The following is a 225,307-nucleotide window of genomic DNA, read 5'->3' as shown; positions in this document are numbered from 1 at the left end:
GAGAGAAAAGAGAAATGGCGTTTGGAATATCACGGCGAGATCGAAATTTACATAACGGTCACGTGTCTCGCTAAGAAATTGATCTTTTTGCGTCTATATTTAACTGCCGTGTAGCTGCATGTGCGCTATATGATATGATAATTTTGTCACAACTGGCCGAACAGGTATTCCGGCCGGTCGCATATTTGATTCTCGTACGCACGCGCGCTCATTCCCAAATCAAATTTCTCAATTGTTAAAAACGTCGTTGCCCGCTTGAAATTTTCCACGGGATTCCGCTAATTTCATATAAATTTAATTAACGTATGCATATGCAATACGCGCGCGCGCACACACTCACACACACACACACATGTACACAGAATATGTACGTTAATTATAGTCGTAGCTGGATATACCGAACAGAAGATAAACCCGGCAAAAATGTAATCTCTGTAAAGTTTGAAGCACACGCGTATAAATATATAGGCATATATTTATATATCGGCGGAGAGAGAGAGGGTATCGTCGCGACATCCCTTGGACGAGGAATCAAAAGGTTAAAAGTGTAGCTACAAAAGGGAGGTAGAGAGAGGAAGGGAAGACTGTGTGAGAGAGAAAGAGGGGGGGGGAGAGAGAGAGAGAGAGAGAGAAATCCACAGTCGCGACTCGTGGCGTCACGACGCCCCGCGTCGCATCGCGTCGCGTCTGCCAGAACGTTTCGTGTATCTGCCCCACAGGTTATCGATTTTGGCTCACGCACTGTGCCGAATCTTCGATATCCCGTAGCCGCTTGAAAAAGGACGAAAAAGCGCGCCTCGCCAAAACCCGACGTCTCGGCGCATACCGGGCTCGCCCCGATGCCAGAGGCCAGGATGGCCCGAGGTCTCCGAATACTCGGGATCACCGTCGCCGAGCACATATAAGACGAGAAGTGCCGGGTACATACACACGCGCGCGAGAGAGAGAGAGAGGGAGGGAGGGAGGGAGGGAGGGAGGGCGAGAGGGAGGGAGGGAAGAAGGAAGGAGGGAAAGAGAACGTTACACACGGAAATGCGGCGATATCGAGTAGCTCGAAGAGAAGAGGAACGTTATCTGTATCGAATACAGCGAAATAGCGCGCTATTTATCCGCTCGACTGCCTCCCTTCTTCCTCCGCCCCGCTCGATCGGAGATTCAGACAACGGTGACGACGACGACGACGACGACGACGACGACGACGACGACGACGACGACGTCGGGGAGCAAGGGGATATGAGAAACGGATTGTAGACGAACCTGACGTGCGCTCGCTCGCTCGCTCGTTCCCTCCCACGACACCGCGAGACTACGCGCGGCGTCTCTCCTCCGTCGCTCCGTGTCGTATCTCGCGCGATACGGTATGCGCGCACGCTCACGCACGAGCGACACGATATTCGGCTCGCGACTGAATTTGACATCGTCGCCGAGGGTGTCCCACGGAAGAGAGCTCTACCCCCACCGGCGTTGCTCAGGCGCCACATGGAGCTTGGGGTGGAGGGGAACCCCCCTCGATAGTATGTATAAAGCTTCGAGAGTGATATAACGTTACGTCAGTGCGCTTGCGCTCGGTGTCGGTGCTTTCGTCTGTTCGTTCGTTCGTTCGTTCGTTCGTCCGCTCGCTCGCTCGCTCGCTCGCTCGTTCGCTCGCTTTGCCGCAAAGTGGCAACCGGTGAGTACCGGCCGCGCGCTGCGTCTCGAGGTATTTATGTAGACGATGCATCGTCACGCTAATGGGCCCGGCCGCAAGCCGATACACCGCGCGAGTCGAGTCTCTCCCCGCAGCTTGACGCTGATGCCTGCGCTCAGACGCCAGGACTACTTAACCCTTTATTTGGCGACGTCACTCTTCGCCCCTTCTCCATCTTCGTTTCTCTCGCTCTCGTCTCTGCCGACGCGATTCCCTTTTAACGGTGCGCGTTCGCACCGTGCAAACTGCCTTTCGCGGAGCGTGTTTGCTGCTTACGCTGGAAATTTCGAATGACGCTGCTAAGTCAAGCAGCGCGCGCGACAGACGAAGAAGAAGAAGAAGAAGAAGCCGAGAGCGAATTCGGTCACACAACGTGTTGTTCCCTTCCCCCTCGGCGCGTTTTCCTTTCTTTCTCAAATTTAGGCGCACAATTTGGCGAGAGTTGCGTATCGCACCATTTGCCAAGCACACGTCTCACGTCAACCCCCTCTCCCTCCCCCCCCGCGCGGGTGCTCGGTAAATACAACCTGTATATCACGCGCATACCGGAGCGAGTATGACGTTACCGTGTACGGCGTGTGACGTATCGTATTAATAAATCAATGCGGCGCTCATCGATTTGCGCGCCGTCTCCGTTCGGCGCGTACTGTCGCGCACAGAGTCATTTGTTGTGTCGCGCGCGCGGAGCGAGCCCCCCCTCCCCCCTCCCCCAAGGAATGCGACTTGGACTTGCAGGAGTGCAGGTAGGCCGGTCGCTCGTTAACGCGCGGCGATAAGCACGCGCGCGCGCTGCCAACACGTGAATCTTAATACGAGCGACACCGGTTTGGCACGCGAAAAGCGATCGCGCCTCGTTTCAACGTCACCGTGGTCGTCGCGTAAATAAGCGGAGCACGCGACACGCATCAATGCACTTGTCCGTCCTTTCGTTGCGCGCGCGCGCCCACCGTGGGACGGTATTCCCTCGTTGAATTATCACGTACGCCTGCGCGATACGATCGACGAGATTAATTCCCGGTTTAATCCTCAGTTACCTTTTTTCCTCCCCCATCCCCCCTCTCTCCCTCTCTCTCTCTTTTTCGCTCTGTCTGTCTCCCTCATTCGTCGAGTAACGTCGAACGAGCGAGAAGTAAGGGGCTTTAATCGCGCCCGCAAACGCGATCCCCTCCTCCTCCTCTGTGCGGCCGGACTCGCACAGCCAGATCTAAAAAGAGGGCAAAAAGACGCGGAAAGGAGAGAGGAGAAAGAGGAGGGCCTGGTTAGGTAGGAACTGTGAAATCAAGGAAAATGGAACGTTGAATGAAATTACGCTTCCCGGCGACATGTATCGCCGAGGAAATTCGTCGTCTCCTCCCCTCCCCCCCCCCTCGCCGCTCTCCTTGCCGCGTCGATCGCTCGCCCAATAACGTCCCCGCGGTCGTCCGCATTCTCGTGCCGGCGCGATTACGTTGTTATCGCGGCTGCATTTCGTCGTGCTGCAGCGCGATGTTACGTCGAGGGTGGCTTTGCCGCCGTTATCGGTCTTCCACTCAATAACGCCGCTGTTGCTCGGCGCGCGCGCGCAAGGATGAATCGCACGTACGGTATTCTGTGTGTAACGGACCTCGTCGAGTGTTAAAAGGGCTTATCTGACGCGCGACGGGCGCACGCAAGTGCGTTAAGTAACGACCTGCCGGTTTTATTTTCCCATCTCTCTTTTTGCGGCCGGGCGGATTTGGGGGCGCGGGGCGGCCGGTTGACGAGGGAAAAAATATTTCGGCGTCGATGAGCGACGAATGAACGACCGACCGGACAGGCGGACGGACAGCGCGCGCGATCACGGGCGAAAAAATAGCTCGCCAACTATCGGCCTCTATGTCTCGTTAGTCGGTCGAAAGGCTAACCGCGCGTTTCGCCGCTGCAATTCGCCCCTAAGAGCTGTCTCGCGGGTCGAGGCGCATTTCCCGCGAGGTGAAAACTCGCTGGTAGAAATCGAGAGCGAACATCGACGTTCGAATTCGGATTCGACTGAGCAGACTGAGCGCCGCGCGACCAACAACATCGGCCGCGGCTGCTCTTATCCGGAAGAAACGCCGTTTCTGCGACCGACACGGGCTGCATCTTGCCTCTCTTTTCGCTAATTACTTTCCTGCGAGGAGGTCTCCCTCTTCCTCGCGGAGTCACAACACGCTCGCGCCTCGAGTCGCGGCGCGCCGCAGAGTGCGTGCAATTTTTTACAAGAGCCTCTTTCTCTCGCGCCTCGGACGGTCTTCAGCGGGCGTGGAGGAGCAATAAAGGCGGAATACTCTTCACCGGCTTGACGGCCGTGTGAAGTAGCTAGCCGAGGTGTGTACATAAGTTGCTGCGTTGTCGCAACAGGTGCACTCAATTTGTGACCTTTTGCGACCTGCTTTTATACGATAACTTCCGTACTCCGGCACTCGCATGCGCGCGCGCGCGCGCGCGTTAAAAAAATGCCGATACAAAAGTTCGAACGCGGTCGACGGTGCTTTTACGAAATTATGAAGAACGAACTTATGTCTCCCTCTTCTCTCTCTCTCTCTCTCTCTCTCTCTCTCTCTCTCTCTCTCTCTATCGGCGCGAGCAGCGAAAATACATCTTGCGTCATTACGTTATTCTCAGCTCTATCGACGAGGCCCGCCATTATCGAAATGGCCGTGCCAGTTTGAGCGTTTACGTTTTATCGTCGACGCGCTACCTTCATCATTATCCACGAGAGAGAAATGAGAGCGGATTTTTGCCCCGCTCCCCTCCCCCCTCGCCCGACCTGACAAGAGCCGGACGCGCTATTTGGCGAGCGAATATCCACCGATTGCCCAGGATAAAGCGCATTCTGCCGGATTTCAGCGATAGGAATCCCCGCGAAGACTCGGGAGGGACGAAGGAGAAGAGGGCGCGAAAGCGCGGGGGGGGGGTGGTAGCGAGAGGGTAAGCGGAATACCGCATACATCACGCATATTCTTACGTTCGCACGCGTGCCGGTAATTCCGTGATTCGGTGGCTGCGGCATAGGAGCCCGGTCGGGGTATTGTTGCCGCGTTAATTTACGAGCCAATTAATTAGCGCCGCCGTGCTGAGATATTTCGTGGCCGCTGGAACGCGCATCCGCCGACCGCCCGCTGTTCTGTGCGCGCACGGCGAGAGGCTGTATTTTCGTCTAATTCTGTGCGCGCGCGCGCGCGCGCTCCGCGATATTTTATACCGCGGGGTGATATCGACGTTATATACCGCCGGGTATTGCCTCGGAAAGAGAGTTCCTCCCTTTGGCGGGGACGTCGCGGAAAGTACCATGCGATATATGCTCGTCTCTTCACGGTCGCTTCAACAATGATCGCGCGCGTGCGCGCGCACGCGCGAACAATAAGCTTCGATAAAGTCTTAACATTTATTAGACCGAAACTCATTAGTCTTTCTGATCGTTTCCATTGTATGTTTCTCGATCTTAACGCGAGACACGTTAGACCGGTAGTCGTGGTAGTGATAGTTATGGCTGAATAATCAAGCCGTAACGTACGTCTATGTGTAAATACGATGTGAATAATTAGAAAGACTAATGACTTTTGACCCGGCAGGAGCGTCGAGACTCCATCGAGATTCAGTCAGGTAACCGTAATAATATTATCTACATTTGTCTGGGAGGGAGTCTCCGTCCCAGACTGCTCCATAAGTTACTCATTAATAATAAGCAAAAATAATAAGTAATAAACAGTAATAATAGATAGAAAACAATATACAATCATTATTTAATAAAAGTAAATAAATAAATATTAAGACCGAGATGCACAGTCTAAATAGCGATTCCGAAGGATAGACTGGCTCAAACGACTTTGAACCAATTCCAAAGTGTCTTGCGCGACACAAACCACTTTCGATCGCGCGCGCGCGAGAGAGAGAGAGAGAGAGAGAGAGAGAGAGAGAGAGAGAGAGAGAGAGAGCCCGTTTCTCTCTCCACAGTCCGTTATTTTTACGCGGGTGAGTCTACGCGTCGCTTGGACTTTCTCTCCGCCTGTCATGAGGTTCCTCCGGACTGGCAAGGACGCCACGGTAGAATTCTTCCGCGAAAAGAGCGTCGACGGGGTGCAAATGTCACTCGCGCTCGCGGACATTATGGATGACACTGTCAGCGGCAGAGGGTCGACACGGTAGACAGGATAACATGGCGTCAGTGTCCGAGGGTGCAGAGTGCAGGAGACAACGAATAATTCATCCCTTTCCCCGGTCTCGACGCCACCACCCACCCACTCGCGCACCCTTGCCTCTTTGTCTCGAAAAATGCGCTGCACACGCCGCGGTGATGTAGCGCGCATCGCGGCGTGTCCATCACGGCGTGTGCATCGCGTCTACCGTATTAAAGCACAATCAGTCGCCGTGGTGAGGACGAAGGAGCGAGGGAGAGAGGAGAGAGAGAAAGAGAGAAATTCGTCGTTTCATGAGGAGAGGCGGTTCTCGCATCAACTATAGCGCGCGTTAAGGCTCGTTTTGTCGGGGAATAACGTGGCACACACTGGTGACCGACGATGGGCTAGTTTGTTCGTTAATTGGAAGCGCAAATATAATTTGTTTCGCGCAAACAGCTCGAGAGAAGCGTGCGAGGAAAAATAATCTGACGCGCCCGCCGTCGGCCAAATCTCAGTGTCCGATTCGAACTTGGCTAGAAGGCTGAGCGCTTTGTCGTTATTGCTGAGAGTTTCAGCAGCTAATTGATCGAGCTTCGGCTGCAACGACACGGGTCGGTTCGCCATTTCGACATGTCCCGTTACGACATCGTTTCTATTTCGACGGAACATTTTCGTAATTTAGTCTGCCACAGGCGGCAAGTAGCAGCCGCAGGTGGCGCCTTGATGCTTATTTATTATCGCTAGCGAAGCTTAATTTTATCTACTAATCTGCGGCGATTTCGTTGAGAGCGGAATGGGTGCAGACAGACATTTCTTAGGATGCGGCCCAACTTTCAAATCTGCACCCATCGGTGCGTTTGACAAGTCGAACCGGGTAAGCGCGATGACACGGATACACGGAAAGCTCAGAGAGATGACGTCACCGGATTTCGAGCGACGAAAAAGTTGCGCCGGAACTTTCGATACCTACTCGATGAGTGACTCGACTGTACTTTTCGGCTCCGTGTACTCCAACGATAGCCCCTCTTCTTCTGTCCACTACCGCTCGTTTCTACTTTTTGTCCACGTTCCGATTTTTGACAGTGTTGACAAACGACGAGCGGTCGAGCGCATGAGCGCGCGCAAAAGTGAGCAGATAAGCGGAAGATAGCGACAACGGTCACGCCGATAACGACGACCGGCGATGATTATTAATCATGCGCAGGTTGCGCGTGCAACTGTCAGCGCTGCGTAACGCCCGGAGAGGGTGATCTGACTAATCGTTAGGCCATTACGGTATAATATACTCGCGCGGTCCTTTTACCCTCCATCACTCTCTCTCTCTCTCTCTCTCTCTCTCTCTCTCTCTCTCTCTCTCTCTCTCCCTCTCTCTCCCTCTCTCTCCCTCACACACCCGCATTCGTCCACGCATCGAGATCTGATCGACGCGACGTACGATCGTGCATCATTTCGCGCGTCGCTTCCCTCGAGAACGGCCGGTCTGGCAATCGTTTTACCTCGGCTCCGGAAATTGCGTCGCAGCCTTCAATACGCTCGATGAGCGCGTAAAAAATGGTGCTGGCGGAATTGGGACTAAAATTAGAAGCGAGCCGAGAGAGATCGCCGCGATGGTTTCCGAAACGAGCTCGCGAGCGACGCGGCGAGGAAACGCGTCTCTCCCTGAGACTTAACGCGTGTTACGGACTTTTTTCGCCGAATGCAAAGGTTGTGTGTGCGTGTGTGTATGTGTGGTTGTGTTGTCGAGACGCGAGGACGTTTTGCTATTTCTAATGTGTAGCTCGCAAAAGAGGAAAACAAGAGAACAAAGAACAGAAACAGAGAAGAGAGATTTAGTCCACGAGTCCCGCCCCGTTTCCGGTAATGCGAAAGCGAGACGACTAGATCCTCGAGACGGGCTATTTTGCGGAGAGACAGAGAGAGAGAGAGAGAGAGAGAGAGAGAGAGAGAGAGAGAGGGGGGGGGAGAAGGAGAGAGGGACAGAGGAAGAGAGACAGAGAGAGGGAGGATAGAGAATCCTCCGGTAAACCAACAGAATCCTACCCAGGCGCCTACCCTTAGCCGGGGGTGCGGCGGCTTTAACCTCCCACGCGTTGTCTGCTACTAATGCGGCAATAAACATGCATCTACATGAGGCAAGGGGCCGTAAACTGCACTCCGTCTAGCGTGCGTACACCGCGGCCCAGAGACGAGACGGAGGTACGAGAAAACGACACGTGTGGAACGAACGGCGCGCGAGCCTCGGGAGTTGGCGCGCTATATATTCGACAGCCACGTATAAACCTCACGCCGCACACCCCAAACGTACGGCGGGACGACGCTCACGTTTGTGTATCGTAAAAATAATAATTAAAACGTAGAGCAGAGAGAGAGAGAGAGAGAGAGAGAGGGAGAGAGAGAGAAAAAGAGATCATACATTGTCAGATTTCGCCAAATATATAGTTCTACAATAATTCTGTAAAGTGTTCTGCTCTATAAAAGCAAAATAGAATGATTATAATTAAGTAATTCGACCATCAATTAAGGTACGATCAGTTCAATGGAAATCGATGCCACAGGCATGTGTTTGTTGGAGAAAAGAAAGATCAATCATTCATTTTTCATAAAATATTACTTCCAAACCAGTGAGAGAGAGAGAGAGAGAGAGAGAGAGAGAGAGGAGAGAGGGAGAGAGAACGTGGTATTTCTAGACGCACATTCACACAAGAAAAGAAGCCGAATCGCTCACTCGTTAATGAAAAAGTTAATGATAAAATCACCGCTCTGTGTTAATAATACGTACGATGAAAATGATAATAAACGCGCCTGCTTGCGGCGTGGTTATCCTTTCGTACGCTCTACTTCCCATCGTTGGGATAATATATCGATCGTCGACGGAAATTGTTCGAGAAATGAGAAGAAACTCGTTCGAAAGACGTGAGATCGAACGCGCGGCAGAATTTCGCCTAGACGTCGACGGGGAGTCGTACAGGAGATATGAGATGCGAAGAGGATGTCGTCGGCTTCGGTAGATGCGATTGGAAGGTGCCGGTCGCCGCTGCCGTTGTTGCATTCGTTGATGATGGCGACCGCTTTAATATAAAAATTGCTCTGGCGTATGCCGTCGCGAGCCGCGAGCCGGGCTGTTCCTTCCACGTGGCAGACTTTGTCGGCGAAGCTGCGTGCCGAGCATTTCAAGCCGGTTCTAAAATCGCGGGAGGCGCGCGCGCGCCCATTTGTGACGACGGCGGGCATGTTTCTTCCGCTTCTTTCGCGAATTACGCGCCGAGGCGGTTATTTTCAAAGATTGTCTCCGCCAGACAGACGTCTTTAATCTCGTGATGCGAGCAGCCGTTTCGCAAGCACTTATGAGTCCTCAACGTCCTCTTGCGCGAGCGCGACATCTAAGGATGCGCTTCTATTTCTTTCTTCCCTTTTTCCCTCGATGACAAACGCGTCGCGCGTCCCCGATTTCCAGATTACTCGGCTCTCATTTGATGTTACTATTATTATTATTATTATTATACTTTATTGAAAACTCGGACGATTTAATTGCGTAAATATTCGTAATCGATTCGTGAACGTTTTAGCGACATGGTGTTCGAAGAGCGAGGCAATAGCCGTTTTCGCACGCAGCTTAGAACCAGAAGAGAGTGATGTATGAACAGTCTTAAGCCCAGTATCTTAAGCCCAGTTGCACCAACATTATTTTGATTTTAAGTGAGACTTAAACATAAGTCTATCTTTATCTTTCTTACTAAAATAAATAAAGACAGAGATATATTTAAGTCTCACTTAAAACCAAAATAATGTTGGTGCAACTGGGCCTTAGACAAATGCTGCGTTGAAGAAAAATTCGCATTTATTTTGCAGAAGCAATTTTCGTCGACGGTCGATATGTCGCTCAACAATTTATCTCACATTTGAAATGATACCGAGGCGATGTCGTACAAACGTGGTGTTTTACCACCAGCTTTATTCTACTTCCATCAAATTCTGTTATTAACGAGAAACAGTCGTTTTATTATTGGTTTCTTAGTTAACTTCTCAGTCAAAGTAGGTTCATTCGATAAATGACTCAGAGTGTTCAAAAATACAAGCGTCCCGTCTCGACAGTCTTGAAGAATAAGGCACTTTCGCCAAAACGAGTACTTTCTAAAATTCAACAACCGAGAAACCGAACGGCGGGATATCGCCGTGACACAATCTTCGCGACGCGAACGATTCCGTTAATTCGCGGCGTTAACGGCCAACTACCGTTACGACGTTTCTTCCCTCGACTTTTTGCGGCCTGTCAGCAAAGTCCCGCCGAGAGCCCGCTCTCTCCCCATCGGCGTGTGGCGTCGTGTGGCGAAGCATGGCGCTGCGTCCGACAAGCGTATAATTCACCTACCACGAAAAGTCATCGCGCCGGAAAAAATGTCGCGGCTAGAGTTCCCACGAAACTTGCCGGGAACGGGGGAGAACAACGGGAGAGTTCTCGCTCGATTTCACGAACATTATTACGGGATCTTGAGGAAACTGCGCGCCTTCCCTCCACTCCCTCCCTCTACCTCCTCTCCAACGGACCAGCCTTTCAGGACATCCGTCCTCCGTGAACGGCTCGCAAAGACCTGGCCAGCCACCCGCGTATTTACGTTCATTAAAAACCTCAATTAAAACCCTCCATTTGGACATGTAAACGGAAAGCCCGTTTCGGAAAAATGCACTCGAGCTCCCTCGATTAATCTCGCAGAGTGCCCGTAGGTAATTACTAAGCATTGACGCAACCGTTCCAAGTTTACCGTGTGACGAGATCAAAATTTCGACCGTGCTTTTCGCTAAGCAGCGCTTTTGCTCGCACGTGCTCGGTCAGTTCTCGTCTGACTCGATCTCCCCGGCTCTCTGACCGTGACCGAATATTCCGGCGCGAAATAATAAGTCGAGCGTCCGAGCTAACGAGGAAAGTCCGTTCTCGTGCGTGTGCACACGTGCCTGTGTCTGTGTGTGTGCGCGCGCGCGCGCGTTCTTTTTTCCTTAAAGATGTTTGCGGAATTTTTTAGTCGATCGACAGCCAGATGACGCGTTTGGCGACGAGCCAAACGGCTGTTTCAACGGCGATGTCTTCGGCCGGTTTCACGGCTAATCTTCGCGTAACACTCGGCTTTCCTACCAGTAGATCGGGAGATTTATATCGGCTAACCGACCAGCGAAATTAATCTAGCGAAAAGCTGAGACCCGCGGCGAAGGGTCCCTCCGTTTCGGCGAGGTTAATATAAGTTGCGGCCTCCGCGCGCTCGCCGTGGAAAAACGAGCACCTGCGGCTGCGTCGGGAGAAATTCCGAGGATGAAATTGGATCTATATGTGGTTGCAGATCCGTACGCCCGCGAATGCCACTCGTTTACCGCTCGTCGATGTGTGTCTGTCTAATTCCGAGGGTGGACAGCGGCGAAAATTACGTCAAGTGAATCGCGAGGAAACAATTATCAGTTGAAGCTTCACTTCGTCACTTCTGGCGAACTGTGTGCGCGCGCGCGCGCGCGATCATTTATCTTTTCATTAATAATTATTATGCTCGTAATTTCAACGTTTCCGCTATTATTAATTATTCACCAAAAGCCACCGAAACGTCCGTTAGTCCCGTAAAATCGTCTTCTCTAGATGATGTTTACGTCCGATGTGTGTGTGTTGCGGTGTGTGCGCAAATTTAAGATAATCGGCTCTCCGATAATTACATTTAGGCCACTATTCTCTTCTTATTTTCCGAGCGAGGCTTGTCTAAGTTTCAAGAGGAGCGAAATATAGAACGCGAGCGGGTGAACGTGTACGCCGTGACCAACGTATTACTCTTCCTCCGTCACAATGCAAGCTGACTTCATTACTTGCGAAAGGGACATTGACTAATGTCGCGCTTAATCGCCCGCATGACGTCTTTCTATTCCCAAAATAAACACGCGATTTTTACCGCTCACGTTTTTCCGCTCGCTCGATTGAAAGGTAACATCTCTCGCAACTGCACGGAGCAATTTTCATTTCCAATTCGATCACCCCCAGCGCCCGTTAACATTCGCTTGTCCCTGAATATCTCGCGATATGAAACGCGATATCCCGCGAACGGACATTCGTCCCGGACGTCCCGGACGGAATTTGTTTGAATATCGGTAACTTATTCGAACGGTAGCTTTCGAGAGGCGGGGATTGCATCCTTTTGTCGCTAAGGGAATGTTTCCGTTGCATTTTTCAGCGGAGAATCGCGCATGCAATATGGAAGGAACGTAACGGGACGCTCGTTTCTCGGACGATTGTACGTACCGGCACGTGCTCGTCCGTGAAAGTTTCAGCGGCCCATTGGGCCGCTGAAATTCATAGAGAACTCTAAACGAGAAGCGAGATCTGAATTCACGGGTGTTCGTGTACGCGGCTTCTCTCTCTCTCTCTCTCTCTCTCTCTCTCTCTCTCTCTCTCTCTTTCTCCCTCTTCTTCCCTCCCTCTCTTTCTGTCTATCTGTCTGTCTGTCTTTCATTTTAAAGGCGAAAGCACACTCGCCGATTGTCACTTCGAGAGACGGCCCTCACGGCGACGGGGGCATCGCGCTTCCGTCGGGAATATGTCCTGACCCGCATTCTCACTCGCGAAGTCAACCGCAAATTGGCCGGCGGCTTTTCGCGTTTTTCCGTCAGCCGATATCGGTCTTTCCTCTGGTTCCTCTCACAACATTTCATACCGCTGCGCCCTAACGACCACCTTTGACCCTGTGTCCAATATCCGTGGACGGGCGGTGCGCGACGAGCGGCAACGAAAAAAAAAAAACGGGGGGGGGAAAAGGAGAAAGGAAAATAGAGAAAAGAGAGCAGGGCAAAAGGAAAAAGTGGCGAGAACCTGAGCCTGACGGTTTCTCGCACGGTTGATTGAGCCGATGGCCGAACGATTTAATGGATGACACAAAAATTATCGTCGCTTTTTCCGGCCGCGTGGCTCATTGTTGCCAGAAGGCCGAATTTATCGCGAGATCAGATCGCGAACCGCGGTCGATTGTGGGATAGCTGCGTCAAGGTTGGATAGATACGTTCTCGTGTATCTCGCGCGAGAAAAAGAGAGAGAGAGAGAGAGAGAGACGGAGAGAGAGAGAGAGAGAGAGAGAGAGAGAGAGAGAGAGAGACGGAGAGAAAACGCTTCGATTTTCGATACGCTTGATGTTCGCGACACGCTTGGGACGCCAGCGAGCGAACAAATATTTTTCGATTCCATTGTAATTCATTTACGTTTAACGTCGTTCCGGCCTTTCGCCGAACAAAGCGCGCAAAATAGGTCGTTGCGTCATATCTATTTGTTGCAAATGTGGATTATCATCTACTATTCGCGAACTCGCGAAAAGCAGTTATTGAATTCTTCGCGGCGGATGGGAATCATTACGGGACTTTATGGGATTACGAGCGAGATTGCGGAAAGCGTGCGCGGCGCGCTTAGCGAAATGCCGTTGCCCTGGACGTGTGTGAAATTGGCCCCGCACTTTTTGAATTTTGTATTTTCTCGAATTGTGCCGCATTGTGCTACGTTTGTGCCGTATTGTGCCGCAATCCGCAATTCTGTAACTCAAAGCGGGCTCAAGAAAATTAAGAAAAACTAAATTTTTCGTAGTCCCGCACTTTTCGAATTTTGAGTTTTTCTTTAATGTGCCGTATTGTGCCGCAATATGTAACTCTGTAACTCAAAGCAAACTCAAAATTCGAAAAATGTGGGGCTACTAAAAATTTAGTTTTTCTTAATTTTCTTGAGTACAGCTTGAGTACGCTTTGAGTTACAGAGTTGCGAATTGCGGTACAATACGGCACAAACGTAGCACAATGCAGTACAATTCGAAAGAATACAAAATTCGAAAAGTGCGGGACCAACTTCATACACGTTTGCCCTGATGATGTTGATATTATCAATGTTGTTGTTGTTGTTGTTGCGGCATCTGTGACGGACATATTTACGCGCTAGAGCCCATATATGCGTGCATATGTGTGAGTGTGTGTGTGTATTTTTTTTTCAAGTGAAAGGCCGCAAGTTCAACGGCAACATTCAAACTGGAACTTGGCCAGGAACAAATAACCCGCGTCCACGCGGCAGCTTTGTAACGAGCTTTGAGTGATTTTCGGTATTCGAGAACATTGTATTTGCCTCTTTTAGCTGCCCGCGGGGCCCTACGAGCCTTGCGAGCCCCGCAAGCTCCACAAGTTCTCTCCGACGCGCGCACCGACGTCCTGCTACAAAACTGCAACATGCAAATTGCGTTCCCCGCCGCGCGAAGCGTAGGACAGTGAGGATATGCAGCATAGCCTCTGCTTATAGTCCGATTATCGAAAACGACGCTTCATCACGCAGGAGAAAAGAAGTAACTGATGGTGATTATATTACGCGTTGCGTGTGCGGATTTGCGTGAATTTCCGCCTCGCTCAGTAACGTTTATTAATTCGGAGATCTAGCGGCACGACGCGTGAGACTAATCGACGACTATCACTTTATTCAGCACTGGCGACGAGGCTTAAATTGCGCCTACGCGCGACTCTTCACTTCGCTCTCTGCGAAATCCACGTATTTCGGGGAAACAGAAATGTACAATATCGTCTGTATTGTGTCGTTCATTATTAATTTAACTGCATAGAAATGTTCTATTTCACTATTTCACATCCTATTACCGCACCTGCGTCGATGGTGCTACAACAGAAGCAATTTTCTATGTATGAATATGTGTTCGAATGAGAACACACCGAAAAAAAGCACGCAACGGTGAAACTGCATTTTCGACATTTGCACAACGAAGCGTGTTTTTTAAAATAACCCAGTTATATTTGAATGCAAAAGCTAGTGCTAAGACGTTAGATAGCGCGGAAATATCATAACACATGCACACGTACACATACATTTATTTTTATAGCACGTAGAAACGCCATACACGCGAGAAAGAAAGGGGGAGAGAGAGAGGGAGAGAAAGGGGGGAGGGAGAGAGAGAGAGAGAGAGAGACAGAGAGAGAGACAGAGAGAGAGAAGTAAAAGTATCTCGAACATCGCCTCGGTGGAGAGAGACACGGCGATGAATACCAATTCCGCGACGCTTCGTTTGTTAATTTAATTAAATGGTTTCACGCGCGAGTATAGGTTTTATTCGTAGCCGCGAACGAAAGCCCTCGAAAATTCCATATCCGCCGGTCGGATTCCAAAATATTACAGAGACTGAGTCGGGAGAGAAAAATGCAGAGAGAGAGAGAGAGAGAGAGAGAGGAGGGAGAAGACAGGAGAGGCAAATCGTGCCCAATCTACAGCGGGAGTGCTGAAGCCGAGACCATTTCTGTGGGAGCTCACGAAGTGCAAACAGAGATCGGTTGTGTCGTACTTAACGATTCTTTACGAACGATGAGCAGCACGCGAGGGCGAAGGGATGAGGCGGAGCACGAAAAGAGGGGGAGAGAGAGAGAGAGAGAGAGAAGAGGAGGCGGGGCAAGGATCGTCTTGTAAAATCACCCGTAAAAATCGCGACCTGTTTCGGCCGTATCATCGTCGCTCGTCTTCAGGTTTCACCCTCTGACAAACTATCTTCCTTCCTTCCTCCCTCCCCCTCTCCTCCCTTCCCTCTCTCGCTCTGTCTCTCTCACGAATGCGTTACTTTCCCGACTTGCACGGCGACATGTTAGAATTGCCGGCACGCGCGCGGCAACGCGGAAGATGTAATTTCTCGCGACAGCCTGATTCAGGATTTACGCGCCGCGCGCTGTTCTACAACTCGCGTATCGCGCGGGATACAAAATATCCCCCGGGCCGGCAAGATATCAGCCGCTCGAGGAACTTCTTACGCGGACCCGAACCATCGCACGGACGTGCGCCTAAAAGACCCCGAGGGCCGAAAGCTCGAGTTCGCGAAAAGGACTGCCCGTCGTCGCCGGGAAAGTAGCGCGCGTCGCTAATTCGGCGGCAATTTCTCCGCGGCTAATTTTGCGAAATTGTTCCGCCACCCTTCCCCGACTCCCTTCTTTTTTAATACCACGCGGTGAAATATACGACCGCCTGGCCGCGAGGGACCGGGCCGACCTCCCAGGCCCGGCCGCTCGTCGAAAGACGAAGGTACGTGTAAAAAGTCTTTCTGGATGACGTAATAAAATCTTCCTGTCTCCTCGAGTATAATGAGCGTTCCGGCTAACACGGCGGCGGCGGCGGCGGCGACGGTGGAAGAAAGGAAGGGAGAAGAGACGAGGTGACACGACCGGGAATTAGATTTAGTCCCTTTCTCCCCCTACTATTCTCCCTCTATCTGTCTCTCCTTCGTCCTCCGGCCCGCCGTCGCGGCTGATAAAGCGGCGGCGGGGGCGGACAGGCGGCTGCGGAGGGGTTTTATCTCCTCGCGTGATTAAGCCGCGGGGTAGTATATCATCGATTATATTCTCGTTAGACTAAGTAGTGTCTAACGCATCTCTGCCGGTCGCGTCGCAGGGGCGCGGGCGCGCACAAACGGAAACTGCGAGCGGATTCGCCTTTTTCCATCCCCCGCGCGGCCGTTCACGCGGAAAGATAATCGCCTTCTCTTTATTCGCACTCTCCCTCCCCTTATTTGCAGAGGCTGCGAATTATATTTCGATTTAGCGACCGCGCGCGCGCGCTCGATCGATAATCGCGGCTGCGGCGTTTATTTCGTCGTTTATGGCGAGAGGACCTCTGATTGGCGAGGCAGGCGTCTCTTCGAGGGGGTGCAAGCAAAGGGCGGCGAGGAGAGCGGCGCTCCTCTCTCGTCAGCGCGAGGAGCGCGCGTTTGGCCACGCGTTAATACCGTAAGCGGTCTATTATGCGGTAAAATATGTTACACAGCGGAACGTCGCGCACGCGGTATTAGTAAAAACTTTTCCGTCCTCGAACACGCGCGCTCGATCGCGGACGCTTAATAATTCCGGTGCGTCGACACGCGTCACGTATTTAAGCAGGGTCGCTGCTTTTTAATCGCGAGTCTCCCGTGCGGAAGTCACTCTCTTCTTGATCGCGCGACGACCGAATCCATTACGCGCGCGCACGGTAACGCCGGCGACGAGGCGTCCTTTGACGCGCGTCAGAGGCATGGGAGCCGATTAAATTTCACACGGCATGTTTCAGCGGATGATATCGTGTTCGAGGGAAATCAAAGAATGAAGACTGCCAGAGAAAGAGAGAGAGAGAGAGAGAGAGAGAGGGGGGAGGGGGAGAGAGGGGGAGAGGGGGAGAGAGGGAGAGAGAGGGGGAGGGGGAGAGGGGGATAGAGAGGGGGGAGAGAGAGAGAGAGAGAGAGAGAGAGGGAGGGAGGGAGGGAGAGAGAGAGAGAGAGGGAGAATGAAAGGAGAAGGAAGAGAAAAGGAGAATGACAGATAGAAGGAGACGGACGGAGAACCCTTCGAGATTCTCAAGCGCTCCGGACTTCTCCCTTGTGTGTGCTACGCACGGCACTCACAGGGAAGCCATAGCTCAGCGTTTTCGTCGCTATAGCATTACTTTCTTGAGACTGAAGAGTCCTTCAACGGCAGGAGCACGCGTGAGCGAGGCGCGAGTCAGCTTTCGACATATTAATGTCGTGGGACTTGGACGATTTTTCTCCGAGAAGGATCCGCGCGCGCTACCTGCGAGTAATCGCATATGGTTTTTATCGAGATTAGTTTCAGGCTGCAGCAGCCCGCCACTAACACTTTGCGGCCGGAGCGTTTTTTCCGCGCTCGGGATTAAAGGTATGGCGAATGGTAAGGCGAGCCGCTTGAGGAAGTGATAACCAACCTCAACGCTGCTGCCTCCATACCCTTCGCTCGCATTTCGCCTCGTCTTCTTCCCTGCATCTTGTACGTTTTTACGTCCACGCCACACACACACACACACACGGTGTAAGATGTTTGATATAATTAGTGCTATTGTTGTTGCTGTCAATGGCATTATTATGTAAGCTAAGAAACGCGCTGAAATGCCTAATCCGCTGCCTACCGTTGACCACCGGTAATTACTACCGTCGAGTTCTGCTCGCATTAATTCCTCACGCCTGTCTTTTGTATTCGACAACCGATAAAGCCGAGCAGAGAAAACCCTTTCTCCACGGGGAAACAGAGAGAGAGAGAGAGAGAGAGAGAGAGAGAGAGAGAGAGAGAGAGAGAGAGAGAGAGAGAGAGAGGAGAGAGAGACGCGGAGGAAAGAGAGAGCTCTCTTCGCGTCCACCGCGCGAAATATTTTTTTCACTTAGATGCGACCGGTATCGTTTATCCTTCCCTGCGAAGCAGAAAGAGAAGGAGAAAGAGACAAAGACGAAGTTGCACCCCGAGGCAAGTTTCCCAACCGGATTAGTCGCGAGTCGGATTAAGCCGCGTGGTCTATTGTGCGGCGGATTTATCAAACTCGGGACAGAGAGTCGGCACAGAACCCGCGGAAAGTACAGAGAACTGCGCGCGCGCGCAAAGCGCGTTCGCGGATATCGCGCGCGACGTTTAGGAGTCGCGTTCCCTCACTCGCCGGAACAACGAATTTACCGACTTATCATGTAACGAGGAGCGACGATTAATATTCCGCCGCGGCGACTAAGGTGAGTCGGCTCCGTGCGAGTGAACGCTCGTGTGCCCGCCGTGATTGCGCGAGATCTCGCAACGAACTCGGCAGGCTTCACTTTCCCCGGCGAAACGGCGATGTTTTTTGTTATATATTTTCGCGCTCGTCGGAGAAATTCATTCATTCATTTCTCTCAATTCCTGGCGCGTTCGCGCGCCAGCGTCGTCGGCTGAACGCTTGTTTCGCCGAGAGGATTCGATTAAGAACGGCCTCGAGTCATCGTATTACGGAATTCAGCGCGGACGCTCTCGTCAGGATAAATCAGCTGACGAGAACAGATCGAGCGAATTCTCGATGAAAGAAACGACGATAACGACGATGGGGAGACAAGGGTGGCAAGTTCGCGCGCGCGCTTCGTATAATAAATCCTCCTTCTGTGTGTTGCTTTTTCTGTCGTCGGGCGACGTCGAACGCGAAAGGGGCGGCGATAAACTTCGCGAGCAGATCGCACGCAGGACCGTTTGTGATATATACTCTCGCGGGGGGACCGGGTCGCGGAAAAGTGACGCACCAAACCCAGAAAGAGACAGACTCATTTCGTCCGACAATTTGCCCGCCGGAGCGACACGATCGCCAGCGAGCGAGCGCCAAATTAATTATCCGTCGCACTCGTTAGATCATGCAGTCGCCGGTGTCAAAGTTGCAGCCGATAGCAGCTGCGGTAATTACCGCAAATTAGAAGCGGACGCCGATATTGCTGCCGATGTACGCTCGTCGCGCGTCGCGTCGCGACATAATTTATTTGAGATTTTCCGCGGGTCCGCGTGCCCGTTGCGATCTTGTTGCGCGACACGACGCGTGAACAACGCTCACGCACACACGCGCGCGCGCTTGCCTGGTATTTACGACACGACAGTTTCGCGCTGCAAAAAGAGAGGAAAAAAAAACTATACGGAAAGACGGCGAAGTCTACGAGCGGCGCGCCAACTTACTTTATTCTCTACACCCCACTTCGTCGGGCCGCGAACTTCCCGCCGAGTCGTAAGGTTTAGCGGCTACTTCGTCCATTACGTCTATCGTTGACGGCGATCGTAGAGTACCAGCGAGGTAGGCAGACAGAGCGAGGCGGGCAGGCGGCAGAGAAACGTCACACGGACACGCTAATAAATAATTAAATAACCGGATACACCAGATCTCACGACGTTTCTACAACAGTCATTCTCCTTCACTCCGTCGGCCGCGGAGCGCGCCTAAGTCGTGTGCTTTACGTCACGGTCAATCGACAGCGAGCGTGTCGATAATTAAAGATACACAACACGCGCGCATGAGGTAATAACAAACGCAACGTACGTATCACGGTGCGCGATACCGCGATATCATATTATGCGCGCGAGACGCGCACCGGAATGGCGGTGGTCCGGTAATTTAATAATTAACTACAGACACAGTCATCTCCGATTGCGTGCGTTTGCATCACGGTTTGTACGTACACACGTCGCGAGCAGACGCGAATTCATCGAGCGAAATTTCAGCCGCGTGATATGCCGAGTTACGCGCGCCCGCGCGCGCGTTTCTTTCTTTTTTTGCCGAAACTCCCTCGGAATCAGTCGCGTTCGCGGCCCGTTATAACTATGGCTCGTATGGCCATCCGGTACTTTTAATAACATTTTTCCGTGGATATGGAGCCGGCGCACCCTCCACCTTCTCCCCTCCACCGCCCGTCCCGCGCGGCCGCCTTCCACTTTTTACATATTTTCCCAACGGCTCTCTGGAATTTTTATGAAAGTAAGTCGAAGGCCTTTATATACGGCTTTCTCCCCTCCCCCCTCCCTCCGTTCCGCCGTCCGCCCACTCTCGCTCTCTGTCTCTCCCTCTGTGCGCGCGATAAATCGTTATATTAATTACAAGCTATATCGCTCGTGCCGCTCGGGGCTTTTTCCGCGAAAGCACAGTCTGGGACGTTTCGCGTCCGGCGATTTCGATCGATATTCTGGCCGTCCCGCCCCCCTCGCGGCCCTTTCCCGCCACCAAAATCTTCACAGCTTTCCGCCGTGTGACATTGGTGAGACGTATAAAATATGCGCGGCAATGATTAATTTACCGGCTGCGTCGCGTAGGGAAGGTATATCGCGAAAGTATGTAGCGCGCTCCTCAACTTGATGTTTCGAGTCTGTGTGAGTATCGCGAGTGAGTGAACAGGAGGTAGACAAGCAGGTTGCACCTGTCGGCGTGAGTTCGCGTGTGAATTGAGTTCGCGGCTTGATTACGTGCCGATTAAGCTAATCTCGTCCGCTGATCTCTCGTCGCGCGCGTTGTCACGAGCGTGTAACTACATTTCCCAGTGCGCGCTCCGCGGTGCACCTCTCGATGACGATTTGTTAATACGCGATCGCATCATCGAGACCTGCCGCGCCGTCCGCGTCGGGGCGAGCGCCGGCTGGAGGATAAACGGCGGACGAAACTTGGCGATTCTCAATTTGCCGAGCTTATGGAGTCTACGTCGCCGGAAAGTACCACCGCCGAAGACACCTGGGTACCTTCGGTAAACGGTGAAAACTTTGCCGAACTTTCATGCCGCGTGTAGATGTTGGGTATGTGTGTGTGTGTATAGATATGTGGATATGTGTGTGTGTGTGTGTATGTGTCCGTAGTCCAGACAATCGAGACGCGTAATACCTCCATCTCGGCGATACGTGCGGTGTTGTTAAATAAACCTCGCGGGAGGGAAAAAAGCGACGAACCCGCGCGGGACGTTTACCGCGCGCGACAAAATTTACCGGCGAGATTTTCCATTTTGTGCGTTATCCACCCGCGAGCGACGCCGGAAACGAGAGAGTGAGAGAAAGAGAGGGACGGCGACGATAGACAGACAGAGAGAGAGAGAGAGAGAGAGAGAGAGAGAGAGAGAGGAGGGGGAGGGGGAGAGGACGAGAGACTCGACGCTGAATCCGGTAGTGCCAAATCGGCGGAAGTCTGGATTAATATTCATCTCGTCGATGTAAAACTCGACGCACGCGGCGTGTTCGCACGTCGCGGCGCCTCCACGCGAGGAGGCATTGTTAATCTCACTGGAAATTAGTCATTTTCGCTGCCGGCCGTGTCGTTTTGTTGTTCCGGCGACAGAGTGGCGGCAGGGGAGCGCATGCGAAGTTATTGTTAATAATCTCGTAATAGTGTTTACCGCCGAAATGAGTTCCCCCCGACTATGACGATTATTATTATTTCACCGTGCGGTCATGGTCACAAATGCACTGAACGTTTCTTTCCTCGGCACACGCATATTCGACTCGGCTGTTTACCGAGCCGCTCGAGCTGCACGCGGTGCAGCCCCGAAGCTGAACTTTCGCCCCGTTTTCGACCGCGACACCTTCGAGGAGAGAAGCAGTAAACCGTCGTTCGACGTCTCGTCCTTGCGCTCGCTTGGTCCACCGTCACCTTCGCATTAACGTCTCTTCGGCGCGCGCGCGCGCCTTCATCTCCCCTTCGCGTTCGTTTCCTCCTCGCGCCCTGCGTCGACGCGTTTTACATCACAACGTTGCACGTCGCACGCTCGCGCGCCGTTATTTTTCCGCGAGACGCACGCCATTCCGCGAACGGGGTGAGGACGCGTCAACGGCAGAAGTAACGGCAGAATAACGGCGCGCGCGGAAGAAGTCGCCGTCGCCCGGCTGATCGTAACTCACGATTCTGCGAGGATTCGCGGATCGAACCGGCTAGATCCCACCGTAATACTCCGGAGGATCGGCCCCTCCCCTCCTCCGCGCGGAAGGAGGAAATATATATGTGTAAAGTATATGTGGGACAGTGGTACGCGCGGTCGGAGGATTTGAACGCCGCTGCGCGCCGCCAGCCTCATATGTTACTTCGGGGTCTCCGTTTCCACCCCTTTCTCATTCTCATTTTCCCTCCCCCGCAACGTACAGCCAGTTCCTTTTCCGTACGGTTTCTCTTATTCGCTCGATACTACGCTACGTTTCCAGACGCTATTGCCGCCACGTTCCCCCCTCCGCCTCTCCTTTGCCATTTTCCTTTCCGTCGATCCTGCGGTTATAGACAGGGCGGACGATATTCGTCGGACGAAACACACGAGGAGTACATTCGAGATAAGAAATCAGAAAAATATCATACCGCGATGCATCTATCAGAAGAGGATGTCGCGTCGCCGCGGAGATTATGCTCTTTGGGCGCTTATAGCGTGTGCGTATATGTTACATATATATATATATATGTAATGTATGTGTGTGTATATACGTAGAGTTGTTGGTAATGCTATATGTGTATCGAATTACATTGCTGAAATACATATATTAATTCAGAGTTTTACCGTCGCGGTTTCAAGCGAAATACGAGCGCAATAATAGGCGAAATCATATCGGTATCGGTTTCCCTTTAATTTTGTCGATAATTACTATGTTACGTGGCACGTTGAGCTGCGCGTACGAGTCGCAACAGGAGCAACGGACGTGCAAGTGAGCAAGCGATGATATTTCTCTCTCGGCCGTGCGATTAATCCGCGAGAGACATTTTTGCCGCGTTGTAAATCAAATTACAGCCGACGACGACGACGACGACGACGACGAGTTTCGCCTCGCATTCCCGCTCGTTCCCGGGATTCGAGGCGCGGGCGAGACCAGCCTACTGATTAAAGATGCCCGCGAGGTGACCGCGAACCATAAAGAGAGTGTCGAGCTGCGGGAAATTAATCTCGCACGTGTCGCAATGCGTGCACGGCAAAAGGGGCGAGCAGCGCGGCTCAATTACGAGGGTCAAGCCCGGGGATGCCCCACAGGGAACGATCGGACGGCGGATGTGTCACGATCGAGACCGCCTGCAAATTGTTTCCCGCCGATTGAATCTCCTTTCTTCCTTTCGCGCCGCCGCGCCGCAATCCAGCCGAGACTCGTCGCGAAAATACGAGAGGCGTTTTGCGACCGGCGCAAAGAAAGGGCTGCGTCACTACGTCGTTAGGGCTAATAAAATCTCGGTAATACATCGCGATTCCCGTATCTCTCGCGAATTGCATTTCTGTGCACGAGCGAGGGAACGTCGATTATTAATTCCAACTTCGGAAAAGGATCGTTTTAAATATTGCAAGCTAGTCCTACGTGGCTATATAAAATGCTCGTGCAATATTGATCCTTCCATCAGTGTTACTTTTTCGAACGGGATAAACGCGCTGCGCGCGCTCGCGCACGCGAGAGAGAGAGAGAGAGAGGGGGGGCGGGGGAGGGAGGGAGGGAGGATGGAAACGAGGGAGGCAATACCGAAGGGGGTTGTAGACTTTCAGCGGAAATAATAACATGAAACGGTAATACCTCGGATAGCCGATTTCAACGTGTGTTTTCTTGTTTATCGCGGTCACGTGTGCGGTGTACATGTGTATTGAACGCGAGAGATGTGCGCGCGCGTTAATGCACGTTTCGCAAACACGAGAAGGACGAGGAGGTCGTAGAGGTGCGCGTTGCTCGCCGTGCGATGATCTAACGCCCGCCTCGTCGCATTTATGAAAGGACGGAAGGCCCGGTCGTTGTCGTCAAGGAAACAAAGTGTGCAAGTGGCACCCGATGGTTTTAATGACAGGTCGAGTTACTAAAGGGTTCGGCTTAGCTCCGCCGACCTCTCACCCCGATCGCATCATCGTAAGCGCGGAGGACTTTAAACGATAAACTAGCCAACTAATTGCCCCTACGCGACTATACCATGACTCGCGCGGAAAGGAGATAATGCAACGATGTCGCGGGATGCAGCAGCAGCAGCAGCAGCAGCAGGGTGTAACCGAGCACAACCGTGATATACGAATAATTATCCCGTGTGTCATTGTTTTTATCACGCATAAACACATTGCGTTTGTACACGCGGACGTGCCTTAGCGGCAGACGCCATATTATACCCGAGTCGAAATTTCGGTTCCCTATTCATCCCGCAACGAGTCAAACTCGAATCAACATCGAACAACGTGACGCGACGCGATGTAGAGGACGAATGACCTATTTTGATGGCTATTGACTGTTCTTTTATTTATTTATGATGTATTTGTGAGAAGCACTTGTTTCGGAGTTATTTAATGCTCGACTGTCTCAATATTCTACCCGCGTTTCATTCTTCTACACTCTGTGTCAATGAGCAGCGTGTTAATTATATAAACGTATAATTATGTAACTGATTTTTCTATGCGAATAGAATATATACGATAAGCGAGTATTGCGAATAATTTATACGGATAAATAAACGAGCAAAGTTTCTTCATTGATATTTCTATTATTATTTTTTATTGATGAAATTCCGGTGAGATTTAAAACTCTTTAAAGAGCTGAGAAAGAAAGAGCTATAAAAGCAGAGGTAACAGTTGTGCGTGCAATAATAATAATGTGCTCCAAGAGTAGAGTTTGAAATTTTCGGTACAATCACAAGAATAAGACAGAATAAGAACGAAAGAAAAATATTGGCGAATGTAAATAAGACCGGAATCGCGGGCCAAAGAGCATTATTAGATTATTATTACCTAAATATATTATATTCCTGAGAGTCACACTAAATTTTACGATCGGCATTTTCATAATTGGAAATTATTTGCGATTTTTAATCGAAAGCACAATTATAATAATTACAAGTTTGTATACACGAGCCGTCGTTTGGCTTATAAAATAAATGCCGGTTGACGAATGATCAGAGATTCACGAGGGTATAATTGCCAAGCTATAATTTATCAAACGATGATGGATTATATAAATGGTCGACCTACACTTCGACTCAGGTACCTCCTTATTCTCCGCAAATCCATCACAGATCCATTAAAATCCGATACATTCGGTATAATAAGTGATTTAACACACCTGGAAGCATGATGTATCGCCGCCTGCGTCCTGGAGACCTGCTTCCTTCGTCCCGGCTTCCGGCTACTCTGCGGTGTATGCTTCCTGATGGTATTAACATCAGCACTGACACTAACACCGACGGTGACACGATCGCGCAGACACGACTTGGTCGGAGAAAAGCGTGTTAACAAGCGCGATGTACCGGCGAAAGGCCGATTAAATATTTTACGAGCCGACGGAAATAATAATGGACGCAGCGATACTCCGCGACATGCGTACTGCTCGGCGTCTCGAAACGTAGTAAGCAAGACAATCGGAAAAGTACAGTCGACTGACTGAAGGTCGTGACCCTTCTCCTCGATGAAAAGATAGCGCGCTGTACTCTCGTTTGTTGTGTACGTTGTGTACACTTGTATCGGTACATATACATGTGTGTGTGTGTGTGTGTGTGTGTGTGTGTGTGTGTGTGTGTTAAATGTTTAATTCCGTGTATTCTTAAAATATATATTGTGAGAATTGAGCTTTCATCGGTATACCGTATTAATTAACACACGTTTCTCCAATGGAACCATATTTACGCGAATCAATGCGAGTCATGTTAATGTCAATGTCATGAAAGAGTATTGCCAGCGGAATGTCAGGATGGAAATCTGAATGCTGAATCAAGAAGCTGGGACGCAGACAGCGATGCACCATATATATATTTCCTAACGTGTTAAATTATTTATTACACATAGTGTCTTCGATTTAAATAAACTCACCTGAGAATCAGCAGACTTGGATCAAGATTGAAGTCGACATTAATAGTAATGATCGTAATTTACAAATTACAGTTTAACATGAATAATACGAGTACAACTACACGAATCTCGGATTATCCATCAAATTATACTTGTATTTATTTCACTTGTACTTATATTTATACTTACTTTATACTTATTTTATAGAGCGATAAATATTAATTCAAACAGCTGAGTAATAGCGTCTGAATATAAATCTTTAAAGTGTAATGTAAATCTTACAAGTATTGATCCACACACGTTTAATAACACTTTTGGGACGCGAGTTCCATCTTGAATTAAACATAAGTGGAATATCGAGATAATTGAGCGAATCAAGTAACACTGTATTTCTTCGATATGAAGAAGCCTCGGTATGAAGAAGCGAAATTTCAGCCTAGTTGCGGATCGGAAAATGCAGAAATCCGGTATTCCCAAAGTAACAAATGAAATCCGCAGAAAGCGAATAAATAATGGGACATATAATTCATCATTCGTTTCGCGAGTGGATTTCGCTTAATTGAATTTTAATTTCCGGGGATTCGCTTGGAGCGAGATGTCCGAAATTGAAAGGTAGTGACAAATGACATTCTCCCTCTCGGAATCTGCCCTAACGAGAAAAGATTCTCCTCGTGGATTAATCACTTCTCACCGTATCGATACCGTAGCGCGCGTACGTTGTATCTATTGAACATGCCATCGATCGCCTCACAATCGACGGTCGAAAGAGCGTTCCTGTCGCGTCGACAGCGAGAAGAACACCGTATCGTATTCGCTCGACGGTGTCGGCGCGATTATTCGCGATCGACAGGCATAAACGGCGCTGTATTTCGCGCGCACGCGCGCGCTTTTAACGCAATTGCGCCCCGCTTTTGTAAAAACAAGTATTCCTATATCTCAAAACTTTGGCAATAGCCCGGAGCTCGGCGGCAGCCGCGGCGATGCCGCCAGGCGAAATCCACCAAACGTGAATTTCCCATCCCTTCATACGTGAGCATCAAAAACACATTCTCCGCCGAGCGGTGCTTGGCGTTACCCCGAACTTTCGACTCGAAAAACGGCGATAATTTAGAAGCGCGCCGGTACGCGCTACCAGTTATCGGCACGCGGACTTTTCGTGCTCGCCATTAGTACACGCGGTGAAAAATCGATCGCGCTCTCTGATATAGCGCGCGCAGCTGTAATTCAATAACTGACTTACGAGATAATCGCGGCTTGAAACAGCGTCATGCAAATTTCCCAGTTGGATAACAAAAAGACTTGCAATTTAATTTAACGAACGCTAACGCGCGTGTACGCGTACGCGCACGCGTGAATTGTACGAGCAAATCTGTTTTTTGTTTTGTTTCAAGTTGAAAATTCATCATGTGTCGAAAATTCGACGGTACAGAGTTCTTTCCCCGCGGAAATAGCCCAGCAACATAAATATTTCGAGACAATGAAATAACGAACGAGCGAGCGAGCGGCCCCGGCGACTCAAATTCGCGTAAGAGCCTTTCTGTTAACGATATTTCCCCGGCGGAATAAAAATGGTTACATGATTGTTGCGGCTCGACCCGGATGTGTGCTACGCAGTTCGACGCGAACGTTGGCAAAAATGTCGCGTCATTCTCTACATTGCAGCCGAATGTTTTTCTTCTTTTTCTCATATATTTCAGACGCCACTATGGCAATCGTGACGTCTGATGATTCCCTGTGTCAGTTTCGTCTACCTTTAATATGTGACATAATCGATAAGACGATAAGTCAGCCGAGTGAAGTCCGGGTCGCAACAAGATTGAACGGTAGCAGATAAATCAGTTGACGAGCGACAAGCAGAGAGGGAAAGAGGCTGTTCTCTTTAGCCAGACGAGGAGAGAGAGAGAGAGAGAGAGAGAGAGAGAGGGGGAAAGAAGGAGAGAGAGAGAGAGAGAGGGGGGGAAGAAGGGGAGAGAGAGAGAGGAGAGAGAGGGGGGAGAGGGGGGAGAGAGAGAGAGAGAGAGAGAGACACAGAGAGATAGACGGATAGAGAAGGTGGTAGCCATTAACGCTCCTTGTAATTTGACATTAGCTGTCTTCCATCAGCGACGCTAGCTTAATTACATTCCACAATGCTGGCCGCTTATTGTATTCTTGGACGGAGTTATGTTTCTAACAACGTCGCCGACACCAAGACGACAATGACACGTGGACTCGGTACCGGCGCGCCGAAAGGGGAAAATCTGAACGCGAGTTAGTTGGCAGACATCGAAAGTTAGAAACGAGGAATCTCGCTCTCTGCACCAAAGAAAGATGAGCGGGAATATAACTGTAACTCGTTACTTAGTCGCAAGTTAAAGTTAACTGTTCTTAAGAAAATATATAGTTTGCCGCCTCGGATTACACCTGAATATCTGGAGATGGTGAGAACCGGCGGTTTTTACTCCAGCTTTGTTACATTCGATTGCGCAACAAACGAGTTTGATTAACGGCAAAGTGGTGCGCAATCTATTTCTCTCCTCCGAAATATACTTAGAAAATAAAGGTGACTAATCGTTGGGAGGTGATAAATTTTAAGTTGCGCGTGGATGTTTCAACGCATTCTCTTCGTCTGAGCTATTACTTTTAATTTCAAAATATTTCTCGCGCGTGCTGTTACTATTCTATTGAAACTAAAAACGAGAAAAAATAAAGTAAGCAAGAGAGATCCTTGTTTCTCTTCGTTTCGAAAAAACCTTGACGCTACGACGGAGTATGGAAATTACCTTCGGAACGAAGGAACAAGTCGGAATCACCGATCACTGAGGAAATATTCAATTTTCCTCGAAGCGCAGGCTACTATGTAATCAAGCCTCGTAAGTCTGATTAAAATAAAGTCACGAAAGCCTTAGCTCGTGACGCGCTTCGTCGAATTGGTTGATAACATACAAGATGGAGGGTGGAGCTAGAAAAATGACACGAAGGGAAAGAAAAAGGGAGAGAAAGAGAGAGAGAGAGAGAGAGAGAGAGAGAGAGAGAGAGAGAGAGAGAGAGGGAGAGAGAGACAGATCGGATCGGTCGCATCGATCTAATTTTATCCATGTCACGGTGGACCGAACCCGAAGAGGGAGGACATTCTCTCTCCTACACCGTGAAAAGGGAAAACGAGCTTTTGCGCAACCTGCCCCACAGTAGGATGGAAAAAGCTGCTCATCGGAGCTTGCGACGACGGAAAACAGAAGCGATAGACGTCATCCGAGGCTCGTTAGGCCTGTGGAAGGCTTTGATCGCTCGGCCGAACGTTGTCTCTCTTGTCGAAGAGACAGAGAGAGAGAGAGAGAGAGAGAGAGAGAGAGAGAGAGAGAGAGAGAGAGAGAGAGAGAGAGAGAGAGAAAGAGACAAAGGAAAGCGCGACGCGCATACCATCATCAGCCGTGTACTCACCGGCGAGAATGAAACGTGAATTCCGAAAATTCGGCCGAATCTCTCCGCGAGGGCAAAAGGAAAAAAAAGGGGAAAAAATTCGGCTGATATAAATTTCGCTTCGCCGTCGAACGTTAAATTCAATTTTTTTCTCGGTTAAATCGATGTCAATATGCACTCGATATATTTATCAATAGGTAGTCGGAGAGAGAACTGTCGTTTCGATCTCGCGAAATGATTGTACTTTTCCGATCGATAAACGCTCTCGCGAACATTTCCCCGTCTTTTCCGGCCGGCTGATGATATTCGGTTCGGTCGACGTCTCGCGGAGATAAAGTTGTCCGGCGACAGAGACGGCTAATGACTAAGAATAAACGACGCGACGCGACACGTCGCGGTAAATTACTTGTTTCATGCCCGTCCTTCCCTTTTCCCGCCGTCGAAATCGAGAGCGTTGAAAACGGCGGATCATTTTCCGTGACTGCGCGACTTTTTTTGCGACGTCCGCTCGCCTGATTAGAACCAGAGATAGGAGGAGTTCTAGAATGGACGAACGCGCGAAACGAAGAATCCTCGCTCCTCGTTTGGCCCGTGGAAAAACCTGCGCGACTTACGAGCAAAAACGATCGCGGTCGCGAAACGTGCGAGTGAACAACTGCGGGATTGCATTCGCGAGAGAAATCGCGAAAATGTCGTTCGGCTGTTGGCACATCGCCGTCGACCGATCCCGATATGCAAACCTGAATCTGATCTGTTATTTCCAGAGACATTTGCACGAATTGCATTGATATAGTGTGATAATTATCTTAAGATCGAGAAAAATCTTATTGCCAATCTTACATTAATTATATTCCTTATCACGAGCAAAAATGTAAAGAAAGAACGAGAAATCCGAAGACGCGAGGTACTTTATTCCTGTTTTAATTTCAGACGTTTCCAATTATATTGAGTTACCCTAATTTTTCAGTTCTCATTAAAATTTTCTTCTCGCGCGGCAAATAAGGGAGAGAGAAAGAGAGTCCTTTTTCTCGTCGGGAGACCAACTTGACACAACGAACTGATGTATGTGCGCGTGTGCGGCAGTACGTGAAAAATTTGCAGATGCTCGCATATATTCACGCAGTCCCCCCGAAGTGTGGTCGTCAAAACGACGGCCGGCGACGCGCTCCTTAGCCTTTTAATCGTCCACGCATACCTCGTCTACGCGAATCGCATGACCGGCGTGTAATTAGCCCGGCCCGTAATTTCGCTCGCGTAACACGCATAAAGACCGCACGAAGGACCAGATGTGCTGCCGCTGGGGAAAAAAAAGCAAGCAAAGACAGGGGAAGAAAACGCGACGCGCGAAGGAAGCTGACGTGGGAAAAGGCGAAAGACGAGCGAGAGCGTAATTACGCTCGATGCGCGCACGATGTTAGATGCGATTTCTTTCGGCGTCGCGAGAGCAGAACAAAAACGCGCGTCGTATCTGTGGTGAAAAAGCGCGAGGTACGCGCTTATTGTATACAGACCGCGATATGAAGCCGGGAAATTCGGTCACGCGAGCCGAACACACTCGGAGAGATCGCCCCTACGCGAGCTGCTAATCGTTGTGTCTACCTGCAATTATCCACTCGTGACTCGTGCGCAAACAAATCACCCCGCGGCAGCTTTATCAACGTCGCACTCGCACAAAGGGATTTTATTATCGCCCGGTGTTTGTTTCGCGGTTTCGGTGCGTCAATTACGAACAATGCCGGGGTAAGAGCGTGTCCATCGCGCGGCTTTTGAAAAGAGCGAGCATTATCTAGCAACGAGCGCATCCTTCTCCCCCTCCCCCTCCCCCGCCTCCTCCTCCTCCTCCTCCTCCTCCTCGTTATCCCCGCGAACTCCCTGTGACCTCCCACCCACTCGAGAATTTTTAATAAGCGATATCGATGACGAGGTGAATTTACATAATAGCGGGATACGTAAATCCGGTGCTTAGTCGATTCCACGCAGAGCAGGGTGAACGCGTGGAAGGGGCTGGATGCGGGAAGGGAGAAGGAGGAAAAAATAGTCGCTTCACATCGCCGACATTAAAATTGCAAAGCGTGCAGAGCCGCGTCCTGCGCCTCGCTTTTCTTCGATCCTCTTCCTCTCGCCCTCTCTCTCTCTCTCTCTCTCTCTCTCTCTCTCTCTCTCTCTCTCTCTCTCTCTCTCTTTCCCTCCCTCCCTCCGCCCCCCCTCTCTCTCTATGTTGCTCTCTCTCACGGCCCTCAGCGTCGGCGTCGGTCGTGATTGTCCCCGGAGAGATTCTGCTTCGACAAGTAGCACTAAATGAAAAACCCGTCGTCTGTCGTGAAAAACGCGCTCGCATCTCGTGTTCGTGGATGCGTTATATTAAAATCCGGCATTGTTCGACAATGACGCTGGATGAGCCGGTGATGATAGACTCCGCGGCGGCGAGGAATCGGCAGCCTTGGAATAGAAGATACTCGCCTCTTTTATTCGTAAAATCGTTTCCGTACGCGCGTACATACGAGAGAGAGAGAGAGAGAGAGAGAGAGAGAGAGAGAGAGAGAGAGAGAGAGAGAGAGAGAGAGAGAACGCGACTCGTCGATATACGCGCGAAAAACTCCGGCGTAATAAAGATAATGAAATGCGATAAGCCGATAAAATTCGAAAATATTGATAAACTAAACAACGCGAACGGACGAAAATCGCAGCGGCGAACTCGCTTCGAACTGTCTGGCGCTCTGCGAGAGATTTACTTGCGAATTCCACTCGGGACGCGATATTTAATCGACTGTGCCGGAGATCGAGCGATTATAATAGCCGTGAGAGATCGGAAATGACTCCACTTGACTGCCGACGCGAATTACGCGAGTATAGAAAGAAAAGTGGAGCGGCTCTCTCGCAGGCGAGAGTGAAGCGGCGAACAGGCGAGTGAAGCATAATTCGTAAGCTCTTCTTCATATCTGAAGCTGACCTCGCGAATTCCGGTATCACTCCACTCGCGCACGCTGCGAACTCGCTATCGTAATTGGATCGATATTATCGTCTGTGGGTTTATGTCCGCGCGTCAACGTTAGGTGTAATTAAAAATTTTCAATTACCAAGGAGAAATTCCGAGTATACACGTTAGGGGTATGCGAGAACGCGTTACAAATAATAATACAAATGTCGAAATCCAGTTACGTCGAGTGGATAGTGAGAGATAGCAAATCGCGTAAAGATAAGACAGTGTAAAAATAATAGTAGGCAAGGAAACAATCACACCGTGGGACGAAAGCGGATTATCTATCTAAGAGCATCGTCGCGAGAAACGAATACACCAATAATTCTTTCTGCATGTGCTTCTCTCTCTCTCTCTCTCTCTCTCTCTCTCTCTCTCTCTCTCTCTCTCTCTCTCTCTCTCTCTCTCTCTCTCTCTCGACTAGATGTGCAAAGACTCAAGAAATTGATTTTCATCGAAAGTATGTACAAGCAAAAATTCCTCTCGAGTTTCCTCGCGTTTATTCCAATATTCCTGAATTTCTCGTAAGATTATTATACTTGGACGTTATATTATCGCTCATTGCTTATATACTTTTATTGCATAAAACGTTTCAAATATATTTTGTGACACGGTGCTCCCGAAGGGCCTGAGAAAATAATTTTTTTTCGCTGCTTTTTTGACTGATTTAAAGTAAGGAAAGCATATGAGCATGCCCGCGATATGGCCGAGTAAAATCGCGGGTTTACGGACCGCCGGGTATATCAGCTCCGATACTTTCCGCCTCTCTGGCGTTAAACTTCGTAAAGACGAAGCGGATCGCGCACGAAGTGCCGGCATACCCCAAAACGGAGAGCATCGGCCATGCCGCTGCGTATTTCGGATAGTATCGGCGATCGAAATTTGCGGCACGCTCAGAATTGGGACGCATCGATCGCCGCTGCTATCGCCGCTGCCGCCGCCGTGCGATTTGCGATTTGCGATTTGCGCGCGTTTGATGCAGCGCGATATTTCGCACGAGGTGACGACGACGAGAAATTCGAGAGAAGTGAAACCGCGCGTAAACAAATCGCGCACGTCCTCCTCTCTTGTGCCGATGCCGCCGCAATGGCCGCCAATCTGAACAAAATCGCGCCCGCTGATCGTCGAACGCCCGTTCGCCATTCAAAGACGATTAAGGCGCGATTGTTCGTTAATTAACGAGCTGCGCGAACGAAAGATTAGTCGGCTCGTCCGTTAACTAACTGTTGATCAGCTCCGAGTATTGTTAAATTCATCCATTATCCGACACTCGATGTGATCGAGTTAATTAACCTGAATAACAATTCTTTTTCTCTACTCCGTGTGTGTGTGTGTGTGTGTGTGTGTATGCGTTCGCTCGCGCAGAATTATAACATAAAGTAAAGCAGGCACACTCGCTAACCCAAGGTTAATTAATTTGCATTGTGCATCGGAGTGCAACTCGCAGCAACGCGTTAAGCACTTTCCTAATTAACGCCCCAGTACACGCCGGGACGTGATATCTTGAGCGCGAGATGCAGAAGCGCGTAATAAGTACAAATCGATCGACGTAACGACGTGCGTCTCTACGCTGAGAATGAACTCTTTACCTCCGCGATCACGCGGTGTTAAACGTGCAGGAAGAGATTCTGCGGCGCGATAAGAGGGGCTCTAACGCCGATCCGCTTCCGCAATGATTCCACTGGCTGAAAAACCTGCGAGCGCTCGCTGAACCGCGCTTAATAAGTCGACCGGCTTGAGCATCGTCGCGGAGCAACGTCTGTCATAACGCGGATAACTGGTAGATCGGCCGAATCCGGTCGTTCCGATAAGTTCCGCGATCGCGTGCTGGTAATTAAACCCTGTTCGTCTCGGTTACACCTCCTACGCCTCGTTCCTTCCTTCTCTCGCACCCTCCGATTGACTGCGAGACCCCGAGCCCGACCATCGATTTCATTTGAAACGCGGAGAGTGCGAGTGAGCGAGCGAGCGAGTGAGTGAGAGTTCGAGAGAAAGAGAGGGAGGGAGGGAGAGAGGGAGAGAGAGAGAGAGAGAGAGAGAGAGAGAGAGAGAGAGAAAGGGGGAGAGAGAGAGAGAGAGAGAGAGAGAGAAGAGCATCGAAACGAACGGACCTGCGAGGGAATGGTCGTGGTCGGCCTTACCTGGGGGACATTCGTCGACGGGGATTCTCTTCTCGAGGCAAGGCGCGCGCACACCTGTCGAGGAGGTCGACGACAACTAAACAATCACTATGAGAGCGACGGCATAGCGCATGGCGTGACAGCGCGAGGCAACGCGACGAGCAATCTGAGACAAGCCGGTAGGCCAGCCGCGCACCAACTGCAAAAGCCGTGCGAAGGCAGCAGCATCTTGGCATTCGCGCACGATATCGCGCCTGATTGTGTGCCGTCGCGCTGCTCTTGCACGGCCCGTGCTCGATCGATACGCCCGCATCCTCGTGGCGGTCTCGGCTGGCCGAGGTCGGCAACTGCGGGAGGTGGCGGCGTGCGTCCTGCCTGGCGTCGCCGTCGGCACGATATCACGATGTTATCATCCGCGCGAATCGCGAGGAAACGGAGGCTTTTATTATCAGGAAATATGTGATCGATGCGCACGCCGGGCATGCGACTGCATGCCCGCGAGAACGCACGTTCGGATAATGGATGAATTATGATAAAGTCGATCCCGCGAGTTCAGAGATATTGGCGGTCGCATGAACTTTCGCGAGATTCTCGATATCGAGGGCTCTTTCCATTCAGTGACACCGGCCGCGACAAAAGCATTATTCTACTTTGCTAATTCATCGAATACGAAGTAAAGAGAAAAGATTCGGTATTCGTAATCGAGTATCATATTCACAAGAGTGTCTTAAATTCAGCTTCAGATAACCAATCAAACTTTGACCAATTTTAATACAAAACCAAATTATGAATATCTTTCGAGATTATGCTTCTGCCAAATTGTGCTATTAAATAGAAAATATTCATTATAGATCTCATTTCATCGGTAAATCACTCCCGATATATTGGACAATCGCAACGATTGTCGTCCGTGTGAATAACAAAATGACAAAAGCTTCCTTTGTATGACCAATGCGCACTTTATTTATCGCGGTTTTCCTTTACCATCTGCTTACTTACCGGCTCTTTTTTCTCTGCAAGATGAGTCGAAAGCATGGATTCGCGCGGCGATTCGCAAAACCAAATTGCTATCACTGCGACGAAGGTGAAATGCCGCTGGCTACTCTCGACGACGATGATTCATATTCAGGAAGTGATCCTCTTCTACGAGTCGAGGATACGTGGAAGACGCGTAAACTTCGAACTGGCATGACGCGACAAACGCACAACACTTTGCTCGGCACAGCCGACGGGCAGTTTCGCGAGATGCTTACCTTCGTCGGCTATTTCGCGACGTTCCGTTGCGAGAGAGACGCGCGATACTTGCTTTCGACACTATCCCGACGACGATTCGCGCGCGCATATGTCTCTCCTTCGCGGCGAGTGGAAGATTCGACGATTCGCCCCGTGATATATATATCGCGAGCGTCCATGTTGCAACGATTGCGATTCTCGAACTGGCGAACGCGCCAACTTCACGCGGTACTGCCGATAACCTGTTCCGCAAGACACGCTATTTTGCCGATTCTTTCGTAATGTTTCGCGCGATACTCACTTTCGACATTCCCCACGTGTATTCCTGTCGTTAGACTCCGGTCAAAAACGTAAAATTCGAGTCTGCCGACTACCCTAACCCAACGGACGCGCGATGCTTTGTTCGGATATTCCCAACCTCGATTCCTTCGTTTCGGCAACACTCCGGCGAATATTTTATCATAACACGCACCCGCGGAACCTATTTTCGCCACTCGAGACGATAGTATCGGCGCGAAACTCGCTCTGGGTAGGTCGAAATCGCGAGAAATACGAAGCTACCGTGAAATCCGAATTGTCGGCCCGCGAATTCGCCCCGGAATTGACCGTTGAAATGGTAACGCTTGAAGCACTCGGAGCGTCAAGTGAAGCGCCCGACAATTCACTTGAAACTTCGAACGAACCATCCTGCCAGATTGTTCAGATAATCCACTTTTGACGATTTAATGATATTTTACCAGAGCAAATGTACAGAATTTACTTTTTAGAGTCTCGACGACGATTCACGCCCCAGATTCCCGCTCATCGAAAAAAAAAATGAGACTCAGATTTAATTCCAGACTTTTACAACGCGACGACGCGAGGACGCAACGTCTCATTCGACATTTTCAGCTCGCGAGATACACGCTTTTAACGACGGTTTTATAATGATTTGTCATAATAAACGTGTGAGGCTAATTTTCACATTCTTGGCTGAGATAAATCATGAGCAAAACTCACCATCAGTGAACTAAAACTACGAGATACTGATGAGCTGCTTCTTGAATCTACTAGCTGCGTCGCGAGCTGCTGAGCAAATGAACGTTGCCGCAATTGCGATTTTTGATTGTGGACCATCGATAATTGAAGGTAGTGCCGCCAGATGGCGACTATGATTTACTTATTTGTTGTTATATACGCAATGGAACAAACGATATCGTCAGAAAATGCTAACTGCTCATGATTGTACACCTTGATTATTATATTTAAACAAAATTTATTCTTCTTAACTGCATTTTTCATGTTACTTGTAATCTTTCTCTTTCTTTTTTCCAAATCTCTCTATATGTATTAATTTTATTTTTGAAATACAGAATGTAAATATAGAATGTAATACAGAAATGTACAATACAGAAATGTATAATAGAATATACAACAGAATATGAATACAGAATGTAAATATAGATTTTATTTAATACTGCTGAAATATCGTTTAAAATATTTACTGCATTCGATGAAATTTGGCACCACAGCATTTCTATATCATCTTATAATAAAGAGCTAAATTTTTAGATTATTATACGATACAAATTGCATTTTTTATCCATTGAAGACGAATTTCACATACAAATTAGTGCCAGAAATGCCGAATGGAGTGATGGGCAATGATTCTAATTTAATAACTGATTCATGCAAACATCAATAAGTATTAATCTATAGGAATCATGATTTTAATATATCTTGTTTGAATAAAATACACACCTAAATATTTTGTAACCAAAAGAAAGTATCCCATCATTGTTTTACTTTGAACAAAAGTATTTATTACAAGACACTTGCTTCATATTTATCAAGATATTAATCAATTACGAAGTTACATGCCGACAATACATTAAGAAATTTAAGCTTAAGGAATATTGGCAAGATAATCTTTGACATTGGAGGGATCTAATTTTCTAAAACCATTCGCGTCGCAAATGCCAACTTCGATATTATCTGCAGTCATCTGGCCTTCAAAACCTTCTTTCAATGTCAGAATAGCAGTGTGAACAGCATCATCCAATTCCAGATCTTCACTATATCTCTTTTCGAGGAATGTTTTGCCATTGATAAAATTTTTACCCATAGCAGTTGCCTTCCACGCAAAGTATGTGCCAGAAGGATCACATTGGAATAAATAAGGTCTATCATTATCCCAACCACAGATCAGAAGAGATACTCCAAAAGGTCTGACACCTCTGTAAGAATTTGAAAATGATTTTAAGTTAATTTTAATTTCACTGATTCTGCTGGTTTTGGAGCCAAATTGGAACTGTGTTTTTTGTAGATTTATTCCCAAAGTTCTATATTTATATTTCTCAGTTTACTTCTTTTAACAAATACAGACTCATACATTTATGTACTTAAAATATGATATAACACAATTGGAAAGAAAACACAATGCTGCACCAAACTGAATTATTACTTACCCAGATTGTGTATATTCTTGCATAACCATTGCAACTCGTTGTACAAGTTGGGCAGTAGGAATAGGCTCCCGATAGACCAAGAGATACTGTTGTGCCATCTTCCTAGCTTGTTTTACTAATAATCTATAATCTGGACCCATACCACTATAGACCATGCCAATATGCTTGGTGATCATTTCAACTTTACTGACGCTATGCTCATCATAAAGAATGGACTTGTGCTTGTTTTCAGTGGCAAGGACAACGCCGTTCAGTGCCTTGATACCTACGCTTGGTGCACCAGCTGCCACTGCTGCCAAGGCATATTCTATCTGCACCAATTTGCCCGACGGACTGCAAAACATAATTTTATTATTTCATTCTTGATATCTTTCTTCTATTTTTCGACTGAACACGCTCACACTGTACAGAATTTGACGAGTCATTCTATCATAAGTGTCACCCGACATTATGTATCTTTCAAATAAATTATTATACTTGTAATTATTTATGCACTTGTCAACAAAACGGTAACATCAATTAAATAATATTAATTTGTTGAAGATTTTCATTGTGATTAGGAATGCTGAACGAGTCCAATTTAAAGGTTAAGACATCATTAGATTTTTCACAGACTTCCATTTTTTGGCAGATGCGAGACACTTATATCGATCAGAACCATTTTTGTCTGATTAATTTCACAATTGTAAACGTATTTACCTAAAAGTCGTCAACGAAAAACTGTATCGTTCCGAAGCCATGACAATTACTTTGCAACAGTACAAGTAGTGGCATGAACACTGCAAATATCGTGATGTTTGGCAACAGTGTCTGACAGTGCGCTATGCTCGCGTGAGAAATGTCCCTGGATTTTATAATATTTTCTAGAACCATACACCATTCAGTTTATTTACTGCCACTGAATATCAATAGTATACGTGACATAAACTATAGAATTTTCGTACCGGCAGTGAATCTCGGAACACAGCTAGGAGACAAGTGCTTGCGCCTCACCGACAAATCGACCAATGGCGTGCCTAATATCGAAACATGGCGTCCGCTGTGAAATTCAAATCGTCTTGAGATTTGCCGATTTATCGGCTATCTTCAGATCTGTTTTGAAATAAAGGAAGACTTCACGCTTGTCTCTTGTGTGTCGCATTTCACATATTTGGATGACGCATTTATCTTTACTTATCTTTCATTTATATTTATCTTTACAACAGAAATCAAATGACAACGTGATATGACGAATATATCGAATTTCATTATCCACTCGCTGTATCGGAACGTGAGGAAAAATCAGGTTTGATAGGCATGACCAACAGTCATTAATAAGTAAGAAAGAAAGAAAAATGGTCGGCGACGCGCAAAATCAGATGAACACGGAGCTCATTGCATGGGTCGATTCTATTCCCTTCTCAAAACCTACAAAAAATCTGACAAAGGATTTCTCGGATGCAGGTGACATCATATATTATTCATTACACTTTCATTATTCATTATTCATTAGACCTCATTGAGATCATATATTCTCCATGTTTTGCTTTATCGACGCATCAAATCATATTTCCGCAACAGTTCTCGTAGCGGAGATCTTGAAACTGTATTATCCGCGATACGTCGAATTACATAATTATATTCCGGTGAATAACTTGAATATGAAGATTGAAAACTGGAACACCTTGAACCGCAAAGTTCTTGTGAAGATCGACATGAAATTAAACAAAAAGACAATCTATCACTTAGCGAGTGGATCTCAAGGCACTATTGAAAAGCTATTATTAGAGCTAAGAGCAAAGATCTTGAAGGATGACGAAAAGTTACATAAGGAAAGACTTATGAAGCATAATATAGAAAGCACTGAAGCACAGCTATCAAGTAATTAAGTTTACTTATTGATGTTTAGACAATGTCTATTATTTGCTATTAAAGAAATTATATTTCTATAGAGGAAAAAATTATAGTTAATTTGCCGCACAATGGACAACCTAATTTGTTAGAGGAGAACTCAAAGGCCAAGACTAATAATGAAATATACCAATCTAATCTAACTCCAAAAGTAGGATGTTTCAGACGAGGGATTTCCACAGTTTTTCATTGGATCACTTCTCTCTTTTTCTGGAATATCTTCAGCTTCTGCAGACTTTTCTATTTTGGCAAACATCCTCGTGAGTATATTTGATGTATTAATCAGCTGATTTGCATGCACTATTGATAGAAATTGATAGACTTTCAAACGCATTTTCGAAAGGAAACGTCTTTGTGGATATTGCAATCCAGCAACGTAAAAACGACGAGACTGTGCCACTCGCGATTTACGAAAAAATGAAGAGAGAATTGCGCGAGAAGGAAGAGATAATACGCACCCTAAATCACAAGATCGCTTACCTGGAAAGTTCAATGAAGCTCAAAGATTTGCGTATCTCTAGTCTGACTGCGCAGATTTTGCAGAACGCAGTCGAAACGAATTGTCCGACTATGAAATTGCAACCTAACGACGGCGTTCAAATAAAATTACGTTCGCGATCACACAATTTTTACGAGACTAAAGCGAATTAGAAATACATATGTGATGTTAACAATATTCTCTCTTCTACTCTCTTGAGAAACTTACTTTTGAAATGGAAGATACTCACTACAAGATATCTCAGCTATTATATGTTAAGAAGTTGAAAATGAAAAATTTACATTTATCGTGTCAGTTTACTGCTTACTATTTCATAGTCAACAAACGATTTTTTTTAGTTCAAATTAAGACACGTGAAAATGATATATCAGTAATAAAATTTGAGATGCATACTTCAAATAATCGGTAAATCGGTAAATCGGTAAGTCGGTCGTTTTCTAAATAAATAAACAGCTAATAGATATATGCTAGTTTAACAAAATTTCTAATTTTTAATGGAACAGAAGTTTATCGTATCGTGATTTTTTGAGAAAGAAGATTTTGGTTCTTGGTTGAAATATATTTAGTTGTATGTAAATATTTAATTATATTTAGTTGTATGTAAATATTTAAAACAGTATTCCGCAAATGTTTTTAAGCTACGCTGCGGCACAACCGCAGAAACGCAAAGAAGAAAACTAGTAATCAGTTTACACTTATTGTTAGCCAAGGATACTCCAATCGATTGTGTTGTACGTCAATTCAAGGCTATTTCTTCATCTTTGCAGAAGGTGGGGATATAGATTTTTTTCTGGCTACTTTATACCGCAGACTTCGAAGAATAGCATTAGTAGCTGTTCAATTCTCGGATCTTAAATAATAGCGTGCGAAACATCGATAAAGAAATGCAGCTCTTGGTGCGGTGCGTGTAAGTATAATTACGCGAATTCCATTAACGTCTTCCACAGTTTACCGTTACTTGCGGCACATTTAGCCGAGAGACACCCATTTGAACAAGAAACGCATACAGCGACAGATCTATTCTCTTTTCACTTCGCTTCAAATAGCTAAATAGTTAATCAAAGCGACAGGACAAGATCATAAGAATATACTGCAAGTAAGTGCCACCTGCAGCAGAGCTGCTTCTGTAAAAATCGAATGAGATGGTCCGGAGGAATACTACGAGTCACGACCACCAAGATGGCCTGACAAACAGGACCAGAAAGTGGGAGAAGAAGTTTCACGAGGGGGAAGTCGAGTGAGTTCAACTCGAGTGAGCCGCTTTCGGCATTATAAGTTCAGCAAGTGATTGTTAGAGACAGTTCTGCTGTACAGTGCGCGCAGTAAGCTTGTTTAATTTTCTCAGATGTTCTTCCGACACTTGATCGAGTGTTCTGTGTGAAATAGAGATATACGGAGCCTCTTGCGTTGAGATCACATTAACGAAATTTTTGCGAAGAAAACCGGTTTGATCGACTGACATTGACGCGTCGGCGCGATAACATCGATGTAATTTCGATGTAATAGTCGATATTTATCTACAAATTGACGAGTTAACTTTAAATTAGTTGGGAATAATTAGTTGGGAGACGACAAGTTAAGTAGCGGGGTTTTTTCTTTTTCTTTTTTATTAAAGAAATATCATCACTCCCGAAAACCTGTTTCTCTACATCGTGTCATTGAGGATAAAACTGTTTTTGTAACTTGCAATTTGACCCCGCGCGAACGCGGAATAACGCGAACGTTACTGACGACGAACGGCGCGTATGGTCAACGACCCTCATGAATCGGACGTCACACTTTCGCGTTCTCCCTGCCGTGTTAGAAAATGGCAAAAGTGTGAAGACGCATCGGCAGAGAGATCCCCGAGAAACCGGTATCCTCCTTTCCGCAGCGCTAACGCGGCAAATAAAACAACACGGTTCACTTGTTGACGAATCAATTTTCAACAATTCTTTCTCTCTCCGTCTTTTTCTCTTCATTCATGATATTTCGTCATTGTTTTGTTAATTTCATCAATTTCAAAATAAATTGCAATTAATTTCAAGTCAGGAGATGCATCTTCTTTTTCTTCATACGCTGCATTCTCCTGCGGAAGATGATACAGATTCACAATTAACGTCTAAAGACGTTGAGCTTTAACACGTTACGTTAATTTATTTCGCTAATCTACTTCGCTTACAGGTAACATGATATTGTACGTCATCTCTTGCACAAAGTTGCTTTGCTTAGCCGCGACTGTCGCGTTGGGAGGTGCGGTTCTGCTGTTGGTAGGTCTCTATTTTTACAATTGCTTCACCCGAGGAGTCTGTAAGAGCAAAAACCGGATGGACGGAAAAACGGTAATAATTACTGGATGCACTTCTGGAATTGGCAAAGAGACCGCCAGGAACCTTGCCAAGAGAGGTGCGAAGGTCATCATGGCATGTAGAAACACGGACAACGCTAATCAGCTGAAAGGTCTTGCCTCTAATATGACGATTTTAATTTTAGTATTATGGCCGAATACGCGTGTCCGTAATATATATTTTATTATTATACCGTTCTTCTTACATATTTGCGAATTACTAATGAAGCACTCAAAACATTGTGTTACGTGGAATCACATAATACTAATAATTGTGAATACTAATAATTGCGTACATAATCGTAACTTGTTCCGGAGTTTTATATCCTATTTCCATAGTAAAGTTTTTATAAACATATGCAAATTACATGATTTCTTGAGAAGCACTAGCATTTTTATAAATACATTTTTAATGCTATAAGATACGATATAAATATTGAAGTTTGCTTCAGCAAAAATGAGATTGAAATCTTACAACTTACATGATCTTTTCAAACGTCACTTCTCGATCACTTTTAGATCGACTTAGGAGAAGCGTTTGATAAAAGCAACGTGCATGCGTTCTACAAGTTTTCGTACCACAGGATATTTCCAAACTTGCATAGAATTCACTTCAGCATCACTTTGATATACATTTTCTTCTGTCCAGATGAAATTGTGAAAGAAACGAGCAACAGCAATATCGTGGTTCACAAATTGGATCTGTCATCGTTGCAATCGATCAGAGAGTTTGCACGGCAGATCAATCGAGAAGAGACCAGATTAGACGTTTTGATTCACAACGCTGGCACCGCAGAAACTTTCCAGAAGAAGCTCACGGAAGATGGATTAGAAATGACTATGGGCACCAACCACTTCGGGCCCTTTCTATTGACTCATCTCTTAATCGGTAAGAAACATCGTATTTCCAATTGAAATGGTTTCTGCAACATTTAAAAGAGAATCAAATATAATATTAAATGTTATTCATTGTGTGGAATGAAAAGAAAGTTGCTATTAATATAAAGATAATATAGACATTCAGGAATATGATTATAAAAATTGTTTTTAAATGGTTAATTTTTAAAGTACCTAACTGAAATCGAGCAGTTTTGGTCTTACAGATTTTCTCTCCCACTTTTACTTTTTCTTTGGCTTAAATATATTAGAATCTCTATAAGATGAATTTGTTCAGAATATTAGGTTGATTAGGAAAACTTTTCCACAGATGTTTTATTTGTTAACATGTTTACTTTTGAAAAATACTTTGCGTCACTATATATTCATAATTTGTGAGGAATTTCCGAATCAACGTAATATAAGATAGCGACATGTTATGTATGTTACGTCATGTTCCATTCATAATGAATGCATCGATTAGTGTTAAGACGTAATATGCAGTGATAGATACATGCAAAAACATAATTCCACGTGACAAAATAATTGCACTGCATTGCAATGTATGCATTTGCATAAATCAGTTTTTTTACATCTCACTTGTAATTTAAATGGATGAATTCAATGCTACTCGTTGTTTCCGCGTTAACGCAATCTAGTTCATTTGATGCTGAAAATGAAAGTGCAATATCATCTAATTATTCTAATTATTCTAAAGTCTTAGTTATAACATTTTCATTGTTTTACCCAAATGGTATAAAAATGTTAAAATGTAAAATGCGAAAAGTATAAAATTTTAATGTTTCTCTCTGTCTCTCTCTCTCATTCATTCATTAAAAATAAAGTATTCAATGTTTATGACAATTTAATTACAAAATAAAGTAATTGTAATCACATGAAAACCATTTTCATTTTATTCGGACAATGGTATGATTAGCATTGAGAAGAAAACTAATATATGATTTAATATGACTTTAATATGATTTAGCACTTTTTCATTCTCTCATTATTCTTAGCGTTCTTAATGTTTCTTTTTCTTTTGCAGACTTACTGAAACGATCAAAACCGAGTCGTATCGTGGTCGTCGCATCAGAGCTCTATCGGATTGCGCGCTTAAATCTCAACAACATCAATCCTACGTCAACTTTCCCAGCGTATCTGTACTACGTGTCAAAATACGCGAACATAGTTTTCACGTTGGAACTGGCGCGACGGCTGGAAGGCACCGGAGTGACTGCGAACTGCCTGCATCCCGGAATGATAGACAGCGGAATCTGGCGAAATGTGCCTGCCCCCTTATCTTGGTTCCTGACTCTTATAATCAAAGCCTTCTTTAAGACACCCGAGCAAGGCGCACAAACGACTATTCATCTCGCTGTGTCCGAGGAACTAAACGGCGTCTCCGGAAAATACTTCATGGATTGTGCCGTAAGTCATTTTTACTTATGTTACTCTTTCGTGATTTCCGAGAAGAAAGAAACCTTAGTGATCATGTGATTGGTCATATTCGTTTAAGAATCTCTATAAGAAACGATATAAATACATAAATGTAATTTAGGATACTATACTATATAATAATTTATATTATATACAAAACACTATACTTTAGGAACATAGATTATCGAACGGTGTGAAGGAGCCCTCCAAAGGCAAGAAACTGTGGGAGTTGAGCGAACCTTTAGTGAAGCTGCAACTATCGGACCCGAAGATTTAAGCGTCTTTATACGTGTATGTGTATATGTGTGTGCATTTTTTTAGAAACTTTCATAATATTCCTGTCTTCTCTCTTCACGTAGTGGTAGTTTTGTACTTAAAACTTTGACGTTACTTTCCTAAGTCGCCGATGTTGTCTCAGTGAAATGTAGAACTTGAATTAGAGCCTAGTAAACTTGCGCAGAAGTTGTATAACTTCAAACTCGATTATAGCTTGTTGTAATGACATTTTGTCTTCTTTCCTGCTTGGTACATTTATCAAATAGTATAAAAACTAAGTGAGTCAAGTAATGATGAGAAGTCACATTCTTCTCATTACGGGAAATGGTATTACGCATAAAAATACTTTGTATAAAAATCTCGAATGATATAAAAATACTTTGTACGTTATTTTATTTCTACCATTACTAGCAAATTATTAGCATTATTACTCTGGGTAAATTCTCTGGGTAATTTGGAGGTGATTTTTCTGTTGTTCCATTTTTAATACCCTGTATACTTCCACACAGAATCCAAATGAAAATTTGGTTAAATCGTACGTGAGAATTGTTTGAACTATTAACCAAGATGTCAATGAAACTATTTCATCTTCGAATTTCCTGAGCCGCGTTTCGCTTTTGCTGTGCTGGCTTTACCCGTGTGCCACTTTAAATCAAAATTTGTAGAATCTTCATTTCGATCGTTGCAAACTTGAATCTTTGGCTTAGCAAGATCACGCAGTCGTTTAGGGCAACGTCTGTTATTGGTAGCGACGATACGGGCGTAAGTATCGAGAAGGAATGTCTTCTTGTCAAATTGATTGAACGGTTTCGACAATTGCTTGCTGTCCACCAATTTATGTGGCTGGTGCTTATCTGGAGAAGTATTGGGTCTATATAAATACAATTATATGGAAAGCAAAAGGTCCAAATCGTGAAATTAAGCTGACTATGGAAAAGCGAAAATAACAAACAAATAAACAGATAGATACTTTTGAATATTCTTTATGTTGTGGATAATGTTATATTAATAACTGATTTAGATACGCATAAATGAAAATAAGAAGATATGACTTAATGGTCGATAAAAAAGTAACCGACGAAGAAACAAGACGATCATTACATTATTCATTCGTAAATAATATAACATCGGAATAATAATATCGTGATGATATAAAATTTACAATTCATGTAGATAAAAACTGAAACGAGACAATACGCGCGAGACTTAACTTGTTGCAGAATAAATATTTTTCGTAGACGAAGACGACACGTTGGCCGGTTGCGTTGAGTTGATGCGCGATTTTGGCTCTTGTTCGGGAGATTGATTTAAGTTGTCGAGTTGTGCTTGATCGGGCACGTTACGAATCTTCTGGAATAACACACGGTTACATAATCAAATGTCGTGCTCCCGGTCACACGACGATTATAACGACATTACTTGAGAGTCATCCGGATTACGATGCACCTTAGGTTTATTCTCCACTTTTTTGCTTTTCGACGTATTCGCTGACGGAATATCAGCATTCATATCGCAGTCGCGGACTGCACTCTTCCCTACTGTTCAGCAAAGTAAATTAATTAGTGGCGATATCTCAACGTACTTTACAACGTCGATTGAATTTCGATTGAAGTTGTGTGAATTATTAATTGTGATTAGAGAATTAACTTGAAATTTTGATCCGAGCGTGAGATGGACGTGAATTTTTGAAAGAGCCGAAACGATATTTGTTTCTTACGCGTTATTCAATTGTAATCTCGATCTCGCCGATTATCAAGCGTCAATCTAAAGCTCTAATGCGTTGTAATCATGATGTCGCAAGTGTAAATTTAGCGAACGAGTTTGACGAACAAGACGTGTTGATAAAGTTAAAAAAATTTATTACAATAGTAACACTAGTGGACAGTATAAAATATACATATAAAGTATATATATATATATATATTAAAGTATATTAAATACAATAATTCTTAAAATTACTTGATTCGTAAATTTCTCGTATTTGGACGGATACATTTTAGAGATTGCGGCTCCATTGGTCGGACGTTAAAATTCATACAATTCATATTAATTCTACCTTGTCAGTCATTTGTACTGTCACGTCTTTTTCTCTGTCTTTATACAAATGCAAAATATCCATTCATTTGTAAAATGTTATCTGATCGATGCCTATGTGTACAATTCCACAATGAAATCAACAATAACTTATGTCGCAATGATATTGAGCCTCGAGTCATTACCACGAGAATACTCCCTTTTTAAAATCACTTTATTATAAATATTTTGATTAATCTTTAATGTAAATTCAGTATGTTATATAAATGTAATATGGAAATTTTTTATACAAAAATTGAGAATTGAATCTATATTGAAGTTTAGATTAATTTCTATGCATATTTAAACTAAAAATAAAAAAAATATCTATTGGAAAACGTTGACGAGAACACGAATCGAGTATTCGCGTAGAAGCAGAGAGCTGCTGGTAACGTTGATACTTATCTACCATATACGAAAGTAAATGCGATCATAACTATCGTGACGAACAACGAGTAACTGATCGCCGACGCGCCCGCGTTACAATCCACGATTCTTCGGGCCCTCATGAAGTCCGGACCGAGATATGCACTGTACTGTCGTTTCTCCGGTGGCACGATCACCAGCTGCTGGGTGGCATCTTGGAAAATAAGGTCACTATATGGCGGCATGCTGTAGTACATACTGAAACTGAACTCGTCCTGCTCCTTCCTGCCGTAAAACTGTTGCGCGTATATAAAGAGATTAATATACGCGTTGATTTGCGTCTCGTTATAGCCGTAATAACCACCACGCGTGACTATGGCGTTGGCGGCGACCTTGCCGAGGTTGCAGCTCGCGTAACTCGCAGTCGGACGGCGCGTACCGTCCGGACAGAGCAACTCGAAGTCTTTCGTGAAGGTATTGCGCGCCCAGGTCTCTTTACGCTTGCCGTCCGTGTTCTCTGCGACCGTCGTGTGCTTCACGAAAGCCACGTCCCCGCCTCCCTCTACTAAGCATCTGAAGGCACCAGAGTAGCCGAAATAATCCTCGGAAGCATCTCTGCGGCAGTATCTATAGCTCGCTCCGTGACACAGATCGCACATGTTATCGTAAGGCACTCCTGTAATTAATTATTCAATGAAACAGATCTTGTGCGTGCAAAAGATTTTATAATAATTGTTATAGAATTTTCTAATCGAAGAATATCGACATTCCACTTTAATTTATCATCTTTTCGTTTTAGATTCAGTGTTGTCACATCATTTATATTTGAAAAAGAAAAATATGAAATATTGAAAATTGTAATAAATATCGAAAGAGAAAGAAAGAAATTTTATTTCTTTTTTGGTATGATAAACATTGATAGTCTATTTTTGCATTATAGAACATGGAAACTTTCAATTGGAAAGAATTTACATGAAAGAAGCTTATAGCGGTATAGAAGATTACAGCGGTAAAAATTGTGTGGCCACTTTTACTTTCTTTCCCTCAGTGATAAGAGGAGTCTGTTTCAGCATCATTTACCTGTGTTGTACTCAGTACTGAGTGCGCCTGGAACACAGGATTTGGAAAAATATTCGGCGGCAGCGCGTACGGAATCGCAACCGTATCCTCTTATCCATTGATTAGAAATAAGATAGGCTAGCGGATAAACCCAGCCAGCAGCCATGTTGATACCGGTGTGACAGGTGTACTTGTTCTTAAGATAAGTCAGATCTGTATTGTCGTCTTCCTCCTTGGCTACGGCGACGACATAATAATCCGGTGTATCGAGATTGTAAACCTCGGATATGAACGGGATCAACTCGAAGCGCAGTCCGGCGGTGTAGACGTCGCTGGCATCCAACATAGCTACATCCGCGATTCTGTCGTAGAACAAAAGTGACTCATTCAGTGTGATTCACACAATTTCACATTGGGATGCTTGTATCGAGGTATTTTAAATTACATAGATATTTATAGTTCCATCTTGTACTTTAGATCGTTTGAAATTCATTTTAAGATACAGTGTAGCTGAAGAAGTGGCTCGTACAGCATCTTAAGATGAATTTAAAACGATTTTAAATATAAAATCAGACTGTGAATAACGTTTATAAGTAAATCTTTTACACGTACCCGTTTTGTATAGACTGCATGCAGTTTATTTGACTGTGGCCTCGATGACAAAGTAATTCTGGTTTCAGCAACTGAGCTTTCAAAGCTATCTGCAACAATGATCAATATACATATCAAACGACTCGTAAGACATTGATAGTTCTTTTTGGGTGCAATTGCCAGAGTTGTATATATACCTTCATCTTTATGCATTTGTCCATTTCTGGATCAGACGTAACGCACATTGTCATTCGATTTACGGAGCAGCGGCGTACTCCTAGTATGTGATCCAGAGACCGTCCTAAGTAACTTGTGTATGTTTGATCTTTCTCAGACATCTGTTCGAAATTGAGAGCAGAATCCTGAAAAGAAGACGGAATGTTATATGAAAGATGAATATGGAGTTATGTGTAAACATATTCGACAAACGAGAAACACGGATCTTACGGAAAAGATTAGGTTATGATAACGCCCATATTTGGTCGATTCAAATAAATTGAACACTTCTATCGGCTGTACATCTGGTTGCTCGGTGGATGTGTAATCTGTACTGTAATTACGATTTCTGCTGTCAGTGTTGTACTCGTTGGGGTAGTCGAAACCCCCGTTCTTGTAGTTATTGTCGCCAAATTTGTAACCCGAGCGATTCTCATAGTCCCTTTGATTGTCTAAACGATTATCAGGATAATTCGACATGTTATTCCTGTGCAGCACCTGAACTGCCCTCTTCAGAAATTTTTGGTACTGACGACGAATCTCAAATTTAGTTGCGGAAGACGTGACCACCGCACGGGACGGCACGGTGCCCCAATTACAGATTTTGTATTCATCCACAGACCGACGGGTGCCATCCTTACACAGTAATTTAAACTGTTCTTTCTTCACATCAACTAGTAATAATATATATTATATATGTAATAATACAAGTATTTTTTGATAGTATTATAAAGTTATAAATATTTATGAAAATCAATCAATACATACTTATGTTCTATTAACTCTATTTTAAGATTTGAATTATTACATTGTATACATTTTGAATTAGTAAATTGTATATAATTGTATACATACCAAAATCAAATCTGGTTGATGTCATTTCTTCCACGGTGGTATGCACCATGAAGCCAATTTCACCTGCTTCAACCAAACAATGAAAAGCTCCTCCATAACCTGCATAAGGATCTTGGCTAGTGCACTTTTCACCTGGTACCTTCCCAATACATAATTTGCATAACTGGTCAGAGTTATCACCTGTGAAATTTTCAAAAATTATAACAACTATGAAATTATTTATATCCAGCATTTATATCACTTTTTCTGCATTCTTACCAAGTGGATTATATTTGTCAACTAATGAATTCACTGCACAGCTAGGCCCAAAATAATTAATTGTAGACTTTACATGATTGTTACAATCGATCACTTCCATTCCTCCATGTTTCATAAGCTAAACACATAGTGTGTTTTATTATACATATACAAGGTGTTCTTTTTTAAATTATAACTATATAAAACATATATATCATATACTTACAGTATTGATAGGGATGACCCAGCCTGCCAATGTGCCAACACCAGCAAAGCAGGCTTTCTTGCCTCTTAAGTCATGTAAATACTGTACATCAGGCAAAGAACCATCTTTAATTACTGCGACGGCATATTGGTGTTTTACACCATTTTCGTATGTCTCTTGCATTATGGGTATAAGACTGTGATATCGCCCTCCTGTGAAGACCTCTCCAGCATCCAATGTTGTTATATGTGCATTTTCATAGTCCAACATAGTCATACATTCATCCTTGTTAAATGCTTGCTTGCATTGAACAATCATGTAGTCATAGTTGAAAAATGACTTTTCACGTTCAACTGCTTTAGAGAATGCTTCACATTTGTTCTGTTCAGCTTCGGAGACTGTACACCATACAATTGTATTGTTGTAATATTCCCCTATTAACAATTAACAGTAATTATTAGAAATATTTATCATACAATATTTTACTTATTTTGATTATGTGGAAAAAGAATTCATTTACAGAGAAATTATAACCAAGCTAAAGCACAAGAATATACAAGTACAGCAAATAATTATTATAAATAAAAAACTATAATTGTATATACACAAAAACGGCGAAGAAATAAAAACAAAAATTTGATTAATTTTGTATATTTTAAGAGTCATTGGAATCTATTTTATAGAGAAAAATCATTCGCTAATGCACACATAATCGCATAACGAACAATGCAAGATAAAACACAAAATTCTATGCTGCAATACCATTTATTTGATGTAACATGAAAATGCACAGTGACACTAATATTGCATAGCTCTTTAACCACATTTTTCCTTTAAATATTCTTTTTTATGTCAATCACGAACAGACAACACCCTTCGACATCACTATTTCCGACTATAACGAACTACACCCAACGATCGACGCGTGACGTAACTCATTCGTTGAAGGAGGATAGAATGAACAAACAACGTTACAGCATCGACAAAATACTAATGAAGACTGTTAGTCTTACGAGATTTAACGTAGAGAAATCTCGCTGTACACTAACGTCCTCTTAGGAATGTCATGACTTCATGAACGGTCATAGACCTAAAAGTTGTCACTTTGTTTTTAATAACTTTCGGGACGCATCCCGACTCAAGAAAGGTTTCTCTCTGGCATAGACAATAACAGATATGGAATAATGAAGAAAAGGCATCGGACAGTCAAAAGAATATTAATACCGTAAATAATTTGGTCCATATAAAGGACAAATACAATGCTATATTTAAAACATATTTAACTGTTCTTTTTTTTGTTGCTCCTCCGTGAAGAATTGTGGTTCAAGTCTCGACTAAAAAGTTGATTTTAGTCGAGACTCGAACTACAACTTATCGAGCTAACTTACGATCGAGCTGTCGTGACGTGCAGCCGAAATTTAAACTCATTTCGCTGTTTGATTCCATCTTTTCAAAACGTAGTTCGAAATTTTCCGTTATGAGACGCCACCATTCCTTTCGCAATTCGAGATCGTGGCACGATTCATGGGCTTCCGGATAAACGGACTTTTATTTTTTAAGTGGTAAGACTTTACTCTCTTTCACTTTGAACGTTAAGTTTGTAAATATTGTTAAATATTATTAATAGTAATCTGTCACATTTTGAATAGCTATGAAAATTCTCTTCAGTAATTTTTATTCGTTGTGCAGAATTGCGTTTAACCTCTTCAGAAATGAATTTATCAAGATGAGAATAGAAAATGACTTAACTTTAAAATGATATAAATCTCATATATGACAAGATTTCTCTTTTTCCTGTAGAATTTTGTGGCAAATATTTATAGTATTACTCGATAATGAAACTAAATTAAAAAAGAAAAATTTATCGTATCTAAATTTACATAAATGCGTCGATATTCTTGAAGAGGTTAAGATGAATTTCAACGTTATGTTTAGAAAATAGAGTATCATCATTCATGAAAAATACAAATACAATATGAAAGAAGTATATAAAGTTGCTCATTTAGTTGTATAAAAAAAATTCGTGAGCATAAGCGCCACAAAGGCCGACATATTTTCCATCTTGCATTTCGAATAATGGCGCCGTTCAAATGTCGTACAACGAAGAAAATTTCAACGGGAAGTATATTGGAGCAATTTTCCTCTATTGTTTATCGCTATTAAACGATTCGTTGCTGCAGTAAAAACGAGATCATCATAAGCGTTCCGGTGGCCGTAATCAGCGAACCTACAAAAGGAGACAAAAAAACTCAAACGACTCGTAAGCGACTTCGGCTTCGCCGAATTAGCTGGTAACGATGCAATTAAAAGCGATTAACCTTTAGAATAGCATTGCTCTCCTTCCTTACAGATACATTGGTGTTGCCTACACTCCAAGACGTCCGTAGACTTTTTGTCCAAATAGCATTCGTAGTCATTCAAGCAAGACAAGAATAAACCTGAAATACAGAAAACGCACGTACGTTCCAATCAGCATCCCCTTTCGTCATTTTTCACTGTCTCGCATCTAGCGCTTGCTATCGCTAATTGTATTGTTTACCTCTGCTTTTAATACAGGTCTTTGTCTCGTTTACGTAATGAAAGCCCGAGAAACATTCACACCTCTCGTTGATGCAACTGGCGAAGCCAAAACTATCCTTACACGCCGCCTGCGATTGGCACTGATCTCCGATGTTAACGGGCCCTGAAGTATTTCATCAACAACTCACCGGGTAAATAAAGCGTCGCTTTTCAAAATGTTACATTTGATCAGTCAAAAATTAGGTTCTACTTTTCAATTACTGATTTAATCTTATTACGTTCGATGAAAATAAATTGTTTCATATAATGATTAATAAATGTTGTTTTTCATCCTTTACCAATGTCGTAGTTACTCGAATGTTTCTATTGTAAAAGGTGGCCGATTTAGAGCTAGAAAATAAAAAACCGTACTTTTTGACTGATCAATACAGAAGAATATTGCATCATAAATTATGTAACACTTATTATATGAGAGAGGGATAAGTCTGTGACAATTTGTAATTATGTTGTCCTGAAGCAACGAGGAATCGCAATCACTCACTTCTCATGCATCTGGAAGAATTAGTGATATCTAGGAGGAAATCATCCTTGCAGACGCATAGACCCTGCTTGCACTCCCCATTCATTATCGATGCGCACATCGTTTCGTTCGCGCATGTCCGTCCGACAGCTGCAAAAATGCGAAAAAAGCAGCATCTTATCACTTGGAAGAGAAGATAAGCAAGGATATCGGTGAGTAAACGAATATCTATCCGATGTCAATTCGTGCGTTAACCGTTGCACTTAATTAAAACCGTCGCGTTAATTTCGTCTAATTGCGAAAATGAGAATCAATCTGACAAATTTAGGAAAGAAACAAACATAAGAAAAAGCGTTGAAAATTTGAATTATTTTTTTTCTTGTCGGCGAATCAATTCAAGTCTGTTTTCTAGCGAACTCACTGGCGATGCACATCGACTGGTCGAGACTTGGCGAGTGATATGGTTCACATTGGCAGGTGAGTTGTACACGGCAAAATGCATTTACGATGCAATCATGGTCCCTCTGGCAGTTTTGGCCAACAAACACGCGGCGATTATTGTTGTCGTTATTCGCTAAAACGAATAATAATTCAGTTAGAAGATTAAAGATAATAATTCAGTTAGAAGATTAAAATCCAATTAATCGGCGTGAGATAAAGTCGCGATGCACGGTTATCGCGGAAGCTCTTCTAATTACCTAACACCAATGATAAAGTTTCGTCAACTATTCGCAATTGACACGACAACCTAAGAGACTTCCGAAGGAGGTCCAAAGAGATGCTTTTTAGACATGTGAGAGTAATGGTGAATAAACATTCAATCTATAAGATGCAATATATTTCTTCGAATATGTCTAAATAAAGAGAAAGAATCCTTTTCAAATTCTTCTTATTCACAAAAAGAAAAATAAAAATATCAAAATGTTTCTTTTAAGCCCGTATCGATAGTTGTTGATACTCAAAACTTGGCTCATTTGAGACATTCAGGCTTGAAATAGAGTTAGATCCCAGTTTTTCAGTCAGACATTGTTATATATGACATTACATTTGTAGTGACGATTTCACAGAAACCTTTATTTTAAACGCGGATCTGAGTGTTTCACTTGAGACAAGTTGCAAGTAACAACTATCGATACCTTAGACGTTCCAGACTTTTATCAGATCTTAATTTTGTTGGACTCAGACATTTTCGTGACGATATCTCGACACTCTCCTATCCTTATACGATATAACGTTACAGATATAAGTTTGAGTCACTGCGATAATGACACTCACGATCATCGAGGCAATAAAAACAACCGAGCAATGTGCACAAGACGAAGACGGTGCGGAGGAGATCCGTCATTTGGAGCCGAAATTACTTCTCAAACGGGTGTTTCAAGCTCGAGACATATACAGGTGACTGTTAGATAGCGCATCAGCGCGTCTTCGCACGCTCACGACATACGCCCTCATCCGATAAACGTTATCTCTGAGTGTATCTAGCGATATCCCGCGTCCGAAATGAATCAGAGGGCTTGTTTATCGTGTGAAACGCGTATTACCATTGCCTTTTAGAATGGTGTCTCATAAGAAGAGACATTAATTCACATTTATTTAAGAGTCTATCTCTGTGAAGGAAAGAGAGAGAGAGAGAGAGAGAGAGTGAGAGGGAGGGAGGGAGAGGAAGACAGAGTGAGTGTGTGTCACTTTTATTCCCGAGCGTGATGATTTATTCCGGCCACTCGACGAAAGCATAATTCAAACAAAGCGACGCGCTTCGACTCGCAAACGCAATAAATTCTGCGGTTTAAGGAAGACACCGAATCGAAGTACAGGAAATCGCGTGCCTCGTCTCTCTTTCTCTCATTTCCCGTTATTGTTTGCACAAAACAAAAATTACAAAAAACGAGACGCTCTTTCTCTCTCTTTCTCTCTCTCTCTCTCTCTCTCTCTCTCTCTCTCTCTCTCTCTCTCTCTCTCTCTCTCGCGTCATCAATTTATAAATTTCTGCGGGGCGCGCCTGGCGACGGATAGACAGAGATAGATGGGAGGAGTCCCGTCGATAAATCAAAAATAGCAATAAGTTAGAAACGGGGAAACGAGCGCGAGCGCTGCAGTAATGGCACGCGTCACGACGCGGCGTTGTAACGCGCATGCAGTCAATTCTACGTTGCGGCGATTAGCCAAGCATTCTATTCAACGGAAAGCTCCTGCCATGATTTCAATAATTCTGCTAATTCAATCTCATCAGATTACCACGCGATTCTTCATTATCATTACGTTTATAATGTGCGCCAGCAGCCTCTCACGCTCACTTGCACCCGTGCGCGCGCGGCTCCGTACGTGTGGCCGCATTTATCGTCTAATTCACGACACGAGCGAGCAACGAGCAGCTTCTTCTTTGTTCATCTTATCGACCGCCTGCGTAGAAGACGAAAGCATCGCCGTTAAACGTCGAAGCGGAAATTACGAGGAAATGAAGGGGGAGTGCCGCGAACACCCCCGCGTGTTGTTGTTGTTGTCGTCTACTCAGGTGCAGCTCTCGATGAGTAATGAATATTCCCCTTCGAACAAATTGACAGCGCTAAATTTCGCGCCAACAGGACGAAGCGGTCGCATTCGCCGCAAGCGGTGACATTTTTATCTCTTCCACTTCGAGACGCATTCGACGGGGAGATTCATCTTGTGAAGTTTATCAGACAAGTTCTATCGGACACAAATGTGCCATAAAATTCGTTGGTAAGGAAGTACTGCAATCTTTCTGTTATCGATTATGATCGATGATGAACTAACTCGCTTTCTGTAATAAAAAAAAGGCGGAAAAAGAATGAGAGGAAGAGAAAGAAGAAACGCATGATATAACGGTATGGAGAGCGCCGGATAATCAAGTAGCGTCGTCGGGATAGCATCGCGCGTCCTCGTGCTGCGCGTCAAATTTGCCGGCAGCTGCACTTTTTCACGGTCGCGCATTCGCCCGTGTCGGCGGACGTCGTTTGCGCGGGCACGCGCGAAAGTGCCGATCGGATTCACCGGCGGATCGCGTGCGTGTGAACAGGAGAGTCGGGAGAGAAAATTAGCACGCTGGTGGGAGAGCGCAGGGTCTGCCGGAGAGCGGAAACGGGACGAAGAGCAGACGCAGACCTCCGAACACTCTCAGCGGCGCTTCGGGTTCGTCAGCACACTTCAGTCGTTGCCGATTGCCGATCGCCAACGAGCGAGCTAGCCGACCGACCGACCGACCGTCCGACCAACAGACTGACTGACGCGCGGACGACGAGCGAATCTCTCTCGTCGCGGAAGATCGAGGTTCGAACAGTTCGATACGGGAAATTTGAAGAGGAGTTCCACGGTGATGAAGACGCACGTGGCTGTGAGCGCGATCGCGCTTCTCATCGGCCTCGTCGTCGCTGACAGAATCGGTGAGCCGCACGTGCGTTGCATTACGCAGAAAAAAAAAGATCGAGCGAAACGAAACCTAGCGAGTCCTGAACGAATCCAATTTCAAGCTTGTTTACGGCCGGATCTTGGCCGGATTCTTTCGCTTTCTTGTTTACGTTCAGACTGGCTCTTAACCGATTATTTCCGGCGTACTCACTTTCCTTTCACATTAACAAAATTAACAACCATGTCGTTCGCATCTCGTGTTCGCAGCGGAGCGCGCTTTATCCTCTCAGTAGAGGAACTTTGGATTTTCACGTTGGAGCATGTGTATATGTATGTGTGTGTGCGTGCGCGCGCTAGGTATGATAATTACGAGAGAAACGGTCAAGCCCGCGTTGCGACCTGTAAACATCGATGTTGTGACGAACGCATAATTTGCTCTGCCGAGCAAGATCCTCCGTCACTTACCCGACGTCTTTCGCCGAGGCTTCGCGCGTTGTCTGTGTTGATGTTCGTGAGAGTAACAATGCGATTAACGCTATTGCAATCGTATGTGCATAATTAACACTAATTAATCGCGCGATCTTTGATCTCGCTTTGTCGTACGCGCGTATTTATTGCCCGCAAAATATGTATACATCAATATTCCCGCTGCGAATTCCGCTGACAATGTTATTTATCTTTCGCCGAGGTCTCCCGACTTTCTGTGAATGTACGAATCGAGCGCGCCGAATTTGTTTTCGATCGAATCGATCGTCGCAGAAGCGTTGAAAGAAACTCGGTAATTCGGCACGATTACGCCTTTCGAAAGGTAAATCATCGTCGTTATCGTTTCACGAGAAGTCACGCGTCTTTACACAATTTCCGTGACTTTCTTCGCCGAGTTTCGGAGACCTCCATTTTAGATTTTACTTCGAGATGGTGATGAAAATAACGTTTGCATTCGTCACCGTCTCTCGAAAAATTCAGTCACGTTACCGTCACTGTTATTAATGGAAAGAAAATAATGTGCTATTACTGAGCTGTTTCTGAGGAGAAGTAGCTTGCAATGGCGAGAGTAAGTCGAATTAATCCCATCTCTACTTGTCAAATGCCGAACAGCCGGGAGTGTTTAGCGATTTATTTTCGCGGCATGGAGAAGCCGGCAACGAGGGCAATTGATGAATAAAACGATCACAAACAATCATAATAACAATCGCCAAAGTAGAATTATTATTACGCAGCGAAAGGTGCGTCGCGGCCCGACGACGATCTTTTCTGAAACGACCGATTCGATTGCAGATTCGCATATCCCGTGCGTACAAACGGCGAATTGTACGAACATACCGACGCTTCCGCCAGATACGATTTGCAAAGATGGATATTGCATGTGCCCGAGTGCAGGAGGCTTTGTCAATTGCTCGAGCGTCAAGGCGTCCATACACGAGACGAGAACATCAGGTGATACAATCGACTAAAAGCGACTCGATCGGCATCCCTCACTTATTTATCAGAGATGTGCTAATCAAGAATCTTTATGTCGAATCGAATCGAATCGAATTTCATTTTTTAAATTCGAATTCGAATCGAAGCGAATCTATGAAATTTCACTCGAATTCGAATCGAGTCGAATGAAATCGGATCGAATTATTAAAAAATTTAACATGACTATTAAACACGCAAATAATGATGATGGAAGATTTTAATATGAAAGGGAATATTGATATTGTAATATCATCATAAAGTAAAATATATATTTAAATAATTAAAGTAATTTATAATTAAGTTATTAATTATAAGTTAAGCTAATTACAAATTAATTACAATTAAGTTCAAACACACAGATGGCCCGTTTTGTAGCTGATGCACGCAAATGATAACGTATTTGATTCCTATTCGAATTATTCGGATTCGAATCATAGGGATTCGAATTCGAATAGTTCGCACATCTTTACTGTTTACCGAGTCGAGTGTGAATATGCGTGACGATCACACATGCATAAAACCGGTGCTTTTTGCAGGTCCGCTGGTCTACCGGATATGCAAGCACGATCAGGATTGCAACCTGCCGGGTGGATTTTGCAACACTACCAACAATCAGTGCGAATGCTCGAAGGACCATGTGCCATCGAGCGACAAGCACCATTGCCTTCAGAGTAAGCGTAAGAACGTGCGAACGTGGCTTCTTCTTCGCGGCGTGAAATAATCGAGGAGATGTCGAAGAAGCATCGCTCGATTTCAGTACCTTGCCGTTAATTTGCGTTACTTTTCTTCAAACAGAGATTCAGTCGATCAATTCCTCTTGCACGGACGACAATCAGTGCCTGGTGTTTTTAGCGAACACCACTTGCCGCTCTAATAAATGTGTCTGCACGTCTGGTTATCATTATGTCGACAGTGCGTGCTGGAGAATGGCAGGTGAGAAATAGAAAAAAGGAAAAGGAAAGGAAAGTGAGAGAAGGATAAATTAGAAAATTACCGCGTTGGTCGGAAAGCCTGCCTCAATCTTTTTATTTCCTTAAACTGATCATGCTTCACGAATATAAATATTGCTAGGATATTGGCGGAAGATTGTAAACTATAACAGCCATTGCTTGGTTGCTGAATAAACTGCTTCCGTTGCTCTCGGCTTATAAAATCGAATTTGAAATTGAGCTGAATTTTTTTACCCAATGTATCATATAGGGGATTGTAAAAATTCTTTCTTTCCCTTCCTTTCTTATCTCAACATTGTTTGCAGGATATGAACAACCCTGCACGAAAAACCAGGAGTGCTCGCACATCGAGAGCGCAATCTGCACGAATAATAAGACGTGCGAGTGTGACGCCGAGACGGTGTTGAGCACGGACGGTAAGAGATGTCTGGCCGTTGCGCGAAACTTTCGGGACGAATGCACGGAGTCGGTGCAGTGTCAGACATTTGAACACTCGTCGTGCATCGAGAACATGTGCCAGTGCCAAGTGAATTATCACTACGAGCACGAAATGACGAGGTGTTTCATTAACGGAGGTACTCGTTCGTTTTCTCGCCGGCCGCCGCGTGAATCTGCAACTGACTCTTCTCTCCGAAGAAAGAAATTCATTTTTGCGCTCTGTCATATCGTGGTGTTGATATTAAATCAGTTGAATTACCAAAATCTAAATTAAATTTCAAATTATATATTTAATTACTTATATCTCTAATTATAATTATATTTTAGATTTTTTACACTTTTCAATTATAATATATTTGAATTATAATTTCCATATTCCTAGGGAACAGAAAGTTATAATGCGGGAGAAAATGTTGCTTGTAATAAATTCTACAGTTTGCATTGTTTTTCCGCAGAGATTGATGCCGAATGCGCAAATATTTACGAGTGTTACCAGGCCGAGGATTACGGGAATAGTTCGTCGACCAAGTCTCTGATGTGCGAGAATAACAAATGTACGTGCGCCGAGAATTACGTGAGGCAAGGGAACGTATGCGTGAACCGCGGTAAGTAAGACATGTTGCAATATGTGTATAAGAAACCGCAATTAAGAAGAGAATCGGAGATACGAAAATATTAGATGACTGCGAATGACTCTCCAGGAGCATCGGTTACTTCACTCGTAACGTTCGAAATTGTCTAATACGCGCGACCGACCGAATTCTGTATCTTTCATTTCGTTCGTCTGGAAGATCCTCACCTCTCGTGATTTCTGTTTACAGGCTCCTTCATCTTCACATCTTTCCCAGCAATAACTTTAGCGGCGCTAATTTATGCTATTTTTGGATGAAACATTGTTAGCCGTTAAATACGATTTCTTCGAGAAAAAGAAGTTGTTATATTATTATAAGTTGGCGAGGGGGGGGGGGGTCCAATAGTTATACATTTTGTAAGGGAAACTCCTGGCGATTCGTCTGAGCACGGAAATCGGCGAACATCGAGAACGAAACAATCGCGGGTTCGTTTATCGTACTTCGCGATTTATTCGTAGCGCCGTGATAACGTTAATGAAAAATTCACGAGTACTCCAAAAAGAGGCTCGCGTATTTCTCACGAATGCTACAAGTATCACGTTGTGGTGTATTCGTGCGGACAAACGACGCCTCGCGAATCGGGACTCATGTAATTGCGGGAGTTTCTTGACGGAATGTATACACATACGACTACAATGTAGTCGTGTGAGGACGTTGCACAATGACGGCCATGAAGGATTGCACACTTCTTTCTCGGTCAGTCCCTGAATGTGGAATTCACAGCTCTGTAATCACAGTATTACAGTACCGATCACATTATGACACACAAAGATTCTTCGTTTCTCAAAAGGTCAAAAGACGCAAAGCTCAAACGCGAAAGACCGTTTGTGAGTTACTTCTTGTGATATGTGTGCCATCTCGCTCTTGCACTTGAAGCTGCATCGACAAAGAAGAGTTCAAACCGTGACCAAGTGCATGAGTGGCAAGAAGGGAAAATGAGAAAAAAGCGGAAAGGTTGGGTGGGTAAGTGAATACACAATGATGTCAGTCGAACTATGATAAGAAGTAATGACTTTATCGACGAGATTGGATGAGTCACGTTTATTATAGCCAGTCGTGTGCTACCTTGGAAATATCGTACTCGTTCCTCGAACGTCGAATGGAAAAACATCCGTTTCCGCTTTTCATCGTCGAACCGGGAGAAAAACGGACGCGCGAGATTGATCTTCTTCGCTGGTTCGGGGCATCTTCTTGCGCGATCCTTCGCGGAAGAGTGCGGCCGCGTCGAAAAGATAGCGCGCAAACGAGACGCTTCGCGCCGCCGTAATTGCACAGCGACGACGGCGAGGGCTCGAAACTAGGCGCACCGAAGTGTTTAAAGCCTTCCTCTCGTGTGCATTCAATTAACGTGGTCATTAAAATGCAGCCGCCTGGTGCGTGGAACGCCGCCGCCGCTTCTTTTCAGAACGATGCGAGCCGCAGAAAATCCGAACGAGCGAGCGAGCGCGAAATTGTCGCGCGTCTCTTCTGGTCACTCGAGGCGTCCGTTCATCTCCGCGTTCTTCTGAGCCTTTTAGAATCAACGCGAGTGTACCTTGTAACTATAAGTATTTTATCGTAAAGTAAAATTTTAATGCAAAGTTATGTCTAAAGAGAAATATACACATTGTACTTTTTATCTCCGCTCCGAGGCAACGTTGCGAATGTCATATTAGCGTGGATACTTAATTGTCGTTTGGATTGTTTGAATCGTCGTGTGAATTGGTCGATTTGTCCTTCTTCTTCGATCATTGTTCAACGCGATAGACCGGTATTCCCGTCGGCGATATGCGTGATCGCTGTCGTTGTCGACGGCTTCTTCACGGTATTCGGGTCGCTTATTCCCGACTGCGGGCTACTTTCAAAACCAGCGAGTATTCTAACGCGCGATGTGCGCGATTTCGGCCGGAAGAAAATTTACCGACGACCACACCACATAGCGATAGCGTAAACAAGCTGACGTATTCGGCTGAAAAAGCGTCTTACAAAAGACAGGACACATCGTTACGACATGCCCGTTTCACCTGTGCACCATCTCAGTCACCCTCCAGCGATGTTCGTGGCGATAAATAAGGAATATCGAGGAAAAAGTTATGAGTTAACGGACGCTGAGCGGATAAGGAAGACTCTCAGAGCGAAGAGTATCAAGCGCCTAAATTTCGGGACAACGTCGGGCTCTCCCCTTCCTGCCGTCCGCTTTTTCATCGTCGATTCCTGAGAGAAGCACTCGGCGTGTAATTCTCGTCTCGATGAGATGGCGAGCGAGCCGAAGAGCTCGCCGAGGAGGAGCCCCGCGGTGAGGGAGCTGCGAACCGTTGTGCTGTCAATCGCGCTGTGTTTTGCCGCGCGGAGTGCAGTCGCCGACGCGCACGGCTCGCGCGAGCATCCGTTCGGCAGGCGTGAGTGTGGAGATTCGAGTGTGTTCCGTCGTTGAGCTCGAACTCGAGTCGAATTCACGAGTTCGGCGAATTTGTCGCCGTGAGAAACGCGACTGAGGAGAGAAATCTTTTGAGAAGTTCGTTGGATCGTGTGTGTGGTGGTGCGACCGAGGCTGAATGAATCGCATGTGCGTCGCGCGCAAAATTCAATGTCGAGCGAGCGTGAGCGAGCAGGTGTCAGCAGAAGCAGCCGGAGAGGCGCGCGCGAGTTGAATTGATCGTTCGCTCGAGATCATCGGGAATCATCGGTTGAACGAAAAATCGCGCAGGCGCGACGTCGAACGCGGACTGACAAACGCGCGCGTGAAAACTATACTCGCTTTCGCGTAATCACAAGAAATCACGTTTCGTCGCGCTCGTTGCATCCACCTCGCCGAGCTCGTTTCAGCCGAAACGAGCGCTGAACAAAATTGACCTGTCGCGAGTTTTCCCACCGACGAGATTTTTCTCGCGCGGAAAGCTGAAGTAAGAGATTCTTTATTCTCGAAAATTTGCGAAAAATATCGTACACCATATTTCATCAAAGGGGCCATTTAATTGGCTGAGAATCGTGATATCTAGTGACATAGCGTGAAATATTGTAGGCGACATTTTTCAAGAATATGGGCGCTGAAATGAGATTTCTCGCGACGCTTCGTCGAGACACTTCATTCTCAACGCGAAGGATCACGCACGGCGACACGTAGCGCGGAATATTTCGCAGACGGCGTATCTTTTTTTATGACCCAGTAATCTTTTCTCCCGTAATCTTCCCTCCTTCTCTCTCTCTCTCTCTCTCTCTCTCTCTCTCTCTCTCTCTCTCTCTCTCTGGCGAGGATTCCCCCCGCGAAGGAGAGCGAAGGAGAAGATCGCGCGCCGCTAGTCGTGGGGACCGGATCTACGCTCCTGGTTCTCACAGTTAGGTGAATGTCGGAGCAGAAAGAACCCGCTCATAATTAAGGAACAAAGGGGGGCCGTGTTTCCTTCGCTCGTCTGTTCTTTCGATCTAACAATGTGTTTTACAACACCCGCCCTCGAACTCGACGACGAAGCTCGGAAACTGTACGGTTGCACAGACAGTCTCTCTTACTGCGCAGATAACAATGCCGGGCGTCGTCGGGTCGACGCAAACATGCACGCGCGCGCGCGTTACGAAATCTATCACCGCTAATTGCGTCCCGTTAGGCGCCACTAAGCCATTAAGTGTTATCAATGGGTTTGCTTTTATCCTCTGAGTTATCCTTCGCGATTTCAGCGATTTCTCGTGTAGGCTGCTCGTCGTCTCGCACGAGAAATCGATCATCGTGGTCTCTCGCGTTTTCAAGTTCTCGGAGCGGAACCTCACACGGAAGAAGGTGGAGAGTCCTTCTTCGCTCTTCGGCTGAAATTTCACTCCGAGGAACTCGGAGGCCACGACGTAGTTTAGATCGCGCCATAGTTTGCTCGGCGGATTCGACTCGCGCGCAGAGAAGCTCGCGCGTGCGAGTAACTCGCCCGTTCAGCCTTAAGAGGATCCGCTCGGCGAGGTGTGTCACGCGCGCATTGCGTGAACGAGTTTAGAACTAAGTACGGCCCTGTTGGCACATCACACAATGGCTTCTGCTGTTATATATGTAGGTACTCCGTGTTGCGCAACACGAATCGAAACTATAGAAACGCAGGGCGCTAAGCTCGCGCTCTCGTCGTCGATCGACCTTCGGGCATTCACGGGATCGTCATTGAAATCCCGAAGCGGAGAACGCCGCCCACGGGTTTCGCGCGCCGGCGAGAGGTCCTCGGCGAGATTCGGAGATTTATTCAAATCGTGCCTGGCTTTTTCATCCGGCTTTCCTCCGTGCTCGCAGATGCGTAAACAGGAAGCTTAGCGCGGCGGTATGGAATGAGACGAGGAGTTTCGTTAGCGCGGTGTTTTGAGAATTTTGAGGAAAGAATTAGGAAGCTGAGCGAGGGAAAAAATGAGAAAATGAGAAATTTTCCTCGTCAAGAGTCCGTAATTGTCTCGCATTTGATCGCAAGAGATATCTGGCTATATATTGTTTTTATATATTTTTAATTGAAATCGAATCGGTCCATCGAAGGTTCCACCCGTCGCGGCCGCGGAAGATTTCCGCAGCGGAAGGAGTCAATCTTGGCCGCTCGTCTTCGCGCAGCCATCAGTCGCTCGATTAATCTTTGCCGAAGGAGCGGCACGTTGTGCACGAGTATTCGATTTGCATGTCCTGCGCGTCGACACACGCGCTTGATTCCTGACCAAAGTCAAACGGGACCATCGAGGTCCGCCCGGCGCTCGAGCGGTTTAACATCTGTTAGTCGCGCGAACGCGCGACGATTACCGCCGATGAATGCGCGATATTCGGATCTAACGTAGGCAATACGCTGTTTGCTCCCAACGGGACCCCGGCGACTCGATACCTTCCGCTGCTGGAGATCGACCAAACGAGTCGGTGCCATGGCGACGAACTCGTTCGCACGCGCGGTAACGAACTCCTCGAACTGGAACATTCGAGTTTATGAGATTCCTCGAACAAGAAGAGCCGGAAGACGGAAGCGAGAGATGGCTTTCGGACATCTCGAGGAACATTTTTAGTTTGATCTTGTACCTGAAGTTGTCTTGAGTTCATCTTAAGGTCCTAAGTAGCTGCACGGCTAACACGTCTTAAGACGAGCTTAAGAGACCGCCTTGAGTATAAGTTTGTGAACCAAGTTCGTTTAATCGAGAGTTTATTAATTAAAAGAATCGATTGTAACAATTGAGATTTCGCTGAGATGTAATGTCGACGAAATCCCGATGTAGAACTCGAAGGATTCCGTCTCGGGCGGACGCGGAGGAGACGTCGGGATGTCGTGCACGTCGAAGAAACCGATGTGATCCCGCGACGCGGGATACGGCTGAACGATAACAGCGTGTTCGAAGGTGTACGTGTTCCTGTTTGCGATTGCGCAACGAGCGTGGAAACAATGAGAGCATCGTCGTGAGCCACGAACGGAACCGTCGATCGTGACGCGGCGACCTTCGAGCGATCGGCCCGGCCGATCTCGTCCCCGGGGCCGAAAATGACAATAAGTCGGCCGGTGGTGATGAAACGTTTCGGACGCGGCGTTCATCCGCCGTCTCGAGGATGACGAAGACGTGGACGGTAAGCGGCATCCCGGGGCTCCTCGTCCTCGTACCCGTTACCGTCTGCGCGACGATCACCTACGTCAACCAGGACTCGTCGCGATGCAACGACCGCAGTAATAGTAAGATTGCCAGAATTGCGGTAAAACGCGTCCAAGATGGCGCGGAGGCGTCCCGAGAAGGCGCTTCGTGAAATGTCTACAGGATGTCTGAGAATGTCGGAGATCTGTAAGAAAGAAAAGATCGGTGACGAAATTGAGACTCCTCCGGCTTTCCAGATGTTAAAAGTCGAATGTCAAAGTTCAGGTTCTCAAACGAGACTCTGACGCAATCCTACACGTTATCCTACAAGAACGTCCTACAACAATATCCTGGGGATATACAAATATCCTCCATTTTAGATCCTGCAGATATTCCTACGGATATCTCTTTTAGTAACAAGTTTTAGAAATTAGAAATTTTTAAAAAGGAACTAAAAGTTAAAAAGTTAAAAAGGAACTAAAAGGATACCCGTAGGATATCTGTAGAATTTAAAACAGCGGACATTTGTAAATCCCCAAGATATTGTAGTATCCCAAAACGATGTCCCCGAAATGAAATGTGTAAGGGAAATATTAAGAGCCGATGACAGCCTCAGACAGTCAGACAAACTCGGAGATTCCTTTGGACATTTTAAAAGAATGTCTTGGTCTCTTTCTCGAATGTCCGGAAAAATATCGAGCGCGATATTCGTACCGGCTGCTTGTCAAGTATTGATAAGCGGCCGTTGATTTTCACTATTTGCCGTATAAGTTTACCTCCTAACGCTCTCTAATTGACCGCCTGTTCTCTACATCGAACGACTTTCATTTCCTGCTCTCGTTCTCTTCGGAGATTCGAGCGGAGGGGACGAGATGTTTCACGTTACAAATGCGAGGGATATTTTTCAGAGACCTTCGCGCAGTGTCAGTACGACGTCGATTGCATAGCGAACGCGTACTGCCGGAATCAGCAGACCTGCTCATGCAAAGAGAATCACATCCCGTTCGAGAGGGACAACGTCTATAAATGTTTGAGAGGTACTTCACATCACGCCTTCGTCACGGTGTACTTCATGGGAGTAACGTGTTAATATATCGATTAAATTTCCCACGGACGAGAGGCACGTGCGTGTTCCCGAGACAGCGGCGGCGACGCTGGAAAAGTCCTCAGAGAGATATACATATAGCAGGCGCACAATTCGGCAGCGATGTCATCGACCTCGGAAAACGAGATTCCACGGAGATACTCCCGTTCATCCCTGTTCCTATCCGCTCCTTTCTCACGATCCCGTCTCACCTGGAGCGTGTCGTTCGTTGTGCTCGTTGAGCCGACAGAGATCATGAATAATTTCTATGAATGAGGTAGAACGCGTGAATCCGTCCTTAGATACAACTCGCTCGACGCGTAATCACTCGCGCGTATAATCGTCGGCTCCGTCAAATTGTGGAAAAGCGTGAAATTCCCCCCTCCCCCTTCCTCCCTAGATTTTACCGTTGAAATCGAGAATCGTGTACTGTACGTCGCTCGTCCGTTAGGTGTCTTCGGCACGCGGATTAGTTGAAATCTGACATTAGTTGTTTATTAAATTAATTAATTAATAGAAAATCTATTAGAGCTAGATTTATTAGAAATCGAACGTGAAGGTACGCGCATTTAAAGAGAATACGAATTACTCTCTGAATTTCTCTGAGCAAAGTTCCATCCGAAGAAAAAGTGACAGCTGAATCACTCGAATTCGAGTTAACTTTCCTCGCTCGTAAAAAAAAAAACTTTTTCGTTCGCCGAGATAAATTCATCGCGACCGAGCGAAACGCTTACTCATAAGTAGAGTTTCCAATCCCGGGATCCCGGGATCCCGACCAAATGTTTGGTCCCGAAAATACTCGGGATTCAACATCACAAATCCCGGGATTTCGAAATTTAATGCTTAGTGTCTATATAATACTTACGTTTTACAAAAATTTTACTTTAATAATTACTTATTACTGATGTTTTAGAGCATTTGCTAGAGAAATGTGTATTTATATTTTAAATTTAATTCCATGTATTATTTTTATTTGTTTTAAATATTAAGGGAATTTTCTATTTTAAATTTCGCGGATAAACTGGCGCAACACAGACTCGAATCCGGGATCAGATATTTTTTTAACAAAATTTATGTTTTATTATTTTTAAAGTCGCTTTTTCAAATGTGAAAAAGAAGAAATCATTATTTTTATTTTTATTACAAAAACTTTAATTTTTAATTGTAACGGTTTTTGTGCAATCATTAATATAAGTTGCTTTCATTTTTACTGAAATTTTATTTTTTGTTTGTCATAATGTTCATAAAAGTCTATGAACGTTCTATAAATAAAATAATTCTATTATTTGTAAATATTCCGTGTTTCTTTCTTTACATACATATGATCCCGGGACTAGTCCCGGGATCCCGAGATGGAATCCAAAAAATCCCGAAATTCCGGGATCCTAAATTGTATCCGGGATTGGAAACTCTACTCATAAGGATGAAGAATCCACCACACAGAAGAAGTTTTAGTTGAATATTCACTCTCACGATTCCGAGTGGTGGGATAATTTCGTCATCTCTTCGGGTGAAATCTCGCTCGTTCTGAGCGGGAAATTTCGCTCCGACAAATTTAGGGAGTAACGAGCGAGTCAAATTAGGGCGATTACAGCGACTGATTAAGGAAACGCATTCTCAACAGTGGCCACCTCCATCGGCGATCTGTGTGAGGAGGATATTCAGTGTCAATTTACATTTACACCTCAGTCGGAATGCCAGGAAAGCACTTGTCAATGCGCCCACGGCTCCCACTTCGTCGAGGGAAGGTGCTACGAGTCGGTCGGTGAGTGCCATGGCGTTCTCTCCCCTGAGAAATATCCCAAGCCGCGCGAGCTGGGCTGACCGAGACCCCACCATTATGCATATTTATGGGCGAAATAAATATCACGGGGTGATAAGTAACATAATGAGTAGAGAGGCACGACACGCGGAAAGTTCGCTCGGCGAACTTGTTCGTGCTGAGGAAAGTTACAGCAGAATTATTCGTACAATGAGTACTAATAGTACAACACACAGCTTCTTCTCTCTCTCTCTCTCTCTCTCTCTCTCTCTCTCTCTATCATTATTCTATCTCTATCGCATGTGAATGTCGTTTTCAACGACAATGTCACGACGATTTGTACGCACATAAGCGTCTTTCTCATGAGAGCGGGAGAGACATCGCTTGAACTGAGAACTAACAGACGCGCTCCAGTCTCGACTTTCATTAATCGTAATTTTATCCTGTGTTTAATCAGGCCTGGGGAAGCGCTGTCTATCGCATCGCAATTGCTATATGGAGAACACTTTCTGCGACTACGGTTTCTGCACGTGCGATCTGCGCTACCATTCGAGTCCTGACAACAGCAGCTGTCTGCCGAATGCCGGTAAGCGTTTAACGCGGTCTCGTTGAAGAGATCAAGACAATGTTTTAATTTCGAAAAAGGAAAGTTAAATTTAGAAAAAGGCTGTGTGTAGAAACAGAGACAGTTTTTACCGAAAGCACTGATGCATACATCCACGCTTTCAGAGTTGGGCGATCGTTGCCACCGCGACTACGAATGCATCGTGGAAAATTCCAAGTGCATACGGAACAAATGCGACTGCAAAATCGACTACGTGTTAGCCGAGGATGGTCAGCGATGTCTAAGAGCCGCCTCCAGGATCGGGCAACAGTGCCAGCAGCAGTCTCAGTGTCAGCTGTTCCTCAAATACAGCCAATGCGGCGCGAACAACACGTGCGATTGCGTCGCGAGCTCCCACAGACGCGGCTTTCAATGCTACGTCGATGTCGGTGAGTACTCGAGTGATTTCTGATTCAGCATTGTCGAAATACACGAAGTCAAAAAATTCGGTTCGATCTCTCAGGCAGATTTGCGTGGAGTTGAGCGTTAATTTTTCACTACATTCTCTTAATTGAATTGTTCAATTTTTCCTAACTTTATATCACAGTGTACTAAAATTTTTTCACTCGTTCGATATAAATGCCAGACATTAAATGAGAATGTCGCGTTGCAGAATTGGGCGGCTATTGCGAGACTCATCATCACTGTATCACTGGTAGTTACAGGAACTCTAATTCGACCGGGAAGTCGAAAGTGGATTGCGTGAACGGTAGGGCAACATTTTGTAGATACACTCACGGCAAATTGCGCGGCTTATTGCCCGGCGGTGTTCAAACAATGCGATACTGTTTGCTCGCAGGTTTTTGCGCTTGTAGCGAAGGCTACACGCTGATGGAGGAGCTGCATGATTGCGTCCAATTCAGCGACAATGGTAAATATCTACGTTCTCTAAAGTTCGTATCAAACTACGGACTGGGATTGAGTATTGGATTGAAATTTAACCAATCAGCGCTAAGTTTACTATGTTTGAGATTATTTTCTTTTTTCCAATTGGTCAAATTTCAATCCAATCTCAATCCCAATCCATAGTCTGATACGGGCTTTATTGTTAATCTCATCCGTTGCAATTCAATCGCGAAATTCTGATATCTCGACAGGCGCAACAAGATGGCAAACGTACGAAATGCTTCCTATCGTCGCCCTCGTCGCGAACTTCCTCGCAGGTTCAGGCTGAAGAGTAACGAGTCGACTCGTTCGAGAGCAAAAAAGAAACAAAAAAGAAAAAGGATAGCCGGCGAGCACATCCTGACTTGTTAATTTAGTATCTAGTAATTATTTAATTTCGCCCAAACGATCGCAGTTCTAATAATTTATCCGTTACAGAAACACACGTGTGTGTCTCTCGTGTGGTATTCATCGAAACAACTCGCGCTTGACTAATGCGGATTGGACATCTTAACTAGCGACTAAGGCAGCCAAAGAGAATCGACGCTTTTTCCTCGAGTGGAGGGAACAGCGTGCCTGTTAAAATCGACACGCGTACACTTGATTTCGAGACAGTTTGAGCACTTTTTTTCGATGCAGTTTGGAAGGTAGCCGATACTCTGTGACGAGAGAGAACTATTTTTTTTATTAATCCCTAGACGTTGACTTCATCGGAAGGATGTGTGCAAACCGTTTCGCAAACGAGCGTACACTTGATCGTGTGATATCGTCGTTGATACTAGCATATCATTATTGGCACAGTTTTATGTACAACGTAACAAAGTGCATGCTGATTGCGATCAGTCACTGACTAGGATACACGCGAGCTAATCATCATTCAATCTCCGTACATCGTTGTGCAACACGATGACACATCATTCCACTGCTGTGTTCTATAAATAATATATATATACACACATCGCACTTCCATCCTGTACATATGTACATAGCGTTTTCCTTAGGATTAATCGAAGTTCTATCGAGCGTTGGGAGCAGTTTCGGCTGCGTTTCAAGAGACGATGCGTTTCCAGTCATCTTTGATCATGTCGCTAGCCTTCTCGGCGATCATATACGCCGGTGCGTTCGTGTGACCGGTGATTATCGTTGGCATCACGCTGGTGTCCACGACTCTGAGACCGCTGATGCCGTGCACTCGTAACCTGTGATCCACCACGCCCGAGTCCTGCCTCAGCCCCATTTTACACGTGCCGACGAAGTGACCCAGACTCGTGCTCACGTGACGCGCCACACAAGCCCAGTACGCGTCGCTGTTGAATGTGACGCGCCTGCATCCCGGAAACGGTACCGGCAGTAAAGTGGCGTTAAAACGTCTCAGCGCCCTCGTGGAAGCCACCTCGATCGCCTGCAACGTGATTCAACTAATCATTATCATTGCTGTATTCATCATAATCTCGCTCGGTGACTCGCAGCTAAAAAAAAATCATTTTGAGCACCCATAATTCGTACAATCCTAATTTCAACATCAACATTCCAAAGATAATCGGACAAATTAGGAAAAAAGGGCTACGAATAATGATGCGATTTTTTTCGAAGAAGCTCGCAAAGATCTTCTCCTAGCAGTAAATGAATAACAAATAATAAGTCGGAGAAACTGTAAGATGTCCAACAGGACTACCTTCTTTATACCCCGCACCATCGTGTTCAGATCGTCTTCGTGATCGTAATAATTGATGTCCACAACTGGCCAGTGAGACGGATCAGAGCTTCTCAGGGTGAGTCTACCGCGGCTTTTCGGCTGCAGGAGCACCGGCACGATCGTGAAAGCGTCGGAGCCCTCGTAACCGCTGAAAACCTCCTTGTAAAATTCGTCTGTTAATCCGAGGAGACCGCGGAAGCTCCCGGAAATGTCGCCAGTCATTGAGCTGGAGCACGATATTAGCTCTATATCGGGCCGATCGTCCTCCGTTCCCGATTTGCTCGCATCAGCTGCGAAGGAATTGACAGTGATGGAAGTCACATCGGAGGGTGCTCGGGCTGTGAGAGAAGTAATTGTTTAATTCGCAATGAGCCTTAAGAAGTGATTTTATGCAATAGACGAGATTCGATCATTGCGGAAAGAAATATATTCGTCGGCCAATAAACGTTATGTAAAAATTGTCATTAATCTTTTTCATTAATCTTTATTCATAGGCGTCACATTTGGCAAAAAGTTTTCTTGAATGTTTCCCATTAATTCTCATTATCAGGCATTGCATTTCTCAAAACACGATCTGTGCACTTCCTTTATCCTGACACGTTGATTTCTTTTTAATCATGTTGTAATAATTTTAACGACTTTCTGCAATGATCGACTGTGCCGCTCTCGAGATAAAATGTTCTCACCAGGCTGTTCGCTACTTTTCGGTGTGTTTAGACGCGAGATGTACTTTGGCTTTAACTTTCCCTTCTGCGTGTTTTTCGGACCGCTGGCCTTGGTATTAATAAACGCTAATGCTTCTGCACCGCCGGGTATCGTCAACGGACCTGTTCCGTCCATCAGGTATTGTATAAGATTCGCCGGATTAGTACTTAAACGTGATTCCGTGATCGTCACGCTGTCGTTGACTAGAAACGTTAGGGCTGTCATGCTCACATGATCCTGTAAATTAAACCCCACGGGAAGATCCTCGATCACGTTGATGCCCAAGGAAGTCAGATGATCCCTCGGGCCAACTCCTGAGAGCATCAGTATCTTCGGCGAATTTAAAGTACCTGCGCGATCAGAATGGCAGTGGTCAGTTGTCAGTATTCGCGAGCGTAATTGCATATAATTTCGAAGTCATTTTGTATTTTTCACTCATAAATAATACATCAGGCAGGGCTCGCCGCGATGCGTTCTTTGAAACATGTTTTTAAGCTGAATGTTTTCTTAAATTAATTTACATGTACAGCGCGTTGCATCAACATGAGTATGACGAATTGTCTACTCGCTTCCTTGACATCATTCCTCGCAATAAAAAAATCTGCAGATCGTCTTACAAACTCCGAGTCCATGCCGAGTCCGATTCCGCGTGCGAGCGCATACGTACCTGCGGCGAAGCGAGCATGCAACCCGTTGTACTCAACCGTATGTTAACGCAATCGCCAATAGCCTCAGCGATAAATTCATTGAATCTCTTTAAGTTGCACTTTCAACGTCTAACGGTGCCATATGAACGCATACCTGCACTGAGTATGACTTCTTTAGTAGCGGAGACGTAATAAGTTTTGCGGTTCCTCACGAACTGAACGCCCACGGCTGCCTTCGTTCTCGGATCGATCTTAATTTTCGTCACGGTCGAAAACTTGGACAGATAAAAGTTCGGTCTGCCATAAATTGGCCTGAGGAAGGCTTTGGAGGCGCTAAATCTGTGGCCGTTCCGCATATTCGTTTGCACGCTTGAGAAGCCCATAAGTTTGTCGCTATTGTAATCCACTATGTCGTATCCGAGCTCTTGGCCGGCCTTCAGGAAATAGTCCTTCAAAGGAGTAGCATAAGGAGGAGTGGTGACGTCCAAATATCCGTTATATCCGTGATACCTAATGAAAAGAGGAAAAGAAAGGTAGCGAAGCGCGCGGGATAAGAAGAAGACAATTGAGACCAAGTGAAATGACTGAATCAGTCAAACAAACGAACGTGAAATTAGATGAAGACAGATCGAATGATCGAACAAACAAGGTTTGCAATCCCAAGAGTTACCTTAAACGTAACATGTACCTGACATCCCGATCAACTAGCTTGCACTTCTCGGACTTGATGAAGTATGGCAACACGTCCTTGTAGCTCCAACCAGGATTGCCGAGCGCCTGCCAGCCGTCGTAGTCGGCCGGCGCGCCTCTCGAGTAGATCATGAAGTTCACCACCGAGGTGCCGCCAACCGCTTTACCGGACATCATGTTGCAGCGGCCGTCGACCATCGACAGGCAATAACCGTGGCGACCGTGAGAGTCCTGCGGCCGCGGCTCGCTCTTGTAGATCCTGCTATAGTGCGTGACGTGCAGGGCCGGCGCCAGGAACGGTATATCTGTGAAGAAGGTCTCGTCGTCTCCTGCCTCAAGTAGCAGCACCTTCCAGTCAGGATTTTCGGTTAAGCGATTCGCGATCACCGAACCAGCCGAGCCGGCGCCGATCACGACGAAGTCGTAGCGCTGTCCGGTGACCGCGTCTTCGTCCTGCAGCGGGTCCTTCGGCGCTGCTGGGAAACCCGGGAAGAAGTGGCGCATCGTCTCGAGGACGGCCGGCGGCACAATCGTGCCGGCGGCGCAACTCAGCAATAAAATCGTCGGCCAGGACCTCAGCATCGCGTGGACGAGCACTCCTAAAGCGGTCTCGCGACAGACAAATCTCGCGCTGATTCCTCTTTGAGGAATCCTTCTCCTTCCCCTTCTCCTCTTCCCGCTCCTGCTGCTGCGCCTCGTACGTAGGCAGGAATCAGACTCCGTTTAGTTTCGGCGCGAGTTCCTCACATATACTCGATCTTGCGCAAAAGCCTCTTGATGAAATCTTTCTGTGGAAAGAATAACGCCTTGACATCGATCGCGATTGACAGACCGATGACTATCTGAGACGATTAAGCTCATTTCGCCGTCGGAATAATTTTGAAATAAAAAAGCAGCACTTTGAGCACTTACGATATCGAGATCGAGATATTACTGTCAGATTTGTTGTCACGGTTTTCAACATGCTGGCGAAATTGTTAACGCCGAATATTATTCGTTTGCAAAAATCGTTGCATCGAATGAGATACGCAACGTATGCGATGCAACATTTCAGCTGCGCAATTTCGCCCTCATCCTAAATCGATTTTCGAATATTGCTTAGCGATGTCATCTTCCGGATCACGAGATGCGGTTACAATTCGCGCTCACTGCAGTACGTTCGCCGTGACATTTACGCGCTTGCTCATCCGCGGGACTCGTTTCTATCGGATCACATTGTTGAACAGAACTGCGATGTAGCAACGCGTGATAATTGCGACACTCGTAATCGCAGTATCGTGTGATTTTCGAGCGGGAGATCGTTTCTCTACGATCGAACTTTAGCGCGTTTACACGTTTCCTTCACAAGCTCGCTGCTTCTCACCGTCGAAGAAAACCGTCGGCCGAGATGCGTTCTGCCAGCGGCATCTCGCCGATTCCGCAGTGTTAAATACGATCGAGCGCGACGGCTGTCGAGAGATTGTGCATAGAAAAGACTGGAATCTTAATGGCATCGAAGTACCGCGAGAACGTCAGCTGCTGCGGTCTTCTGTCTGCTCTGCGTCCTTAAGATCATGGCTGCGTGACGCAAGTTACACGAATTGAGAATGTTAATCGAGAGTAGAAACCCGCTTGGAATGCCAATGCGCTTCTTTTCTTGCGGCTCGAACTCGCGTAACGATACGAAGGAAGAACTCATCAACGATTTCGCCGAAATTTATCCTTATTTTGTTCTCTCCCTCTCTCTTCCTTTTCAGAAGCGATTCGAAGATGACGTACTTGTCGGTCGTTCCTCGTGCTCGTCGCTTCTTAATAGCTCGACTATCGTCGCTTTTCTCCGAACGTTTTGTCCCCAGGAGCTTCTCAACGACCATGCAGGAGCTTCTCCTCGACAGAGTAGATCTCCTTCCGCGCGTTTTCTCCTCTGAACATCTTGCACTTCCACGAACCGGCTGTAATTTTTATATTACGTTAACCCGGAGCAATGCTTGAATTTGTTCACCTTTTCTTCTTTTTTCCCTCAATCGGAGGACTCAGATCGGAGGCAATTCGAGCGAGACGATCGTGCACGTTCGAAGTTAACGAGAAGCGTTTCTCCGCTCGCCCATCAGCTCGTTAATGAAAGAGACTCGATGCCGATTGGAAAAAAGAGAAGAGAGTGTACACTTCGCAAGAGTCGGCCAAGCACTAGAATCCAGCTGGACTCTTCTTCAGTCATCCGTCCGCGTTACTCGCGGCCAAAATTGGGTGAAGGAAAACAACAAGGCTCGCGGAATTCTCATACTCTCCTAGGTGTTGTCGCGTAAATTGCCGTGTTATCCGTCTCAATTACAACAATGTTGATGTCGAGCGACGTAGCGCGGCTGTGTGAGCACGTCCGAGTTCTCCTTTTGCGATACCGATTAACATAATTAACGTAATTTGTAGAAGCGCACGCACGCGCGCGAACGCAAACATAAACGCGATACTTTCGATAGACGCGTACTAATCGAGACAGATCGGACTCGTTGGGGTTGAACTCAATGCGCCGAACAGTGCACACGTCGTCGCATCGACACGACGAGTACACGGCAAAGTCTAAGTAATAATTATACTAATGAATAAATAACGAATCTGAGTCCTGAAACTCTGCTTACACTCTTTCTTCGGCAAGCCACTAATATGTCCCAAACCGCACATATGTCCAAAACTGGGACATAAGACGTCTTTAAGACATCTTTAAGTCGTCTTTAAGATGTCTGAAAATAAGACATCTTTAAGTCGTCTTAAAGACGTCTTAAAGACGTCTCATGTCCCAGTTTTGGACATTGTGCTGTCTGGGGTACCATCGTTGATAACGATTCTGTCCTCTTTGTCTACGACACCTGTACCGCGATTCTGTAACTCGTTATTGGAGTTAACAACACTTTCGTTATCGTTGCGCAGCTTTTGTATACCGTAGAAAAGCTGCGCAACGATAACGAAAGTGTCGTTAACTTCAATAACGAGTTACAGAATCGCACCACTGGTGCGACTTTACGTGGAAGTGACTTTGGGAACGCGAAAAACGCCAAAAGGACATATAAAGCGCAAAGAAAGCAGTCGCGTGACCCACATAAGCAATTACGAAATGCTGTATCTCCTACATGGGTGTATCTGCATTTGCACGGAGAAGATAACAAAGTTACGCAATGCAGAAGCGCACTCGATACGCTGTATCTACATAGAATTGCAGATATCTGATGTTAATAACAATTGCGTATGAATAATCGAGTACACTGTAAAATATGATGACACTCGATTCATTTATTTACTTATTATTTTATTTACATTCTGAAGCTTGTTGTGACATTCGTTTCTGCCTTGCTGAAATGTTCACATCCACATCCACATCCACATCGTTTTTTTCGTCTTTTTGCGTTACTCATTGTTTTTCTATATTTTCCTGCGTTCTTCAGCGTTTCTCTGCGTTTTGTTGCGCTTTTCTGCGTTTCTCTATATTCGCATCCACATCCACATCCACATAGTTTTTTTCGTTTTTCCCCAATGGAGAATTGAATTCTCTATTAGAAAGCTGTTCTCCTATTGGATGTCGGACGTCGTACGTCGGAGACCTCGGACGCAGTGTGAATCCTCCATAACAATATGCAAGATCATGCTTGTCAAGCGGCCAACACGGCCGCTTTCAGGTTCCTCTCTGTTGCCACTATGAAAGAAGGAGGGCGTACTAGGTGGCGACGGGACGCCGTGCGTTCGGGACTTGTATCTTATTTTCGTTCCGAAAAGAATTAACATGTGCAAAAAAATAAGAATTGAGATTGTTCATGGTTAATATCATGAAGATTATATACGATTAATATCATATAAATATATGATACAAGATGATATTTTGTACCCAAAATTATTTTCCCAAATTGAATACCGGCCTAAGATTCGTGTCAGTTGCTTTTCTAACTCGACACTCAACTACTGCTCATTGACATTAGATGGCGCCATATACTCGAAATCTAACAGTTTTACCATTTGTTTCTGTATCTTCATTGCTCGTCACACGTGGCAAGTGTGATCATAATCTCGCTGAATCTCGCATAATAAGGTATTAACGTTCCCGGTGAGAGGTTAGAGAGGTTAGTGCAAGATATCGAAAAATAATGATAATTTGCCCTTTTTAGCTGAACTAGATACGCTTTTTGCCGTTAGAGTGAAACAAGTACACATAAACTTGTGTTGGAGAGAAAAAGAGCAAAGTTTCATTGCAGCACTAGTTCAACTGAGAGGAACAAACGTGTAGCGTTAGGAATAAGGTTTTATCAAGCTCGTGGAGCAAATATTAAAAGAGACTAGTACAAGAATAACATTAAACAAATAAAAAAAAGTTAAGACTATGATAAGGTTAATAGTTATATAAAATAATTTTAAATAGATTTCAACACCTTTGTAGGTTGAGAAGACATTGTCTTTATCTCAAGGAACCTGAAACAAAATAATCTAAACTGCTGCCACATCAAGGATTGTACGTCTACGGATTAACGAGTTGACGACTTAGAAACTTATTGCACAATTCGGAGAAGATGGGTAAACTAGGGCCACGTTTAGCCAGTAGGAAGAAAGCAAAACGATGGGCGAAGGGTCAGAGTTCGAGCTCCAATCCAGGGATTATGAAACACCGCAAACAGGCCACGTGCATGTTCTTCAAGGATCTTCCGAGTGGTACGCCAGGTATCACAAAGGAAGATCTGCAAAAACATGATGCCATCCAAGATATCGAGCCACAGATAGCCAAGCTTGACATCGATGACGATCAAACAGAGAGCACAGTGCAGACTTTCGACACTTTTGCCAGTAACTACAGTAATTGCTCCAACATCTCCTTCAGCAGATTCCTCAGTCACTTTCAGTCCAGCTCAATGTTGCACAAGGAGATGTTGGCAGTGCTGTCAGCAGTCACAGAAGTCATCAAGCAGAACGGAGGTAAAGAGACTTCTACGGAGTATTTTGCTACACTGATGACTACTTTGGACACAATAGAGGATGATACCACTATGGCTGCGACAGTGTCTCTGCTAGGAATGGGTCTCAAGACTGTGCCAAAGAATGTACTGAATCTACAGTTCGGCGCCACCAGTCAGGCTCTGCTGCAGATTCTCACAAAGTATGTAGACACTGAGAACTTCCTCATCGTACGGCACTGCATAAGTTGCCTCTCAGTGTTGCTGAGAGCACAGGAGGCCGCTGTCTGGGCGGACTCATCAACGATGCAGGTATTGGGTGCGGTGCTCTCCTTCACCATTCACGCGAAACCGAAGGTGCGCAAATCTGCCCAGCATGGGATATGTGCAGTGCTAAAAGGTAGCGACATCATGAAGAGCGAGAAGCCTCCAACTCATCATCCGGCTGCGGCGTTTGTAGCAACGCATTGCATCACGCAGCTGAACGTAGCCTGCGAGCCCGGCGGCGTCACCACGGTCTTGCACACTCTCACGTTACTGAAGGACGTGCTACATCAGCTGCCGAAATCGCAAGTAAAGACTATCTGTGAATGTCTCCTGCGGATCATGACACTGAAGAACGTGCTGATCACGTCGTGCTGCCTGCAGACTCTGCACGGCCTCTTCATCTCGAGGCCGTCGGAAGCGACGTTACCTTCGCAGAGGAATGGGCAGATTATCACCGCCCTGTACGACTACCAGCCGCCAGCGAGCGACACGCAGCCGACATTGGCGTGGTTAGCGGTGATGCAGGAGGCCCACTGCAACTTGGCGCATACCTCGTTGAGCCTGTGCGCAGCTGTAGTGCCTCGCATGCTGGAGAAGTGCATCGAGCTTTGGCTGTCCGACAAAACGGACGTTATATCCAGCACGTCGCACACCATCAAGACGATTCTGCAGGAGTGCGTGGCGCCGCTCTGCGAGAACGAAGAACGGATCCGGGAATACGAGTCCACTCTGCACCAGATCATCTCGCAGATGCACAAGACACTGAGCTATCAATACCTCGAAGCCTGGTACCATGTTCTTCATCTTATAGCCTTGCTCTTCCAGATAACCGGCAGGTCGAAGCTGCAAGGACTCTTGAATATTATGCAGTCATTGGGAGAGCTGCGAGATTCTTACAACTTCACGCACAACAGCGACGTGGAGTACGCGATCGGGGCGGCGATCAGAATGATGGGCCCGGATGTGGTGTTGAAGGTGTTGCCTCTGCAGGTTGACAGCAGCACGATCAACTTAAAGCGGGGTTGGCTGATCCCATTACTGAAGGATTGTATCACGTGCGGCTCTATCTCTTTCTTCACCGACGTTCTCTTGCCGATTGTTCAGATATGCGAGCAGAAGGTGAAGAAGGAGCCGATCAACGGCAAGACGTACGAGTTCCTGGTGCCGCAGATTTGGTCGATCTTGCCGAGTATATGCAGCGATGCCAGCGACGTGAAGGACAACTTTAAGAACATCGCCCAAAAGCTGGGTAAGACCATCAACGAGCGGAAGGAACTCAGGCTACCTGTGTTGTCGGCTCTGAGGAAGCTGATCGTCAAGGCGACACTGAGTGAGAATGCAGCCGACACCGCCGAGCTCACGCGCTTCGCCAAGAATTACCTGCCAATACTCTTCAACCTATACACCACAAAACCATGCGGGACAGACGAGGAAGGTCAACGTCTCGCCGCTTTCGATACCATCAAGACTTACTTGACGATCGCGAGTAAGGAGCTAGCGAACGAGCTGTTTGACCGTGCATTCGCCAACCTCGACAAGCCGGACGCTGACAACTTCTTCAAGGAGAGCATCTACGACCTGATCAGAGTGCTGATCGGCTATACGGACATCGACAAGTTGACCAGGTACTACGAGATATGCATGCCGCTCCTCAAGGATGTTACCAAGCGGAAAGAACAGAAGAAGGCCTATCGTTTCCTGGAGGAGGTATGCGGAAGCGACAAGGAGGTGTGCCAGAATTTCCTTCAGGAGCACAGACATGAGATACGGAAGCTGCTGATATCCTCGGCGCCTAGCGTGAAAGACACGAGCAGGGCATCGCGACTCAAGTGCCTGATGTACTTCGTCAAGCAGCATCCGCAGCTGGAAAACAGTAACTTCCTGAGACTTATTTTCCCGGAAGCCGTGCTGAGCGTCAAGGACATCAATGAGAGATGCCGCAACTCGGCGTATCAGTTGCTCAACGTCATCTACGAGAAGTTCCTCGATAAACCGCAATACCTGATGAAGTACATGAGAATGCTGATATCCGATTTCTGCAGCTCAGAGCTGCACTACACCGCTGCTCTGTTGGCCTTAGCCTCCATCACTTATCATCACAGCGGTTCTTTGGATGCGACGGTGGTTGACTGGAACTTGCGGCAAATCTGTAAACTCATAACATGTTTACCGAGGGAACCTGTCGGATCCGCATTGTCATACGTGAAGGTGCACCTCAGCGTAATACCATTTTCGATCACGGCACCGGTATTGCCGACATTAGTCACCGCCTTGTCGGAGATGAAGGAAGACTTCAAGCGGCACTTCCGCCAGAAGATGCGTGACATCTTCACCAAACTGATGAGGAAGTACGGCTTTGGGACGATCTCGAGCATGGTGCCGGCCACGGATGTGATCCTGCACAAGAGGTTGAAGAACATGAACAAGATCGAGGAAGCGAAGCGGAAGAACCGGGAGATGAAGAGGACGAAGCAACTGGAGAACGACAACGATACCGAATTCAACGCGAAGAGGCGGCCCAAGAGCTTCGACGAGATACTGGCCGACAGCGACGAGGAGTTTGAGGCTACCGAGAGCGAAGAACCGAAGAAATATAAGAAAAGAACATCGAGAAAGGAGGCGTGGATCCAGGAGAACGAGGAGAACATAGTCGACCTCATCGATCCTGCGGCCGCGAGAAATATTACAAGTTGGTAGACAAGTCGGCAAGAAACTATTTTTCGCGATAGATCTTGCTCTTGCAATTAATTCATTTCAGAGAGACATAGGAAGGAGACAGAAGACACAGAAAGCAGATGAAGCCTCGGTTTAATTGATCGAGTTTAATTAATAGCTACCTCCAGTTCAGCCCTCGATCAATTAAACTGAGGTTTAATGAATTAACTCTCCGCCTAGAGACTAAAGTAGATAAAGAGTGAGAGGGAATATTAATCAATTAATTAATTTCAATTATTCGTTGGTAGCAGTTAATTTCGTGCTGACAATTTTCTTCTCGTTAACACTCGATTTTACACGTTTTAGCTACTCAACCAGGATTGCCCAATCTGAAGGTTCCGGTCAAAACAGAGAAGGATCACGGCTTCAAGACTGCACCAGATGGTCGCCTTATCATCACAGAGGATAATGAGAAGGACGATGATGTGAAAGACAAGAGAAAGAAGAAGACTCCTTTCCCACAATGCGATTCGGAAGATGATTATGGTAAAAAAGATGATTTTCTTCTATTACAGCATTGTATCGTAATAACAATGTGAATTTCATATAACGCGCGTTGCGCATTTCCAGATGACAAGGATGATATATCGGTGATAACTACGGAAACCACCAGCAGAAAACGCAAGCATAAAGATATGGATTCGGATATGATTAGCATGAAGAGTCAATCGACGTCGAGATACAAAGGTAATGTTGTTATTTCCAATTTCCAAATATCCCATCTCGATTTCCATAACAATACGTATTTAGTTATGCCATCTTTACATTCGAACTTTTATCTTTGATCAGCCGGTGGATCGGGTATTCATCGGCCGTTGAAGACGAAGAAAGTAGAAAGTGTAGCTGGCTCGGAATATCGTGCAACAAAGGCCGGAGGAGATATCAAGAAGAAGGGCAAACCAGATCCTTACGCATATCTACCTTTGACGAGAGCCGTATTGAATAGAAGGTTAGTACTTTTCTTTTATATTAATTTATTACATCTATGTGGTATATTAATACATTAATACATTAATACGCTATTAATTTTGTGTTAATGTTCTGTCAATGTAACAAGTGAAACGTTAATTTTACAGAAAGAAGAAGAAGAATGCAGGCAAATTCCAAAGTATCGTTTCTGGAGCGAGGAAGGGTGCGCGCATAGGAATGAAAAATAAACGAAAAAAGGATTAGAAATCAGAAAATAGGTCTAGAAATTATTAATTTAATCAACTGTTAATAATATTATATAAGATGTATTATAAACTTACAATATTGTACGCTGTATTATAAATTTATTATAAGATTTAGCAGCGACGAAAATTATAACGTTTGATTTCATATGAACTGAGACTTTGTTTGTATCTATTGATATATTTTTGTAAACCTTCTCTGTAAAATGTACACAACGCAGATCTTTATATGACGATTTCATATCCCTTTGTTGAACACATTGTTTTGTGTTCTGTATATATTTATATTACATTAATATATGGTAACATATTGCTACTAAATCCATATGTATTTCAAGCTGACTCACAAAATTTTATGTATCATATTAAAAGTTTATGTATCATATTACTTGAACAAAATAACTTCAAGGGTGTTTTTCAAGTACAAAAGAACACAGAAAAATTATCAATTAAAGGAACAGTTTTGATGATGTTTAACTCCTGGAAAGAAAATATTTTGCTGTTTACAAAATTTTACAGCTTCATGTACCAAGTTGTCTTTTCTTGTACATATATAAGTAAGATTTATTTCATAAGTACTTTATTTAAGAAATTTTGTTTAGGTTAAATGCTCCAGCAACTCACCTTTTTTCACCACTGTCTTTTTTTGGTAACATACTTTCTAACTCGCCTGACTCATTCATCTCTTTCACAATGTCCAATCCACCAATAAGATCTCCATTTATGTACAACTGTGGATATGTTGGCCAATTACTAAACTTTTTAAGTCCCTCCCTAACTTCATTGTCTTGTAATATATCAAATGTTTTATAATCGGCTTTGTAGTCATCCAGGATAGAGACGATTGTTCTGGAAAAACCACATCGTGGTTGCTCAGGATTCCCCTTCATAAATAGCATACAGGATGCTTGATTGATTAGTTTCTTCAGTCGATCTTCCAAAGATTCTTTCGGCTTAGCTAAATAGTCCAACAACACATCCTTGTTATTTAAATGATGCTTGATTTTTTCATTTAACTTGATGGTATTGACGCCATCTACTCTGTCCAATATGTGGCTGTTTCTCAATAGAAGAACAGTAGGTACTACTGTTATCCCAGACTTTTGAGACACGGTAGGTACATTCTCAGCCTCAATCTTGGCAAACTTCACATCCATGTATTCCTCTAACTTGCCCATTTCTTCAAACACATCGTTTATCTGAGAACACTGTGCTGCCCATGGTGTATAAAAGTGAACGACGGTAAGCTCTTTGGACCTTGTATAGCAAAGATATACTTATGAAAGATCAGAAAGTTCACTTACTACGCTTGCGATAATTGATACATTTTTTATTGGTTGGAAAAATATGCTAATCATCGACCATAATTAAATAAGAATATACAATACATTATATTTCTCTAAAAGACCAATCGCATTTGAAAAGTATAATTTCATTTCGACTATTCTACGAGAGTAAATACAAAATCACTTAACTTCTATCAGGAAAAATAACAAAAATGCTACACCGTTCTCCGGCGTGAGATAAAATTGTAAGGATGAAATTTGTCACTTTCGATTACTCACTTGACGAAATCGTCGAATACTTGCTCCGTATCCAGTTCGATGACAGTCATCGCGTCACCTCTCTCTTTGGTTCGTATTTATCGATAGTGATATTCACAAAACTGGAGATCACTCAACTACCGTCAATAGCGAACGCGTCTACGCGACTTACGGCACCGCGCTCATGGCTGCAGAAATTTTTTAGGTGCAATAGCGCCACATACTCGAGTGCAATTCCATCAGTGACGGGAAGTGAGGGTAGAAAACCCTGGTCACTTCTCCATGTGCATGCGTGAATATTTTACAGCTTCTAACGACAAAGTTCGACACGAATTCATATTTTGATGTAACATAGGATGCTTGTCTGAGGTCCTGGTAAAATTGTTACATTTTAAATTGTATTGATAATATGTAATATTTTTTTTTGAAACTTTTCTTTTATTGCAGAAAATCCTAGCAATACCATATTTTATAGTGAAGTATGTACGTAACTGAGGACTGAATGGAATTCAATCCTTTGCGCTTGCGCGAATTTGCCCCTTCATCGGCCATTACCGGTCCCAATGGTCTCGGGGAAGTTCTGAAAAAATGTACCGCGAAATGATTGAAAAAAATGATGCCTTCGCAATCAAAGGAAGCATTTGCCGCTGTATTTGCTGTTATTCAGGATGTTCGGAGAAAGGTATTCATTGCATCTGCGAGATCCGCTTTAATTATGTAGCCATGCAGATCTCGTATGTTTTAAGTTGATTCGTTCGAATTTCAAGTGTTTTGTATAGGTTAACGTATAGATACGATACGTTATATAAATATGCAGTCAGTAAATCTCATAATCTCTCTGATTTTTATTAGGTCGAAAAAAAATATAATAAAACCTGAGAAACGGATTTAATTTTACGATATTTTCTTAATTCTCTATGACCGAACTTCTCTTTGGATTCTTAAAGAGAAATGAGATGACAGGAAAATGGCAAACATTCTTTATATGACGTAAGTTAGCGGACAAACTTCAATTTTTAAGTATTTTATTACCTTTAAGCAATACATCCATCCTGTGTGATCTGAGTAATATATCAATAATTGTTAGAAACAAAACATCTGATGACAATATTGTTGCCTCGACGTTACAACGACACACAGTGGTGATAAAATGATTGATGATGATAAAAAGATTAATCTTAGCAAACATCAAGATGTATTCTGTATTGCAGATGTATATGTATATATATATGTGTGTGTGTATAGTATATATGTATATGCGTAGGCAGATCATGTAATGTTAAATTACATACTCTAACAGGGAATTAAACGCGTTAGTATTATTTTCTCGCTCCATTTCATATCGTTTACTGTGTGTCAAAGATAAGGATCAGGCAATTACATTCCGATTACATTCTGATACGGATTCTTCTCAGGTGATGCATGAGGGGAGCTTCGTGTCCATTCGAGACGGGCCTGGCGAGTAACGTAACAGGTGCACGGAGAAGTGACCAATCGCACGAATGGCCGTCGGCTCTCCCGAGGGTGGTGGCCGACGTGAGTGTGAGCGTCGGAGGAAGGGGGAGGAATGCCTGTCACAGACAGCCGGGCCGCAAAAAGCAGATACAGATGCCGTCGAGCGGCGAACGTGCACGTGCGACGCTTTTTTTTCGTGACAGCGGGCGCGGGTGCAATGTCCAAGGAGCTGTCACGGAGGAGCTTAGCCCTCAACGACATCTCCGTCTGGGACACGGAAGAGGTGCTGAAGCTGCTGCAGAAGGTGAGTGCGATATAAAGTCGCTGCCACGACGACAACAACGACGATGACGATGACGATGACGACGACGACGACGACGACGACGATAATAGTGCCTCGATGATTGCGTTCGTCGCGTTTTACGACGCACCTCGGCCAGTTTTTACACGCCGGATGATGCGACGGATAGACAAGGAGCAAAGAGAGAAAAATAAGAGACGTGAGAGGCCATGAGAGTGCAACAGGGTGTATACAGACGCGACTTTGTGGTGGTGGCCACCAACTGTCAGCTGTCTGCGTCGGCTATCAGACTGATAGGCTCGAGTCTCTCTCAGCTGTGTCTTTTCTCTTTCTTTCGCAGACGTTCATTCGCCTTTGGCACGCGATTGATACGTCTCTCGAGTTGGAGTCGCCTACAGATGTGTACATGCTATCAGGAACGCAACGTGACGCACATCGCGGCGAATCGCGGGGAATGCCCATGGGTCAGGGAACACCTAAGCGGCGCGGCACCATGCGAACGCACGCACATGCGTGCGTAGCGCGAAATCTTTCTCTTTTCTCTCGCCGTTTCGATCGAGCCGCGCCGCATTGATACCAAAAATCTTTAATTCGCATTTATCCCTCTTATTATTTATTTAGTGGGACGGATGACCGATTACGCCGGAATATGGATGTGCAGTTTGAAGATAGCAGTCAAGCGATATCGGGGCAATTTTCAGAAAATTTTCGAACAAGCTGAAACGGCAAGAATCAGCGTTTTTCAATGCAGCGAACATTGGCGAGGAAAATCAGGAGAATCAGCTCCGCTCCAAATTTTCGCATAAGAACATTCCGCCGCATCAGCCGGCGTTAGGGGCACTTTTTTCGAGAACTCGGCCGGCGAAAGGGACGTTGCGTTTCTTCGTGCGTATCCTAGTTTCGTGGTCGGTCGGGTCTGTGTGTAACTTTCTCGAATTCCCGAGTAATTAAATCGCCACATACCTCGCATCATTGCATCGGTTATTTATTCGCCGCGATTACGTTTCTCATTAGATTTTCATCGCGAAGAATATATCGTAATTGTTAATCAGTGCAGACAATTGAAAGATTTTTTCCAGTTTCCAAGACCGACACTACACGATTACGTTGAAAAGTTGAAAAGATCGATATTTCGACTCGTCATGTTTCGTTGGGATAAAGTGAGAAAGTTGAATTAAATTCTTGTAAATCTTAATGTTTTGTTTATGACGATGTTCGACAAAGATAATTTAATTATTTATTCGACGATAACCGTCGAGATATAAATCACAGTGTACAATATAACGTAATTTTACTTAAACATACAACACCGACGATATTTTATCGTCGGATGTATTGTGTATTTTTGATAATACAAATTTCCCAACGTAAGGCGATAAGACGTAAAAAAACCCGGTTCTGTATCAACCACAGTGCTATCCTGTCGCTTCCTTTCTTCTTTTTTATTCATCCGTCGGAGCGGATAAAATAAAATTCGGAACGCGTATTCATGTGCTCATGTGCGTTATCAGTTTCTCGAATATCCTGCCGACTGTATTTCCTCATCTTTCCAGAACGGACTGGAGGAATGCTGCAAGGCGATTACGAAGCGGCAGATCGACGGCGATGAGTTGCTAGTGAGTGAATTATTGCTACGAAAACGAGAGGGCAGAGGCACCCGCGCAATTTCCCGGTTTTGTCTCATTTGTCGACTCACAACGTCTCTCGCACGGGTGTTCCTGTCGATGACCCCTTAGCCGTCCTGAATATACAAGGCGTGTGAAAAGTGGGGCGTCTCTGTAGCATAATGTTGAGCTTCGCGTTGTTTACTGTTTGTCGTTTAATCGGTCAATTGAAATTTCTATGATAAAATTTCCGACGAACGACGAATATAGTTTCCATCTTATAACTTAGAGACGTGTAGCATTCTCTCGTATCACATTTAAATTATATGTCAAGCATGTTTTTATATATATATATATTTTTTTTTTCCATCTGTTATCTGTCGACTTTTTAATATCTTAATTCATTGAGATGTTAATTAAACTAATCCGACTACGAGAGGTGGATAATTTATTAATTATAATAAAGGAGAGATACACACTTATCTATCCATTTCTATTGATAACGCGTGACCGTGCTTCTTTCCGGCCACGATAGCGTTCCGAGGCGACCGGCCGACGCGTGCGCTCTTAAGCGGCCGCTTCAATTAATTGTAATTATTGCAGCACTTGACGGATGGAAAGCTGGCTCTCTGGAAGAATGACCTCACGCGTCCACTGATAGGGTGAGAGAGCGAACCAAATCCAGCTTTATTTCTGTCCCCATCACAACTCCGCATTCTCGTCCATCTCTTCGTGGAATCGCGTCTTGTACTTCTCATAGTGTTCTAACGGTATTCGGTTATTCCGTATGCGAGCGACGTACGCGCGTTGTATTCGCGTGCCGTCCACGCAAATTTACTCACGCAAAACGCGGAGACAATTTCGAATTGTTTAAGAAAAAACCTCCACGCAACGTATGATATCTCGACGTCGCCTCGTTTTATTTTATTGAAATTTTGCGAATAAGAATTAACAGTTCGTTCGATCGAATTTATCCCGAGGTTCACCTGTGAATTTTTCGAGAATTATCCGTTGACGAAAGAATGTGCTGACGCGTGCGCGACGAGAAACCGCGGAAATGTGTCGCGTCGCTGATATTTCAGTCGGGCGAACTTCAGTGTTTTATAAAGACGCTGAGGCGAGCCGTGTCGCGGGACACGTTTCGCGCGATTGAACAATTTGATGACCGCAAGTCGTGCATAAATGCATAATTCTCTCGCGTGGGTCGCATTCGACCGTTCCTTTACCGTACACTCGCGTAACCATCTAACGTCGTGCACCGTTGTGTGCGTGCGCGTGATGCTGCTCGATAACATTCATCTTGTTTTGAAAAACATCAGCGACGCATTTAATTGACGATCGACGATCATTACGAAACGCTGAACGTACAGACACTACTTGTACACTGGAAATTAATCGGTTGCAGGAAGTTATGGGCTTTCGTTCAACAGTTGAACAAGACGCCGGAGAAGTATCTGCTGGACAAGAACGCGGAGCAGCAGGATGATCACTCGAACGACAGTGATTCCTGGGGCACCGACTTCGAGGACGAGATACCCGAGGAGCACTCGCAGGTCGAGGACACGCAACGGACGGAAGTCGTGAAGCCGAGTCTGATGAAGAGCAGGCAGGTGTTTCAGCAGAACAACAACGTCCGAATGCCAGCGCGAATGCCGCAGCTGAAGAAGACAGTGCAGCCGGAGGAAGAGGAGACTTACGCCAACTTCGACTCCTGTCAGGATGAGGAAGAGAGCATGTACCAAAATTTCCAGGAGACAAAACCGTCGCTTACGAAAAACATATCGAGACTACACAACCAGATTTCCACCGCGATGGAGAACGCGACGGAGGAGTCGAAGCGCAGGAGCAACCTGCTGGCGCAAAAGCCGGTGGTCGGCCCGAAGCCGGAAGCGTTGTCAACGAGGAAGATCATGATGATCACCGATAAGGAGTTTCCACCCAAGTCTTTTCTACACAATCGGCCGAAGATAAATCAGTGCGTTCCTAAAGAGATACAAAGTTAGTTCGCAGAGTCAGCGCGTTACGCTCTTTTCTACGTCGTTATCCTTTCAGTACGAAATTCGAATAAATCAGAGAGAGCTTCGTTCGTTGCGTGTCAAAGTTCTGCTTCGAAATCGGAGTCACTCGTATGAGGTGCCATATAGATGTAATTCTTTACTCGAAACGTCTACATATTAATGTTTGTCTTTGAACATTTTTGCAGATGTTTCGAGTTTTATAACATCCGCCGTTTTCAACTAACAACGTCGCTTCTTTTACTTTGATCTCTTCGTACCGAGAGGATTCAATTGCGAATGGCGACGTCAAAATGTATGTAACGAAATCTGACCTCCTTCCTCAGAAAGAATGGTCGTGCCGCCTCCTCCGGAGCCTAAGAGGAGCAAGGACTATTCGTCCGTGGAGGTGAAGAAACCGGAGAAGGAATTACCAAAACCGCCGGCCACCATACGAAACTTCGACCTCGTGGCGAACTTGCCGGCGCGAACGGAGGAGAGCGAGGACGAGTACGAGACGTTCGAGGAGAACATCATCGAACAACCGCAGAGGAAAGAGATCACGAGGGTCGACAGCAAGCTGTCGTTGCACAGTGGTCGTCAGGGGTCGGTCGAAAGCGTTTACAAGCCGCCCAGCGCCGCGAGCTACGAAGAGGAGGAGGAAGAGTACGAGATTTACGAGTGCATTACGGAAATGGTGAGTTCTCTCTCTCTCTCTCTCTCTCTCTCCTCTCTCTCTCTCTCTTCTTCATCGTCGACATTTGCTTCGAATGCGTGAGATTCGTACAGTTACTTCTGCTTATTAATAACTCGCTGTTGTCATTACCGCGTCGTCAGCCGGAGGATAATGGTTATCTGAGCCCCATTCAGAGGATAAACAATGCGCAAGCACCACCTCCGTTACCCGCCAAACCGTCGCTCACTCCACCACCCACTCCACTTAATCAGAGGCTCAGATCGGAGAAACTCAAAGGTAAGCGCATTCTTCGCATTCCATCGTAATAACGTCGATTGCCATGGCGCCACACACGGTTGACCAGTTTGTTAATTTATTTTTATATATTAAGCAGTAACCGGCGCTGTAATACCGTCGCGTCTCATTAATTTATGTATAAAACGTGACCAACTATATAATAAACAAATTAACTATACAGCTATATAAGCATTAATAATAAAATGGCCAATAGGCAGTGACTAAAACGAGCTAGCAAATTTTGCATCGTGAATTGCATTTATCTACCGCATTTTTGATGATTTGATAAACTTGAATTGGACATTGATGTAATCAATGGAAAGCGTCGATGTGATAAGATTGATATCAAGCGACAACAATCCTGTTTTTTATGCCAAGGAATGTAGAAGCGTTACGTGATCATACACAAGATATCGCAAGAAGAACGACTTCACGGATATTAGAGCATTTGCTTTTAGTCTCAGTCTGATAGATTCTCAGAGGATCAGGAAGGATAACCCCTCATTAGAGTGCTCTTTTTAATGAATAATGACCGATTAAATCCGAAAGCTAATGTTTCGTGAAATTGGAACCTTACTGGCCAATACCGTCGCTCTGATCATCGATTCGGTCGGATGAGATGCTATTGGACACGAGCTATTTGCGCGCAAATGGGTGCGCGATTAGACCCGTTACGTCAGCGAACGGTGGGCGAAAACAGCGGGAACGTCGCCGCAGCGAGACATACGGCTGAATGAAATAAAAAGAAAAAAGTGCAGGATGCAGTAGAGTCGAGTGGGACTTCTCACGAACATGTGCTTGACAAATGCTGCGTATCACTGCGGTTTCCTATGCAACCTGATGTCGTTGCGATAATGCCACCAGTTGCGCGTCGGCCACCGTCATCGACAATTCGAGGATCCGAGTGAAACTACCCCACGTACGCTTTGTCGTCGTCCAACAATTCGAAATCGCGAATTTGATATTGTTCTTCTAACGAAGTATACACAGAAAAGTATACACTGCATTCAAGTAAACGTTACGCGTCTCAAGTATCTCATAAGTTTATACATCCGCAAATCTATCACAAATATCAGATTTACTTAAAATATGTTTTAAATTCTAGTGAGTTTAACACTTCAGTCAAGAATGTTAAATTAAAACAAAAACTCGATTTGCTCTCTCTCTCTTTCTCTCTTTCTCTCTCTCTCTCTCTATATATATATATATATATATATATATATACACACGTATATATACTAGGTGCGCAACTAAGTTTCCGGGTTTCACACATGGATGGCGCTAACGACACATGTAGTCGACATACATGTCTGAAGTTGTTTTTTTATAGCTTGGACATCTGTTAACAATAACCAGTCGTAATACCAACACATATCGCAACACAAAAATATTTTTTCTAACAACAAAGATGTCGAGTTTTGTGCCAAATAAACAGCATTTGCGGGAAGCTTTGCTTTTCTGCTTTAACTTGAAAAAAAGTGCAGCTGAAGCACGTCGTTTGCTTGAGAAGGCTTACGGCGAACATGTACCATCGAAAACTACCTGTGAAGATTGGTTTAAACGCTTCAGAAGTGGCGATTTCGACACTGAGGACAAGGAGCGCTCCGGAAGACCAAAAACAATTGAGGACGCCGATCTGCAAGCGTTATTGAATGAAGATGATACGCAAACACAAGATCAACTTGCGGAGGTATTAAACATGACTCGCCAAGGTCCAAACGTTTCTCCAATTTCCAAACGTTTACATGCCATGGGAAAAATTCAAAAGGAAGGAAAATGGGTCCCGCATGAGTTGACTGAGAGACAGATGGAAAATCGAAAAGTCACTTTCGAAATTTTGCTTTTGCGGCATGAAAGAAAGAGTTTCCTGCATCGAATTGTTACTGGTGGTGACAAGTGGATATATTTCGAGAATCCCAAACGCAAAAAATCGTGGTTTTCACCTGGCGAAGCATCAACATCGACGGCACGGCCAAATCGCTTCGGAAGACAATGTTCTACGTTTGGTGGGACCAGGAAGGAATCATGTACTATGAGCTGCTAAAACCGGGCGAAACTGTCAATGGGCATCGCTACCGACAACAACTGATCAATTTGAACCATGCATTGCTCGAAAAACGGCCAGAATGGCAATATTTGGCCAATTTCGAAGAAGTGCAAAATTGGTTGGATGAATGGTTTCGGTCCAAAGACGCGTCGTGTTATCATCGGGGTATTCATGTATTGCCAGAGAGATGGCAAAAATGTGTAGCTAGCGAGGGACGATACTTTGAATAAACCATTTTTTGTATTTCTCTTGAAATTTTCCATATTTCATTGATCAAAAAAACCCGGAAACTTAGTTGCGCACCTAGTATATAGAATATAAATTTTACAATATTTTTGACAAGAGAGGAAACCCTTCTTGGCTGTATAATAATGAACTTGTCTAAAATTTTCGATGAATATTTCAAGACTATCATTAAAAAATATTTTTTGTTGAAGATAATCATTATGTGAAAAAAGGAAAGTAAATCACTTTTCTCAGCTAAAATGATATTTTTCTCTGTGTATACCAATGACGTTGTCGCGATTATTCGAGGTCTACTGAATGTCTTGTCGAAGTTATAGCAATTTCTGAAACATGCAAAGGATCTCCAGAGACGGGCGAGGTCGTGTACGATCTTCGAAACTCTGGGCAGGCAACGACAGCGCTAAACGGATGACGATTTTCTTCATCACCAAATCCGTGCGTGATTAGTGTAACCCGCAAAATTCCGACCGATCAGAAAGAAGAAGAGAGAAAGAGAGTGAAGCAGACAGGAAACCGCAAGCACAAACGACCAAAACGAAACATTGCTTTATAGCGAATACTGCTTTTAATTGGGCACTTTGTGCTGAAGAACGATCCAGAAAAAACACGACGCGCGAGAACGCACGTGACTACGATAGACGATACAAAACAGGACTAGGAGACGGTGATCCTAGGATCTGAAAGAGTGAAATCCACTTGCGATGGAGTGTTCCTGTTTTTATCTGCGACTGAGCAAACAGCTTTTAGACGGTCTGGTCACGCGCCTGGCTGATGAAGTCGCCGATATGATAGTGAAGATCAAAAGAAGTCTGTCCACGTGTTGCCATTCGCAACCTCCTGAACCGCCAGGTATACAAAACGATTAAACGCGCCTCGACGACGCACACCTTCACCACCGTCTCTCCTTCTCTTCCTTCTCCTTCTCTTTCATCTATGTCGGACGATCGCAGAGCAATCGCACGTGTGAGTGCAACAAACACGCGTCTGTTCGCTCTCGACTTGTCCGAGGTCATCGACATCCTGTGCGCGACTCCGGCGGACAAGAATAGATTTCGGAAGCTCGGACATTCGGAATATTCATCGTTTTCACGTGCGTCGATCGCCTCGTCCTGAGGAGGTCATAAACACACATTGGCCTCACCGATGATTCCTCCTTCTTTTTCTTCAGGACATATCAAGTTTATCGGCATTCCCCTCGGAGTTCCTGAATTGTTATCTCTCGGAGCGCGGACCGCTTACGTTCAGGTCATCCGGTTTACCAGGGATATTTTTGAGGACACTTTCGACGAACTCGTCTATGTCCCATGCCGAGGGACCAACGGATCGATATCTTAGTTTTCACGATATTTTAAGGCGATCCACTCCGATGTTGAATGTCAGTCTACCCAGAGTATTCGCGACGTTCGTGTCGGCCACTGAACGACAATTATCGCGTGACTTAAGTTTTATTAATGTATTAATCATAGAGCGGGCGATAAGACAATCGATGACGAAACAGCCGAGCGTGTAGTTCTGATAAACGTGCCTGTTTGCAATTCGGGAAGGAAGTCGCGGTAGACATTTCGCGATAATGGCAACTATAATCGGCGATTCAAAGCGAAACGTATCGCTGAATACGGCGGCGCGTCGGCAAGCGAGCCTCTCGGAGTGTTTGACGCAGGCTGCCCTTACGCAGGCTCGACTCAATTTGGCAAGTTAGTAGTGCAATCAATCGATTTACATTCTAACGAATCTTTCAGCTGTACTCTACGACTTAGAATCGTATATTTCAAACCGTGTGCTTCTCTGGATGATTAATTAAGGATGATTAATAAGGATGAATTAATTAATACCTTCAGGTTTGTCATCTGTTGTTGAATACTAGCAGCTCAACTTTGTGTATGCTTCTTGCGTCCTTGTTGTGTTACCTTACACTTGCAAGATATAAGATTTATTTTCGTTTGGTTGTAGAAATTGATTTGTATTATATTATATATTATGCGTCAAGTGGACTGTTCGACTTGACTGTTAAATGGAACACACAGTGATTATTAATTTTTTTTATTCATTTTTTAACAAATTTCCATCATTTTTTCACATGTCGAATTTAATTTTTTCATGTATTTACAGAACGATCACCGGAGAAGAAATCAGCCACATTACCTCATTCTGGTAGTAATGTTTCGTTGTCAAATGACAGAGCTACGCGACCGCTACCACCTCCGCCGGAAAGACACTCTTACGTGGACAAACCCTGGTTTCACAACGTTACGAGAGAGCAGGCAAATGCTCTCATTAAAGAACGTACGTATCGGACAATTTTGTTTAAATATGAGTTGTATAAAATTGAATTGTACGAGTTGATGATATTGAAACATTGCTGAGAAATTCATGCAAAAATTTCTCGGTCTGTCGATAAAATTTAGCCACAACATGTGAAGTCAAGTAAATTTCAAATAATGTCAGTATAATACGATTGTTTGAAATATGTGAACGTATATTTTCAGAAGGTACTTACAACAACCCGCAGGATGGATATTTCCTTCTAAGACCGTCCATTACGAACTTGGGTAATCCTTTAGCCTTGGTCCTATGGTACAAGGACAGAGTTTACAATGTTCCGGTTAGAAAGAGAAGCGACAATAGGTATAGATATTGCTTATCAAAACCACACTTTATCGAAACATTTTCAGTCCGTATATATTTCTACAGCGATGAGTACTGGACTGTAATTTAACTTCACGTATTATTTTCCACTACGGAAAAAAGAAATATCGTTAATCTAGACCAAATGATTGGACAGGTGTTGAAGACCAACACTTTGTATGCGATCGATAAGATAAAAATTATAGAGTCCAAAGTTTGAACAAAAATTAGAAGGATCAAAAGTTTGAATAATTTACTGCATATGATGATTTATTTTTTTCGTTATTTTACATTGCTACTAACAAAATTTGCATAGTAGAATATTTACTATTACATTTGTTTGATTTAGATACGCTTTGGGCTCTGCAAAGATGAACGAGCAGTCTTTCTCGACCGTCGAGGAGATCGTGGCGTTTTATATGAGAGAAGAACTGGTACTGCATACCGGCGGCATGCAGACAGGAAGCACGAAATTGACTGACACTCCACCAAAGTGATTTTAGTTCGCTATGTAGGCTACAAGTATCTGTGCAGGAAGGATCTTTATCGACAATCCCGTTGCGTATAAGAATCACACGCGACACATAAACACTGCCGAGCAAATATTCTCATTGAATATCCGATGACGACGTATCGAATCTTTCCAATCAGTTGCATGAAACGAACAAATATTTAAGCAGTGCCTTTGTAATTCGAAAAATCGAGGAATGATAATATCTTAAAGACGGATCTAGTTCGTTCTATTTGCCTATAATTCGGTTCGATAATTATGAGTGCCTTCGATAATATCTATATAAGCTCGACTATTGAGCAACGGATCTCTCTTCTCTCTTTCTTTTTCGCGACACACACACACACACACATATATATTATATATATGTCGCGTAATATTTTAATATATACATCAATATATCTTATACTAACATGATACATATTTATATTTATGGCTCACTTATAAGGGAATAATTTTATACGACATATTTGAGTATTTTACTCAGAGTTGACGTAAATATTTGTCGTATTTGTTATCTCAGCAGTATTTTTTATATTTTCACGCGCGTTGAAAGTGATGTATTTAGCTTAGTTAATCTGCGATATCAAAGCGACTGTAATCGATCGCTCGCGTGCACGTGGGCTACACCTGCCCTTTCTCAGAACGTTGATTTTGGGAGATTAATGTGATGACATGTATCAAGACTTTATTAAATCTTTCGTAGGATATATTTCGTGCGGTCTTCGTTACGCGCATTCGTGAGTGAAGTGCGCAATATTACATCGCTCCTATCGTGTCTCAAAGTCCGTTAACGTTTTCCTTCGGTGCCTCCTCTCCTACCCGATGTTCATCGATTTTGCATACGATTCAACTTTGTAAACGTGAGTCATATAGTAGCGTTTATACACACGCACACATCTGACAGTTATCTCACTTCGCCAACAAGAGCTCGTGCGCGATAAAGATAACTCCGACTAACCAATGAATTGATAAATCATTTCCGAGCCGTGACCATCGTTAAATAGTCCTCAGCCGTGGCGCGATGAATTATTTCTGTGCTTCGTGGGAGAATCCCCTGGATAATCGATCGTCGTAGGTTAGTTGTGTGTGATTGTACATATCTGTCAGCGTACGTAATCGTCACTACGGTCTCTCGCAGTAACGCGATAACGCTACGTGTGCGTAATCGTGAACTTCGAGCTAGCTGTTCGACGGTAAAAATGTATCAATCCAAGTGATTGAGTGCGTTGATTTGTGCGTATCATGAATCTGTCGCTACGTCTAATATTCGCATAAACTTTCAAGAGCGCTCGCGTGACAAAAACATTGTAAAACGTCACACGTTGACATTGCAATTGCCCAATTACTCGAAGAACGCGATTTTATTACCCATTCGACTACCGATTAATTGCATTCGTAGATAACGATTTCTTTTTAATTGCATATAACAAAGTAATAGAAATCGTCGCGATATAATTAATAAGGAAAAGCTGATTACAAACTCGCCGAAGCGAGTATGCACAAATTCGATGAATTAGGATTTTGCTGATTATATAATTATATTATATATCAGCAGCAATTTCAAAGCGCGTTGATTGATCTTTTCGCATGCATAAAAGTGGACGCGATCGAGCATACGGAAGTTGATTCTCGATTTTATCTACGAACCGCTTCGAAACGCCTTTCAAAGCATGGCGGAGCGGTCCGCCATCGGTCACATGGCTCGTGTCACGTGGATATCGGTGGTCGCCGTCGCCGTCGCGGCAACGGCGGCAGCGGGCAGAGGAGGAAGTTACTCTAGTTACTTTTCACAGATGCGTTCTCCGTGCGGTGTATCGCGTTGCGCGAGTTAGGCAGCGGGAGGAGACGTGGGTGGTGAGCAGGGGGTAGGCAGTGGATGACGACGGAATGAGCGAATTGTATGACGGATTTGTGCACATCGGCGTGTTAACTGCTGGCAAGTGAGCCGCCAATTGAGCGGCTCGTACGACTTGATCACTTAAGAGACTCTTTTGTAGGCGCGTCTCGCGAATCCCGGGGGGCGTTGGACTACGATCGACGAGACGCGAGCGAGATCACGGGAGCGGCTGCAGGAAGATGCTGTCGTGAGCACCACGGTAAATAATCGACGAGGACGCGAGATATTCCCGCGACCTGGCTCCCGGGCGAGAGATAGAGCTGAGCCTTTGGCACGACGGACGAACGCGATAAAACAATGTTGTTGTGAGTCAGCCGAGCCGCTGGGAGCAATTCTCCGTGTCAGTGAGAGGCGAGAGGAGAGGACGATGCCGTCTACGTTAGATAAGACGTGCTAATCGTCCGCGAGACCGCCGTCCTAGGAGCAATGGACGATGAACAGCCGGTGAGGGAGGCCAACAAGATATGCGGAGTCTGCGGCGACCGGGCGCTCGGCTACAACTTCAACGCGGTATCCTGCGAGAGCTGCAAGGCCTTCTTCCGGAGGAACGCGCTGAAGAACAAAGTAAATCTGTGTGCTCTCACTCTTGCCTTGATCTGGCACTTTGGATGTTTAATTTGCTTCTCGGAGGACTTGAGAGAATCTTCGTTTGAGTGAGGAATCCCTGAGTCTCTGTATGATTCATTGAATTCTTGTAGAAGCGAGTTGAGTCACTGTTGCATTGGATGTCTAAGGTCAATTTACAATTGACTGGTAACTTGACATTTTTTTCGCAGAATTTGGAACAGTTAGTTTGAATGCCGAGAAAATTGCTTGAATGCAAAATTAATTTTTTTACTTATTTTTCTCTCAGATACATATTAGATCACTATTATGTTTAATTCTCTTTAAGTATCTATGGACTAATTGGTAAAATTTCATGCCTTTATTATAAAGAATAATTCTCATAGTTCTTGAGAACTGTGGGAGTTATTCTCTTTATAATCGCTGAGGATACAAAGTTGAAGGCATTTCTTAATAGATGTTACATATGTAACTTGTTTGATATGATGATAAAGAACTAATGAGCTAAATGAGAAACTGTTTTGCTATTGAGAGGTCAACGAGGAGCATGTATGAAGATTGTAGGAAAGTTTAAACGATGCACGTTAAATTCGCACGTTAAAATTTAACAGACTGTTAAGAAAGCCAGATAAGATATTGATGTTTTTGCATTTTGAGTTATTTCCGTCTATACCGGCTATATGAGATTATTTCAATTCATTCGTGAGATTAATTGAAATGTATGCGGGATCGCAGATGATAATGAAACGGAATGAACTTCTTACATTTGTCTAAAACCCTCGGAATTTCTTAGAAAATCACGAGTGAGCACAATGTTGCGCAATTGCCAAACGTAATCGTCACTGTCGCACGAGAGAAACTCGAAGTTGCTATTTACCGCGTTTTCATTCGCAGGATTTTCGGTGTCCGTTCACGGAAAACTGCAACATCACACCAGTGACTAGACGCTTCTGCCAAAAATGCCGCCTGGACAAGTGCTTCAATATCGGTATGCGCAAAGAGTACATTATGTCTGAGGAGGACAAGGTCCTGAAGCGCAAGAAAATCGAGAAAAACCGAGCCAAGAAGCGTACCCAGTCGGACAACGTCAAAGCGTTGAAGATCAAGAAAGACTGCGTGGACAGCTGCACGTTCGAGGACACGTCGATGTCTGTTAACTCGGTCGCTTCCACTATGTCGGAGACGTACTTCTGGGAGTCCGATCGCAAGTACGCAGACTTGGACGGCAACAGGCAGAATGTGGTGGAGAGTATGAGTCCAGTGACGGCAGCCAGCGTGCCGAGTCCTTCTAGTCCACCTGAGAGCACGAATATTGCCGAGACAAAGACGCTGGACATGTTGAAGGAGTCTGCTCATAGTTCGAGATCAAGCTTTGCCAGGTATGAGCAAATAAGACCAGTATAATATAATGATCGAAGAGTTATAAAATCGAAAAGGCGATATAATAAATATAATGCAAATATATAGGTGATATAGTGACATAAATAAAATATACAATTTTCTGTTTTTCCACACATTGTACTAGAAAATCTCTGCAAAAATTCTTGTTAGTCATATTCTTAGCTTTGATCGATCATCTGCAGAACCTCTTGTTCATCTTTTGTCCGAAATGTAGAATAGGAATAATGTAACATAGATAAATTTATAAGTGATAGATATGTATATGTAAATATGTGTATAGATATGTAAATGTTAGAATCAGGGTTCGAAATCAGCCACTTCGTGAATTGTAATCACATGTAAATATCCGCCTCAGCTTTTCTTCCCAGCACAGGTTATTTGATACGTGATCTTCCCATTATAATATGGATTACGTTGGCATGTTATATATGTTACTTGTTTTGAACAGTCTTTACACAAAACAGTTTTATAAGCAGTTTTAGAACTGGTTAAAGCCCGCAGTAACAACAAGCCTTTATATTTGTCGTATTGTCCAGTTTGATCAGTCAAGTCTGCAGTACAGCGGAAATATCGCGAATTGGCTGTTCTTCGGATTTTTTCATCGTAACAGATGCTGAAGCAAGAGGAATTAACTCGGGATTGACCGTTTCTAGTCGTTCGAGACTCAACGACTTCAACGTGGTGCCTCAGAACATGGAGAAGGATAAAGAGGATTCTCCCACGAGTTCGGGCAAGTACGAGCAGAATACATTGGAGTTTAACTCCACGTTTGTCAACGCTAACGACGAATCATCCAAGTACAACTCTCAGTTCGAGGAGAGTGCGTCTAGTTACTTCAAGTTCGAGCAGAGCCATGAGCAAAACCCCAACGCATACGTCGATCGCACTTCATACACCGGCACGAGTCAGTCCGACTCGAACTTGGGGTCGCAGTCCATCAAGGAGGAGGCAACGATATGCCAGAAGTCCAAGGAAACGTGCTCGAGCGGGAATAGTTTAGCCGTCAAGTTCAAGCAAGATCCCGAATTGCTCTCTAAGCTGATCAGTAACCCGAACTTGGTTACGAAGATACTCCAAGATCAGCGAGTGATCATGAAGATCATGACGGATCCTGACATGGCCACATGCTTGACGGCGGATCCACATATAATGCAGTTCTTGAAGGAGAACAGTGCGATTGAGATGACCTACGAGCGTGACTGCGACGATGAGATGGCAGGTCGATCGGAGGCGCCTGAGAGCGCCAGTGTGTCGGGTAGCAGCGGCACCACGACAACCAGACATACGCTGAAGTTCAAGGGTAGCCACGTGGAAAATCCGATCCTGACGGACTTAATCACGAATCGCAACGCTGAAGAGTGCAAGAATCAAAATTTGGAGCCCGCCGCTGGCGCGGACTGGAACAAAAATCCAGCGGACGTGACCAGAGACGTTCTTCAGGATGTTCAGAGGTATGAGCAACCCGTGATCGCTGTGTCTACCCTCGCTTTATCTAATTAAGCGCATGTGCGCTTTATCTAATTGCGTGTAAGTACACTTTGCGCGAGATAATTCTATAGCGGTATCGTTTCTCAATAAAGCGTGCCGTGTTTTCGAGTTTAAAACCGGGCCGCTTCTTTCAGGATACCGATCGCTGCCAACTCCATCGAGTCTATCTTATGTGAGGCTATCAAGTTGGAATATTCGGCGTTTTCTAGTCTTGGCGTAAATCAAAGCAGTAGGGAATTAAATGACGCCGAGAGAGCGAAATTGAATGAGCTGATAGTTGCCAATAAAGCATTGTTAGCTCCGTTAGACGACGATATAACGAATTTAGTTGGCGATGAATGTAAATTCAAGGTATCGTCGCTACGATCTTACACGTTGTTCAATATGAAATATTTACTTTCGATGCAATGAGAATTTTTTTTTAATATATAACAAATATATCATGATATATGAAAACGAACGCGAATAGCAATGATAGATATTTGTTTCTAGAATAATTTCGGGCAATCTGACCCAATGCTGTTAGACGTTATAAATCTGACAGCTATAGCAATTCGACGGCTGATAAAAATGTCGAAGAAGATAAACGCCTTCAAGAATATGTGTCAAGAGGATCAGCTAGCTCTGCTGAAAGGCGGTTGCACGGAGATGATGATCCTAAGATCAGCCATCAATTATGATCCGGATAAAGACATGTGGAAGATACCCCACAGCCAAGAGAGCATGTCGAATATCAAGGTCGACGTTCTAAAGGAAGCGAAGGGGAATCTGTACGCGGAGCATGCGAGATTCGTCCGAACGTTTGATTCGCGATGGAGGGACGAAAACATCATTCTAATTTTAAGCGCAATCGCCTTGTTTACGCCCGACAGACCTAGAGTCGTGCATCGCGATGTTATTAAATTGGAGCAAGTAAGTGAAACTTCCTGTAATGTATCTGAAACAACCGCGGCGATCTTGCATGTGTCTCACGAATTTGTTTTGACAGTTTGAGCGGAATAAAAGTTGATAATATTACTACGTTACATTTTATCGGGACTTTATTTCATATTTCTTTGGAAATATTTCTGAATAGAGTTCTTCCGGGTCTCTAGCTGCATTCTCACATTGGTGCGTTTCTTTCTTCCAGAATTCGTATTATTATCTCCTCAGACGATACCTGGAGAGCGTTTATCCCGGTTGCGAGGCCAGGTCCACATTTCTCAAGTTAATACAGAAGATTTCCGAGCTCCACAAACTGAACGACGAAGTCGTGGGTGTTTACTTGAACGTCAACCCATCGAGCGTGGAGCCGCTGCTTATAGAAATATTCGACTTGAAGCACTGATTAGCCGGTAAAATGTTATGTCAGTTCCAATTCTGCATGCGCATAACGATTCGAGCTATTGCACTAGGGAACTTTCCTTAATATTACCGCCGGGGAACGTATTCCTCGGAATATCCTACAAAGAAAAAAGTAAAGACGATATCAAGAAAATTGTTAGTTGTATTGACGACTTCAATATTTATGAAGGTATGATCGTTGTAAATTTCTCTACGTTGCCTCATTCGTATAGACGATGATGTGTTAACAATATGAGCTTTTAAGTCTCTTCGAACAATAGAACGAAGAATATATGTATGTAGAGTATAGAATTAATCTGGTGTGAAAATCGAGACAAGAGCTCCACTCACATACAATGTGAGCGAGTCACACGTGAAAGCGATATATCGATGTTTATCACAGTTTAATACCTCTCACTCCAAGCGAAAGGCATTTACGCACGCGCGATGTTTCTCGTCGGAATAAATAAAGTCGACAATTCCAGCAGAATACGACCCGCTAATATGCGGTCTCAGAGTTATTAACGACAGTAGCAATATTTAGCTTCGCAATAAGCACATGTTATATCGTTACATACTTCGTGAAGTATCTTTTGAGCTCTATATCATATTCTCATTGCGTATCCAAAGTAAACGTACGCGTACAACGACAACGCAATGATTCCTAGATGGCTGTTCCAATCATGTTTTTCCTCACAGAGATAGAGATATATATATATATTTTTTTTAACACTTGAATGGTCAAATTTTACATCTTAAGCAAGCGTGTTATTTACATATAACAAGGCTTGTGTTCACAAAAAATCGAGAATCTATCGATTTACAACAATCCAATCGAACAGATAGTAATATAGTATTATAATATAGTACTATATTCTACACTTTTATTATTATGGATTACATATAGTAATATATGTCGTTAAAAATTCGTGCTTCTCGAAAGAACATTTCGAGGAAACAAGATTTTAATGCAAATTTTAATGGTAATGAAATTACGATAATTTAGCTTTAGCCAGAGTATATGTGTAAATAAATGCAAGACAGGAGACATACTTGTACGAGTGTACGTGTTGTTGTTGCAATGTACACGATAAATTGTGATATACTCGGACATAAATATATTTTTCAAAAGGGCGTTGCACATAATTTTACATCGATAAGTTCCTCGCGGCGTAGGTGTATAAGGCCTTTCTACTACCGTATATTTATTTAATTTATGACGATGATAAGTGTTCATGTATGTCTCACTTACTGGGATACGATACGTCCTCTCGGAGTTTGTTAATCATCTGTGTTCATTATTTCTTGTCGGTAGGAGGCCGAGAATGTACAAAATGATGAGCACTATTACGGTGGTAGAGGCCACGAAGAATATCAAATTGAGGAAAGATACAAATAAATAGAAGACAATTTTAAAAATGGAGAACAGAGCCCACGATATCCAGCCCCAAGCTGCGTCCCAGATTGTTCTCAATCCCATCCTCTCTCACCATTGTGAAATTTGACGTGTATTATGGAAAAGAAACAAGTTTCATTCAGTATCGATTGTGATGTAAAGAGGTTCGCACGTTTTTTATTCTTTCATATATAGCAAATATCACACATATATATAAAAGTTTTTTTTTTTTTTATATCAACATACATCGCATTGCGAAAATTATGAACAGATCATCGGGAATGATTGATGCGAAAACAAAAACTTCAACAAGAGCTTCAAAACCGATCGTTTTCGACAATTCCGACGCGGTCAGAAACGTGAAGCACAAAACTGACATATTTAAACGTCCGAACATGCGTTATTCGAGATTTTATTACATTGATCGTGATTTCGTGCATGAATTTATGTACATATCAAATCTACTCGTTTTTACAAACTTATTTAATTTTTGTAGTAATTGCAGTTCGATTTCGCGAATTTATGTAATATGTCGTTCATACGTATATTCATATGTACTATCTCTGTGCTTCGCGTTCGCGCAACATACAATTTACATTACAACACGGTTTATTTATTCAAACATTTATCATGTATTTTGTCCGTTTTCGTGGACGACCGTGTTGCAAATGACGGCATTGTTTCCTAATTCCGCGACATCGGGCTCTGTCGTATGTGTCTCTGGTTGTTGCTCGCGCTTATAGTGGAAGAAAATCTCGACGTTTTCGTCGTACGGCTTCATGAACGGGCAGTTAATTTTCTCTGCAGCCAGATAGCAGGCCCCCAGCGCCGACGTCGTCGTCAAATGGAGGAGACTCAGCTCATCGATGAGATGTGTGTCGTGGATCTCGTCTATGAATCCTTTCTGCATGAATTTCCACGATTTCCATACTGATCCAACGCAGATTACCTTCAAGCCACCCGGAGCCAGCTTGAGATCCTGGAAGATGTAATTTTTATTTTACTATTCTCCAGGTTCAATTCTCAGACGAAAACACAATCTAGCGTCACATCCCGTTGAAAAATCTTATTGCGTTTTGTCGGCTAATTATCAATAAAATTGTAGCAGACATTTTGCAAAATCTGTATCTCGATAGGATTTGACTGATCAGAAAAGTAATATAACGGACCAATACACATAATATTTTTACATGCGAATGAATATTAGATTACAGTTAAGATTTCATTTTTAAGTTAGCCGGAATTGCTTGCAGGTTGGCGACTTTGTCGCGAGTAAAGTTGAGCGAGTGTCATTAAGATAAGAACACTCACATTATGCGCCTTCTTCGAGACAGCTATGATGTGCTTCGCCAAAAGTTTTCCGGCCTCTTCGAAAATCAGTAGGCAGAGCGGGTCTTCTTTTTCGCAGCCAACCGCCACTTCCTTCGTGAAATTCGCGATGATGCTTTTGTCGAATTTTGCATAGAGGTATGCCAATATGCCATTTCTATCCGTCACCTCAAAATAATTTCGCATCGCTGGCCAAACGTAGCTTATAGGCTTCGGCGCTTTGATGAAGTCATCGATATCGTCAAATACGTATTTACAAGTGCGATGGGCGATCCAATAAGCTAGAAAAATTGACAGGGAAAAATAGTCGAAATCTATTTAGAATTAGAATGTATATTCATATTTAGATTTAAATGAAACTATCTCTCTTCTAACGAATCTGACGTTCGATTTATGATTTTAGGATTTCAAAAATTCACAACTAATTCAAAACAAACATGACTCTCAAAGTGTCTAAGTAAATAAATAATATCGCATTTCTGTATCGCAGGAGATCTATTATTAACTCCTACAATCGAGATTTATTATGCGATCAATGACATGAAATGAGTGCAAGAGGAACTGAATGCACATGACTTACATAAGACTCTGATAAGAGGTAAGTCGATATGAGTACCGGATGCGTACTTGAAAATAAAACACGTGAAAATAAATAACACCAATACCAGTCATTATTAATATTCCGTCGGTAGATTTTACTTTACCCAAGGCTAAAGTGAAATTTGCGCTCAAAATATCGTTTTGTTGAAGGAAACTTTTAAATTTCAGTACCTATTTTTTCACATTAGACAATCTTTCATTTTAGACAATCTATACCTCCACCCTCGTCGCCCATCATGTGTCCCCATCCACCGCAACCATAAGTCTTCTTATCGGGATTGATCAGCAGAGCGTTGCTGCCAGTTCCGGCGATCAATACGATTCCGCCGGACTCCAAGCCGGTCCTGAGGCTACCAAGAGTATCCGAGTCGACTATGTAATCCCTGGCAGAGTGTGGATACGATTCCAGTAAAGTCTGTACGAGCTGACGGTTCGTGATTTCCTCTTCGCAGCCGCTCAAACAGAGTCCCTGTCGACGAGAGAATCATGTATCTCTGCGGAGGACCTCAGAAGTATACTTAAATCATTTCCCATCGATTTCACGCGCGCACGTCTAATTCACTCGAATGGTGCATAATCATAATTGATCTAATTTCATTAGTACTCACTACGCAATCCAAGGGGACGGATTTCGGTATATCCAATTGTTCTTTGCCTTTTTCGATCATCGCGCTCAGTCTGGCGGCCGTCTCATCTATTCCGAGCACCTAGATATCACAAAGAAACACATATACCTTTTTGTTATTATCTTTATACCGTTCTCTATAGACTATATCTTTTTGTGATCGATAAGATAATATTCCTGTAATCATTCGAGTAGTTTATTTCAACTACGACTTTCCATAAAGTTTAGTGAAGTACAGCACGAAGTTGCAAATTTTCTCATGAGATTTTCAAATACTCGACGAGCGAAACGCTTCGAAACTACGCGAAACTTGCTCGTATAATTTCGTTCATTTAATCACCCAATGATTAGTGTTTGGTCCTTTGACTTCCGTTAGCCGCGTACCCTTCCCGTCGAGTATTATGAGCGTGGAATGTGTGCCGCCTCTGAAATAGAGAAACAAAAAAGAATTATTAATTAATTAATTCACCTGTTCATTCATAAGCGATTTACGATTACCAAGTTATAAAAATGAGCATCGCATTAATCAATTAACTTTTAAGTTTATATATTATTTCCTTATATCAAGATTATGAGACCGTATGATGACCGGTCACAAGATAGAAGTTAAGGCCGGCTAACGGCCTGAGTCGCTGATTAGAATTATCATCGCTTGGGCAGCATATTCCACTTCTCTCGCTCTCCTTTGATCGTCCTCTCTCTCGTTGATCACGCAAAGACTGTTGAACATTCAGCGGCGAAATCAACACGAAGTTACAAGAAATCAAATACGCGATCGCTCAATGACAATATATCGTGAATTCAGGAAAATATACAAAGCAACAATGAAGAAACAATGAAGATACTCGTTTCCACTATCATTAAGATCCATCAGTTTCCTGGCTCAAGCGCGGCACGTTATTATCGCGAAAGGAGATATCATAATCCGCGATTCTGAATATTTCGATACGCTGTGAAAGTCACAAAAACGCGCGTTAGATCGTTTCGTCGCAGTTTTTTAACGCTCCATCTAAATTCCGAAGCGCAATGTGATAACAAACTGCGCTCTTGTAAAAAGTGCAGTGTATCAGTCTCTTTCTTTTCTTAGTCGTTTCGTATCAGAAACGAAGTTGAAATTTGCGTAAACGGTGCGATAAGATAAACGTTGTAACAAAAATAAGAATGACAAGACTCGCAGAACATGATAGGAGAAAAACATCAGCGAAATTCACGTTCGCAATGACTCGCTAAGACCGAGCAATTGCAATCTTCGATAGCGCGAGTCCCGAGACTCGTCGTAAAATGCAACAAAGGGAGACCGCCTTTCGCATTGTCGTTGAAATTTACAGCTCTTCTTTATTGATTGCGATTCGTCACTTTTCATTGATGATTTTATTGATACCGGAGATGACGTGCACATTTCGCGGAAACTAATATCTCGCACTTTAGATAACTGTTATTTTTCTAAGTCGCTCTATCTTCATCCGTTGTGGAATTTTTTCCGAGCGAGAAGTTCCGTATTCGATACATATTTATTTTCAGATCATTGTCCCTGACGGGTACAATACAATCGTGTGGCTGCACTTGCACGAGATAGCAGGTCTATCTTTAGGAAGATAATATAGATTCACTCGCGAAAGGCGAATCTCCCGTTTCACAGCTTCCTTCTTGTAACTCGAGAAATCACATTGAAAGTATTCTGCATTTTCAGGCGGCACGGATCATTGGAAAGGCAACTCACCCTTCTATGCCGCCGATCTTGATGTCCTCGGCGGATTTCGGCTCGCCCGGCGCGGTTACCAGGATTTCGTCCTGCGCTGCTTTCGTGGTGTCGGTCATCCTCGTCTGTTCTCTCAGATCCCTGCGGAGTTGAAACTCATCCACCACCTTCTCGGCCTTCTTCGCACCCTTCGCCTTCTTGCCCTTCTTTTTGCCTGCCATTTTGATAAGATCGTCTCGTCAGATTCTCGGAGACGGTCAATCATCCGTGTTCACGCTGACGCTGACATTTCACGAGGATTCGACGGGATCTGGAGGGGGGATGCGACAATACAGGATAATGCAGGATGGTACGTGTACAACATTCTGTCCTTTGCGTTCTGAGAACCGGAGAAGCGTTTCGTACGTAAACTGTATCGTGAGCTTCTGAGATGCAATTTGAGTAGAGAATGGAATATTTTCGAAGAATACACACATAGACCAATTATTCCTAGCCGAGTCTTGGCTTTAGTTTCAGACCTGCTTCGTACCTGACGTGTCTTCGTGAAACAATTTATATCGAAGATGGATTTATGATCTAGTAAGACTGTAAATGTCGCTTATAGTCTCCGATAAACGACCTCGTCCGACGACTATATTAAGCGTCCGAAAGAAAGCTTATCTCAACGAAACATGGATCGTATCGGCAGATGTGGAAATATACACAGCGGATCATCGGCAGAGCTATCGGGAACGATAGTGAAATCGAGACGAAATAGTGAAAGCGAGTATTTTACGAGAGTAATATAATAACACAGAAAGCTCGCATGATTTTCACCATTCGGAGATTGTATGTACTTAGCTCCCTTACAACTTTGCGCCCGGCATTTGCGAGCAGCGGTGATCAGGCACAGCATGCTTTCCGGGACGGGATGCCTGTTTCTTTTTTTCGGCCGATACTAGCTCGGCTTTTCTATTTCTCTCTTTTTTTTCTCTCTCTCTCTCTCTTTTGCCGTTTCGTTCTTTCGTGCGGACTCCGTTAACACCGTGCGCGAATCGCCGTGTTTCCGCCACGCGCACGCGATCCGCACGTGTATGCACGTGCGCGGTGTTTAAATCCGCTAACCCCCGCGTGAGCTTGAGAGGACTGATGGAATAAAGATAAAATTATGTTATGAATGACAAAAGAGATACAGAGAGACATTATGTAATTTTCAAGAAGGAAAAAATCATGTAATGGCAATATTTGACAGTGATATAATCGCAGAAGCCTCGAATACGATCAAATAAAATGAAGAATAAATCGAGGGTAAAATAAAATAAGGGATTCCACGTTATCTCGCGCGATTCCTCAAAGATCTACGACGGACATCCGAACACGGGGCGAAGACTGGTCGCGCTCGCGGTCTCGGGTCGAGAAAGATATTCGAAATTCGCTCGGGACAAAATCACGAGTGTCCGCGAAACCAGTTTGCAGATCCGCGATCCGGAATCGCGAAGGACACACTCGGATCCTTCGGTTTTCCAGACGATGCGAGAGAAAGAGATTTCCGTTCCAGCGCCGCTGATTTACTACTTGAATCGCCGCTCTCCTCTGTCTTCGTCGTATTGCGCGTGAGCGGCGAAAAACGTTCCGTCGGTTTCTCTGGCATGCGCGAAAATTGGCTTTTTCGCGCGACTTGCAAAAATATTTCGCTCGCGTCTCACGGAGTGCGCGGACCGGTCGGAAGGAACGAGGATGCGATATATTGTATACGTACAGCTGCCGATCGGGAAAATGAACTGAAACGATCCACCACTCTGCGCGACGATCTCTCTACTGTCGTCGTCGCCGCTTCGTTCTGCTCGCGATACTCGTTAGCTAGATGTCGCGCACGAAGCCTTCCACGTGAAATGTCATCGAACCGGCGCGGTGAGAATTGTGGAAGTGGAGATTGTTGATTCGGTGTGGTTGAATCACGTGCACGGTGTATCTCTCACACGAAACACCGACGGATCTCGCATATTTTATTTTAATTCTGACAGATTCAGGGATTGATTCTAATTATTGTTCAGTTATCATGGTTCCTGATGACAGTAACGCGTGATCGAAGATCTTGTTTTGATTTTGCCGCTCTGAGGAGGAATTTTCACTTCTCGAAATTTATTTTTTTCAAAAGCATGTTTCTCTCACAAGCCGCGCTTCGATGGCTTATCGATATAGGACGTTATGGATGGATGAATAGAAAACTCTTATACAGGCAGTGGCATAAAAGAGAAATAAAGAATGTAAATTATCATTTGATAACAACCAAACTATTACATTCTTCTTCAATACGATAGATGATATACACATCTCTGTATGTGTTCCTTATTGATATATATATTATAAACTGTTAATACACTCTGTCTAATCCTTCTACTTCTTTTTTCTCATCGATCTTTCCATTGACTGTTATAGAGTTGATACGCAGCATCGTATGCTGTACTTTGTAAACTGGAACATCAAACATAGAACATAACTTGAATGAACACAGCAAGAAAGCAAAAAAGGAAATAACAGTTTCAATTTCTTACAATTTATGCGACGATACTTTTTCCTCGGCATGAACCTAAAGCGTGTTATCGTGTGAGATAAAGTCTTTTCGATGACAGTCACGTCGACTGAGACCAATTCTCGGTTCAGGATTGGTCTTCCCACGAGAGTAAAGTCGGTACTTCCAACAAGCAGCACTTTTTCCAGCTTCATACGTTCGCCTATATTCGGTGGCCAGAATCCCTGAATGACTATAATGTCGTTCTCTGTTACTTTATATTGCTTTCCACATATTTGTATGACTGCGAACATACGACCAGTCCTATTTGTTGTGATTAGGTTGTTGATCTCATTTGTCACATCTGTAAGAGAAGCCAGTGTTCATTCAGTGTAAATTATTAGAGATTCAAAGAATCATTGATACAAGTTTGTATATAATATCTTAGAGACCACTGCATATTTGTTCTTTCTCATCATCCCATTCCTGTATTTCTGTTTCCTGATCTGGAAGAGGCTTCATCCATTTTGTTCTTGGCTGCAGATAGTAACGTCTGTCCTTTGCTGGTACTACTTTACGATATTCTACTATTGGTATCTCCCATAATCTTAATGCTAAAATAAATCATTTCTTTCAGTCGATTAAATAATTAATATTTTGTTTATCTTGTAGTGTGTGTGTGAGATATTGGGTGAGTTTATATTTTTTGTTGCATAAAATTATATAAACGAATAACAAAGCCGATTAACGAACCAATGATAAAGCTCGATTAAGACAATAAAATATAAATAAAATTCAAAGTTATTACAAGGAGATATAATCAATTCAATTTTTAAAGATTTTTAAAGAAGAGGTTACGCTTGTCTGTGATTAATCCGCATCATTTATTAAAGTCCTTACGGATATTGGATGTTTGAACGTAATTTCAACTAATTCTTATTACATACCGGGATAAAGTTGCTTGAAAATCGCGGCCGGTCCTACTCTCTTCAAACAATTACTCGCCGTGTAATTAAAAAGTTTCGAAAAACCTAATAAAGTCGTCATTATACACAGAGGTTATGCAAAATCACATTCGAGTCTCAGATAAACTTTATACAAGCCAGTAAATTGTGATTCGAGTCTTGGCTAAATTTTGGGGGTCGGTAAATTATGGTTTAAATCTCAACTAAAAAGCCTTTTAGCTGAGACTTGAATCACGCATCTTTAATTGTAATTAATAATTATCATTACATACGTTATTATTACTTATCATAATATGTTATAATATAACTTATCATAATATGTTATAATATAATTATAAATTATTATTATAAAATTATTATTTGTTTACAACACATAAGATTATTAGATCCCTTATTTTTATCGATGACAAATAAAAGGCTTACAAGAGATTTTTGCAATAACGTAACTTTAGCACCGTTTAGTTCACCGTATCTGAAAAATGGTTATTGTAAAAACCCCTAATAAAAAGGATTTTACACGACAGTAAAGATATAATACGAGATGGTAATGATGTTTTATGTGAAATTATGAACAGCCGCGAAATAGCAAAATAAAATTACGTAACATTTAGTGGTTATTATCTATATGATTGGAATATTTTGTTAGATCTTTGACGGATCCAGGAGTAATCATGAATTAATCTGACTATCTGAAAGATAGTCAATCCTCAATTTTTTTCCCTTTCTTTTTCCTTTTTTCCAATTTTAGTCGTGTATTCGCGCGACGAGCACATTCACCGCTACCATGTAGCACTCGGTGGTTCCGGTCACGCAAGTGGCGGTGACCACGACAGCTTCCGGCGTAGATGCAGTTCGCGCAGAGATGTCGTACGTGTACGCTGTGACTGTCGCTTGTTATGTTTAGCCGTTTCGCTGTGGGTGTTCGGTGAATGTCGTGTTTTCCCTCGCAAGACCGTTGGGCCGCAAGGTAGAAGTGTCGTTTTCCCCCTTTTTTTTTTCGTCTCATCGACGCACTTGGGCGCGCGTGCCAAGCATGCAGTTCTACAAGGAAAAGCTGCTGTCGCCCGGTCAACTGAAGCGGTTGAGCGAGCACAAGTACAGCTGCACAACCAACAGCCTCCTGGACGGTCTGTTGCAACCGTGGTGGGACTGGCTGGTCAGCAAAGTGCCACTCTGGCTCGCACCCAATCTCATCACTATGCTCGGCCTCATCGTCAACATCGTCACCACCTTGATCCTTGTCTATTACAGTCCGGACGCGAGGGCCGAGGTAGGTGGACTGAGCGCCTCAGTCTAACCTGTTTTCACTTTGTAGTCCTGGTCCAAATTCAGCAGGCTGTTTTGTTGCACCCCACCGTGCTATGACAACTATTAAATGCCGAGTTGTAGTTTGGAATTTTTTTAATGTCTCTACAAGGTATGCTCGTATTTTGACATTTTTATTTGTATACTCATACATCAACGGCTATTTCTGCAAGAAGGTACCTTGCTTTATGTTAATATTCTTGTATTAGTATATGACACATGTTTTAAACTGCATGATAGCACTGTCAAATTGATAAGAATTTCATATGGGTCATCATCAATGCTCTGTGCAGATACTTGAGGATTGATTGAATAGAATCTACTGTATTCTGCATATATTGTTAAGGTTTTGTAACTTTTCAAGTTAGAATCCTAGACTATAAGCTGTTTCAGAAACAGAAGTCTGCAACATATAAAATATGAAATACATTTAATAATGATATTTTTTCTGACAGATTTATATGACTAGAATCTGTTGCAATTATTACTAGACAACTATCATGAAATCTCTGTCTCTGTTGAGGCTATAGTTCAAGGAAACATGCAGAACATGCAAATAAGAATATGCTAAACATGCTTAATAATACACTAATTAATGTAATAACAGAGGTATATTTTTTCTCTTACATAACTTTGTCATATTGCATCGCAAAATAAGTGTATTTATTCCATTATTTCAAATTTTATTTAAAATTTCAAATATGAAATTATTTATTTTAAATGAATATACTTTTGCAAGAAATTTCATCATATATATTACACTTTGTCGTGTATACAGCAATTTAAGATATTGCAGGAATTCTCTAATTATATTAAAATATAAACCATTGCTCATATTGCATTTTATTATTATTATTTTTTTTTTTTTTAGGCACCTAGATGGGCATGTTTTTTATGTGCACTTGGTCTATTTATATACCAGAGCTTAGATGCCATTGATGGCAAACAAGCCAGAAGAACTGGTACATCTACACCACTGGGTGAACTGTTTGATCATGGGTGTGATTCAATATCAACAGGTTTGATATCACAATATTTTTCTTTTTATTATATTTTTAATAAATGGATGAAACAACCGAGTGATATTGATTGTATTTCTTTCAGTATTTGTTGCTTTATCAGCATGTATAGCAGTACAATTGGGATATTATCCAACGTGGATGTTTTTCCAGTGTTTCTGTGCAATGACACTTTTCTATTGTGCTCATTGGCAGACCTATGTCTCAGGTACAGTGTTGTACAAAATAAAATTAGATTAATACAGTTATCGAGATTTTTGCATAATGAATTTAATTACAGAATATTTGATTTTAGCGCTTTGTTAAAGTAATATCTTTCTTCCTTTTTAATAGGTTCCTTGAGATTCGGTAAAGTGGATGTAACGGAAGCACAGTTTACAATCATAATTATTCATCTGATATCTGCAATCTTTGGCCCAGAGATCTGGATGATGGAGGTTGTATCACTTTTGATTATGTTTTTTGTATTATATATATATATATACCATGTCAAGAATATCTTGTATAGCAATTGGTAGAATGTGCTCTGTGTAATTTATTAGTATTCTCATTGTTGTGCACGGCTACAGTTTGACAAACATAAAACGACAGATTTTTCATTTGCTTATCTCAGAGCGCAATCATACATAACATTATATTATAGTTATTTTTCATTCATATAAATTATTGCTAACACAAGGTATTCATTCAATCATTCATTAATGTCGTAGTTGCTTACACTGTACAGAGTCATTCTGTTTTCATGAAAATGGAAGCAATATAGTTATATTTTTTGTTAAAGACAGATACCAAGTGTGAATTTGTTTGTGTTCAAGGAAATGTAAGTCATGATATAAGCAAAAGGAAATTTTATTTTGGAAATTTATGTCAGATCATGCATATATATTATGCAAAAGAGTGGAAATTTACATGTAGATATGTTGAATTTTTTACAAGTATTTATTTTCTATTTATCTTTTCTTATCTATTTTCCTAATTTTATGTATTTGCTAATATTTGTGTATTATATGTGTCACTTAATAATCAGTTTAATTCTCAATTTCGAGTTTAATAATTGCAAATGTTACTATAGAATTTTTGCATGTTACTATGTGTTTTACATTTCCTCTGGTAAGTAATATTTAGTTGAAACGTTTCAGAGGAAGTGTTCGCGAAGTGCTTGAAAGACAAATAATATGTATCAGGCATTTCTCGCATATCTATAAGATATCCCGGTATCATTAAAAATGTTACATATTTGCACAATTTATCATCAATCTTTACATAACTCCATAACTGTACAGTGCCATAATTCTAAAATAAGAAAGACTCGGATACATATTTCTAGCATCATTTTTTCACCGTTTCGACGTATCAGGCCACATTTAAAGTCTGTTCCAGACTTCCTCTTGGATATATAGAGTTTATAATATGACGAGAATTTACACAAATATCCCATTTGAGGTTTAGAATCTGATTTCCTGTAATTTTTGATATTCCCATACATTTTATATGATATTTACAGCTAGTTTCATTCTACATAATTGCTACTACACATATAATCGCGCTGTTTAGAAATTCTTATCCAAGAAACTGAGAAATTTTTTCACCTGAACTCTTGGCGTTTGTGGAACGTAGTAAAGTTAACGAGAGTCGCGATATCGTTATGTGAGTTTAATAAAAATGTTTCTTGCAGATATCATTCTTAGATGGTTTTCTAGTTAAGTATTTACTAGGAGTTTTAACAGTCGTGTGTGCAGTGGCAAATTTGTATCCCATATTTTCGGTGATTTTCACCGGAGGAGTGGGCAAGAACGGTTCCACTGTGGCTGTAAGTCCGTTAATTAGAAACTTTTATTGAACATGCAGAAATGGGAGCAGCATGGCATGAGGAGCGGCGTTAAGAATTACTTCTTTACTGCAAAATATTTACTCATTTAATACGCATTTTCTATTTTCCTACTTCTATTAAATTATATCCTCCATATCTCCTTGGTTTTGACATTCCCGTGTCCCGCGATTTTCACTACATGAATTTTATATACACATTTTATATAAAATTCATTGTATATTATGTCATTATACAACTAATGATTGTATTCATTTCATATGCGAAATCGCATTTGTGCGCGTTTTCAACCAGTCGTTAGTGCTTCGGTGTGTGTTGTAAAACATATAATCTTCCCTGTAATATAGACATTCCCTTTTTCGATGTAAGATATAGACATCCAGCCCTTCCTGTGTCTTTTGATATTTATTCATGATGAATAATTTCTTTGCCAATGTGAAAACACTCTTTTGAAACAATTTCAAATCAGCAATTATACTTTAGGAATATTAAAAATAAAAAATTTCTGTGGATTTATATGGTACAACAGCATTACCTACTGAGAACTAATTCCGGAGATGTACATTTACATAGTATAATTTGCAATATTTGTTTGCAATTATTGTTCATAACATTGAACAGTTCATACAAGATATATATGTCCATTATAAATTATCCTTTTAATATTTACTCGTACAGAGATATTTAGGAAGTAAACAGATGATATCATGAAGAAGGAGAAATGTTGTCAAACGAAATACTATTTTATAGACAAATATTACGAAATCTTTGTTTTCTTCATAATGACTTGTCATGATCTTGATAGAATTCATATGTACATTACATTTTGCTTCGCACAATACTTCTCAAGAAAATGCTATTACTTGATTCTATATATACTCTATCCGCGAATTATATAATCAAATCTTTGAAATCAGCGCGTCTCTCTGATGTATATACAGGAAACTAATTTCTTTTGAAAATCATACATGGTATACAACCGACACAGTCAGCTTCGACCGTCGACATTCAGCTTAATCCTGATCAGCTGCTCCCTCGTGTGCCTCATAACTTATTGCTTTCATGAGAAAGAAGCATGTTCCATGTATATATGTAAAGATACGACAGATAGACCACAGATAGAACTGAGCCCGAACCGGAGCAATACTATTGCGATCTCGACAAATGATACCGAGAAGTGTAACTATAAAGAGAATTACTTAGTATACATATATATAGTATACATATACACACACGCACCATGAATGAACAACACGCAATTGAATTCTCATCACGAACGAACATCTTGTGGCTTTGTTTAGATCCCTGGGCTCGGTGTAGGCACGCTCAGTAACTACGTAGCGATGATCTTTTACGCAGGCTACGTTCATGTGTTTCTTGAATTCTGTAAAGTCTTTGAATCCGGTGGGATTGGAAAAAACGGTTCCACAATTGCAGTAAGTCCCAAGAAGTGACGCTCATGTAACGAGCGTTTCTCGTATTTCATCGATTTTGTATAGTAGAGATGTCTCTCTGTTTTCTTTCCAAATTCTCTTCTTCTTTTTCTTTGCTTGCTCTCTTCTATCCTTGAATCTCTTCTCTGCTGGGAAACTCGCTCGCTCAGGCAGTCGATTAAACTATTAAACATCGATGTATGACCATGTAGGATTAAACAATTAGAGAGCGGTACGCGTTTTCAATATGTTGCAAAATTTATATATAAACCTATCGCTTCTCTTTCTTTCTCTCTTTCTTTCATTCTTTCTTTCTCTTTAAAATTCGATATTTCGAAGCTTAACGTAGCAATCTCCTTTTAAATCACTATACTGTCGGAAAACTTATACTTATAGCGCCAGCTACACTGTTAACAGAGTAAATTGAACAGAAATGATTGACTAATCAATTCACTAAACGAACGTCAAGCTGGAAAAAATCTTGTGACATTTTTTATACTGTACAGTTTTTACAAACCGCGATTTTTAACGAAACATTCTAACAAAAATATCTGCTTAGACGACAGATATTCACATATGATAATGATCTATTGGAACCCAATGTATGTAGTTTTCGTCTTTTTTTAAGTAGCTATGCCTGCAAAGGAACGTGGTGTGTGTACGTTATATGTATAAGAAGAAGAGCATAGCAACACATTCATGTATGATCGAATGTCGCACCATTAGTAGAGTAATTAACCTTCCCAAATTCTTTTTTCTTTCTATGTCAGCTCGGTATCGTATCCCTCATCATCGTTCCTGGCACACTTATCTAATTCGTTACAAGTGCGTGATAGCAGCAAGATTTGTGTACAATCCCCGACATTTTTAATTTCTGTATGGATAACTGCTATCCCATCCTTGTGCTCCGCGAGACAGAATTTATTTTCTTTCCTTCAGGTGGTGAAGATTGTGTATAGACAGTTTCCTTGCGGTTTCCTTCTTAAGATAACAAAGAAAATCGGCAGTCGCAATGTTCTCCTGATATGTAAACTCCTACATACACCTATGTCGGGCGAAACGAATGAGAAGGGAGAACTGGTGTCACTACACTGTTACAAAAAACAAATACAATCTCCACATCTACAGTCACAAAAGCCATATATGACTAATAACAATGTATCCGAGTAACAATATTGAAAATATTCAGTAGCTCTACGATAACGCTGTAAATTGTCAACTAACAAGGCACGAAATTGTTTCAAAAGCGACCAATACGTATTCCTGATCGATAATTATTAACAGTCTGATAATTATTAACAGTATGTCAGGAATATGGAGTATTAGAAACAAATGTCTCTTTGCTATGAGAGTAGCACTCTGACGACTAATCAAGAGATCTTTCATGTCGCTTATACAGTTGCCATACACTGGCACAGAGGTGAAGGTGTTTCCGTTATGGGCTGCTGTGGGCATCGCTATTTTACTTGCACAGAGCAGCATATCCGTCATTCTCGCCGGTGGTGTCGGAAAAAATGGCTCCACCGTCGCAGTAAGTCAGCCGAAAAGTAGTGGGACCATTGTATAGTGCACTTTTCGTATAGCCCATGATTTAGGCCCACACCTGTAGGAACACAACAGTCGTATTTAGTTGAATACGATAGATCGTATTCGCGTAACATTAGCGATATATCTGCTGCTGTTATTTACAGTCAGATTCAAATCGATTCCTTTTACTTCTGACAATGATAATCCGATTTGGAAGTGACTCTCATTGAAAAAAAAAAACGTGGGCCTAAGTCTAACAGTGTCGTTTAAATTTATTCATCACATTACGATTTTCACTTATGTCGATATATATTTGTTACGCCACATTTTTCACAAAGTTCCACACACACACATATATATATCCTTATCCTGTGCTTTGTCCTCTTATAATTATATAGTAGTATATTCCTCTGATTTTGTTGTTTTTCCAGTCTTTATTTTGGGCCGATTTTTTGCACGTGTGTTACAGACCTGCAACGAAATGTAAAAACAAACTATTAGTGAGAAGCTATGTATCGCTTGTCGCTGTAATGACAATTTCTGTATTAATCGTATAGTGTTTATGTATATAGAATATATATCAATTAGTCTTTTATTTTATAGATATGCCATATAAATATATATTGCATTCTCTCTCTCTCTCTCTCTCTCTCTCTCTCTGTCTCTGTCTCTGTCTCTCTCTCTCTCTCTGTCTCTCTCTCTCTCTCTCTCTCTCTCTCTCTCTCTCTCTCTCTCTCTCTCTCTTGCTCTTGCTCTTTCGCTCTCTTTTGTTCGCTCGCTTGCAATAATATTAATTTATTTATTGCATTAACTAAAAAAAAACTAGATTAATTGATTTATTGTATTAACGTAAATACGTACATTAATTGAAACTATAATTTCTTTACATAATTGAATTTTAATGTCAATCTATATTACTCTGTTCTCCAACGTTTGCAATATATTCCTTATTATTTGCATGTACATAGTGGTGCTTGTTGCAATGATATTCTTAATGATTATTTTTAATGGTATTTAACTGTAAGATTTGACTATTTATACTATACTGTATCTCTATATCGTATACTATATCTTTATTTAAATTCCATCATAAATAAGAATTTATACATGTACCTCGATAAATAATTATAACGCTTTTAAATTATCTAGTATATATTGCGTTTAAGTTTCAATAGAATATTTCAACATTTATCTTAAAAACATACTAATTCGAATCCTGCGCACAATCGCATGCATTAATTATTTCTCGGAGTTTCCACATAAGATTAATTTTGTTGTAGGGGACATCCGTCTTATCTCCAATAATACCGTTTAGCTTCGTTGTAGTGCTAGCCTTTATAATATATAGGAAAAGTGCTCAACACGTCTACGAAAATCATCCAGCCCTGTACATACTTGCGTTCGGAATGGTGGCAGCCAAAGTTACCAATAGATTAGTGGTATGTATATCGAGCATTTAGTCGACTCGACCGAAGCTATACAAGTTGGTTACTCACGACGAAATCGTATTATTTCTAATACCTATTTTCCAGGTTGCTCACATGACCAAAAATGAAATGCAATATTTAGACAGTTCGCTAATCGGTCCAGCTATGCTGTTCCTCAATCAATATTTCAACTTTTTCATCAATGAGTACTATGTGCTTTGGCTGTGTTTTGTAAGTCGCGAATTTATTCACAATTTCTTTCCATTCAAGAACGAGATAATCTCTCGTGATTTTTTAACTTTCATATAATGAAACGTGTGTATTTAGATCTGGGTTACTTTGGATCTCTTCCGGTATAGTGCTCAAGTGTGTCTGGAAATATGCGATCATATGAAGATCAAGCTATTCAGGATATCAGTGTCTGATCGTACAAACGCCAGCCAGGTTTCTAACATTGCCGAGAAAAATGGTACTAATAGGTCACAACGTAATAGAGTACACAAGAAACATTCTAGAGTTAACTAGTGATAACAAATACTCCGTGTGATTCGTCTCATGTATTGTATATATGAGGAGAAATATCATAAATATAACTTCTTGACGAATTTTGTGTACATAGAACACATTCGGATAAGTACAGTTCATTTGTTATCACGTTAATTTATACATACAATACTATCGTTTCATACTAGACATACTTGTGACTATGCATATATATATGTGTCCATATACATGTATATATGTATATATATGAAACTTTAGTTAAAACGATTAGCGACTATTACGGATTTTTTAGTAAAATGTACTACGTCAAAGTAAGAATGCGCTCGTTCGTATAACAGACACAGCGCTTATTCCTTATTTATAGGAAGAGTAAAATAATGAATGAATTATCATCTAGTATTCGGCCGGAGAGAAGAGATATGATGTATGTTTATACATAAGTTTCTATGAAGATGTTATGAGTTTAATATTAACTTCATATAAAATTTTCAAATATCAATAACTTACCGAAGTCTGATATATTTCTTTCATTATTACAGGATATTAATTCTATTAAGATAGAATTACATATCAAATTCAAAATCAAAATCTCTCCATCGTTTATGAACAAATCAAGTTATTTGAAAGTCGCTGTTCTGATATTTTTTATATTAATATATTATCAAATATTTTTGTATCATGTTTTCTTGAGCAGAAATCGTGATATATTTTTGTTTCAAATACATTTGCAGATTATAATTTATATCAATTAGAAACTGTGCGAAGCGTATGAAGAACTTATTATTCCCTTCGTAAAGTGTGACGTTCATTAAATAACGGATTGTTTTTTTTTTTTTTATGTGGACTTTTTCTTTCAAAATAGCTTTGAGCAAAATGGAATGTGTTATGAATGTTTTCTATATTCTTGCTTTCTGGCGTGTCTGTATATTTAATAGAGGAGTATTTTAACGATAAGAAAAGTTTAATAAATGTTAGAGACGTGTCAGGATAAAAAGACTAAAGACGGTTACATGACTCTGCAAGGTGTAGAATATACGTTCGTTTACTTTTACATCGTATGACAATAGAATGAGAGAGAGAGAGAGAGAGAGAGAGAGAAAATATAATTAAGAAAAAAAAAACGCTTCATCACATGAAATTCTTTACGCAAGTGTCATATAGAAAAACGCGAGAATATTTTAGATATACTTTCTATATATACGTATACAATTTACACACGAAACATTACAAGCAAATGGCAGATACATGCTTAACTATCATTTGTATGTTACATGTGATTTTACTATAATATTCCCTCACTAAGTAACAAATAATTAAATTTTTATAATCAGGGATTTACTAGATACAACATACCAGAACTGGATGTATGACAGATATTCTGAGTGTGAGATTGATATTCACAATTTTTCTATTGTACTTCAAGGAATGTTGTTATATATAGGAGATTATATAGGAGATTAATATATAGATATGTATAATAAGGGGTACATTCCCGTACTAGTAAAATATCTTACAGTAACTTTTCTTTAAAACAAGATATATATATATATATAGTATGTTAGAAATACTATATTTTATATTTTTCCATTTCTATGTCGTCAAAGACACAATTATAAGATTATTTCTCATTTGAAAGCTGTTATGCAAACAATTTGTCATATATTATTGTTGTACATGAGTGACATAGATAAATAATTAATTCACTAATTATATATCCCCTCTGAGGAAGGTACTGTATACATGTGTAAACGTCACAGTGAACGATATGTAATTTTATGAACTGTACCGTATCCCGAGTTTTGTTTCTGCGAATTGTACTATACTTCTTGGATAAATGAGTTTACCACGACACGCTATTTTTCATTCTAATCTAACCAAACTCGTCTCAAAAGCTTCTCTCGGGAGAATAAAGTCGTTCGAATCGCACTGATGAATCTGTACCGTTAGTTTACAACACGCATATTATTCTGTGATGTTTAGAGGATCGCGTATCAATTGTAAAATTTATTCGATAAGACGCATTAACACAAGTATTTTACTCTTTCGAAGGGTTGCGGTGCACTTGATGTATTAAAAAATATCGCAGCGAAAGAATGCAGATATATTTCCAAATGTGCTAATGAAAAAAACATTCACAAAAACATCGTTTAAAATATCAAATAAAGCATTAATATGCATGTCTTGTGCTTATCGCTTTATTTAAACGAGCTTTCTTCCGTAATCAAATATGCTTAAATTTTAACACGAAAAGATAACTCAATCGTTGTGGAAACCTACATTAGGATTGATTGTAATCAGTCCATATTTTCTGTTTGTAAAATTAAGAATACAAGTTTGTCACATAAATATTGCTCATATATAAATATTTGTATTTTATACATATTGCAGGTATCGAGCTGTGTGTCGTTGACTCCTCGCACGCTATCGAATTTGCATGTGTTGGTTGGTCGTGCATTATGCTAATCTAAAAATTCAATTCTGTTTCATACGTCTGCAGGATGAAGTTAATGTACAATTTGCTGTCACATCCAACAGCTGCTTGCTCGGTAATGATTCGAAGAATCGGTTTAAACGCGATCGAAACGGTTATATAGTATGATACTGAGATGCAATATTGTGTGATAATGAGATGCAATTATACGATATTATACAAAGTCGTATCGACAAGGTCGCTTTTTCTTCCAGTGAGAAAACCAGTCTTAGCTGCTAAGAACGCTGATTTTGTAAACAACGATTTACTTCCCCACGTGTGACGTTTGTGCACGCAAAGTCTTTATGTGGATTTATTATGTATATTAGCGTATTGTGTATGTCAAAATTACTTTGCATGTTTTTCTGCCTGCTGCTTGGACTTTGCCTTTATGTTTTCGGACAAGAGTGTATGTATGTGTGTGTGTGTGTGTGTGTGTGTGTGTGAGGGAGGGAGGGAAGGAGTGCGAAAGAGAAAAAAAGAAATAAGAACAAACATACAAGACAGTATGCACTACCGGTAGTACACTGTAACGTTTCGGTTTTCGTGCTCTGTTCAGGGGAAGCGACGTACTCCCGGATTTTCTGTTATACGCCAATTAACGCGGATCATGTTAGCCTAACAATGATAGTCGATAAACAAAGGGAGAGCAAAGCGCGGTGGACGTTAATAGCGAGAGCATTGCGACATATGTGTTAATGTTTACATATTCGTTGGTATGCATGACGAGTTTTGTTCGCAGTTCACATGACGCTGGAGGCAGAGCCGCTATTAGACGACGAGTATTATCATCACGGATCCGACACCGCCCTCGACCTCTGATATTAGCGGCAGTGCTAATTGTTATTAGCCGACCGACCTGCCGAGAGACCTGCCTTTCGAAAAAAAAAATGCAATAACGTAGATTGTAATCGTACGTGCGAATCGACGAGAATCGCGCTGGACGAAGTTATGCGAGGTGATGATAGCTCCGCGATTTCACCCGCAGCAATACATAGAGCGATGCACGGGGAATGATGATTTGTTTGTCGTACCCTCTGCAAAGGAGCATGATGTATCTTACATACATACATACATGTATATATATATATATATGCATACATATATACATATATACGACACACGCAAAGCTGTAACGTGTCTCACCCGTGCAGATCTTTTCCACGCGTTCTTTTTATATCGTAATATTTTGTGGACACATTGTTCCTCGACATGGATATGGAATATCATGCGTGTGAAGAGTTTGCGCGACGTTCTTTTCGACAAGAACAGTACAAAAGCTGCGTATAGAGCGTTCTGCGACACAATCGAGTTATTGTTAATGACCGTCGACGGCGACAACGACGACGATGATGATGATATTTGTAACGATAGTAGAGCGAACTGTATTTATTACACCGGATAAAACATCCGCCGCAGTCGGCGGACATTTATCCGCGCCTGTTAGATGGATGTTACTTAAACAGATTAATTATATAAATACGATATGTACGTTTCGTAACGTTGCGCTCGTCTCTGCAATCTAAGGATATTTATTGCGAACGTAGGAGAATAGAGTTCGACGAATTGTTGCACTGAGATTTCATTGAGGAAGAAAAAAGATGCAGAAAACAAAGGAAGCTACGATATTTGTCTTGCGTAAAGTGTGCTAATTATCAGGAAGCAATGAGTGTAGTTGATTTGTCAGCTTGTCGCCTTAATGATATTGTTCTTAGCGAAGGATTAGTCACCTAATGAACAATACAGAATAGACTTGTTAGAAGAAGAAAGATTCACATATATTTTATACAATAATGATACGAAGATATAACGAGAAGAGAAGCAACTCTGGAGGCTTGCAGAAGACCTTCAAGTATATATGTACAAGTTAGAAGTGAACGCGAACACTGCAGTATTAAAAATAGTGTTAATCTAAAATAGGTTCTCTCTGTCTTCACATTTCGATGTATATTTTCACACGGTGATTATTGTTGTGTCACAATCACGGCAGAATGAAACGTAACGGACGAACGCTTGGATACTTACTACTCATTTCTCACGAGTGTACATGCGTATGCGCGTGTTTGACTGTTATCTTTTAGATTAAATAACAATCTAATCTGTGGTGTTCACGCGCAGCGTCAAGTAATCTAGTACCGCGCTGTAAATACAGGTACTAAGGCATTTCTACTCCAACGATCACAACATAATAATTATAATTGATATACTGTTTAATAAAGTTTATACGAGCGTATAATGCTGTGCGTTAAACTCCTTCTGACTAATGCCCGAAGATCGCTTTCACTCATTCATTTCTGTCATCGATGAGTTTCTATATGTTTAACGTCTCGTTTTACACAGCATGAGAAATATATTTTTATTAAATAGTACGCAAATGTTCAATATTTGCATGTATAGTGGACCGTTCGGACAGTTTCTTAGAAAGCAAATTAATTGGCTCCATTTTTTTACAAATTTTTTGATTTCAGTATCAAGGCACGCAATTTGTGAACTTGATTCTATTCAAAATTAAAAAATTTGCAATATAAGTGGAACTGATTAGTTTGGCTTATACATTGAATCGGCCAAAATTCAGCTTGATTTTTTGCCTTCTTCGACAATAAACCGGCTACTTTCTGCAATAAAAGTATGTGAATATATTGGCAAAACATTTATGAAAAATCATAGACAACAATGGCGATTACTCAGCTAACAAATGTGTTGTCTCCATCAAATACAATGGAATGAAATTCAGCTTAAAAATCGAACCGAATATTTAGTTGACCCGATGAAACATTAAAAACAGAAGCTCTTTGTTTAGATCCGACACAGGACTTTATTAAATTATAAGTGTCATATTCTATCTATTTTTAAGTCCTTGAGAATCCTGCGAGCTTAAAAAGTTAGGCAAATATTGATATTAATTTTCGCGCACTGTTTGTCAGAAATCGATCCTTGATGCGAGAGAATCGAATTTTTCTTCGACGTTTCTTTTCCCGAACAAGGGCTCTCTTTTTCGATTTTACCGTGAATTGCGCCACACCCAGAGCCCGTCACATAGAGATACATGCCAAGTGATATATTTACTGAATATATTAGAGCAAGAGACACATATCAGGGAATAGATACATGTTCGCCTGTTATCGCTCGCGAAGTGTAAGCTATAATTCGTCCGCATTATTAGCGCGGAATGGGGTCACCTCTACCCTACGACTCCCCCGCGACGAAAGTCCACGTGGGGATTTCGGGCTCGAGCGAAAGACGTCGGGAGGCACGCTTGTCCTTCGCCCTGCCAGCATCGTACATACCTCGGGCTCGACCTAGTCGACGCCCGCAAGGTTCTGGCCCCATTCGTGCCTGCCTGCCTGCTTACCTATATCTACCTACCCTCGTACTCGCCTCCCTCCATGTGTCCCCAGACATTCAGCTGAACCTGACGGGCGTTATTGATCCGACTGGTGACGCCGAGCGCGAGTACGCCAACCGGGCCATGCGACGTGCTTCGGAAGCACAGGGCCGAACTTGACGAGCTTATTTCCGTCTCTGAAAGTTACATATTTAGAAAGCAAAGGCTACATATTTCCTTTCAGTCCTAAGACTGAAAGATTTTGCTTATAATTGCTATATATAATTATTTCTACCGATATCTTATATCTTGATTAATCTCTGGAAAGACGTCGAAAGAGGCTAATTTTTTCATTTTATTTAATGATTTCAAAAACCTGGTAAATCAGATCGTTAATTGACGAAATGTAAACGAAAGGCGATATTAGATATCAGCTCGTATCAGCGAGAAGAACGGAGTATGTGTTGAATGTTGCGCATACACGCCGGAGTTAAAATAACAAAATTGCGAGCTTTTCAAAGGCACCCATACGTTTTCAACAGATACCGCCAACTTTTTTTATACATATTCTGCATGAGCAGAAAGAACAATATGATTTACACTACGCGAAAGAGAATCTACGTGTGATTCACACTCCGTAATCCGTACGGTAAGCTCTATATCCTATACGCACGAGAGAGATCAATACACGGTTTACTTTTTACATAACAAAAAAGGATAAAAAGAGATGCAAGAATTAAAAGCGGCTCGGAGTCAGTATTTTCGTTCGCATAAAGAGAAGAATCAAAAAGGAAAAAAAGAAGCACATAAGATTAATTAAAATTATATACGCGAAGCCTCAGCATCGCACTCACATTTTGAGACCAATGTATGGTCCGCCTCAAGAAACGCAACTGAAGGAAAAAAGAAGAAAAGGTAAAGAAACGCAAAAGATCTCGAAGCTGACAATGCTGAAGGCACCGAGAGTTTTCCATCTGTTAGCTAGCGGCGAGACGACGACGGGATGGACGACAACGCAAGGATCTCGAGGCGACGATAGCACGGCTCCATAATGGGGACGGAAATTCACTTTCGGAAGTGGAATCAGGATGTGCTAGTGCCGGTACTGGAGGAGGAGGAGGCGGCGGCGGCGGCGGCGGCGCGCGTCCAGGCGCGCCTGCTTGGTACCGTTTCTGGCGAACGATCCAACGCGACGGCGTCGCGTAGCATCGCCTCGCATCGACGGGGCGGTGCGGAGCTCCGGGGGAGCATTGGTGGCCAGTGCGATATCGCCATTTGGCTGATACGGAATAACCGCTGACGCTGGTCGGACGGATGGCGGTGGTCGGACGAGGACGCGCGGTTTCCCTCCGTGTCACGCATTGCAAAACGTAAGTCCGCCGAGGAAGGAGCGAGTTTCGTCGACTTTCGGTTCAAACGTCAGGAATCGCTTACGTGTTGGGGTACGCGAATGTTCCAAGTCCTGGAGCGGTCCGCGGATATTCGAGCAGGAATCAGACGTCGGCTGCGAGTCGTCTTGGTCCCGCGAATTCGCCGATGACTCCTGCGAGTTGAATTTGCGATTTTAGGCTGCGCCGCGGATGCGAGACGGCGAGAACGACGTTCGCCGGATGGCAGTGAGAAAGGTGAACTTACCTATCGCGGTAGGGCTCGTTTGTGATCGATGCGACCGAGTGAGAGCCTAAGTTCGTGTCCTCCTCTTGCAAGGTTAACGCGTATCACGATGGATTAATTGGATTTCGTCGTGCTCCAGCCGCGGCTGTCGGAGTCGGTGATCGATGTCGAGGAGAGACGAGCTTACCTGTTCTCAGTAGGATACGAACCCGCTCGAAATAAGCTGAGATTTGCGCCCGAGAGTCGAGGATCCGTTCACTTGAAAGCCGTCACGGCTTGAAATCAGACGCGGATTTCTTCGATTTCGATCGATCCAACGTCTCGCGCGATCTCGACAATCGAGACGCAATTCGGGACAATTGTCAGTGTGGGCTGACGTTCGCTCCTGATTAGCTGCGTATTTTAGGATCGATGCGGGAGATTGGCCGTCGCGATTGTCTCGTTCGTAAATTTAACGCGCCTTTTTGGCGCGAATGGCGTCCCCGCGAAGGCAGATTCGCCACAGATGGAGGTACAATTTAATAACGCACAGCTGGTCGCGCGACCAGGTCTCCGAGCGACTAACCTCTAAGTACGGATAATTCCGATTCTCGTAACCGACACCTTGGCACGTCTCGACGATTCCATCGTCGAGTTTTTCAGGAACGTTAGCCGACCACCTGCTCCACGCAATCGGGGAATAATCGATCGCGCGCTCGGGCGTTGGAAATTTAACGTCGTGGCTAATTACTCGCGTCGGTATGAGCACTAATGATTCTCGAATCGGGGACATTGTTTGAGACATTCCGTTGATTCATTTTGCACGGAGCTGACGATTCCATATGAGGGTAAGAGATTTCTACGAACGACTCTTGAAATTCCCGAAGAGATTGAAATCTCAACCCCTCACACCTTTGCTATGAGAAGCTAGATCGGACTGTCGTTGCGCATTTTTTATTTTAAATTTATTTAATTTATTTATCGCATTTCAGCCTAGAAGAAGCCTAAAGAGTCGAGTCCAAAGCGACGGGATTTTGAGACGCTTCCAATGTCTTTAGGCGAATTTTTCGAACGACAGAAAACGATGGATCCATTCTTTTTTCTCAACATTCGTGCCGACCAGCGCGATATCGCTTTTCTCGTTGAGCCGTAATTGCCAGGTCGGCCCTGTAAAATCGACACGTACATGTTTCGCTCCGCAATTGCGGAGAATACGACGGCGCAGCAATAACACGCGGCAATACGTGGCTTCGTGCACGACCAAGTCGTTTCATTACACCTCGCGTTGCGCCACGGCGCGAAATATGAGAGAAGTTCGATACCGTGGAATTAAACACGCACGGGGTCCTACTCCGCCGTTGCGCCGCGACCGCGCGCATGCACGCCCGCTCTCGACACGGTGACACATATTCTCTCGGGCTTTCGGATTCATCGATCTCTCGAATTCTCGTCCCTCGACCGCCCTGCGATCCCTTCGTCGTCGTCCTTCGCCTCTGTCGTTCTTCGCGCGCGATTTATGTATTCTGTCTCCTCTTAATTTGCAGGAAATTAAATTCAACTCTGTCACTCGTTGAATTCCTCGCGATACGATCTGAAAGCCCACGGTACATCGGTAATATTATCGAGTCAATCAAGCCTGCATTCCTTGAGGACGATTGCACCGAAAGCTCAATTAATCGAAGCTATTCAACGTTAATTAATTGCGACTCTCGCGATCGAATTGGCAGGTGGATTAAACAATAAGCGGGAGAATGGTGCAATCATGATTCAACCTGGGAACGATCCTGAGGAACATTCAGCAGCTCGGCTGTCCTGCATATACCGTATACAACGGTGACACAGCTTGTGTATAAATACAAATCACGATCATGGATATACAGAAGAAATATCTGTGCCCCCGATTGGTGGATTATCTCGCCATTGTGGGGGCCAGATTGCCCCCTGCCTCTCGTCAGCCCGTACAGGTACAACATTTTGGAGTCTGTCAAAGTTAACGTTTATTTACGACAAATTATTTACAAATTTTTTAATTACGATAAATTATTTACAAATGGATCTCCTCGAATTTGTATCAGGTGTAACAAGAAATAACCAAGTACTTAAAAATGAAACATTGAAAAGTTCATAGATAGAATTTTTATTTTTTAATGAATGATACAATAAGTCGAATATCTTACCCAAATAATATAATAAAAGATTATTTCTATATACTATACAAATCACACAAGGTAGAGGAGCTAATAAGAATAAGAGTCTTGTAAATTACTTGTAAAATAATTGTATCTCTAATAATCATTTCAATATATTTTACTCGTGTAAATTTTTGCTGTTTAGGTTCCAGAGTTGTTGCGCAGATATCCAGTGGAGGATCACAAGGACTTCCCTCTGCCTCTGGATATGGTGTACTTTTGCCAACCGGAAGGCTGCAGCAGCATGGGACCGAAACGCACGGCCTTACGAGAGGCGACATCCTTCACCTTCACTCTCACCGACAAGGATTCAGGTACGTATCTATTCTCAGATGACATGTTGCCTAATTGGCGAGGTCGATGCAACACGACGTCTATCGTCTGATCGCAGGCAAGACGCGTTATGGGATCTGCGTTAATTTCTACCGACCTATGGAAAGGGCGGGCGTTGCGGCTAGCGCGGGGATGTCGCTCAAGAGGGAGAAGTACAACACCACGTTCCGGAGAGAGAGCTGGAGGAAGAGCATGGAGAGAAGCACAGACTCGGCATTTTCTAGGTGAAATGGCTTATAATTATTAGCAAACTTGAAGTCTCCTCCCTGAAATCGTCGGATCACGCGTCTGAAATGAATCGAACGATTAGAGTGTTTTGCTTGTGAGATTGTATCTCCAGCTGTTCGTTATAGCGACTATAGGAGCAGTGCGGTGGGTCCTAGTGACTCTGACAGAGATTGCTCCAGCAGCAGGAGAGACTCGGACACCCCGCAGGTGCCTCACGCCCCAAGACTGGACATCATCGCGCCGAGCGGAGACAGTGAGAGCGGCGGCAGTCATTCTCCGTCGCCGAGAGCGTCTCGAAGGCGTCAGGTCGGTATTATTAACTTTATCGATTGTCAACTGAACTTTAACGTTTTTCCCATAGTTCTCATATCTTGCTAATCTCTTATCATAAATAATGTGATACTCTCGCAGAGGGTTCGCAATCACTCCTTGACTTCGTTATGCATCATTTCGCATCACCCGTTCTTCACGATGTTTCGGGAGTGTCTTTTCGTCTTGAAGAAAATCATCGACGCGTGCAACGAGAGCTTTTCGCCGCAGAAAGTGGGAGCTTCTCGGCAGACCAATAGGTGCGTACAAATCTCGTCAAGTCTCGCAGATTTGGCTGCTCGGAGAAGTAACAGTCTCTCCTAGCTCAGCGATTCGCATTGCAGGGACACGGTGTGGAGCGTGCTGACGGGCCAAGCTTTGGAGGGCACGCCGTCAATCGTGCTGCACGACGTACGTGAGATAGAGACGTGGATACTGCGTCTACTTAGCAGTCCTGTACCGGTCCCGGCGAAAACGCGCGTCGAGGTCGAAATCATATCACCGAGTATGCAACTGCCGCTATGTTTCGCTCTACCGGACCATACAAGATTCTCCTTGGTCGATTTTCCTTTACATCTTCCGTTGGAGCTCCTGGGCGTTGACATATGTCTAAAAGTTCTTACGTTGATCTTGCTGGAGAACAAGGTAATTCTGGGATTAATTTTCAACATCTCTGAGCTCGTTTAAATACTTATTGAGAATGGAGGAAATACTTTTCGTGGGGCTTCGCTTTTTCAACGAGAAGAAATCTTTGAAGAAGTGAACTGATATATTCACGAAACATCGGAGACAAATCCGAAAGCCAATCCGAGCAGTTCTCCACGCTGCGAGAATTTCAATTATTAAATTAGTATCTTTCTTTTTAGATCGTTCTTCAATCCCGAGATTATAACGCTTTGTCTATGTCGGTTATGGCGTTCGTCACGATGATTTATCCGTTGGAGTACATGTTTCCGGCGATACCGCTGCTACCGACGTGCATGAGCTGCGCGGAGCAGCTGCTGCTCGCGCCGACGCCCTTTGTGATCGGAATACCCGCTTCTTTTCTGTTGTACAAGAAAAACTTCAAGATGCCCGACGATATTTGGCTGGTGGACCTAGATAGCAATAAAATCACGGCACCCAGCGGTCTGAACGACAGTTTGCCGCCGTTGCCGGAACCGGAGGGCACCATTCTGAAGAACCATTTGAAGCAGGTAAATACATCGTCGACTTTATCATCGAGGTAACTCATAAGCTCTCGTAACTATTTGCAAACGATGACAAATGAGACATATTTAATGACTCGTTACCTTCACCGCAGGCAATGCAACTGATGGATCAAGTTGGCTCTAGTGTAAATATTTCACCAATTCAGTCCGCTTGTGACATTTACTCTTTGTTTCGTAGTTAGTAGTGTGCATGATTTATCGTACATAGAATCGATCGTAGATGGATCGTAGATGAATCATAGACCATATTGCAACATGAATTCGTCCAGACACCGAAGTAGAATCACAATGATTAAGAAGATCGACTTATAATTCCTCTTTTCATTGAAACCCGCAGAGTAGCCAACATTTTAAGTAGACCTTACGCCATACGTGATATTCGTTCGATCGCTTTATTCGTAGGCCGATGATCTAGTGGAAGTAGTGAATTTCTTAATATGTTGCGACGAATGACCCTGCGAATTCAGTTTTATTAACCACTCGACGAATTTCTAGGCTATGGCCAGTATGTCGGGCCCTCCTCTACCTCCGCAAGATATCGCACCTCGTCTCTCTTTTCAGCCACCGAGTAGAAGAGAAAGCATGGTATCGCATCATTCGAACTTAAGGTACGTCTACTTGAACGCTTTCCCTGAGTCATCGTTAATCAACAGCGTCTCGTGTAACAAAATCGTCGTTTGCCTTACAGCGTAACTGCTACGAAACACAGACCAAGCATCGATCAGTGCGCGCACATTCAACACACCCCTTTGAACTCACCGGGGATGAGCACGTCGAGTCCGACTCGTCGACCGTCGATGTCGCAGTCGATCGGGTCTGCGAGCGGGCCATACCTGCCGAAGAGCGCGGTCGGGCAGAATCCGATGGCGCCGTTCAATCCCTTCATCTACGGGAACGACGTGGATTCGGTGGACATCGCCACGCGAGTAGCCATGGTGCGCTTCTTCAACTCGCAAAACCTGTTGGCCAATTTCACTGAGCACACAAGGACTCTGAGGCTGTACCCCAGGCCTGTGGTGGCCTTTCAGATCAACTCGTTCCTGCGCTCGCGACCCCGGGCGAGCAGTTTCTTGAATAAGTTCGCGCGCACGCAGGCGGTTGAATTCCTGGCGGAGTGGTCGCTCACACCGAGTAACGTGGCCTTCCTCCGGGTGCAGACGGGAGTGTTCGACCCGGCGCAGATCGGCGACAAGTCGCGCTGGTACGCGAGCAATCTCGAGCCGATCTACTTTCCCGTCTGGGACTCCGGCAGCTCACTGGCGAACGCTCTGAAGGCGATGAAGGAGCTCGAGAGCCAGCCCACGGACGAGAGCGGCTCCGATTCTGAGGGCGCCGAGAGCACGAGCTCTTCTTACTCTTCTTTGAGCGACTTTGTTTCCGAGATGGCATCGTCCGATCTCTCGCCGGGTAGGTGTCTTGAACCGACGACATGGAAGTAGAATTCCTGAGAATAAACGAAACTTGGCGCGCATCCGAACAAGTGTCGAGTTGAAACAAACTACGTAATTAATGCATAATTTGAATTAAATTAAATTTGAATTAAATTAAATTAAATTTATATGATCTATATATGATCGCGGCAATTATATTTTTGTTTAAACGTTAGGATATCATCGTAGGTAATTAAATTCAATTGTTTTCCGCAGGTTACAATTGTCCGCAAGTAAGTCAACCCCAACAAATGTCACTTTCGGTGGATCCGAAGAATGTCTATAACCCTCCGAGTTCCTTGCAATATCCGGGTGTGGAGGAGGATTCGCCGGTACGACCCGAGAGTCCACCGAGTACTTCTTCTAGTCACAGCGATCTCAGTAGTCCAAGCTTTAACAGGGATTCTGAGCTTGAATTAAATCCGAAAATTCATGAGGGTTCACAATCCACTAACGTAAGTGGACAAGTTTCCCTCTATCGTTTATCTATCTTCTCTTTCTCGTCTTTTTCTCTCTGTGCACCAGTTTCTACAAGCTAAATAATACTTTTACATACGATATATATGGGTACTTTATACACTTATATACTTTATATACAACGAGAAACTTGATAAGCCACATTCTATGAATTTCCCAGTAGAGCAATTTTGAACTCGGAAAGATTACCATATACCTATCATAACTCCTAGAAATGTCGTCGAATTTACTTAGAGAGATCATATCATATTAAATTTACTTAAAAATATCAGTCATGTTCATTCGACCATTCGATTTTCCCTCGTGAAGGAGAAATTTCTCGAGTTCGTTCCCTGCAACAATAAAATTTATCAACTTTTTTTTTCATAATGTATCACTCTATTTTTGCTTCGAGGCACTTTACTGAAAAAAAAATTTTTCTTTTATGTTGCAACCAATCATCCGACATTAAAAAATTTTAAATTACATTCAGTTTTCTCTCACTTTATGTCTCTCACTCTTTCATTTTTTTCCATAATCAGAGAACAAAATCCGCATCCCGATGCAAAACCGTAATATCAGTAGATTTCTGATATTTCTGGATCACCATGCTATATAAATGACACATGTATAAATACTGTATGCCTATGAAAAATATTTATTTTCATAACGATATTAACAATGCGTAAAGCTCGACGTAACGGATCATCGATATACGCTAACGAATTGCTTGATCATAGGATAAAGAGGAGGGTGGTAGCTTTGAGTCAGACTCCGCGTCGACAATAACACCGCGCACAATCCTGAGCGCACAAAGTTCAGTAGGACAGTTCGGGATAAGCATGGGATCTTTAGGCACTCCTTCGCTCACCGACGTTGAACGTCCTGCGACTCCTCACAGGACTTCGCGTGTCAGTAGATATGTCACTCCTGTGAGTCATCTCCATGTTACCTTTGAAGCTCTATTGACCCGCGTAACTGTCGACTACTTTTGTCCTCGGTGTCATTCGAGCAGATGCATGATAGATGGGATATATCGGGACTTGTGGAAGTATGTGGAATGTTCGACTTTGTCATCTCTTCTTCTTCTTCTTCTTCTTCTTCTTCTTCTTCTTCTTCTTCTTCTTCTTCTTCTTCTTCTTCTTCCTCCTATATATCTTTCATTAAGAATATTGTTTAAGGAGAATGTTAGCTTCTCTCGTTCCTGATTTGCTTTTTATTTCGACAGTGACATTTATGACTCATATTTACATTTATTTTGAATTTCGTTCACACGTCATAATCAAAGCCCGTTGTTCGAATCTATTGCACGTTCATTATTTAAGACACGATCATGATGACTCCTTGTTCACGTCCCAGTACTTAATGTGGCTATCTGATTGTGAGTTCCAATTGTCTCCAGTTTGATCCTCAGTTTATTTATATATCGCACCGTTTTCTCTCAGCATGAAAAATGAGCGAATCAGATTTACTATAATGCACTTGTTCTTCCTTCTGTTTGAACTTTCCGAGATACGTGATTGCACTTTGATGATTGCTCGTGAAATTTAACATGTTATTTTCATGCAAATGCACATTCATACATGAATTTGTGAACTTATACGTTCTTCCGACTGCTGCAAGTTAACGTTGCCAAAAAAGTAAAACGATTCTCTTTGTAGAAATAACTTGTGACTTTTTTTTTATACTTAACCCCCACGTTAAACATAATCTTCCGTTGAAGCATGAATAACTCTTTTTTTTTGTACACTTTAAACTTTGAGATATCGTACGACCATTTTGTCAATGTTACGTTGGTTAATGTGTAACGTTCCAGAGAGAAAGTATCCGAGGATCTTTTCTACTATATCCTCGCATGCAATTAAAAATTTGTCCCTAATGTATAATCTATATGGAATCACTTATCACACTATATTATTTATATTGTTTGTTAGGAATTTATTAATATTGACATTTCCAAAAATTTCCAGTATAAATTACCATCGATAGAAGGACTTCTTGTCATACGAGATTAGAGAAGATCCGAGTGTCCTTTTGTTCTTTGACACGTTTTCTCAGAAAGATGAAGGAAACAGTTACAAATAATCTCGTGTGTTTTTCTAGATACCACCCACCGGATCAGGTCTACAACGTCAGCCGAGTGTCGGGAACGTCCTGGCGAGAGGCTCCAGCTTCAGCACCACTGGTCCGCTGCTGCCACGACAGATCAGCACCGCGTCCACCGAGCATCATGTCGAAGGAGCGCAGCTTCAGCGGCAGTCGTCGGCGGGACCAATCCCGCAAAAACAGAACGATAATGGGGTGCAACGACAAAACAGCGGCGGCAGCCCGAACACCGGAAATGGTGTGCTTAGACAAGGCTCTCAGGGATCCCTGTTCGAGCAGATCGCCAGCCAAGCGAAGGATTTGGTGCGCGAGACCACCAGACAGAGCAGTCAGGACGGGCTACTCGCGCAAATGGACAAGGTATTGTAACAGAAATTGTTCTCATCTGAGCGTTCGAGTATCCAAATCAAGAAGAAAAAAAAGTGCGTTGAGAAGATTTAGAAAGTTCCTTATTACCAAAGCTTAGATGATAGACGAGCTGTATAAATAAAATATTTTAGTTCATTCAATTCATGTTTTTTTTTCTAGCTCAAGCATCAGGCGAAGGAAAAAATTACTGAGGCTGGCGAGGAGAGTCTATTCGCGCCGTTGGAACAGGTACGCGTTTTCGTTCATTATTCTATATAAAGTACGACAACTTGTACAACGAAACACTCCTTTAATTTATGTTCTTTATGCTGCGATTTGATCAGTTGACGCAACAAACCAAGAAAGCCATGGGTGAGGCTACCAAATCGGTGCAAGAAGCGTCGAAGACTGCGCTGGAGGCGAGTAAAACTGCAGCCGGTGTCAGCAAAAATACGCTAGATGACTTGACGTACGTCGGCAAGAGTACACTGGGAGATTTGACGAAAAGTGCCAAAGAAGTCGCCGCGAAGAAGGGCTTGCTCAAGGTAGGCGCAACACGTATCTCTGAAGAAGAGTATCGTAACGTGAGTCTCGTTAGAGAATAACGTTTACTTTCAGACGCTCTGGAATATAACATAGAAGTGTTTCGTATCGGTGCATCTCTGATCGAATTTACTATTCACTTGTATTTAGAGCCTCGGTGAATCGCAACAATCGCCAGTACATACGCCGCCATCTCCCAATATGACTCAGCGAAAGGATTCGATGAGCAACCAACTGGTCGCATCAGACACGCGTAGCGGCGTTGGGCGGGATTTCTTCAGCAATATCAGTAGTGATTTAAACGGCTTCGCCGCGCAGACGAGCAGTATGTTCAGCGATTTGTTTGGTACGTACCAATAGTTTTCTGTTATGCGTAACATATTATTACGTATACTATTACAATTTACGAAATTTATGAATTAATTATGAAATTGCGTCCAATTTTCAGGTAGTAAAAATAATTCTAACAGAGGCAGCAGCTTCTTCCCGCAGAACCAGAAATCGAAGGAGAAAACTCAAATTCTCGGACCATTTCCCAAAGGTACGTGCAAGATGTTTTAATTAATTTGATTTGTTGAAACTAAAGGTCTAACGTGTCATTGCACTGTATGTTGTAGGAAAAACTGGGTTGGTGGAGCGTTCTTCGTTGATAAAGCATTCCTCGCACAAAGTTAATCAAGAAGATGCGCAGAGAATGCAGAACGCGGAACGTTCCAGCACAAATAGCGACAATCAAGCTTTCTTGAACGACGTAAGTGCTCGTTGAAACTGTGCTTTCAAAGTTTTATAAGTTTTATAAAAAAAAGAAACGATCTTAATTTTGCGTTCTTTTAATAAATCTTTTAATAAATATTTCAGGTGGTGACGCAGGTATTGGCAGGGGAAGGTGTCGGCTGGCTCAAACTGAACAGATTGAAGAAGCTGATGGAGGACGAGAATTATCGAGATCTAGTCGTGACGAAGCTGAACAAAGGTCTCAATAGAAAAATTAGTCCGGACGATCACATTGACGATGTGGTGAGTTTTGAATGTGTATCTTAATTTGGCAAAAATGATACGATGAATTTGTAGCGTTTCACATTTACTGCTTGTTTTCACTTGCTTACATTTATTCGATAATGCTGGTTAATTAGTGTAGTTATGCTTCACTTGTATGTACTTGCTTCACTTTTTCATAGGCTATACCGAGACCCGTGTACAAGGGAATGTTAAAGTGCCTTCAAGCAGTGACGTATGGTCTTGCGCATACGTATAATAATTTTGGACTAGGCGGAATGGCTTCTGTCTTTCAACTGATGGAGATCGCTCACACGCATTACTGGAGCAAAGATTTATCCGAAGGTGGTTTCGATAGCTCATTGATGTCGCAGGTATTGAGCAATTTCAATATCTTTTTATCCATATTATTCGCGCATCGTCGTGACATAATTTAAAGTTCTTTTGTCTTCTGTATATTTATTCAATATTTTATAATATGACTATAATTAATAAAAACTATTATAATTAAAGAAAGAGTTTCCTTCGTAGGCATCCAGCCCGTTCGGCAGTAGGGAGAACCTAAAATCTCCTCAATCGCCGAATCAGCCCGATTTCGCAGACACTATGCAAAAATCGGGTATGTTTTAAAGAGCTATTATATTTTGGACGTCGATGCAGTTGAGTTAAATTCCTTTTAACTCAGTTCAAGAGAAATAGATGTACATAGCTGCATACATTAAAGCTTAAACAGATATTAACAACGTCGAAGATTAATGTTCTCGTGTGCATTAGAACTGCCGCAGGTACACTTGGACATGCCGCACGTGCAAGCAGCAACGACGGGAGACACGAGCCAATCGACGACGGACATGTTTCTGGATATGTTCACGAAGAAGGGAAAATTTCTAAGCAAGCTCACGTCGTTCGATTCCGAGGTAGAAAAATCGAATATCCGAATACTTATACACTAGTGGTGGAACTCGCCGTTCGTACAAAAAGCTTACTCGGAAATATTTCAAATATGAGATGAAGTTTCAAGTTGGCCAGTAGTCCACAGTACTTGGGTATCGCGATACAATGCCGCAGGCGCTATTGTTAAAGAACACGGTAAAAATATACAAGCCTCCCCCCGTCCCGAGACAGACGAGAAGTTTAATTCTCTCTCGGTGTACACTTATATCGGCTCAATAGCTCCTTCATCTTCCTGTGCGTTTTCTCTCTTCGTCTTCTTTAACGGTTCCTTGTAAAGCTAGCAATGAAAGCAACACTACGACTTGAATGTTCACGTTCCATTATAACGTGCAACGCACACGTGTCATGTGTTTTTTAGAGTGGGCGGGGTGGTGGAACGGGAAGCAGCGAAGCTTTATCCACAGACGGAGGTAGCATTATCACTAATCCTGCTTTTCGGCAAGCGCACCAAGCTTCTTTCCGAAGCACTGTGTCTGATAGCGAGGTCGAGCAAGGCAATGTAAATTACCTACTGAATTAGTTTATTATATTTATATAGTTATTACCTCTCGTAGAGCAACATATTCCAGTAGCGTCGTCCATTCCTGTCGAGTTAACTGACGGCAAAGCTTAGTTACCGAGACAACTTTAGTTGCGAAATTGTTATTCGGACAATTATTACGTGAAACTTGAAGTGAAACGCGCGCGTGTGCGTGTGTTAGTAAGCTCTCGATGGCCGTCATCAAGTTCGAGCACTCAAATGCCTGAATATGTGCACCTTTGGAATAGTAGAGAGCCCTTCATCTCCTTTGACACGCCAGCAGCTCTGATATATAGTATTGATATTTAGTATGAGAGGCGCTTTCTCCATAATTCCAAACGGCACCGACGCTTGCTCATCTATCAGACAGGAACACACGCCGGATGGACGTTGATAAAATCACCTAGAGAATCGTTATCGAAGGGTAACGGTGACACCAACGGCATCATTGATGCGAATGATACCAATGAGAAAAGAACAAAAATTGCGTGTCGTCTGTGGTACAGATAGCTTCTTTGTGTTTCCCTCCGTCGTGCGAACAATCTGAAGTTACCCTTTGACCTTAGCGAGAAAGTTAATTACATCGTGCGCAATCAGCTATGCGAATGAGTTTTTTAGTTTGTTGTATCGCCTTGTACCGCTACAATCGACGGATGCCGATAGAGAAGATGTACTCTTACAAACGTCATTATACTTTTGATTCATTGAGAGATCTTCATAGCAACTTATTGATATTCTCCTTATCTCTCGAGAGAACGCTATTAACTCCACTCTTACGCGCTCTTGTGATTCTAGTTCCCCCGGCAAGGCAAGCAGCGTTCCGGCAGCGTTTGGTCCAGCAAGTCGTCTCTGAGCACTGGCTTCCGGTATCACGGTGGTAGTTTGATACCCACCACGACACAGCCGAGTCCGGAGGCCGCGAGAACGTATCTCTTCGAAGGTATCGCACTCTGTTTAACCGGCGATCTCACTGACGATGTTATCACAGTTTCATAAACTGATCAGTTTGATCCTCATCGACTAGCGCATTGACCGCTGCCGCGCTTTCTGAATTCAGGTCTGCTGGGGAAGGAGAGATCCCCTCTGTGGGACCAAATGCAATTCTGGGAGGACGCCTTCTTGGACGCTGTCTCGCAGGAGCGCGACATGATGGGCATGGATCAAGGGCCTGGTGAAATGATGGAGAGGTGAAAGACGCCGCGATAGTTCTCTCTTTTTTTCTTTCTCTCTTTTTCTCTCTCTCTCTGTTCTCATGTCTTAATATTTTCTTAATGTTTCAAGTTAATGTTATTAAAATAATATATATATATATATATATATATATATGACAGATACAAGAGTTTGAGCGAAAGCGAAAGGCGACGGCTGGAGCACGACGAAGACAGACTGTTGTGCACTCTGTTACACAATCTCACCGCCATCTTGGTGATGCTGAATGTCGACAAGAACGAACTGAAACGGAAAGTACGAAGGTTACTGGGCAAGAGTCACATCGGCCTCATCTACAGTCACGAATTGAATCAACTGCTCGATCAAATCAATAATCTCGTAAGTGGATGCTGTAGCCGCGCGAAGTGCCAGGCACGACACGATCAACAAATCTTCTTCGACATTTCAGCACGGAAACGACATCGATCTGAAACCCCTAACGTCACGACAAATGCACCGGCAGTCGTTTACCGTGCATTCCGGGGTCGACGCCGAGGGTGATCTACGGTTCCTCGAGGTCCGCCACGACGGGCTCGTGCTGAGGTCGGTGAACGGCGTGATAGTGGAACGCTGGTGGTACGAGCGCGTAGTCAATATGACGTATAGCCCGAAGAATAAGGTCCTGTGCTTGTGGAGGAGAAGCGGCGGTGATACAGAGTTGCATAAATATTATACGAAGAAGGTATGTACCTCTCTAGAGGCAGAAAAAGGAGAAGAATGAACGAGAGAAAGATTCGCCGATATAATAGGCATTAATTCTTCTATCATGTCACACTCATTGGTGATCATAAAAATTATTTAAAGACAGAATGCATATTTAAAAAAAATTGGGTTTGACTTTTCAACTTCAAATTTGACTTCATTGTGGCATTTAATGAAGACAAATTGGAAATTATAGAATTAAACCTTTTTAGTAATTCCATATATATATATATATATATATTATATATATATAGAAAAATACGTTGAAAAAATATGTCAAATTATGAAAATAGCGAGACCTCTAGAATATTTTGTTGACAGTAGGCATTTTCTGCAAATTGCAAAATGCGATTTTAACGTAACGTGCTTTGCTTGCAGTGCAAAGATCTATATTATTGCATAAAGGACGCAATGGAAAAGGCCGTGGCTCGCGGGCGAGGCGCGAACGTGGGCATCGAACTCGGCGGTGAATTTCCGGTGCAGGACATGCGAACGGGCGAAGGCGGGCTTCTGCAAGTTTGCATGGAGGGCGTCGGTCTACTTTTCGCGAATAGCAAGGTATGACTCATATTCTCGAGAGCACACTTTACGCTGTAACGATGCAGGAGGAATGAGAGCTTGACTCTCACAGGATTGCGCAAATTTATCTCTATCTCTTTTTTTCTATCTCTCTCTATATACATATATATATACTTTTTTACATTCTACGTTTCAATTGTTTGTGTCATGTTGGATCGCATTTGACATCACATATATATATATATATTGCGAACTTTAATTTGACGATTATCATCTTTCGTTATCTCTGATCCTACGTTTCGACTATATAATGTCATGTTCTTCTGTACAATGTTAAAGCGTTCACTCGGTGGGCGTCGATGCGACGTTATAATTATGCGTTTATTTCAGTGATTAAACATATGTCAGAGAATATGTTATTTTACCACAAGCTACAGGTCCATTTGTAGAAAGATACCCTTCGTCTCGACTCATCGATCGCGACGGCGGTTCGAGATAGCATTTGCGGTAATCTCGACACTCGTCATGTTGTAAAGATGCTCGATGTCGAATAGATAGTCGAATGGGACGTTTATGTCAAAACGAAAGGGCAGGAAACGGGGCAATAGTGCAAAAATGGTAGCGTTCAATTGAACCGTACAAGATGGAGAATTCATTTGTCGCTCACAATCATTATACACGTTATCAATCATTATATATATCCTTTTATCATTCATATTCTTTTTTCTTCCCCTCTCTCACTCTCTCTCGATCATTAAATATTCTCGGTGTCTTTTTCATTATTGCATTGATGCAAGGACCACTCAATATTATCTCCCACTGCTAGCCACTATGATCTGCTTAATTGATTTGTATCTGTACGTGATCCACCGTGTTATATTATGCGTCCACAATAGGAGCGAGCCGAGCTCCTCGTCCAGGTGATTTAATCGGCGAATAACCAATCAATATTCTAAATCATCAGAGGGAAGTTCACGATAAAGGGATTACTGTAAAGTGCCCAAGAAAAGAATTTGCGAGGATTTGTACGCGTATACTCTTAACGACACAAATCTACACTAAACGAAGGGAGCTGTGAACAGTTAAAGAATCGAGAAGCAAATGTTATTGGTACACAACATGTCCCACATTTCCAGCAGGAAGTTCACGACACTTCCAGCGAGAAGAAATAGTTGTTCCACTCGTAACTAAGCATTTCTTGTATCGAGACCTCTAATCGATCTCTAATCGCAATTGTTCCCGTAACGTACTCGCTAGGACATTTTTATATACATACGACTCCGATTATATATATATATATCCTTTCGATTATTTTATTGGACAATATTGTGTTCAAGCGTTATATAATCAATGTTTTCTTGCATGGAAGCTCGATGTGCAGTTGCAGACTCTTTTTTTATCTGTATTATATGATTATATATTATATTTATCATTATATATTTTATATATCTACATATATATATATATAGGAAGTAAGGTATAGGGCGATATATATATATACAGACTGTCTTTTGAACACTACTCCTATATCTTATCATTTGTATTTGAATGTTGGATGCCATTATATTTTTTCCATAAGTCTAACAACTTTTTTATCTGTCGTGATTATATACGCGAGGAAAGTCTATTCGTTATGGCTCGAGATAAAAAAATAAAAGAAAAGAAAAAGAAAACAGTAAAAAAGTGAAAAGAGACGAGAAAATAACGCAGTAAAAAATCTGCGCAACCATCAAACATAAATCGCTGTTTTTTATCATCACGCTAACTTCACTGCGACGGTAAATATTCGCGGATCTCTCTCTCCTCTCTCTCTCTCTCTCTCTCTCTCTCTCTCTCTCTCTCTCTCTCTCTCTCTCTCTTTCTTATTATTATTGATGGAATCTCGCGCGAATGACGAAATGCTCGCGGGATATTACTCGCACGGGATCTCGGATATCGGATGATAGACTTTTCTCAGCTTGGGGAACTTTTGAGATGGTCCTTGAACAATGAAACTTTGCTGTTTTTAACGATTAGCCATGACGATAGGTGTATTACATAATATGGCTGTAATACCATCGTGTACAGCTCTATCTATCTATTTATCTATCTCTATATATATATCTAACTGAGTGGATTATTACTATTACCAAAGGTTTTAATTTTGTTTTTCTGTTTTCTGTTCTTGTCCTGTCCATCGACATTGCCCCGGCTGGGCAAACAGGATTTCGAGGTATCAATCAATAAATCACTGTTTGTTATAAATTCAGTATTGACTATATACTCAATGTTGGCCGTGTTCCGGAGATGCTTATTTATTTTTACCATTACTTTTGGCCGTTATTATATTATATATATATATAAATAAATATATATATACATATATATATATATTACTACATATCTACTTATACATTCTTAAATTGCATTCGAATTCAATGATCTACTCTGTCTACTTTTTACTGTTTTTTCTACGATCGACCCGTCTATTAATTGTAATATGTATATATATATATATATTATATGTCTCCGATATATCGTAAAGCTGAAACTCTCAAGTATCTCCAGTAATGAACAATATATGCAAAACAGTGTTTGTCGCATATCGAAAGTCCGGCAACGTATCTATATATATATCGTTTAGATGAAATATTTGTAAGTAGTGTTTAGTGCAACTTGTAGAGCGATGTTCGATGCACACAATGCAACTATATATATATATCTATATAGCCTATCACTCGTATACATGAAAGTACGTACACAGTCATTACGTCACGATCATTACAACTTCCACGTTACACACCGGATCTTTCGATCACGATAATAGCATGTGGTATAATCGGAAGATTGACAAGTCTGTAGAGTCTTGTATAATATTACTGTCGTCTTTGCTCGGCCCGATCGAATCTTAGCGGTTGACATAGCTATATGGATTTCATCGAAGATCCGTCAGAAATGTCAGAATATCCTCTCTTTCTTTCTGTAGAATTTCCAAAAACGATGTTTTCTTTACGTTGACGACGAGCCTCTTTCGCTTCACATTTGGTTTTTATTTGTATGAGAACAATTGGAAAACGTAGCAAGCATCGTAATGCGCAAGAGTCGATGATCTGTGCTCGCGAAGGCAAGCTGTAGAAAATGACTTTCGTTCATGGCTTGTTGGGTGAAGCCACTTTGCGTATAATTTCGGAGCGCGGCCGTAAATTTATACATTAACGATATTATACTCGTAGTGCCTTAACTGTCCTCCATTTCTTTATATTATAATCGACCAGCATAATCGGGAGCTATCGTATAACGCCGGATATCGATGAAACCAATAAACGTAATATAAAACATGACTGTTAACGTAAGCAATTGAGTCAATCAAATCGCGATAAAAATTTTACATAAAATTTTGTCGACAATTTCGAGAATCAATACGACAATCAGTTGATCACCGATGAATCCGCTGTTCTTCTTTCGGGGATTTAAATGAGGCGCATCTCCGCTTATGCGAGAGAATTAACATATCTATAATACAAAATTTATATCTCTCTGTCCTCCTGTCTCTCTTTCTCTCTCTTTCTTTTTCTCTCTACGACTCGCGATTTGAATTGAATTTCCAAAGAGCATACAAAACGACGGAATAGGATAAAGCTACCCGATTTATATGGTCATGATACACATCGCTCCCCTCGAATTTGCCAGACACACACTGCTAGTTATGCTAGTAGAGCAACGGTTTCTCGTACTGTATAGTGATGTCCAAACATATATATAAATATATATATACATATATATATTTACGAATGAGACTTTCCGAGATCGTCGTGGAAAGTATGACTCGCGCGAGAGCCTCAGGTGTTACCTACCTCGCCACAATATTATACACTTCTATAGCATGGCACTGCTACATAATGTTTCTTGTTTAGACGACATTGTACCGATATATATCTCTCCTTCTCTCGCCCACCTGACAGTGACATTTGTTATACCACTGTAATACGTCTCTCTCTCTCTCTCTCTCTCTCTCTCTCTCCTCTCTCTCTCTCTCTCTCTCTCTCTCTCTCTCTCTCTCTCTCTCTCTCTCTCTCTCTCTCTCTCTCTCTCTCTCTCTCTCTCTCTCTCTCTCTCTCTCTCTCTCTCTCGCTCTCTCGTTCCTCTTTCTCCCTAATTATATATACCACCCACGATCGATATATATATCACGACCGTGCATCATTGTCGGTGACAGTCCACGTCCACCGGTCTGTATTAGATGATACAATTGCACATTTAGCAACTTATCGACGCTAAGCAATCAGTGACATTTACGATTAAGTTTAGGCCATCTCCAGAGTTGCCTGCTGCTATTATGCCTGCCGCTGTATCGCTGACGCTGTTGCTGCCGCTCCGTTCGCCGCCGTCGCAGCTATATAGATTTCGCTTTAGAAGCTCAAATATGCCGAGATTAGCAGCTAAATGATGCATGGTGTCTTCGGTAAACTTTGAGAGACCTTGTTGGCAGTCCTTGGTAGTTTACGATAGATCCTGGATAGCTTGCTTTCATGTCGCTTTGGCCCTGCTGCTGTTCAGGGGCGTCGTTTCTCCTCGCAAAACTCAGCACGTCACGAAACTTGTAGAATCGAGTCAAACAGTTTTGCTGACGCGTTCAGTAAAGCGTTCCGAGAAGAAAGAGATTGATTCTCATCTGAGGATCGTCGGAGGTTGAGTTTTGCGAAAACGATTCTCCGTTGCTCACTCTTGGATATTTGCGATTGGATCGTAGCAATTGGATTGTTGCGATTATTATATTCTCGTAGGGTTGTGCATGCTGTGTTACAGGGAACATGATCGTGAAAACGATTGAACAGGGGGAGAGTCCTTGTGTGTTTGCATGCAGAGATACTTGGATTCGAGTCTCTCGATTTCGTTTCCTTCGTTTGCGAACGCTCGTACACCTTGTCTCCTTCTCTCTTTCTTTTTCTCTTTCTCTCTGCACGTGTGATGGATATTTCAATTTTGGTATATCACAACGGCTGTTGGGAGATATAATGCCTACAATCTCTTCTATATGTACAGCGCGACTCGGTGTTTGTCGCTCGTCCTTTGCGAGAGATTATTACGTAACGAGAATAAAATCGCGTGCGCATGACATTAAGGGAACGATCAGATATAAGGATGTAAAATATGTTAACGTTCGACAAACATTTCTCTGCAGATGCGAGAAATCATTTATTTAGCGCACTTTTCATTTTAGTCGCTCGCTTCGTCAGGCGCGGACAGATATTATTCGCGAGTATGAAATCACACGAAAGATAAGCAACTTGGACGGATAAAATCAGGCTGTGTCGGCTTCGTCAGAGAAACGGAAGAAACGCAATCTCCTTCCGCAATAATGTCTCTGTGTATGCGAGCATCGCTTCTCGCACTTGACTAGCAAATTATACTTGACTATCGTGTCTAGTGAGCGACGTATTGTTTTAGCGATAACGATCATCATACGATTGTAGACGTCACAAACCAATTTAATAATTTTCTTAGCGACGTATATTAACACGTGCCACCGTATCTGACAAGCGAGGCGGCCGATAGAGAGTAATGCACTCGCAATTTTTCAACTCACATTACTTACAAGCAACTTGCATAATTTCAACGCTTACTCTCGTGTCCGTGAATTCGGTGTGGCGACGCGCGATCAATTAGAGCATACAGTGCGATAGTACGTGATATGTGCGAATCTGTCACACAAAGCCCGTCGAGCGCGTCTGAATCTTTCGCAGAGGGTCGAGGTTGAATCACTCTCAAGGAATCTCCAACTAAAATAACATTCGTAGCATGTACATATAATTCTCCCGTAATTGCGAGAATTCTCACGAATACGCGTAAGAGTTGTATGAATCCTTGGAACAAGGAAAAATGATACAACGAATGTTGAATGACTGTTCAATATGCGAATAATCAGCGCTCGAAGGGTGAAAGCAGATGCTCACTCTCGCCGAATGAGCCATCACGAATCCATCTCTCAAGCCTTGAAATAAGCTGTTTTATACACACATATATATTTACACACACATACACACACACACACACACGGTCGATATTGTTGTTGACGCATAAGACAAGCCATAGAATCGTCACACGAGTGTGCATGATCGAGTAGATCCAGATGTAGACGCGCGGTGCGCAGACCACTAACGCAATACAATTGTGTTATTTGCAGTTTTTTGTAAGACTCGATCATATCCGCAAGTGCTTTACTCAAAAGGATGGAATCTTTGTTTTGGAAGAATTCAGTAAGTGAGACACACGTATCGAATACCGCATCGATATTAATATTACGCTTTCACGCCCGTAGACACATCTCGTGGAGAGTAGAGATCCACGTTACTGACACGCTTACGCTGCAATTCACGCCACTCCCGGGTACTCGGTCAACGGGACTTTACCATGTGCCTTCTTCTGTTTCAGATCCTAAAACTAGACAAGTAATTCAACGTAAATATAAGTCACAAATGGTGAGTACCGTTCTGTTTTGTCAGTCACTAGTGCATTCGATTTTCCCGGCAAAATATTGTAAAATACTTACTGTCATGATAAAAGGTGCTTAATCCTAAAAGAAAGAAATTATATATAAAAAAAAAGTATTATCTATTTTATTTAAGATAAAACAAACAGTGTAACTCTCGTTTTCGTTTGAGCAACAGAAAGCCGAGAGAAAAATATGCATTATACAAGATATGTTGAATTTATTTTTTGTTTCTCCTCATTCAACGTTCACGTATGTAGATGTGTATTGTGTAACAGGCTGAAGAGGCGGTTCGCTGCATGCATAGAATATTTTCGGTCGCATTTACTCTTCATAAATTTCCGTCGGAGGGTCATCATAAGTATAAACGCGCGACTAACGTCGCATGAAGTTTATCTCCCTGAGTTTCTTTCGTTTTTTACATCTCACGTAAGTTCTGTTTCAATTTCGTTGCATGAATTTTTATTTAATTTCTCCACGAACATTTTCCACGAGTCACATCTCGCAGACGATCTTTGACAAGTTTATCCGCACATTGCCAATAAATCAATCACACAGATATTAATCAGTATTTACGCAATGTAACAATCATAAAACGTTTCTTTATTCACAGGCGTCTGAGATCTGCTACGCTGTTCTCTGCGTATTTTCCTACGTGGCTGCTGGATTGGAGCAACGAAAACAGGGCCAGCAACCACCGCAGCAGCAACAGCAGCATCAACAACCACAACACGGCACATTGCAACACAGTACACAACCGCATCAACAACGTCAGCAGCAGCAGCACCAACAACAGTATCAGCAACAGCAGCACCACCAACAGCAGTATCAACAACACCAACCACAGCATCAGCAGCAGCAACACCAGCACCAACCGCAGCAACAGCACCACCACCAGCAACCGCAACAGCAGCACCAACAGTACCAGCAACAGCAACACCACCAGCCACGATACCACTATCAACAACAACAACAACACAGACAACAGGAACAGGCGCAATCAAGCAACGTAACGCCGCAGATGCAGGCGCATAGAAACACGCAGCTGGACCCTTATCCTCGTCAACACTGACACAGGCAAAGACACTCGCTCCCGTTCGTGGGCATCCACAATAAGAATAGCTGTGCCCCTTACGCCTGTCTACCTTGGGTATAAGTGTGCGATTTCTCTTTCTCTTTCTCTCTCTCTCTCTCTCTCTCTCTCTCTCTCTCTCTCTCTCTCTCTCTCTCTCTCTCTCTCTTTCTTCATCTCTCTCTCTCCTTATCTCTCTTGTTTCTCTCAGAATATTTATTTGAGAATTTATCCCACGTCAGGGATGCATATGCATGGGCGAAGTAACGGCGAGGCAAGCATCCTTCATTTTCACAGAAGCATTTGTTTCACCAAGTAAACGCGCCGCATCAACATTACCTTTTTAATGGAATCCAAACGCTCGTGAGAAGTCGTATAACAACTGAGGGAGCAGCAACTCGTCTGCCCGACGATTGTTACACTTAGCATCGGACTGACGTAGTCTCGCGTTAATGTGATGATAGATAATCGTATTCTTCTATTCGTACTTACACGTAGGTATACGTACGCGTACGTGTCACCCAAAGCAATTAAATACAATAAATATTCGTATAATTGGAAGTACAATTTTATATGATACGCGCCGCGACAGAAATTGTAACTGTGATCGTTCGCGATTTGGAAGTGTAAAGATTTATTTTACCTCGCGTGTAGTCGAAGTAAGTAGCGTGTCGATGTCGTGGATGAACGCCGAAAATATGCGAATTTTTCTCTGGTTCTCTTTTGGTGGTCGCTCTGTCGGAGTCACATTTTCAAGCACTTGATACTCGCGTGACGAAGGGTGATGACAGGCGGCTCGATATTCGTTCGCTGTTTTTCTCTCCCTCGCATCTGCAATGAAATTTAACCGGTGACTCTTCTGATTGATTTCATCACGGTCGCCTATATGAAGTGTTAGCGAAACTGTCGTGTGTAGGATGTATAGAAACACGTACTGTCGTTTGTCGTATGTCTCGAGTAAACATGTGATGGTCATTATTTTGTACGGGCTCGAATGTAGGCAGAAAGACAAATACCCTGTTTTTCTCAGATAGCGTAGAAGACACTTCTAGGGTACATGTAATGTCCCAAAAGTGATAGGCATTATATACGATATAATGTAATAACTGTACAATAGCCCCGAAACTAAACAAAAAAGAAAAAAAGAGAAAGTAGAAAAGGCGACGTCTCTGAGAGTGCTGTAAATTTACATCCTGCGTTTTTCCTACGACTCGTACATACTTAGTTAAGCGCGATAATAACGGGAATTGTAACAGCGCTAAGCCACGGTTTCAAACCGCGATCGCGACATTCGGACGTCGGCACTAAGTGCGAGAGAAGAAAAGAAGAGAAAAGGGAAAACAGAACGTTCTTCAGAACATGAAGAAATGATCATTGCGTTTTCTTTACCGTCTACTTCTCGATACCTTCTTACGTTGATACGCGTTGATATAAAGTAAAAAGAATTGTAGACAAACGACCAGCCTAAAAACAATGTATGTACATTAGTAGCGAACTCCGTGTGAAGTAAATGTAGCGTACGTCACACACGTACACATTCTCACACACACACACACACACACACACACACAGCCACACAGCCACACACAGATGTCAGAGGAAATGATATATTTTCTTGCAACATAAGAAGCGTATAGATATTTGTAAAAAGGAATGTACGACTTGTAAATAGGAATCGGCAATGTAATCAGCAGTACGGGCGTGCAGATGTACGCTCCCCTCTGCCCTCCTTTGGTTTCTCATCTTTTCATATGAAACACATACATATTCGTAGCGCCGTTCGCCGGCTGAACTGGAAAGGAATGCATTTCCAAGAGCGTCAGGAGGGGGTATGTTCTCTTCGAAAGACTTGGAAGAGCAGGAAGCACGAGATCCCGACGTACCAAATCTGTCTGCCTAAATCCCGATGTGTAGCTCCTGTCGATGCCACGTTTAGATAATGTGTCGATCGATCATTGTCAGTCATTTCTCGAGTCGTGTTATCACAGTTATGCGCGACAACAGAGAAATCTTATAGACCTCTTAGAAGAGAAATTAATACCTCGCATTGTATAGTACTCATCCATGTAGACGCCTTATGCCCAATATATACTTGTAGCCAAGTTGACGGTGAGCGACATTTATTCCTACCTCTCCACCTAATTATGCGACATTCAATTATGTGATTCGAATTTTTGCGACACGATTGCCCTGTCCACGCAATGGACAGTAATATGCATTTGGAAATTAGACTCTGCGATTTCGCCATGCGAGACGCTGTCGCTCAATAAATAATAATTGACGATGCAAGTGTGCGCACACATATGGTTCTGTAATTATGTCGACATTGGTCGACATCGTTAAGCCCGATTGATAAATGCGCTTCAGCCTTGCGATGCGCTTAAAAGGAGCAGACATTTGCATCTCATATTGCAGTAATCATCTCTTCGCAATTGGACTTGAGAGGCAATTTTTTTAACACTCCATTCTTATCAATCCTGTCTATCTATAATTGAAGGTGTTCCAGCTGGTAAAGGGAAATTTTTCCTGCGAAACTCGCAATGGGCAAAATCAACGAATTGAAAGAGCGGTGCTCGCTGGGGATGGATCTTATCGAATTCTCCTTCAGTTTTCTCCCTACAGAGTAGTGATATTTTATTCGATCTGCGAGACTGCGACCGGATCTAATAAACGAGTATAACTATGTTTGAACGAGGCCAGACGGTGGTCGGTCGCGACGGCTATCGGATTTCGTACCTGCTCGGACGACTGTCATTTTTCATGTATCGATGTCCGGGACGGCGAGCGTGATCCCATTACAACGAAGGCTGCGGTCTGCCAGTCGCGCAGCGAACGTCGCACGAGGATGGAGCGTTGGGTCGGGAAGATCGCCGTGGTCACGGGAGCCAGCGCCGGAATCGGCGCAGCGATTGCGCGAAGTCTCGCCCGACAAGGTGAGCGAACGCTGAAATTCAGATCGAACGTTGCGTCAAAATCCTCGCAAACTCGACGGGGTGAAGAGCCCGTGAGCGAGCGTTTATCTCGACTCAAACAAGACCGCATGAGCGTGAGATAACCGACCTTTCTCGTGTCGGCTGCTAATTGACACGCGAAATAATCAGTTTGCTGTTTTTGAAAACAGAACTGTGACATTATCCGCGACGGTTGCGAGATCATGCTCAGAAGTTGGACACGTCTTCGTTATCGAGTCTTATTATTAGAATAGAATTAAGCCATGCCGAGTTGGCGTTCTCACGCTCGCGTCACCTCGCTGTAAATTTCGCCAGGTATGACTGTGGCGGGCTTCGCCAGGAGAGTGGAGAACATGAAGGAGATTGCCGACAGCTTAGAGGACTCCTCGGGGAAGCTTTACCCCGTCGAATGCGACGTTACTAAGGAGGAGAGTGTGATCGCAGCTTTCGCATGGGTGAAGGATAATCTCGGGCCGGTGAACGTCCTCGTGAACAGCGCCGGCATCACCAAAGAGTCTTCACTCGCTGGTGAGAATCCATTCCATAGATCGTGGATGCATGTACGTGAGAATCCTATTAGATTCCGTTGACGAAATTATATGAATTCGTTCAAGCTCCGACAGAATAATTTCATTTCAGAATAATTTTATTAGTTGTATACGAGAGTAATAGACCTCGTTAATCAAATGATTCCGTTAATTAACTCATTCTTCTCACAGACGGCTCCCTGGAGGAATGGCGGTCTGTGTTCGACGTGAACGTTCTGGGACTCTGTCTGTGCACGCGCGAGGCGGTGCGTGCGATGCGAGAGACGGGCGAGGACTCGCTCGTGATTCACGTGAACAGTCTGGCCGGCGAGAGAATACCCTTCGTGCCGGGATTCAGCGCATATCCTGCGTCGAAGCGCGCCGTCACCGGCCTCGCGCAGTCCTTGCGGCACGAGCTGGCAGGCACGCGCATTCGCGTCACGGTGAGACGTCTGGAAAGGGACGAATTGCATGAATTGAATATCTTGAAGTACATCAATGCACAAACAAACGTAACGACACCACGTAAATTACGAGTAAATCCTAATCGATAAGCGTACGTAGATTTCAAGGTGAAGAAAGTAAGCGATTACGAGCCCTCACGTTTTGCCCGATTTGCTAATTCTTCTTAATTACATACATTGCTCGTTACTGTTTACAGGATTTAAGTAATTCACATCAACTTGTAATTACTGATCCCAATTACGCACCTTACTAATTCTCCCTGCTTGCATTTTTGCCCTTACCTAGAGCATCAGTCCCGGCTTGGTCGCGACGGAGTTCATGGCCTCCTACAGCATGTTCTCCGAGGAAGCGATGATGGCGATGCCGACGTTGAATCCGGATGATGTCGCAGCAGCAGCGATTTATGTGCTGTCCAATCCTTCTCACGTTCTGGTACGTTTACATCGTGTGCACCTTGAGCGTTGTGTCTCGTCGCACAGAATTCAGGACGATCTTCCTTTCGCAGATACAGGACATCGTGCTGAGACCCTTGGGTGAATCCTGGTAATCGAAATTCGAGCGAAGCAATTTTCAAGTCAACTGCATGACAAATGCTGAATGTAACCGGTAAATTGTGCTTCTCACGAGGGAAACGTCAATAAAAGTAAACTCTCACCGATCCTCCTCTTTTTTTCCTTACCTCTTGCGCAACAAAAAATACATAAAAAAAATTACTGAATTAAATTATCCAACATTTAGGCAACGTTGCGATACATTGCATACTCTTCAGTCTCTTCAGAACTTAGCTGTCTATTGTTTTGGCTGTGGTAGGAACTTAAAGATCCAATATTAAGATTGGTGGACAATGCATGTCCTCTAGAATATGAGGTCGTGTCCTTCATACATACGTGAGCTTCTATCCTCGGCGTTCGCGGTGAATGTTTAATGGCAGCCGAACTTCATCCTCAATTGTCGTACCGTAGAAGACGATTCAATTGTCTATCGAGGTCGCCGGGGTCTTGGAGCGTTTCGAGCATCCTCAGCATCGTCGCGAGAACTGCAAGCATTCTCGACGAGGATCGGATCGCGGTTATCTGCGAATCTTCAGGCTTCGTCGACGCTCGCACGACTTGAGCCGAGCTTTGTTCGCAGACATGTCGAAGAGGTCGTCGACCGACTCGCACTTACGAGGGATCTGCCGCGGTATATTCTGCGAATTCTGACGGAGGGGAAGCTTCACTCCGTCGCCCCTTAATGAAGCTATCGCCAAACGCGTTATCGTGCCTGCTCGCTCTGCAGAAAGCTCCGCTTGGATTTTCGTCAGCTAGACATCCCGCTCCTATCTCCCTACGTTGTTTTCGTACGACAGGTGTTTGACACGCGTGTCACGTCAAACGTCAAAAGACACAATATGTGTGTGCACATTATAATACTATTTAATTAAATATTACTACTAATTCTCATGTCGATTAGCACGAGAATTAAGCTAATTAATATTAAATCGGTCAAAAAATCTGGCTTGATTCTGCGGTCAACTTTGATTCCGTTGCGTTCCACGGAAACGATTTACTCGTCAGTTAAATGACCAATATCGTCGTCTACGATATTGCTTCCCCTTTTTTGGCAGCGGAGCATCACTAGAATTTTGCTTAGCATTGCTTCGAGAAGACACGCGATGTGAGAATATTTATTGAAGATCAAAACCAAATGTTATGACTAGCCAGATATAAATAGTTTAAATCTGACAAGCACGGAAGGAACGTCAGTGATGCTTCACGTCCAAGTGTTACACGTAGAAGTTACCACCTGAAAACCTCCATTGTGCCGTGCCAATTGGAAGAAAGAGCAACGAGAAGAAGACACGAAACGTATCGCGGGTGAAACTTTGGCCGATTATACATCCATGAATTGTTGCATAAATTGTACTTTGGCGACCGGTTATCTCTCTCTTACATTTAATTAATAACATATCCACGATAATGGAGGCCGCAAGAGACCGTCGCGCGTCAGACGATACGGCATTATCTGCGAGCGCGACGAGCACGGCAGACTTGAATGGAATATCGCCGTCTCCTCCAGCGATTGGATTGGATCGCGCACCGAAAACAGCCGGTAATATCGCGCCGATACAAATAATATGCAATACGCGTGCGGGAATGCATCATCCAGAAAACAATGGATTATCTAGACGCCCGGAGATTAAGCGCGACCCCCTAATCGAGGGGCCACATTTCCAACGTGGTATAAAGAGGTGTCGAGGATCCCTCGGCCATGCAGAAGCTCCTTGCAGCGACAGGCATAACAAGCTCACGGTTCGCTCTTTCTCGTCGTCACGCTACCAAGCCAACGTAGACACAACATGGACCGTCTACTGAACAAGGTCGTCCTCGTCACCGGCGCTAGCGCCGGCATCGGCAAAGCGATTGTGGAGGAGCTGGTCACGAAGGGACTCAAGGTCGTCGGCATCGGCCGCGAATTGGACAAGCTGAACGTATGTCTCACACTGTCAACGATAGTCGATGTTAATTGTTAGTTTCTAAAGAGTCGCGACTTTCAACATGAGAAGGCTCTGGAACTCGCAGGTTCGGAAATTTTAGAATGAAGGTATAAGAACACGGGTACTTCTTGTTTCAACTGACAAAGTTTCAGGGGTGGAAGCACCGTTTCAATTGCGCCATCTTTCAGGTGGTTTCAGACATATTAGCAAAAATCTGAAAAGTCATATCTTCTTGAAGAGATGTCTCCATCCTTAGAACCATCTTTCAGTCGAAACAGAAGATAGCTAAATTATTAGCATCAAATAGACCCTATTCCCGTAAAGTTCAAAGACTTTGACAGTCGCCTTCTTGTCGCTCTTCTTGTTGGTGAAACGAAGAAGAATGGTATAAACGTCGTTAAGTAAAATAAAAAGAAAATCTGGGAACCTTCGTAGATGCTCGTGGATGAACTGAAAGGCAAACCCGGCAAGCTCTATCCTCTTCAATGTGACATGTCCGTTCAAAGCGAGATTGAGCGCGCAGTAGTGTGGATCGAGAAGACCTTGGGTGGCATCGATATTCTGATAAACAACGCCGCTATCAATATCGATTCTTCCTGCGTCAACGGCGGGATAGAGGAACTCAAGAAGACTCTCGACGTCAACGTGCTCGGTTTGACGTGCATTACCAAGGAGATTCTGAAATTGATGAAGGTCAAGGGTGAGTATCGAGCATCGTGATCGAGGCATACGCGACGAAAGTGCTCTGTAACGGCAGAGAGACAACTATCCTCGAAAATATAAACGGTATCGTATCATCTCAGGGATCGACAATGGCTGCATCGTTAATATCAACGATGTGTGCGGCTGGAAGTGTCTGCTGGCCTCCGATCGTCCCATTTCGCCAGCGTATACCTGCAGCAAATTCGCGTTGACGGCGCTGACCGAGTGTCTCCGCTTAGAATTGGCGCAGAACGAATCCAACGTCAAAGTGATCGTGAGTACTTTGCGAGAGAAACGCGAAACTCGAGACGCGAATCTTCTGTCCTCTTCTCTTCTTCTCTGTTCTCGCGATAGTGCGTTTGCCCGGGCCTGGTGGAGACCGAGATGACCCGGCAGTGGCTGAAGGAGAACCCGCGATTGAGTCTGAAGCCGAAGGACGTGGCTGATGCGGTCATCTTCACACTGATGACTCCGGAGACCGTGCTCATCAAGGACCTCGTCATCACGCCCATCCGAGAGATTATTTAAGCAGGGCGAATGGCAACCCGTTTCTCTAGGGAAGGACATTGTTGTAACTTAGAACAGACATGTGACTGATCGAATAAAGCGCTTGCATTTTCTCTTGAATGCGTCGAGCTCGTTTCAACTTCCTCCCGATCAGTGAACTGAATGATTTTCCGGTCCGAAACGCAATGGGTGCAGTAGTCTTTGTTATTATACTCTCTATGTCGCAACCTAAAGTTATCGACGACTAGACTGACTGTCACAGTTAAGGCGTTATCACGACTTCTGGAAGAAGTGGGAAACGCCTCTAAAATTACGCAACAGTTTCGGGCTTGGAACAAACGGCTGAAGGCTCACTGCGCTCATTCTGTTTCGGGTCTTACCGTTAATGAGGTTCTAACGAATAACATTACTCGAGAACCAACTTATCCCCGTCACTTATTGTGTCGTCGTCCATTCGACGGTAACAAGACGACGATGAAACAGCCGACAGGAAGGACTCAGATTGAAACTGAGATCGCTACTCGCTCGCTAGAGGAATGTCGTTGCGCACGCAAAAGTCCGCGATAACAGGGCGACAATTCTTCATCTTCGTAAAAATTCACATCGTATCCTAAGCGCCGCGATTCGCACTGAACCAACACATTAAATAAATGAACTAACGGTAATAAATCGATAGAGTTCTCACGGGCGCAAAAATTGGGTCGGGGACCGTGAAGAAGTGAGTCGATTTTGCAGACTGAAGGAGGATCGCATAAAACAACACGTCGTGTGTTCATATTGACGCATTTATTTTCGTTCCACTAACTAATTTAATAATTCACAACACCTGGCACTGTACTGAGAAAGGGATTGCAAGAAAGCGATGTAACAAGATAATCCTATTTAATAAAAGTGCGAAGCGGTCGGTTGTTATTTAGTGCCTAGAGTTACGAAGATGTACATCTCCCGCATAATGTAGCGCTTACATGTGTGTGTGTGTGTGTGTGTGTATGTGTGTGTGTGTATATAATGTATGTACAATGCACGGAATAATAAAGAAAATTAGCGTATGGTAAATTTGTAGTGACAGATAACGCGATAATAAACACGACAGAGAATTGTCGCATTTATTCAGCATCCCGACAATATATTCGAGATATGTTTGTGGATAAATACACACTGTGCAAGAACGTTGGATCTGACGCTACTCACGTTTCTTTCATCTCTACATCGTTCATTTAACAATTAACTATGTATCGAACGTGAGAGAAAGCGACAGTAACGACAAAGGATACTGAAACTATACACACTCGATATGAATGGAAGAAAAAGAAAAAAGAACAAAAAGGGGGAGTTATTATTGTGAGAAATCTGTCTTGCAGTGTACATAACACATTTCATAACAATGTAAGTGAAACTGAACACAGGGTGGGATTGATTATTAATGCAGAATACACTTTTAAAACTGTACCGAGGCAGGCGAGGTATTGCGTGTTACTAAGTTAACGTTTACCTTGTCGGTGACAAAACGAAAAGTATGAATGTAAGATATATCTTTGAGGAGAGAAAGAGAGAGAGTGAGAGTGAGAGAGAGAAAGAGAGAGAGCATGCAGAAATAAATATCGATAGTACTTCAGGTAGAAACTGTTCACAAATACCTTACGGCAAGCCGTCTGATCCGGTATGTTTTGTTCGTATCTCCGTGAAAAATGAGATATTCGACTATCTTGTCGAGTCTGATCCTGCTAAACGCAAGTTCCAGATTCCATATCCGACCTAGGAGAGAAATCCGTGAACCCTATGAAGCGCGAACGGCATCATGCTCGGCTGCATGGCGCTCGATTGAGACAATACTTGACAATCCAAATCCATCCTTCGTATTTCATAGATCATCCACTTAATGAATCCGAAGGGAGATCCACTGTGACGCGACTCCACTGAATACTCGTCGGCAATACTTTTTTTCTCTATCCGTATCCAAAAATCGTCCACATGCATACTAATTAATCCCGTTCGAATCCTGTCTCAGCGTCCTAATCCAAATATATCCTGTCCGTCCGCCACTCGTATTGAGTATTCCTCTAAAACTATGGGGGGAGCCAGTCCTCGTCAAGATGTGACAGATAGTTTGCTTTACTGAAACTCTGTATCATCCTCTTGTTCTATGTTCGGTTAAATCCTGAAGACTCACACCGCAGTTCGCAGTGTGCGCGACAGAGACGCACTTGATCACACCGAGAAAACAACTTTATCGGTAGACATGTATCTTTCTTTTTTTTTTGTTTTCGACAATTGGATTTTAAATCACCCCGGTGTTAGCAAGTATGGGATACCGAGCGCGCGATGGTCTCTTCCCAGGAAAAAAAAAGATCACTTCCACCTTTGAGATTAACACTAAATGCGAATCGTCTCTTATATAACGAATGTTAACAAAAGTCAAGTCTAGCATTGACGACGTGGTCGTTGCATCGAGAAGAGAATTAATATCGCGCCGAGAATCCGTTCTCAATGAGGAAAAATTAATTTCCACAAAAATTGAAAAAAAAAGAAAAGGAACTAAAAAATATTACAAACAAAACGCTTCCAACAGAATCTGTGCAGTTGACAATCCATTACTGGTTTGACTGTTCGGATTATTAGTGATTTAATTAACGCGGAATGGTCTGTTTTTCTCATTTTTCTTTTTTTTAAATCAACAGTGCGCGAAAATCGAAATCGTTCGAAAATATCGAAAATATTAATATCTTCGAAGCACTATGCTTTAACAAGCAATCCAGATAGGCACATAACATAATGAGTAAGTTCCACTCTCTCTCTTAAAACAGACGCACAAAAAGCTTTAGTCTCAAACTGGGAGATTCTACTACTTTTGTTTTTTTTTTCTCAAAAAGAAAAATGTTAATGAGATTGGTTTGCCTCCTCGTAATGGACTTGCCAACGTTTCCTGATCCAGCTAATCCAGCTAATCCGGTATAATCCAGCTAATTGAGAATCCTTGAATGGAACGAATCATCTCTCTTTCATCCAAATCCTCTCCTGATCCTGAATTTCCTCTTGAAAGTTTCCCGTTTTCACTATTCTCATTTTCATCTATGTCTTAATCCTCTTACAATTTATGCTCCGTACAAAATCCGTCCAAAACGCAATCCATCCCAACGTCAAGCGAATGTGTATTACATCCATCCAAGAAGTAAGATCGTGTTGATTTCAGTTTTTCATTCATTGTGTTACAATCCAATCCAATATACAAAAGAAGAAAAAATACATTAGTTTCTTATACGATGTAGATTAATGTTAGATATAGAATATATCAATGCAAATATGATCCCTATGATGTAAAGGTAACTCGTATGTATAACGGTGATAAATTTACGGCGGAAGGAATATATGAATAGCATATCTTTTCTTTTGTTTCCCTCCTTCCAGAAAATGAACCTTCACAATTGAAAAAAAAAAAAAGTCATAGATCAGTGTACAGACCGATGCAAAATCATGGGATCAACTTGCAATAATAATATCTTTTTTCAAATACACGATATCGAAAATGTTTCCCTTTCAAAAATTATCTCTATTTTAGAAAGAGCATTTTAGCAACATATTCGCGTGGTTACGTAGACGTCGCAAATGTGTGAGAAAGGAAAACACAAACAGGGAAATGCGAGCGACATTAATAGTCACATCAAATAACAGTTAAGCGCATTTCACCGGACTTGTCGTGTATTATTTAAGACATTTCAACCTGCACATGTTGGAAATGTTCAGATTATGTAATGGATATATTATGTTGTATGTTTTCACACTCGGAAGTGTTAAAGATTTTAATGAGTTAGATATTTGCCTGAGACAGTATACCAAACGCAATTTGGCAATATAAAAAGATGGCTCGTAAAAAAGATCGCCATCATCATTGAAGATCACTCGAGTCTATTGTCATATACAGTCGAGAGTGTTATCATCAAGCGAATTAGGTTGCGTGAGAGTGATCTTATAAAAAGTTTTCCTGCGCCAATAATTATATACGTTTGTTACGTAAATGTATAACGATTAGTCATCATCATTACACTCGAATGTCTCGTACAGCGTATATGCACGATATATTGTCATCACTACGCGTTACCGGAATTCAGAATTTGGATTTAAACAACAAATTAAACCACGCGATGTGTCGTGTAAACAATCTTGAGGTATTCCTTTGTACACACAAGTTATCCGTTAGAGTTAATAATCACACATTCTACGTGTAGGAGAAAAATATTTTGTGAGAGATTTCTGTCTACTTGTGTATCTGCAAATATACATACATAGCATTCCAGTTCTTTAATTTATGTACTTGTTATTGCTGAAGGTATCCGTACATGGAATGCATCATAAGTTGCGTATTTTTTTCTCAACATTATACATTCGTTGTAGAATTTAGAGGTGAAAGAAATATAGCAATATCTTATTTGAACTACTATGAAAAATTTGCTATCGCCTGCTTAGATAACGTCTGAAAACATTTGAAGAATTATACAAAAGTATATCTACAAATGTAAATTGAATTTTGTCCTAAATTCTGTCGTATATTATATAGTTCTTTGACCATCAAAATTTTCCCGCTTGAGAAAAAATAAAATCTTCGTTCATAAACCGATAACGGAATTTTGACGAAAACTCAAACGTCATCCAAATATTATATATGACGTGGCTGTCAAAGTATTAATATTTAAAGTGCGCGATTTTTGATACACCGTACGTGTTAGCAACTGTGACTGAACGTTATTAATCTAGCACTACGATATTCAGACGATTGGATAATGTATCTGTGATATATATATATATATATATGTACATATACATATGTATACGTTTCATTTTAGTAATATATAAAAACAGATATTTTCTTTTAGTGTAAACTTGATTATTAGGATGATATTGATGTGACTCGGTAACTTATGAAGCATCCTTAGCTAAGAAAAATATTAATTTAAGCTCTATTACGTGTGTATATGTTAGTACTTAATTGTGAGACAAAGTTTTTCCAGCAAGTCCGTACAAAGGTAATTTGGATTGTAAAAGAGCATTGTAGCAATATAAACGCGCACAATATAATAGTGTATCACAAAATACTACATTAATAAAGAAGACGTTCGTTAGGCAATATTCAAAATGTAACATTTTACTATGCAAAGTATATTCAAATGCAAACATTAGGATTTCAACTGTCAATGTGCTCGATGGAATATACACTGTCTTCAATGTGACAAAGTAGTCGCCGTTGTTAGGATTGTATGAATTATTGTCAATTAAAAACAGTCACAATACAATACAATTGTCAGTGACAAGTCTTGTCAACAATACTTCAAAATTGTTACACATTTCACAAATTGTAGTGATGACAAAACAAGTTGCCAAATATATAGAGGAATGTATCTTTAAATATGAAAGTAACTAACGATTTTTGGATAATAAACATGATAAATATGGTCGCGAGCACGATTTCATTTTTCCTTTTTTTTTTGTGAGGATAAGGCTCAATAGTTTCTGTACCAGGTAATTAACTTTAATAGATTAACGTTAAGAAACTTTTATTAAAATGACTGAAAATATTGAATTCGTTAAGTCAGCCGGTTTCTTTGATTACGAATAATATAGTGAGTAATATACTTTGGAAACAAGAAACTTAAAAAATAATTGTAATACATATGTAAGAAATGAACCGTGCTCTAGCTCTATACATCAAATATACAGTACGGTACAGTTATTCAAACAATTTGAACTTTTTGCAGGACCTGTTTGGATCGGAGGATGTCCTTGAGTCAAATTCAAATCAGCAATAATAATGAAACATGGTAAAAGCAATTGTCAATATAGATTTCACTTATATTACCATGTGAGAAACACATACGTACACACTAGTCGTATGAACGAGATCTGGAGCGAGATCTTGATCGCGAGTAATTACGCCGCAATGGCGAATAAGTGGGAGAACCACGACGTCGTGGGCTATAGCTTCGTGAACGAGTACGGCCCCTCTCTCTATCTTCGCTGCGTCCTCTATCGCCACTGCTGTGGTCTTCTTTAACACGAATGTAGGCTACCTCACCCTAAGTAGAAAATTATATCTTAAAGAACATAAGTCAGAGCTGCTTAAGGAGACAACAAAGACATATATGAACAATACTATAATTCAATAGAGAACATTAAGTTTTGTACATCAACACGAGTAATACAAACGAAAAGCGTCTCATATTCGTAGCAACAATATACATAAAATTACACACAGCCACAAATTATAGATACCTCGTGAGATCTAAATCGTGAGTCATCTAATTTCTTCACAGCATATTTCATGTCATCATGTCTCAAAAACTCAACGACACCAGTGCCATCTTTGTAAACATCTGCAAAGCAGACATCACCAGCCTCACGCATATGATCCTTGAGATCCTGCCAGCTTCCAGATGGTGGTAATCCAGTAACTAATACTCTGTATTGTGATCGTCGTGCTGGAGGTCCCCGGCCACGAGAATTACTCATTTCACCACGACCACCTCTACCACTATCTCCTGCTCCACGTCCACCACGGAAATTATTACTGGGACCACCTCCTCTTGGAAATTCAACTCTTAATCTATAACCATCGTAGTCATAACCATCTCTTGCATGCACTGCATCTTCAGCATCTCTGAAAAAGGCACAGTTTAACTATAATTTAATTCTAACGTTTCTTATATAAACTTTCTGCTATGAATTTACTTAACATTTAAGTAAAACAATAAAATATGTTCGCTGACATCTTAACAATATGGAACCTCTGCGATATGGAATATATATTAATTCTTACAAATATTACAACGGATCAGATTCATACATCACCGAAAATATAATATTAAATTTTATATTCTATTATATTCACATATTTTGCAGGAAAGAGCAAGAACATATTCTTATATTCAAAAACTTATAATATTTAAAGTTTTAGTATTATAGTATCTAGCTGTATTTAGATTTTCTTTTAGTAAATGATAAGAAATTATCTGATAAATATACGAGGTATCTGTTGAGACTATAGCATCCATATACATATGTATGCACACATAAATACACTGCATAATAAGAATAGTTCCTAGGAGTAACAATGACTTGCTCATATACCAAACAGGCAAGCAACCTGTTTCTACCCTATATTTGTTACATTATTCTAAAATATAATGAAAATTGTATACATATTTATACTTGGAATATAAATGTTTATCATATATTTAGTTATCTTTATTCAATAAGACTAAGTAGAAATGACATAAAGGAACAGGCCGAATGGAATAACACAATAGTGTTACATATATACACACACACACACACACACGTACATCTTAAGTTCAATGTCATGTTTTGCATCGATCTGTTTATTCAAGCTGGACAACAATATATATTATAGAATATAAAAGGAACAGTATACGTGCATGTAATGTACAACTTGAATCTCTTAGAAGCTTACCTCGGATCATCAAATTCGACGAACGCGAACGGTGGTCCTCTGCGATTTTTCAAGTCAACAAATGTTACTTTACCAAATTTGTAGAAAAGATCTTGGATATCTTTCGTTCGTATATCCGGTGGCAAATTACCCACGTAAATCCTACATTCGTTTCTACCGCCGTGAGACATATCCAGTTTATCCGCTGCGTTATTGCGTGGTAACAACTGCGTGAGCAAAAGTACAAATCCAAAATATAGTTCCTATAATTTCGCAGGTAATAATATTCACAATGCCGTGGAATCTTTTGTGCGTCCTGCCGCTGACGAAACAAACAAGATGGTGATACCGGTGAACGAGCGGGTAGCGTGATCGGCGTGATCACGAAGGTCTTTCGATATTAACCGAAATTAACCGAAATCACCCGAAATCGAGTTGCGCAACCGTCCATTTCTATGGCTGCGTTCCGATATTCACTGTCAGTACTGAGACTCTATAATATACGTGACGCGAGCTATATAGATTTTCAGTACTAGCAGTGGATATCGGAACGCAGCTTATTGGTCTGTTCTTTTTAGCTACACTACTGAACTGGTGCAATAAGTTAAAGTGAGAAAAAATATAGTTGTCTCATTCTAACTTATTGCACTAGTTCCGCAGTCCAGCTAAAAAGAACAGACCACATATGTAACATATCTGGTAAATCGCGAGATGCATACGATTGGCTGATAATTTTACGACGCATTTCGAATCTCTTAAAATCATCTCTAATTTTTTCATGACTCATATTTGATGAATAATCATTAATAACATTAAGGGCCAATTGTTTCAACTTCGTGGTAAGTTAACTGATAGTTAAGGCCTAGTTCCACAACTTGCTTTAAACGGAGTTTAAACCAATGGTTAAAAGCAATAGTATATGCGCATATACTATTGCTTTTAACCATCGGTTTAGCTTTAAACTCCGTTTAAAGCAAGTTGTGAAACTAGGTCTAAATCATATGTCTGTTTTTGTCCAAGTTGAAGGAAAAACACAGACAAACGTATGATTTAACTATCGGTTAACTTACCGAGGTCCAGTTCCATAACTTGCTTTAAACTCCGTTTAAAGCAAATTGTGGAACTGGGTCCGAGAAGTTGGAACAACCGGCCCTTAGGCTCAGTTCCACAACTTGCTTTAAACTCCGTTTAAAGCAAGTTGTGGAACTAGGCCGTAATGTCACGTTTTGCTTCGTTTGCATTTGACAACATTTAATGTTTACATACACATTATTAGGAATGAAATAATAGTATTATTTGAACATAAAAGTGTAAACCCATTGTTAGCTTCAAGTTATTTAAGAAGTCCGGCTGTCCCGCCATTGAGTCGTACTACTACTCGATCATATAAAAAGAATCCATTTTATTCTCAAATAGTATGACTCAACGACACGTTTCATTCTCGAGGATTTTCATTTTCAACTTTCACGTTTTTTATTCCTAAATGAGTTAAATCAAAATTAAATTATATTATATAATTATACTAGAAATTCCATTAATTCCATTAAATTCCATCTTTATCATTTTCTCTCTCTCTCTCTCTCTCTCTCTCTCTCTCTCTCTCTCAAAGTTGTGGAATTTGTACTTATCATTTTATTTGTAATATTTACACACTACGGCTTCCCCGTCCAAGATCCAAGTTGCGCATCAAAACGCGGCCTAAGCTTCGGGCGTAGACCGAGCATGTTCCATATCCCTGATAGCGAGAGCTCAGCGGATATAATGACGTCAGAAACGAGCAGCAGCAAGCAGTGGATGCCAACGAAGTGATACATCATCGACGAAGTGATTCAGTATCGGTGTGCCTCGGCGTTCTCGTTTAATGCGGCCAATTTTACGAGTAATATCGTTGCTTTTGTCTCAAATCAGCTATAAAACGACAGAAAGAATCGTCGGTGGCGTACTTTCCCCATTTTTATGCAGGTATTGGATTCGTCCTTGCAGTCTTTCTGTGCCAGCTTATGCGAAGGACCTGACGCTCTTGGTTTTCCTGACGAAAAATTATCAAGAAAGATAGATAGAAGCGTGTAACAAACGTGTGAAATTAACGATCCAATCCCGGGAATGAAACGTACGCGTAAATCGTTGTCGCGGAGTACTACGAGCTTATTGTCACACGCGTTTGTCGAGAATAAGAATAGCAGAAATAATGAATGATATTTAAACTCAATGTGACAGCTTTTGTTTCGTAGATACCACAATCGGGCGATTTGAATCTCGATAATTTTTATTCACTCGCAAAATTTACCCACTTTTTCTAGCGACATATTTCTGAACACGTATATTTGCAAAAGTAAGACAAAAGAAAATGAGAAAAAATATGGGAAAGTGCAACTGTAGAGAATAGAAACTCGTGTTTGAAAGATATCTAGCGCTTCTTTCTTTTAATTTGATGGCAGTTTTATCCTTAAAAGCTTATACATATATTTAATTAATTTAAAATGCTAATTTTGTTGTTGATTAATATAAATTAAGTTTGAGAAACTTTGTTCCTTTACTTAGGCTATAAGATCTGCCAACAAATATTTTCTGTTCCAATTATTCTATAACTAATTGATTTTTACAAAAAATGCAGATACACATCAATATTATTTTCAAGGGAACCATATAATTGTGATAAATTTAATTATATTACTTTATCTCTTTAATTGGGGCAATTACTACCCAAAAAATCTTAATTCAAAATTTGACTTCAAAAAATATTCGCTCAAATTGGAAAGAATAAACTCTGCTATGAAGAGAAATAAAATATTTTTAAAATAATACATATATCATTTGACTCCCATTGCTATTTAAAATTTTTTGGAAGCTACTCCAATTACAGAGATGAAATAATATAATTAAATTTATCACAATCATACAATCCCCTTAAAAACAATATTGACATGTATCAGAATTTTTAACAAAAATTTGTTGGTTATAGAATAATCAGGTTGGAATGTTCTCATTGGTAGATCCTGTATGTTCAAAAATTTTGCATGATTTTGGATATTGTGATATATATTGGGAGTTCTATGAGATATATCCAAATCAGAATATTATAAAACAGAAACATGATATAATATTCTGTGTTTTTTAGAATAAACATTAATATATCGCAAATATGTCTGATCATTTTGGGCCGATCACCTTGAAATGGGATCCCAAAAACTTGGAGATACGAACTATGTCTGTGGAGAAGACATTAGAGCCATTGGTGCTCCAAGTTACCACATTGGTAAACACAAAGGGGCCCAGCAAGAAAAAGAAAGGCAAATCAAAGAGGGCTAGCGCACTCGTCGGGACTGTGGAGAAGGCGACTGCTAATTTCATTGAGAAGGGTGAAAAGATTGCTTATGAGAATCCAGATATCACAGCAGAAATGTTGAGTGCAGTGGAGGAAGTGAGAAAGACTGGTGCAGCTATGAGCATTGCTGCTAGGTACAGTAATCCTCCTTATCTATATTTAAGTATTATCTATATTTGAGTAGTAAAGGGTACATTATCTCCCTGTGCGTGCGCATCACATTCGTTTAAAATCTGACGATTGTATGTATAGAGAATTCTCCGAAGATCCGTGTTCGTCGTTGAAACGCGGCAACATGGTGCGCGCCGCGAGGAATTTATTGTCAGCGGTGACGAGATTGCTTATTCTCGCGGACATGGTGGACGTCCACTTGCTCCTGAAGTCGTTGTATGTCGTGGAGGACGATCTGAAGAAGTTGAAAAACGCCTCCTCGCAGGGTGAATTGATGCAGAACATTAAAGAGTTTGGCAGGAATGCCACTGAGTTGATTCAGCAGGCAGCCAAACGTCAGCATGAATTAAAGGATCCACAGCTAAGAGATGACTTGGCGGCTGCGAGGGCGGTCCTGAAGAAACATTCCACTATGTTGTTGACCGCGTCCAAAGTGTTCGTGCGACATCCTGACTTAGCGGCTGCCAAAGCGAATCGCGATTACGTGCTGAAGCAGGTGTGCGAGGCAGTGAACACCATAAATGACGTAGCTCAAGGGAAAACGCCGCCCGACGGCCAGCACCCGTACGACGGCCCAGGCGAATTGGCCGCCGCGTTGGACGACTTTGACGAAAGAATGGTGATGTCACCGCTCGCGTACAACGAGGTGCGCACGCGACCGAGTCTCGAGGAAAGATTGGAGAGCATCATCAGCGGCGCGGCCTTAATGGCAGACTCGTCGTGCACTCGAGACGAACGTAGAGAACGCATCGTCGCCGAGTGCAACGCGGTCAGGCAGGCACTTCAGGATCTTCTAAGCGAATACATGAACAACGTAAGTAGAGCCTGATAATGAATGCAATTCGACAAAAGCAATGCGCGTATGAAACGTTCAAAAAATCTGAAACGACATCAGAGAACATAGAGTCTCTCAATTAGGTAGATACACGATACATATGTCGTTATTAATTATAATTTGTATGCACGTATGAATGCGATTATATGAAGCGTGTGTGTGTGTGTGTGTGCGTGTGTCTGTCTACGATGATTTATTATTTTTTCTACATATTCACTGAAACATTCATTCTGTTGGTTTGTTTTTGTCGGTGATGGCAGTTACAACGTGCTCAGGGTGGGAAACGGGTAAATATGCGAAAGTATAATCATACACGCTCTCTTTGTATTTTATTCTCATTGCATATTTACTGCAATTAAGTACCTCTCGTATGTTCTCAATGCGTCAGTACCACGTTACTCTTTAGATCTCTCACACACTACTGACGCATATTCCATTCTATAACCAGCACTAATTATCATAGATCACGACTAGCTATACGCCCACAATTAGTTTTTTTCTTTCTCTTCCTCTGTCTTTCTTTCTCTCTGCACTGTTACAAGTATCAAATGACTAATATCTCACTTGGTAGAGTTGTGTAAAATAACAGAGTGTACAAAGGTAGCCTCGGCGGAGAGCTGAGTCACATCGTTGATATATTTGTAAATAACGCTTGCTGCAAATACGCTGCTACGAAGAGTCGCGATAATCGTAATTATGTGTAAATAATACTCTGCAATATATTTCGTACTTTTATCTGTATTTTAACAACGTACATACATTATCTCAGTAATCGGCGAGTCTCACCACATGTTCTTTTGCGAATTAACATCTTTGTTTCTGTATCATTGGAATTTTGGATTTAAACTAACAATGAGACGGTATCGAGCGTCGAGCAACCGTTCACAGTTGTAAATTTAAATCAAGCGCGAGAACACCGCTGCTAATCCGTCCGAGATGAAGAACAATGCGAATATGTTGACAGATGGGTGTGAAGGAGCAATCTGAAGGCTTAGAGAGAGCGATAGATCACATGTGTAGGAAAACTCGTGATCTTCGTAGACAGTTGCGCAAAGCCGTGGTGGATCATGTGTCGGACAGTTTCCTGGAGACAAGTGTGCCGTTGTTGGTCTTAATCGAAGCGGCACGCAACGGCCGGGACCAGGAGGTGGAGGAATACGCGCTTGTTTTCACGGAACACGCGAATAAACTCGTGGAGGTAAGCGCACCAGCTTATTCAAGACGAGCAGAGAGTCGTTCTCAGATTTAAAGATTCTTTCGAACACCTCAAGTCAAGTGCAAAGTCTCTTATCTTAAGATATCCCGTACAACGACACGTTTTGCATTCGTTGAAAACATTCACATGTGTGAACAGGTCGCCAATTTGGTGTGCAGCATGTCCGGCAACGAGGACGGTGTAAAGATGGTGCGCTACGCCGCCGCGCAGATTGAGAACTTATGCCCGCAGGTGATCAACGCGGCGCGCGTGTTGGCCGCGCGAAACCGCTCGAAAGCAGCGCTGGATAACATGGAGGTATTCCGTCAAGCATGGGAGAATCAAGTGCGAGTTCTGACGGAGGCTGTGGACGACATTACGACGATCGACGATTTCTTAGCAGTCTCTGAGAATCATATTTTGGAAGATGTCAACAAGTGTGTCTTGGCCTTGCAAGAGGGTGACGCTGATACTCTGGACAGAACGGCAGGCGCGATTCGCGGCCGCTCTGCCAGAGTGTGCAACGTCGTGCAGGCCGAGATGGACAACTATGAGCCGTGTATTTATACCAAGCGAGTCCTTGAGGCAGTGAAGGTCCTCAGGGAACAAGTGATGCCTAAGTTTGCTCAACGAGTAGAAGTGGCGGTGGACGCCTTAGGTAGCAATCCAGCGAAGGATGTGGACGAGAATGATTTCATTGACGCATCTAGACTGGTATACGACGGAGTCCGCGAGATCAGACGTGCCGTGTTGATGAACAGGGTAAGAGAAATTCCCGACGGTCTCACGACGGTCTATCTTTGCCTCGTCAGTTTTAACTCGCTCTCTTTTTTTAGGCGGACGAGGACTTAGATCCCGAAGACGTGGAACTGGATGAGCACTACACGTTGGAAACACGCAGCAAGTCCAGCGCGCAGACCGGAGAACATGGCGTGGATGAGTACCCGGAGATCAGTGGCATCACGACCGCCCGTGAAGCCATGAGGAAAATGCCGGAGGAGGACAAGCAAAAAATCTTGCAGCAAGTGGAGTACTTTAAGAGCGAGAAGCTGAAGTTCGACAAGGAGGTAGCCAAGTGGGACGATGCCGGAAATGACATTATAGTCTTGGCCAAGCACATGTGTATGATCATGATGGAGATGACGGACTTCACACGAGGCAGAGGTCCCTTGAAGACAACTATGGACGTTATAAACGCGGCGAAAAAGATCTCCGAAGCCGGCACGAAATTGGACAAGTTGACGAGGCAGATCGCCGATCAGTGTCCGGAAAGCTCCACGAAGAAGGATCTCTTGGCTTATCTGCAACGTATAGCGCTTTATTGCCATCAAATGAACATTACGAGCAAAGTAAAGGCAGATGTGCAAAACATCAGTGGGGAACTGATTGTCTCCGGCCTAGACAGCGCGACCTCCCTCATACAGGCCGCTAAGAATCTGATGAATGCTGTTGTGCTTACTGTAAAGGCTTCCTACGTCGCTTCTACCAAGTATCCCCGACAATCTACGGTAACGGTAAGTTCTGATAATTTTTATTCTCAACCAAGTGCTTTGAATCGCGTTTCGAAAATTAAGAGTAGAATATTAAAAAGAAAAACTTACAACGCTGAATCATCTTAAACTTACATGTTGAGTATCATTTTAAACTTCTAAGATTACTATAAATAATCGCTCATATCCCATTCTCTCATATTTTTTTTTTGCTGTTCATTAACGGATTTCCAGTATGTAAGTATATATCATGTTAACGAATCATTCATTCATGAACATTGTGAAACCTTTTTTTGTTAAGATCCCGCTGTGTATTAAAAAGATTTTAGAGGGGGATTTAACATCAGACTGTGAATTGTTTTATGCGATATATGGCGCACAATATTGACAGAGAGTAAATTTAATTTGACGACATGCATTTATGGTTTGTTTTTATTTCCAGTCTCCCATCGTCATATGGAAGATGAAGGCCCCGGAGAAAAAACCGTTGGTACGCCCCGAGAGACCCGAGGAAGTGAGAGCGAAAGTGCGTAAAGGATCGCAAAAGAAAGTACAGAACCCTATACACGCACTCTCAGAGTTTCAGAGCCCCACCGAAAGCGTGTAAACTTCTCGATGTAAGTAAACGAAAACGGAAATAACGTATAGCATATATGGCAGCATCATCTTTCGACAGTCGTAAAAAGGCCAAGATATTTTATTTTCGACGAAATTTGAATGCGCAGGATATCTGTTGATCATTACGCGCTACGTTACACATACGGATGTATACAGGGTATTTACAAAAAAGGGTTCAAATAATTGTTCATTGCTCTGACAATATTAATTTTTCGGTCCACTTTAGGCTCCTTTTCCTCCATTTTGTGAATACTATCTGCCCTTAAAGTCCTAAGCCCTCCTTTTAAATATCCTGTGTATACATATATACATACATATATAAACATATACTTAAGTATATTAATTATATCTGTTCTTGATCGAGAACACAATACCCGTAACAAAAAGTGAATATGCATGATCCCTAAAATGAATATAACCGATCGAATTCTCATCGAGGGAGATTTCAATAATACGAATTTATCAGAACTCCGATATATACTCCGCGTGCATTCTCAATACAAGGGCACAATCGACGGCAATGGCTTTGAATTGCAGATCGTATTCGTTTTGCAGTAATTGTACGCCGATGATTATCTTCCGTATTTTTGAGACCTCTTACTCTTACTCCGTGGAACCAAATGCGGTTCCTTATGCTAGATTCTTTTAGCTGTAAGATTGATACGTACACATTTCACTTATACGATATATCACAAAGGCCCCGATATTTTCTATACATTAATTTATTTTTCGACAATAAAATATTTCTTACATGACCGATATTTTGGATTACTTGATATAAGATCGGTATTGATAATTTTACGTATGTTTATTCAATATTCTACTTGAACACGATATTCGTTATAATATCGGAATTAGAAGGAAATCAATGTAAGAACTTTTCTCTTAGGGAATCTACTATATCTTCTGATAGAAAAAGATTAAGCTCAGACAAGGTCGATATAAATCGTTGACGCAAGAATATCTAAACCGAGCATGTACTGTTAATTTAAGCAATTTACGGCTCTTCGGATTATTATTCGGTTGGATGGCCTGTGGATAAAGCCTCGGGATTGCCAGGGGAACCGTACATACGTGACAATGTATCGAGCTGGTAATAAACTGATGCATTCTTTTGAAGATGCTACTTCATTGTTTTACAAACATCATAATTCTTCTAGCGCGAGCTGACACAAAGTTAAATATATTCGAAGAAACCACGGGGCGGGGAAATGTTCAAAGTATCAACAACGTAACTTTCCCCTTACCTTAATTAGACTTTCTTCTCATGAAATGCTCGATTTAGATATTCCTATGTCGATGATACAAACTATGAATTAACACAGTATTCTATCGAAATAAAGAGACTGCAGATTAAAGTATTTAGTATATTAACTTGTATATAAATAAACATAATTACAATGTTATGGACGAATATTATTTTCGATTTTTGTATCATGAACATCTGAATAAGAAAGCGTATGCGAAGAAATGAATTCTACGGTATTCCTATTTAGTCCATATCGATCAACGATAATAATCTTTCACTGACAATTTAACTATAATAATAATGATAGTAATAATAATAATAATAACAACAATAATCCAATATATCAGGAATCTTTTTAACGTTACATGTGAGGCATATATTGTACTTCATGTAATGTACCTGCAGTATTGGCAAAACTCGTATTACTGAAAGGCCAAAAGAAACTCTGGATGCAGTATGGTATATATATCGTATATATACGGTGGCTCTATATTGAATAATTCTACATATACTACTATTTATAAATACGTATATGAAATGTTTCTCGTATTTTGTAATATATATATAGATCAAGACCTATATATAGAGTATTGTGATCGTACACATAAAAAACGGTTTCCTATCACCTATATAAAAAAGAAAAAAAAACATAAAATAAAGTGCAGTTTATATATTAAAGACACGAATTCGACGTGCTCATTGCAACATCAGACATCATACTTTTTCGATGCCGTTATTCTCTTTTGCGTCAAATTTAGCCTTCGTTTCATGCAAAACGTGCAACGGTAACTCTCACATTAATCAGAACGAAAGAAACGCAGTACTGTAAAATTTATGGACCTTACATCATTTTGGAAATAATTAATTGCCCATACATTATTCCAATACCTCAATATAGACCATTATATCACAATAGGTTGCAGATTTTGTATAAAATCAAATTCTACTTTATTATACAAAGTGAATGCCAATGTACGATATAACAAATTTTGGCATCATCCGTTTTTTATTGTAACAAAACAAATATTCTAATTATATTGCAGTTACTTTTAAGACTAAGATATTGTAATCGATATGCTGCCAAATATAAAGTGATGCTTTTCTCATAATAATAATTAATAATTGTTCGTTCTTTAGCATGTGTGCGCGTCAATTTATTTTCTCACTTAACATTATTCACACACACACACACACACACACGCGCGCACACACACACACACACACACACACACACACACACACACACACACACACACACACATACTTACATACACCACACAAGCAAATACACATAGTGTTTCTCCAACATTATCTGGGATAGGAATTAATAACAGAAACTAATCCTCGTCTACATTTTAATACATATATCTGTATTTCGTTTTATGCTACATGTTAAATGCTACAAAAAAAATAAAGGGCAGGCACGAAGAAAACCACAAATGCAAAAATTCACTGGAAATGACAAAATACATTATATATGTATAAGTTAAAATATAGTATATATATATAGATATATAATATATATAAAAGTAATATCACCTATATATCTCTTTTGAATTAATATACTAATCATTTTACAATCCAACGTACGTCGCATTGCACAAAGTAAAATATAGTAACGGAGAATATGACAATTATAACCCATTTTTCTCCACGAAACGCGTTACTTAAAGTGGAAATTATATTTTTATATGTCATTTTGCTTTTGTACTTTTTTTTTGATTAACATAACGCTAAAATGATATAGTTAATTTCCATAAACACACGCAAGGGATCGAACTTTCTCACGGTAAATTCGAGATACAATATTGGTATTGATTACTGTGTAGATACGTATAACCGGTTATAACGATTTACGATGTTGTATGACTGCTGCTTATTGTAGTACTGCTTTTCATATTGTACTATATAAGAAGATTACAGCTGCACATGTTTTATACCTAAAATAATCTAACATTCTTAATATTACATATCGTATAGAAACAGGAAATATATATCGATGTATGCAAGTGGATTAGGAGAAAGAAAAGTTTACAATAATTATCAAGAATCCGAGACAGGTGTAAGAAGCGCAACAAGCCTAAGAGATTATGCGAACAAATTATGCTATACACATTTGTAAGTATTACAAATTTCAGTTCGTAAGTTTGTTGTGATGCAATTTCTAGTGTCATGCGTAATGTATCGTTAAAGTTTTGATACCTGACGATATTGAGACAAAGTTAAATTTGTACAATTTGAACAATAATGAGATACACATATGTGTACAGTTATAATATACATTTCCCGCACGCAACAACTGCTTTACCTATATGATTTGCAAACGAGAATCGCATTTATATATATCCACATACTTTCTCTTTCTACGTAAGAATGAATTTTGCGGATCTCAGAGAACAAAAGTTTAAGTCATACGTGACGCAAATTAGACGAGTAAATCCTTAGATGTAGATTAATGATCAGAACGCGCGCGCGCGCACACACACACATACACACATACGTACGTATGTGTGTGTGTGTATATGTGTGTCAACTTTGCATTATAAGCAGAATAAGATAGTATTGCAAACGATTTTCTATATTATACAGAATCTACATTAGCAATTGTAAAATAAGGATTAAAGGGTGGATACGACCTACTTCAGATATTAAAGCTGACGTAAAAATGGACGTGAAATCAGTCTCTGGTTTAGACTCGCATTGATTTGATTTTTTCAGAGTATTGCGCGAATTTGTAATTTCCTTGTACCTTCGGTTTATTAAACGTAACATAAAGAGTAATAAAGGCAATTACTGCTGATCGCGGTAGCTCTATTTCTGTAATTTTCAGTGTTCACTATAAATGATAATGTGTAAAAGGCAATATCCAATAACCGCCAAGGATACGAGGTTTGTGGTATGAATATATAAATTACAATATATATATATATATATATATCATATACCTCGTATGTCTTCTCGATAGAATAAACGGTAGTGAGCAAGGCAAAGAATTTTCAAAGTAAATTACAGTATATTGCAAGGGACTGACGTGATGTCTCATATGTGTATAATGTATATTTAATAAACTTAGTAACGTTCTGTCCTGTTAATCACAGTTTCCACATTGATGTTGAACCAGGTTGTGACTAAAACAGCGCGCACTTACCATATACAATGTATACAATAAAGTATACAATGCAAATACATAACAGTATATAGATATATCTCAATATATAGACCCTATTAAAATTTATACATTCACTCGTAATTATTAAAAAAGAATGGCAAATATCACGTAAGTGGCACAAATACGTTTTAATCACCACCGCGTAATCCTTGGATCGCAAAAAGTTTGATTTCAAATTTACAAGATTCGATTAGTTTTTCTCATTTCAAGTTGACCAAAAGTCACAGAGCCATGCAACTTGAAAAAAATCATCTTCGTTAATCGTTTAAAAAGCAATCACATAGCAGGGAAAATAACAAATATTATACAAATATATGTGATATCCATGAATATAATGAGTATATATATATATATATTAATATTATGTTCTAGCAAAAATTAAATCAACCTTCTTGCTATTCAAGCTAATTAATTTGAAGTACATTCACCATTTACTCTATCTTCGTTATGTTTCATCGAGATTACACTCTATATGGTCTACAGTCTCCTAAATTTTGAAATATTATCTCATGCAAATTGGTTTAAAAAATAAGTAAGCAATGTGCTGATTCTCGGTTTCACTAAAAAGAGTTGTAAAAAGAGTCCCTCACAGCCTAAGTAAGACTTTCACTTGAGATCTTTAAGTTTGTTGAACGAATGCTGAGAAGCAGGACTCGACGATGTTTCTCGTATACGTTTTAAACGAATTGTTAGTTAGACACGCGTCAAGTCCCGAGAAATATCCAAAATTTGAAAAATATGGCTTAAAAAGTTGCAACGGTATTATTGAAAAGGAAATTATTTCGTGTGGAATAATAAGTCGAAAATGTATGAATAAAATCTTTTCACGTAAGGTTCATATATTGTCATATATTTTCCATATGTTAAATTCAAAGTTATGACCTTTCGGGGGGTTTCTGTCTTACTCTTCCAAATTATGAAATTAGTACTTTTCGGGACTTGCGTTTCTACCAAATTCCTGAATAAAATAATACAATCGCATAAATAATAAATCTTTTTCTCCGACTATACACGCTCGCAACTGATGGTACCAGTTTTATCTATCTGATGAAATATTCATCACAAAATAATACATCTCCGATATACATGATTATTAGAGTATCTCGCGATCATAATGTAACATGTCCTGCTAACAATTCTGCAAACATCATCTTCTATTATAAGTATTACAAAAGGAACTCTCTTGAGGAAAGTTTTCATTGGACACGATGTATATCAAGCTGTAAAACTCATGACTGTGAAAAATTTTACAGCTTGATAAAGTATAAAAGATAAAAGAGTTACATAATCTTTAGCATGATAAGATCTGATCGAGACATACATACATAAGATATAAACATAATTTACAAGATAATGTGTATGTGTAGGTAGGTGTGTGTAGGTGTGTATCATTGCCTTGACTCTACAAACTTATTTAAGTCTATAAAGGATCTAGTACACATTCCTTCAGTCCAACTCAACTTGAACTGCAGGTTATTTCGATCAATATACAATATAGTAATTTATAATTATATATGCAAGTTAAAAAAACACAAATGCTATAAGCATTTATCTCTGCGAAAACATGATTGAATAAGAGATATATAAATTGCAAATTTCCTTTAACGAGTGATTTGTATACATGATCGTTCGTTTTGCTCCGGCAAGAAATATAATAATTCTTCACTCAATATCGCGTGATATTTCTGGTCTATAAAAATTTCGGTAGCACATTATTTTTCACCCGGTTGCGTAACTGATATTAAGTTCTGGACTGACGCGCATCGATGGCGCGACATTCCAACTCGCGTACTTTACATCTTTGTACGTACAGTCACAGTCATTGAACTTCTAAACACGGTTCACTTAATACAATTGTCCGATTGGAAATAGTAGACTCTCTAGCCATTACGTATAGCCCGACTTTACATGACTTAAACGTAAGCGGGTAAAGTTAAATTTTCGACGTTGACTCGACGGCTCCTGACGATGTACTTACCGTCGTCGTTTTGATCGCTGGAACAAACTCAGCTGCGTCCGGATTTAGCGTGCTCTGCAAGTTTACAACCACCACCATGTGACAATGACGACGATGAAGATAATTGCAAACGGTTGATACAAAGAATTCTGTTTCTTTCTTTTTAAAGGGAAATGAAAAGGATGGACTTTGGTCCTGTACCTGCTTGGCAAGATCATCCTGCATTTTGAGATTACTGAGTTGCTGACAGAGTTCAGTCGTGTTATTGTCGGAGGTCCCGGTAGCTGTGGACCATGCGGTCGAATTTATGTTCCTTTCGTGTTGCCTCTCCTCCTCCAACATTGCTTCCAAACACTCCTCCATCAGCTCCTCCTCTTCTAATTGTTGGAGTACCTGCGGTGAAATGTCGTGGAATAAAAGAGGAATTTTCAGAAACTCTGTGTTTACGTGCCAAGTACCTGTTTGTCAAACTCTTCCTCATTCTCCATCCACAGGTACTCGGAGAAATCTCCATCGCCTGTTGCTGGCACTTCTGCCTCGGTATCAATGTTGTTGTCCACATAGGAAATGATACCTGTGTCGTGCCCATAATAACCATTGCCTGACCCGTTGTTTGGAATCTTCATTTTCATAGCCAGTATATTTAACGGCGTTAATCTGTTAATTATCCGCAAAATCCCTTTTATCAATATTTAGCGTATAATCAGGAGAAAAATGCCTCTCTTTGCGGCCATGTTAAGAAATCATATTCAATTCACCGTGTTACAAAAGGGCAAGTTTTTCGCTATTTACGTTTGCACCAGAGAACAACGTATATTTTCGCATACACCAGCAACGCAGACGATGCTGTGCACAGTAATGTTCAAGCGAACGAAAATCGTGATAAACACAGGGACCTTCTCTTTCCTCAACGTCTTCCACGAGCGTCAAAGAGACGCGAACCCGCGTACCCGCTTGTAAACACACAATGGAGCAACTCCGTCGGCGATCAATCGTGTCCACACCGGCTTTATTTTGCCCACGCGAAATCCGTCTATATGCGTGTCTCTGAGAAAGAGAGAGAGAGAGAGAGAGAGGGGGGGGGAGAGGGAGAAAAAGAGAAAGAGAGAAGCGAACGAGAGAGGAAGAGGGAACAGAGACGGGCAAAAGTTTACTTTCAAGGCGGTGCCTGACGAAATGCACAACCTTGAGCCGATCAGCTCGCCAGACGCGGCCGAGACGAGGGTCAACAATGAAGCGAGCGAGCGAGCAGAGACGTTGGCAACGACGGTGTCCCGGCGTTTCTCGCCGCGCATATGGAAACGTGCGCGCGATCTCTCGATTCGTCGTCCGTCGTTTTTCGGTGCACACGAGACGTGACCTGGTATTTACCTTTAATTTGCCACTCGGTCACCGGACGATTCGCGCGGACAACGTTCTCTGTTCCTTAACGGTGCATAACACGGCTTCACGCGAGGATCATTGTATCGCTTGACAGATGCGCTCGCGGCGGTCGACCATCTTTGCGCGAGAAGCGCGTATGCATCGCTGCTATACATATGTGCTATCGCATATCGGATATACGAGATCGCTCTCGTCCGGTCCGCGTGAAATCGTTCGTTCACGCATGCTGGAGCGAGAACGGGCGAGCCGATGAGAGCGCGAGGGAACGGACGAACGCGACGCGTTCTATCGTCTATCATCGGCCGTCTGTGTACACGCTCGCACATCATGACGACGATGACGACGACGACGACGACGATGACAACGACGACGACGACGACGACGACGGGCAACGAACGATGAACGGCACTTACGCGGAGGAGACGACGGGACGGCGGCGAGGGATGGGGACGGACGGGACACGCACATGCGACACGTACCTTCTGCTTGATTCGGCTCTCCCGTGTTCCGCTGTCGTCGTGATAATCGTCGGCGGCGGCGTCGTCGTCGTAGTCGTCGCGTCGTGCGAAATGCAATTTACGCAGTTCACGGCGGCCGAAATACGTGTCGTTCGACGCAAATTAACGCTCGCACAGTGCTGCCACCGGCGTCGAGAGCTGGGGCCAGCGCGCGACTGCGGCGTTGGTAAATAACAGATTCGCCAGTTCGAGGGAATGATAATCCCGACGAGACTGCAACTCCGTTGCGCGTCGAGCCGAGCGAGGACGGCCGGTTGTTTCCTCTTCGTGTCTACCGCTGAAGCGATTGTCTTCCTCGTTACCGTTAGCAGAACTTAAAGGTAGTAATATACAGCGTTGTATCTCCTGCAGTTTGTCATATATGCCTATACCGCGAAACGCGTATAAACAAGAATATATAAAGAAAGCGTCGGTATATCGGCTTGCGTGACGCGCGCGTATTTAGAAAATCGATCGGGTAATCGTTTGCCGCATTTGGTGGTACCCAAAAATGTGTGAATTTCAATGGTTACCGCAAGCGGAGAGATAAATGGAATTTAGATTTGTCAAATTAACTTTGGCAACTTTACCGCGATTTTCTTCACATGAGAGATTATCGTAGCTCGATGTAATGTTCATTCGTCACCGACAGGTGGCGGCACGTAGGTCGTTTGAGAGTCAAGTATCGTCGCGGCTCGCCGCCGGTAGATGGCGGGCGTATGCCGCTTGAGAGCCGCGCGAAGTCGTGCGCGAATTTAATTTATACGTCGCGGCCGAAAGTTCTGGAAACTATCGTGCGTGTCAAACTATGGGACGATTTAGACGGTGAAAATTTGCAGTCATGCGTTACGCGAGGTGTCTCGGCTCCTGGAAACTCGGCGCTCTGGCGTGTTACCTGTTCGGGAATGTAATTGCGATCGACGATAGGCAGGGTTTCGGACACATGTTCAAGTGGAGGAACTTGGAAGAAGCCTTCGACGAGGCTAGAATCGTCAGGAAGCCGATATTCCTCCTGATCTACAAGAGTGGCTGCCCCACTTGCGAGAAGCTGAAACCCAAATTCAGGAACTCGCTCAGAATCCACGATCTCAGCCAGCAGTGAGTATAACCTCTCTCTTGCGATGTACCAACCGCTCTGTTCCGATTCTCGAAATTGCTATTTTCATCGACGTAACCTCGCGACTCGATCGCGAATTTTATCTTATCCCAATGAACATTAACTCGACATCGAAGTGTTATATAATTTCTCTCTCAACGATGTAAATGTTACATACAACGTATGTTATATTGCACTTGTGTTGATGCGAAAATTAACATAATTAACATAAAAAATATCGTCGCATTTATGATTTTTACATCATGAGGGAATGGTCGAAGGTGAACCTTTAGAGATATAAAACTTTAGAGATATAAAATAGAATGGAGCAGTTATACGCTCCGTTCAGTTTAAAGTGAGTTCACTTGAGTAGACTTTTATGATAATCAAGTTGATTAGCAAGGTAGAAATTGAGAAAAATGCCAACTATGCAAATGCGCGGCGTTTAGTCGTATTTCTATAGTGAGAAAAACCGTCCGTACGTTGATTGTCGATCTAATGTCGAGCTAATTCATTGCATGCACGACGCGACAACGTAGCTTCGTTATGGTGAACGCGAGGAAAGGTGAGATGTCCGCGAAAGACGAGGCGAGATTTCAACCAGACGGAACCTACGTCCCTAGAATCTTGTTCTTCACCTCGGACGGCGAGTTTATGGAAGACGTTTATAATCGTCATCCGAAAGCCGACAACAAGTGTAAATACTTTTACAGTAACACGACTCAGATAATAGACAGCATGCTTTTAGCATTGGAACGCTGTCCAAAGGAGTCATAATCTTAAAAAAGAAAAAAACAAATTATATAAAATAACACTTTGAAATTAAAACGACGCGCATGATAATACTTTTTCGATAAGTTGAATGCACTCTAAATTATAATCGTTCTATCAACCGTATGTTAATGACTGAGATTGAATAAATCTGTCTTCAAGCTAGAAATGAAAAATATAAATACAATTCAATTAAAAAGAAATCAATTTTCGAAAGAATTAATTAATTAATATTATTATATTAATAATAATTAGATTTATATTAAAAATAATTGGATTAATATAATAAATATTAATTATTTTTCGAAAGAATCCAAAAGCAGCAAAATATCTTCAAGTCAGACCAAGTACGGACGACTGAAGATTGTGGACCAGAGATCGAATTCAACGATCCGCTAATTTCGATTCTCGCTTTGTCGCGATTGACCAAGTTTCAATCTGCAAATCCACAATCCTCAGTCTCCATGCGCTGTTCAAGAGTACGTAGAGTACTCGACCGCCGAAATCGGCGAATCGATTCGCGATTTGTGTAATTCGCGTTATCGACAGACTGTCACAAGGAGCAAAATAGCGTGACGAAAAAATCAATTTAAGTTGAGTCGCGTCCAGATAGGTCCAGACTTGTGTCGTATCACCGTATCGTATAATGATCGCGTATCGTAATCGACCAAATGTAGACGGAACACTGTATCGGTTTTGCGTATCGAGGGTGACACGCAGATACGATTCGACTATTTCAAGTCAGTATTTTGTTTTTAGTTTTCCACCTAACACGCATTCGTATCCTTGGTTCCACGTAACCTCCCGCAGAGATGATGTCTCTTTCTCACCAGTGAGCTGCTACTAGCTACATTTTTCTTCATTATTTATTGAAGAAGAAAGGAAGGAAGGAAGCACGATGGTGATGCGACGCAAGTCTACACCTGATTTACGGCATCCCGTTCACATCTGGCCGATCATGATATGCAATTATGATAGAGTACGGTGATGCGTAACAAGTCTAGACCCACCTTTAGAGTCCACCTCTCATGGTCTCGAGGAGGACTCTTCTTTCCCAGCGTTCGAGTCTGCGCCTGTACGTCGCCAATTCGATGCGCTGAGTCCGATATTACGGGCGACCTATAGCGAGCCCGCAAAGGTAGGCTTGACGGCGCTTGCGTTTGCAACAGTTGCCAGATGGCAAAGCTGCCAGGCATTGGCCGACGAGATCGCAACCAAGAAGTCGCAACCCCTCGTAACCACGCCCATTTCATCCCTTCCGTGCACACGCGCCTGTTACATATATATGTATATGACGTGATGCACGCAACGCGTATCAAAATCGGCCTTGCCCATTTTTTTTTTTTTTAATGACCAAATGGTCTGAAGAGCAGATGGCTCGCTACATCGTTGGTCGAATCGAGAATCCGAACGCGATGCAACGCTTCTTTGCTTCATCGCAGTTGTCCAATAATTTACATCTCGAAATTGCACATTTTTCTCGAAAGCGACCTCGCATCGCGGTGCAGATCGCTTTGTCGCACTCGGAGCGTGCAAGATCGCGGCGACAAAGTGCTGAAGAGGCGCGACCGCGATCGAACGCATCTATTACCTCACTCGCGCCGCGAGACACCCGCGTCAGCGAATATTCCTCGCGGAAATCGCGTTGTTCGGGTCATCCGGAAAATCCAGAGAAATATTCGCGCGACTGAATGTTCCGCGGACCATTTGTCGAAACGGTCAATCGGTATCTGCTTTCAAACATCTTGTGCAAATTACTTGAATTTACATAACGGCCACCAGAGGCGTTTCGCTCGGAGAAGAACAAGAAAGAACGCCCGCTTCCGATGAACCAGATTCGGCTAGAAGAGCCTGAAATTCCGTTACGAAACCGCCCTCGGTTCTGTCGTCGTCGCGCTAATTCAACGAAATTCTCTCCTCCACGCAAACCCTTCGAGAGACCTAATTCTCTCGGCCTTCCTCACGCACGAGGGGAGGAAGAAAGAGAGACAGAGAGAGAGAGAGAGAGAGAGAGAGAGAGAGAGAGAGAGAGAGAGAGAGAGAGAGAGAGAGAGAGAGAGAAATCGTCGGTGTGTCAAATTGACTCGAGCAAGGATGAAACGCGGCGGCGGTATCGCGCATATATCGCGGGCATACGTTTTCGCGACGGACGGATTTCGCAGGGAGCGAGGCGCAGGAGGAGGAAGAGCAGGAGGAGGAAGAGGAGGAGGAGGAAGAGGAGGAGGAGGAGGAGGAGGAGGAGGAGGAGGAGGAAGAGGAGGAGGAAGGGATGAGGAGAGCTTACGCACATCCGTACGTTATGTATGGATCTCTCCGCGGACGGTTCTGTGTTTGAAGGGTTGCAGATAATATATAGCCCGTTTCGGCGGAGAGTGCTTTTTAGCTTTGACCGTTTCATCCGGTGGCGGACCGAGTGCCCGGACCGGCCAACCAACCAACCAACCAACCAACCAACCAACCGGTCGGTCGGTCGTCGGTCGGTCGGTCGGTCGGTCGTGGGGCTATCGCGCCCCGTAATATCGCGCCCCCGCGTCGCCCGTGCGCACCTATATCTCCATGTCCGTCACTTTTTTTTCCACTTCGCCCGCAGAATCCTGACCACTCCGCTCTCCTCCTCCCCTCCGCCCCTCTGGCCCGATAGCCGGGGGCGGCTTTAAAAAATGAGCCGGGACATTATTTCTGCGCACCCCCTCCGTGGCTCCTACACGACTGACCGATCCAGTCCCTCTCTCTCTCTCTCTCCCTCTCTCGTATTCTCTCACCCCTTCCTCCGTCCCCAACGTCGTTTCCGCCGGCGCAGCTTGCAATGTGCCGCATCAGCGAATGTGCAAAAATGAAGAGAGCGAAAGAGAGAGAGAGAGAGAGAGAGAGAGAGAGAGAGAGAGAGAGAGAGAGGGAGAGAGAGGGAGGAAGAGGAGTCGCGCGAAGGGTGGCGGATAGTGGTGGACGAAGCCTCGGGGTGGACGAGAGATCGAGAGATCGAGATGGGAGAGAGGGAGGAGAGGAAGAATTATATATCTCTCGTGCGAGAGTGTATGTGTGGGTGTGCGTGTGTCTCTCATTCGTCCGTCTGTCTGTCCGTTCGTTCGTTCGTCCGTTCGCACGGTCGTTTCGGCTCGGATATGGATATGCCCGTGTGGATATATCGGGAGAGAACCAGGGAGCCATTTTCAATTCAATCTGTTAAAAGCACGTCAAAAAGTCATACGGTATTTCACCGGCGCGGTAGATCGCGACGAGATCGCGGCGGCTTCATTGCGACCCGACAGCGGCGTGAATAGCGTACACACCGGCGTGCACGGTTCGTCCACGTGCGTTTGTGTGCACCGACGTTTGTGTGTCATCCGGCGGTGTCATCCGTAGCGATGCTGAGACATCAATCGTTATCGTCTTGGCAACTGTCGATGAGGCGCGAGCCCGTCTCGGTTGGCACGTCGAGAAGCTTAACGCATCTTAATCTTGATAAACAAATTCGTTGTAAAAAAATTAAATGTCTGCCAGGAATGAAGGATTTGCAGAATTGAAGGGTGAAAAGGGGAGAGGAAGAGGAAGGAGAGATATATCGTAGATGTATTTTTGTAATTTTCAATTGTTAAATTCAAAGCGCCGCCGTTTGTCTGGAAATTTGCAGTGAATATAAGAGAATATAGTTGCGAAACCATGTTTCCTGAGCAAAAAAACATGCTTGCAATGATGTTTTTTTATCGCATTCTGGGTTCCATTAAAAAAAAAAAAATTGCACATCTCGAATTAGTAAATTTTTACACGTGTTTTTTTCTTTTTATATCAGATTGAAATCTCCATCCGACGAGATCCGTATAATCTTTCCGACGAAACGATCGTTGTATTCATCGTGTCGAGCAGGTTACATCGAGGCGCATGCAAGCACCTCTTACCCTGCAATTGCTTTGTGCGGCTTTGACGTGGCGACTATAATCTAATCTCGCTTATCCGATCGCGCGTCGCCGATTCTCTCGATCTCGGGCGGTCGTCTAGTGTCGCGGGGTCAACTCGACGTTTGCAAACATCGTAATTCGATATTGCCGCGATCTTGATCTTGATCTCACCCTGTTTACCTAGGGGGAGTACAGCCCGAGGGAAATCTCGAGTGCGTGGGCGAACAATGCTCCGCTCCGAGCCACTCGACATCGCAGATAAACCGGATACTTTTCGGAAACATTTCGAGCACGGGAATTAAAGACCGTGGGAGAGTTCGCTGTATCGATCTTTCTTGCGAAGCGTCAAAGAAATGCGCGAATCATGCGAATGATGAATGATATCTAAGTTTGTGAACGTACGCATGTATATTTCGCAAACTTTTGTCTGTTAAAAAAAAAACTGAATGATTTATAGCGCATTTGCAAAGACGATATCGTTTTGCGGTGAACACAAGAACTTATCGGGAAATACGTCTCACTTCCTGCGAATGATAAATATTAGACGACAAACTGAAAATAACGTGGGTGTTTCAGTGACAGAACGTCGATAGTTTGAAAATTCTCAGTAATCGAAAACTAGAGAATCATGGGCGAGATATAAATTGCGAACGACTATACATATAAAAAAGCATGAAGAAATCAACGAACATAAAAGTCTCCCTCGATATCCTCTTCGACAAACTTCGAGCGAATCGCTGATACATGAACGTCCTGTTGTCCGACAATTTTATATCGAGAATTACAAAACTGTATGAAGAAGATGACAAAACAGAGATTTAAATCCACATTATCCGAAAGTAATTTATATCGGCCTGTCGCCTGAGAGAAAAGTTCGACGGACGCGACCCTTTTCACCGGTTTGTAATTTTCCGCGATAGCAATTTCAAATGACATTCCGCAGAGACGAAAGCGTGCGATTCCCGATATTCGCGCTCGTCTCATGACTCCTCGAATTTTGCGTTTCGGCTTGTACGAAAAGTGCGTGATACTTTATAAAGCGGGCATGTATTGGCGTGCCTCTCTATTGGTTTATTGATTTCTCCATCGGCGCGCGTATTTGCTTTGAGTGGCCGATACGCGAGAGTAAAAAAAAAACCAGGGTCCGTGCCCGTGCGGCACATATGTATACTCATATATATATATATATATATATATCATGCATGTACCGCGGCGTGAGCGTACACACCTTCACGTGCGCGATACTTTAAAAATTGCTCAAATTTGCTCGCCGTCCAATTGAAAAATCCCTTCGCGTGTGTCGCGAAAAAAGCGCCGCCCGCGATTATATTTATTGCGCGCTCTCCTCGATGACGCCCGGCGCGCGACTCCGATTTCTGATTCGATTGCCAAATTACAATGTGAATAATTTGGACCGAGCGGAAATTGCGCGTGACGCGCGACACGACTCGCGACACAAATGCGCGAGAGAACTCCCCCACTCTCCGCCACCCTCCGCCGCGCGCGATTTATCGAAACGGCCGAGAAAGACGTATATGGATAACGCTAGATATACGTATTAAGCTCGACAATGGCGCTTTTTCACCTTACCACCTTGCCCGCGTGAAACCAGTTTCAGCCTCGCGGATTAGCTCTGTGTCGTGTAAACCTGTTTTCTTTCTCTCTCTTTCTCTTCTTCTCCCTGTGTGAGTCTCTCCTCCCCGAGTAGCCACTCTTACATCGTACGCCCCTCTCAGGACGCGATCCCCTTCGCGTCGCGATTTATACATTCGTAAAGAAATATATCGGAGCATATGAGACGACCGACACCGCGATTGTTACTTTCCGAGCTTAGAAACGCGTACAAGGACAAACGGGAGCGGCTCCTTTTGCGACTCCACGCGCGTCTACATTAAATATATCACGTGCTTCTCGGTGGTGGTAGTTTAGGTTGGGCAAAAGGGTAGGTAGGTAAGTAGGTAGTTATATATAGGTGGGTTGGCGGGGTGAGTAGGTAGGTAGGTAGAAACGTAGAGAGATACGGGATCCAAATCATAATGCGCACAATGCTTTTATTCTATTCTCATTGCGGGGTAAATAACATCTGTACATTAGATCACTATAAAATCGGCCGCCATTGGCGAAACGACAATAGGGCTGTTCTCTCTTTCTCTTTCTCTCTCTCTCTCTCTCTCTCTCTCTCTCTCTCTCTCTCCATCTCTCTTTCCCCCTCCCGCTGCCCATTCAAATCTCATTGTACAATATGATTCAAAGAAGGCTCGTCGCGATGACGGTGTTGGTTGCGGTTTATAGACCGTATCAAGCGAAAGAGAGCGAAGCGGCATGAGAGGGAGGGTGAAACTCTTCGGGGGGAGACATAAGGGGGCGGCGGGGATCTCGAGGAGGAGAGAGAGAGAAGGAGAGAGAGAGAGAGAGAGAGAGAGAGAGAGAGAGAGAGAGAGAGAGAGAGAGAGAGAGAGAGAGAGAGAGAGAGAGAGAGAGAGAGAGAGAGAGAGAGAGAGAGAGAGGGTGATAGAGATGGATCGTGGCGCGGACGATAGAGGGAAGGAAAAAATGAAGAAGGAAAAGGAAGAAAGGACACGTTTTCTCGAGAGAGGACCAGGAGGACGAGTAGGAAGGCGTGCGTGGTTAAGAACAGTCGGCCGAAACAAAAGGCGGAGCGTGGAGAAACGTCTGAGCATCGCTCGGCATTGTGTTTTATGCCGGAACGGGTTTTAAATAAAAGAGTAATGTGTTTGTCCGTTGCCACCACCGTGCTACCACCACCGTCACACCGGTAGCGCGCGCGGCGGTACTACCCACCACTACCATCAGCCTCCTCACCACCACCAGCACCAGCACCACCTCCGCCAGCGTCGCCGCCGCCGCCGCCGCCGCTGCCGCTGCTACCACCGTCACCATCACCATCACCGTCACCACCATCGGCCACCGCGCGCTATACGGAAGATACACACAACCGACGACGCATACTTACACCCCGACCCCGTGGCGAGAGTGGGTAAAGGTATGGTAGGTGGGTACGCGGCTAGGTATGTCCCCCTTTCAACTCCGGCAGATATAAACTCTTAACATCTCCGTTTGGTACAGCTCAGGCCTGCCAATCGGTGGCGGACGGAGGCGTGGTTGCAGCACAGAGCGACCTCGCGTTTGGCCGAGGCCCCGGGGTGGAACACTGTGGCACAGTGTTTTATTTCGCGTGTGGAGTGTGGAGGGGACCGTTAGTTTCTGCCCTATCCTTCCCTTCCCCTCCACGAACCACCCCCTACCCTCTCTGCGCGCGCGAACCTCCGCGGATCGTGTCACACACTCGCTCCCTCTTCTTCTCTCCCTCTTCGTGTCCTCCGCCCTGCCGCCGTCGGCGGCGGCGGCGGCGGCGGCGGCGGCGGCCGCCACCGCCACCGCCGACTACGGCCCCCTTGAGCTCCCACTTTGCTGCCGCCGCCACCGCCGATACCGCCGCGTCGCGCGCGCTACCGCCTCTCTGTCTATCCGCGCGCGCTACCTGAATCGACTCACCCGGGATGCTGCAATTGTTGACAATGCCGGCGAGCGAGCGGGAGTGAGAGAGACGGAGCGGAGCGAAAAGAGAGAGAGAGAGAGAGAGAGAGAGACAGAGAGAGGGGTGGCGAGTGTATGTCGCGGGGCGATTCCGCATTTCGGCCCACGACCGCCGAACGAGCGGGTGTCGTTCTCTCCACGTCGTGACAGGCAGCGGCCGCAGAAGTGCGGATTCGCGGAAGTGCGGGCGCGTGCGCGCGTACGGTTACCGGGTAGTACCTATCTACCTCCGTACAGCTACCTAATTAGCTAGCTAGCTAACTACCTACTTGGCTGGCCCGCGTATCCCGCGTATCTCTTGCCGCGTTTCGTTGGTGCCGCGAAGCCGGCGGTCGCGAGGCTCGAATTTCACCTACAACGACGACGTGTCGATGACGAGGATGCCACGGGTGTCGGGTAGAACGGCTGAACCGTGACGCGAGCGCGGCGACAGTGTCGAGCAGGCCAAGAAGAGGCTATCGATTCCGCGGCTAGGTGGTTGGTGCTGATACATCGGAGCTTCCTAGAGAGAGAGAGAGAGAGAGAGAGAGAGAGAGAGAGAGAGAGGGAGAGAGAGAGAGAAAGAGAGTCGCCGTCATGCCTGCCTCCGGCATGGGGGTGAGCGTCGCCGAGTACGCGGTACCGCGCCCGGGCCGGATCGGCCGCGACGCGCGGTGATCGACGCGCGCGGTCGCCACCGACGACGCTGATGCGCCCCGACGGCCTCGGCTTGCTGATCCTCGTCAACGATATCGACCCCGCCAGCGAGAGAGCGCTCGCCGAGCGCGTTCGTGCAGTGAACGAGCATGTCGCTACCCCGCGGCGTCGGCCTCGGCGTCGACGTGGGCCAATTGATGCAGCATCAGCAACAGCAACAGCAACATCATGTGCTGCCGGCCGCGTTCTTCCTGCGCGCCAGTGCCGAGAGGTACCAGCGGACCCCCAAGTGCGCGCGATGTCGTAACCACGGGGTCGTGTCCGCGCTCAAGGGCCACAAGCGCTACTGCCGATGGCGGGACTGCGTGTGTGCCAAGTGCACCCTCATCGCCGAGAGGCAGCGCGTCATGGCCGCACAGGTAAGAAGCCGTCGCCAGGAAGCTGACGGACGTGCCGCGACACACGTTGGCTGGGAAACTCTCTTGCTCCTTGCGCGTCCAGAGGTAGGACCCGTTACGGTGGGTCCAGACTTGTGTCGCACCATCGTATCGTAATTGCGTATCATGGTCGGCCGAATGTGAACGGGATGCCGTAAACCAGGTCCAGGCTCAGACTTCCAGATCGTATCACCATCATGCCTTCCTTCCTTGCTTCTTCAATAAATAATGAAGTAAAATGTAGCTAGCAGTGGCTAACTGCTGAGAAAGAGACATTATCTCTATGGGAGGTAACATGGAACCAAAGATACGAACGCGTGCTAGGTGGAAAACAAAAAAACAAAATGCTGACTTCAAGTAGTCGAATCGTATCTGCGTGTCACTTTGATACGCGGTTACGATGCGCAAAAACGATACAATGTCCCGTCCATCCTTGGCCGATTACGATATGCGATCATGATACGATACGGTGATGCGACACAAGTCTGGATCTACCTTTAGACGCTTTGAAACGTTTCAAACGGATAATATTTGCCTCAATTACGTTATGATCTCCCACGTAAAGGCCACAAGGCATCCCAGTATCATCTAGAGCGCGTTCGGAAAGCGCCTGGACAGTGTCCTAGAACGTCCCAGGCACGTCCCATGATGATTTCGGGACATGTTGTGCTGAACGAACTATATGCATTCGGGGTTGAAGGAAACATCAATAGAGCTTTTAGTTTTTACACACCAAATTCGATCCTGGGAATCGGAAATTCTGTCTCCTTCCTTCCGGAACGCGTTTGCATGCATAAAAAAATGCTTCAAAGTCTATGAAGCGTTTAGTGGACTGTAGGGTATTGGAAACTGAGAGCTGTAGGGTGAAGGTTGAAACTCGATCGGTCGGGATGAAACGAATGAGAATACCAGAATCAGAATTAATCGGTTCGTCGAGTTCTAATCTCTAATCCGCAATTTTCAATCTCCGATACCTCAGCCTGACAAGGACGACGTGCCAGCACCATGTCGGCTTGGTAAATTCCTTCGACGGAGCGCGAAGAAGGAGAGTGATCGCGATTGTGGGACTTGAGCGATCGTGATGAGGATTTTCTTGTGACGATTATCGTCAGGATCCTAGACACTGTGATTCATCGTTGAGGAGGTCTATTCATGGCTGCGCGCAAAAGTGTGAAGAAATATCGGAATATATCGTAGATCACGTAAAAAAACGTACGAGCGATAGAGCCGAGATAAAATGCCTGTTTAATCGAAACCTCATAACCCTCGCAGCGGCAGTCGTTGTAAAATATTCCGTCCAATGGATCTCATTTTGCGTGCGATTTCTGCCGATCGTTAATTAACTCGCCACTTATGCGCCATTATTGCGTGTTCTTCCGAAATATGAGTTTATAACTGTAACCCAAATTGCCCTTTAGTCCCCCTCGCGTGATCGCGCCCTGTTTGATGTCACATTATACATATTATCGAGTAGTACGCGTACGCGTGTTTATCCAAGATAATCTATATCCGATATCCGCAAATAAAAGCTGTCACCGACACAATTCCGCCGATGTGACGCGGGCGCATTAGTGTGTCCGACAGATCGCGGGTAGAATTACCGGCTCATGTAACGTTTCGCAGGGTCGTAATACTATACACACACACACACACACACACACACACACCTGAGATTCCGCTTCGAGCATCCTCGGCATGATCGGCTTATGCCCAGCCCGGTTCAATTTCATTGGAAATCTCAACATCCTCCTTCGACGAGCCTTCGCTCGCTCGCTCTGCTCAACAACTAAGCGATACACACGTAATTGTCACGATCTTGCGACGCGGAAAGCTCCGGAATCTACTTTGCTACTCGCGGGGGAATGTGTTAACACGTTAACCCTCCCTCCCCTTGCCAGCGGATACCTAGCGCGAAATTAATAAGTTCTTCGTGTGTCGTGAAACATAAAATGAGAATTGATTGAACGCTGGATCGTCCGGTCTCCACTGATCGGTGAAAGTTTGACGTTGAAATTTTCAACATGAACATCGTCCGCCGCGATCTACTCGCGTAGAAGTGGACTCCGTCCAGTTGTTGGTCTCTTGTTTCTTCATCTCGCTACCGTTTCGCTACACATCACATAATTAACACGTTTAACCGAGCAGACCGACACCAACGTGTTGAGATCTTTTGCTCCTGCTCATGTCTCCGAGCTCGAAGAGCGCTTACCATTTCGCGAGATCCCCTCGTTGAATTCCCCCTCCCCCCCCACCCCCGCGCCCTTGAGTCAGCCCCCAACGGAGAGAGCTACCGTCGCGTAGCGAAACACGAGCAATAGCGCTAAATAGCTAAAATAATCGGTGAAAATCAGCGTGGTGGCGGTTAACGCGCGTTAAATAAGCACGAGCCGCTTCTGCCACCCTCCGCAGCCCCCGTCGACGAGCGTACAAATTAACGAGTTCCACGTTGATTTTTCCGCTTCACCGCCCCTCGGCGGCCGGTTCTCAAGCGTCGGACAAACTGCTTCAGGTCGCGCTCAGACGGCAGCAGGCCCAGGAGGAGAGCGAGGCGCGCGAGTTGGGCCTGCAATTGCAATACAATACCGGCAGCTGCACCACCGCCCCCGTTCTGCCGGCGGCCGCCGGCGCGACGCCAGCTGGTAGCCCGCCCCCGCACCCGGCGCACGTAGGGAGTCCGGCGGGCATCGCGATACCCGCGGCGGCCGCGGCCGCCGCCGCCGCCGCCGCCGCGCACATCCAGACGCAGCTCCAGCACCAGCCAGAATGCGGCCTCCTGCCGAGGAAGAGGTCCACGCAGGACGAGTATCGGCAGCCCAAGGTCGAGAAGGGCGACGCTATCGTCGGCGGCGGTGGCATCACCGGTGAGTCGCAATCAAACTGCTGGGTTCGCGAGATCACCCCGATCGCGGGGGGTGAGCTCCGCTTCCGGCCGCCTTCCGGCGGCCTTTGGAATCTCGAGGACGCAGTTGCGACGGCGAGACTCGGGGAAATCGACGATGGTATTGCGTAACACCGAGTACCACCGAGACGATGAACACGACGCGGTCTTATTCCTGCCGGCGAGGACGAGATACGAGGAGACGAAGGCGTCTATTCATTTCTTTGAGTTTCCTTCAAGGTCCCTCAGAAATATATTAGAAGCCTGTCGCATATAAATCTCAGTTTACAATTTTTGAATTTCAATTTAAAATAGAGGATCTTACTTGATAGAGGAGCCGATAATTTTTGATCGCTCGGTAGTTCAAGTGATTAACAGGTCCTCAGGTTTTAACTGACAAGGCGTTCGTTTCCGCCTTTCTTGGACTCGACTCTTCACGACAATTCGCGGGGGTGATCGCCGTCTTCCGGTCGTCCTCTCACCGTCTCAAATTCATTCTCGATCGAGTTCAACGAGTCTCCGTCGTCGTGCCGTCGACGTGTCGGTACAAATGTTACGCTCATAACACGGCGAAGAAAATAGCTTCGCGCTGTGGCGAGTAGCAACAGAAGCGCAATACAGGGTATAATAAACGGCGGCACGCGACCGAAGCGGCCGCGCATGTGCGTGTCGGCACACGCATGACTTGCGGACGAGTGCCCATTAGGAACGTGCGTACACGTCTTTAAGTAGGGCAAGTGGCCGCTATGGCCATAATGTTAAGTAAATAATGGCGAGGCTCGCGGGCCCTTATTATGCCACTCGAAGCAGAAGTCGTACTCTCGTTAGTGGCGGGTGCCTTTAATTCTCTCTCCGTTACGCCTCGACCCTTCCGCTCTTCTCCTTTCGCAGGCTTCTTTTCCGCCACGACTCATTCTCACCCTATATATTATATATACAGAATAAGTGGAGTGCACACGCGACCTGGCATAAGCCCAAGTGCGTTTTCGCTCCTCTGATAAACGCACCTTGCCGCAGCTTTGTGCGTTAACGGGCGGACATTTTTAAATTTCGATGCCATTTCTTTACAGCACAATGCACGCTCCTTGTTAGCCACAGACAAACACCGTTAATGTCGGGCTCGCCGACTCGCCGTCCTTGATATTTCAGGATATGGTATCACTACATATTTGCTTATCAGATTTAACGTAGCGGATAGTGGATAACGATGTCGTTTATTGCTTGTATGAACATTACATCGGTTTTTCGATCGAGAATAAAGTTCATATCGCCGCGGAGAAAAATCGGTGATATTAGTTTGGCTAGGCAGTTGTTAAATGTAAATTGGAATTTTCGCAAATGAGGATTCGAAGATGTGATTCGATTATAGATTCGAAAATTCATCCCCTGATCGATTTCGAAGCTCAGAAACGTAAATGAGATTAAGAGCGGGTTTAATCATCGGGATGTGTAACGTTAAAAATCAAATGGGACGCGAGTAATGGGGATCGCGTGACGCAAAAGTCCGCTGACAATTATGTGAGCCATAAGAATCGGCTTTTTCCCGGCGGGCATCACTTTACAGGGGGTGCGCCAGTTGCGATGGAGCATCACTTTATAACAATGCAGTTGCAATCGACTGTCGGTTCCGTCGGTGCGCGGCCACTCTACTATGTAGCATTTTTCTATCGCGCGCGCGCGCGTTGCATTTTATTGTTACCTCTGGCGGTGACGTCCGAAAGAGACCGCGCTTCGCGGATATAATTGCGGTTAATAAAATCCATCTGCATCGTGACATCTCGTTACACGCATGTCCACTCAGCCCGTACACTTGCAACGAAACCCGCGCGCAGGCGGATCCATTTATAACTGCTCACGCGTTGCGTTTTAAAACCGTTATTTAGGCGAAGCGTGCTTTTTCCGTGCGCGGCGGGGCACTTGTTGGAGTTCTCAATGAAAATGTCGAGGCAGCGAAAATTAAATTCTCGAATAGAAGTAAATCCACGTTGATTAGACGGAGAGAAAGTTTTTTCTCCCCGCTTGCGAGGCGCACGTTGAAGTATTCGAGCAAAAATGTTTAAATAGCGGAAATTAAAATGTCAAACAGAAACCATCCGCGATGATTAAATGAAGAAGGTAAAAATCTTACTCGGTTCCATTATACAATTTTTGTTATATTTCGATACGTGACGTTTTTTACACAAAAGTCATGCATTTTTAAAACTTTGCTGGCAGAAACGATTGTTTCGCAGCTGAAGCAGATATAAGATATTTTTTTCTGTCTACCAGTGCTTGTAATTTTTATTACAAAAATCGGACTTTTTTGCCTGCGATGTACGTTCGTCTATGTCACGTAGAAGCGAAAAAACCAGAGAGAGAGAAAGAGAGAGAGAGAGAGAGAGAGAGAGAGAGAGAGAGAGAGAAACGAAGGGGGCGAGAGGAGCAGGACAGGTCTGATAAAGATCGTCCCCCGGGCGAATTCGAAGCGCGCGAAAAAAGGGCGAACCGTGTCGACAAAGAATATCACAGGCGAACATTTTCTTGCCGCGAGGGGAAAGTGCTGCCGCGCTTCTCTGTGGAACGTGGATTCTGTCGCCGACGAAAAAGAAAAGGAGAAAAGGAGATACGAAGGCAGAGCAGAAGGACGTCGAGAGGAAGGAGACGTTCTTCAACTTCTGCCGAAGTAATTCAAAAGTAATTAAGAACTACCATTCGCGCTCACCGGTCGAAAGTCTCGATTTGCATCGTAGTCGCCGATAACACTCTGCGCCGTTCAATGAGCATTTCAGTGTCGTTCAGCATATATTATCTCTCCGGGTCGTCAGCTAGCAGAATTTTCCTCGTTTGTTCTTCCTCCCTCACCCCCGAATGCCCGTCCTCGAGAAGTCTCGTCCTCACGCGAGAAATTATCGTGACTGATCCACAAGCCCCCTAGTCCTCCTCTTCTCACGAAAATTTCACTCGTTGACAGGACGGACTGTAGTGTCGTAGAGACCGATGAAAAAAAGAAAAGAAAAAGAGAAACTACGAAAAACGAATGACGTTGTCCGTCACGACGAAGAAACTCCTTGGGCGCACCTGGTTTCAATTACGGGTGGCGAGTGCACCGCGCATATACCTGCGAAGAACGAAGGGAGATAGCTAGAGAGAGAGAGAGAGAGAGAAAGAGACCCAAGATGTCTCTCTCTCCGGCCGATCTTCGAAACAGAGTGCTTACAGTAGTATATAGACGAGCCGGGGGAGAGTCTCCGGTCGAGAGAAGTTTAGCAGTAATTGAATTTCTCGGGCCAGTGCCTTCGACCGCGGGGGATTCTGGCTTGGTCGGTGGTACACCCTCTCTCTCTCTCTCTCTCTCTCTCTCTCTCTCTCTCTCTTTCTCTTTCTTTCTCTCCGTCTCTCTTTCTGTCTCTCTCACTCTCTCTCTCTCTCTCTCTCTCTCTCTCTCTCTCTCTCTCTCTCTCTCTCTCTCTCGCTCGCTCTTTCTCCGAGTAGATGGGAGAGAGAGATCACGAGGTTGCCTGCCAAGTGGGTGGGTGAGCTCTCGGTGGCGGAGGGAAACTCGACGAGCCCCCATTATATCGCGAACGGGGAAAGAGATATCCACCTCTTTATACTTAATGCTAGGGACGGACACTCGCGACTCCGTCGAAGAAGTGGCAAGGGGGATCCCTTTCTGCGAGCGTGCGGAGAAAAATTTCGACGTCCGAGCTGAGGCGAGGCGCAGGGGGTGAGTTGCGATTTTTTCGCTATGCCGCTTCCCTCGCTACGTCAGCATCGTCCACGCTCGGATGGAACGCGCGTCGCGGCGAATCGTCGCGCCATATCGCGGAAATTCGCGGAATGTCATTAATTGTCGAATCGCTTCCGAGCGAGAGCGGGCTGCATTTCCCAAGACGAGTCGGCTCGACTTGGGAAATTCATCATTCGGCGATTGACTCTGATAATTGACTCTTCAGAGTGAGTGACAGAGCATATTGCCGTGATGTTTCATCGATATGTTAATTCGATCGCAAACAACAGGACACACGTATATTAAAAATATTTTCGATTTTGACTTGCTTCATTCACCCACGCCGACACTGATCTCGTCTCTCTCGAAAGTTTTTCAATTAACACCTTGCTGTCGCTTTTCTTCGACCGTCCGAAATCACGACGCATTTATCGCTGATCCCTTTGTCGCGCGGACGAACCGATTTCTCAGAGATATCGATCGCGAGTAACGTCCGACGATCAGTCGTCCGTGCGACTAATTGATCGCCCGCCAATAAGGTCACGGAATTCGCGTATGAATTATATTAAGCGACATTTATGGGAGCGATTAAAGTGCGCACAGCCTGGGTCTCGCGTAGCAAAGGGCGAAACGTCGCGGCGCAGTCATTACGTCGAAAAGGAGGATGTAGAGATTTGGTCTTTCCGCTGAATTCTCCGTGGAGGAGCAAGCACGTAGGATACGCTTTGTAGGAGCCGGTGCACACGTACACACATACATGCGCACACATACACGCACACATGCATATGCACACGCACATAGACACACATAGACACACACGTACAAGACGGGTGCCTTTTGCACGTACGTGTGCGACACACCCTTTATCCCGCAAGGATCACTTGGTCGCTCCGTCTACCGGGACCATTATCCGGCAGTTTCTCGGCAGGAGAGAGAGAAGCTTCTTCGAGTGTCCAAGAAACTTTGTGAAAGACCAGTTCGCTTCCGTTCTTCCTCCTTCGTGGCTGCGGAGGACACCAGGAAATTATTTCGCCCCGCTGTAATACGCTCCCCTTGGGTTTGCACCCGCCGTGCGCTCGCTCGTGAGGACTCAGCCGGCGTGTCTTCTACGCGAAGCAAGCGACAGGAGCAAGAACAGATTCCGCCGATGGTGCGGCGGATTTTCGTCAGATGTCGAAAGTTCACCTCGCTTTTTACGCGCTATATGTCGCCAAGTTGAATCGCGCGTCGCGATCTGCAAATGGGTGGCCATTTGCTTGGCTGAGAAATCCCGCTTCTGCACGCTCCAAACTTTTCTACCGTGAAAGTACGACAAAGTGACCGTCGGATCGTAAATTAAATTAAAGAATAATAAATAGGCGGTAGATTCTTCGTCGCTCTTCGTCGTGTCGTACATCTCGAGATTATCGCGTGATATAATTTAATTTAATCAGCACCCGATCTGATACGTCGAGGGAAGGAGAAATCTTTCATGAATCGACATCAACGAGCTCGTGCTTACGAGGAGCAGCGATCACCCTCGACTGGACGACTCGTCAGAGCGCATCGGGGCTGAGATTCAACGACGGGATAGCCCCGATGTCCTCGTTAATCGATCACCCGTTATATCGGCTCGCGATCGCGCAAGGACTCGGCATGGTAAACACGCGCGATTTGAGTAATGAAATTCGAAGCCGGATAAGGCAGGAGATCGGCACGCTTGGCACGGCTACCTAATGCTCTCACGACGTGCCTGGCAACATTGTTTGCAAAGAGTCAGCGGGACTTCGGGGAATACAAACGCGGACAGATAGGTAAGGCCGAGCCCGACCTTACCTATTTGCATAGGTGTACTCGCTCCGCGCGGGGTCGAATGCATGTACACGTGCAACTCCGTCGTCGCCGTCGCCGCCGCCGCCGCCGCCGACGACGACGACGACGACGACGACGACGACGACGACGAAGGAGCGCGTCTCCTGAGAGTGTTTGAACAAAACTTCTGCCAGCGTTCTGGCTATACACGTTTCTCTCTCTCTCTCTCTCTCTCTCTCTCTCTCTCTCTCTCTTCACGGATTCGCCCTAGGACCGCCGCAGGCGGTACATATGAGCCTTGGCACGATCTCTGTTGATCGCTACGAGATCCTCGGGAATGTCGCTAAATACCATCTCGAACGTGATTTCATGCCGGCAACTTGGCGAACGTGAATGCGAAGCACGAGATCAAGAGTGGACGTCTTACGACGCCAAGTCGTTGGCTGCGCTGTACGAAAATATTTAAAAATCGCGGCGACTCTAGCAGCGACTCTCGAGTTGTGGATATTACGGATATATTCAACATCGTTTGTCCTCACGGTTGAACCTCAGATCTGAGCCTCGATCTGCGAGAAAAGGATAGACGAGAGACGGGAAACGTTTGCGGCAGAAGTTGCGCGATATTTTCGTCGTGCCATTGTGCGACGATAGCAGGAAAAGCGCTGGTTTCTGTCGGAAGAAGAATCTCCTCTCAACTCATTTGTTTAATATCTTTTCAATACTTTTGAAATGTTCCCAACATTTGCTGATGTTCTTTATACTTTACCTTTGAATGTCTCTTCAGTTTCTTTTTCTGTAAAAGCAACCTGACGTTTTCGCAACGCAAGAAGAATCTCCTCTCTCGACACTTTTTAAAATATTTTTTAAATACTTTCGAAATGTTTCTAACATTTGCTAATGTGCTTTGTACTTTATCTTGGAATGTCTCTTCAGTTTCTTTTTCTGTAAAAGCCTTCTGTAAAACCTAATGTTTTCGCAGCGGGTCACATGTACGGAGATGGTGTCCGGCGCAAAAGTGCTGCGACACGCGAATCGTATCCCACTGCGTGGAAAATATCACATTTTGTCACGTATGAGCTGACCACGTATTTCTGCGTTAATATGTGATGTAATAAGAATGTTACTTATCGCACGCGCACACACACACACACGCTCGCATATCCGCTACGTCGCGTATGGATATTTCTATACAATGACGAAGAGCGCGTAGTCTTCGATACGTGATAAAATACGATCCTTGCGAGTTTGCTTTTGTATCAAACGTCACGTCCCCGCGCGAATATCGGAACCGATAGCAGTTCGATTGATTGCGAAGGTAAGAGTTATTCGACGCTTCCTTATTCAAACAAACAGCTACATTTCTCTGCGCACGCATATATTCGATTCCCCTTGTCTTCCTCTCGTCTTGATTTACCGGCAAAGTTCGGCAGAATTTTCAAGATGTTCTTGTATTTACGTCTGATTGGATGCCACCTAGTCTCGACGAAGACCAGTTGAAATGATCTTCGGAAGCCCCGTATTGGCCCTCTCTCTTTCTTACGAGAGAAAAAACGATGGAAATCAGACACTTTATCAGACGGTCGAGGCTTCTGTTACTTTCGAGTATAAAAGAAAACCGTTCCGTCCGATCGACTTAATTAAATAGCGGGGAACAGCGGAATCCTATCTTCGATTGACGCGGAGAGAGGATCCTTCCCATCGAGAGATTTTCCTTGACGCAACTAATTCACTTTTAGCGCTAAACGTCTGTTACACGTTGTATCTCGTTGCGCTGAGATCAAATGGCCGCTTTCAACTTAACTTCAAGTTGCACGACTCTGCAATCAGTTACGCAAAGATACGATTTCGTCGTGCAATCGTTGTATGACGATAGAGTAAAACTGCTCGCCGAAAAATGCTCTTCCATTGATTATCGATTTTATCTCATTCGATCTCATTATCTCCTTTCGACCGGAAGGATGGAAAATTTACTTCATTTTCTCTGAGAAAAATTTTTCTTTTTGATTATATTCCCCGAATTTCCAAGTACCCGCAACTTTTTACAGCAGTCCATAATTCAGGTACCAATTAGCCGATTAGCCGACAATGTCGGCGGGAGGCTCCATCGGCGTCAACGTGGTCAACGTGGAAAACGGCGATACTGATCGCGTAACGTGAAAATGACGGAAGGGAGTCGTCGATCGCGAACAAATCTCTTTCCCGACACGCGACAACATGGCGGCCCGGCCTGGCGAACTGGTAACGCATTGGCGAGCATCCAGCCAAGCGTAAAAGCCATCACTGTAGAGAGAGAGAGAGAGAGAGAGAGAGAGAGAGAGAGGACTGGCACGGCACGGCGCGACCAGAGAGTAGGGACGGAAAAAACTAACGATCACGTTATATTCCTCGGGGAAAAAGAAGCGAGACGCGGCGCGGAAGGACGAGCTCTCGAAGGAACCCCCGGCGGGGGATTGTGGAAGCGACAGGATGGGAAGGAAGGGCGAATCGCGAAACCCCTCCCCCCTCGGTCGGCCAAGGGAAGGCTGCCTGGCAGCGTCGCGTCGGTAAGCGGAGCTTGGCAAACGTTTACGAGGCATAAACGCCAAAACAAAAGGCGGCTGGGCGCGAAACAATTAAAAACGTTACGCCCGATCGCTCTCCAACGTTCCTCCTCTCTCCTTCGCCCCGGCTCTTTTCTTTCTTTCTTTCTCTCTTCGTCGCTCTTTCTCCCTCCCCTTGCCCCCTCCCCCGTACCCCTACCCTTTCACCTACCCTTTCTCGTTCTCTCTTGCTCTCTTTCCCCCGAACCTCTCTCACACCCTATCCATCATACACCCCGGGGTGTACACAGAACCACCCCGCGGCTGTATTCACCCCTTTCACCGCGACACACAGCGAAAACACATGGACGTTGTAAAGCGGTGCTCCCACGCGCACACACACGCGTGCAGATATACACACATACACACACACACACACACACATACGTACATTTGTACATACGCACGCACACACACCCGCAAACACCGACGCACACGGCGGAAGTCTGGAAATAAAAGGGAATCGCGACGATTTAATGACTGATCGGGCTGTTGCTCGCTGTTGCTGTCGCTGCTGGCTGAAGGACCCTTCCTCTCTCTCGCCTCGTTCCTGTTTTCCCTCTCTTTCTCTGGCATACACATATGTACCTCACACACACTCTCTTCCTCTCCCTCCCTCCCTCACATACACTCTCTCTCTCTCTCTCTCTCTCTCTCTCTCTCTCGCTCTCTCTCTCTCTCGCTCTTCTCGTGCCCGCGATAAGGAACTTGCCTTTTCTTCGAGCTCTCGCGCCGACACTCGAATCGACTGCGTCATTTCTGCGCGGCAGATCGGGCGCTGCTGCTATTTTCCGGGCGTATCGATACGTAATAATGAGAGTCTTTTCTCGCTGCTCAGATCCCGTTTCCGGGCTCGAGAACCACACACATCGGCTTGAGCTTGAAGCCGCCGTTGCTGCTGCTGCTGCGGCTGCCGCCGCCGCCGCCGTCGCCGTCGCCGCCGCCGCAGCAGCAATCGCTGTTGCTGCAGCGCGCGTATATCGGGGTGTTTTAACGGCCGTGCGATTTTCTCTGTCATGGCTGGTGCGCCGCGCCTTCCTCCCTTTCGACTCGTGGAACTAATTGACGCCGCGCGATCATCTCGCGTCGAGACACGATCGTTTCATCGATTCTCGGGATACTCGTTCGCGGTTCGTATTCCGTCCTCTTGTTCATTTTCGTTAGGTATTTCACACGTGCGAAATATCTAAACAAATGGAATAGAATAGATTTGCTTTCAATTTACAGTGCTGCTATTTATTATTGCTCCGAACATTCGGTTCTGGTGCAATCGTGTCGAACTTTTGTTGAAACGCAGGCCAGGAGTATTTTCGTCAGCAATACTTTCAGCACTTGAAATGAAATATTACTGATATATTACTGATAAAAATTATAGTATCTGTTTACCTGAAAGTTTGTTCTGGTATATTATAGAATTTTTTAAATGCAAACGTCTAAATTTCAGCTCGATTCACTCCTCGATCAGACTTTCCGCCAGGTATATTCTGACGTAGATGTATGAAACGTCGAAAATTTCGTCGCAGGGAGAAAGAAAGAGAAAGAGGACGAAGAAAGGGAGAGAGAGAGAGAGAGAGAGAAAGAGCACACCGGTCTCTCGATAAGTATTAAATCGGCGGATCGTGAAAGCGGAGAATTTCAATTTACGGTGCGGGGAAAGTTTCGGCGTAAATTACTTCCAGCCGTAATTTAACAGACTCGACGAAATTAACATCATGTACAAAGGCCGTTTATCAATCGCATGCGCGGCCAAAGAAAGAGAAAGCGTTTCAGAGTTCCGTACACACTTCAGTTACTTTACGATCGCACGAACAATAGGAAATGATAATTCATCGCCACCATCTCCCGCGCGTAATATCAGAGCCCGGAACTGGCGGGCTCGAAATTCGCGACGCTGCGTGGATTAACGCGGAGCTGTTCCGACGACGTTACTGAAAATACACATAAAACATTGTCTCGTCCGGGGATATTCTTTTTCGCTCGCGAAAGTGTTTCTCAAGTCTCCCACAAATGCAGAAAAAAGGCCCCAAAACTGTCTCCGGGAGTTCCAGCCGCAACCGCTGTCGCCAACTGTCGCGATTACTCGAATCAAAGGAACTCCGCTCAAAGGAATCTAGAAAAGAAATCTTACGCTGCGATTATCAAGTAACAAAATAATCACAAAGTGCGAACTTGTTCCGCGGGCTAAGCTCCAGCGCCTCGAGACGTTCGAGTGACTACGCGAAAGTATCCCCTCCGGATCTTAAGTCGTCTCCTCACCCTGCCTCTCTCTTAGACGATAAGAGGCGGTAAGGGGCGAGAAGGGGCTTGTATCGAGAGGAACGTCGCGAGCGAGCGAGCGAGCGCGAGCGCACGGTTAGGCTCGTTTCGCCTAAGCCTAATTTATAGGGATGTTTCGTGTCCTCCACAGTTGCCCCGCGGGCTGTGTCCTATTACTCCTATTCTCTATTATGCGCCACCGCCGTAGGCCGGAGCCTCCCGATATCTATGTGCCATTCTAAATTATTCGGTATTGTCCTCGCATGATTCCATTGTCCGCGTCTGTCTCCACCGTGCGCGCTGATACGCCACGCCGCCGCAGGTTAGGGCGTAGACCTACAACAACACCCGCCGTCGGATTGCGCGCGCGTGTATCTGCTTCGAGTGCGTCTTGTCATGATCGGTCAAGTGAGGAGAGAGGTCCCGGCGTGTGCGACTCTCTTTCTCTCTCTCTCTCTCTCTCTCTCTCTCTCTCTCTCTCTCTCTCTCTCTCTCTCTCTCTCTCTCTCCTTCTCTCTCTCGTTCTCTTGTAGACCTACGTACGCACAACATCGCCGCCGTACGTGTCTCTAATTAATCGCCACCACCACCGCCAGCGTCGATCGGCGTTACGCCGTAAGAATGCGCGGCCTGCCGGGGGTGAGTGTTCCTGACGGCTACGATCGCCGTTCGAATGACGTGACCGTGCTCATAGGAGAGTAGCTTATCGCCGGCTCAGACCTCGGTGTCGTATGTTGTAAAGGGGATCCTCAGATCTGCGATACGCGAGACACCGACGGGGTTGAAATTGAAACTTGACAAGATCGACCCGCGCGCGTCGCCGTTCAAACCGTTCTGGCTACTCTCACCGCTGATTTTATTAGTCTCGATTAGTTTCTTTTTTTTTCTTTTTTTTTCTTAAATAATCGTACACTTTTGATATAATCTGTCAGTAAATTTAATAGCTGGGAATTCAATAATTTACAAGTTAGGCACATATCTTCCGGATATATTGCGACCCTCTTTTGACAAAATATCTTAGCTCCCGCATGAAACAATAAATGCGTAGAGTCGGTGGAGAAAAGATTGCAACATTCTCGCCCCGATGAACTTCGGAACGGATGTCTAGTATTCGACAAGAGAGTTTATCTTCTGGAAGCGATAGAAAAAGAAAGTCAAAAATCCCTGTTGGAGACGTGCGCGTTGCGACACTCATCGAGAAGAAACACTATTGCAACTCGTCGTCCACCGACAACGACCGTCTCCGAAGAGGCAAGCACGAGGGAATTAATAGCGTCGTTCGGTCGAAAGGTTGAATCGCCTAATGACATTACTCAACCCGCTCGTTTACCAACGTGCGTCCGTCCGTCGCGCTCGGTTTATTTGGTTTAAGTTGACGTTTCTCTCTGCACCGAGTCGCGTCGCGGATGAGTACATATATCCGCCGCGTGTACCTCGCCTCGCCATTGCCGTCGCTGCTGCTCTCCTCTCTCGAGCGCAACGAGTTTTATTAACTTCCCCGAAGCGCGCGCGTCTCAAAATACACGGTTGCCCCGCATCGGGAGACACCCGAGAGAAGTTAGATCTTGCGTTCGTGTGTGCCCGACAAGAGAGATTACAATAAATTGCACACGCACCCTTCTCGAAATACAAGACGACCACTGCTCGGCGCAGAAGGGAAGAGGGGCGGCGGGGAGGCGGAAGAGGGGAGGAAAAGATTCCTGTTCGCGATACTGTGTTCTCCCTATTGTGCCTAGCGTCGCTACGCCTCGCCCAAAGGGCGCGACGTTCCACAGTGGTCTCGTTTTTCTCTCACCTTTTCCGCCATTGATTACGGGACCGGCGTTTTCTCGATGGCGCGGTCACTTGCGTCGAGCTTGGAAATCACATTATTCTTCAAACTGCTGGAGCGCGCGCGTACGCCGGAGGTTCGGCGGAGGTACACCGTCAATAAACAATACAAATTTCATCGTCGTCTTTTGGGTGAACGTTAGAAGCGTCGAATGATAACAAGTGAGCCAGTTTGTAATTTCTTGCAAAAATTTCCCCAAATTCATATAACGATGCATCTTGTGTTTCCGATGAACGTTGAGTATGAAACTGCAGGGGATAAATATTTTTGCTCTTGCGTAACGCATTTTCTCAAGAACTTGTCGCTTTCACCGCTCCACCGTCGTTGGTAGTGGCAATGTTAATGATCTTCCCGTAATTGATTCTCTCGATTTCGCCTCGAGTTGAAACTCGCATGAAACCCAGACGTCATTTTTCATCTGAAAAACCGCACCGAGCGATCTGCTCGGTGAAATAAAATCCAACACCGAGTCGCCATGAGCACCGCGATTCTATGCACTGCACTTGAAGATTCGTACTTCGCAAATCACCGAGATTAATCTCTCTCTCTCTCTCTCTCTCTCTCTCTCTCTCTCTCTCTCTCTCTCTCTCTCTCTCTCTCTCTCTCTCTCTCTCTCTCTTTCCCGGCCGCGACTTCCGAGTCATCGCGGCCGGACCGCGACGGGACATTGCAACAGTGTTACTCGAGCATGCTTCGTGCGGCCAGGACACCCTGTGTGCATTTGAAAATTGCAGCGCGGCTAACTCTCGACACCCTCAAGGACCCGGCAAATATGCACTTCGTTATACCGCTGCGCACGGGACTTTATGAAGGTTACATAGGGATATGAATTTCAACGTCGCGCGAGCGCGAGCGCGAGCGTTGACGAGAACCAGCCCGGAGGGGTTGATACCGGAGGGATCGTGTCCGCAAAGGAGAGAAAAAGAGAGGCAGAGAGAAAGAGAGAGCAAGGAAGACGGAGGGAAAGGGAGGGGGGGGAGAGAGAGAGAGAGAGGGAGAATGATATTTTAATAACGGCCCACGCCGGTAATATCTACCGGCGATTCCTACGGAGCCCGGAATGATACGGTGTGTGTGTGTGTGTGTGTGAATGTGTGTGCAACACTTACACAAAAACATGCGAGTGCTGTGAGCGACGTAGCGCGTCGAGGGCTGAGAGAGAGAGAGAGAGAGAGAGAGAGAGAGAGAGAGAGAGAAAGAGAAAGAGAGAGAGGAGAATCCTCCGGGGACGCCCAGCAGCTACATTAACACCGGCTCTCGATATTGCATTCCTTTCCTTTGACGTCGGCCGGATGTCAATTATTAATGTTATTATCCAGATGCCGCGCCGCGGGACGGAGATAGCTGTACATCCCGCGCTGCGGAATTCCACCCTGCCGGCGCGTCCCGACCGGACACGTTCGAACATTTTTATTCAGCGTGCCGCTGAATAATTGATCGGCGAATCAATCGCGACTGTGTCGGCCGTTGCGCGTTCCGCACGTGACGAGACGTCGAGAGACTTGATCGACATTCGTTTTCTTCGGTTCCTTTCGATATATCGACCCCCGCGATTTGATAAATATAAAAAATAATAATAATAAAGGAACTTGAGAACACACGCGAAGGTACACAGAGAAGGTGAAATAAAATATCACCGAGTGATCGATAAATCATCGCGCACTACTCGAAACGATTCGCGTGACCGTCGAGGGACGTGCATCGAAGAAAAAGCGCGCTTTAAGCGCACGTTAAAGACCGTCGTGCTTAAACAGGCGGCTCGCACGCGCGACGGAGAGCGGGGTGGCCGCTTTCATACACGTACGAGAGGGTGAGTTGATTATGGCAGGGCGGCGGGTGAAGGGAGAGGGTGAAAACGGAAACCGCACGCTTCGTGGCTACATTTCCCCGACCTATCAATCCTCTCTCTCTCTCTCTCTCTCTCGCCCTCTCTCTTTATTTCTCTCCCTTTGCTAATAAACGGACGGTTAAACTTTTTAACGAGCGGTCAGACCTCCACCGCCTAAGCGCGCAACCGCCGATCGCTCCACGCGGGATTCTTTCACGCATTGCCGATGGCTCAATGGTCGTGCACGTGCATACACGCCCACGCGTGCTATAACAGCACCCTCCAGAAAGAGAGGAAGAGAGAGAGAGAGAGAGAGAGAGAAGGAGCCTCGGGTATTACTTTCAGTATCGCCCGAGATGCCTGTACCTTCGCGTGAGTGTGTGCGTTTGCACGTATAAGCGTGACCTCGCGCAATTATTTCTAACAACCTCGGAATGGTACAGCGCGATTCTCGAGAGAGGGAGAGTAAGATCACGATGTATGAATCGCCAGCCCCCCTTCCCTTTGACTTTTTCCCATCATCGGCTAATAATACCGAACACTCGCGGGATGGGATTTCAACGCGCTCGCAACAGTCCGGAAGATCCTCTCGTAACTTTTTACTCGGCCATAGTTCATTCAACGGAGATTGACGTCCCGATTTCGTGAATAGATTTTCGTGGTGTGATCGTTCGCTCGTCGTTTGCCCTGGTTTGCGAAATATCACGAGAGCGACGGAAAATGCGACCGCGGGTCGCATTTTCCGTCGCTCTCGTTGAATTTTCGTATGGGAAACGAAACCGCGATTTCTTCGTGATCACTCACGTATCCGTATCCCTCTAACGGAAGTTCTGTGCGTTCTGTTTCAGGATCAAAGCGATCCAGGATTTCTGAAAGCACGACGGCAACGATCCTGTCGACCAGCGATACTGGTAACGAGGACGACCGCGATTCCGACTCCGGCGGCGAATTGCGAGCCGACCGTTCACTCGGTACGACCATTATAAATATTGTCTGCTTATTATATCTGTATTTCTTTCCAACGTTTAATATATAATATGTAGTATATCGTAGAGAAAGAAATAGGGGGCGAGGGGAGGGAGAGGTATGAAGTTCGAACGAAAAAAAAGTACACTTAAACGTAATACAAAATCTAATGTTTTCTAACTTTCATCAACGTTAAAATTTCTTCCTCCGGCATTTCTTCCTCCGTACCTGTGCTTATTACTTATTAATGTTTGTTATTACAGCTCCAGAAAAACAATTTATAATTAAACGATTTTCATTAAATATCTTTTTCTCTCGTGAGGATTGAGAGTCGCAACCAACTTTTAAAGAGGAACACTTCAAATATCTCAATCGACTTCTAGATTGTTCATGAAAGCAAGTCCAGGTGGCGGGGATAAAAATACAATAACAACCCTTAGTTACACTTAACGTGCGCCAAGGGCAGCAATTAACGTCAGTGCTTCAATTATCCCTCGTTACAACCGCCTGCCTAGTTCCCCTAACCAGCAACGTAACTCTGCCCTTCTCTTCTCCCCCTCCCCCCCCTCTCTCTCTCTCTCTCCGGTCACGAGCTAAGCCGTGAAGTCTCTCCGTGCAAAGTGCCTCTGCCAAGTAACGAAACGGTCGAAATTGTCTTCTTACAGTGGTGTCGACGTCGTCGGGTATACCGGAGTCCGAGGCGGCGAGGAAACGCACCAGCAGCCTCAACGACTCCGAAGAAGGCAGCCCCGAGCCGGGCTCGCAGAGCCCGACGCATACGCCGCCGCTAACCCCTGCCCTGACGCCGCAGAGGGAGGACACCCCGGCGCCGGAGAACCTCAGTCTACGCAAGAGCGGAAGCCCGCTGCAGACGCAGCAGACTCTGCAACCGGTGGATCTGGTACAGCCTAGACCTAGTCCCCCGCTACCCTCGCTAGCTGTGAGTCCTGCAAGTTTCGATCTTATGACGGGGAGGGAGGTAGAACGTCGACGCCGTCGTTCGCGACGTTGACGGGTCGATTCGCGCGTCTCGTTCCGAATAATTCTGAAATAATTCCGAAAATTGTACATCGACGCGTGTCATGATGCATCGGGAAGGATAGTTACATGAGCAAAAATTATTAGGGCTCATAAAGCATAAGATCCCGATAAGGCTGAAAATAGGATGCCTCGTTACTGCCTAAAAAGGAATGCCTCGTTACTACCGCATCAGGTCCTGAGATGAATCTTTTAGGGATGCCTTACATTTTACAAAATAAGACAAAATTGATAGGAAAAGCTACCAATAAGATCTGAAACGTGTAATAAAATTGTCATAGTTTGGTATTGTTTTAGTAGGTACTCCCCCCCCCTCTCTCTCTCTATCTGGTTCTTTTAAAGATTTTTTAATTATACCGCAATTAAAAACAAATTTTATTAGTTTTATTCGTTTATCCATATTCATTAGTCTCTTCCAAAGATTTTTCTAGTATTGCCTTCGTTTTGAAATGCAGCAAACTTTAATAAAAACAGTAGGAGGATTTTTATCTCTGAAGAATGCTAAATTTTATTGTAAAGTATGCTATATTTTTAAAATAAAAAAATCTTGTTGTATACTAACGAGGTTATATAAAGCAATAAAGAAATTACAGTGTAAATTTCTTGGAATGAAAAGAATAAATATTTTTACTCAGGCGATAATAAAAATATTGCCTTATACGGCCCTATTAATACTGCGTTATGAGGCTCTGTTGATATTGCCTTATAAGTCTCTCATAATATTGCTTTATAAGGAGCCGTTAAACCGTTTGTTATATATCTTGTAGGGTCGTTGTCTTTCTATCCTTACTGTAGGACCCGATTAATGTCAGGGAAAAAATAATCAGGCTCCTACCAAAGCTCTATTAATTCTTCTACTCGGGTAGGCTCGTGCTATTGGTGATTACCAAAATTACCAATTTGAAACCTGTGACTTGAGTGACTCACGCTCAGACTCCAGAGTTTTGCTTTCAAATTCGAGTTGCTCAGGTAAATCGCACGCGACGTTATATTTACAAGCGCGGGTCTGAAAACGCACATCGACATTTTACCTGTTTCCTCGACCACCTGTCATCTTTACTCGAGAAGGTGCGGGATGATGGATAGGCACTGGCCGAACATTCTTAAACGAGACACTCGCTCGGTTGCAGGCCGCGGCGACGGCGGTGCATTTTCCGCCGTATGCACCTCTCTACGGGCCGACGGCGAGCTCGCTGTACTGCTCGCCGGCGTTGTATCAGCACCAGCACCATCATCACATACCGGAGCCGCGAGAGATTCAAATGCAGATGCAGATGCAGAACATTCAGCAGACCTGCGGGCTGCAGCAGCTGCAGCAGCAACAGCAGCAGCAGCAACAGCAGCAGCAACGCTCGCCGGTGGACGTTCTGCTGCGCGTGTTCCCCGGAAGACGTCGCGCCGACGTCGAGGCTCTCCTCCATCGTTGCAAAGGTAGGCTTTCGTTTATTCCCTTCCGTTCTGTTGGCTCGCCCGACACTCGAGCCCAAAAGTTCGAGGGATTTTCTTTCATTTGATTACATGTGTGCGATTAATACAACCGGACTTAGCGTGAGAGCACTTCTCCGTGGAAGATGTGCCGTTTGATTGGAAATTCTCAAAGTTCCGAAAGAAGCTTCCGCTGCTCGCGACTTGAAGTTTAAGTACACATAAACAACGAGGAAGGACACTTTTATTTGATCTGTACACTTGGAACGTTTATTTCTCGTCATTAGGAGATTAGTTACTCAAAAAGTCGCGTATGCGACAAGTCAAAGATGGCTTCGCTCTGTCGCTCTGAGAAAACTTCACGCGTTTACGCGACTGTCGGTGATTGTCTTCTAGGTTGCTTAACGTTTACTCGAGAACTTGCAGTGTTCCTTATGATTTGCTTCTTACGCTCTCTCGGCGTTATCGTCCCTTCCGATGCTCCCGAAGCTCGCTCGGCCGGAAGGACGAGAGAGACAAAAGCGGAAAAAGACCGAGAGAATTTGCCCGTGTGTCGCAGGCGACGTGGTGTCCGCCATGGAGGTGCTGGTCTGCGAGGACAGTCTGCAGCCGAAGTCGGCGTTCTCGCCGTTGGCGGGCGCCCTGGCGTCGGCCGCCGCGGCGTCCGCGTCCGTCTCGGCGGCGTACGCGAGCCGCGCCGCGTACTGCACCACCCCGATACCGTCTACGCGGCACCGCTTCTTGGCGGCGCCGTACACCGGCACCGGCTACCTGCCCACGGTCATCAAGCCGCCGAGCCAGAGCCTGCACGCCAACGGCACCGGCGACGCCTACCGGGAGACCAGCCCCGACGACGCCAGCGACAAGACCAGCTACTCCGAGTGACCTGACCCAGGTCACCACGCCGCCTGGTCGTACCTTCAGTAGCGTCCTAACGGGCCACGACGACGACGACGACGACGACGACGACGACGATGACGATGACGACAACGACGACGACAACGCGACGAGGAATCGCTCGCTCTCGCGACGCCTCGATGTGTGTAGCTCGGCCGGAAATTGTTCCCGAAACAACGACGCGATCGTTCGATCCGTGTCTTGCCCGAGCTGAGCGAGAAGGGAGATCGTTCTCGAAGAGGGTGAGGTGCTCGACAACGCGGAGACGCTTGAGATCGCGCGACGGTGGGATCAACGGCGTCTGTCGAGAAACTAGTTGCGACCAAGTTGGGATCAGCTGCTGGCTGATCGATTATCAGCCGATCGTACCTTCCCGGTAAACGAGTTTGAGTCTCCCGAGTAATAAGCTCGCTCGTAAGCTCTGAATGCGCAGAGTAGCGTGATGAATGGATCTCTACCGGCGGGTTGTCGTTGAACGTTGCGTTCTACCGACGGAAGAGCGTAATGAAAAAAGGAGAAGAAGAGAGAGCGAGGAACGTAAGAACGAAGAAGGGATAGAGGACATAACTCTGTGAGACGTAACATTGCAAGCGCCAAGATATATGACGGAAAGGTTCCGTTTGAAGGAAGAAACCAGCCACCACTTCCAGGAGATCCATGAAGTTTATATCGTCTCAAAGAGAGACCCCGACGCGGTGTTGGGTCTGCTCGTGTCACCGACACGCCTGCGGCCGGTACGCATCGCCGAACACGACGACGTCGCAACGAGGCTGTTCCAGAATGAAGACAATAAACGAGCCGTTGTCTCGAAGGGAAGAAGCCGCGAACGCTCGGGAGGTGTTCGCGCCGAGATGTCGAAGACAGTCGACAGGGGTGTCTGACAATCCACTTTAGTATCCTACGCAGTTGGCACGTTGCGTATGCTGTGCAACATCGAAGCGCATCGGTGATAAGGGAGAGGACGAGCGGAGGAGCGCTGGGATCGAGTCGGCATCATCGAAAAGATCGAGAGGGGAAGTGGAAGAAGAAAAAGAAGAAGAGGAGTGCCAACGGATGACGAGAAAAATTCAGTTCAGGCTGCTGATTCATCTCATCGCAGTATACTTTATACATGTGTAGATAAAGACTTATCATAGACAGATATGTGTGTGTGTGTGTGTGTGTGTGTGTGTGTGTGTGTGTGTGTGTGTATGTGTAGGTCTCCCGAGACGAAGAGTAATATCAGAGGACACGGAGAGAGGGAGGGTGAGGTGAGTCTGTGTAAATACATCCGCTGTTTTAGCTAATTACCTTGCATTAATCTGAGACTTCGAAACCGGAAATATGTTAAACGTGTTTGGAAACGCGCGTAAATATACACATAAGTGTTTGCCTGTAAGTATAACGCCTGCAAGATATCTAGATTTTTGGGCCGCTAGCGACCGGAAGCATCGTTCTCTACGTAGTTACCATGACATGTTACTCGAAAAAGAATGTATAGAACGAAGATACATCCAATAAATAAGCTATTGATACTCCATACACGTTCATTCTTGCCGTTCGTGTGCAGATGTGTGTGTGTGTGTGTGTGTGTGTGTACATGTGTATGCGCGCACGCCATCGAATCCGTTAAATTAATTTTTCACGCAACGAAACCTACCGATCTAACTTATTCGGGTCTTTCGCTTTGTTAAATTTTCGTTGTGCTTTCAGCTAAATTTTCACCGACATTCTGTCAATGCAGTTATATCCGCGACTAACTGATGATGATCGATAATCTGAGAGAAAAAATGACGCGCAAGCACGAAGACGGAAGATCTTGCGAGCAACTTTCCGTATAAATTTCACAATTTGTACCGCTGTAGAGGTCTCAATCGCGATTTTTCACGAGTGCGTCCGCAGATGGAACGTAATTCGTTATGACAGAAAGACCGGAACCGGACCGCCGTGTCTCTTCAGATGCAAGAGATAAAGAGCGAGGACTGATTTCACGAAAGACGGTCTTCCGGCTGAATGGAAATTTCACAGCGAACCGCAGAGGAAAAGGTATCGGATGACGGGTGCCGTTCGCAGGTGAAGAAACAAGATACGCGATACCGTCGAATTCCCGAAATCGTTTCACGCTCGATCGATTTCGAAACGCGCTGTCCGCTTCCGATAAATTAATCCCGATCAATGCGAGCAGTCAATTCTGCCGCTCAATTTGCACGGATACAGTCGCAGAAGGCGGCCATCATCAGGTTTCCCACAAGGTGCACGCGCGTTTCTCCCGTGGAAGCCATCGCTTGTTCGCCTTCAGGCGATTCCACGCGTCAATTTTGAGCCACGCGTGAAATGTAATGTCACGATGAAAATAAAATAACGGCGCAGAGATAAGAGCGGAAATGGGAAAAGACGGATCGCACGCGACAAATTCCTCGGCGACTCGCGAGTCATAATTACGGGGAATATCACAATTCAAGAAAATGAAAAGTAGATATTTTCGCATATAAAATTTCACTCAACTGTTTGAGAAATAATATCTGAGAAATGATACATTTATTTGTTCTTGACGCGTATATCCATCGTGCGAATCGTGTGGAAAATTAAATTTCGACTTTGACTTTGGGCACAATATTGCTAAATATCATCACCCAAGTTTCATCATCACTTTAACAATTATACTTTTTACAAAACTCCTCTCTTTCTCTTTTTCTCTCTTCCGAGCGATATCTCCAAAGTTGACGACACCAAAGCAATCGACGACCAATCAGTCTCGCTCGAACGGTATTTGCCGCGCGATTTCGGCCGCGAGACGTGTCAATCCTCGTCGCGGGGACAGCTACGTGATAACGGCTACTTCGGCAATTACGTCGGCGGTGTATACGTCGGTAGGCTTAGGTACACGGTATCGATGGGACACCGATAATCGACTGGCCTCTACAAGGCGCATATCCGATAGGTCGATGCCTGAACACGCGCCCGGCGTTATATACCCGGCAATTTGTGCCCGTGCGCGCGCGCGCGCGTTCGCGCTGCACACGGGCATTATAATCCCCGGTTATTATTTACGAGGCATGGCCGCCCGGTTTTCCAGGGGTGGCAATATATCGACACCCCGCGGAGTTTCCTCCTTTGGCTACTGGTTACCATTCATAATGGAGCATAATAGCACTCTCCTCCCTCTCCCCCGCCCCTCTCTTTCTCTCTCCCCCTCCCTCCCCTCCCACTCTCCCTCTCCCTCACTCTTTTACCTTTGGCGAGCGAGCTTAATCCGCAGTCGGATAGTGCAACCAACCCCCTACCTTCTTCGCATCTCGCGTCTGCAGCGAGGAATTTTAAGCCACCGTGCGGAGCGAGGGGTTGTTAGAGTTGGAAACCGATCCGGTTGTTGCGAGAGGGGAGCGCCGGTATAGATAGGAAGCGTAATTTCAGGCTCTGCCGAAAGAGCGAAGGTGAGCTCGAAATGATGAGATTGTTCATCGAATCGTGTTCGTGTCGACGAGTTCGGTATTTAAAGTCCCTCCGCTTCGCTCTTTGCTTCGATCCGCCAATCTTTCCAAGTGAGATCTCGGTTGACAATTGATAATAGCTGTCTTAGGCGATTAGCCCTCAGTCGTTTGCTTCTCGATAAACAATATATTACTATTTCATTTTATTCCATTTTATCTCTCTCGTGACAATATGAATGTATCGCGTGATTCGCCTCGTGACAATTATTGGAACTGTAACAATTAGGCATGAGCGTAGTTCGAAAAGATCTGTGAGATGAAAGACGAGACAGAGGAAATATCTCGACAAGCGCAATCGAACGACTGTGACGCCATTAAGTGCCATTATGCGTATCCTAAGACGTAATTTTAAATTTAGTCGAGAGTAGTGCGATTCTCGTCGAGACAGCACGGCGACGTTACATAATCCCGACGAGGAGACTTTTACGTCCTCGACTGCTTCTTCTTGTTCCTTTTCTCTTCTTTTTTTTTTCTTTTCCCTTATCGAAGCGACGAAAATTTTCGTCCTCGTAAGGTATAGCTGACCGAATAACGAGTCGGATGGCTTTTAAAATTTTTTCGACTTCCATCAATATTTGCTCCCTCGCTCGCTATTTCCACCTCGTCTTCTTCCACCGATGAGAACCGAGGGCTTCCCCCCTCCGCCCTAGCCTACCCTAACCACACGTGCACCCACGAGCGTATTTTTGTACGTCGGTTACACGTCGGGCCCGCGTAAATATGCGTACGAGTGCGTGGAAGCCAATCGAGACGGGCGAGAGGGAGAGGGAGAGAAAGATCTCTTTCGGGCCTTCTTCTCTTCTTTGGATCGGAAGAGAGAATAAAGTGTTGCCGAACGTCGGCAAACATGGCGCCGTGTTTGCTCGCGCCATGGAACGATAGGTCCCCGACGACGGTACCACCAAACCTGCGTACACAGGTATGACATATTTGTGTGTTGTTGTCTATGTGTGTGTCTCATTTTAATGTGTGCGAAGGATGACATCTGTAACGGAGATCGGGTGTCCTTTTGCCGGGTGCCACTTGGTAAAAAAACGCCGCGTTTTTAACATGTTCCCCGATCCACTCCGCGAGCCGGAACGATCCAAAGAAGTCGATCGACATTACTTGTGTTTCTCTCCTTCAGTTTTATCAGCCAATAGAACGAGCAATGTTTCGTCAGCTGCAGCGTTACGCAATGATGTGATGAATTTATCATGAAATAATTCGATAAAAAATGTGAGAAGAAATGAAAGACGGTAAGGCAAACAGGCTTTCGATAAAATTTCGTATCGGTGATGAGAATGATTCGAATAAATCGCTCGGTATTATTTTTTTTTCTTAATGTCGTTAGCCTTCTCTGATGTAACAAGCAATTTTTCATCGGCCACTGTCCGATGACAATTTTAATAAAAATTCTGCGAAGAAGTGAGTGAGTGGCTGCGATCGAGCGGATTTTCGACAACGATATTCCGCGTGAGAACGTCGTTACGAACGTCGCGTTGCATTATCACCTTTCCATGTATTCCAACTGGGAAATGTTTCATGCACGTATCGAGATATCTCATTGGCTCGTCATTCCGTTCGGCGACGCGAGAAGGAAGAAGGAAGGCGGCAGCCGACGACGGAGGACGAACGGAGTAATGGACCCCGGGGGCAACGACGGCGGGGTCGCGCCGGTGCAAATCAAGACTCCCTTCCCCTTTCTTCCTTCCCCTCGTCTGCCAGCCGAGGGGCGTCGCGAAACAATTCCCAACTGAATAATATTAGTATCTAACAATGGACGTGCTAAATTGAAATACAGAGAGCACCACGCTGTTTCACGAGACTCGCGCCGCCCCGCATTCTCGGCGCCGTTATAAACGTCCGGCTCCGTGAGTGTGTGTACGTATGTGTGAGTATGTAGGCATCGTGTGCGTATACGAGGGTACATGTGGATATGAAATGTCGTGGTGCACGTAGATAGATCACGTAGCGGCTGTACCCACTTCGCGTGTTCGGGGTGTTAGTTCGTTGGCAGGCGCTAAGATCACGGGTTGCGCGACGCAATACGAAGCTGCTCAAAGCGAGAAATAGCATGCAAATGAAATATTAATTAAATCTAGGAAAATTCGCCGTCTCTCTCTCTCTCTCTCTCTCTCTCTCTCTCTCTCTCTCTCTCTCTCTCTCTCCCTCTTTTCCTAGCCGACAATCATTCCGCGACCGAGCTAACCTTACCGTTTCCCGTAGACTATCCACTCTTCTCGCTCGCGTTCTCCGCGTTGCGCGCGATAAAAATCGTGGGTTTGTACTCAGACATACATGCGATGTCGAACAGACACTATATCTATGTACAGTACTTGAATTTCGATGTTTTTTAAGAACGTGAATTAATTTGCAGACGAATTCACGCGCCGCTGAGTAATTCGTCTTCTCATTTCTACCGTCTCATTATTATCGCTTTCGGTCGTGTTCTCACATCGTGTTTACACGAAATTACTTGTGGACTCTATATATGTTTCAGTTGTATTAAATAATACGGGAAATTATACCGCGTAGCGACCAGATAAATCCACGATAATTATATAACAGTAACTGGATCGAATCTAGAATTTTTTTTTTAAGGGACGCCAATACAAGTGTACTCTCGCTCGCACGGCATACCCTTCCCGCCGGCGAACAAACCGCCGAGAGCGATCCACCCCTTCCACGCTCTTTATCCCTCTTCGTATCGTTTCCCCGCATTCGACTTGACTTTTCCCAATTTTCTCTCCTCTTTCCCCTCCACCATTTCGCTCCCATTTATCCACCGCGCACGCTTCTCACCGTTCCTTCCCGCGACTCGATGCCTGCGACGTCCGCCCACGCCTCGCACCCTTTAGAAACAGCCAGACCACCCTCTCCTCTCTTTCCCTCTCTCCCTCTTTCATCCCTCTCCGACGGCCGTCGTCGTCGTGGTATATACGTGTATCTCGCTCCGGCGCGACAATGGCGCCAGGCATCGAATTCACTCTATCGCTCGGACATATTCCATTAATTACTTTCACTTTGCGTCAATGGCATTTCCATTTCAATGATCGCCTTTCCCTCGCACCAGTCGACGTCGACGTTGACGACGGCGACGGCGGCGGCAGCACCGCGAACGTCGCCGCCTCGAACCACCCCGGACGCTGCCGCCGACCCATTCCAAAGCGGATTCCATCGGCGCCCGCTCATTGAAATACGCATTCGCATTGTAAGCGGAATACAACGCTTGCGCGTACCCTGCAATTGTTGGCACCAAGTCGCCAGAAGCCGAAGTTCGCTCGCGAGCTCCGGTGCGGAATCTGTCGACTCCAGTAACTCCGTCGACATCCAGCCGTTTCCTCTCTTCGCACCCTCTCCTGCGCTCTCTCTCTCTCTCTCTCTCTCTCTCTTTCTCTCTCTCTCTCTCTCTCTCTCTCTCCCTCCCTCCTTAGACTGTGTGTATTCTTATTTTCAAATTGAATGAAACTACGTCACGTTGGACGGTAGCAGTAATCGCGATCCTCCGACTCGCTCCTGATAATTATCTTCCCAACATATCTATCCCCTCTTCCCTCGCTACTCGTTTGTATATATCAATATAGCGTCATACTATATAATATATATAGAAGAGAATTGAGTCGAATGAACTTGATCTCGGCAAATTAAATGCTCAGAGTAAGTTTTGCTGAATTCTTTCAGCAAAATCTTCATGTTCCTCCCAGAGCCAGATTTACGATTATGCAAAACCCGACCGAACCGTCGGATTCGCTTTACTTTCTTTCTCTCTAATCGAAAGTAAAATCATTATTATGCAGTCCAGACGAATCTTTCGCCGGTTGAAAGGACGTCCGCGTCGTTACGCACAACTCCAGTTTCGTCCAGTTTAATCTTCTACAACACTGCAAACCCGAGTGTGTTATTTTGACGCGTATAAGCTGAAGCTTTCTTTACGCGTATCTTGTCGTTTTAAATCACGTTTAACGCGTTTTAACGCGTTTAAACGCGTTAAGTGATATCGAAATGCATCAAATGACGTGATATCAGACGACAAGAAACGCGTGAAGAAAACTTCAGCTTATACGTGTTAAAATAACACACTCGGGTTTGCAGTGAACCGACCGAGTCTTGCGGCTCAATTTTCCACGTCAGATTTTCGACGTGGCTCCGACTCACTCACAAGTATAACTAGCCGACTGCGACGAAAAAAATTTGCATAATCCTCGGTTGTTTCTTTCCACTCAACTTTTTTCCGACGTACAGTCAGTCACTGCTGTCACGCGCACCTATCCCGAAGAGGTGTTCGCACCTGCGAAGGGAACGAAACGCATGGCGATTCGAGTCCCGACGACGAAGTTGCCAACTATAGCGCCATCGCTCTGTAGGTACTATGGAGCAGATTAATTATTCGCGCGTATTCACGGCGTTAGAAGTGGACAAAGTAGACGGTAACCGCGCGCGAACAACCACCACCACCACCCTGCGCCGCAGCGTGAGCGCGGCGAGCGCAGGCGAGCGAGCGACGGCGGGACTGATTTTTCCACGCCACGACAAGTTGAGTAATGTTCCATAAAACATCGGGACGAAATAATACGCAATATTTGCCGAGTAATCGGACTCGGTGCGGCCAGGTATGTATGTACACGCGGACGTGCTGGCTCGGTTTTACCTGCGCGCGCGCGCGGCTTCCACCGTGTGTCGCTATGTTTGCCCATCCATTATGGCTACAATAACAAGGAGCGTCCACTCCATCAGCTTCTTTCTATGCCTCCCACGCCTCTTTCAACCGTCGGTACTTGCAACAGTCCTCGGGAGCCCGCGGTGTGCGCACGTATGTATTATGCGATGTTGACCTTATTCCCCTTGAGCAATGTCCATCGGGTGTCTTCATTCGCCTTGAGAGTCTCGGGGATGGTGGAAAAGAGAAGGAGGAAAAAAGGAGATGCTTTCGACCGGTGCTGCACGGCCGGTCAGCACTCGCGAGTGCTGCAGTGTACAAAACTGCACAAAACACGACGTTAGGGTACGCGTCTGGATGTTGTCCTCGTCATTGGCGGATATTCATTCCAACGAGATTCCACGCGATCACGATCGCAAGACTGAGCGCGATTTTCCCACGCACGTTTCTTCGTGCGTACACGATTTTTCTTTTCCTCTCACTTTATACTTTATTCCGCTTATTTTCTTTTTCTTTTTAATTTACAGCACTTCGTTCGTTTTGTGCTTCTCTTTATTTGTGTCACTTGTTTTACTCACTTTATTTCCACTTCGAATCTTTAGCCCTGTCGAAAAGCCGCCTCGCGTTGCTCGTAGCATCACGTCGTCAAGCGGATACTTTTGGAAATCCAATCGGGAGTCGCTTGATCTTCGAGCTCCATCTCTTTTCCCGAAATTTACTGTAATATCATGTCGATCTCGAGACACACACGACCCTCCCAACGCGTCCAATCTATTGTCCTTTCCGCGGGCTACGTGATCTCGGTGTCGCCTGGAATAGTTTTGCGGCGACAATGAACATACCACCACCACCATCATACTCCTCCTCCTCCTCTTCTTCCTCATCCTCAGCTTCTTCTCTGTCCGCCTCCCTGTGCGGTGCTAAAGATATTGAATACCGTTTCACATGCCCACCACGTAGCCACGTAGCCCACGAGACCGGGATAGTCCTGAAACTCCTCTTTTATCGGGCTCCACCGTGACCTTATGCCGCACGAGTCTTCAGGACGCACCCTTCCCGCTCTCGCCATCCTTCCCCCGCGTGCTCTCTATTATTCGACGATATTAAAATTGTCTTCTATAATCGAGGGTGGCTGCGGTGGCAGCGGCGACAGCGGGGGTGGTGGTGGTGGTGGAAGCTTGAATAATTCGCAGTCACCTCCTTGAGAGGCCCGATTCCGCACTACGGAGATGGTCACGTTCCGTTCGCGCAGCAGTTGCGATCGGATTCGATCCGGATCGAACATTTTTCCAATCTCCGACTGGCGGCGCAATGCTCTCGATTAATCCCAGCGCGTTCTTCTTCTTGCTCGCCAATGGAATCTGTCTTGAAAATTATTCATGTATAGTTGGTTCATCTACTTTTTTCATTATCCTCGATGTTAATTGCAACTCTTTATTAACACGCTCGATCTCACGTTTATTTCGATGTGACATTAAACATTCTTAACTGTAATTGCCGTAAGCTTTGATGGAGCGCGAAGCATCTGACATTTTTAAATTTTTATTCTATATTTCAAATTAATATTTCAAATTGAAAACTTTTCATTTTTTTATCTCAAGTTTTAACATTTCTCTCTCTCTCTCTCTGTCTCTCTCTCTCTCTTGGATGGTACACAATTTTTAATTCGCTGGTATCTCGGTTCTCATAGTTCTTCTTTAATTTCGCCGACAGCTAGTCTGGAGCAATTTAAAATTTTACAAATCACACTAATAAAGTGCGGATTACATTAACATTTTCTAAAATTCTAGAAAGTTTGAAATTTTCAAATCGACAACGTCGTAAAACAGTGACCACCCTTCAATTCGTCTCACTACAAAATCAAACGGTCGATTCCGAACGGGGGGTCGCTCGCGCAGCGTGTATACATATTAATCCGGGATTATGCTCGGCCGTGCGACGAAGTACAGCCGATTCACGGATCGGGCAATTTAATTTAATTTTTCGGCCCCTTTCTCGCGAGCGCGCGCCTCTCCCGCGCGATCTCCTCCTCCGGAGCGGAGGCTTCGCTATGACCCTCGAGTCGTTGTCAATCGCAGGTCGACACCTTTGGCCCGTCGCGTGCGCCTAATCGCTTTAGAATTAACTGCACCCCTGCGCGCCTTTGAGGGGCGACCTTCGATATTCGGGGGTGACAGTGGCGCGCGTACGGGTTACCACTAGCGGCGATTGTAATTTTTCAGACGTCCTCCACATCGCAGGCTCTTCGAGTTTCTTCTTTATGAGAAAGTCATCACTCCGTCTCAGCCGCGTCCGCTCTTAAAGTTTCTCCCTGTCCCGCGCTCTCTCCCCTGCGGGGTCCGCCGAGCTCGAAAGCCCGCGAACTCTCGTTCGCTTCGTCTCGCCTCGCGCGCGATATATATATTCTATACATCGGAATCGTCATATTTATCCGGCGCGGCGTTCGCGGCGAAAGCGGAAACTGGGTTACGCTCTTGATGGAGCCGCCGGACGCGGCGAGGAGCAAAAAGTGCAGAAAGAGAGGGTTGACGTCCAGCCAGGGCCAGCGCCGAAATCGTGCGCGCGCGGCTGCCATTTGGTACAATTTTTTCGACGAAGTTAATGTTAATCAGTGGCAGACGTGACGTGGATCGAGGGTGCTTGACTGGATTTCATGTCCGGCCGCTGCCAGGCCTGGTGTTGTGTGCGCCTGGCGAGCGTATATGCCATAAACGCGCGCTGCCATAAGTACTTTGGCGATATACACCGACCGATTACTCGCGCCGACTCGTCGTCCATTACAACGGGCTAGCGCGATCGCGATCGCGGCCACTCGTGCGGCCGGCGCGCCGCACCGCGCCGCGCCGCGCCGCGCCGCACACACGCACACGGGCGCGTCGCCCCATGTGTAGTACGGCTGGCCGCAAAATTATTTAGCACCGTTCATTTCAGAGTCGATGTCACGGCGCGATAGAGTGATAAAAGTTTCCTACTTTTTCGGACGCGGGCCGTTTTGACCGCGTGGGAAAATGTCGAGTGCGCTGACGCGCTGCGAAATAATAAATGTAAATTTACCGGCGACCCGCTTCCCCGATTTTCCCCGGCTCGATGATGAACGTGGTTACTTTTTCCCTCTCTTTCTCTGTTCTTCCCTGCGTGAATCAATTAGGACCAGAGCGAGTGAAATGAAAAACGAAGACGCGGATAATCGTGTCCACGAGGAGAGAATATATAGTAATATACAAAAATTCATCCAAAATCGGTCGAAGCAGGTTCTCCTGTTTATTTGCTGAATGAATTTTTTATCGCAAATCTGCGTCAGACACAGTCGCGACTCAGTCGTCACTCGTCACAATTCATGCGCGAAGCGGCAGAAAGGGATGAAAATGAAATAATCGTACAATAAACGTCGCACAATCGGCGTGCGCGTCCGATCTCTTCCTCCGATCGCGACCTCCTTCCTCCCCCCTTTCTCTCGTCGTCTCAATGGCCCGTTCGCGTACGCGCGATCAAAAATCAAGAAATTAATACGTTTTGTGATGCAATCGACCGCGCGCGGCAGGTAGGTACGCATTCATGCGCGCGACGAGGGTTGCCGCGACGCGGCCGCGGCCGCGGCGCGCCGGCGGGCGGATCTCCGCTCGTAACGATTCTCCGGCGGATAACAAGAGAGATCGTTGCACAATGAGACCCGCATAAGAGGCATTAGAAATGCGTGTGTACACGCGGTGGAGTTTCTATGTACACGCCGGTGGTTTTCACGAGCGTGTCGGTCGGCCGGTAGCGCGCCGGCCGGCGTATCTCGTATCTCGGAATAAGCGAGATAAAAACAGCGCAACGAACAGCGTCGCGCGTTGCGACGTACCTTGTGCACACGACTGATTTCTTTAAACATGCGGGAAGATTGTCAATAGCGGCTTAACGAACTATTACTTCAATGGCTCGAGTATCAAATATTTAACTTGTCGCTGGACGCGCGGTGCAAATTCAGTCTCCGCGCGATGCACGGAAATATGTGGTATAATTTTATATGAACGACACTAATATATACAATATGTCATAAGCAGAATAAACAAAAGAGAGGCAGACTGAA

General features: G+C 44.2%; 24 protein-coding genes and 3 long non-coding RNA genes across 68 annotated transcripts; 15 read left to right on the top strand and 12 right to left on the bottom strand.

The window, feature by feature from the left end:
• Window positions 1–37,309: 37,309 nt before the first annotated feature.
• Window positions 37,310–38,852, bottom strand: Prosalpha2 (proteasome alpha2 subunit). The gene is made up of 3 exons (XM_011143870.3): window positions 38,711–38,852; window positions 38,012–38,344; window positions 37,310–37,780 (listed from the first exon to the last, which is right to left on the bottom strand). The coding sequence occupies exons 1-3, from the start codon at window positions 38,749–38,751 to the stop codon at window positions 37,450–37,452; spliced, it is 705 nt and encodes a 234-aa protein (XP_011142172.1). The 5' UTR covers window positions 38,752–38,852; the 3' UTR covers window positions 37,310–37,449.
• Window positions 38,853–39,219: 367 nt separating this feature from the next.
• Window positions 39,220–40,556, top strand: LOC105184876 (sperm flagellar protein 1). The gene is made up of 4 exons (XM_019842163.2): window positions 39,220–39,454; window positions 39,572–39,871; window positions 39,943–40,161; window positions 40,245–40,556. Exons 1-4 carry the CDS (start codon window positions 39,346–39,348, stop codon window positions 40,550–40,552), a joined length of 936 nt encoding a protein of 311 aa, XP_019697722.1. The 5' UTR covers window positions 39,220–39,345; the 3' UTR covers window positions 40,553–40,556.
• A 659-nt stretch (window positions 40,557–41,215) lies between these two features.
• Window positions 41,216–45,700, top strand: LOC105184817 (retinol dehydrogenase 14). Of its 6 annotated transcripts, none has more exons than XM_011143866.3 (5): window positions 41,216–41,307; window positions 42,564–42,839; window positions 43,376–43,615; window positions 44,648–45,030; window positions 45,212–45,700. In XM_011143866.3, the coding sequence occupies exons 2-5, from the start codon at window positions 42,569–42,571 to the stop codon at window positions 45,314–45,316; spliced, it is 999 nt and encodes a 332-aa protein (XP_011142168.1). In that variant the 5' UTR covers window positions 41,216–41,307; window positions 42,564–42,568; the 3' UTR covers window positions 45,317–45,700. The 6 variants fall into 6 exon arrangements, with proteins under 6 accessions (XP_011142168.1, XP_011142169.1, XP_025163799.1 ...); XM_011143867.3 differs by lacking the exon at window positions 41,216–41,307 and adding an exon at window positions 41,324–41,496; XM_025308014.1 differs by lacking the exon at window positions 41,216–41,307 and adding an exon at window positions 41,324–41,637.
• A 45-nt stretch (window positions 45,701–45,745) lies between these two features.
• LOC112590693 (uncharacterized) lies at window positions 45,746–47,104 on the bottom strand. Its single transcript, XM_025308029.1, has 3 exons — window positions 46,735–47,104; window positions 46,527–46,665; window positions 45,746–46,169 (listed from the first exon to the last, which is right to left on the bottom strand). Exons 1-3 carry the CDS (start codon window positions 46,822–46,824, stop codon window positions 45,895–45,897), a joined length of 504 nt encoding a protein of 167 aa, XP_025163814.1. The 5' UTR covers window positions 46,825–47,104; the 3' UTR covers window positions 45,746–45,894.
• A 374-nt stretch (window positions 47,105–47,478) lies between these two features.
• Window positions 47,479–51,743, bottom strand: Tsf2 (transferrin 2). The gene is made up of 9 exons (XM_011143863.2): window positions 51,680–51,743; window positions 50,939–51,351; window positions 50,734–50,851; window positions 50,476–50,655; window positions 49,852–50,294; window positions 49,602–49,766; window positions 49,426–49,514; window positions 48,835–49,175; window positions 47,479–48,430 (listed from the first exon to the last, which is right to left on the bottom strand). The coding sequence occupies exons 1-9, from the start codon at window positions 51,741–51,743 to the stop codon at window positions 47,790–47,792; spliced, it is 2,454 nt and encodes an 817-aa protein (XP_011142165.1). The 3' UTR covers window positions 47,479–47,789.
• Window positions 51,744–52,817: 1,074 nt separating this feature from the next.
• On the bottom strand, window positions 52,818–55,383 carry LOC105184814 (tenascin). Its single transcript, XM_011143862.2, has 6 exons — window positions 55,233–55,383; window positions 54,379–54,531; window positions 53,979–54,107; window positions 53,457–53,600; window positions 53,236–53,355; window positions 52,818–53,144 (listed from the first exon to the last, which is right to left on the bottom strand). The coding sequence occupies exons 1-6, from the start codon at window positions 55,300–55,302 to the stop codon at window positions 53,077–53,079; spliced, it is 684 nt and encodes a 227-aa protein (XP_011142164.1). The 5' UTR covers window positions 55,303–55,383; the 3' UTR covers window positions 52,818–53,076.
• A 1,680-nt stretch (window positions 55,384–57,063) lies between these two features.
• LOC105184813 (prion-like-(Q/N-rich) domain-bearing protein 25) lies at window positions 57,064–62,421 on the top strand. Its single transcript, XM_019842185.2, has 7 exons — window positions 57,064–57,358; window positions 58,602–58,760; window positions 59,321–59,455; window positions 59,580–59,717; window positions 60,040–60,309; window positions 60,628–60,777; window positions 60,994–62,421. The coding sequence occupies exons 1-7, from the start codon at window positions 57,292–57,294 to the stop codon at window positions 61,059–61,061; spliced, it is 987 nt and encodes a 328-aa protein (XP_019697744.1). The 5' UTR covers window positions 57,064–57,291; the 3' UTR covers window positions 61,062–62,421.
• A 40-nt stretch (window positions 62,422–62,461) lies between these two features.
• Window positions 62,462–71,338, top strand: LOC105184811 (prion-like-(Q/N-rich) domain-bearing protein 25). 4 transcript variants are annotated; one of them, XM_025307997.1, is made up of 9 exons: window positions 62,462–63,298; window positions 65,995–66,440; window positions 67,248–67,376; window positions 69,048–69,188; window positions 69,643–69,771; window positions 69,915–70,178; window positions 70,403–70,498; window positions 70,589–70,660; window positions 70,887–71,338. In XM_025307997.1, exons 2-9 carry the CDS (start codon window positions 66,320–66,322, stop codon window positions 70,961–70,963), a joined length of 1,029 nt encoding a protein of 342 aa, XP_025163782.1. In that variant the 5' UTR covers window positions 62,462–63,298; window positions 65,995–66,319; the 3' UTR covers window positions 70,964–71,338. The 4 variants fall into 4 exon arrangements, with proteins under 4 accessions (XP_025163782.1, XP_025163779.1, XP_011142155.1 ...); XM_025307994.1 differs by having other exon boundaries at window positions 62,462–63,686; XM_011143853.3 differs by having other exon boundaries at window positions 62,462–63,686; window positions 64,526–66,440.
• Window positions 71,339–71,677: 339 nt separating this feature from the next.
• On the bottom strand, window positions 71,678–77,207 carry LOC105184812 (glucose dehydrogenase [FAD, quinone]). Of its 4 annotated transcripts, XM_025307967.1 has the most exons (7): window positions 77,028–77,207; window positions 76,171–76,343; window positions 74,411–75,200; window positions 73,877–74,232; window positions 73,057–73,425; window positions 72,350–72,708; window positions 71,678–72,076 (listed from the first exon to the last, which is right to left on the bottom strand). In XM_025307967.1, the coding sequence occupies exons 3-7, from the start codon at window positions 74,992–74,994 to the stop codon at window positions 71,723–71,725; spliced, it is 2,022 nt and encodes a 673-aa protein (XP_025163752.1). In that variant the 5' UTR covers window positions 74,995–75,200; window positions 76,171–76,343; window positions 77,028–77,207; the 3' UTR covers window positions 71,678–71,722. The 4 variants fall into 4 exon arrangements, with proteins under 4 accessions (XP_025163752.1, XP_025163763.1, XP_011142159.1 ...); XM_025307978.1 differs by lacking the exon at window positions 77,028–77,207 and having other exon boundaries at window positions 72,350–72,660; window positions 76,171–76,957; XM_011143857.3 differs by lacking the exon at window positions 77,028–77,207 and having other exon boundaries at window positions 76,171–76,954.
• A 1,220-nt stretch (window positions 77,208–78,427) lies between these two features.
• On the top strand, window positions 78,428–83,627 carry LOC105184809 (RRP12-like protein). 2 transcript variants are annotated; one of them, XM_011143851.3, is made up of 7 exons: window positions 78,450–78,466; window positions 78,543–78,674; window positions 78,812–82,275; window positions 82,608–82,787; window positions 82,872–82,988; window positions 83,091–83,250; window positions 83,378–83,627. In XM_011143851.3, the coding sequence occupies exons 3-7, from the start codon at window positions 78,942–78,944 to the stop codon at window positions 83,472–83,474; spliced, it is 3,888 nt and encodes a 1,295-aa protein (XP_011142153.1). In that variant the 5' UTR covers window positions 78,450–78,466; window positions 78,543–78,674; window positions 78,812–78,941; the 3' UTR covers window positions 83,475–83,627. The 2 variants fall into 2 exon arrangements, with proteins under 2 accessions (XP_011142152.1, XP_011142153.1); XM_011143850.3 differs by lacking the exon at window positions 78,543–78,674 and having other exon boundaries at window positions 78,428–78,497.
• Window positions 83,628–83,785: 158 nt separating this feature from the next.
• Grx3 (Glutaredoxin 3) lies at window positions 83,786–85,224 on the bottom strand. Its single transcript, XM_011143849.3, has 3 exons — window positions 85,039–85,224; window positions 84,098–84,730; window positions 83,786–83,953 (listed from the first exon to the last, which is right to left on the bottom strand). The coding sequence occupies exons 1-3, from the start codon at window positions 85,086–85,088 to the stop codon at window positions 83,947–83,949; spliced, it is 690 nt and encodes a 229-aa protein (XP_011142151.1). The 5' UTR covers window positions 85,089–85,224; the 3' UTR covers window positions 83,786–83,946.
• A 712-nt stretch (window positions 85,225–85,936) lies between these two features.
• LOC105184807 (lymphocyte cytosolic protein 2) lies at window positions 85,937–97,485 on the top strand. 2 transcript variants are annotated; one of them, XM_011143848.3, is made up of 10 exons: window positions 85,937–86,007; window positions 86,433–86,776; window positions 88,327–88,389; window positions 88,981–89,039; window positions 89,783–90,375; window positions 90,719–91,068; window positions 91,209–91,344; window positions 95,747–95,920; window positions 96,127–96,262; window positions 96,612–97,485. In XM_011143848.3, the coding sequence occupies exons 2-10, from the start codon at window positions 86,585–86,587 to the stop codon at window positions 96,757–96,759; spliced, it is 1,851 nt and encodes a 616-aa protein (XP_011142150.2). In that variant the 5' UTR covers window positions 85,937–86,007; window positions 86,433–86,584; the 3' UTR covers window positions 96,760–97,485. The 2 variants fall into 2 exon arrangements, with proteins under 2 accessions (XP_011142150.2, XP_011142149.2); XM_011143847.3 differs by having other exon boundaries at window positions 85,942–86,007; window positions 96,124–96,262.
• A 349-nt stretch (window positions 97,486–97,834) lies between these two features.
• On the top strand, window positions 97,835–104,872 carry Hr96 (Nuclear hormone receptor HR96). Of its 5 annotated transcripts, none has more exons than XM_025307905.1 (8): window positions 98,524–98,674; window positions 98,774–99,237; window positions 100,132–100,616; window positions 101,292–102,089; window positions 102,261–102,477; window positions 102,619–103,038; window positions 103,256–103,460; window positions 104,765–104,872. In XM_025307905.1, the coding sequence occupies exons 2-7, from the start codon at window positions 99,100–99,102 to the stop codon at window positions 103,451–103,453; spliced, it is 2,256 nt and encodes a 751-aa protein (XP_025163690.1). In that variant the 5' UTR covers window positions 98,524–98,674; window positions 98,774–99,099; the 3' UTR covers window positions 103,454–103,460; window positions 104,765–104,872. The 5 variants fall into 5 exon arrangements, with proteins under 5 accessions (XP_011142142.1, XP_025163690.1, XP_025163677.1 ...); XM_025307892.1 differs by having other exon boundaries at window positions 98,774–98,872; window positions 98,988–99,237; window positions 103,256–104,868; XM_011143840.3 differs by lacking the exon at window positions 98,524–98,674 and adding an exon at window positions 97,835–97,851 and having other exon boundaries at window positions 103,256–104,868.
• Window positions 104,873–104,994: 122 nt separating this feature from the next.
• On the bottom strand, window positions 104,995–110,887 carry Nagk (N-acetylglucosamine kinase). Its single transcript, XM_011143843.3, has 8 exons — window positions 110,837–110,887; window positions 109,948–110,223; window positions 109,120–109,312; window positions 107,740–107,824; window positions 107,383–107,481; window positions 106,991–107,243; window positions 106,157–106,455; window positions 104,995–105,824 (listed from the first exon to the last, which is right to left on the bottom strand). Exons 2-8 carry the CDS (start codon window positions 109,991–109,993, stop codon window positions 105,474–105,476), a joined length of 1,326 nt encoding a protein of 441 aa, XP_011142145.1. The 5' UTR covers window positions 109,994–110,223; window positions 110,837–110,887; the 3' UTR covers window positions 104,995–105,473.
• Window positions 106,471–109,953, top strand: LOC112590681 (uncharacterized). The gene is made up of 4 exons (XR_003114391.1): window positions 106,471–106,772; window positions 106,980–107,286; window positions 109,090–109,447; window positions 109,609–109,953. It is a non-coding gene; the product is annotated as an uncharacterized LOC112590681 (long non-coding RNA).
• Window positions 110,888–111,325: 438 nt separating the features above from the next.
• mRpL21 (mitochondrial ribosomal protein L21) lies at window positions 111,326–112,705 on the bottom strand. Its single transcript, XM_011143846.3, has 4 exons — window positions 112,537–112,705; window positions 112,042–112,203; window positions 111,633–111,953; window positions 111,326–111,552 (listed from the first exon to the last, which is right to left on the bottom strand). The coding sequence occupies exons 1-4, from the start codon at window positions 112,634–112,636 to the stop codon at window positions 111,452–111,454; spliced, it is 684 nt and encodes a 227-aa protein (XP_011142148.1). The 5' UTR covers window positions 112,637–112,705; the 3' UTR covers window positions 111,326–111,451.
• Window positions 112,706–113,319: 614 nt separating this feature from the next.
• Window positions 113,320–126,297, top strand: bbc (choline/ethanolaminephosphotransferase 1 bbc). Of its 7 annotated transcripts, XM_011143827.3 has the most exons (11): window positions 113,320–113,824; window positions 114,731–114,878; window positions 114,964–115,086; window positions 115,212–115,315; window positions 116,554–116,688; window positions 118,008–118,142; window positions 119,539–119,670; window positions 120,947–121,105; window positions 121,199–121,324; window positions 121,421–121,562; window positions 124,810–126,297. In XM_011143827.3, the coding sequence occupies exons 1-11, from the start codon at window positions 113,588–113,590 to the stop codon at window positions 124,887–124,889; spliced, it is 1,521 nt and encodes a 506-aa protein (XP_011142129.1). In that variant the 5' UTR covers window positions 113,320–113,587; the 3' UTR covers window positions 124,890–126,297. The 7 variants fall into 7 exon arrangements, with proteins under 7 accessions (XP_011142129.1, XP_019697727.1, XP_011142125.1 ...); XM_019842168.2 differs by lacking the exon at window positions 118,008–118,142 and having other exon boundaries at window positions 113,322–113,824; XM_011143823.3 differs by lacking the exon at window positions 119,539–119,670 and having other exon boundaries at window positions 113,323–113,824.
• On the bottom strand, window positions 119,591–129,954 carry LOC105184801 (uncharacterized). Of its 5 annotated transcripts, none has more exons than XR_003114380.1 (5): window positions 129,028–129,948; window positions 128,827–128,935; window positions 127,434–127,589; window positions 120,017–120,137; window positions 119,591–119,742 (listed from the first exon to the last, which is right to left on the bottom strand). It is a non-coding gene; the product is annotated as an uncharacterized LOC105184801 (long non-coding RNA). The 5 variants fall into 5 exon arrangements; XR_003114379.1 differs by having other exon boundaries at window positions 119,670–119,742; window positions 119,829–120,137; window positions 129,028–129,954; XR_003114376.1 differs by lacking the exon at window positions 119,591–119,742 and adding an exon at window positions 128,247–128,285 and having other exon boundaries at window positions 119,896–120,137; window positions 129,028–129,951.
• On the top strand, window positions 128,573–152,686 carry Rab3-GEF (Rab3 GDP-GTP exchange factor). Of its 13 annotated transcripts, none has more exons than XM_025307788.1 (33): window positions 128,573–128,762; window positions 130,713–130,949; window positions 131,320–131,488; window positions 131,566–131,731; window positions 131,870–132,041; window positions 132,147–132,304; window positions 132,389–132,689; window positions 132,911–133,240; window positions 133,348–133,380; window positions 133,751–133,863; window positions 133,944–134,662; window positions 134,902–135,140; window positions 135,882–136,073; window positions 137,245–137,607; window positions 137,776–137,844; window positions 137,940–138,140; window positions 138,289–138,484; window positions 138,587–138,679; window positions 138,756–138,889; window positions 138,997–139,155; window positions 139,317–139,508; window positions 139,666–139,753; window positions 139,909–140,051; window positions 140,447–140,587; window positions 141,404–141,548; window positions 141,666–141,795; window positions 141,940–142,156; window positions 142,227–142,499; window positions 142,898–143,077; window positions 145,242–145,250; window positions 149,202–149,274; window positions 149,450–149,496; window positions 150,121–152,686. In XM_025307788.1, exons 2-33 carry the CDS (start codon window positions 130,854–130,856, stop codon window positions 150,577–150,579), a joined length of 6,000 nt encoding a protein of 1,999 aa, XP_025163573.1. In that variant the 5' UTR covers window positions 128,573–128,762; window positions 130,713–130,853; the 3' UTR covers window positions 150,580–152,686. The 13 variants fall into 13 exon arrangements, with proteins under 13 accessions (XP_025163573.1, XP_011142132.1, XP_011142134.1 ...); XM_011143830.3 differs by having other exon boundaries at window positions 131,861–132,041; window positions 150,121–150,579; XM_019842166.2 differs by lacking the exon at window positions 128,573–128,762 and adding an exon at window positions 128,837–129,017 and having other exon boundaries at window positions 131,861–132,041; window positions 150,121–150,579.
• Window positions 152,687–153,344: 658 nt separating this feature from the next.
• Window positions 153,345–155,081, top strand: LOC105184803 (farnesol dehydrogenase). Its single transcript, XM_011143838.3, has 5 exons — window positions 153,345–153,512; window positions 153,846–154,058; window positions 154,250–154,500; window positions 154,808–154,954; window positions 155,028–155,081. The coding sequence occupies exons 1-5, from the start codon at window positions 153,425–153,427 to the stop codon at window positions 155,067–155,069; spliced, it is 741 nt and encodes a 246-aa protein (XP_011142140.1). The 5' UTR covers window positions 153,345–153,424; the 3' UTR covers window positions 155,070–155,081.
• Window positions 154,089–154,938, bottom strand: LOC112590656 (uncharacterized). Its single transcript, XR_003114382.1, has 3 exons — window positions 154,768–154,938; window positions 154,205–154,509; window positions 154,089–154,103 (listed from the first exon to the last, which is right to left on the bottom strand). It is a non-coding gene; the product is annotated as an uncharacterized LOC112590656 (long non-coding RNA).
• A 1,694-nt stretch (window positions 155,082–156,775) lies between the features above and the next one.
• LOC105184798 (dehydrogenase/reductase SDR family member 11) lies at window positions 156,776–158,327 on the top strand. The gene is made up of 4 exons (XM_011143822.3): window positions 156,776–156,992; window positions 157,434–157,698; window positions 157,802–157,974; window positions 158,055–158,327. Exons 1-4 carry the CDS (start codon window positions 156,861–156,863, stop codon window positions 158,226–158,228), a joined length of 744 nt encoding a protein of 247 aa, XP_011142124.1. The 5' UTR covers window positions 156,776–156,860; the 3' UTR covers window positions 158,229–158,327.
• Window positions 158,328–160,353: 2,026 nt separating this feature from the next.
• SF2 (splicing factor 2) lies at window positions 160,354–166,113 on the bottom strand. Its single transcript, XM_011143821.3, has 3 exons — window positions 165,667–166,113; window positions 164,469–164,853; window positions 160,354–164,272 (listed from the first exon to the last, which is right to left on the bottom strand). Exons 1-3 carry the CDS (start codon window positions 165,834–165,836, stop codon window positions 164,081–164,083), a joined length of 747 nt encoding a protein of 248 aa, XP_011142123.1. The 5' UTR covers window positions 165,837–166,113; the 3' UTR covers window positions 160,354–164,080.
• A 1,264-nt stretch (window positions 166,114–167,377) lies between these two features.
• Window positions 167,378–175,304, top strand: alpha-Cat (catenin alpha). 2 transcript variants are annotated; one of them, XM_019842182.2, is made up of 8 exons: window positions 167,378–167,607; window positions 168,764–169,104; window positions 169,223–169,955; window positions 170,237–170,263; window positions 170,941–171,174; window positions 171,331–171,933; window positions 172,008–172,685; window positions 173,104–175,304. In XM_019842182.2, exons 2-8 carry the CDS (start codon window positions 168,788–168,790, stop codon window positions 173,266–173,268), a joined length of 2,757 nt encoding a protein of 918 aa, XP_019697741.1. In that variant the 5' UTR covers window positions 167,378–167,607; window positions 168,764–168,787; the 3' UTR covers window positions 173,269–175,304. The 2 variants fall into 2 exon arrangements, with proteins under 2 accessions (XP_019697741.1, XP_011142122.1); XM_011143820.3 differs by lacking the exon at window positions 170,237–170,263 and having other exon boundaries at window positions 167,380–167,607.
• Window positions 175,305–178,511: 3,207 nt separating this feature from the next.
• On the bottom strand, window positions 178,512–181,681 carry Paip2 (polyA-binding protein interacting protein 2). 2 transcript variants are annotated; one of them, XM_011143815.3, is made up of 4 exons: window positions 181,517–181,681; window positions 180,113–180,311; window positions 179,856–180,047; window positions 178,512–179,729 (listed from the first exon to the last, which is right to left on the bottom strand). In XM_011143815.3, the coding sequence occupies exons 2-4, from the start codon at window positions 180,284–180,286 to the stop codon at window positions 179,631–179,633; spliced, it is 465 nt and encodes a 154-aa protein (XP_011142117.1). In that variant the 5' UTR covers window positions 180,287–180,311; window positions 181,517–181,681; the 3' UTR covers window positions 178,512–179,630. The 2 variants fall into 2 exon arrangements, with proteins under 2 accessions (XP_011142117.1, XP_011142118.1); XM_011143816.3 differs by lacking the exon at window positions 181,517–181,681 and adding an exon at window positions 181,026–181,260.
• A 694-nt stretch (window positions 181,682–182,375) lies between these two features.
• LOC105184875 (thioredoxin domain-containing protein 12) lies at window positions 182,376–183,407 on the top strand. The gene is made up of 2 exons (XM_011143986.1): window positions 182,376–182,632; window positions 183,170–183,407. The coding sequence occupies exons 1-2, from the start codon at window positions 182,376–182,378 to the stop codon at window positions 183,405–183,407; spliced, it is 495 nt and encodes a 164-aa protein (XP_011142288.1).
• Window positions 183,408–190,912: 7,505 nt separating this feature from the next.
• On the top strand, window positions 190,913–214,267 carry dmrt99B (doublesex-Mab related 99B). Its single transcript, XM_011143814.2, has 6 exons — window positions 190,913–191,910; window positions 194,438–194,789; window positions 209,649–209,771; window positions 210,432–210,706; window positions 211,935–212,235; window positions 212,789–214,267. Exons 1-6 carry the CDS (start codon window positions 191,641–191,643, stop codon window positions 213,112–213,114), a joined length of 1,647 nt encoding a protein of 548 aa, XP_011142116.2. The 5' UTR covers window positions 190,913–191,640; the 3' UTR covers window positions 213,115–214,267.
• Window positions 214,268–225,307: the final 11,040 nt, after the last annotated feature.

Source organism: Harpegnathos saltator, unplaced genomic scaffold (genome assembly GCF_003227715.2).
Source record: "Harpegnathos saltator strain DR-91 unplaced genomic scaffold, Hsal_v8.6 scaffold1, whole genome shotgun sequence".
NCBI classification, from domain to species: domain Eukaryota; kingdom Metazoa; phylum Arthropoda; class Insecta; order Hymenoptera; family Formicidae; genus Harpegnathos; species Harpegnathos saltator.
This window is presented reverse-complemented; position numbering and strand designations above follow the sequence as displayed.

Excerpts from the sequence above, each read along its gene's own strand:
- Prosalpha2 (XM_011143870.3), bottom strand. The coding sequence starts at position 38,751 with ATGGCTTCGGAACGATACAGTTTTTCGTTGACGACTTTTAG. Across the intron at positions 38,345-38,710 it reads TTTTCGTTGACGACTTTTAG|TCCGTCGGGCAAATTGGTGC; the intron begins GTAAATACGTTT and ends TATGTTTTGCAG. Across the intron at positions 37,781-38,011 it reads CAAGAATATACACAATCTGG|AGGTGTCAGACCTTTTGGAG; the intron begins GTAAGTAATAAT and ends AAATTCTTACAG.
- LOC105184876 (XM_019842163.2), top strand. The coding sequence starts at position 39,346 with ATGGTCGGCGACGCGCAAAATCAGATGAACACGGAGCTCATTGCATGG. Across the intron at positions 39,455-39,571 it reads AAAGGATTTCTCGGATGCAG|TTCTCGTAGCGGAGATCTTG; the intron begins GTGACATCATAT and ends TTTCCGCAACAG. Across the intron at positions 40,162-40,244 it reads CTATTTTGGCAAACATCCTC|GAAACGTCTTTGTGGATATT; the intron begins GTGAGTATATTT and ends CATTTTCGAAAG.
- LOC105184817 (XM_025308009.1), top strand. The coding sequence starts at position 42,162 with ATGAATCGGACGTCACACTTTCGCGTTCTCCCTGCCGTGTTAGAAAAT. Across the intron at positions 42,256-42,563 it reads GAGAGATCCCCGAGAAACCG|GTAACATGATATTGTACGTC; the intron begins GTATCCTCCTTT and ends CTTCGCTTACAG. Across the intron at positions 43,616-44,647 it reads ATTGACTCATCTCTTAATCG|ACTTACTGAAACGATCAAAA; the intron begins GTAAGAAACATC and ends TTTCTTTTGCAG.
- LOC112590693 (XM_025308029.1), bottom strand. The coding sequence starts at position 46,824 with ATGAATGCTGATATTCCGTCAGCGAATACGTCGAAAAGCAAAAAAGTG. Across the intron at positions 46,666-46,734 it reads GTAATCCGGATGACTCTCAA|AAGATTCGTAACGTGCCCGA; the intron begins GTAATGTCGTTA and ends GTGTTATTCCAG. Across the intron at positions 46,170-46,526 it reads AAATATTTATTCTGCAACAA|ATAAGCACCAGCCACATAAA; the intron begins GTTAAGTCTCGC and ends ATACTTCTCCAG.
- Tsf2 (XM_011143863.2), bottom strand. The coding sequence starts at position 51,743 with ATGTGGTTAAAGAGCTATGCAATATTAGTGTCACTGTGCATTTTCATG. Across the intron at positions 49,767-49,851 it reads ATCATAACCTAATCTTTTCC|GATTCTGCTCTCAATTTCGA; the intron begins GTAAGATCCGTG and ends TCTTCTTTTCAG. Across the intron at positions 49,515-49,601 it reads ACAAATGCATAAAGATGAAG|ATAGCTTTGAAAGCTCAGTT; the intron begins GTATATATACAA and ends TCATTGTTGCAG.
- LOC105184814 (XM_011143862.2), bottom strand. The coding sequence starts at position 55,302 with ATGACGGATCTCCTCCGCACCGTCTTCGTCTTGTGCACATTGCTCGGT. Across the intron at positions 54,108-54,378 it reads CCAGTCGATGTGCATCGCCA|CTGTCGGACGGACATGCGCG; the intron begins GTGAGTTCGCTA and ends GCATTTTTGCAG. Across the intron at positions 53,601-53,978 it reads TTCTTCCAGATGCATGAGAA|GGCCCGTTAACATCGGAGAT; the intron begins GTGAGTGATTGC and ends GAAATACTTCAG.
- LOC105184813 (XM_019842185.2), top strand. The coding sequence starts at position 57,292 with ATGAAGACGCACGTGGCTGTGAGCGCGATCGCGCTTCTCATCGGCCTC. Across the intron at positions 57,359-58,601 it reads CGTCGTCGCTGACAGAATCG|ATTCGCATATCCCGTGCGTA; the intron begins GTGAGCCGCACG and ends ATTCGATTGCAG. Across the intron at positions 58,761-59,320 it reads ACACGAGACGAGAACATCAG|GTCCGCTGGTCTACCGGATA; the intron begins GTGATACAATCG and ends TGCTTTTTGCAG.
- LOC105184811 (XM_025307997.1), top strand. The coding sequence starts at position 66,320 with ATGACGAAGACGTGGACGGTAAGCGGCATCCCGGGGCTCCTCGTCCTC. Across the intron at positions 66,441-67,247 it reads ATGCAACGACCGCAGTAATA|AGACCTTCGCGCAGTGTCAG; the intron begins GTAAGATTGCCA and ends GATATTTTTCAG. Across the intron at positions 70,179-70,402 it reads TCAATGCTACGTCGATGTCG|AATTGGGCGGCTATTGCGAG; the intron begins GTGAGTACTCGA and ends GTCGCGTTGCAG.
- LOC105184812 (XM_025307967.1), bottom strand. The coding sequence starts at position 74,994 with ATGCTGAGGTCCTGGCCGACGATTTTATTGCTGAGTTGCGCCGCCGGC. Across the intron at positions 72,709-73,056 it reads GAAAAGTAGCGAACAGCCTG|CCCGAGCACCCTCCGATGTG; the intron begins GTGAGAACATTT and ends CTTCTCTCACAG. Across the intron at positions 72,077-72,349 it reads TGGTGCGGGGTATAAAGAAG|GCGATCGAGGTGGCTTCCAC; the intron begins GTAGTCCTGTTG and ends ATCACGTTGCAG.
- LOC105184809 (XM_011143850.3), top strand. The coding sequence starts at position 78,942 with ATGGGTAAACTAGGGCCACGTTTAGCCAGTAGGAAGAAAGCAAAACGA. Across the intron at positions 82,276-82,607 it reads GGCCGCGAGAAATATTACAA|CTACTCAACCAGGATTGCCC; the intron begins GTTGGTAGACAA and ends TACACGTTTTAG. Across the intron at positions 82,788-82,871 it reads CGATTCGGAAGATGATTATG|ATGACAAGGATGATATATCG; the intron begins GTAAAAAAGATG and ends GCGCATTTCCAG.
- Grx3 (XM_011143849.3), bottom strand. The coding sequence starts at position 85,088 with ATGACTGTCATCGAACTGGATACGGAGCAAGTATTCGACGATTTCGTC. Across the intron at positions 84,731-85,038 it reads GTATTCGACGATTTCGTCAA|GTCCAAAGAGCTTACCGTCG; the intron begins GTGAGTAATCGA and ends TTGCTATACAAG.
- LOC105184807 (XM_011143847.3), top strand. The coding sequence starts at position 86,585 with ATGCCTGTCACAGACAGCCGGGCCGCAAAAAGCAGATACAGATGCCGT. Across the intron at positions 90,376-90,718 it reads CGTTCCTAAAGAGATACAAA|AAAGAATGGTCGTGCCGCCT; the intron begins GTTAGTTCGCAG and ends CTCCTTCCTCAG. Across the intron at positions 91,069-91,208 it reads ACGAGTGCATTACGGAAATG|CCGGAGGATAATGGTTATCT; the intron begins GTGAGTTCTCTC and ends CCGCGTCGTCAG.
- Hr96 (XM_025307905.1), top strand. The coding sequence starts at position 99,100 with ATGGACGATGAACAGCCGGTGAGGGAGGCCAACAAGATATGCGGAGTC. Across the intron at positions 99,238-100,131 it reads GGAACGCGCTGAAGAACAAA|GATTTTCGGTGTCCGTTCAC; the intron begins GTAAATCTGTGT and ends TTTCATTCGCAG. Across the intron at positions 100,617-101,291 it reads TCGAGATCAAGCTTTGCCAG|TCGTTCGAGACTCAACGACT; the intron begins GTATGAGCAAAT and ends GACCGTTTCTAG.
- Nagk (XM_011143843.3), bottom strand. The coding sequence starts at position 109,993 with ATGCTGTGCCTGATCACCGCTGCTCGCAAATGCCGGGCGCAAAGTT. Across the intron at positions 107,825-109,119 it reads AAGATCGGCGGCATAGAAGG|AGGCGGCACACATTCCACGC; the intron begins GTGAGTTGCCTT and ends TCTCTATTTCAG. Across the intron at positions 105,825-106,156 it reads TCTCGAAGAAGGCGCATAAT|GATCTCAAGCTGGCTCCGGG; the intron begins GTGAGTGTTCTT and ends TACATCTTCCAG.
- mRpL21 (XM_011143846.3), bottom strand. The coding sequence starts at position 112,636 with ATGACGACTTTATTAGGTTTTTCGAAACTTTTTAATTACACGGCGAGT. Across the intron at positions 111,954-112,041 it reads GAAAGAACAAATATGCAGTG|ATGTGACAAATGAGATCAAC; the intron begins GTCTCTAAGATA and ends CTTCTCTTACAG. Across the intron at positions 111,553-111,632 it reads AAAGTATCGTCGCATAAATT|TTTACAAAGTACAGCATACG; the intron begins GTAAGAAATTGA and ends TTGATGTTCCAG.
- bbc (XM_011143827.3), top strand. The coding sequence starts at position 113,588 with ATGCAGTTCTACAAGGAAAAGCTGCTGTCGCCCGGTCAACTGAAGCGG. Across the intron at positions 119,671-120,946 it reads AAAATGGCTCCACCGTCGCA|GGGACATCCGTCTTATCTCC; the intron begins GTAAGTCAGCCG and ends ATTTTGTTGTAG. Across the intron at positions 121,563-124,809 it reads TAACATTGCCGAGAAAAATG|TTCACATGACGCTGGAGGCA; the intron begins GTACTAATAGGT and ends TTTTGTTCGCAG.
- Rab3-GEF (XM_025307703.1), top strand. The coding sequence starts at position 130,854 with ATGGATATACAGAAGAAATATCTGTGCCCCCGATTGGTGGATTATCTC. Across the intron at positions 132,305-132,388 it reads GCTTCTCGGCAGACCAATAG|GGACACGGTGTGGAGCGTGC; the intron begins GTGCGTACAAAT and ends TTCGCATTGCAG. Across the intron at positions 132,690-132,910 it reads TGATCTTGCTGGAGAACAAG|ATCGTTCTTCAATCCCGAGA; the intron begins GTAATTCTGGGA and ends CTTTCTTTTTAG.
- LOC105184803 (XM_011143838.3), top strand. The coding sequence starts at position 153,425 with ATGGAGCGTTGGGTCGGGAAGATCGCCGTGGTCACGGGAGCCAGCGCC. Across the intron at positions 154,059-154,249 it reads CAAAGAGTCTTCACTCGCTG|ACGGCTCCCTGGAGGAATGG; the intron begins GTGAGAATCCAT and ends TTCTTCTCACAG. Across the intron at positions 154,501-154,807 it reads GCACGCGCATTCGCGTCACG|AGCATCAGTCCCGGCTTGGT; the intron begins GTGAGACGTCTG and ends GCCCTTACCTAG.
- LOC105184798 (XM_011143822.3), top strand. The coding sequence starts at position 156,861 with ATGGACCGTCTACTGAACAAGGTCGTCCTCGTCACCGGCGCTAGCGCC. Across the intron at positions 157,699-157,801 it reads GAAATTGATGAAGGTCAAGG|GGATCGACAATGGCTGCATC; the intron begins GTGAGTATCGAG and ends GTATCATCTCAG. Across the intron at positions 157,975-158,054 it reads AATCCAACGTCAAAGTGATC|TGCGTTTGCCCGGGCCTGGT; the intron begins GTGAGTACTTTG and ends TTCTCGCGATAG.
- SF2 (XM_011143821.3), bottom strand. The coding sequence starts at position 165,836 with ATGTCTCACGGCGGTAGAAACGAATGTAGGATTTACGTGGGTAATTTG. Across the intron at positions 164,854-165,666 it reads GTCGAATTTGATGATCCGAG|AGATGCTGAAGATGCAGTGC; the intron begins GTAAGCTTCTAA and ends TGCCTTTTTCAG. Across the intron at positions 164,273-164,468 it reads CACGATTTAGATCTCACGAG|GGTGAGGTAGCCTACATTCG; the intron begins GTATCTATAATT and ends TTTTCTACTTAG.
- alpha-Cat (XM_019842182.2), top strand. The coding sequence starts at position 168,788 with ATGTCTGATCATTTTGGGCCGATCACCTTGAAATGGGATCCCAAAAAC. Across the intron at positions 170,264-170,940 it reads GTGCTCAGGGTGGGAAACGG|ATGGGTGTGAAGGAGCAATC; the intron begins GTAAATATGCGA and ends ATATGTTGACAG. Across the intron at positions 171,175-171,330 it reads ACGCGAATAAACTCGTGGAG|GTCGCCAATTTGGTGTGCAG; the intron begins GTAAGCGCACCA and ends ATGTGTGAACAG.
- Paip2 (XM_011143815.3), bottom strand. The coding sequence starts at position 180,286 with ATGAAAATGAAGATTCCAAACAACGGGTCAGGCAATGGTTATTATGGG. Across the intron at positions 180,048-180,112 it reads AGGAAGAGTTTGACAAACAG|GTACTCCAACAATTAGAAGA; the intron begins GTACTTGGCACG and ends ATTTCACCGCAG. Across the intron at positions 179,730-179,855 it reads AGGATGATCTTGCCAAGCAG|AGCACGCTAAATCCGGACGC; the intron begins GTACAGGACCAA and ends GTAAACTTGCAG.
- LOC105184875 (XM_011143986.1), top strand. The coding sequence starts at position 182,376 with ATGCGTTACGCGAGGTGTCTCGGCTCCTGGAAACTCGGCGCTCTGGCG. Across the intron at positions 182,633-183,169 it reads ATCCACGATCTCAGCCAGCA|CTTCGTTATGGTGAACGCGA; the intron begins GTGAGTATAACC and ends GCGACAACGTAG.
- dmrt99B (XM_011143814.2), top strand. The coding sequence starts at position 191,641 with ATGTCGCTACCCCGCGGCGTCGGCCTCGGCGTCGACGTGGGCCAATTG. Across the intron at positions 191,911-194,437 it reads AGCGCGTCATGGCCGCACAG|GTCGCGCTCAGACGGCAGCA; the intron begins GTAAGAAGCCGT and ends AAACTGCTTCAG. Across the intron at positions 209,772-210,431 it reads GCGAGCCGACCGTTCACTCG|TGGTGTCGACGTCGTCGGGT; the intron begins GTACGACCATTA and ends GTCTTCTTACAG.